The sequence below is a fragment of the Panthera tigris genome, chromosome C1, assembly GCF_018350195.1.
Source record: "Panthera tigris isolate Pti1 chromosome C1, P.tigris_Pti1_mat1.1, whole genome shotgun sequence".
Classification (NCBI taxonomy): domain Eukaryota; kingdom Metazoa; phylum Chordata; class Mammalia; order Carnivora; family Felidae; genus Panthera; species Panthera tigris.
In genome coordinates, this window is record NC_056667.1 from 163,994,025 (window position 1) to 164,282,382 (window position 288,358).

A 288,358-nucleotide genomic window follows, 5' to 3' on the forward strand; every position below is an offset into this window, starting at 1 on the left:
AGGTAATGGGGTCATTATGGCTGATCAGTGCATTTTCTAGGTTAAAAAGCAAAGGAAATATAAAAATGAATTTTCAAAATCTGTAGTGGTTTATACTGTTTTAAATTTCATAGAGGAGTTTCACATAACTCTTTTGATCTTATAATATTCCTGTTAAATAGGTATCAAGACCCCCTTTCACAGATAACAAAACTGAGGTGGATGGAGACTTAAAAATTCCTCAGGACAAAGTTTAAGGTTATCCTCCATTTCAGTACTCTCCCCTTCCTGCAGATTCTATGCTCAGGGATCTCATCTTACTGAAATTGTTCTTCATCTGAGGAGGAAGCAATAAGATGAACTGATCACTCTCTGGGATCAGGAATTTTATGTTCCTTCTTATAAAGCCCTGACATTCTGCTTTCCATCAGGATCATGGACTATTTGAGCAGGCTCCTGAACCAGACCTACATGACGGAGAGAAGCAAATGGTTCTGAGTTTCCTTTCCCTAGGACTAAACTCATGGTCACAGAAATACAGAATAAAATGTTCCAGTAAAACTAGTTTCCACCGTAGGTCACCTTACATTCAGCTAACTGGGGATTACTTTTGAGATAAATAAGTGTAATTAGAACTCTGTAAAACACTTCTGTAAAGTCTTAAATGATTCCTACCAGAGAGCTCTGTTTTCCCTCAAGTAGCTAGAAGCACTAATTTGCTTAAGTTGAGAATTGGTGTCCAGAATGAAACATCTATTTCTGTCTGAGAATAGAGAAAATATCAGAATTTTCCTTTTAAAGTGGCCAGGTTTAGGGGCGCCTGGGTGGCTCAGTAGATTAAGTGTCCAACTTGAGCTCAGGTTGTGATGTTACGGTTCACGAGTTTGAGCTCTGCACTGGGCTCTGTGCTGACAGCTCAGAGCCTGGAGCCTGCTTCAGATTCTGTCTCCCTCTCTCTCTAACCCTCGCCTGCTCACACTCTGTCTCTCTGTCTCTCAAAAATAAACAAACATTAAAAAAAACAATTTAAAAAAATAAAGTGGCCAGGTTTACAACTTAAGGTATCTGAGAAATGCGAAGAATTTAACATGGTTTATAATCAAGAAGTGTAACCAGATTGGATTCCAAATTTGTTTTGGGGGAATATGTTCCTATTTTTCCATAAAGAGCTTATATTTAGTGGTTAGGTTCCAGAGTCATCCCTAAAACCTATCAAAACTACATTGACTCTAAAATGGCACTTGGAATTTCTTAAAGATTTCATCCTCATTCTAATCCCTATGGAAACCTTGAGCATATTAGAGAGATGGGAAATTGAGACTTGAGACCCACTGGACCCTGAGGAGGACTGTGGGTGGAGGTGGGCCCTTTGGGGTTTAGTAGCTCTCAAATGAGCATAAGAGAGTTATGCTACATCTGGGACATGACCCAGAAGAAAGAACCATCAAAAACAACAATAGCTGTTTGTATGTTTGAGTCCCAAGTGTCAAATTAACAGTTAACGATTGAAGAGCTAAGGTTTCTTTCTAATTAAATTAAATTACATTTGTATTTCCTATGAAAGGGACTCTGGTATTTCTTTTGCACATTAGTCATCAGAATTTATGTTGAACATATAGCTGCTGCCTAGAAATACTTGCTTCGTGAGTTGAATAAGGAGATTAACTAAGATGACTAGCGTGTCTTGCTATGCTGGGTCTTCGCAAAGATAAATTTGAAAGCAAGTGGAAATGATAGCAAGGGGTTTCTCTAAGATCTGAGAGGCAGAACAAGAGTGGGAAAATGAATTATTAATGAGAATTCACACAAAAGAGTAAAGGGAATCAATCCACAGAGAAAGCTTTACCCCTAACGAGATAGGAGAGCTTTGAGCATATTACCTAACCTCAAAGTCCTCATCTATAAAATGTGAATAAAAATAGGTACTGTCATATTAGATTATTATGAGGATTAAATAGGACAATGCATATAGAGTAATTAGAGGAGTGCCTGGCAAATGGGAATTGGAAGAACCTAGAATGGCTGTCAGGTGCATCTATGCAGTTGGTTAAAACTCTAGGGGACCCAGAAACAACAGAAGCTTCTTAGACATAAAGGGGCCATGGGACACCTACAACATATATCAGTCTTGGACATATCATTGTGAACTAATTAAGCACCAGCTAAGATACCCATCCCATTCTAGGGGCCACGGCACTATGTAAGATCTTGAAACTGTGTAGTCTGGTTTGGAAATGACCATTTCAGTGTGTTTTGAAATGACCAGTGTTAATTTTCCTAATGGTCCAGAGATATTAGGACATGAAATAGAAGTTGAGCTGAATAATAAAAGAGTCGTATTTCACAAGCCACTTCACCTGATATTATTAGGGAACAAAGGATATATACAAACGTCAAAGGGAAGAGCAGGGATTCAGGCACAAGGTAATTGAGAATTTTGCGTTAGACATATTTTATTGTTCTAGTGGCCACCCCATAATTTCCAGAGAAGGACCCCACAGGGAGAAGTCTGACTGTACGAAAGCTAGGGAACTGGTTTTAAAACCTCCTTTGTATAATACCGTATATCAGATTGAGACATCAATTGCTCTACATGAAAAAACAAACTTCAAGAGTGGTTGTGCCTATAAGCAGGGAGAGGTAATAGCATTAAGGAGCTTGTTTAACCCACTTGGGAGAACCCACTTTTCCTCAAGTCTTTTATTTATTTTTTCTCAGTATTTTTGAGATATAATTGACATACATCATTGTTTAAGGTGTACAGCGTGATGGTTAGACTTACACACATTGTGAAATGATCACACAATAAGTTTAGTTAGCATTCATCATCTCATATAGATGTAATAAAAAGCAAAAATATAAAAATAAAAATATTTTTCCTTGTGATGAGTCCTCTTAAGATTTACTCTCTTTAAAACTTTTATATGCATCATACAGGGTGTTAACTATAGTCATCATGTTGTACATTACATTCCTAGTACTTATGATCTTATAACTGAAAGTTTCTACTTTTTGACCACCTTCCTCCAATTCCCCTCTCCTCCCTCTCTGCCTCTGGTAACCACAAGTCTGATCTCTTTTTCTTTTCTTTTTTTTTTTTTTTAATTTTTTAATGTTTATTTTTGAGAGAGAGAGAGACAGAGAGCAAGGGAGGGTCAGAGAGAGAGGGAGACACAGAGCCCAAAGCAGGCTCCAGGCTCTGAACTGTCAACACAGAGCCCGATGCGGGGCTGGAACCCACTAACTGCAAGACCATGACCTGAGCCAAAGTCGGACACTTAACCAACTGAGCCACCCAGGTGCCCCCTCTGATCTCTTTTTCTATGAGGTCTTTTTTTTTTTTTTTTTTAATGTTTATTTATTTATTTTGAGAGAGAAGGAGGGAGGGAAAACACAAGTGGGGGAGGAGCAGAGAGAGAGGGAGAGAGGGAGAGAGAGAATCCCAAGCAGGCTCTGTGCTGTCTGTGCAAAGCCCAATATGGGGCTTGATCCCATGAACCGAGAGATCATGACCTGAGCCAAAATCAAGACCTGGATGTTTAACCAACTGAGCCACCCGGGCACCCCCTGGCCTTTTTTTTAAAGATTGTACATGTGAGATCATACAGTGTTTGTCTTTCTCTGACTTTTTTATAGATGTTTTTATTTATTTTTGAGAGACACAGAGACAGAGTGTGAGTGGGGGAGGGCAGGGAGAGAGGGAGACACAGAATCTGAAGCAGGCTCCAGGCTCTGAGCTGTCAGCACAGAGCCCGACATGGGGCTGGAACTCACGAACTATGATATCATGACTTGAGCTGAAGTCACACACTTAACTGACTGAGCCACCCAGGCTTCCTGTTTCTCCGACTTATTTCACTTAGCATAATGCCCTCTAGGTCCATCTGTATCTGTCACAAATGGTAGGATTTCTCAGTTTTTATGGCTGAATAATATTCCATTGTATATTTATACCACAACTTTTTTTTTATCTATTCATCTGTTCATGAACTCTTAAGTTGTTTCCATGTCCCCAAACCATTTAGAACAATGACCTGTACTTGACCACACTTTCTTAGAATGGCTAGTAAAACTACATTTCTTTACAAGTATACTGACATTCACATTTACCCACCAAGTCTAACTCTGGTCTTCTTTTCATTTATTTGAAAGCAGATCAAGTCTTGCTACAATTTCTGAAAAAGACCACAGTGCTCTGACCACAGTAATGACATTCCAAGAGGCGGGGTAAGAAAGGAGAGGCAAAGCAACTGCCTGAGGTGGATCGCTAACATTGGGGAAGGGTGGAATGTGGGAAATCACTATCATAAAAGATCACATTTGAAAAGAGTTTCAGGAAAATTCACAGTCTGGAGATACCTATTTTACAGTGTAAAAACTCACCAGCTCACTGTGTCAGACATGGTCTCTTGGCACTCATCATTCATTTTCACCACCTTCCATAGATAACCCATTCCCATTCTGCAATATTACAGGAGATGGAAGGCTTAAAACTACATTTCTTACTTTTCTTTCTTTTTTTTTTTAAGTTTTATTTATTCGTTTTGAGAGAGAGAGAGAGAGAGAGAGAGAGAGAGAGACAGCAGGGGGCGGGGCAGAGAGAGGAAGACAGAGGATTCCAAGCAGACCCTGAAACCAATGCGGGGCTTGATCTCATGAACCATGAGATCATGACCTGAGCTGAAATCAAGAGTCGGACACTTAACTGACTGAGACACCCAGGCACCCCTTCCTTTTCATCATACACAAAAATCAATACCAGATGAATTGTAAATCTAAATGTGAACAGTAAAACAATAAAGTTTTCACAAAAACACATAGGAAAATACTAGAGTGATCTTGGAGTCAGCAAAGATTCTTAAATTGGATACATACAAAATAAATGATCCATAAAAGAAAACATCTGGTAAACTGAACTACATCAACATTATGAATGTCTTCATCAAAAGACACCACTGAAGGGATGGAAAAAACAAGCCATGGAGTGACAAAAGGAGTTCAACAAAGGACTCCTAGAATAAAGAACTACAAAGAAGAAGAAAAAGTCAGACAAGCCAATAAGAAATTGGGTGAAAAACAAGCATTTCATAGAAGAAGACACCCATATGGCCCATAAACATATGAAAAGGTGCTTCACTTGTTAGCCATCAAGAAAATAAAAACCAAAACCACAATACAATTTCAATACATTGCATTAGACTTTCAACAGAATAGCTAAAATGTAAAAGAAGAAAACACAAAGTTTTGGTGAGGATATGGCATATCTATCACTTTGGAAAATTGTTTGCCAGTGTCCAATCAAGCTAAACATACGCATCCCCCATAACCCAGAAATCCCACTCTTATATATCTACCTGAAGTGTATACATATATTCACCAGTGTTCATAACAACACTATTTGTAATAATCCGCAAATAGAAATGACCCAAATGTCCATGTGCAGTAAAATGTACAACCAATGTTATAGTTATCCAAAAGAATGCAATATAGCAATAAAAATGAAGATGCTATCACTATATACAATGTATGAATCACACAATTATAATGTTGAGTGAAAAAAGCCAGTCATAAAAGAGTGCATACTGCATCATCCCATTTTGTCTAAGGCTCGAAAACAGGCAAAATTGCTCTATGGTGTGAGAGACCAAGATTGCAGCTACCTTCTGGAAATATAATGCCCAGAAACGAGTATGAGGAAGGCTTTCTGGTGTGTAAGTGATTTCTGTTGTCCAATCTGGGTTATAGTTACATGGGTACATCTGCTTTATAAAAATTCATCAAGCTGTACCTGATTGTGATTTGTGCATTTTTCTGTAATTATGTTATACTTCAATAAAAATTGACTTTGAAGGAGTGCTTGGGTAGCTCAGGCAGTTAAGCGTCTGACTCTCGATCTCAGCTCAGGTCTTGATCTCTGGGTCGTGAGTTCAAGTCCCACGTTGGACTCCATGCTGGGTGTAGAGCCTACTTTAAAAAATTGACTTTAGAAAACCCCAACAACGTTTCTTAGACTTCCCTGCTAATGGGATTCTGTATACAATTTACATTTTGCCAATCAGGTATAATGATGTGAGACTGGAAGGTAAAAGCAAAATGGAAGCTATTTTCCCTGCCTGTTAGTTTTCCTTTGTTAGTTTTTGATGAGCATGCTACATGAGGCGTGATTTTCAATGATCAGACTTTCTGCGCCTCTGCAGTGACACCAATTCTATTGGTGAGAAGTGGCTATGATGCCAGCTGTGTGGTCTCCATAGGTTCCTGATCTCTATCTAGGTTGTTGCTGTGTGGTCTGACTTGGAAGCGGAAAGGCAGCCCTCTTAGCCTCTGTTTTTCCAGCCCATCTGTTTTGTAAGCATCTAATTCCTTGTATTCAATACCTAGAGTGGTGTCTGCGCCGAACCCCAGTTGATACATGAACTCATAACACAGCTGATAGGCAATGTAGGGTCCAGGTTGGTTTTAAAGATGTTTGAAAAACGAAATTTCCTTGGCAATCCTACCACCTAGGATCATCATTATCATAGGATCTGCTTTATTTTTTTAAGTGTTTGTTTATTTTTGAGAAAGAGAAAGAGCGTGGATGGGGGAGGGGTAAGAAAGAGGGGGGACAGAGGATCCGAAGCAGACTCTGTGCTGAGAGCAGAGAGCCCAGTGTGGGGCTCAAATTTATGAATCATGTGATCATTACCTGAGCCGAAGTCAGACGCTTAATTGACTGAGCCACCCAGGCGCCCCATAAGATCTGCTTTAGAGCTAACCTAAATCCATTCTGATGCCTTGATATGCTGCTTTATGCTGCCATTCGAAAATGATTCTTAAGGTATCCTTTGTCCCCTTTCCACAAGCTAAATAATGCCAGTTCTTTGAACTTTTCTTTGTACATTCTGCAGCTCTTTCCAGTGGTGGCTATTTGAATTAAGTATTCATATAAGGACTGCCTATTCTGGTAGAATGAGCTGTTGTTTTCTTTTTCTTTCTTTTTTAAAAATTGAAGTATAATTTATATACACTATATTAGTTTTAGGCATACAGTATAATGATTTACTAGTTGTATATATTGTGAAAGTGTCACCACAATAATTCTAGTTAACATCTGTCACCATACACAGTTATAGATTTTTTTTCTTGTAATGAGAACTTTCAAGATTTACTCTCTTAGCAAATTTCAAATATGCAATACAATATTAACTATAGATAATGCTGTACATTATATCCCCCTGATTTACTTATTTTATAGCTGGAAGTCTGTACCTTTTGATTCCCTTCACCTATTTCCCTTCTCATACCCCCCATCTCTGTGTTCTTCTATCTCAAGATTGCTTTGGCTATTCAGGGTCTTTTGTGTTTCCACACAAATTGGAGAATTGTTTGTTCTATTTCTGTGAAAAATGCCATTGGAATTTTGATAGGGATTGCATTGAATCTGTAGATTGCTTTGGGTAATATGGACATTTTAACAATATTAATCTTCTCACCCATAGGCATAGCGTATCTTTCTATTTATTTGTGTCTTGTTAAATTTCTTTCATCAGTGTCTTACAGTTTTCAGTGTACAGGTCCTTCACCTCCTTGGTTAAATTTATTCCTAACTGTTTTCCTCTTTTTGATGCAATTGTAAATGGGATTGTTTTTTAAATTTCTCTTTCTGTTACTTTGTTATTAGCGTACATAAATGCAACAAATTTCTGGATACTGATTTTGTATCCTGAAACTTCAATGACTTCATTTCTTAGCTCTAACAGGTTTTTTGGTGGCATCTTAGGGTTTTCTATATATAGTATCATGTCATCTGCAAATAGTGATGGTTTTACTCTTCCTTTCCAACTTGGATGTCCTTTCTTCTTCTTGACTACTTACTCTGGTGAGGATTTCCAGTACTATGTTGAATGAAAGTGGTGAGAATGGGCATTCTTGTATTGTTCCTGATCTTAGAAAAAAAACTTTCCTCTTTTCACTGGTGAATATGATGTTAGCTGTGGGCTTGCCATGTATGACGTTTATCATGTTGAGGGATATTCCTTTATACTCACTTTACTGAGATTTTTTTTTAGAATTTTTATCACAAATGGATGCTGAATTTTGCCAAATGCTTTTCTGCATATATTGACATGATCATATGATTTTTCCCTTCATTTTAAAAAAAGGTTTTATTTAAATTCCAGTTAGTTAACACACAGTGTAATATTAGTTTCAGGTGTATAATATAGTAATTCAATACTTCCATATAACATCTGGTGTTCATCGCAAACATGCTCTTTAATCCCCGTCACCTATTTAACACATCCCCCCACCCACCTCCCCTCTGGTTCTCTATAATTAAGAGTCTATTTCTTCTTGGGCACCTGGGTGGCTCAGTCAGTTAAGCATCTGACTTAGGCTCAGATCACGACCTCACTGTTCGAGCCCCATGTTGGATTCTGTGCCAACATCTCAGAGCCAGCAGCTTGCTTCAGATTCTGTGTCTCCCTCCCTCTCTGCCCGTCCCCCACTTATTCTCTTTCTGTCTCTCTCTCAAAAAATGAATAAACGTTCAAAAAAATAAAACAAAAAGTGTCTGTTTCTTCTCCTTCATTTTTTAAATGTAATGTATCTTGCTGATTGATTTTGGGATGTTAAACCATCCTTGTATCCTGGAATAAATCCCACTTGATCATGGTGTATGATCCTTTTAATGTATTGTTGAATTTAAATTGTTAATATTTTCATGAAGATTTTTGCATTTATGTCCATCAGGGATATTGACCTCTAATTTTCCTTGTGAGACCCAGGAATGTAAGCCCCCCTGGCATCTAGATCCAGACAATCAAAGGGTGTCCCCTGGGTGGTAGCTGCAAAAACCAGGTCACTGGATATAAAAACTGGGGCATCAGATGTGTGTAGTATCTCCCTGCTGGGAGATACTGGCACTCTGGAGAATGGCAGAGGGAGAGTGCCAAGTGGTGCTCACTGGTTGGAGCAGGGCAGATGGAAAATGCAAAGATGGCACCTGCCAAAAAAAGGGCAAGCAAAGAAAATAAAAAAGAAATAGAAAAAAAAAGGAAAGAAAAAAAAAAAGATGGCACCACTGGTTTTAGCAAGGTAGAGGGAGAGTGTGCAAGATGGCACTTGCCTCCAACCATGGAGAGTAACCCAGAAGGCCCCTGTCCCTTAGACCAGTGCTTTAAAATTAGGAAATAAGTCTCTTTCACATAAAGTCTGGGCCCTTTTTAACGGGCTGTTTCTGCCATGGGCCCTGGGAAGGGAAGCCTGCATGTAGGGCCTTTAATAGATGTTTCTTAGTTTACCACAGATCCATGGGCCTCCTGAGCATGAACCCCAGTGGTCTTCAAAGCCAGGTGTTTTGGACGCTCATCTCTCAGGTGCCGTCTAAAAGGTAGGAGTGCCTCTTGTGGGGTTTGAACTCTTTGCTCCTCAGGGAGAAGCTCTGGGTTTTAGTTCACTCCCAGTTGTGGGTTGCTATAGCAGGGATGGGGTTTATGGCAAGATTGTGTTTCAGCCTTTCCTAACCCCCTTTGATGTGGTTTCCCTCTTGTTTGCCTGATGTGAAGGGGTTGCTCTGCCAATTTTTCCATATACAGCTGTAGATTTGGTGTGTCCCTGGGAAGAGGTGGGTTCAGGATCTTCTTATGTCATCACCTTGAACTGGAACTAGCTGTCCCTTTCTTTTGGTTATACTCTCAGGTTCATTCTTGCTTATCGGACCAAAGTCTTACACTGCTGACTCAAGTTTAGGTTCTGGTCTATAGTAAGTTACTGCTAGCCAAAATTTTCCATGGATTGATACAGACTTGTAGAAGGTTGAAAAATAAAACCTGTCAACCTTAAGCAAGAGTGTTTTTCTGGCTTTCCAATACAGAACAATATCCAACATAACCACTTATAAACAATGAGAATCAGGAGTCTAAAGAAAAATTAGCTAACAGGCAAAGACGGATTATTTAATTGTGGATTCATACATTTAGAAGGGACCTTAGAAATAGTCTGTATATACTAGGAAACTGAAGCTCAGATATGTATTCAGGCTTCTAGTCAGTGCTTATTCTGAATACTCTTGTGACTCAGAGTGTAGTCCTCAGACCAGCAGCATCAGCACCATCTGGGAGCTTGTTAGAAATGCGGAATCTCAGGCCTGAAGCCCCACCAAATAAGAATCTGCATTTTAATAAGACCCCCATGTAATTTGTGTGCATGTGAGTATTTGAGAAGATACTGTATAGGCAAAGACACCCCAGATTTTTGTCCTGCTATTTAAAATCTTGCCTAAATCATATTACATACAAAATGTGATCTCTTTTGGGCAAGACCTGTATTATTACAGGTCCTGGTCCAATACATTATTTGAAAAGCTGGATTAAATAAAAAGAAAAACTAATGATCTCTGGAAAAAGAGGCATCTATTTGAGCTGTGCTTGTTTTTAATGTACCCATTCAGATTTTAATTCCCTAGAAAAATTAATAGCCTATTTGGTGGTAGCATGTCCTGCAAAAAATAAGTGCAATAAAATGAAAGTATTTAAATGGATATTTAAACTATGCAGTCATCAGTGATTTAGTTTTCAATTACACAAAGGTAATTACGCTAGAATCCACCTCATTCACCCTTCCGTGAGAAAATGCTGGAGTGTTGTAATAAGCTGATGCTTTCAGGCAATGACTGATCTCCACTCCTTGTTGGCCAGGATCTGAATTCATTTACTTTAAACAGTTTAGGGTGTATGCTAGGAATATAAATGATGGAAACACCCTTTGTGACCCTTCTTACAAAGAAAGTCACATTACTAGTAAGGGGGCATGTGAGGCCACAGGCCCAGCCTCTCAGATTGGGAAGGGCTCACACAGCATGCAGATTGGGTCCACGAGAGAAAGGTGGGACTGTGGTAAAGAGGGCTGCATTGCTGGGCTTTTCTAACAGTGGTTCTGAAAGTTCATGTGTGGAAGAGGGTTTCTGGGGTGCTGGTAATGTTCTGTTTCTTGATCTGGGTGCTGGTTACATGGGTGTGTTCAGCTTATGAAAAGTTGCTGAGCTGTTCACTTGTAATAAAAATAATTTTCTAGGGGCGTCTGGGCGGCTCAGTCGGTTGAGCGACCGACTTCGGTTCAGGTCATGGTCTCACGGTTTGTGAGTTCGAGCCCCACGTCAGGCTCTGTGCTGACAGCTCAGAGCCTGGAGCCTGCTTTGGATTCTGTGTCTCCCTTTTTCTCTCTGCCCCTCCCCTGCTCATGCTCTGTCTCTCTATGTCTCAGAAATAAATAAACATTAAAAAAATTTTTTGAAAAAAATAATTTTCTAAGTGTGTGTTATACTGCAATAAAAAATTTTAAAGAGCTGAAAGTTAGGGGCACTGAGGCAGCTCAGTTGGTTAAGCATCCAACTCTCAGTTTTGGCTCAGGTTGCAGTCATGAAATGGAGCCCCACGTCGTCAAGTCCCATTGTCAGCACAGAGCCTGCTTGGGATTCTCTCTCCTCTTCCCTCTGCCCCTCCCCTCAAAAATAAATGAATAAATAAAGTGCAGAAAGTTAGAGTTGCATAAGAGTAACTTTCTGTCCTCTCTCCCTCCTATTCAGATGCAGCTAGTCTGTGTCCCTTACTTTGAGAAATACTGCTTAGGGCAATCTAGGGGGCTACAATCAGGGAAAACTAATGAGCAAGCTTCATTAAGCCACCATATTCATAGAGGGGGACAAGTAAAACGAAACAAATAATAATGCATAACGCAAGGTGCACTATGTTCTAGGTGGTATGTAAATATATTCTTTTGGTCTTCATAACATCCTTGAGAAGATGATATTATCTTCATTTCACAGATGAGGCAAATGGTGTTCACAAGAGGCGGGGCCAAAAGTCCATGGCAGATTTATCAGGACCAAAGTTTATTATCTTATTTCCACTAATGCCACTACCAGGCAGCTTGAAGGAGCAAATAAGTCACAAGGACAGCCTGAGGGAAGTGAGAGTGGACAGAGGAGGAACACAGGACTCTTTGACAAAGTAGGAGATAGTCATTAAGTAGGCATCCCTGATCATTTTAGAATCTTCTGGGAAATAGATGGCTACCTCTCAGAGGCCAAACCCATGGGACCTCCAACCTCCTGGAGAGAATCCTGGACTGTATCCCAAACTTGGTTGAATATCAGTATCACCTTGGTAAGGTTTGAAACATACAGATTCACCAGCTCTACCCTAAAGTTCCAGATTCAGTACCTTTGCAGCAAAGCCTGAAGACTCTTTAAAAACCACCCCAGGAAATTCTGATGATCAGCTAGGCTTAGGAACCACTACTACAGTTATGCCGACTACATGAAAGAGTAGTAGTCAGACCTGGACTGACCTTGGTAGTTGTTCATCACAAGCCAACCAGGGGAGAGCAAAGGGCACATATGGGGCGCCCTCAAATTGTGTAACTACAACCAGATGTCAGGCCAAGAAACAAAGCAGAATAAAAGGAAACTTGCTATTGTGAGAGGGAAACTCGTGACTAGTTTACGTCTGCAGATAAAAAGCCTGTTCCTGTTGTGTCTTAGGCATTTACACTGAACTAGAGTTTTTCCTCTGCCTTGTTCATAAGGAGAGCATCTAAAGGGTTAACTTTTTAAAAAAAAATTTACCTGTTGAAAAATTAAGATACAATTGACATAGCATTTAATAGTTTTTAAAAAGATTATATGAGGATTTTAAAAAGTATTATAAAAAGGAGTCAAAAGGTACAAACTTCCAGTTATAAAATAAATTAGTCATGGGGATACAATGCACAGCATGGAGATTATAGTTAAAACTGTAAAAAAAAAATGTAAACAGTAAGGAAACTTAATATCTCACATCTCAATATGAAATCCTTGGTCTAGGCTGTTTTTATTTTAGAAGTTTGAGGAATTGAACAGAGCAAAAATGGACTTTGCAAAATTTAAGGAGACAGTATTGCAAAGGAAACAAGATCCAAGGGCACCCTCTTCCATCCCCATCAACCTGAACTGGTTTATTCTAGATTTAAACGAGGACCTTGAACAACCTAGACTTCCATTTGACCCTACTGTTAAGTGGTAAAAGTACAAGGTGATTATGTACAGTCAATAACTTCCCTATCTCATCTGTCAACTAGAATAAATAGCTAAAACTGATAAGTTGATAAAGTACTTTTTTTTTTTTTTATTGGAGAGTTAATAACTTACTCTGAAGTAGACTTTAATTACTGGACCTTGCTAACCACTGACATATGAATTAATTACCTTAAATCATCGCCAAGTTTAATCCCTAAGCAAGTTTAAAGGAGAACTTCACAGTACTCAAACCTAGAGGAAATATTTATGATATAAATGATAGAAAACAATTCAATCCATTATTCATCAGTATAAATGGGAACAAAATACAGTAAACAATAACATAAGCCTAGAATTGAAGCTAACTGGGTTTAAGAAAACCATCTCAATCCAAAAATGTTCTCATCCCAAACCCTGTCTCATTGGAGGAAACAACTCTAGTTCCTCATGTAGGAGAGTAGAGGCCCATGTTTAATTTCTTCCAACATATGAAAGTGTGGGAAAGGGACGCCTGGGTGGCTCAGTTGGTTGAGCATCTGACTTTGGCTCAGGTCATGAGTTCAAGCCCCACATTGGGCTCTGTGCTGACAGCATGGAGCCTGGAACCTACTTCGAGTTCTGTGTCTCCCTCTCTCTCTCTCTGCCCCTACCCTGCTCTCTCTCTCTCTCTCTCTCTCTCTCTCTCTCTCTCACACACACACACACACACACACACACACACACACACACACAAATAAACATTAAAAAAAAGTGTGGGGAAGAGATCTTTGAGCCAAGAAATATATTCTGGCCCCAAACACTAGAGAGATGATCAATCTCCATGAATTTTGTAAATGGTTAATATTACTCTTCTGGATATAAGAAAAACGAGGACAAAAAGGAGAAAATAAGATCCTTAGTGTGTCCTCAGTTTCCAGGTTTAAAAGATCTCTGTTTCCTGTCTGGGTAAAATGCCTCTAAAGAGAAAGAATGTTTTAGCTGCAAGTAGACTTTTCTAAATAGCTCTAGGGGAGCGAAAACAATTGTTAAAGTAGTTTCTTTCTTTCTTTTTAAAGAGATTTTATTTTTAAGTAATCTCTACACCCAACATGGGGCTTAAACTCAGAATGCCAGGATCCAGAGTCACATGCTCCACCAACTGAGCCAGCCAGGCACCTCCCAGGTAGTTTTTAGTGCAAACCTTCTGATGTAAAAGAGTCATAGAAATCTGAGATATGACCTATTGCATATCTCCTTAGAAAAGAAATTATAGATCTCAGAAAAGGGGTATTTTAAAAACTCATACATCCTCATACTTAGGGTCAATTGATTTTTGTCAAGGGTTCCAAGATAATCCAATGGGGAAAGAACAGTCTTTTCAACAAATGGTTTGGGATAACTGAATATTATATGCAAAAAAGAAAGTTGGACCTTTACCTCCTCTCAAATATGAAAATTAACACAAAATGGAGCAAAGATCAAAATGTAAGATCTAAAACTCTAAAACTTTAGCAGAAAGCATAGGTATAAATCTTTGCGACTTTAGATTAGTCAATAGTTGGTTAGATATGACACCAAAAGCACAAGCAACAAAAGAAAGCATAGATAAATTTGACTTTATCAAAATTAAAAAACTGTGTTTCAAGGGACACCAACAAGAAATTTACAGAATGGGAGAAAATATTTGTAAATCATGTATCTGACATGAGGTTTGTATCTAGAATACATTAAGAATTTTTACAATTCAATAATAAGAAGACAAACCAATTTAAAAATGGGCAAAACATGGGGCACCTGGGTGGCTCAGTATGTTAAGCATCTGACTCTTGATTTCAGCTCAGGTCATGATCTCATGGTTTGTGAGTTTGAGCCCCGCGTTGGGCTCTATGCTGACAGTGCAGAACCTACTTAGGATTCTATCTCTCCCTCTCTCTTTGCTCCTCCCCTGCTCTCTCCCTCTCAAAATAAGTAAATAAATAAACATTTAAAAAATGGGCAAAAGATCTGAATAGAAATTTGTCCAAAGAAGATATATAAATGGTCAATAAGCATATGAAAAGATGCACAATATCATTAACCTTCAGGAAAATGGCAGTAAAAATCACAATGAGATACCACTTCATACCCACTAAAATGGCTAGAATAAAAAAGACAGCTAATAACAAGTGTTGATGAGGAAGTACAGAATTTGGAACCCTCATACATTGCTAGAGGGAATGTAAAATGATGCAGCCACTTAGGAAAACAATCTGGCAGTTTCTCAAAAGGCTAAAACACTGAGTTGCCATATGATCCAGCAATTCCCTTTTTAGGTATAAAACCCAACATAAATGAGAACATATGTCCGTATGAAACTGGCCTACAAATGTTCACAGTAGCATTATTCATGACATCTAAAAAGTGGAAACGGCCCAAATTCCATCAGCTGATAAATGGAAAAATTAAATGTGTTATATCCATACAATGGAATATTATTTGGCAATAAAAAGGAAGTGCCGATACATGCTGAAGCACGGGTGCACCTTGAAAACATTATGCTAAGTGAAAGAAGCTAGTCATAAAGAACCACATATTGTATAATTCCACTTATATGTAATGTCCAGAACTTGCAACTCTAAAGAGACAGGAAATAGATTAGTGGTTGCCTAAGGCTGGGGCAGAGGGTCTTAAACTAGGAGTTACTCCTAATGGGTACTTGTTTTCTTTTGGGTGTCAAGAGAATGTCCTAAAGTTGACTGTGGTGATGACTGCACATACCTGTAAATATACTAAAAACATTCACTGATTCTTTTTACAAAATTTACCCTAAATATGGACATTAGTAAATCAGGGAAAGATACTCTATCAAATGACTTCACTTGATATCAAACATTGGGAAAAGTGCTTAGGGTACCAAAACTTTTTAGAAATACAGACAGGATTTTTAATGGATTTCTATTTTTTACTATCTGGGATACATTTTGGACCTATCATGTCAAATAAACCTAGAATAATAATTTTGAAGAGCTATACTTCACAACAGGTACGAAATATATTGCAGGAGCCAGGACCGCCCCTAAAATTTGTGGGACCAAGGGCAAGAGTACAAATGGAGGTCCATATTCCATATGTCTAACTACATAAAAGTTATAAATAATTTATGTCCTGTTTTCCTAACTTGATAACTTTGTCTCCCTAACGACCTAAAGGCCAAGTGTGAATATATAATTCTTGGACACCTTGGAATTCTGCACCAGGACATGAGGGCATGGGAAGAGCTGAAGCTGCTCCCCTTTTCTTCCCATCCCCAGCTCTGACTGAGAAAGGCCTGCCAGGCATGTGTGCGTGCCCCGGCCCACATATCCATACTCTGTGCATATCCCTGAGGCTTTGCTTGGCCGCCTTCAGGCTGGGGAGTGCATACACTAGTGGTATCCCTGGGGAGGATAAGACTGGAGAAGAGTAGGCAGGCCTTGCAAGTGGACTTGGGGCATTGAGGAATTCTAAGGTGGTCCAAGTTATCCAGACTGCGGTCTAGTAGTGATCAACATGAGTTCTGAGTGGGTACGTCCCCTTGGTCCTAGCCTCCTTGCTCTGTGGTGGGGAGCTCAGCCAGGAAGGGTCAGAGCAGGGCCCTCTAGAAGCTGAAAGGCAGTATCAGCAGGAGCTCCACATTGTGGAATGTGATAATTAGTCTAAGACACGGAATCCTGGCGCATACCTCAGGCCTGCTTCAGCAGGAGGAAGGAGGCCAGATCAAGCTTGTCCAGACAGGGAAGATGGATCATGCCTCACTCACCCTGGAGGGTTCACAGAAGCTTATCAATTCTTGGCAAAACAGAACAACCCAACCTGGGAGAGTCTGCCCAGATTTGAATGCCAGTTTAGTTAATGATTCAAAGAGGCACTCACTTTTCATTTTATGGAGAAAATGTCTGGAAGATTCTGATGTTATTTTTGTAAGGGCCACTGAACTCTCTGTTTGTCCTTCTCCACGTTGTGACTTTTGCTCTCTCACCCACCACTGTTCTCATAGTGCCAAGAACCCATCAGCCCTTGTCTTCCTCTCAGCCCGATATTAGCTTTGATGATTTCTGCAGTGACCCTCATCCCTTTGGCCCTTCATTCATTCCTGTCTTCCTAATCCCTACCCTGGATGAAATCCACCATGTATTTTCTGTATTTGCTCCCAAGCAGAAGATATTACTGGAGAAAATTTAGAAATTTGATCCAAGCTATGTCAGGTGACTGCTCCCAGCTCAGCCCTTATAACTAACAGCGATTCTTTGAATTTTTAATCAAGGTGTGTGCCTTTCTACCACATTCTCCATTGCTCCTTTTCTAAATCTTTCCTACTTCCCTCAAGTGCCAATCCTACCTCTTGCATATCACTCTCCCATCTTGCTTAATGGAAGAAATTAAGATTCTACAACATAAGCCTCCTCTTTCTGTTTCTCTTCCCCTCCCTACTCCCTTCCTCTCTTTCTGCCTTCCTCCTTTCCTCCCTTCCTCCCTCCCTTTTTTTCTCCTTCCTTCTTCCCTTCCTTCCTTTCTTCCTTCCCTTCTTTTGCATTCACCAAAATCTGGAATGCACTCTATATTCCTCTCTTTATTTTCTACCCCAATCAAATTAGTAACCACATCCTGTTGAGCTTCCCTCCTAAACATTTCTTAAACCCATAATCCCCTCCTCATTTTGTCATTTTCTTAATTCAGGCCTTCATCAATTCTTCCTGGCCTCACTCAATTGTCTCCTAAATGGTATACTGATACTAACCTCATCTCTCTCCAATTCATCCTGTAAAATCTCCCCAGAGGGATATTTCCTTAGAGAAGGAAGTAGAGGCTGAGTTGGGGGTGATGGAGCAGGGAGGAAGGGAGAGTCAAAAGGGAGGAAGACCCAACATGTGGAAATCAAAGAGAGACATTGAGCGGACACTAGAAATGCCTGCCATTTAAACCCACTCTGTCTCTTTATAAAATCTTCAGTCAAATCTACATAAATCTACATCGCTCACCTCTGCTTTGTGGGGTTGGCTTATGTTTAGAGAAATACAATGAAGTACCGAGTCCTGAAGCCAGCTGTTATCTGGGTTGCAAGTTCAATTTATTCTTCATTCATTCATTCATTCATTCATTTGTTATTTAACAAATATTTAATGAGCACCTACCATGTATCAGACACATGTTAGGGGTTGGAGTGTATACAGTGATCAAGATAGAAACAATCTTTCCTTGAAAGCATTTATAGTCTAGTCAGAGAGCAGAAAAATTAAAAAAAAATTAAAATATGATAAGCGCTATGACCTGACAAAGTTGTGGGAGTACACAGAAGTGACACATCAAAGTCAGGGGTGGGAGGAAGGTCAAGGAGGACTTCTGAGGAGCTGGCATTTAAGCAGAGGAATGCGTAGGAATTAACCAGGCATGGAGAAAAGTTGGAGAAAAACTTATAGAAATGTGAGAAAGTCCAGAGGCAAAAGAGAGCATGGTGAGCCCAGGGAACTGAAAGAAGAGGGAAAATTGTGGGAAATGAACTGGGAGAGGTAAGCTGGGAACGGATCTTAGCTTATAAGTCAAGTTTAAAAGTTGAGATTTTATCCTTAAGGCAATGGGAAGGTACAGACAGGCTTTTAGCAAGTGAATGACCTGATCAGATTTATGATTTTGAAAGAACACGTGATAGGATGATATGTGAAGTATTAATGGAATGTGCTCTCTCTGCTCATCTTCTTGGGTGCTGGGCTGCCAACCTGTACCCTGACACAAAACCAACACTCACACAAACACACACACCACCACCACCACTACCACCCACCAGACTCATATTAGTAAATTAATTCTTCTGGAGATAATCTGATGCTGAGAGAGACCCAGACTCTACATAATAAAAATGAAATAACAAAGGACTCTCCTCTTAAACTCCGAGATTAAACTGAACTTGAGAGAGCTTTAAATAATCTTCTATTATTTGAGATTATCGCAATTCACACATGTGAGTTAGTGAGTTAGGAACACTTTATACAAATAGATAATTATAAATCGATTTTTCTTATCTGTGCTATGAGTGGAGAAGAAGTAACCTGATATGAAAGGGGATATGCTGGGCAAAAGGAAGAGACGTTTCTGGATTGCTTGCCGGGGTTGTGGGGAATGTGGCTGCCCCTCTGCCACATGTAGATGTGGCTACATCATGTAGACGAAGCTACATGGGGCCTGTATGTACACCCCACCAGCCCATCACCAACCACCAGAGCCAACAGGGTCAAAAACCTAGAGGGAAGGCCACCTGGGTGGCTTAGTCGGTTAAGGGTCCAACTCTTGATCTCAGCTCAGGTCTTGATCTCACAGACATGAGTGCAAGCCCTGCAATGGGCACTGGATGTGAAGCCTACTTAAAAAAAACCCACTTGTATATATGTATATATAAAACAAACAAAACAATCCCCCCCCCCCAAAAAAAAAACCCTAGAGGGCACACTGGGCCCTTCTGGTGCTCACAGAGTAGGCAACAGTGGCATTAACAACTCATGCCAGTATTCGGACCACCCAGATGAGACTAGATGAAGAGCTTAGACTTCATGACAATATGCAGCCAATCATACATGGACGTCCATCCTCTCTCCACCAGTCAGGGATGATACACAAGTTTCTGGCTGCATCAGCGAGTCTGTGCTCAGCACTCATAGGGGAAATTCAGGAAGAGGTACATGTTTGAAGAGAAAATGAATTCACTTTAAGATGCCAGTAGAACCTACAGGGTGAGCTGACTAAAAGGTAGCTCTTTGGGTTTGAAGCTCAAGGGAAAGGTCTGGGTTAAAAAGATATCCAGGAGCATGTAGGTGGTGTCACAGATGCCCAGGAAAGAGAAAGCACCAAGAACAAGAACATGTCAAATGCTGCATAGGGTCAAATAAAGAGAACTGACAAGTGTCCCTTGAGTTTAGCTACAGGGAGATCACTGGTTATCTTAGAGAAAGCAAATTGGGAGTGAATGGAAAGTGAGGAAGTTGAAACAGTGAGTGGAGATAACTTTTCCAAGAAGTTTAGCTGGCAAGGAGAGAGCAGGCTATATAGATGGAGGAGAATGTGGCTTTTCTTTTTTAACCTGAGGAGGAAGGAACCAGTAGAGAGGAAGTTGAATATATAGAAAAGAGTGAGAAGGAATAACTGAGAAATCAGAAGGAGATGGGACCCAGAGCATGGGCCAAGAGATGGGCCCTAGAGGGGGGAGGGCACATCTTTCATAAAGAGGCAAGGTTGAGGAAAGAGGTGAAGTGGGCAAAGATGCAAGTTGATAGGCTGTCATGGTACACTGAGGCTGCTCCCATCTCATAACTTCTACTTCACCCCCTTGGTAAGTGGAAAACAAAATCACCTGCAGAGAATAGTAAAGAAGGCAACATGGGGGTTTGGAAAGAGAGAGGAATTCTCAAAATAGCTGCTCTGGTGACTCAGAAAGAACGAGCAAGCAGGCCAGGGGAATGTGGTAGGATTGCAGGCAGTACTGAAGTCCCACTTAAGGTTGCTGAACATGAATTTAGGGCAGCCCGATCTGCATGACCATGTGGTTTTCTCCAGCAGTGTCCAGCAGCCCAGGCAAAAGAATGGCCAAGGCAAACAACTAGATTCAAGTTTTGTCAGGAATATGAAACAAAACAATAATGGAGTAATGGACTGAGGCCATAGGGCTAAGATTAGAAAGCATGGAATATTTTCTGGATAGAGAAGGAAAAGGAGACAGCAAATGGATGACAGATAAAGAGAAAACAGAGTTCTTAGTAAGTTTCAAAAATCAATAGAGTAAAAATAACCAAAGGAGAAGAACTAGAGGAATAGAAAGTCATGGGTTCAGAGGTGCTATGGTTTCTTGATGACCAAGTCTGGAGTGGTCATGGGATTGGGTGACTGAAACAGAGTAGGGAAGGAAACCAGAGATGGAATCAAGGAATTGAAAGAGGTCAACTATGCCTCATGGACATACCAAATGTGCTAGACTGTTAGCAGAATTTGGAATGAAAAGGGATACTGGGGTTCGTTGCTAACGTCTCTAACAAACATAGGGCATGGCTAGGCAGTCAGTAGATGACAGGTGGGGTAGAGGGTGTGACCTGATAGCTATGCGGTCTGGGTCTCAGAGGGCAGAGAACTGAGACCCCTGGAAATGACAGTGTGTGACAGAAAGAACCCAACTCAGCAGCCTCCACTTGTAAGGGATGCAGGGGAAGCAGTGAGCTTGCAGAGAAAGCCAGGTTAGGGTTAGAAAGCTAAAGAATGTCCAGTGAAGAGGTTAGGAGTATCAGGGTTTTTGTTGATGATGAATGGGATTTCTGAGGTCACAGAAGAGAAGTTTAGGAGGAAAAGGAGGAGTTGGAAGCTGAATCAAGTATGAAGATGATGTTTCATAGAGGTTATAACTCCTCGAAAGGGCTTCCCTCTTGGGCACACATTAAGGATACCAAGGGTCTCAGGAATGGCGGGTTTGGCGGCTGTACAGATGCAACAGAATTAATGGGTCAGGACTCTCAGGATTCATCTTTGTGCTGGGTATGTGACACCTCCAAGAGTCCTGGGTCTCAGAAGGAGTAACCTGGGTCTTGGCTACACGGAAAGTCCCAGAGCTGAGGGCTGTTGGCCTGCAGCTCTGGATGGTGTGGGATGGTGTGGCCCTTGAGATGTATGCAGGCCAGTGACTGGGTCATACTCAATATGCCAACTTCCTTCACTCTCTCATATTCTGCATTACCTCAGTACCTCTCCATCTAGTCCTTTTAGGACTCAGTTTTGTCTCTAAACCTACAGCCCAGGGAAAAGCATTCAGTAGCCTTAGAGCACCAGGAGACTCATCATAACTGATTATAACCTGAAGAATATTAAAAGGTATTCCTTCAAGGAAAGATGTGGTGTTCAGAGTAATTTTCTGGAATGTTTGCTTTCATTAAGAAAGAAGAAAAAGAAGAAGGAGAAGGGGAAGAGGAAGGGGAAAGGGAAGGAGAAGGGGAAGGAGAAGAAGAAGGAGGAGGAGGAGGAAGAGGAGGAGGAGGAGGAGGAAGAATTTAAAAAGGACTCTGATACACTGCAAATAGATTTTTTCTTGGATGTGAATGACAATCTACTTGGCCTCAGGTTGGTTTATTTATGTACTATAGTTATGTTCACTCTCCATGGTGAGAGTTTTTTGTTGTTGTTTGTTTAAAATTTTTTAAATGTTTATTTATTTATTTATTTATTTATTTATTTATTTATTTATTTTTGAGAGAGAGGGAGAGAGAGGGGGAGAGAGAGAGAGGGAGAGAGAGACAGAGTGTGAGCTGGGGAAGGGCCAAGAGAGAGGGAGACACAGAGTCTGAAGCAGGCTCCAGGCTCTGAGCTGTTAGCACAGACCTCAACACGGGGTTTGAACTTGTGAACCATGAGATCATGACCTGGGCCAAAGTCAGATGCTCAACCGACTGAGCCACCCAGGTGCCCCTGTTGTTGTTTGTTTAAAGGCACAGGTCACCTTTTAACTTCTATCCAGGTCATTGCACATGAACAATTTAGTGTTCTTTAGTGTACTCTTGAGCCCTTGAAATGCCATGTGTTGAAGGGGCACCTTCCCTGTGTTATGTTTTTTTGTTATCAACATCTTGCTGGTAGACCCCATTGTTAAAAAAAAGAAACAGCAGGCCCAAAATGGAGTCATTTGTGCTAAGCCTACATCACCAAACCAATACTTAATACCTAACCTAACTGCAGTTTCAGCCTCTCCCAGGAATGTAATCTTGAATCAATCAATCTGAAATTTCCTGGTTAGCAGTAGTGAGGTAATCCACCTGATAGGCCCCTCCCACCCCGCCAAAGAAAGATAAGGTAATCTGCCTTTTCCTCATCCCTGCCCCTACAAAAGCCTTCCATTTTGTATAGCTCCTCAGAGCTCCTTTCTATTTGCTTAAATGGGATGCTGCCCATTCATGAATTGTCGAATAAAGCTAACTTGATCTTTAAATTTACTCAGTTGAATGTGAATGTTGTTTTTTTAACACCATGAGGAACAATGTTTCAAAAAACCTTAGTGGGGCTTTGATGTAAAGTATAAAGGTCTGTTCCACTCCTTTTCTCTTCCATTATTAATTCAACCATAAGTTGCATGCTTTTAATGAAGTGTTACCTTCTTGCTAACTTCTTAAGCTTCAGTGCAGCATCTGGTGACATGGTGATCACTTTACAGCAGATTCAAAGCATCGGTTGACAAAAGGGTCAGTAAATAGCACTGTTTATATCTTAAATGAATCCAGTACTCACAGCAAAGCAGGTGGCTTGGAGCTTGGCTGTATCAGATGCCCAGTGTCATGACACAAATGACCATGCTTATATGACATTCTGCATGACATAGGAACACTGATGACATTATTGCTGAGATACAGAAAATACAACTATATGGGAGAGATGTTGCTAAGTGGTCAGTTCCTCATTCACTGATATCAGTTGGTCATTAATTCTTTACATCCCCATGTCACTGATTATTTAAAAAGATTAAGTGTAATCATCATACCTTAGATTTCACTTTAAAAAAAAAAAAGAAGGGTGAGCTGAGGGTAGGCAGTTGATAGCTGCTTGTTGCTTTGGAAGTCAGTTGGCTCCAAGCTTTTCTGGCATTTTTTCATCTGTGCTGCCATCTAGAGAGGAGAATTAGAAATACACAAAGGTAAACTGGAAGTCCCAAGATGGAGTTGTAGGAAAATGGATTCTGTGTATTAATTTGTAGAAAACTGTAAGAAACATCAGTGACATTTGGGGGTGATAATTATATGTTTTTTTTCCCTCTTTCTCTGTCCCTCCCACATACAAAACAGGACTTGGATATCTGTTGATTGGTTTTTATGACAACATTCCAGGCATTGCTGGGGAACCACTTCCTGGATTCAAAGTGACTTCTTACATAAGTAAAATTCAACTGTGTTAACTTTCTGGTACTTCCAGACTGGTGTCTTTAGTTAAAATATTCCCGAAAATGCTCACATTCTCAGTCCTGCGGGATTTAGAGATAAAATGCCAGGATTTTTGTATGTGTGTGAATCAACAAGGTAAGGAAGTCCTTTCAACACTGTGGGGCAGTTTCCTGAAGTCAGTGTGTTCCATAGAAACTACTAGTTCTGCTTATATGTGAAACGTTCGCCACATAAATTCAGGGGAATGGTAGGTAAACAATTTTAAACACTTTTCTTTATTATAGGCAGGACTTCTGGTAAGCTTTAATTTACCAATGTACACTGTGAACTTTCAAGACAGAAAAATGCTGGGCAAAATTTCCCAAAGTTATTTGACCTTGAAACCCTGGGCTTTTCCTAGAACTGGCATTGTGTGGAACAAACTTTAGGAAATATTCCAACAGAGAAAGGAAGTTGGCCTGCTGCATGCACACCATTTACAAACATACTCATTCTCTCCTGATCTGCCTTATTCCTTTTCTCTATGTCTAAATACTCTTGAGGCTTTGCTTTGGCTTGAGTAGAGATTGGGGAATTTAACTTTTTTTTTTTTCCCTAGCAGAAATGTTATAGGAGTAGAATTTGTTTGATAATTGCTATTTCTAGGTGAAACAAAGTAAGTTTACCTAGAATTTAGGCCAGAGTTTCTCTTGCAGCTTATATATCAAATAGCACATGATAAGATATGGTCTTCTTAGCCACACTTAGCACGCTCTAAGTCTATGCAAAGTACCAGTGGGTGGAGAGGACAGGGAAAGCTGAGTTCAACATGATTCCTGTCTTTGTCAAACCATTACACAGGTGGAGTGATAAGGTTAGATACAATTTACTAAAAGATCCCTTATAAATAATGGTTATACCAGATTTATTCATCATAACTGAAATAACAGGGCTTTGTCTCTGTGGAGCAAGGACATGTTCCCCCATAGAAGAAAAGAGACTTAAAGAAATACTGTTATAGTAGCATCCACTGTTAGAGGATTTTGCCTTATTATTATTATTTATTATTATTTTAAGTTTATTTATTTATTTTGAGAGAGTGTGTGGGAAGGACAGAGAGAGAGGAAGAGAGAAAATCACAAGCAGGCTCTACACTGTTAGCACTGAGCCCGACGTGGGGCCTGAACTCACAGAATTGTGAGATCATGACCTGAGCCAAAACCAGGAGTTGGATGCTTAACGAACTGAGTCACCCAGGTGCCCCTTTGTTATTATTTTTTTTCAGTTAAAATGTCAGTGGCCATGAGTGTATTTCTGTATTAATTCTGAAAAGTGACATTCTTGGTGAAACTAAGTGAACAATATTAATGTTTCTCTTCTGATAACTTTTCTGCACTTTGGGAAAATAAATATATAATTCATGCTTTTGACTTAAGAAGTAGTGCCTCTGTTTAGGTATTAATAAGGATAATGATAAACTGTCATCATTCACAAGGGATACTTATTATTTCATTTAATAGAAGAAACTGGGGCTCAGAAATCAGTTTGTCTAATTGCTTATAAATTGTGGGGTTGAGGTTCAATTCCAGTCCTGTTTGCCCCAAATTCTAATTGTTTATGTCCCTTATGGTGGGGCGGAGTGATTTTAGAAAACGTTTACATATCCTGATTTCCATAACCTAAAAATATGGCTTGCCAAACTTAAATGGGAAAAAGTTTTCTTGTGATTTTAAAAATTACACACATACATATGTATGACACTGTAGGCTTTATGAGAGCAGAAACCACGGAATCATATCTGTTCTCTTTGCCATACTAAACGCAGTGCTCAGTACCTGCTTGGCACATAGGTCCTCAATAAAGATTTGCTCAATGAAGTACACACAAATGATAACGTTTGGGATTGTGTGGTAGACACACATGAACACCTTCAATATCCAATTGTCATTTTTTGCAAAAGAATTCACAGTGATGGGTCTGTAAAGTCTTCTCTTTTCATGCAATGATCTGAACCTGGTCAAGGGCAGTAAACACATTTGCAAATGTACTTTCCAATCAAATCTCAGTAATTGATTAATCACATTGTGAGTCAATTTGTGGATGACTGAGAACCTATCCTGGCATGGTTTACAGTCAGTCTAACAAATCCAGTCCCTGAAAATGGATAAAATTAGTGGGCTTGAAAGAAAACTAGATTTGAAGGCAAAGACTAAATATTTTTGTATTTGTATTCTTAGTGCCCTGCTACATAATAGGTGTATAGCACATGTTGAAAAAGAAGGAAGAGAGCAAGCAAGCACGTGACCGCCTTGCGGTGGGGAGGGGATAAAAGGATGTTGAAGAGAAAGAAAAATGAGAGTTAGGAATCTTGGATTTTGGTCTTGGTTTGGCCATGTAAACTTGGGCCAATCATTTCTCCTTTTTGTTTCTCAGTTTGCTTATCTGGAAGCTAAAGTGTTTACCTAAGTTGATCACTAAAGCCTCTTCAGATTGTTTCCTGGTATAAGCAAGACCATGTTTCTTTGTGTCCACTAGGGGGCACTGTAGTACTTGTGCAGTGGCCACCATCTTCCAATTTATCCAATTCTGGTAATTTTTTCTTGAATTTACTCCCCTTAGAAACATTCCTTACCTTTAACTTTCAAACTCAAATTTATACTACAAAGTATATGATTGAATTCAGTAATAGATGCTGGATAAACCTGGGAAGGATTTAGCTCAATGGTTCGTAATTTTGGTAGGAAAATTGGAATTATGCAAGGATTTGCATCATAAAATTATGAGATGTTGAGATTTTGCTCGAGCCAAAAGAAGGGCCTCGAAACTTTTAAAGGAAAATTAAATGGAACAAAGTCTAACCACCCTAACAACAAAGACATAAACTTAAGAATTGTGCCAAATCTGAGTTAAGACATCTATATAATTATCCAGGAGTATAAAAGAAGGCTTAAGAAAATAGAGACATACCATGTTCTTGGATAAGAAGATTCAACAGTGTAAAAATTTTAAATTATTCCCCAAATGTATTCAGAAAAATAATACAATTCCAATTCAAAATCCCAATGTGATATTCTTGGAAACTTGATAAAAGAGTTCCAAAATTCATTGAGAAATATTAAAATGAGAAGAGCCAAGAAAAGTTTTCTAACCTTTTGAGTTATCTGATGTTAAAACATATTATACAATGTCTGCAATTAAAGCAGTGTCATAGTGGCAACAAAATAAACAGCTCAATAAAACAGAATAGGAAGTCCAGAAATAAACCCAAGTATGGTGGCCTGGCCGCGTGTGTGCGCGCCCGCGCGCACGCGCCCGCACGCGCATGCGTGTGTCAGCTATCTACCATCCCAACACTTTTCCCAGTATGGAAACTGAAGAAGAGCAGATCTTTACTCTTCTAGACAGCAAAGGTATCAGGATGTAGCTGAGGTTTTTTTGAATGGGATTCTGACACCGAATCCAAAAGGATTGATACAAAGGTTCAGGGACTAGCAAGTTATTTACAGAAATGATAGTGATCTCAATCATCCAGGAGAAGAGAGTGTCTGCCGGTGGCAGTGTCACTGAAAACATTCTGCCTAGCCTCTTCCTGTAACAACTCTTGGCCAAGCTTTGGCAGCATTCTAACCAGACTGTTCCTAGAGGTTCTTGGCTGAGTTTTCTGTTGCCAGCCTCTTTTAGCTTCTATCTGTTTTCTGAGCCTGGTTTTTAACTTTCTCATAGATTTTGTGAGCCCATGGTACTCTTCCATCACATTCCATTATGTTTCAGCTACCTAGAGTTGATTACTAATGCTTGCAAATATGAATCCTGACTTATAGAGAAACAGGTGATGGGGAGTTGGTTAAAAACAACAGACTCTTGAGGAAATGATGAGACACTAGTTATGCAGACTCATTATGTTTGAAGATAATAACCCAATTAAAATTCAGAGATGGGATGCTGGAAGTCCATGGCTTGCTATAGTGAAACAGCTAAGGAAATTAATGTCTGTTGACATTAGAACTAAGGTGGGCATTGAAGACAAGACCATGGAGGACCCAACTGTTGTTACCATAGAACAGCATGAAGAATATGAGGAATTCAAGAGCTGTGTGGTGAGGTTAGTTGTTTCCATTGAAGAGAATGACAAATGGAAACCTCAAGATGCTCATTTTTAAAACATGAACTGAGGGGCACCAAGCGTCTGACTCTTGATTTCAGCTCAGGTCATGACCTCATGGTTCATGAGTTCAAGCCCTGCATCAGGCTCTGCACTAATAGTGTGGATCCTGCTTGGAATTCTCTCTCTCTCCCTCTTTCTGCACCTCTTCTGCTTGTTCATGTGCTCTCTCTCTCTCAAAATAAAGAAATAAACATTAAAAAAAGAACATGAAATGAAACCCAAACTGTGAACTTGTTAAAGGAAATTCTTATAGCCCTAGGACTGAGATAGCTGTAAACCAATATTTGCTTTTGCTGATTGCTTACAAATCAGTTGAATTCACCTCCTTACCTGTGTTATATGAACATACGCTAAGGTGCCGATCCAGAAAGAGTTACAGCTTTAAAGTTAAAATGCTACGTAGGAGAGAATTCGGAGAACTTAGATTAACTGTCACCCCTAAACTCCACTGAGGCTCCCTTGCTGGCTGAAGCAGTTATCTCCTTTTGCTTATGAGGCTGTTTATACTTTGTCTGATGATACTAAAGCACTCTAGCTTGAGGGAGTTACCTTTTAAGAGGAGGCCAGTTCTCTTATGTCCTACTCTTACTCTGCATATCTGCAGATCTTTAATTCGAGTTGAATTTTAGTTTAGTTTAGTTTAGTTTCAAGAGGCCAATTACAAAGTGAAATTCAGGAAGAGGTGGCTCAAGCACCAAAGGAATTGGAAAAGTTTTGCTAATTAATCTGTGGAGTGTGGATTAGAATAGATTTTAAGAATGCGGAATGAGGAAGAGGACCCAATTGTAGCATGGATGGATTTTACAAATAGGGCTCACAAAAGATTCTGGATTAACTGTTTTAGCTTCAGAAGCTGGGGGTAATTCTATTTGTTCTGCTAAAGGTTAACTGAAATCTGGATATAAGGGTGACTCACGTAAAATGAAGTTGAGATGCAAATCTCTTCGATAAAATGTAAAAGAATGAGTTTAACAATTTCAGGAGACAGGAATGATGGCATCGATTGATCATTTCTGACCCAACCACTCACCTCACCTGTGTCTTTCAAAAAGGTCTAAAGCCATTCTTCACAAAGGCCTTTAGAAACAAATCTGTAAGGGGAGGTCAGCATTGTTGAATGGGCTTTGGAAAATGTTCCCTGTAGACCAGGAATGATGGTGAAAGAGGCTAGAGCTGAATTTGGCTTACAGAGTTACATGGGATAGGAGGATCCCAGAGCGGCATGGTCAAAGTAGCAGCATTTAATATTTGCATGTGGCTAACTTGAAGGTAGTAGAGTCAGTGTGAAAATCAGAATGATGTAAGCCATAGGTGACTAGCTGGTTATGGAGTTCCTAAGACGGAAGTAGATGGGCAGCCCACTAAGGTCCTTCTGGATTTATATATCAAAGAAGCAAACAAAACCCCTCAGGTCTAGAAAAGAGAGACATTATCCAATTTCCAGACATAAATCCGTTCTCAGGCACAGTTTAAAAAAAATCTGAGTACCCTTGAAGTGCCTACTTGAATCTTCCTTCTGCCATGCAAAGGGACATGTGGCCGTTTATTATGGTAATTGTAAATGATAAGGCAGAAAAAGTTTGCTTTCATCTGATATGGGCAATAATGTATGTAGTTTTACCTTCTTGCCACAGGATTATATCACCTTTGAGGCTCTGGGCCACAATTAAACAGAAAGCTTGCTTATTTCCTCCTTACAGGACATCACACTGACTTACTATTAGATTGTTAATACTAGGCAGGCTGGGGGCAAAAGAGTAAAAGTATTACACATCTTTGAAATCTTGAAAAAACATGTAAGATCAAGAGAGTGGAAAATTTTCAAGGATCCAGTGGTATACAGAATATGTATGGTTGTGATTCTAACGTGAGAGAGAGGGGTGCCTGGGTGGCTCGGTCGGTTGAGTGTCTGACTTCAACTCAGGTCCTGATCTCACAGTTCATGGGTTCGGGTCCTGCACTGGGCTCTCTGCTGACAGCCCAGAGCCCAGAGCCTGGAGCCTGCTTGGATTCTTTGTCTCCTTCTTTCTCTGCCCTTCCTCTGCTCACGCTCTCTCTTTCACCCTCAAAAATAAAAACATTAAAAAAATAAAAATAAAATGAGGGAGAAAGCATTGTACCTGAGCCCTTGACCAATATGAAGAGACACTATTTTGGTGGACCTCTTTGGATTTTTAGAGGCTTGCTACTGGGTCCCTGTGCAACAATTAACCTTGAGACACCAAGTGACTGCAATCTGAATTGCTCATCATGATCCAGGTGTTATCTGAGACTCCTGGCCCAAGTTGAAAACGTAAATATAGAACCAGGCCTGACTGGCCAGACTGACTCATGTCAGAATGCTGTCCCTTACATATATCACCTCATGGGAGTAGTCACAATGACCAATTAACTTAGGTGGAAAAAATTAAAACCATGGTTTACAAATGTTACTTACTGGCTTGAGGTGGATTACTCTAGCATTTACAGCTCACTCAGACACCAGAAGGATAAAGGAAAAGGATAATCTTCACAATGGGCAGAACTTGAACTAATATACTTCATTGTTCAATTTGCCTGGAATCATCAGTGGCTAATGGTTTGGTCACCTGACCAGCAACTTGGGAGGAGTAAGACTGGTGTCAAGGAAGTTTGAGAAAAAGGTATGTGAAAGGACCTTTAGGAATGGGCCAGGAGATGTGAATATATCCTATATAGTTGAAAACAGAAGTAGAGATGACTAAATTCCCTGGTTATAATATGTAACATTTTAATTAGCTTTGGAGCTTCTACTGAAGATTAATAATTGAAACAAACTTGATCCGGCAGTAGTTGACTGCGGGGGTGTGTGTGTATGTGTGTGGAAAATATCACTTATTTCCTCCTCACTCTTCTCTTATAATCCCCTAAACCAATCTAGTCCATCCTCATTTTAGAGATGAGAAAATGTCCAAAGAATTTGCTTGACCTGTCTCAGGCCATACATTAGTGGCATAGCCAAGATGAAACTCAGTCTGCCTTTTAAGTTAGTGCCTCTCCAGAACAGCATATTAATTCTGTAATTGGGAAAAGTCCCATTTAGTGGCTGCTCCATTCTTCCCCGTTACCTAATCTGTAACTCGTCATGACAGAAAAGCACCACCATTTACCATTCTTTAAAAACTGGAAAACAGAATGGCAGGGGCAGAATAAAAAAGATGAAATATTTGAATGCATATTTGTAATATGTATGTAAGCTTTTCCCCTCAGACTTGAGATGGCCTTCCAGCTATAAGTGGCAAACACTGTGAGAAGCATGTTGTAGTCCTCATGTAATTTAAAGGGAAGGCAGATTAAGTCTTTTTTTTTTTTTTTTTTTAATTTTTTTAACGTTTTATTTATTTTTGAGACAGGGAGAGACAGAGCATGAACAGGGGAGGGTCAGAGAAAGAGGGAGACACAGAATCTGAAACAGGCTCCAGGCTCTGAGCTGTCAGCACAGAGCCCGACGCGGGGCTCGAACTCACGGACCATGAGATCGTGACCTGAGCCGGAGTCGGCCGCTTAACCGACTGAGCCACCCAGGCGCCCCAGATTAAGTCTTTTAAAAGATGCTGTCTCCAGTTGTAACTTTTCTCTTACCTAAGATTGTACTGTCCAATATGATAGCCAGTAGCCACATGAGGCTACTGAGCACTTGAAATTTGGCTAGTGTGAACTAAGATATGCTGTAAATGTAAAACATACACCAGATTTTGAAGTATAAAAAAAAAGAATGTAACACATTTCACTAGTAATTTAAAAATACTAATTGTAGGGGTGCCTAGGTGACTCAGTTGGTTAGGCATTGGACTTCGGCTCAGGTCATGATCTCACGGTCCATGAGTTTGAGCTCCATGTTGGGCTCTGTGCTGATAGCTCAGAGCCTGGAGCCTGTTTCCGATTTTGTGTCTCCCTCTCTCTCTCTCTGCCCCTCCCTGCACATGCTCTGTCTCCCTCCCTCTCTCTCTCTCTCTCTCTCAAAAATAAATAAAAACATTAAAAAAAATACTGATTGTATGTTCAAATGATAACATTTTGGGAAAATTGGTTAAATGAAATATATTATTAAAATTAATTTCACACATTTCTTTTTACTTTTTTCTTAATGTAACTACTGGAGAATTTAAAGTACAAACATAGCTTGCTTTAATTTCTCTTGATCAATGTTGATATAAGGAAATTAAACCAAACCGAGGGGAATTTGCCCAAAGTTCCTGGTAGTTCATTAGAGTTGTCAGAATTCTAAAGATATCAGTTTATTCCTGTGAGAAATAAGCCCACTGACCCAATCAAAGGAGAGACGTGGAGATTCAGAGCACGTGAAACGAGGCTTTAACCTACATACTTGCAAGAGTGGGTGTCATATCCGGCAATTTATCTCCTAGTGTGCAAGTCCCTCCCCTGATTCCTCATTGGCTAAGTACTGCAGAGGTTACAGCCTTACCTGGGAGTCGCCTATGCCCATGTAGGGCAAAAAGTACATTCATTGAGGTGATGCAGACTTCAGTTCTTTGGCTCATGCTCATTGGCAAGCCGGAGAAAATAAGCGCTCAAAAACAAGCCTGCGAAATGGAGAGGGGAGGAAGAACCAGGAACTGAAGCGTCTAAGGACTTGGGACTCCATTTTGGGGGGTGGTGGTTCATACATATTTCCAGGAAGTTGTAAACCTATTGTTAACTAGACAGCACTGCTTTTATTTGTATTTCTGAAAATTAATCATCTCACTTACTTCTCACAATTCCCAAGTCTATGAGCTGCTGAGATTTTACTGTTGACAAAATTGCCATTCACAAATTGGAATCCTGCACTTTTCAGAAAATATTGGAATGGCAGTGAGCAAGTCGGGGCAGTGTCTAATTCTGTTTTTAACACAGAACAGATTACATTGTTGGCATTTGATAATTTTGCTTTAGAAATCAGGTAGATAAGAGCTCTTTAGCTCTCCTGGGAAGGTATAGTGAAAATGTGCCTTCTGGTTAATTGCTTTGAACATAGAAATATTTACACTGAAAATTTGAGCCTCATATCAGTTTATTATATTCTTTCCAATTTTATTTCACTATAAAATTTTAATTTGTCTGCCTGTAACCATGAACGCAGAGTAGACAATTTATGGGATTCTTTATGATGTGTGATATACAAATTTTAGGTTGGCTATAATTATTCTTTTAGTTATATTCACTAAATAAAACCAATAAATAAATAGAATATACTATCTTAGATATATTACATATAAAATATATCATTCCAATACACACCAGCATGACAAGACCATGGTTAATGCCTTCCTTAACAGAGACCAAATAGGAATCCTAAATTTCCAGAATTTAATGACTTTCTTGGCCTCCTACCTTGTGGAGGGATTCCAATAAAGTACAAACAACCTGCCAAGATATAATCATACTATGATTGTCTTTGAAATGAGAGAGATTGTGAGTGTTACATAGGGACAGAGCAACCACATCTTCTAAAATGGACCATAAAGGTCAGTGGTGATGTTCTGTTAGATTAGTGTCTTCTCAAATCTGTTCCTCTGCCTTCTCCTGTGTTGATGGTATCTCCATTTACTCACAGTCCTTCTATACTTCCTCACTTTCATTCCCTGTGTCCAACTGGTCCTTCAGTAGTGCCATGTCTACTCCTGAAATTTCTCTTGAATTCTTCCCTTTTTCAACCAGGTGAGTCCCTTATCAACTTGGCCTCAGATATCTGGAATACCCTTTAAGTGATTAGGTTTCCAGAGTAAGGACCTAGGAAACTACTTTCCCATTTTAAATGAAGTTGCACACTGCCACCAGGATACCCCAAAGATCCAAATGCATCACTTCCCTGCTTGAAAACCTTCCAATTAGACTTCTAGTACTTACAAGTTGAAGTCCAAACTTCTTAGCATGGCATTTAAGGCCCTACATGTTCTAATTTCAGTCTCCTTTTCCAGACTTATGTCCTGCCTTTCTACCACATCCCAGACTAAGAAAACCTAAGTTTAAAAAAAATCACATAATCAAAAATCCATTAACATTCTGAATTTTTTAAATTGATGATAGTGGGGAACTGAGAGGATTTGTATGTAGTGTAATAAAACTGACATTACTCCAATATAAATCTATTACTTACAAAAAATGTATTCTATGTATTGCCTTTTGTCAAAGAAGTGAGAGTTCTTTTGATAGCAATTGACAGAAATCTAATTTCAATTAGCCTTGGTGAAAATTAGAAATAATTGGCTTATGGATGCCAAGAAAGCATTATGAAGCTAACCTAGGAGATGGGCAGGCTGCCGCTGGCCCCAGGAACAACTGCAGGAACTCCATTGCTGTCAAAATTCCTTTTCACAGTTGGTTCGGCTCTCCTCTGTGTGTCAGCTCCATCTGCTCTCATTGCAGACAGGATTTCCCCCCAAACCAGAAAACACGGACAACAGGTCTTTGGGTCAGTATCTTTTAAAAACCATATAACTGACTCTCTTTCTTGACTCCAGCTTGAAAAATCCACAGGAAAGCTTCTGAATGTACTGGCTGAGGCCAGCTGCCTATCCCTGGACCCATCAAGTGTGCCCAGGGGAGTGGTGTCAGGTAGCAAAAAAACTTCTGCTTATAGCCATGTGATGGTAGTGGGGAAGGGGGATACCGGGTCTTAGGAAAGAACTTTTGGGGAAGGCAGCATCACTGACATCCACTATGGTAATTCTTCAGTGCTTTGAGTGGAATTAAATCAAAACAGCTGAAAATCGTAGAATTAATTACATTGAACTTCAGTTATAATTACTAACCGATCTAGGCCTGTAGCTGGCTCCACCATTTGTAGGCCTGCTTGCCTACAAATCTGTGTTCCTAATTTGCTTATTCTATCTAAGATTTTCTGTTTGTTTTGTTTAGGGTATCCAATCATAATGGTTTCAAATACTGTTCATTTTATTTCCTAATAGTTACAACTTGTGTTTCTGTTTTGTTGCTTCTTTTATAGGCCAGAGCTTCCAGAATCATATAAAATAATCATTTGTATAATCACTGTAAAAATTTGTAAAATTTTCAGATATATGTATAAAAGTCTAACAGGGTAAGGAAGCAGGAAAAGGGTATCTCAATTGAGTGATGTATAGTTTCCTGTTGGAGCTAGAAGGGAACTCAGATACAAGATACCAAAGCTTAACACAAGCCAGGATGCAGAATATGGCATTCCCAGTTTTTAAAGTGTTGGAACAATTTTATATGGGTTGGTGAATGGCTCATGCCCTGAGATATTATCCCTTTACCACCTCTCCACAGTCCAACAACTAAAGGCTTATATCATGGTATAGTAGGGGGATGACTGGTTCCAGCTGGTTGTTTAATATTTTGAATACAGTGACATTAAAACACAGTGTATAATATGACTCCTGGTGGGAATATAGTACCAAAACCCCCCACAAAACAACAACAACAACAACAACAAACACACCACCACAACAAAAAAACCTACAAAAAAATGTTTCAAATTATCTTTAAAAACCAAATTATCCATAAAAATTCTGAAAGTCTTAAAGTATTCTAAAAGGAGGGACCAACATTTTTAGAAAAAAGAAAGGAATACAACTGGAAAATCAAAGAAATAAAACTCTGTATTCCTAAATTTGAATTGAAAATATCAGTATGAACTCATAATGCATTTTCCTATCTCTGTTCACTGAAGAGGCCCAGAAGTGAACAACTCCATAGAAGTGAATATTATTACTGCCCAGATTGTGATCCTTAGGGATTCTTAGAGAAATGTATGATTTGAAATATGGGGCAAGAAATGTATAAGATGAGGCTGGACATCTTGTCATACAAAAAGTGAACAAGCTGTCAAAGACTACTCCAGGCCAAAGGACTCTGGAGCCAACTTGAGGAGGTTCCTATAATTTGAGCATCAGTAAGAATAACTGCAACTGATCGAACAGATCAAATGTGTTAAACTCCTGAGATCATAATGGTATTTAAAAAAATAGTTTCATCAGTCACCTTTGGAAGATGATAATGAACCAACTCATTATTCTGAAAATTGGTTAGTAAAGGGAGAGAATCAAGCATTTAACCTGACTTTCTTTTATAAACTGTATCTCATGTTTATAAGTAGTAGAGTTCAGGAAAGGTATAGAAATAGATATTATAGAAATAGTATACCTATTAAATGAAGAAGAAAAGATATAACTAGAACACTACCATTTTGCAAACCCCTGATGGAAATAGCGGAATTAGGCAATTAGCATCAAGGATTGTTAACAACAACAACAACAAAGACAATTAGACATCACTATATCCTGATGGAGATACTCATAACCCTTGTGAAGCATTTTTGTAAAGAAAAAAAAAATCTAGTCTGAACCAAATCAAGCCTCTAGACTGCACTAGAAGGTTACAGGTGAGAAAGGGAACAGAGAAACATGTTAATCAATGCCACAAGAATGCAATCATCTCCAGATGTGGAAACTCTTTAGGATGAATACCCAGTTTCCTCAACAAATATATTGCAAGGGTAACAAAGATGGGGGACATGAGGAAACCACAGATTAAAAGAGACTTAAAATACACAGCAGCCACATACAATATGAGGACTTCAGTTTCTGATTTAAACAAACCAATCATTAAAAAATCAGGGAAATTTAAACACTAGGTATTTATGATATTAAGAAATCATTGGAGGGGTGCCTGGGTGGCTCAGTCAGTTGAGCATCTGACTTGGGGTCAGGTCATGATCTGACACTCGTGGGTTCAAGCCCCGTGTTGGGCTCTGCACTGATAGCTCAGAGCCTGGAGCCTGCTTCAGATTCTGTCTCCCTCTCTCTCTGCCCCTCCCCCCCTCTCAAAATAAATAAACATAATAATAAAAATTTTTTTTAAAAAAGAAATCATTGTAAATATCTTAGATGCGCTAATGGTATTGGACTATGTTTTAAAAACTCTTTCTCTTTAGTGATAAATACTGAATGACTTACAGATCAAATAATATATTTAGACTGTTCCACAAGAATCCAGTGGGCACAGGGATGGGGGCGGAAAGTGGGTAGAGAACAGATGAAGGGGAGGGGCTGTGAGGAGCTTACTATTGTGGCTGGGGGATGGGTCACTGGTCTTGACTCTTGGGCAAATTTGAAAATTTCCATAATGAAGAGTCAACAAATAAGTTAAATTATTTAATATTATCAATGGATGTCACATAATTCCCCAATTTTACAAATGGTACAAACTGAGATCTAGAGAATTCAGTCAGTGGAAAAAACATCTCACTTACTCTACTAGCTGTGTGACCTGGGGTGAGTTACATAACTTCTCTGAATCTCAGTTTTGTCATCTGTATAAAAGGCTGATAAAATTTATCATGAAGGGTTTTGTGAGAATTAACGGAAATCATACCCGTAAAGTGCCTGGCACAGTGAGCAGAGAGTAGGTGCTCATAAGTGGCAACTGTCACTTACAGCACCTAAGATCACACAGCTTGTAGTGGCACAGTCAGATCTAGAGCACATGATTCCTAACTGGTAGTTCTGCCATATTATGTTATTTTTTTTGAGTAACAGTCTTTTAATAAATACCAGTTGAACTGGCGGCACCTGGGAGGCTCAGTCGGTTAAGAGTCTGACTTCAGCTCAGGTCATGATCTCGAAGTCTGTGAGTTACAGCTCCGCATTGGGCTCTGTGCTGACAGCTCAGAGCCTGAGGCCTGCTTCAGATTCTGTGTTTCCCTCTCTCTTTACCCCTCCCCTGCTCACGCTCTGTCTCTCTCACTCTCAAAAATGAATAAATATTAAAAACAATTAAAAAAAATACAAGCTGAACTGAAAAAAAAAACACCACCAAAATAGAAATTAATTGGGAATTGACAAGAAGTTTTACCTGAAAAAGATTTATTTCTCCAGATATCATATCATATCATATCATATCATATCATATCATATCATATCATATCATATATCTTTGATAGTGGCAAAATGTAGTTTCTCACCTGACAGTTATGGCCTGACAGAGTCCTTCCACAAGTCCACACCTGATTCCATGAGGGCTGGTTTAAATAAAAGAAATTCCTTTAGGAGGCTATTTTAAAACGTGTAGCATGGGGCAACTAACTATAGATGGTAATCTGACTTGCCCAAGTCACTGTGCTAGACAGGGGCAAAAGGGATTAGAATGTGTTCCAGGTCTATATGTTTGGTTTCAGTGAACACATCATTTTTAGATGTTTACACGTTAGGGAGGATGCCAGAAGCCGAGCTATCCAACCAGCCTGACGGCAGGGCCCGGGTGTGGACGGATCGGGACTGCAGGGCGGCCCACCGACAGTGAAGCTTCTCGTACTCCCGCTTTTATGTAATTTGGCCTTAGTAAAAGTACCTGGGGAATTGTCTGTTGGGGAACTGCCCTCGACAGGCCCCCTGGGAAAGAACCATTGGGGAAGGAAATAAGGTTCCGCAAGGAAACTGTGCGGCCCTACATCTAGCCCTTGCCACCCCCTATAAAGACTCCTCTACCTAAAGGAAGGATAGCCCCATACATTTCCCAGCCAAGGAAGGAATAAATGGATTTAAAAGCCCCACTCCGGCAACTAAGAAGTGAATCTATGGGCACAAGATACTCCAACCCCTAGGCCCACTTGGCCCCCAGGAGGCATTCCAGGTGATGACTGAACCTAGTTGGTTAAAGTACAGAATGGTTAATTAGTTCCTAGGTGCATTGTCTCTCTGAGAATGCATAAGGCGTGGGTTCCTAACTCTCTCTTGGCCTCCTCCTCACCCTCGGACCGAGGCGAACACTTGTTCCTCAAACCACAAGTGGTTCAGGAAAACAACTAAGAGGTCATGTCCTGTAACTGTTCCACCTGAGGTGTTGAGAGATAGATGACCTTTCATGAAAACAGCAAAGCAAATGCTTTATAGATTATAGATAAACATAGATACATAATGAACATAATGAAAATAATGTAAGAAATTAATCAATAAGCAAAGGGCAGAAAGGAACGTTATGAGAAAATAACCATGTTATTCCTTAAAAGGTGATTACACATAGGAACATTTTTAGAATTAGGTAATGCCAGAAAACATAGGTGACGCACGCTACAAGGAAATTGCTAACAAATATATAATGCCACATTTGCCACAATAAAGTGGTCAGTCCAACACACTGCTGTTGTCTGTGTCCATTTTCTTCATTTTATTTTATTTTCACTTTATTGCCGACGCCATTCATCCTTCAAGAACCCCTGGACCTACTGGAGCGGGATTCTGGCAGGAGGATGATTTCCATTGCAAAGCATACCATGCACATTATTATCCTTCTAAGAATCAACAATAAGGCATGTTCAATTTATTGGCACACAGGTTACTTCTTTTCCTTCTTTAAGATATTAGTTTTAGCAGATGCCCCTGCTATTTTAAACTTATCACTTTTTTTTTTAATGTTTATTTATTTTTGAAAGAGACAGAGAGACAGAGAGTGAGCCAGAGAGGGATAGAGAGGGAGACACAGAATCCGAAGCAGGCTCCAGCCTCTCAACTGTCAGACCAGAGCCTGATGTGGGGCTCAAACTTATGAATTGTGAAATCATGACCTGACCTGAAGTCGGATGCTTAACCAACTGAGCTACCCAGGCACCCCAAAACTTCTTATCATCTGATTTGGGAAAGAACCATGGGACTTTAAACGTGCACTACACCCAATGTTATGTATTTATTGGCATACTTGGTTTGTTCTGTAGTTTTATAAACTTCCTCTTTCTTCTTACCTAGTGATTTTGGCAACCGTTTGTAAGAAGGGCAAAGAGGACAGGATGTCTCTATTCTCTGCAGTTCTTTGTGGTAGCGAAGGAGAACACATGATGAAATTGATGAACAGAACCGATAAGGCTAAAGAACTTTGCCCCAGTCTATCACAATGGAAAAGATCAATTTAGTTTAATAGACACCTAACATTGTGTTAGATAGATACTGAGATACAGAGAGGATTCAGACAATATTTTAGTTCAGTGTACCTGCCCTCAGCACAGAATTTAGAAGGTTAGGTAGATGGGTATCAAAACAACTGTGATAAAAAACAAACAAACAAACAAAAAAAAAAAACAGAATATAACTGCCTAACAGGGGTAAATACAAAATGCTTTGGCAAGAAGAGAGAAGCTCTGACAAGATTAGGTGGGATTTCAGAGAGAAAGTGGCATGTGATTGGGACCGTGACAGACCTTGCTTCATCTGCCTGAGAATCAGAATTCAAGACCTGCCACCCAAAACTCTTAGTGATTTCAGTATATAAAGAACTGGGAAATGGCCGTGTGCGCTCTGAGAACACTGGTATGGCTGCAACTGCCAGCTGCAATTCCACCCGAGGGCTCTTTCTCGCCTTTTGGAAACAAAATATAAAGCACAGAGGATAAAAATTAGCAAACCAAATCAAAATTAAGAGTAACAACACAGGGGCGCCTGGGCAACTCAGTTGGTTAAGTGTCCAAATCTTGATCTCAGCTCAGGTCTTGATCTCAGGGTCATGAGTTCAAGCCCCATATTGGGCTCTGTGCTGGGCGTGAAGACTTCTTGAAAACAAAAAAGTAATAACAACAGACGATACAATAAGAACAGGGTGGTTTCTCTCTGCTCAGAACTAGTGTGTCAGGAAAGGTGCTATGTCCATCTGTAGGACACAAGTGTGGCCATTCATTCAACAAATATTTAACAAGCCCCTCCTTGTGCTGGGCACTGTGATAGATACAGGGGATAGAGCAGTGAACAAGACCACCATGGTTTCTGACTTCACTAAGTTTATATTCTGACTAAGGAGACAGTCTTTAAACAACAGCTAAGCATAGAATTGCAACTGTAATAAGCATTGTGAAGGAGAAGTGCAAGATGTTAGGAGAGCTTCTGACCAGGGCCCTTATGTATTAGGGAAGTTGTCCCGAAGAAGTGACATTTGAGCTGAACCCTGAAGAAAAAGCAGGGGTGTGGGGGCTGGGGTTAGGGTTAAGGGCAGGGGGAAACAAGACTGGTGGTAACACCAGTGTGGGTGGCCCACAGTGAGAAGTCTAAGGAGGTGGGTGAAAGCCTCTTTGTGCATGGCACTGGGGGCCACACCATGATTTGGGTCATTACCCTTGCACACCAGGAAGCAATGCATTTTTGAAAGGTCGTTCTGAGTGCAGAATAGAGAAAGGACCAAAGTGAGACAAATAGGTGTAGAAAGGCCAGTCAGCAGGTTATTGAGGCCTGCCTGCTAAAGCCCAGGCAAAGAAATGAGGGTGATTTGGACGAGGGTGAGAGACAGTGAGATGGAGAGAGAGTCCAGAAGAAAGGGAGGAGGATGGCACGATCTGAAGAGAGCATGGCTTGACAAGGTCAGATAGTGTATGTGTATAAGTCAGGACCAGATTTTATATCAAGTCTGCACTGTTTTTAGTTATACTCTCCTTCTTTTCATGCCAGAATCCCCACACTCCCCAAAGAGGCCCCAAGTCAGACCAGAATTTTAAGAATCAGTCATTCTTTTCCTAATCCCCATATACAGAAACTGTGCAAGATTTGGCTTGTGGGGTCACACCCTAGGCTTTCTCACTCCTTTCCCAGAATCTTGTGCTCAACTTTATTTATTTAATATAATTTATTGTCAAGTTGAAGAACATACAGTGTATATAGTGTGTTCTTGGTTTTCGGGGTAGGTTTCTGTGATTCATCGCTTACATACAACACCCAGTGCTCATTCCAGCAAGTGCCCTCCTCAATGCCCATCACCCATTTTCCCCTCTCCCCTGCCCCCCTCATCAACCCTCAGTTTGTTCTCTGTATTTAAGAGTCTCTTATGGTTTGCCTCCCTCCCTCTCGGTTTGTAGCTATTTTTTCCCCTTCCCTTCCCCCATGGTCTTCTGTTAAGTTTCTCAAGTTCCACATATGAGTGAAAACATATGATATCTTTCTCTGACTTATTTCAATTTTGTGCTCAACTTCAAACAGAAGCAATAGTCAAGGATGCTAGGAAGATATAAGAGGAAAAAGGAAACCTGCGATCAGCTAGAAAGAAAACAGAAGCTAAGTAAATGTGGGTAAACTGAATGCACTGAGTTGGAAAAATATATTAATATGAGTTCCCCAGCCTCCCTGTCTTGAGCGGAGATGAAATCACCCTTTAGAGAGAAGGTTAGCTGCAACCATGGTTGAGGCTCTTATCTGCTGGAGCAACACCTAGTACTAGGCTTGGACCTTGTAGTCACTTCGTTAATATTTGCTGAATGGAAGCATGATTACAACAAAGTGTAAAGGCTGCCCCAAGACCCTGAAGGCTATATATTCTCAGCACAATTTACAGTCCTCAACTCCTATCATTTTATGGTAGAAAGGAGAAGGAAATAGGGAACACATAGAAGCTTGGTTGCTGTTGTGGTAACAGGAACTTTGTGGCATATGAAGTAAGTTTTGGGCCAGGAGTTCTAGTAATAACTAGCTGACCAACTCTGTGTCTTTGCTTTCTTAAAGTAAGGAGATTATATCAAATGGGCTCTAAATGTAATGTTTAGTCTAATGTAGTACAGAAAAGAAGGCCCCAAAACCCACTATGTTGGGGAGGGTAAAGAAAAGAAAGCAAACCAGTTACTGGAGGCAACTAGAGAGGTTTCCCTCCTATATTTCAAAATGCTCAAGTGAGCATTCTTTTTTTTTTTAATTTTTTAATGTTTATTCATTTTTGAAAGACAGAGAGAGACAGAGCATAAGCAGGGGTGGGGCAGAGAGAGAGGGGGACACAGAATCTGAAGCAGGCTCCAGGCTCTGAGCTGTCAGCACAGAGCCCGATGTGGGGCTCGAACCCACGAACCGCGAGATCATGACCTGAGCCGAAGTTGGACGCTCAACCAACTGAGCCACCCAGGCGCCCCTCAAGTGAGCATTCTTACGTTTCAAAATGCTCAAGTGCACATTCCAACATTTCAAAATTCTCAAGTGCTCATTCCTCTCTCTGGGCCCCTGACTAGGAAGGGGTTCCTGTTACCTGTTTTTGTTCATACCAGCAGCTATTATTGTCTAAAACAAGTATTTTCACTTCACTAAAGTCCTTTTTCCCAACAACTTTCCTTACAACACAGGAAACCCAGCCTCCTTGCCAAGGACCTGGGTCCATCTCAGTTTCTTCAGCTCTGTACAGCCTGTGCCCTTACCCAGGGCGGCCAAACCTCCAGCCTCCTTTCCAGGCACATCAGTCTTTAAGGACCAAGGGGGAAAATTTTCTTTTAACCTTTAGCAATAAACATGATTTTATAATTTCTAATGAATTCTATTCTATGTGAGAATGAGCACAGGTATGGTGAAACTGGCCAGGGATCTCTATGCATATCTGCTCTTGAAAACAGTGGCCTCTGTAGCTAGGGGAGCTCACTGGGCTTTAGGCTACAAGTAATAGATAACTGAGGCCCTGGCAAGCTTAACTGTTCCAAAAGAACAGTTAATATTTCATCAAGGTAGAAATTAATGGCTAGTGGTAACATGTTATAAACTTTTTATTTGAAACACTAACGGGCAAGCATTTCTCTTATCTTTTTTTCTCTTTCTTTCTTTAATTTTTTAAATGTTTTCCATTTATTTTTGAGAGACAGACTGTGAGTGGTGGAGGGGCAAAGAGGGAGACACAGAATCTGAAGCAGAATCCAGGCTCTGAGCTGTCAGCATAGAGGCTGATGCAGGGCTCAAACTCACAAGCCATGAGATCATGATCTGAGCCAAAGTCCAACACTTAACTGATTTTTTTAAATAGAAACTCTTATCTGAGGAGTCAGCAAGCATAATTCTCAAAAAGGGATTTTGACAAAGAGCCTTTAGGTAAAAATGTAATTATCATGGGGTGCTTCAGTGGCTCAATCGGTTAAGTATCCAACTCTAGGTTTTGGCTCAGGTTATGATCGCATGGGTTTTTGAGATCCAGCCCTGCCACGGGCTCCAGGCTAACAGCACAGAGCCTGTTTGGGATTCTCTCTCTCCCTCTCTTTCTGCCCCTTCCCAGCTCTCTCTCTCTCAAAATAAATAAATATGAACTTTAAAAAAAAGAATAGACAATAGCCATAGTCTCCTCATTCCATTGGTCAGAAAAAATTATGATTGCAGGGCATCTTTGGTCATCAGAAATCCTTTCAAGATCTTCTGCAATGAGGGTTGACAACAGAAACATGAAAAACTCCCAGTAGACACAAATTTAAGAAACCAGAAAGCATTAAACTGGCTTTATTTGGATCAGGCCTATTGGAGTCTAGTTAAATAGCAATATACTGGTTTGCCCTAAGTTTTTCCAATTGGGTTTCCATGGCAATTCTGCAAATTTTCTGGTTTGTCAATAGCAACTGCCTTTGAGTTGACAATTAATGTAATTACAATGGACCTGAAATTCTAAAGACATATTCACCCTACTTGGATGAAGTTCTCTTGTCAGGGTCAGAATAGGGTATTTGGCTCCAAATCAGCTTCCACAAAAAATCATCTAGAATTGTGCTAATATCATATCCATTAGCCAAATATAGCTATTTAAATTAAATAAAAATTAAATAAAAATTAAAAATTTGGTTTCTGAATTTCAAGTGCCATATTTCAAGTGTCCAATAACCACATGGGGCTAGTAGCTAACTCCTGGGCAGTGTAGTTATAGAACATTTCCAACATCATAGAAGTTTTGTTGGATAGCACTGATCTAAAAGAATCCTTTATTTATAAATATATCAATTACTAATTCAACCTGTAATTCATTTAAATTTAGCCTCACTTTTAGCCTCACTACAAAAACTGAAAAAAGCACCTCTCCACCTCTTAAAAGGGTTCATTAATATTATATCTCTTCTAAGGCTTGTAGTAATTGGAATGGTCTTTCTGTAAGTTGTTAAAAAGTTAAAACTATATTCAAATGTAGCTCTAAGTAGAGAGAGAAGTAGTCCTTATTAGTGAAGCTTGGGGAATGCCCATATTAAAGACATAATCCACATTGTTCCTGAATTTGAAAGACTCCCGGACAAAGGCTCTCTGTACCTCGTATTAATTTAGGGAACTGCAGAAGATCATTTTGTCTTGCTTTAAATATGCCTTTTCTACCTACTTATTGATGTATGTTCCTTCAACAGGGAGAAAAAGCTTTTATTAAACAATTACATATAAAGATTTAGTACAAATATCCTTGGGAGAAATACTCTAAGCTGTAATGACTTCTATCTACCATTGGAAATGGAAGAGAAAATTCAAAGTTACTAAATTCCTAGATTGAGGGAACGATTGAGAAGAGAAGGATCAGAAGAATGGTATGGAGTAAGGATAGGTTTTTATTGCTCAATTTTGTGAAAGCTTGGCCTTTGGCATTTAGGGAATATATAAGGACAACTGAATTGACAAGAGTATTCAGCTCTGGTTTCTGTTTGCTTTGAAAGTGGGGTCCTCTTAGACCCTCAAGAAATTTACTGATTGTTCTCAGCATGAGAATGGTCAATACTGGTTTAGGGTGGGACCTTAAAGATGCAGTTGGCTCTTGATGACATTATATTACAGAATTTCAGAATGAGGAATTTTGGGTAGCATCTGGTCTACTCCATTAAACCAAGAATTTGCAAATTCTCTTCTTTTAAATCTCAGGAGGCATTTCAGGGATATCACAGAATTTTACCTGAATTTCATTTCTAAGTTGTAAAACCCAGAAGACTAGACTAGATACTTCCTACATGTCATCTCTGGTCTCCACCACATGGCAAAACACCTACTAATGTTTGTGGAACTGTTGAGTTACAGTCCCCTACTTTAAAGATAAAGAAAATGAAGGCTAGGGAAATTAAATGCTACCCCTAAGGTCACAGAGTTAGGTAACAGTAAGACAGTAGTAGGACAAAATCTCCTGTGTGTACTTTCCACTCCACTCTGCTGATTGCTCACGACTGCTTTCTTTCTTCAAATACTTAGTTCTGGAGGCTGGTACAACTCCCCACAGTTTAACTGGGTGCAATTATTGTTTCTCTTCTATTTTTGCATGTTTTATTCATTTCTTGTTCAGCAGTGTTGAAATTATCAAATGACACTTTTTCTTATACTGAACAAACAGTGTAACATTAAAGAAAAAACAAATACTAGAAAGGAATACAACAAAATATTATCAGCATATCTTTCTGGATGGTGAAATTATAAATTATTTTTATTTTCTCCCTTGTCTTTTTTGGCACATTCCAATTTTTCTACACTGAACATTAATTTAACAACCTCTTCTGGAAGAATCTCTTCTGAAAGCCACTTCTTAGTAACTCTAAGAAAGGGGGTTTCAGGAGGCCCAAAGCAGTCAGGGAAGGCTTTTCCTTCGTGTCTCCCACTTCCCTGTGCCCCTGTCTCTCCATCTGTTGTCTCCATTTTTCTTTCTCTCTTCCTCCTCCTCTTCCTTCTCCTCTCCCTCTGCTCCTTTTATTTTTACCACCTTTTCTCCCTTTCTCCCTCCCTGCCTGCTATTGAATTTAGTGATGTAACAGATGGGTGGGCCCTTTAACGTTAAGATCTTAGTATATAGCCCTCAGGGATTGTACCATGAGACTGTGGGAAAATAAACTCCTCACATTTACTACTGTTAATAACAATTTTTACCACTGCTACCAATAAAATTATTGTAACTATAACCATTCCTTATTTTCATATCATGATACTCATCAAATAATGTTTCCATCTGATATATATCTGGTTTGATGTAGGGCCACCTTATGAAGAAGGGGAGCAGGTATTATTTCTATTTTTCAGATGAAGAAATAAGACTCCAAGAGGTTGGCCTGCCTATAATAGCACAGGTAGCTAACAGTAAGTTTGGGACTAGGACCTGAATTCTGGTAGCTGTTTTCTTTTAGATGGAGTTGCAACTGGATTACTGTAATTTTAAGTTATGGTGAGCGGTGTCCAAGAAAAAAGGTTTGTGTTTAAAAATAAGTGCAAATGTAGATAAAGGAAGTGGTGCCTAACCAACAATTCTTTATACACTTGGCAGATGTGGTTGATGTGGCTTTTGTCTCATCTCACCTCTATAGGCTATTTCTAAAGTAGTCTTTGGTTGCCTCTACACGTTTGAGGCTTTTTTTTTTTTTTTAAAGAGAGACACAGCATGAGCAGGGGAGGGGCAGAGAGAGGGGGAGACATAGAATCTGAAGCAGGCTCCAGGCTCTGAGCTTGGTCAGCACAGAGCCTGACCCCATGGACTGTGAGATCATGACCTGAGCTGAGGTCAGACACTGGACTGAGCCACCCAGGCGTGCCACACATGTTCGAGTTTTAAGATGGAAGCCTGGGATTTAATCAGGCAAAAACATACACAGGGAATGGAGTTTACTATAAAACAATTAAAAAAAATATATATATATATATATATATATATATTTTACAAATTTGTTACTCTTGGGTTTCTTTATGTTAAAAATAGGCTTTTAGGGCAGAGAGGCATAAGTGAGGCAATGTCAGTGAGTGAAGGACAATGAAGATGGCAGAGGTTAGAAAAAGTTATGGGACAGCATTGGTGCCTCAGGGCCTTGCCCAATCATCTTGGACTTACTACTGTGTGGGGAAAAAGCTTAGAAATTCCCTGAGCTTGCACGAATGGGTTAACAAGGCATAAAGAAATAGAAAGCCACAGGATGTACACATCCCAGATTAGGTAAAACAGATTAGGTGAATAGGGCAAAGGTCCCCAGTATAGGACAAAGGTATAGGAATAAGAAATCTCAGGATGGAAACATTCAAAATTAGGTAACCAAGATTAGGTACTAAGGGTGGAAGTACACCCCCCCCCCCCCCCAGCAACTTAGTACAATAGCAGAAAGCTGCTTTCACAGGAAGGAGGGACCAAAATAGGCAAACAGGTAAACAGGGCTATAGACCACAGAAGGGCAAAGTTGCCCAGAGCAGAGCTAATTAGCAAAAGAAAGGTGCTTTGTTGACCCTGAGGTAGCATGCTCTGTCTTGTCCCCTAGGCTAGCTAAAATAAAAAGATGTGGCACCTCATGCCTGCAGTAAACAACCAGCTGCCTGGCACCAGGACTTTGTTTTGTATTGACCCAAACCCCTAACACTGCATATGTTCAAAATCCCCTTTCCCCCACGCGCATGAGTTAATGTTCACGATTTCATTGTCTCTTTGTGCACATCCATCACGCTTCTAAGCCTTCTGATCCTAATAAAAACAGAGCAAGGACCCTTACTCGGGGCTCTTGTCTCCTCCTGGATATTAGCCTCTCTTGCATTTCAATCCTGCATCTGCTCTCTTGCTGGACAAGAGAGAACTCCAGACCCAGAGTCTACGACAGATATTGAACCTGGAATAATTTTGCTGTAATCTGTGAGGCTGGCTCCAGGCAAGTTTGAGAAAGAAGGAAATGTTTGTTATTTTGTAGTTTTTCCAGGTACCACCTCCCTCTATATAGTCAGAAATCCTTTCTAGACCCCTTATGCAATCTCCTAATCACTCCTAAGGGCTCTACCAGTAACCCTTTACCCACTCCATGCCCTGAAAGTATTTTAGGCCTTTTCTCCTTTTCCATTGTGGTTTCACTGCCAGAGAACTGTGCTCCAGTGCCCAGTGGTACCATTGTGTTACTCTGATTATATCTCAAGTGGCTATGTTATCTTTATGCCCGTATTTGTGAGGAAACTGTGAGATAGCTTTGTGTTCTCTTTCCACTTTCTCTGTGTGCCAGTAACTTGGTGTGTACAATCTTGAACTATTGCCTTTAGGTGATAACTTTTAAGTCCAAAATCAACATGTCTGGAAATTAGACTTATGGTTTTCACCCAAACTTGATCTTCCTTTTGTGGTCTGTCAATTCATTTCTCAGTAGAGTAGGCTTGATATTTGCTCAATTTTATATGGCAAGAGCCATATTTCCAAAATTTCCCTCAAATCCCTAGATTTCTCCAATTCCCTCAATTGGAATGAATCGCTCTCTTACCTCTGTACTTTGGAGCCCTTTGCTCAGATCTATAGGAGAGCAAACCGAATTGTATCTACTGGTGGTCACTTCTGAGGATGTGTGCATCTCTTCTCAAAGAGCCTGCAAGACATAACCTATCTTTTCTCTGCCCTGTTATCTAGGTCCTAGTATAGCAAGTGGGGGAGCTGGTGGAATGGGCTGGAGTGTCACAGGTTATAGGAATTAGTCTCTAGTAAAGCTTGTTCCTCAACTTAGCTAGGCTCTCAAATGTGTCCTTAGGAAGAACTCTCCCCCATTCTTCTCTGCAGGTATTCTAATTGTGAGTATGCTGTTCTTTAGACATCCCTACCTGCCACTCCCTGGCTTACTCTCAGGAAATAGCCTTGCCTTCATTCTGAAAATTGAGAACACTGAGGAAGAACTTCCTTCCTAGACAGTACTCGTTAGGCCAGATTTTTTTTTTTTTTTTACCCAACTGTGCATCTTTACTATATGATGAGATGCCTTTTCTCTCTCTCTGTACTGTAATTTCTTCATCTGTAAAATTGAGATAATATTAGTGCCTTTTCTAAATGGTTATTTTAAGTATTAAATGAGACAACCTATCTAAACTACTTAGCACAGTGCCCGGCACAGTGAATATTAATTAATGTTGCTACTAATAACTTTCTTTCTTACCACCTACAACTTTTTCTCTTAGCCCATCTTTTCTTCTTTTTTTCTTTATCTGGGGCTAATTCCACCTCACCTGTGATTCATTCCCTACTCTGTCTTCTCAGCTATGAAGCACCTCTCACCCCACTGCCCTGTTTCTTAATCTTTCCTCTCTATTGACTTCTCCCTCCACATACAAAGAGGTTCCAATTTCTTCATCATAAAATAACCCTCCTTTAGTGTTGCAACTCTTTCCCCTCGCTATATTACTCCCAACCTTTTACAGCCAATTTTCTCGAAAGACCAGTCTACACCTACTGTCTCTACTTCCTGACAGTCTCAATTCACTGCAATCCCAATGCCTTCCATTTCCTTGATAACACTCTTGCCAATGTCCCTAATAACCTCATGATTGCTAAATCTGGGGGCATTCTAATGTCTTCCTCTGGAGTTCTGATGTTTCTAGTCAACCCATCTTTGAAATTCTCTCTTCTCCCTCTGCTTCTGTTTTTCCACTTTGTTTGGGGTTTGCACATCCCTGGCCAGTTCACCTTAGTCTCCCTGTGGGCCACTCTTTTTCTACTCCATGTTTAAATGGAGTATCTTCCTTGTTCGTGGTCCCAGTCCTCTGTTCTCCCTCCATTCCTCAGTGACCTCACCTATCTAGAGGTCTCAGCCACTACTTTTCTCCTGATGACTGGAACATCTCTATTTCACATCTGAGGTTCTCTACAGGTTTCTTTACCACACGACTCCTCTAAGACATCAGTGTGCTAATGAGCTTTGTGGCTCTTTGGCAGAGGGAATGACAGTGTCCAGGGTTTCTCATTTATTTGACCATGAAAACTTTTTTCCTTCTTTCTTTTTCTTTTTCTTTCTTTCTTTCTTTCTTCTTTCTTTCTTTTTTCTTTCTTTCTTTTTCTTTCTTTCTTTTTCTTCCTTCCTTCCTTCCTTCCTTCCTTCCTTCCTTCCTTCCTTCCTTGGAGAGTCTTGCAGACTAGTGCTCTGGGAAGCACACTTTGAATGATGTTCCATTCCTTACTATTCCCAGTCTGATTTATCGGTGTTTTCCTCTGGGTGCCCATAGGCATTTGCACACATTCTATTCTATCCTCACCACACTGTACTTCTTGGAATCTCCCACCAGCAACTTGAAGGCAAGACTTGTATCTCTTTGTATCCATTGCACAGTGCCTGGCACACAGTTTACATGAAAATACCTGATGAGCAAATGATGCAGGAATGGATGGTAACATACTTCTTCCTCCTGTAGCACAGAATATTATACAGCACATTGAAGGTGGTACTAATTGGGCAGTGCTTGATCCTGAGGGTTGGTCTTGGATGAGTCTTGTGTTAAAGGCTATAGCAGCTGAAAGAAAATATGAGACAAATTCTCTTTCCTCAAGGAAGGCAAAATAAATTCAAATAAAGCCATGTGAAAATATTTAAGGGTTAACCTGTATGGATGTAAGTATTATGGGTACTCTGAGTTTGTAGAGGTCACTGAAGTCTGGAGAAGTCAGAGTTGCTAAAGGGTTTTATATATGGCACCTTAGTAAGATTCTTCTGGCAGTAATGTAGGTAAGAATAATTAAAAAGTGGGCACCTGGAGAAAGTTATAATGACCAGGAGTGAGGAGATGTGGCCCAGCATAAACTGTGGTGGTGGGAATAGTGAAGAAAAGGCAATTCCTTTGCTGCTATAACTTGGTGATGGTTAGAATGGAAGTGGAAGGACTGGAGACAAGTAAAAGATGGTTTTCAGGTTTCTATCTGAGCCTGAGAAGAACAGTGGCAGCACCAGCAGATTTGAAGAAATTATTTATTGCAGGTGCAGCCAATGCATGCACTTGGAAGTTGCAACTCTAGAATATAGTGAGAAGACTGTAAAACTAATTACTATGCAAGGTATAGACCATACAGAGATTGTAAATGTAACGAGTATATCCAAGAAGTGAGCTGATATCACTGACTTGATAAGGTCTGTAGAAAATAATGACTAATAGCTGGCATAAATTTCAGACCAGGCTTGCTAAAAATGTTATGCATGACAAACCATGAAAACAGTAATGAGAAAACAGTTCATGATTTCACATAAGCAAGTAGTAATTCGTTTTGTGATCCACTAATCTTGCTGTTTGCTGCAAGTTCTCTGTCTCCCCAGCCAGGAGAGAGATTAATAGAACAAAACATGTCTTGACCCGATATGTCTTCAAAATACTTGGTATTTCCATGATAATTCAGTACAATGAAATCTGCTGGCACTGTAAGTTAATACTTAACAGAACTACTCGAGTAAATTAATGAAACAAAAACCAGTATGTTTTAAAGCCCAAGACACAGGTTAAAAGCAATGCAAGTGAGGTCTGGCTTTGCTGGAAACTCAGACTTTCAGAGTCCTGAATTGAACCTTATTAACTCTGACTTTGCGCTTTTAATCTAAGCTTCTTTTTCATTGTTTGTTGAACACCCCCAGCATGCTTACACCCACTAAGAGCATGCCAAGGATGCAGTCTTAGAAGGTCACTTCTAAAAAAAAAAAAATGGAAAAATGTACAAAGATGGTTCTTTCCTGGATTAAAAAAAAGCTGAAAGAGGATAGTGAGGATTATTCATGAAATCTAGGTGGGAAATTTATACCTAAACTCATAAAATTTACGTATAAAATCTGTCCATTTATACAAATATGACATTGTGTTCAAATCTGCCTATAACGTTGCCAATTCAAGTAAAATATCAAGGGCACAGCTGTTAATATCTCATCCTCCACCATATACAACTTTCCTATCATCTTCTCAAATGAGAAATACAGGAGTACCTTTGGAAGCATCGTGGTTCTTTCCATGTGCTGAGCTCCTTCCTTTCCTTTTTCCAACATTCTTATAAATCTGCACCCCTACCCTCCCTTCATCCTAACCAAGAAGTAATGGACTCGTTGCTTCTTCTATTCTACCATTTGTATATCATTAATTCTTGTTCTTTCATGCAGGGAACGAGCTCACAAACCTTGGTCACCCATCTTGATTATGGGTTCCACGTATAGAAACACTGAATTTATATGTGCACATTGAGTGTGTGCAGTAGGTTTTCTAGGTCTGTTTATAAGGGTCAGTTATGCACAACTGACTGAATTTATGGCTAAGAGAAAAAGGTTTGATTACACAGATTAAGCTTTAGTCTCATATTCAAATGTTAAGAATATGCTCCCATGACCTTCATCCAGGACATTAATAATTACACTTCAGATTGACCATTTTGGGCCACCATTCACCAAATTATTCATTAATGATCACTGTTCTTTGGGTGATGGCCTTGGTTATCCATATCTTGAGCACTTACTCTATAGGACCTTAAAATTAAGTCAATGTATCCCAAAGGGATATAAGTAGGTGTCGGGGAAAATCATTCTATGGATGAACACACTGTATTATACAAAGTTGCAAAGAATTTCAGAACCTTTAATAAGTAAATGGGCAATGTGACTTTTCAAGGCAGTAGAATTATAGTGGGAAGTGTTTCCCAAATTTATGACAGGAGAACTATATAAACATGCTCTGTCCCCAGAAGAACTAGCATCCTACAGAATTTACACTGGGAAACCTCCAACTATCTAAATTTCCAAAGTGGCAGATCCCTGCAATCCACATTCTTTTCCCCTCTTCTGCCCAAGGGAAAAATGTAGAACATTCCATAGGCCTCTGGAAAATGCCAAATGGTTGTTTGGTGTTGGGCCAACTTTCAGTCAGGCACCAGAACCAGATGTGTAACTACCAAACTGGAATGGTCACCTATTTAATTAGTTCTAGGGGAGAATGAAGGAATCCAGACTCAATGTAGACAGTTTTATCAATACACTTGGGGTGTGTGTGTGTGTGGGTGTGGGTGTACTTTACAACTGTATGGAATCTTCAACTTAAAAGATATTTTATATTAAATTTCCCATTTAGGGGCGCCTGGGTGACTCAGTCAGTTAAGTGTCCCGACTTCGGTTCAGGTCATGATCTCATGGTTCATGAGTTCAGGCCCCACATCAGGCTCTGTGTTGACAGAGCCTGGAGCCTGCTTTTGATTCTGTCTCCCTCTCTCTGCCCCTCTCCCACTTGCGCTCTCTCTCTGTCTCTCAAAAATAAACATTAAAAAAATTTTTTTTCCATTTAGCACTCTAGATACTTCAACACTCTAGCTTAAGGCTAAAGCCAAAAGCTTTGCCTAAACCAATTAGCAATTATTAGTCATAGGCTGAGAAAGGGAATGTGAAATAGAATATAAAGCTTTATTAGTTTTTCTACAATCATATTAAATATTTGTGAGCATTTGAACTGTGGCTGAAGCAGACTTACCTGTTATTTTTCTCTTATTTGGATAGCCTGTTATTATGTTATAAAATGAACCTATTTGGTGTCATTTCTCTTGAAGAAGCCATTTTAATTATTATCTTAGCAAGGAATTGGTACTTTCCTGATGGGTTAATATATTATTTTATTTTATTGATTTGTTTTAGTATTATTATTTTTTTTGAGAGAGAGAGGGAGCAAGTGAGAAAGGGACAGAGAGAGGGAGAGAGAGAGAGAATCTCACAAAGGGCGGGGGGGGGGAAGTGGGGGAGAGAGAGGGAGAGAGAGAGAGAGAGAGAGAGAGAGAGAGAGAGCACGAGAAGTGGGGCACGTGTTCACCGAAGCAGAGCTTCTACTCACCTGATGGGGGACTCGAACTCACAAACTGTGACATCGTGACCTGAGCCAAAGTCAAGCGCTTAATGGACTGAGCCACCCAAGCACCCAGTTTTAGTATTTTTATGTATATCAAAACTAAAATAAACTGGGATTGTCCTTTCTCTTCTTTTTAGCGTTAATAGCCTTTTGCTAGTTTTAGGAAGCCTTGTTTATCTTCCAACGGGTAAAATAGAATGAAAACAACATGTTCTTAGGAATACTGATATTTTTACAGGACTATTAACTTTGAAAAGTACTTTCATTTGCACTACTTCAACCAAATTTAACAATAGCCCAACAGGGAAACAAGATTAAGATGTCTACCCAAAAGGTAAGTACTGTGAATAAAGGTAAGGAAAAGAAGGGAGCACAAGCAGTACTCGTGGAGCTTCAATCCAGGTCTTCTGACTCAGAGTTTTGAGTTATCTCTATAAAAACACATTTCTTTCCCTCTCTAGTATTGCCAGCTGTATAACATCAGACCCTCATGCTAAATATAATCAGCAGTTAAAAATATACATCAGCCATTGCCACCCCTGATCCAATGTTTGCTTTCTACTCTATTTCACCAAAGCCAACTGCTGTACCTAACTAAATTATTTTAAGATTTAGAGATAAAACAACCACCACCTAGAAACCATTAAAAAAGAAAAACAACATGGTCAATTATAATCACTTTTCCTTCTCTGTTTTGGGGAGTATGTGTGAGATTTTCCTCTCTCTTCCTCTAATATATACAATTGAAGAATGCTTTTCCTCTTTATATCCATTTTAAATTGCATCTTATTTTTTACTTATCTTTCTCTCATCTTTTTTTTTTTTTTTAAATAAAATGAAAACCATCCTTCATGTTACTCAGGCAGCTCAGCCTCAAGGAGTCTTGTCTAGGTATCAGAGAAAATTACCTAAAATATAACTGACTTTACAATTAGGTTTTATTAAATGAAAAAACAAGGAAAAGAGTTTTAATGGGTTGACAATAGTTTTGAAGTCATAAGATGAAGGAAAATTTGCATATATTCATTTTGATTCCTCTGGAAGTCTTTGGGGAGCTCTGTCCTTAGGCAGAACCTGGATAAGAGAACAGGACTGATCTTAGATGTAGGTATGTTCTACCTGACCTCTTAACACCCTCTTAGGTGTCTGTGTGCTTGTGGTATCTCTATTTTTGACCTATCAAAATTTGCTGTTAGGAAGAATCTGATATTAACCACTTATTCTCTGGTGAGATGTTACCTAGCTTATTCGAGCGTTCTCTTTCATGTTTGTTTAAAACAACATTTGTTTCCTACACTACCCTCATTGTCACTTCACACACACACACACACACACACACACACACACACACACACAATCATATAGAATAAACTTCTACCTATGGTTAAGGACAAGCCAGTCTGTGGGAGTTCTTCAAAAATAAATACATGAGAAAGGAATTGGACCTACTGCTATGATCAACAACACTGTTTTTCCCTGGGAAAAAGTGTCTGCTAAAGTGAACCTAAGAGGAAAACCCAAATAATTTGGCTGCATAAACATAGTTATGCATACAGTATAAATCAGAGAGGAGAGTCTCTTCATCCTAAACTATTTAATTCTCTGTTAAAGAATAAAAAATATTTCATGGGGGGGGGATGTAGTAAATACCTTATTCTTAGAGTGGTACCAAAAAACACCAAAAAACCAAAACAAACAACAACAGAAACCCCAAATCTCCTGTAAAGAGATACCAATGAATTACCCTGACAGGAAGAAAATATCTTCAATATACAACAATATAATTCCACATATTCCGATAACATCAAGAGGACTCAAAAAGGAATCTGTACCTCAGAATTGTAGGATATTGCGAGAACCATTGGACTGGGAGGAGATAATGATTAATAGTGACTATTAGATTCAGAATGAATAGTCATATGCATCAAACTCATTCCATTAAAAAGAGTTTATTATTCAAATGATTGTAAAAATGATTAAGTCTCTTTTACCAATGAGTAAAATTATCATAAAACCTATTTCTTTCATGATAACTATTATGAAAGTGAGAAGATGTCACTCATCTGTCCATTTTTCTTCTACTATAAATAATCGTTCTTTGATTTGCACAGTTTATCAATTTTAGAGTTACTTTTGAGTATTAGTTTTTATTTTATTTTTTTTAGAGAGAGAGAGTGTGTGTGAGCAGGGAGAGGGGCAGAGGGAGAGAGAGAGAGAAACAGGGAGAGAGAATCTCAAGCAGGTTCCACCCTCAGTTCCACCCTCAGTGCAGAGCCCAAGGCAGGGATCGATCCCACAGCCCTGGGATCATGACCTGAGCCAAAATCAAAGTCGGATGCTCAACCAAATGAGCCACCCAGGAGCTCCTAGTTTGTTTGTTTGTTTTTAAAGATTTTTATTTTTTTAATGTTTGTTTATTTATTTTTGAGAGGGAGAGAGAGAATGAATCCCAAAGCAGGCTCTGCACTGTCAGTGCACTGTCAGTGCAGAGCCTGATGTGGGGCTTGAACTCACTAATAGCAAGATCATGACCTGAGCCAAAACCAAGAGTGGGACACTCAACCAACTGAGCCACTCAGGTGCCCCAAGACAAGGTAATTTTAATAATCCCATTTGAAAGCTGGGAAGCAGAAATTTACCTGTTGTCCTTATGGACTGGTTCTAAGAAAAATGTGCCTTAGCTGAAATATGTTTTTATTTTAAAGCAAGTTATGTAACCTATATTTTATGAATTCCTGTAAGGCAAAATGAAATTTTCACATATTTTATGGTGGCTTTATGTATTCATATCTGTAATTCTGGGTTTCTGAAATTTTTTCCTGCATTTTAAGATCATAGATTGGTTATAATAAATAAACTCCCTCAATGATGGAGTAATCTTTAGAAAATCACGGATAGAACTTGGGATGCTGACTGCAAATGTACTTGTAGCTAAGTAGCCAAAGGGCAAATCAGTGGGCACTTCTTCAGATACTGAAGGCTGATTTCCCTGACCTGTTAAAATCACCATCCAGAACTAGCATACAAAGTAACTCATTCACTGAAATATCTTCACCTCCCTTAGGCCGATGCAGGGCCTAGATGTCTTCATCATTATTATTACATCTGGTGTCATGTTTTTCCAGCTGGTGCACTGTCTCCCTATAGGAGGGTTCTTGATGTTCACTCCTCTACCAGCCTCCTGCTTGCTCTCTGGAGGCTCACCCTATGACCCTATTCTACATAGGCAACCTCTTCTAACCTCAACTGTGATTAAATAGATGGACTTAAAACTTGCTTACGAACCATATGGCTCGCCATAAAAATAAAGGGCCAGAACTGACTACAATTAAAATTTCAGTTATGTGAGTTTCAACTCTACCCCATCCTCAACCACACATAAGCAATTACTTTTGATCCAGTAGCTTTGGCCATTTTCTTTCTTTTTCTTCCTATCTTTTTTCTTTTCTTTTTTTTTTTTTTAAGAAATAAGAAATGAATCACCATCTTCTGATATTTAAATCCCTTCAAAAGGAAAATGGGAAATTATCTAACATTTCAAATGCACCATTATTTTGCACACCAGCTTAAAACAAGCTGGATCAGAGGATACATTTGAGGACTATATTCAGAGGGTCAGACAATGTCCTTAAAGAGTGTATTTTGTGTATTTTAAAGAGGTTGCCCTTTAGGGGCGCCTGGGTGGCTCAGTCAGTTGAGTGTCTGACTCCGATCTCAGGCTCAGCGATTGTCATGATCTCATGGTTGCTGAGTTTGAGCCCTGTGCTGACAGCAGGTGGAGCCTGCTTGGGATTCTCTCTCTCTCTTTCTGCCCCTCCCTTGCATGAGTGTGCTCTCTCTCACAATAAATAAAAACATTTTAAAAAGTCCTCCTTTAACAGAATTAGTTGGCCTTGAAACAACCATCCTCACATTTGTGCCTTGCAGTCTGTTGGTGGTTCTACTGAGGGCTCTATTTTGAGGTGTGTTTCCTGACTTCATTTCTCTTAGGGGGATCTCTTGACATTAGCTTTGGTTATCTTCCCATGACTTTTTCTCATTTTACTGGACCTGAATACTTTGTGTCCAAACTTCTTTTTAACTCTGATTATATTGACTTAAGTTGAAAAACAAAAGAGAAAAGATGGTTTTAAAAGAAAGAAAAAAACACAAAGAGGGTTGTTAAAAAATTAGAAACAAAAAATAAGAGCATGAAGAAGCTACCAAATATCTTTGTCTGAAAATACAGTCATTTAATACGTCACCATTTTAAAAAGCAGATTTCAAAAACAGATAGTGCTCTTTTAAAAGCATATTAGGGGTGCAGTGGAATCACTGCATGGGTAGTTAGAAGATCATTTTAAGTATTTGATTCAAAGTAGCTTCCATACCTCTTCAGGCTTCAAGGAGATGTGATTGCTGGTGTTGGGAGGTAGTGCCATGGTTCAGTAAGACTAGAGGGAAAACTTCTTTAACTGTAAAAGGGTAAGGAAAGGATGACCATTAGAGGTGTGTACATCCCTAATACACTCACAGTAGCTTTCTTACAGAATAACCTAAGGCAGTGGGGGGTAAAGATGGCTTCCCCTTTCAGGAAAGAAAATAATGGGACAGGGTTGAGTAGAGAGTGAGAGCTGAGGGACACATATAGAGGGGTAACCAGGAAAATTATTTCCACTATAAGTTCTTCTGAATATGGAGTAGGGACTCCTAAAAAAGTACACAATCCTGAAGCAGCCAAAGGTAACTTAGCTGAGTTACAGGTGCCTGGAAACCACTGACTTTTGCCACAATAGCCTCAAACCTGGCTCTCTTTGGGGTTCTGGAGGATGTTAGTGCACTCAAAGACTTACTTCATTTCTTTATCCCCAAAGAATATACTTGAGCAATGGAAAAAAAAACAATTCCCACCGTACCTGAATTACAACAGAAAATACTTTCCTTTGATAATATCTCTTGCTCCTGGGTGCTTAACTGCTATTGTTCATACACACAAATGGGCTAATGAGAAAGGCTTAAGAAACGTGGAAGTATGAAAAGGTCAAATGCTAGAATTTGCAAATCAACAATTTCCAATTTCCAAGCTATGATCCCTGCAGCTTTAGAAAAAAAATACCTTGGGAACAATAGGCCCAGGACACCCTTACTACTGATCTAAATGCAATGATCAAAATAACTGCGTAAGCCTAAAATTAGGATTGAGCCTGAATTTACAAGGTAAATCAATAATTTAATTAATCAAATTAATGATTAACTAATAAATCACATTAGTCACAAAGTCACATTAAATTAATTTACCCCGGTTATAAGAATTCGGTTTCTTTTAAGTTTTATTTTTATTTATTTTTGAGAAAGATACAAAGAGCAAGTGGGGGAGGGGCAAAGGGAGAAGGAGACAGAATCCTAAGCAGGCTCCACACTATCAGCACAGAGCTGGATGTGAGGCTCAAACTCACGAACCATGAGATCATGACCTGAGCCCAAATCAAGAGTTGGACACTTAACTGACTGAGCCACCCAGGTGCCCCATCAGAAATAAGTTTCTGCTCACACATGAATTGGATGTCAAAATTTGATTTTAAAATGTAGGAATCACTTTCAAAATGTTATTGTATAAAATTTAAAAATATATATTTCATATGGAATGTATCAAAATATAAAATTATGACTTAAATATTTTTGACAACTTTGTTTTACCAACAGTGGCACTGCATATTACTTTATGGCAATAGAACTACTTCTCACATCCAGTTGTCTAGGGCTTACCCAGCAAAGATTTTAGCAGACATCTATAGAAATACTGTACTTCAGAACAGCAGTTCTTAAGATGTGGTCTGGAAACCCTTGTGAGTCCCTGAAACACTTGCAGGGCCAAAACTATTTTCATAGTAAGACTAAGATGTTATTTGTCTTTTTCACTCTCACTCTCTCACAACGGTAGAGTTTTCCAATAATTACATGGCATAGGATATCTCAATGGATCGAATTCAGAAGCAGATAGGAAAATCCAGCTGTCTTCTATTAAGCTAGGTATTAAAGAAATTTGCAAAAATGTAAAGGAATGCCATTCTTCTCAGGTTTTTTTTCTGGGAAATACAGTTATTTTTAATAAAAGAATTTCATTTAGACTCATACATATTGGTTTATCATAAAATAATCAATATTTTAAATATTTTTTTCAATTGTAATATCTAATATGGTATAAGTAGATAGGTAGGTAGATATAAATATAAACACAAGGGGCACCTGGGTAGCTCAGTTGGTTAAGTCCGACTTTGGCTCAGGTCATGATCTTACAGTTCATGAGTTCAAGCCTCACATCAGGCCTGTGCTGACAGTCTGGAGCCTGCTTCAGATTCTGTGTCTCCCTCTCTCTGTCTGCCCCTCCCCTGCTTGTGTTTGCTTGCTCTCTCTCTCTCTCAAAAATAAATAAACATTTAAAAATATACATATAAACAAAAACTCTTGGGGGGATATCAATTTTAAAGTTCATAAAAAAATCCTAGATACTTTACCTAAAAACTTAAAATTTTAAAAGTTTACTGCTTTACTCTCAACAATAGCCAAATTATGGAAAGAGCCTAAATGTCCATCAACTGATGAATGGATAAAGAAATTGTGGTTTATATACACAATGGAATACTACGTGGCAATGAGAAAGAATGAAATATGGCCTTTTGTAGCAACGTGGATGGAACTGGAGAGTGTGATGCTAAGTGAAATAAGCCATGCAGAGAAAGACAGATACCATATGGTTTCACTCTTATGTGGATCCTGAGAAACTTAACAGAAACCCATGGGGGAGGGGAAGGAAAAAAAAAAAAAAGAGGTTAGAGTGGGAGAGAGCCAAAGCATAAGAGACTGTTAAAAACTGAGAACAAACTGAGGGTTGATGGGGGGTGGGAGGGAGGGGAGGGTGGGGGATGGGTGTTGGGGAGGGCACCTTTTGGGATGAGCACTGGGTGTTGTATGGAAACCAATTTGACAATAAATTTCATATATTGGAAAAAAAAAAGTTTACTGCTTTAGAGCATTAATTGATAACTATCAGATTTTAATTTTATATGTACCCAAGAAAATAATTTTATTCATTTACTTATGTTTTGCCAATTAAAAAAATTAAATCCAAGGTAGTTAATATATAGTACAATAATAATGGTTTCAGGAGTAGAATTTAGTGATTCATCACTTATATATAATACCCAGTGCTCATCCCAACAAGTGCCTTCCTTATTGCCTGTCACCCATTCAGCCAAAGAAAATAATTATTTTAAAGTAATTTTGACTTTGGTTTCCAAAATGTTTGCACACTTATTATTTTACAACAAATCTGAGAGGTACGCAGGTTAAAAATTACTCCTACCTGTAATATGAAGAAATCAAGAAATAGAATTTTAGATTGCACAGTAAGATAAATAATTTCATTCATTCAGAGGAGTAAGAGAATATAAAGTACTTTCAACTCTACCCTAATGACTTGGCTAGTTAAGTCAGTTTCTCCTTAACCTGTTTAATGAGATTGTGACATCCTGAAAAGTATTGCAACATACATGGAACCACTGGAAGCCTATTTCACATTAAATATTGTCACTTCCTGAGCTAAGTCAGTCTCCTTTAATGGAGCAGTCAGCTAACCATAGCCCAATGCTTTCCTGTCATTCAGAAACATTGTTAACCTCTTTTGTAGTTCTTTAGGTCTTCATCATTTGCTGGTACATTTCTTACAACTGCCAACAGGTCTTCAGGTATACCCAGTAGGCTGACTTCCACTTGAGAATGAATTCCAAAGTAGTAGACTTTCCCATGCTAATCCCCTGCTCAAGAACTTATAATAGCTCTCACCAGATCAAGTGTTTATCTTCCACTAAGTTTTCTTTTCTTTTTTTTTTAATTTTTTTTTTATGTTTTATTTATTTTTGAGAGAGACAGAGTGCGAGCCAGGGGAGGGGCAGAGAGAGAGGGAGACACTGAATCCGAAGCAGGCTACAGGCTCTGAGCTGTCAGCACAGAGCCCGACATGGGGCTCAAACTCGTGAGCCATGAGATCACAACTTGAGCTGAAGTCGGATTGTCAACTGACTGAGCCACCCAGGTGCCCCTCTTCCACTACGTTTGCCACCCAGGTGCCCCTCTGCCACTAAGTTTTCAATGCTCTGATGATTTGGTCTTACATTACCCATTCAACCTTGTTTTTTCTTCCTTTCACACCTATTGTATTTTTTAGGAAGACTGTCATCCTTATACGAGCCTATCTTTCACTTCTATAATAGCAATTAAAATTCACTATATTTTTGCTCATTAATCCTTTAATACCCCTGGGAAGTAGTCATTACCATTCCAGTTTTATTAGATGAGTAGCCAAGCCCAGAGACTTTAATATGACAAGCTCAAGACAACATATCTGCTCAATGATAGAGCCAATATTCAAATTCAAGTCTGTCTGGCAGTGAGGCTAGTGCTCTCAGCCATTATACCAAATATATTAGTAAGTCAATTAAACTTAAATAGGCTAAGTGACCCAATATTTTATACTCAGACTGCTTAAAAGAAATCACCTAAGCTGTTTACAAAAGACATATTTAAATATATATAGATACAGAAAGATTAAAAGTTAAAGGATAGGGGGGCACCTGGGTGGCTCAGTTCTTTAAGTGTCCGGCTTTTGGTTTCGGCTCAGGTCATGATCTCACAGTTTGTGGGTTCGAGCCCTGCATTGGGCTCCATGCTGACAGTGCGGGGCCTGCTTGGAATTCTCTCTTTCTGTCTTTCTGCCCCTCCTCCATTCATGCTCTCTCTCTCTCTCTCTCTCTCTCTCCTCTCTCTCTCTCATGCACTCTGTCTCTCTCTCTCTCTCTCAAAATGAATAAATAAACTTTAAAAAAAGTTAAAGGATAGGACCACAACACATGCTAATGTAACTAAAGTTAAGACAAAAATCATTATTAGAAACAAAAAGGGATATCTGATAATTATAAAAGGTTCAATTCATCAGGAAAATATAATTTTGACATGTCTAATATATAGTTTTAAAGTACAGAAAGCAAAGATTAGCAGCAGTAGAAGGATAATTAGATAAATCCATAATAATGGTGGAAGATTTTAACATACTTCAATAACTGATAAAAATAAGTAGACAAAATACCAGTTAGAATATCAAAGATTTGAACAATACAAATGATTAGGTCAAATTTGTATTTGGGAAACAAGTACCCCAAAACAAGAGCAAATACAAATCATTCTTTTCAAAGACAAATAAAAACTACTTGAAACAAAATAATAATGAAAATACTGTTATGAAAACATGAATGAAATTAATTACTTAGAGAAAAATTCATAGCTCTAAACACATATATATCTGAAAACATACAAAAAAGGTGAAAAATCAAGGAGTAGGGCATTCATTTCAAGAAATTTAAAAAATAAAAGGTGGAGGATAGGAAACAAGAAGGAATATTTGCAGAAATTAATGAAAGAGAAAGCATACATATGATAGGATCAACAAAGTCAAAAGTTGGCCCCTTAAAAAAGTATTGGGAAAAATTTTCAATGAGCAATAATCACACCGTGGATAAACTTCATTGGCTACAATGCTGCCACCGTGTAAAGTTGGTTCTTTAAAAAGGTAATAAAACTGATAACTGTCTGGCAAACTGATAAAAAAAAAGAGTAGAATAACTAATGTTGGGAATGAAAAGTGGGACATTACTAAAGATCTTACAGCCATTAAAATGGTAATAGGACATTCTATAAAAACTTTATGTCAATACCTTTGAAAAAGTAAATGAAGCAGATAATTTCCTACAAAAACACTGTCAAAAACTGAAACAAGTAGAACCAGAAAATATGAATAACATTAAACTATTTAGTCTATAAATAAAAACCTTCCCATAAAGAAAGCTCTAGGTTCAGACCATTTCTTTGGTGAATTCTAATGAACATTTAAGAAAAATAATGACCAATTTTACACAAACTCTTCCTGAGACTTATAAAACAAAGGAGCCTGGTTTCACGAGGCCAGCAAAAGCTGACCTGTTCCTATTAGAAGAATAATAGACCAACCTTACTATATACAAAATTTCAACAAAATTGTATTCAGTATTCAGTAATATATAAAAAGGGCTATACTTCATGACTAGATTGGACTTATGCTAGCACTGCAAGGTTGGTTGACAGTGGAAACCTATCCATGTAATTTACTATACTAACAGAATAAAAGAGAAAAATCATTTGATCATCTCAACAGATGCAGAAAAAAACGTCTGACAAAACTCAATATCCATCCATGATAAAAACTCGCAACAAACTAGGATTTGAAAAGGAATTCCTTAATCTGCTAAAAGGTTAAAAAGAAAAAAAAGAAAAACCAGCAACCCACTTTGAACAATAGTGAAATGTTGAGAGATTTTCCTTTGAAATGAGGAACAAGATAAGGATGCTACTTTCACAACTTCTATTCAACATTGTACTTGAGGTCCTAATCAGCTGGTGTAAGGCAAGACAAAGAAATATAAGGTATGACGATTGGAAATAAATCAACTATTGTCATTAACAAATGATATAATCTTATGTAGAAGATCTAAAAGAATATATGATAGTAAAGACAGTGTGATACTAGCATAAGATAAATACATCAATGGAATAAAATACAGAGCCCAGAAATAGACTAACGTTATATGGACATCTGACTTATGACAAAGATGGTTAATGTAGAACACTTTTCAACAAGTGGTGCTAAACCAGTTGGCTACTCATATGGAGTATGAAACCTGATCTCTACCTCATAAATAAAAATCAATTCCAGGTAAACTATAGGCGTAAATGTGAAAGGAAAAATAATAAGGCTTCTAAAAGGCAACTTTGGAGATGTATCTTCATTACACATTCACAAACAATGATATCCAAATGGTCAACAAACATATAGAAAACACCCTTGATCTCATTAGTAATCAGAAAGATGTAAATCAGAACCACAATTAAGATAATACTATATAATAGCTAAAACTATACTGACAAGAGTATATAGTAGAAAATGGCAATTCTCATATGCTGCTGTGGTAGATTTTGTACAATCTCTTTGGAATACAGTTGTCATAGCAACCTTATTCACAATAGTCCCAAACTGGAAACATCTTGAATGTCCATTAATTATAAACTCTGGTATATATATTTAAAGGAATACTATGTGGCAAAGAAAATGAATGCACTACAACTACACACAATGTGGATGAATATTACAAACAGAATGTTGAGTGAAAGAAACCAGACACAAGAGAACATACTGTAAGATTATACAAATTCAAAAAACAAGTAAGGGATGTATGCTTAATTGTTAGAACCATAAGAAAAACAAGGAAATGTATATTATAAAATTCAGGATGGTGCCTACCTCTGGCAGGTAGGGAGGGTAAAGAGATTGAGAGAGGGCATAACAGGGATTTCCAGGATACTGGAAAAGTTGTTTCTTGAACTAGATGGAAGTTACATGGGTGATCAATCTGTGATAATTTATGCTTTGGTTCACTTGTCTGTTATATTTTATAATAAAAATGTATAAAATGCAAGAATTCCTTAATTTGGGGATAACTTAGCAGCTCTGTAGGGAAGTAATGGGAATCAGTGCAGTAAAGAAATATGGTGCATGTTTCAGATGCTAATCTGTCCTATTTAGACTTTTTTTCTTCCTCATATTGGAAGAGATGTCATAAATGCAAATATAAGTCATTCCATTTAAAATTCCTCATGTTCTTGGGTTCACCATGCTCATGTGGTCTGCTCTCCATTGGGATCCATGTTATTAAGGACTAAGTCAGGACTCAGAAGGAACAGGTGTGTTGAGATGGCCCTCCTGAATGTTATACTCACTGAAGTTTTGCTTTATGTGGGAATCACAAACATCTCAATGGACCACACTTCATGTGAAGCATTCCTTCCTTAAAATAAATTTCAAGACACTCTGCTTGGCCTTTGCTCTTGTAAGGAGAGGGGGTGGGGGTGGGGTAGGAAATACTTCACCAAGGTCACCCACATCACACTTATTTCATCCAACAGTATAATATAGTGCCCCCCCACATATATCCCAACTCCTAATCAGCCTGGTTATGCCATGTAGATGAGGCATTGACTTACATACTTTCCATCTCATAGCACATAGTAATGAATTAGGTACATAATAGGCTCTTAACAAACGCTGTTACTGCCTGTATTTCATTACTGTATACATATTTGAAAAAAAAAATCAGTTTTTCCACTGGTATATAATTTTGATTTACATCAACCTTTTCATCACCCAGGAGAAAAGGCTTTTCGTTATTCTGTTGATATGTGCAAAATTTATAAATTTTGCCTCCTGAGAGTTGGTGAGAAGCATATTCATATTTTAATTTGGACAACACTGAAGAAGTCAGTTAACTACTCACTAGTGTTAGGCTAAGCTCTCTGGGAGTCAAGCAAAAATTAATAGACCAGTCTCATTCTAAAACAATTCTGAGAAAGTTGTTGCTTATAATAGCATTTTGGCAAGAAAAATATGAATTTTGCGATTGCAAGCAAATGTGCTAGTTGGTATTTCAACGCTGTTCTAGTAACATCTAAAAAAGGTGTAAGAAGCTTGAGGATTAAAGTGGCTAAACTCTCAGACTTCAGGAGGCTTTCTCTTTCAGGCACTCAGCAATTTACTCCTCCTTTCTGTTTTCTTAGCTCCTAATCCAATCTGAAATAGCCAATGGAGAAAAGTAGCAGCTACACAAGAGTGGGGCTCAGTGATTCTAGAGCTAGACTGGATATTTAATGCTGAACTATCTCTTAAGATCTGGAAAGCTGGCATTCAAATCAAGTCCTTCTCATTGTTGCCTGAATTTTTCAGAACTATTAAATAGTTCTTTTGTATTAGTCAAATTAACTCCTGGAATGTCTTTCATAGAGTCTGTGTTATAAAGGTGATTATTTGGAAAGAAGGTGACTTTATTGGGCTTGGAAAGCTTATGACAACCCTTTTTCTTACCGTTCCCAAGACTCATTTTTGAACTGCATATTATGCAATAAGGTATTTTATTTCTATGGTTAGGTCTTTAAGGTGCCTTATAAAAAGTCTACCTAATCCACTGGCTGAAGATGGTTGTGGAGCATTGCCTTTTGAGATCCTCCTATTTTCACCAAGTGCCATTCTCCATAAAGTTAATTTGTAGACAAGCGAGAAGTTCTAAGAACAACTGTTAGGTAATTCTATCTGTAGCCATAAAAAACTTTGCTTCCAATAAGGTAAATAAGGGAGTAGCATTCAGTAATGAAAGAGAATCTCCGTTGCAACTCAGCTTTACGCCCTCAGGCAAGTTCATGTCTCTGAGCCTCAGTTTTTTCAACTGTAAAATGGAAATTACACGAGAATCTCCAGGCGCGAAGTAGGCGATGAGAAAATGATAGCTATTTTCTCAAATGGTTACAGACAACGAGTCAGTTTCAAGTTATTTTAGTGACGCTGCTGGGAGGGGAACATAGGGGAGCAGCAGGAGCTCCTTCAGGAAAAGGATGGCCCTGCTTAAGTTGTCGGGTCCAGCAGCACCCTGGTCCTAGGCGTCTGCCCCAGAAACCTACTCCAGAGGCCAAGGGGACACCCAACGACACCACCCAGGGTATCTGGACACCTCGCGGACACTTGTGGTTGGGATTTTGGTCCAGCCCAGCTAAGTCTGAGCCAATCCGGGTGCAGCTCAAACTCACCTGCTTGGCAGGTGCTCGCCGTCCCAGGCGTGACCGCGGAGGGCGGGCGGATGTGGTGGGCGGGAGCAGAGAATGTGAAGCTCCCGGCGCATGGCACCCGCCGCCCAGTCGCCGCGGTGGCTGCCGGGATGCGCCGCAGCGAATGGTCGCGCCGGGCCGCCGCTCTAACTGACCTTTCACCCGCGCCCAGCGGTCCCGGGCGGCGGCACAAGGCGGAAGCCATGGCGGAGGCGGCGGCTGCAGCTGGCGGGACGGGCGTGGGCACAGGCTGCTGTTCTGCAGCGGACCGGGACCGAGACCCGGACCCGGATCGAGACCGTGCCAGGCGGAGGCTCCGGGTTCTCTCCGGTCATCTGCTGGGCCGGCCCCAGGAGGCTGTGAGTACCAATGAGTGCAAAGCGCGGAGAGCCGCGTCGGCGGCCACGGCGGCTCCCACTGCCACTCCCGCCGCGCAGGAGTCGGGCACCATCCCCAAGAAACGGTGAGTAGCGGCTCTGTGGCGCTGGTTGGCGGCGGGGGACCAGGCCAGGCCTGTGCTGTGGGAGGACATGGGCAAGGTGGAAAGGGAAGTGACACGGGTGGGAGAAAGGCACCCTGTTCGCTGAAAGTGAAGACCCATCTCTGGAGGGAGTGGACGAGACCCTGGACCCTGGCAGGAAGGGGGAGGGATGGAATGGTGGGTTTTGGTCACTATTTGAGAATAACAAATATGAAGAACTCTCACTGGGTAAGACTTTAAGGGGACCATTTTTCTTGGATTCTTATTGAATGCTAGGAATTCATTATCTTGAATTAATACTTGGGAGATAAGGTCTTCCATTGGATAGAAAGGATTCTATTATGATCTTCCAAGATTTGAGTTTGTACTAGATGATGAATCTCTTCTAATTTACGCAAGTCTCGATGCGGTGCGGGGGGAAGTGATGGTTTTTAGAAGGTGCTGACCGGTTTGCAAGGGGCAGGTTTCCACTTGCTCAGGGGCATGGTCTTTGAGTTTGAGGGAGGAAAGGGATGGGTAAGAAGCAAAAGACTTGACACTAGTTAATGATTCTGCTTGCTCAGGGGCATGGTCTTTGACTTTGATGGGGGAAAGGGATGGGTAAGAAACAAAAAACTTGACACTAGTTACTGATTTAGGCGGTGGTGCTAGCTACTGAGCTCTGGTGTAACTAGAAGCTGAAAGACCCTTGCCTGCAGATGAGGATGTTTTTAGGAGATCTTGACTTCCTGTTTTTTGGAGAAATCTTAAGTGCTGATGGAAGCTACTAGGAAAAACTTTTCTGAGATGTGGCTTTGTCAGGTGGATGAACTTCGAGAGTGAAAAAAAGTGTTGCTGATGTTTAATGTGTTCTGTCAATGTGCCAGAAACCATGTTAAGTCAGTTATTTCTTTTACTCCTTTCCAAAGTCTGAGGTAGGTGCAGTTATCTACAGATGAAGAAATAAAACAGATTTGGAAGCCTGCTGCAGATGTACAGGTTAGAATTCCAAAGCACATCATATTAACTTTAGGGCTAAGTTCTTAACCTTCACTATTTATGGTGAATTCATTCACTAATTCCACATTCATGAGCCCTTCCTCTGCTACATGCAAAATACAGTATTTATTTAAGGAACTAATAGCCTGTGATAAGATATTTAGCTGATAACCATAGCAAATGGTCAGTTAACCCAGTTTTAGGTATGTATTTGTAAAGGGGAGGGGGCTTCCCAGAGTAAGAATTGAGTAAATCTTGAAGTTTGGGTTAGGAGTAACCTGCCAAAGGAGAAGAGTGTTCTTGGGAGAAAAATAGTGTGTTCACAGGTAAAGCAGTGAAAGACAGATTAGAGAACTGTTGGGAGTTCAGTATGGTAGGACGGGGTGAGAATGATAGAGGAGAGGGCTGGTGGCCAGTCTTGTTTGCAGGATTTTATGTGGGGAAAACTTGAATGCATTTACATTTTAGAAAGGTCACATTGGGGGCTGAATTGAAGAAGGTTAAGCAGTTTAGCATGTAATATCTGGAAAGGAAGACCTGAGTTTGAATTTCCACTACATAATTCCAGTTGCATGACATTGGACAAATCACTTCACCTTTCTTGGAGCATCAGTCCTTTGTGAAAATGAGGACAGTAATTCCTGTTTTGCACTATTGCTGTGAGAATTCAAAAATACAGAGTTAAGTGATCAAGTGCTTAGTGCACTGTCGGTTATATAACCCTTCACCAAATGAAATGGTAGATGCAATTTTCATGAAGTCCAAAGACAAGGAGACAAATTAGGAGACTATTATTCTGATGAGAATTACTGTGATTCTGAACTAAGGCATAATATTGGGAGTAGGCAAGCCTGTTAAAAAAATTTTAGGACGTAAGTTTTTTATAACTTGGTTACTGAATAGTGGGGGAAGGGAGGAATCAAGGATCCCATCCTGGCATCAGGCTTCACTTGATGTATTAGCCGTCATTGGTTTTAAAACTTTTTTCTTCCTAAATGGCTTCATGTATGTAACAATGGCTTCCTTTGTATGTTTCTGTACCTTGATATGATGTTCACATTCTTAGAACTAAGTAGGTAGGTCAGGTGTTCCTCATAGTTGGATTTAGGGGCCTTGGTCTGCAGCAGTCAGAGAAAAATAGTAGTGTTTATAAGGCACACTGGCCTAACAAATGAGGGTTCCCATGGCTAAAGGTGACTGGTCTGTGACTACTCCTTAGAAGACACACCTGTAACCTCTTGTTGGCATAGGTTTGGTTCAGACTTAGGTGTGGCTAGTGGTAAAATCTAGTCCTGTATAACTGTTCTGAAGTTTGACTCAATATATGAGGGAACATAAAAACTTTCATTAAATGGAACATCAAAAGCTCCCTCGAAGAGTGATCTACTTAATGTATTGTTAATGGGGAACCAAGGTCTCCCTTCTACTCCCTCCTGCTTAGGTGGGCCTCAGTTTGCCAGGAGCAAAGCTGAGTCTAAAGGGAAGATAAATGGAGCAAAGAGCCAGCATGTAAATCTAATAAAGTATGAGTGTGACTGTATGTCACTTATTTTGAAAGCATTTGGTGATGTTATTTGTGTAACTCCTTCTCTCTGATTACCTTAGATGATGTCCTTGGTTGTAATTCTTCTATCTTATGACTGGTTGCCATCATGGAATTGGATGAGTGACTTCTTGAAACTTCATGTTTTCATTTCCTTTACAGGATACTCATGCATATGTTAATTTATTTAATGTTTATATAATACTTGCTTTATGACAAGTATTGTCCTAGACACTGAAAGTAGAGAGATGAATAATAATCCTTGGCCTCAAAGAATTCACAATAGTAAGGGAGATACACATTCTAGTACATTTTGAATAGAGCTGCTATAAATACAGGTACAGATATAACACAAAGGAAAGGAAGAGCAACTATCCATGGGGTCAGGGGAAGCTTTCTGGAGACGGTTTTAAAATACGGTTGATAGTATAGCAGGTTGATTGGATGGTGAAGAGAATTCCAAGCAAAAGGAATAGCATATGGCAAAGCAAGGGGCATGAAAGTGCGTATTGTATTTAGGTAACTAAACAATTCATATTGTAGAGGTGGGATTGAAGTAAACAGAGGAAGGCGCTGGCAGGTCATGGAAGACTTTGGCCTGTAGGTCATCAGTCAGTTAATTCATTCACGTATTCACTCATGTGTGAATATTTCAGTGCTTACTGTGCAACATAGCAGTGAACAAAAACTCTGCCCGTATGGACTTATATTTTAGTTGGAGCAGGGATAGCAAAACAAACAAGTAATATGGTATGTCAGATGGTGATAAATGTAATGAAGAAAAATGAAGCAGCGAAGGGGGTTCTTAGGTAATGGCAAACCCTTGAGGCAGTTAAGCTGGGAAGAGATTCAACTAGATTGGGTTTGGGTTTGCATCCAGCTGCAGTATTAAGAATGGATTGAAGAAAGATAAGGATGTACATAGAAAGACCAGTTAGGGAGCCGTTGTAGCAGTACAGATGAGAAATAATGAAGTATTAAACTGAGATGGTGGCCGTGAGAATAGAGAAGGGAGGATGGATCTGAGTTTTGGAAATTAGTGCATCAGGGGATACTTAACATTATGTGACTATATGCCAGGGGAATTTGGAGACCGAAGATCTCCAATGAAGAGATCTTCGATCTTTCCGATGAAGATCGAAAAGGGATGATAAGAGTCCTGACAAATGTGGATATTTAAGATCGCAACCTGTTGTACTTGTCACATTAGTCTCCTGCGAGTTGGTTCTGATTGCTTCTATCTGGGAACATATACGCTTATTATTTGAAATTACTGAGCAGAGTTTTGAGAGTGATGGTTTACTTTTGGACCTTCTGTTTTTAAGTGCACGCTACTCCATGAACAAATTCTTTTTGGTCTTGTTATTGGATGCAGTTTTAGATTCTTAAAAATCATTGTAAATACCAATTAAGTGTGTGACATTTTTATGCCTTGGTTTTGGATTTTTTCAGTTTTTAAAAAAGCTATTGTAATGCTACGAAAAAGAGAAGAAAAAATCCCTTGTGACATCCGTTTGTCCTCACTGTTAACGGCTTTCCCAGTTGTGGTTTGGGTTAGTCAGAACTGTTGGCAATTTTTACAGAGGTTATAAATTCTTCTGTTCAGATCAAAAGAAGATCTGATTAAGAATGCTACTAATTGTTTAATTTACTTATACTGCCATTTATAAACACAGTTGTTTAAAAAATAATGTATTATTTAACATCTACCAGAAGCCTTGGTAGGTGCTTTCCAGAAGGAAAAAGGCTGAGTTAACCTCTTCTAAATGTTTCCTAAGAACATTTTGTCATGCCAGGTTTCAACCTTTTGTGATTAAAGAGATCATGATCAAATACAGTGTCATATAGTTAAGGCATTAGTTTATATTGTACTTAATGAATTATAAAATATTGATCCTATCAAAATGCAATTCATAATTTAAGAAAATGTAATGCATGGTTTAAAAAATAGACCAACCTATTTCCTTCTGTGAGTGAATTTTGCTGTTTGATTTGTAGGAGAAAACAATGTTGAGAATAAAAGAGAAACTTCTCTTAGGCGGCAAGTATAATTTTGGGATAGACCACATTTTCTGCAAATAGATTTCTTTATGTCAGGAAGTTACTTAGTATAAAGCCACCTACCCCAGTCACTTAATAAAAATATCTAGAAATAAAATAAGTGATCTATTTTTAGGCTGCAGAGAAATGGAGTGCTCTTGTAGTCAGAGGAGATATTTTATGGAACACTTTAAAAGCAAGTACTAAGCAAATATTACTCCTGTCAATTTTGTTTTCTTATTATTAAGAAGAGAATTTCTGTTGTTGGACAGATTAGTATGTTAATTCAACTCTAAACCCAAACAAAGTATCCTGAGTAGAGTTTATTCTTTTGACATAAAGTACTAATCACACTCCCCTCATTAGTACTCTATTTATTTGTTGGGCTTTAGGAGTCATATTTAATTATGTCACTGTCTCACATCCAAATTCAGAATCTGTTGAGAAGACACAGAATATAGATAGATGGAGGTAAAAATGTCAGCTTTATTACAAATAAAGCTGGCTGAAGAATGTGGCTTAGATTTGAAGTACTTAATAATTACCCTGAATTGGATAGACTCAGTGACAGGTAGTGCTGAACCACAGAAGGCCTCCCCTGGGAGGGCAGAGTCAGCTCCAGTAAGCCTTATGCATGGCCCTGATAGAGACTGGAGTATAACCACTCTATAGATGGATTCTAAGGAGAGAGAAAAGGCTGATTCCAGGTACTTGGTGCCTGTTCTCAGAAGTTACTAATGAAGTAAATCACTCCTCCCATGGGAAGGGATGACTGTGTGATGGTTGGGGAGAGGTGGCCAACCTGAAGTCCCTCCAGATTGGAAACTGGATGTCAGAGAATGGAGGTATTGCTGGTATATTTTTGGAGAAATTAAGGGAAAGGGCTGAAAACTTTGTAGTAGGTAAAAAGTCTTCTACCTCTATCATTTGCATGTCTCATCCCCATTGTCTAACGTCCTCCAGGAGAGCAAATCAGGCTTTCTAGGCCCCTTATTTCCTTGCTATCTACTATGTACTCTAGCTACACCCCGGAATTATTGCTATTCCTGGGACATGCCCTTCCTTTCCCCTCTTCTTTCTTTGATATGTTAGTGTTCGGAAAGTATAGTGTACATGGCACTGATAGTCCTGGGATAATTTGGGGTGGTTCATGATTACAATCTCACTTGGATAGTTATAAGTGTTTGTATACATACTCACTTTTTCAAAACTTTATTGAACTATTATATAATTTATTAAAAAAGTAAATGTGAAAATCATAAGTTTTCAGCTTTCCACAAAGTGAACACATCCATCTTATCAGTATTTGGATTAAGAAACTGCATTACCAGTCCCCAAAATACTTCTTCACGTGCCTTTCCAATGCCTCCTCCCACCAGGATAACCACTCCCTTGACTGAAGTTTATATTTGCTTGTTTTGAGCTTCATAGTAATGGGATCATGCAGTGTGTATTCTTTTGTGTATGTCTTCTTTCCCTCATCATCATATTTGTAATACTCATCCATGTTACGTGTAGTTGTATTTTTTTCATCCTTCTTGCAGAATAGTATTTCATTGGGTGGATATATACCACAGTTTATCCATTCTGTTAAGGATGAACATTTAGGTGGTTGCTAGTTTTAGGTCTGAACAGTTATTTATTGATTTTAATATGGAGTGCATATCTAACTAGTATTTTTATAGATATTGCTGTACAGAAATAGGCTAAAATAATTAAAATAGCATTTAGTATATAATATGTTCAATTTTCTTAAGTATTTCCCTTGTCTGAGGTAATAGAATGCTTCTAGGTACTAAATCATTCATGTAAACATTAAATTGACTTTTTAAATACCATGACGTGTAAGTCTTTGCAGTGTTCAAATATTATTTATGAACTTACAAGATTTCAGCTTAGGGGCACCTGGGTGGCTCAGTCGGTAAAGCGTCCAGTTCTTTTTTTTTTTTTTTTTTTAACGTTTATTTATTTTTGAGACAGAGAGAGACAGAGAGAGACAGAGCATGAACGGGGGAGGGTCAGAGAGAGAGGGAGACACAGAATCCGAAATAGGCTCCAGGCTCTGAGCGGTCAACACAGAGCCTAACGCGGGGCTCGAACTCACGGACCGTGAGATCATGACCTGAGCCGAAGTCGGCCGCCCAACCGACTGAGCCACCCAGGCGCCCCAAGCGTCCCGTTCTTGATTTCAGCTCAGGTCGTGATCTCATGGTTCATGAGTTTGAGTCCTGTGTCAGGCCCTGTGCTGATCGTGCAGAGCCTTCTTGGGATTCTCTCTCTGCCCCTCCCCTGCTTGTGTTCTCTCTTTTTCTCTTAAATAAATAAACTTAAAAAAAAAAAAGATTTCAGCTTAAAATCACAAGCCTAAATCTGTAACTTAGTTACACATTTTAAATTTGTTACAAGCCAGTCATAAGACAGATCCTCTTAAATTTTGTAAGTATATAAAAGATCAATTTTTGCATAGCTTTCTTAAAACAAAAACATTAACATCTGACTTTGATTTCCTTCTTAAGAATTTGTATATTTAATTCTAGATCTTTTTATAGTTGAAATATGTGTACTCATTAAGGAAGTCTGCTACCATTCTAGCTTAACTGCAGTTACTTTTGACAAGGAGTTTTGCTTCTTGGATGAGATTTGGAGCTCTGGGTATCTTATCACTCACTAAGAAAACTATTGTATTGCATGTAGTATTTGCCCTTGGTGGCATATCTGAATTTACTAACCAGAGATTTGAGCCAAGATGCTGACCAAATTCTTGTCGGCAACTTCATTGGGCCTCTCCAAACTCTATTTTTAGTTGCCATATCAGTGACCTCATACCATCAACTGGGGAGTGTTCATGTATTCCAGGACCTTGTAATCAAATAATATGAATAATTTCATTTGTTATATTCACAGTTTACAATCCCTACTCAGATTATTTATGTGGTTGGTTTTGCATTTCTTCATCCTGAACTTTCCAGGAATTCAGAATCAGGAATATTAAAATGACACTCGCTTGAATTCTATTGTGTCAACTCAAAGTTTATAAATCAGCACTGCACTAGAGCTTTCTGTGATGATGGAAATCTTCTGTAAACTGCTGTCCAATATTGGTAGCTACCAACCACATGTGGCCATTAAGCACTTAAAATACGGCCATTTTGACCAAGTAGCTGAATTTTAAATTTTATTACATTTTAATTAAATTTAAATAGGCACATGTGACTAGTTATATATACCATGTTGAATAGCACAGCTGTAGATTGAAATCTAACTCATTATCTGCCCTTTCTCATTTCCAAATGAAGTTACTTTTCTGAGTTTTCTTACTTCTCTTAGTGTTGGTATTAGTCCCATGGTCACATTCTTCAGCCCTTGCTCTTGAACTTCTTTTCATTTTTTTCTTTGAAGATAGAACTCCCTTTTGAATTGGTTTGTTCAAGTAATTAATTCTGTAGTTACTTTGTTTCCGTTTATACTTATCTCATTTGATCTTCACAACCACTCATTTTACAGATTAGTAACTGAAGTTCGTAGATGTTTGCCAGAAAATAGTCACTTGCTAGCTAGCTGGTTAGTAAGTGGCAGAACCTAGATTTGAATCTAGATCTATTATCTCAAGTCTAGAGCTTTTTCCTTGATACTGTGCTGATATCACCAATCCTGGTCATTTTTTCTTCGCAATCTTTCTCACATACATTTTGTGCATTAAACAAATTTTTATTGGCTGCTGTATTCAAGGTGCTTTGGCTACTTCAGTTAACAAAATGAACAAAGATCCCTTCTCTCATAGAGCTTACATTCTAATGGGTGAAACGGATAATTAACTACCCATAATAAATAAGTCGATTATTAAGTGTTAGAAAATGATAAATGCTATGGAAAAAAGACAAAGAACAGTAAAGAAGTAGGGTTCACATTTTAAGTAGAAAATTACTGGAAAACATGACATTTAAACAAATATTTGAAGATGAGTGTTGAGCTGTATGGATATCTAGTGGATGAGCATTCTAGGCACAGGGATAGTGTGTGCAAATACCTGAAGGGGAGGTACGTGTTTGTTGTGTTAGGAGAGTGGCAAGTGTAGCTGGAGTCAATTCATAATCCCCCCCAGCCCCACAGTTTAAACTGTGTACCTTTGAAATCTCAGCTTCTCATTCACCTGTCTCATGTTTTAAGGTCTCTTATCCATGCTACATTTTCTAGCTTCCACAACTTTTCTTTTGCCACTCTCTGGAAGATCCTTGCTTGTTTGACACCAGGCTTCAGGGTCTGTGTGTTTTGGGGATCTTTTATTTTTATTTTTAAATAGTTTTTTCTTAATGCTTATTTATTTGAGAGAGAGTGCAGGTAGGGGAGGGGCAGAAAGAGAGGGAGACAGAGAATCCAAAGCAAGTTCTGTACTGTCAACACAGAGCCTGACACAGGGCTTGAACTCACGAACTGTGAGATCATGACCCGAGCCCAAATCAGACACGTGAGCAATTGAACCAACCTCCAAGGAGCCCCTCTCTTATTTTTGAGAAGAGGTGATATTGGGCTATTGTCTGTTGCCTCTTCCCCATGATTTCTCATATTATGAATTGTAACTCTAAAATCATTAAGTTTCATGCAATATAGTATCTAGGCCTGGAGACTTTAATTCATTTAAATCAGCTAGATACCCTCTTGGCATCTTCTCTCCTGTTTGAAACTTCATCTACCCAAGTTTGTTGGCAATTTATTCAGTGTTTTCTATGTGTTAAGCACTGGGGAGGATTAGCACATAGTTTTTGCCTTATGAGACTTGTAGGTCTACTAAGGAAGACTGATTTGTCTTCTGTTACTGCAGGGTGCTAAGTGCTATAGCAGAGGCATGGGAGGGGAATGAAGACTGGTACAGCAGTGGAAGGGCATTGTCATTTCAAAGAAACATAGATGAGAAGGGTTGAGGAGTACTGTTCTATGTTACGATGCTATGTGAAAATTCTTAAACCTCGAGGTAAAAACATTGATGAGAGCATTTGGATGAGAACTGAATCAGATGATTATAATAAGAGAATGTGGACAATAAAATTTTGGCTGTAGTGATGATGGGGACCTTCAGCTACCTGGATAGCTTTTAAAAGTCTTACTCTGGTAGCAGGATATCTGGCAGTTATTTTACCATTAAAAAAAAAAAATGGGAGGATAAATAATTGATGCTGAAATGTTATACATTTTTATTGAAGAAAAAACAGAAAATAATAATAAAAATGAAGATTTACATCAAAAGTAATTAAGAGGTAACCACTACAGCATCTTGGCATCTTTTAGATATGCTGTAATGATGTGTTGAAACTACCATTTTTCACTATCTTGTGAATAACTTTCTATGTCAAGAAATATTAATGGGCAACCTCATCTTTAGTGACTGCATGATATGTAGGTACTACAAGTTCAATCAGTACATTATCACTTTTAATTGTTTCCAGTCTTTCCCTATTATAAAGAATACTATGATAAACTTTTTACAGTTAAAAGCCTAAAAATTTCCTTAAGGCATATGTTTAAAAAGGGCTTAATGAATTAAAGAGCATACTGGAATACATTATTCATTCATCTCAGTGGGCAGAGGCAGAAATAAAGGACAGCTGCTTGTTTGTATTTAATTTTGACCAAGAATAAAGAAATGGAAATTATTGGAATCCCAGGAGAAAGACTGCTATCATGTTTGAGCAGATTTATGTCTTACAATTTAGGAACGCATCTTTCCTATAATTCATATAAAAGGGAATGAGGTGTTTTGGCCTGAGCTGTTAAGGGGAAACCAAGACATGACCACAGAGAGCCTAGGAAATATTGCTTAACTTTGCCTGGGCCTTGGAGGTGATCAGGGGAGAGAGCTGAGGCGGCTGGCTTAGATGTGCCAGTGCAAACCACTTACTGTTAAAAGTAGATACTGTACACTGCGTGCTTGTTCAGATGTTTTGTGCTGTTTGGTCATATCTTTCTACATGATGTGATGTACCTTGAGGATTATAATGTGAGTAGTTTTCTTTTTCTAACATACTATTTTGAAAAAAATTTAAACATTACAAAGTTCAATTTTATAATAAACAATTTCATACCCACCACCTAGATTCTACTGTTAACGCCTTGCTATACTTGCTTATCACCTATCTGTCCATTAATTCGTCCTTTTCTCCATTCTATATTGTTCTGTCTTATTTTTGGTGCATTTTATGTTTTTATTTTTTAAGTGTTTATTTATTTTGAGGGAGAGAATCTCAAGCAGATCCACGCAGAGCCTAACACGGGGCTCTGTGCACAACCATGAGATCATGACCTGAGCTGATATCGAGAGTCGGGCGTTCCAACAGACTGAGCCTTTTTGATGCATTTTAAAGAAAATTAATAGCTTCATTTTTGAAGTAAAATCTCCTGTATTAGCTTTCACTACTATTAGGGGAACTTTTAAGTTAATACCTCTAACTCTTCAGTCTCCATTTTCACATTTTCAATTATTTGGACATTTTTATCTGGGAATGTCTTGGTGTTTTGACATGATGGTAATCTCTTCTTGAAGTAAAAATTTAAAAATCTATATTTTTGAAGTAAAAGGTTCTACTTTTGTTCTTATATATTGGTCTTGCTTTCCAGATAGTATTTTGTAGCTTCACAACATAATTATTAGACTGCTAGTCTGATTTTGGTTTTATTTCCAAGTTCTTACCTGCCATCTGCTACTATTTTCAGAAAGTACATTCTAGTTTGCTATGCCTATGTTTAGATTTTATACAAATGGTAACCTTTCTTAAGAATGAATTCTTGTTAGAATGTGTGTTAATTAGGACTTTTGTTTATAAGTATTAATTAATTTGAGCTTAGTGAAAACAGGGGGAATTTAAGAGTACAGGGGCACCAAAGAACTCCAGGGCAGGAGTGGAGCTTGGCCTCAGGATGAAATTAGAACTAAAAACCAGAAAGCCGTCAGGTTTCTTGCTAGCATCACTTCTTGCTAGTGTCTGCTGCATGTTTCTTTAAGCAGACAAGCCTTTTTGGCTCTTCTGTCCAAATGGTAAAATATGGCAACCCCACTCCTCCAGGATGTTCAACCAGTAGCAATGAATAGTTGAACCCTCTTGTTCCCAACAACTGGGGCACATGCCTACATTGTTCTAATCAGCTGTTGCTTGGAAAGGAGTGGTGGTGATCTTAGTACAAAAATAGCTGCCCAGGCAGTTAAATGAGCTGAACTAACTCTGGTTATCATGCTTTGAAAAATGTCACAGCCAGATCATCTGCTCATCTTTTTTGATGCTTCCTTCCCCAGAATCTTACTCCATGAGTTATCCTTTTGCTTTCCCCTTGTGTCATCAGTTTTTTTTTTCCTTTTCCTAGTTGATGAATATTTTTTAAATTAAAGTATAATTAACACAGTGTTATATTAGTTTCAGGTGTACAATATAATGATTCAATTCTGTACATTATTCAGTGCTCATCAAGATAAATATAAGCTTAAGCCCCTTTATTTTATCCATGCCTCTGCCCACCTCCCCTCTGGGAACTACCAGCTTGTCCTTTGTATTTAAGAGTCTGTTTTTGTTTGTTTGTCTCCTTTTTCTTTTGTTTGTTCATTTTATTTCTTAAATTCCACATATGAGTGAAATCATATGGTAGTTGTCTTTCTCTGGTTTATTTCACTTAGCATTTTACCTTCTAGGTCCACCCATGTTGTTGCAAATAGCAAGATCTCATTCTTTTTTATGGCTGAGTAATATTCCATTGTAATAATATACCACATCTTCTTTACCCATTTATTTGTCGATGGACACTTGGGTTACTTCCATATCTTGGCTATTGTAAATAATACTTAAGTAAACGGGGGTGCATATATCTTTTAGAATTAGTGTTTTTGTTTCTTTAGGTTAATACACAGTAGTAGAATTACTGGATCATATGGAAATTCTATTTTAAAATTTTTGAAGACTCTGCATGCTGTTTTTCAAAGTGTGTGCTGCACCAATTTGCATTCCCACCAACAGTGCTCGAGGGTTCCTTTTCTGCCACATCCTTGCCAACATTGATTATTCTTGGTATTAATTGATTAATTCTTGGTATTTTGATTTTAGTTATTCTGACAGGTGTAAGGTGATATCTCATTGTGGTTTTGATTTGCATTTCCCTGATGATTAGTGATGATGAGCATGTTTTCATGTCTGTTTGCCATCTGTATGTCTTTGAAAAAATACTTATTCAGGTACACTGGCCATTTTTTAATTGGATTATTTGGGGCGGTGGGTTGATGTTGAATTGTATAAGTTCTTTATATATTTTGGATATTATTATTGGATATATTATTTGCAAATATCTTCAGTAGATGCCATTTTGTTTTGTTGATAGTGTCCTTTGCTGTGCAAAAGCTTTTTACTTTGATGTAGTCACAATAGTTTAATTTTGCTTTTTTTTTCCTTTGCCTGAGGATATGTATCTACAAAAATGATTCTATAGCCAATGACAAAGAGATTACTGCCTATGTTTTCTTCTAGAAGTTTTATGGTTTCAGGTCAGAATTTTAGGTCTTTAATCCATTTTGGGTTTATTTTTGTGTATGGTGTAAGAAAGTGGTCCAGATTCATTCTTTCACATGTAGCTGTTCAGTTTTCCTAGCACCATTTGTTGAAGAGACTGTCTTTTCTTCACTGTATATTCTTGCCCTTTTGTCATAGATTAATTAACCATATATGCATGGATTTATTTCTGGGCTCTCTATTCTGTTGATCTGTATGTCTCTTTTTGTGCCAGTACCATAGTGTTTTGATTACTACAGCTTTGTAGTATATCTTGTAATCTGGGATTGTTATACCTCCAGCTTTGTTCTTCTTTCTTCATATTGCTTTGGCTATTCAGGGTCTTCGTGGTTCCATACAAGTTTTAGTATTATTTGTTCTAGTTCTTTGAAAAATGTTGGTATTTTGGGGCAAGTGGCTCAGCTGGTTAAGCATCCGACTTCGGCTCTGGTCATGATCTCACGGTTTGTGAGTTCGAGCCCTGAGCCTGGAACCTGCTTCAGATTCTGTGTCTCCCTCTCTTTTTGCCCCTCCCCAACTTGTGCTCTGTCTCTCTTTCTCTCAAAAATAAATAAACATTAAAATTTTTTTTAAAAAAGAGGAAAATGTTGGTATTTTGATAGAGATTGTATTGAATCTGTAGGTTGCTTTGGGTAGTATGGACATTTAAAAAATATTGGGTCTTTTGGGGCACCTGGGTGGCTCAGTCAGTTAGGCGTCCAACTTCGGCTCAGGTCATGATCTCAATGCTCATGGGTTTGAGCCCCACGTCAGGCTCTGTGCTGACTGCTCAGAGCCTGGAGCCGGCTTCAGATTCTGTGTCTCCCCCTCCCTGCCCCTCCCATGCTCATGCTCTGTCTCTCTCTGTCTCTCAATAATGAATAAATGTAAAAATAAATAAATACTGGGTCTTCCAATCCATGAACACGGAATATCTTTCCATTTGTTTGTGTCATCTTTAATTTTTTTTCCATCAGTGTTTTATAGTTTTAGGAGTACAGGTCTTTCACTTCCTTAGTTAAGTTTATTCCTAGGTATTTTATTGTTTTTAGTGCAATTATAAATAGGATTGTTTTCTTAATTTTTCTTTTCGTTACTTCGTTATTAGTCTATAGTGTAGAATTGCAAGTTTTTTTTTGTTGTTTTGTTTTTGTATTCTGTGACTTGACTGAATTCATTTATTTTGGTGGAATCTTGAGTGTTTTTTTTAATGTTTTTATTTTTTTATTTTTGAGAGTGAGAGAGAGAATAAGAGAGAGAACGAATGAATAGGGGAGAGGCAGAGAGAAAGGGAGCCAGAGAATCCCAAGCAGGCTCTGCACTGTCAGTGCAGAGCTGCATGCAGAGCTCAAACCCATGAACCAGAGATCATGACCTGAGCTGAAATCAAGAGTCGGCCACTTAACCAAATGAGCCACCCAGGTGCTCCTTGAGTGTTTTCTATATATATTATCAGGTCATCTGCAAACAGTGGAAGTTTTACTTCTTCCTTACCAATGTGGATGCCTTTTATTTCTCTTTGTTGTCTGATTGCTGTGGCTAGGGCTTCTAGTACTATGTAGAATAAAAACAATGGTAAGAGTGGACATGGATATCCTTGTCTTTTTCCTGATCTTAAAGGAAAAACTCTCAATTTTTCCCCATGAGGATGATGTTAGTTGTGGGTTTTTCATATATGGCCTTTATAATGTTGAGGTATGTTTCCTCTAAACCTACTTTATTGAGAGCTTTTATCATGACTGGATGTTGTAATTTGTCAGATACTTTTATTTGCATCTATTGAGATGATCATATGATTTTTATTCTTTCTCTTGTTAATGTGATGTATCATGTTGATTGATTTGCAAATATTGGACCACCCCTGTATCCCTAGAATAAATCCCACTTGATCAGGGTGAATGATTTTTTTAATGTATTGTTGGATTTGATTTGATAATATTTTTGTTGAGTATTTTTGCATCTGTATTCATCAGAGATATTGGCTGGGTTTATTTGTTTTTTGTTTTGTTTTTTTTTTTGTTTTTGTAGTGTTTTTATCTGGTTTTAGGGTAATGTGTCATTTGGAATGTTTCTTTCTTTTTTTTTTTTTTTTCTTCTATTTTTTGGAATAGTTTGAGAAGAATACATATTACCTTTTCTTTAAATTTTTGGTAGAATTCACCTGTGAAGCCACCTGGTTTTAGACTTTTGTTTGTTGGAAGTTTTTTGATTACTGATTCCATTTCATTGCTGGTGATCATTCTGTTCAAATTTTCTTCTTTCTAATGCAGTATTGGAAGGTTATATATTTCTGGGATTTTATTCATATCTTCTAGGTTGTTCAATTTGTTGACATATAATTTTTGATAATATTCTTTTATAATCCCTTGTATTTCTGTGGTGTTGGTTGTTATTTCTTCTTCAGTTCTGGTTTTATTTGAGCACGTGCATTCTCTCTCTCTCTCTCTCTTAATGAATCCGGCTAAAGATTTATCAATTTTGTTTCTCTTTTCAGAGAAACAGCTCCTGGTTTCATTGATCTATTTTATTGCTTTTAAAATCTATGTTTCATTTATTTCTGCCTTTATCGTTATTATTTCTTTTTTTCTACTGGCTTTGGGCTTTGTTCTTTTTTCTAGCTCCTTTAGGTGTAAGTGTAGCCTGTTTATTTGAGATTTTTCTTGTTGTTTTTTTAAAACATTTTTTAATGTTTATTTTTGAGAGAGAGAGAAAATGAATATGAATGAGTGGGGGAGGGGCAGAGAGAGAGGGAGACACAGAATCTGAAGCAAGCTCCAGGCTCTGAGCTGTCAGCACAGAGCATGATGCAGGGCTTGAACTCTGAACTATCCAGGTGCCCCAAGGTTTTTCTTGTTTCTTGAGGTAGGCCTGTAATGCTGTAATCTTCCCTCTTTTTTTTTTTTTAATTTTTGTTAATGTTTTTTATTTATTTTTGAGAGAGAGAGAGAGAGACAGAGCATGAGCATGAGCATGAGCAGGTGAGGGCCAGAGAGAGGAGGCACAGAATCTGAAGCAGGCTCCAGGCTCAGAGCTGTCAGCATAGAACCCAACGTGGGGCTTGAACTTGTGAACTGCAAGAACATGACCTTAGCTGAAGTTGGATGCTTAACCAACTGAGCCATCCAGGTGCTCCTCTAATATTCCCTCTTAAAAACAGCTTTTGCTGTATGCCAAATACTTGGGACTGTTCTGTTTTCATTTTCATTTGTCTCTACATATTTTTTAATTTCCTCTTTGATTTCTTGGTTGGCCCATTCATTGTTTAGTAGCATGTGAATTTAGCCTCCTTGTGTTTGTGTTCTTTCCATATTTTTCTTGTGATTGATTTCTAGTTTCATACCATTGTGGTATGAAAATGAATTATATGCTTTCAGCCTTTTAAAATTTATTGAGTGGCACTTGGGCGGCTCATTCAGTTAAGCATCTGACTTTTGATTTTGGCTCAGGTCATGATCTCATGTTTCATAAATTCAAGCCCTGCATCAGGCTCTGCGCTGACAGCACAGAGCCTGCTTGGGATTCTCTCTCTCCCTCTCTCTCTGCCCCTTCCCCATCTGCTTGCTCACTCGCTGTCTCTCAAAATAAAAAAAAATAAACATTAAAAAAATTGAGACTTGTTTTGTGGCCTAATGTGATATGTTCTGAAGAATGTTTCATGTACATTCCGCTATTTTTGAATGGACTGTTCTGAATATATCTGTTAGGTCTGAGATGTCATTTAAAGCATTTCCTTGGTTTTCTGTTTGGATGATCTATCCCTTAATGTAAGTGGGTGTTAAAGTCCTCTACTATTATCTTATTACTGTCAATTTCTTCCTTTGTGTCTGTGTCTGTTGATAGTTGCTTTATGTACTTAGGTGCTAGCATATTAGGTGCATAGATATATGTAATTGCTATATCCCTTTGTTGGATTGTTCTCTTGTTATGTAGTATCTTTTGTCTCATTTTACAGTCTTTGTTTGTTTATTTATTTATCTATTTATTTATTTTACTTTTTAAAAATTTTTAAGTAGTCTCCACACTGGGATGAACACAGGGCTTGAACTCACAATCCTGAGATCAAGACCTGAGCTGAGATAGAGTCAGACACTTAACCAACTGAACCACCCAGACACCTCAATTACAGGCTTTATTTTAAAGTCTATTTTGTCTGATATAAATATTGCTACCCAGCTTTCATTTGCTTCCATTTGTATGCTGAATGTTTTTTCCATCCCTTCACTTTTGATCTGCATGTGCGTTTAGGTCTGAAGTAAGTCTCCTGTAGGTAGCATATAGATGGATCTTGCTTTTTTTATCCATCTAACACCCTATGTCTTGCTTTTTTATAATTTAAAAAACTACAGCATACTTAACCCTGTGTCTTTTGATTGAGCATTTAGTCCATTTACATTTGAAGTAATTTTTTTTTTTTTTTTTTTTTTGAGAGAGAGAGAGAGAGATCATGCACATGCGCAAGTTGGGGAAGGGCAGAGGAAGAGGAAGAGAGAGAATCTCAAGCAGGCTCCATGCCCAGTCCAGAGCCCAAAGTGGGGCTCAATCTCATGACTAGGAGATCATGACCTGAGCTGAAATCAAGAGTCAGACATTTAACTGACTGAGCCATTCAGGTGCCCCTACATTTAAAGTAATTATTGATAAATATGTACTTATTGCCATTTTATTACTTGTTTTATGGTTGTTTTGGTAGTTTTTCTCTCTTTCTTTCTTTCCTTCTTTCCTTCTTTTTTTAAAAATTTATATCCAAGTTAGTTAGCATATAGTGCAACAGTGATTTCAGGAGTAGATTCCTTAATGCCCCTTACCCATTTAACCCATCCCGCCTCCCACAACCCCTCCAGTAACCCTCTTTTTGTTCTCCATATTTAAGAGTCTTTTATGTTTTGTCCTCCTCCCTATTTTTATATTATTTTTGCTTCCCTTCTCTTGTGTTCATCTGTTCCGTGTCTTAAAGTCCTCATATGAGTGAAGTCATATGATATTTGTCTTTCTTTGACTAATTTCGCTTAGCATAATACCCTCTAGTTCCATCTGTGTAGTTGCAAATGGCAAGATTTTATGCTTTTTGATTGCCGAGTAATACTCCATTGTATATATATATACCATGTTTTCTTTATCCATTCATCCATCGATGGACATTTGGGCTCTTTTCCATGCTTTAGCTAATGTTGATAGTGCTGCTCTAAACATTGGGGTGCATGTGCCCCTTCGAAACAGCATTCCTGTATCCCTTGGATAAATACCTAGTAGTGCAATTGCTGGGTCATAGAGTAGTTCTATTTTTAATTTTTTGAGGAACCTTCATACTGTTTTCCAGAGTGGCTGCACCAGTTTGCATTTCCACCAGCAGTGCAAAAGAGATCCTCTTTGTGTGTATCCTCGCCAACATCTGTTGTTGCCTGAGTTGTTAGTGTTAGCCATTCTGACAGGTGTGAGGTAGTATCTCATTGTAGTTTTGATTTGTATTTCCCTGTTGATGAGTGATATTGAGCATTTTTTCCATGTGTCAGTTGGCCATCTGGATGTCTTCTTTGGAGAAGTGTCTATTCGTGTCTTTTGCCTATTTTTTCACTGGATGATTTGTTTTTTGGGTGTTGAGTTTGATAAGTTCTTTATAGATTTTGGATACTAGCCCTTTATCTGATATGTCGTTTGCAAGTATCTTCTCCCATTCTGTTGGTTGCCTTTTAGTTTTGCTGATTGTTTCCTTCTCTGTGCAGAAGCTTTTTATTTTGATGAGGTCCCAATAGTTCATTTTTGCTTTGGTTTCCTTTGCCTCTGGAGACGTGTTGAGTAAGAAGTTGCTGTGGCCAAGGTCATAGAGGTTTTTGCTTGCTTTCTCCTCCAGGATTTTGATGCTTTCCTGTCTTACATTTAGGTCGTTCATCCACTTTGAGTTTAGTATTGTGTATGGTGTAAGAAAGCGGTCCAGGTTCATTCTTCTGCATGTTGCTGTCCAGTTTTCCCAGCACCACTTGCTGAAGAGACTGTCTTTATTCCATTGGATAGTCTTTCCTGCTTTGTCAAAGATTATTTGGCCATATGTTTGTGTGTCCATTTCTGAGTTCTCTATTCTGTTCCATTAATCTGAGTGTCTGTTTTTGTGCCAGTATCATACTGTCTTGATGATTACAGCTTTGTAATACAGCTTGAAGTCCATCTGTTCCTTTCTTCTTTTACTCTCTTCTCTTGTGTTTTGATAGCTTTCTTTTAGTTATGTTTGAATTCCTTTTTCTTACTTTTTGTGTATCTATTAAAGGTTTTTGATTTGTGGTTACTATTTAGGTTTACATATAACATCTTATGTGTGTAGCAGTCTGTGTTAAGTTGATGGTCGTTTAAGTTTGAACCCATTCTAAAAGCAGTAAATTTTACTACCCCCCCCCCCCCCCGCACATTTTACGTATATGATGCTATACATCCTTCTATTTTGTGAAGTCCTTGGTGGATTTATGTAGCTATAATTGACTTAACCGCTTTTGTGCTTTAACCTCCATAGTGGTTTTATAAATTACTAATCTACTTTTATTGTATGTTATCATTTGCCTGTGAATTTTTTTCCGTTTATAATTCTTACTACTCATTATGGCCATTTTTTTTTCCACTCAAAGAATTGCCTTTAACATTTCTTGTAAGGCTGGTTTAGTGGTGATGAGCTCCTTTAACTTTTGTCTGTCTGGGAAGTTCTTTATCTCTCCTATTCTGAATGATAATCTTGTTGGGTAGGGTATTCTTGGTTGCAGGTTTTTTCCTTTCAGTACTTTGTATACATCATGCCCTTCCCTTCTGGCCTACTAAGTTGCTGCTGAAAAATCAGCTCATAGCCGTAGGGGTTTCCCTTATATGTAACTTTTCTTTTGCTGCTTTTAAGATTCCCTCTTTATCATTACTTTTTTGCCAATTTAATTATGTGTGGACCTCCTTGGGTTCATCTTGTCAAGGATCCTCTGTGCTTCCTAGATCTGGATGTTTGTTTCCTTCTATAGATTAGGGAAGCTTTCAGCTATTATTTTCTCAAATATGTTTTTTTCCCCTTTCTCTTTCTTCTCCTTCTGGGGTTCCTATACGGGAAAGGTTATTACATGTGATGATGTTGCTGAGTTCCCTTAACTTATTCTCAGTTTTTGCTATTCTTTTGCTATTCTGCTTAGTGGCTTTCCATTACCCTGTCCCCCAGAATGCTGATTTGTTCTTCTGCCTGCTCTAATCTGCTGTTGATTCCCTTTCGTGTATTTTAAAAATCAATTTATTTATTTATTATTATCATTTTTTATGTTTATTTATTTTGAGAGAGATTGGCAGCATGAGTGGGGGAGGGGCAGAGAGAGAGGGAGAGAGAGAATCCCAAGCAGGCTCTGCACTGTCAGTCAGAGCCCACTGTGGGGCTCAAACTCACAAAACCACGAGATCATGACCTGAACTAAAACCAAGAGTTGGATACTTAATCGACTGAGCCACCCAGGTGCCCCTAAGATTTTTTTTTTTTAATTTTTAAGTAATCCTTATACCCAATTTGGGGCTCAAACTCCCAATCCTGAGATCAGAAGTCACAGTTCCACTGACTGAACCAGCCAGAATACCCTCTCTTGGTATATTTTTAATTTCAGTTACTCAGTTCTTAATCTCTTTTTATCTATCTATCTATCTATCTATCTACCTATGTTTGTTGAAGGTCTCACTGGCTCTTTTCTTGAATCCAGTGAGTATCTTTATGACTGTTACTTTGAATTTTTTTTTTCAGGCATATAATTTATCTATATTTCATTTAGCTCTTTTGTTGCAGTTTTGTCCTGTTCTTTCATTTGGGACATATTCTTCTGTCCCCTCATTTTGTCTAATTCTCTGTGTTTGTTTCTGTGTATTAGGCAAGTCAGCTATGTCTCCTGATATTGAAAGTAGTGGCCTTATGAAGAAGAGGTCCTGTGGTGTCCTACAGCTGAATGCCCCTTGTTCATCAGAACCAGACACTTCAGGTGTCTCCTGTGTGGGTTGTGTGTGCCCTTTTGTGACTGATCCACATTTGCCTTCAATTCAGTTGGCTGCCGTGGTCCACTTTGCCTGTTGTGGGTGCACTGGGCAGCGTTCGGCCCCTGTGCTGCTCAGGGGCCAGTCTGGGGCCACTGTAGGTTTGTGGTGGGCAATGTCTACAGTCAAACCAGATGCCTGTCCTCAGCCCATCTCCTAGGGCTGCAGTCATACTGACCTGCAGGGTGTTTTCCCTGTATTCTCTCTTGAGAAGTTTTCATTTGTGCACAGGGTGGGCTCTCAGACCAAATGCCTGCTCCTAGTCCAGGACTAATTGGGAGGGCACATTCTCTGCACTGCCAGCTATAAGGTTTGCTGCTAGGACTGCAGGCACACAGGTGTGTGATTATCTTCCCCTCTTCCCAGGGTAGGAGTCGCTTTGGAGTAACACTGGTCCCTGTTGGGGTTGCTTGTATGAAGACTTAGGGGAGGAGTGCTTTGAAGTGACACCTGCCAACTGGGTCCAGTTGGGTAGGGTGGATCTGAAGGAGAACATTTACACGGTGTCCAGTGCTAGCAGGATAGATGGAGAGTGTTCATGCTGGTTCCTGCAAGTGTCTGGCTATCTAGGTTTGGGCAGGGGGAGAGAAATGGTGCCTGCCAGCATTTTTGTTCTTAGAGAATTCTCCTAAGTATCCCTGTCCTTCCAGTGCACTTCGGAGATTAGCAAATAAACCTCCTTCAGTATATGCCAGGGGCTTTTCAGGCTGCTGCTTCTAATGTTGTATCTTGCTGGGTTATTTGTTATGCTGTCTCTTTAAGGGTGGGGACTATTTTTTAATCTCACTCTGGGTGTCTCCTATAGCTAAACCCAGTTATTTTTAGAGTACCTGGAGTTAAGCCCTGCTGATTGCAGAGACTTCCTAAATTAAGCCCCACTGGTTTTGAAAGCCAAATGTTACAGGATTTGTCTCCTTAGGGCCAGGTGTGGTCTGATCCTTCCACTTCTCTGTGCTTGTGATATCCCTCCTGTTTGTGGTTAGTCCTGTGGAGACATGGGTTGGTGGGGATGGTGGGGATGGTGGAGAGGATGAAGGGTCGAGGAGAAGGAGTGGGGATGGGGAGCAGAGTTTGGTTCCCAATTACATCTCTGCCTGTCCTGCCCTTTTTGATGTGTCCTTCTCTTTACAATTAACAGTGGAAAGTCTGTTCTGCCAGTCTTTGGGTGATTTTCAGAGTTAGTTGCACTTTTGGTAGCTGTTATCTCAGTGTGTCCATGGGACTAGGTGAACTCAGGATCCTCCTACTTAGCCATTTTTTCCAGAACCTCATCAGTTTTTTTTCTTTGTTGACTTTGCCTGCTTTTTTTTTTTTTTTTTTTTTTTTTTTTTTAATATATGAAATTTACTGTCAAATTGGTTTCCATACAACACCCAGTGCTCATCCCAAAAGGTGCCCTCCTCAATACCCATCACCCACCCTGCCCTCCCTCCCACCCCCCATCAACCCTCAGTTTGTTCTCAGTTTTTAACAGTCTCTTATGCTTTGGCTCTCTCCCACTCTAACCTCTTTTTTTTTTTTTTTTTTTTTTTTTCCTTCCCCTCCCCCATGGGTTTCTGTTATGTTTCTCAGGATCCACATAAGAGTGAAACCATATGGTATCTGTCTTTCTCTGTATGGCTTATTTCACTTAGCATCACACTCTCCAGTTCCATCCATGTTGCTACAAAAGGCCATATTTCATTTTTTCTCATTGCCACGTAGTATTCCATTGTGTACATAAACCACAATTTCTTTATCCATTCATCAGTTGATGGACATTTAGGCTCTTTCCATAATTTGGCTATTGTTGAGAGTGCCGCTATAAACATTGGGGTACAGGTGCCCCTATGCATCAGTACTCCTGTATCCCTTGGATAAATTCCTAGCAGTGCTATTGCTGGGTCATAGGGTAGGTCTATTTTTAATTTTCTGAGGAACCCCCACACTGCTTTCCAGAGCGGCTGCACCAATTTGCATTCCCACCAACAGTGCAAGAGGGTTCCTGTTTCTCCACATCCTCTCCAGCATCTATAGTCTCCTGATTTCTTCATTTTGGCCACTCTGACTGGCGTGAGGTGGTATCTGAGTGTGGTTTTGATTTGTATTTCCCTGATGAGGAGCGACGTTGAACATCTTTTCATGTGCCTGTTGGCCATCCGGATGTCTTCTTTAGAGAAGTGTCTATTCATGTTTTCTGCCCATTTCTTCACTGGGTTATTTGTTTTTCGGGTGTGGAGTTTGATGAGCTCTTTATAGATTTTGGATACTAGCCCTTTGTCCGATGTGTCATTTGCAAATATCTTTTCCCATTCCGTTGGTTGCCTTTTAGTTTTGTTGGTTGTTTCCTTTGCTGTGCAGAAGCTTTTTATCTTCATAAGGTCCCAGTAATTCACTTTTGCTTTTAATTCCCTTGCCTTTGGGGATGTGCCGAGTAAGAGATTGCTACGGCTGAGGTCAGAGAGGTCTTTTCCTGCTTTCTCCTCTAAGGTTTTGATGGTTTCCTGTCTCACATTCAGGTCCTTTATCCATTTTGAGTTTATTTTTGTGAATGGTGTGAGAAAGTGGTCTAGTTTCAACCTTCTGTATGTTGCTGTCCAGTTCTCCCAGCACCATTTGTTAAAGAGACTGTCTTTTTTCCATTGGATGTTCTTTCCTGCTTTGTCAAAGATGAGTTGGCCACGTTTGTGGGTCTAGTTCTGGGGTTTCTATTCTATTCCATTGGTCTATGTGTCTGTTTTTATGCCAATACCATGCTGTCTTGATGATGACAGCTTTGTAGTAGAGGCTAAATTCTGGGATTGTGATGCCTCCTGCTTTGGTCTTCTTCTTCAAAATTACTTTGGCTATTCGGGGCCTTTTGTGGTTCCATATGAATTTTAGGATTGCTTGCTCTAGTTTCGAGAAGAATGCTGGTGCAATTTTGATTGGGATTGCATTGAATGTGTAGATAGCTTTGGGTAGTATTGACATTTTGACAATATTTATTCTTCCAATCCATGAGCAGGGAATGTCTTTCCATTTCTTTATATCTTCTTCAATTACCTGCATAAGCTTTCTATAGTTTTCAGCATACAGATCTTTTACATCTTTGGTTAGATTTATTCCTAGGTATTTTATGCTTCTTGGTGCAATTGTGAATGGGATCAGTTTCTTCATTTGTCTTTCTGTTGCTTCATTGTTAGTGTATAAGAATGCAACTGATTTCTGCACATTGATTTTGTATCCTGCAACTTTGCTGAATTCATGTATCAGTTCTAGCAGACTTTTGGTGGAGTCTATCGGATTTTCCATGTATAATATCATGTCATCTGCAAAAAGCGAAAGCTTGACTTCATCTTTGCCAATTTTGATGCCTTTGATTTCCTTTTGTTGTCTGATTGCTGATGCTAGAACTTCCAGCACTATATTAAACAGCAGCGGTGACAGTGGGCATCCCTGTCGTGTTCCTGATCTCAGGGAAAAAGCTCTCAGTTTTTCCCCGTTGAGGATGATGTTAGCTGTGGGCTTTTCATAAATGGCCTTTATGATCTTTAAGTATGTTCCTTCTATCCCGACTTTCTCAAGGGTTTTTATTAAGAAAGGGTGCTGGATTTTGTCAAAGGCCTTTTCTGCATCGATTGACAGGATCATATGGTTCTTCTCTTTTTTTTTGTTAATGTGATGTATCACGTTGATCGATTTGCGAATGTTGAACCAGCCCTGCATCCCAGGAATGAATCCCACTTGATCATGGTGAATAATTCTTTTTATATGCTGTTGAATTCGATTTGCTAGTATCTTATTAAGAATTTTTGCATCCATATTCATCAGGGATATTGGCCTGTAGTTCTCTTTTTTTACTGGGTCTCTGTCTGGTTTAGGAATCAAAGTAATACTGGCTTCATAGAATGAGTCTGGAAGTTTTCCTTCCCTTTCTATTTCTTGGAATAGCTTGAGAAGGATAGGTATTATCTCTGCTTTAAACGTCTGGTAGAACTCCCCTGGGAAGCCATCTGGTCCTGGACTCTTATTTGTTGGGAGATTTTTGATAACCGATTCAATTTCTTCGCTGGTTATGGGTCTGTTCAAGCTTTCTATTTCCTCCTGATTGAGTTTTGGAAGAGTGTGGGTGTTTAGGAATTTGTCCATTTCTTCCAGGTTGTCCAATTTGCTGGCATATAATTTTTCATAGTATTCCCTGATAATTGTTTGTATCTCTGAGGGATTGGTTGTAATCATTCCATTTTCATTCATGATTTTATCTATTTGGGTCATCTCCCTTTTCTTTTTGAGAAGCCTGGCTAGAGGTTTGTCAATTTTGTTTATTTTTTCAAAAAACCAACTCTTGGTTTCGTTGATCTGCTCTACAGTTTTTTTAGATTCTATATTGTTTATTTCTGCTCTGATCTTTATGATTTCTCTTCTTCTGCTGGGTTTAGGCTGCCTTTGCTGTTCTGCTTCTATTTCCTTTAGGTGTGCTGTTAGATTTTGTATTTGGGATTTTTCTTGTTTCTTGAGATAGGCCTGGATTGCAATGTATTTTCCTCTCAGGACTGCCTTCGCTGCATCCCAAAGCGTTTGGATTGTTGTATTTTCATTTTCGTTTGTTTCCATATATGTTTTAATTTCTTCTCTAATTGCCTGGTTGACCCACTCATTCGTTAGTAGGGTGTTCTTTAACCTCCATGCTTTTGGAGGTTTTCCAGACTTTTTCCTGTGGTTGATTTCAAGCTTCATAGCATTGTGGTCTGAAAGTATGCATGGTATAATTTCAATTCTTGTAAACTTATGAAGGGCTGTTTTGTGACCCAGTATATGATCTATCTTGGAGAATGTTCCATGTGCACTCGAGAAGAAAGTATATTCTGTTGCTTTGGGATGCAGAGTTCTAAATATATCTGTCAAGTCCATCTGATCCAATGTATCATTCAGGGCCCTTGTTTCTTTATTGACTGTGTGTCTAGATGATCTATCCATTTCTGTAAGTGGGGTGTTAAAGTCCCCTGCAATGACCACATTCTTATCAATAAGGTTGCTTATGTTTATGAGTAATTGTTTTATATATCTGGGGGCTCGGGTATTTGGCGCATAGACATTTATAATAGTTAGCTCTTCCTGGTGGATAGACCCTGTGATTATTATATAATGCCCTTCTTCATCTCTTGTTACAGCCTTTAATTTAAAGTCTAGTTTGTCTGATATAAGTATGGCTACTCCAGCTTTCTTTTGGCTTCCAGGAGCATGATAAATAGTTCTCCATCCCCTCACTCTCAATCTAAAGGTGTCCTCAGATCTAAAATGAGTCTCTTGTAGACAGCAAATAGATGGGTCTTGTTTTTTTATCCATTCTGATACCCTATGTCTTTTAGTTGGCGCATTTAATCCATTTACATTCAGTGTTATTATAGAAAGATATGGGTTTAGAGTCATTGTGATGTCTGTATGTTTTATGCTTGTAGCGATGTCTCTGGTACTTTGTCTCACAGGATCCCCCTTAGGATCTCTTGTAGGGCTGGTTTCGTGGTGACAAATTCCTTCAGTTTTTGTTTGTTTGGGAAGACCTTTATCTCTCCTTCTATTCTAAATGACAGACTTGCTGGATAAAGGATTCTCGGCTGCATATTTTTTCTGTTTAGCACACTGTAGATATCGTGCCAAGCCTTTCTGGCCTGCCAAGTTTCAAAGGAGAGATCAGTCACGAGTCTTATAGGTCTCCCTTTATATGTGAGGGCACGTTTATCCCTTGCTGCTTTCAGAATTTTCTCTTTATCCTTGTATTTTGCCAGTTTCACTATGATATGTCGTGCAGAAGATCGATTCAAGTTACGTCTGAAGGGAGTTCTCTGTGCCTCTTGGATTTCAATGCCTTTTTCCTTCCCCAGTTCAGGGAAGTTCTCAGCTATAATTTGTTCAAGTACCCCTTCAGCACCTTTCCCTCTCTCTTCCTCCTCTGGGATACCAATTATGCGTATATTATTTTTTTTTAGTGTATCACTTAGTTCTCTAATTTTCCCCTCATACTCCTGGATTTTTTTATCTCTCTTTCTTTCAGCTTCCTCTTTCTCCATAACTTTATCTTCTAGTTCACCTATTCTCTCCTCTGCCTCTTCAAGCCGAGCCATCGTGGTTTCCATTTTGTTTTGCATTTCGTTTAAAGCGTTTTTCAACTCCTCGTGACTGTTCCTTAGTCCCTCGATCTTTGTGGCAAGAGATTCTCTGCTGTCCTGTATACTGTTTTCAAGCCCAGCGATTAATTTTATGACTATTATTCTAAATTCACTTTCTGTTATATTATTTAAATCCTTTTTGATCAGTTCATTAGCTGTTGTTATTTCCTGGAGATTCTTCTGAGGGGAATTCTTCCGTTTGGTCATTTTGGAGAGTCCCTGGCGTGGTGAGGACCTGCAGTGCACTTCCCCTGTGCCTCTTCCGTGGGCCTCTCGTCTGCGCTTGACTCCGGAGACTCCCTTCTGCTAATCCTCTGGCGGTTTTCTGGGTTCTTTAGGCAGGTGTAGGTGGAATCTAAGTGATCGGCAGGACGCGCTGTGAGCCCCGCGTCCTCCTACGCCATCTTCCGGACTCCCTGACTTTGCCTGCTTCTTAAAAACACACTCAAATAACTTACTGAAATTGTTTTCAGCCTATAACACTCTTGTGAAACAGTTGTTTTAAAAGCCATCAATAACCTAGGTATAAAATCGTTAAGTCATTTTCTTGACCAGTTCCCAATACCTGGTACCTAATATTTCTTTCCTTAGCTCCCATGTCATACTATCTTGGTTTTCTTCCCACCCTACTGGCCATGATTTTGCTGACTTTTCTTCCTTCTGCTTCCTAAATTTACAAATTCTTAAGGTTAATTTTTAGTCCTTTTTTTTTTTTTTTAAACATTTTCTTCCTTAATAACTTCATCCACTCAGACTGTATTAGCTTTTACCACTATTGGGGGAACTTCTAAGTTAATATTTCTAACTCTGTCAACTTCCATTTTCACATTTTAAATTATTGCACATTTCTGACTATCTTGCTAAATTCTCCAATCTAGTATGCATGTATAAGGCTGTTATTTTAGCCCTCAATCCTACTACTCCATTATTTCTGTTTACTTCTACTGTTATTGAAATACACAAGCCCAATGTCTCAGTCATAAGGCTTTGCCGAACTCCATTCCCTCTCCCTCATCCACACTGTTGACAGAGCAGATAGATTCTAAAAAAAAAATTTTTTAATGTTTATTTATTTTTGAGAGACAAAGAGAGAGAATGAGCAGGGGAGGGGCAGAGAGAGAGGGAGACACAGAATCTGAAGCAGGCTCCAGGCTCTGAGCCGTCAGCACAGAGCCTGACGTGGGGCTCAAACTCACGAACCGTGAGATCATGCCCTGAGCTGAACTTGGACGCCCAACCAACTGAGCCACCCAGGCGCCCCCAGATCAGGTAGATTCTATTACTTGTGATTGTCAAGACACTTTTGTTTTTCTCCCATAGATGCCAACGTAGATGAAATATATATTTTTTAATGTTTATTTATTTTGAGAGAGAGAGAGCGTGTGTGCAAGTGTGCAAGTCAGGGGGGAGGGGCAGGGAGAGAGAGAATCTCAGGCAGGCTCCACACTATCAGTGCAGAGCTCATGGACCGAGAGATCATGCCCTGAGCCAAAATCAGGAGTTGGACACTTAGCAGACTGAGCCACCCAGGTGCCCCTAGATGAAATCTTCAAATTGTCTCACATCTATTCTGGTCTTCCTTTATTTTTTCCCCTTCAAATGATTCCCCATTCCATTACCAGACCAATCTTTGTTCAGAGAAAGTGTGAGTACATGCTGCCTGCTAGTCCTGTGCTACATTCTGACACTGCAAAACTGATTGACAGTTCAGTAGAGATACATAGATAGATATATAGAAGGTATGACATAGTAAATGCTACAGTGTGTGCAGAAGGAACCATAAATTCTTTCTGAGGAAGATAGGAAGGCTTTATAGGAAGAGTAACTTTTGGAGTGGTTCTTGATGGATAAATAGGAGTTTTCTAGAGAGAGAAAAGCATTTCAGACAAGGGATATATGTATACATGCAAAGACAGGCAGACATAAAAGGTCATCTTGTGTATAAGGAATTGTGATAACTTTTAGTGTGGCTGGAAGAGTACTTGTTAAGGAAGGTGAAAATGTAGTTTGGAGCCAGATTGTAAAGGACATTGTATGCTATGTTAAAGAATTAGAATTTCATCCACACTGGAGAGCAGCACAACTTTAAAGCAGATACTGTTAGATTTTTTACTTTTGGTGACGGCATGGTACATAGAAAATACTGTTTTGATGAAATAAGGCTTAATCCCTATAATTTGACATCTCTGCTGTTCTCCATGACTTTCTTGCATATGTTCTATGCTTCAGCCAATTTGAGCTATTAGCATGGGAAAGTCCTTGTGCTTTTCTGCCTCTGCTTGATTATTGAATTTCTGTCATCTTCCAAAGCAACTAGAATGAAGCCTTCTTCTCTCAGCTAGAGATGAACACTATATTCTCTGAGTTCTTGTAATACTTCTTACTCCACGTGTGGCAATCAGCAAGTGTATTAAAATCATAGCTTAGTAGTTAAGGAGTGTTGGAGCCAGAAGAACAAGATTTATCCTAGTTGTGTCATATACTGTTTGGACAAGCTACTGTTTTTCTAAGCCTTTCTTATGTTTTAAATAGGAATAATAACACCTACATCATCAATCTCACAAACATTGATGTGAAAAGGAAATGAAGTCATGATTGTAAAGTCCTTAGCTTTATAGTATTATACAGTATATTCTATTGCAGTATACTGTATAGAAAGCATAAGGAAAATCCAGTGCTGACATAGTGTCTGAAGGTGAAAGCATAAGAAGTTGGAGGTCCTCAATGACAGCCGTGACATTTTAATATTGAGAACAGGTTTCTAATTAATACCACCTTATGTGTTAGGGAGAAAAGGAAGAATGCAAAGAATGAAGAGAATTAGCAATTGCTTGTACTGCAGGATGCGCTTATTGTCAGTATCTTGTACACAATAGTCACCATTGTGCCACTTGGCATTTGCACGCCTTCTTCAGTTCTACTTGGTGTGTGGCGTTGGTGAACACATGTATTGAAATTTGAATAAACATAATTGTGCTAGAGATAAATTATTCGATGAACCATCGCCTTTTTAGTTTTGTTACCCTTTTAACATGTATAAAGTAGGAACATTTCCATAACAGATTGACCTTCTACATTTTGGATCAGAAAGTATTATTTCTATATAGCCTTCATTCGCCCTTCTTGGATAATCCTTTGTAAAATTGGGTACGCACCTGTCTACCTCTGCTCTTATGGAAAACGAATCTCCATTTCCTGTTACCCTCTTTCCCCTGTCTTCCACATTTCTCACTTTGCCCTCTTGCTGCCTTGTTTTGTCACAGAACTCCACGCTGGTCCATCCTGTCCTATAGTGCAGTGAATTTAAAGTTATTGCCCTTTCCCTGCAGTTCCAGTCCCTTCTGATTTTCATAGAGTTTGGGTGAGAGCAACTTTATAAACCATTTACATTAATGCTTTGTATCTCTTTGTGGCTATTCAACAGATGAGGCTTCTGCTGTCAACTTTACCTCGTGCCTCAAGGCAGTGCTTACACAATTAGAGTCTGTGGATGACCTGCCCCACAATTTTCTGGCTGGACTTGTTTAAAAGGTTTAGATTCTAAGGCCTCAGTCTCAAAGATTCTAATCATTGGCTAGGTCTAGAGTGACATCCAGGACTCTGCTTTTAACATGAATTCCCAAGGTGATGTTTATACTCCCAAGACTATTGGGAATTTCAATTGTAATTGTGATTGGGCCTTGATTTTAATAAATATTTTTTTCTCCCTCCGAACTTTGTGGGGTTCATTTTTTTCCTGTGGCTTTTTCAGAAGCAAAGGTGAAAACTCCAACAACCTGTTCATTTAAAGTAGAAGGGGCTGCTGCTTACTATTGTATTAAGTCAAAAAACAAACAAAACATTTGTTGTAAGAATACTCTATATCAAGCAGATATGGATTTTAGTCTTGGCTTTTTTAGGGTCTTGTCAAGATTATTGGGTTGTACCCTGGAAGACAGCTGGAAAAGGGAACTCAGAAGCTTGGTTTCTGTTGAAAAATGGCATACAGACTTTTGGAGACATTCATGTTTCTTTGTTGTTTGCAGAAATGTAAGACTGTACCAGAAATGGTCTTTGGTCGCTTACAGATTGGTCAATCCAACATGCTTGTGATACAATTCCTATTTCAATTACTAGCAAACAGGGAGGAAAGCAATAAAAGTGAATCGGCATTTTCCAGCTGGTGGTAGACAGTCTGGAATTCTCTGCCTAAATCGCCATATTGATTAGATTACAAGCGGACAGTAGAGGGAATAATTTAAAGTATAGATCAGGGAGCTCACGTGGTCAAGGGAAGTGTACATCCTTGTTCTTTGTCTTTTGCCAAGACAACTCCCTGATACTAATTAGTACTTTTGTACTTGTTACATAGACTAAGACATGAAGGTAAAAGACAGGATAGTTGTGTCTTTCTAGGCCTTCGGAATGGCAGGTACCAGGCTTTTGGGAGTATGTGCTTATATAACATGCCTGCCCTAGCATGAAATACTTGGAATTTCTTTTTTAAAGAGATTTTTCAAACAATAATGAATTTCCAGTTAGAATTTGGTGTGTGTGAAGAAAGATTGGGGCGTAAGGGAAGTCATCCCAGGAGCCTCAGTGAGTAGTGAGTGCCAGATTATTCTGTCAAGGTGTAAGACTGGCTTTGCCTTATTTGCCCCAGACCTCCCTTCTTTCCCTGCTTCTTTGTGCCTCTGTCTATAAGGTTCCTGCCCCTCTCCCCCATACTTATACATTCCTTTTTCTTCCATTCATTGATTCATAGCAAATGTAATAGGATTTCAACCTTGGGGACACAATTTTTGACCCTTGAATTCAGGTTTTGAAAAGTTTCTTCTGAGAAGTACCACTTTCTTGTGAACTCTAAAGAGTTGACTGTAGCAAGTTAAATACATATTTGGTTTGCTGAATATTTGAAGTTGATTCATTCTGAATGGAATTCTATTATTTAAAAAAAAATTGTGGGGATTGCTAAGAAATCCAACAGTGGGTTTTATAATAAACCATCATGGAATATCTATGTATATGTGAAAGAAAGAATTGTTTTCTTGAAGAGAAACTGCACTGAGATTCAAGGGCTGAGCAACATATTTGCTTCAGATACAGAGTTGCAGTAATCATACCTTTTTAGTCCATGGTATTTGCATAATAGTATAATACTATTAATAAAATGCTAATAAAGTAGCATAACACTATTTAATCAAATTAAAAATACATACACAAAGTAACACTGCATATTTTACAAAACACATACACATATACTTGAGAACATTTATGGATGCCCATAGAAGGGGGCAGATAGGATTAGAAATCAGAGATGGAGGAAAAGAAAAGAGAGGCCTCTTTTGTTCATAGACAAGTGCCATGAACTAAAAAAAATAGTATGTTGTAGATCTTTTACCTGTTTTCTCCTTTTGTGTTCTCTGCTGTTTAACCTTTCTATGTTTCTGTATATGTATCTATCTTCCTTATTGCTTTTGGTTGCTGCATATTCTTTCACAGAATTTACTTAACACTTATTCATTCCTTTAGTGATGCCTCTAGCTACTCTTACAAATAATGCTCCAGAGAATATATCAAAGTTATTCCCTTATGGAACTGTCTGTGAATTCCTCCTGAGTATAAACCCAGGAGTTGTATAGCTGGGTCATAGAAATGGCATTACCTATGAAAACTTAGCACACGATTGATCCATGGAGTAGTTTATCAGTAATGCATTTGGGTTTCCTTCTCCATGTTCTTGCTAACAATGTTCTCTGTCATAAATCTTATATTTAGTCCATTTTACACTATCACATTGGAAGAAATTAGAAAGCTGATTAATAATTTATCACGTGCAAGGACCAAATTTTTATTATGGCCACTAGAGATTTAAAACTTATAATGAGGATGTGGAAGGAAGATTGAAATTCATGTTGAAGTTTAAAGTGTCACAGAATCATGTCCATGTTTTGCAAGGAGAAGGTATACTGTCTAGAGGTAAGGGATATTATCTTGTTGAACTGTCCAGAAGCCTAATCTTGTCAGGGTACCAGAGTCAATCATATTCAGGTGGTCTGTCTTGTGTAAACTATCTTCATTAGTGACCAAAGTTAATTAGAATGCCAATAGACTAATTCATGGTGAAAAAGCAAAATTATCAAACCTGGTAATTTATTTGGTTTATTTGGTTCAGTTGGCCACTTTTTCTTGGTAGAAAATAAAATATAATCAGGAGAGTTGGTTGGTGAGTTTTATATCAGGGCAAAAGGAAGTATTCTGTGATTCAGATGTTTGATTATATCAAGCTGTCGAAGCCTGATGACATCTATTTTCTAAGTAAAATGTTTTAATAGTCTTGGAGTCATGAGATTTGTAGCAGTGTTAAGTGATGATAATTTGTCCATACCTTTTAAAAATTTTTTTAAGTTTATTCTGTGAGAGACGGGGGGCGGGGGAAAGAGAGTGAGAGAGCGAGAGAGAGAGAGAGAGAGAGAGAGAAAGAAAGAAAGAAAGAGAGAGAAAGAGAAGCCCAAGCAGGCTCCACACTCTAAGTCCAGAGCCCAATGTGGGGCTTGAACTTATGAACCCTTGAGAGCATGATCTGAGACAAAATCAAAGGTTAATCATCTGAGCCACCCAGGTGGCCCTTCCATGTCTTTTTAAAAAAAATTTTTTTTTCTATTCTTTTTTGTAAAGGGGCTTTCTCTTATAGTATACATAAATTATTGTACTTATAACTAAGTTACTTAGATTAACAAAAGAGAATTAGTTGCACTGTTAGATTGAGGCAGTAAGTATTGTAAATGGTTTTACATAGTTTTGCTATTGAATTTTTAGAAATAATTTTGTAGGAATTATAGAATAGACATGATATTTAAATTTATTTTAAAACATGTACATTTTAAATTAAATTTAGAATTAGTGTTCCATAGTTTTTCTCCCTCATTAGGCCTTTATATTTCTAATGGTAACTTAGCTTCATTTTTTTTTTTAATAAAAGAAGTTAGGATTATTATTTTATTTATAGGGATATTTTTGTAAAAGATCTTTTTAGGGGTATATTTGTTGATCAGTTCTTGGTATCTCAACTCTTTATTTACTTCACTTTCATGATTTCCTTTAGGTTATTTTGGTCCTAAGGTAATTACGCACACAACCTAATAGTAAGGATTTTTAAATAGTACAAAAAAATCCTGAAAGTTTTTTTAATTTTTAACTTCTACATATTGTACTACATATGGGATTAATTTGAATTTATCTGATGCTGAGCATGGTTTGTTAGAAATCCAGCATTGAGGCTTAAGTTTCATACTTCAGTTTTTATTTTCTAAAAGCTCTGAGATCATAGTACCTTTTTCTCATTGTTTGAATTAGAAATGATAGATAAAAATTTGATTTTCATCAGAACTAAGTAATGAAGTATCTTTTATTAGAATTTTGATTATTGGAATTATATGGAAAAAATTCTTTTTTTTTAGTTATCACTTAACTGAGTTTTTTACTGCTGAGCCAAAATAAAATTAGGTTAAAGCATGTTTTCCTTTCCTTTTTTTCTAGTGAAAAGTATAATTAGAAATAGCAGTGGTAGAAACCATGCATTTATATCAGGATGCTTGAAATTTATTAGTATTAGAGGAGTAGTAATCTATGTGTATATAGAGACTTAAAAGTGAACATCTCCCAATTTAAGAAAAGATCTCTGGTTTTCATAATAATAGTGCTAAGTCTAAATACTTCAGTTAAAAATTGTGCAAACCACAGCACTGGGAAATAATATATATATCATGGGAGAATACTGCCACCTTGTGTATACATGATGCTACATTATGTCTCCATTTTCTTTTGTTATGCCAGCTAAAACAAAGTGCTTCTTCACCATTTGGTACTGTGGTCAGATATGTAAATGGGTAAAACATTTGTTTTATTTTTTTCGTGTAACAAAATCAAACGGACTTATCTTTTTTCTTGGCAGGAGGAAGGGTCTTATATTTTGAAGACCTTAAATTTAGTGTAAAGTTAGCTCTAAGAATTGGAAAGTCTGAGGGATCAGTCTGGTTAATTGATCTTTGGGGTCAGTAGAAAATTGAATCTTTTTATTTGAATCTTATGGAATGTTGATATTTCTTTGATCATTCGTCATTTTAGTGCTTGCCATGCTTTTGGGATCATTATTCTGAATGCCAGAATTCAAATACTGTACATAAAGGAAGTGAGGGCACTGGGGTTCCTGACGGCACCATAGTCCTTGATTTTCAAATGTTTCCCTTAAGATCAAGTGCAGAAGAATGGCTATAATAATAACATGTAATAGTGCTTTGAAAAATATTGATGTCAAGGAAAAAGGGTTCCTTTAAGTCATTTTGGTTACTTGAGGGCATGATTTGGTGGGTTTAAGACATTACCTTTCTAAAGAGGAAGAGTCACAAGACTAGGGATTCACTTTCTGATGCTTACAACTAGCTTAGCTGTTTAATCATGAGAGCTTCTCTGGGCACAAGTTTCTTCATTTGAAAAATGAGCAATTGAACTAGGTGATTTCTCAGGATCTTTTTTTTTAGTTTTAGAATTCTGTGATTGTGTGAGGTTTTACTTTTAACTTTTTTAAAATGCTAATGCTATAATGCCCTTCAAGTTACTCATTAAATTTTCTGTATAAGAAGTTATTTTGAAAGTTTAATGTAATCACATAGTTGTGTTTAACTGTCATAGAATATATTAGTAATTTGAAGGGATACCTGTGTACAAAAGTTTAAAACCAGAAGCCCGGGAAATTCACCTACTTTTTTATTTAACACATGGGGTACTTGAAGATATCAGAAGATTGATTTTGGGGTAACCTAGATTTTAAATATATACTATTTTAAGCAACGTAACACTGTTTTGGGAGTGTGGGGGGTACAAATGGATTCCAAATGCTTACATTTCAACTTCTGGGATGGCTCTAAAAGTTGGTATAAATATGGTAAGCCCATATCATGGGCAGAATTTTCTAATTGAGACGAAAAGAGAGAAAAAAGTAGCTTTAGCCTATAGTTGAAAACTTGGGAATTCTTTAGGATATTACCCACCTGAAAATTTAAGGCCAGTGATTCTTCAGAATGTAAATCTTTTCATTTTTGATTGCACAGCAGCAGATATTTCCTGCTTCCCTTGATTCATTTTTCTTGTGCAGTGCCAAGAGTGAACACATGTAGTCAGGTTTTGCTTTTTACTTTGAGGCCATATGGGAATAATTGTTTAAAATTCTACACATAATTTTAAGGCAAAGGATTCTCATTGTTAAGTTATGTAAACATGCCAAATTTAACATCTGTACTGAAATAATTTCCCAGTGCCTACTGATTGTAATACCAAAGCAAAAGAACTATATTGGTATTTTTGCATTTATTTTGTGTAACACCAAACTGTTGTTTTATAGAATACAGCCTTCATGACAAATGTTTAAATTCAGTATTAAAATGCATTTCAGAAATGAAAATTTATGCACATATTATAAAACATTAAAGATATTACTGGGGTGCCTGGGTGGCTCAGTTGGTTAGGCCGCTGACTTCAGTTCAGGTCATGATCTCGCAGTTTGTGAGTTCGAGCCCCGCGTTGGGCTCTATGCTGACATTTCAGAGCCTGGAGCCTACTTCAGATTCTGTTCTCCCCCTCTCTCTACCCCTCCCTTGCTCACGCTCTGTGTCTCTCTGTCTCTCAATAATAAATAAATGTTTACAAAAATTACAAAAAAACATTAAAGATGTTAATTAAAATGTACATATATATATCATCTTCATGTAAATTATTATGGAAATATAATACAATATTAAGTGAATTATATTTCATAAAAGTGAAGAGAATTATGAAAAAAGTAAAGCAGATATCTTATTCAGTTTTTAGAAAATGTAATCTTAAGAAAATGGGTATGTTAGTGGTGATATTAGCCATGAGGTTTTTCTGTAGAGATTTTTCCAAAGCTTTCTTCCATAACCTCCCTCTACAATGAGGAATGTGAAATTAGAAGAAAATATTGGGCAACAGTTCATAACAGGCTCATCTACAAATCCAGTTTCTGGATTGATACTCTTGAGATATTTTTGAATAGTTTGTTTTTATATAGGGACTATAGTTTTTATTGATAGCAACTTTAGTTTTAACGAGATTATGCCTGGTCTCTAATTTTCTTAATCTTATGTATCACCTTTACTTGGTTCAGTTTTGTTATGTTGGTGTTCTGCTTGTTTGAAAAGCCTTTGAATTGGGTGAAGAATTATGATTGTAATAAAAAATTTGCTTGTCAGTTGTCATTTTCTTCTTCCTTGGGAATTATAGAGAATTAAAATGCTTTCTAATGAGTAAATCTTTGTTTATTTTGACATTAAAAAAAACTGAGATATAATTGACATGTAATTAATTTCAGGTATACCACATAATGACTCAAAATCTGTATATATTGTGAAATGATCACCACAGTAAGTCTGGTTAACATCCATCACCACACATATTTACAGGTTTTTTCTTGTGATGTAGTTTGAAATTTTATTTTTTTTTAATTAAAAAAAATTTTTAATGTTTATTTATTTTTGAGAGAGAGAAAAAGACAGAGTGCGAGTGAGGGAAGGGCAGGGAGAGAGGGAGACACAAAATCTGAAGCAAAATCTGAGCTCCAGGCTCTGAGCTGTCAGCACAGAGCCCGACGTGGGACTCAAACCCACGAACCGTGAGATCATGGCCTGAGCTGAATTCAGACGCTTAACTGACTGAGCCACCACCCAGACACCCCTATTTTGAAATTTTAATGCAGCAAATAATTTCTGTGTAGAGAAGAGTTTTCTTTTCTTCATCATAGACTGCATAATTGAATTTGCAATAAGATTTGTTATCAGTTTATTTCAGTAGCCCAGATATACTAGGGCACCATGCTAAAACACAGCATTAATAATAAATGCTGACAGTACTTCAGTACTTCAGTGTGGTTGCTTATTGTGTTCTGCACAGGTCCAGATCTTATGTAATGTTCAGAATTGAATCAATTATTGATTTGGCTGAAAATGCTTTTTAAGACAATGAAATTAAAAATACCATATTGTTTTGGAATACTAAAAACTGGTATAGTCATTAACTGTTACGTTAATATGTAGGTCAAGGTAGAGATTGGTGGTTACATGGAAATTGAAGGATTTAGAATGTTTGTAAACGCATCTTAGATTTTTTTATATACTTTATTAAGTGTCTACTACTAGTAGTGCCATTACTAGTGAACTTATTCTGTAAATTGATCTTTTCATCATAGCAGATTAATAATTGTGATTTTTCTAATATATGCAAAAATTTGTTTCCTATTCAAGTGAGTTTTATTTTAATTGCAGAATTTTTTAGATTGTCCTATTATGTAAACTAATAACATGTACAACATGAAGCATATTTGTACTCTAATTATATTTTTCTCCCTTTTTCCTTCTTTTTCCTTTGAATTCATTAAATGTAGTTGTTGCCCTTTGTGAAGCAGGTGCTGCTCATCAGAATGATTCTGTATTTGAAATATTAATTAATACATGGACATTTTGATCCATATTCATTCTATTTAAACTGATATACTGTTAGTGGGATCAGGTCTTTTAAATGATTGTGAAAGTTAATATCAATGATATACTATTCAGTTTTGAGATATTTAATGTAGTCTAATTTATGTATTTTTTTTTATTATTATTAGGCAAGAAGTTATGAAATGGAATGGATGGGGATATAATGATTCTAAGTTCTTCTTCAATAAGAAAGGCCAAGTTGAGTTGACTGGGAAAAGGTAACTGCTTGGTTTATTCTTTTCCTTTTTTTCCTCTTTCTTTCTATAAAAAATTTTAAACATAAATAACAAATGTATGTCATGTTAAATAATAGACACACATAGAGAGGACAATATAATGACTCCTCCCTCGACTTAAAGTTATCAACATTTTGGGGTGCCTGGGTGGCTTGGTTGGTACACCATCCAATTTCGGCTCAGGTCATGATCTCATGATTTGTGGGTTTGAGCCGCACATTGGGCCCTGTGCTGATGGCTGAGAGCCTGGAGCCTGCTTCAGATTCTGTGTCTCCCTCTCTCTGTCCCTCCCTTGCTTGCACTCTGTCTCTTTCTCAAAAATAAATAAACATTAAAAAAATAAAAAGTAAATAAAGCTATCAACATTTTGACATAATTGCTCCTTCTTTTTTTGGTAGTAAATTCCATTGTGTGACTTCTAAATATTTACATATGTCTCCTTTGAAAGTGTAGGGATCTAATATTAGCTAATCATAATAATATCATTATCATATTTCCCAAAATAAGATAATTTTATAATATCTGATTATCCAGTCCACATTTCCCCTGATATCTAAAAAAATGCCATTTTATAGGTAGGTAGTTTGAATCAGGATCCCACCTAATTTCCATGCCACTGACTTCTTCAAAGTAACTCCCAGTTTAAGACTGGGAATTTAGGGGCACCTGGGTGGCTCAGTCAGTTAAGTGTCTGACTCTTGGTTTCAGCTCAGGTCATGATCTCGTGGTTTTGTGAGTTCAAGCCTTATGTCAAACTCTGGTTGGGATTCTCTCTCTCCCTCTCTCTCTGCCCCTCCCCCACTTGCACTGTCTCTGTCTCTCTCAAAATAAGCAAACTTAAAAAATTTTTTTAAAAAGACTGGGAATTTACTTTTGGGTGTGGGTTATTATGGATGGTGAACAATTTTAGGTCTTTGTGAATATAAATAGTATTTTTAAAATTAATTTTCTGAGACACATTAGGGAAGAAGTGGTGAAGAAAGAACAATCATTTGTGTGATAACTTTCACATTTCTGAAATGTTTTTGGGAATGTGTTGATAAGAATTCTAAAGAATATTTGTATTGTTACTGTTCCAGATGCAGACAGAATTGTAAAGTAAGTTCTTAGTTGATTTTAAGAACCAATCCTGCCAAAGCTGGTATTTTGGGTTTGTCTGTTGAAATCGTTTTGGAAGGACAGTGAGTATAAACACGTAAGATTTGAATGCTGGCTCTATAAATTAAAAATTGAGAGTAGGTAAAAAATAGGATCAGATTTTTTTTTAATCTGTTCCAGGATTGTGTTTTGACTTAAAATCTATCGGGGATTAATATGATTAGGTTAATATTCTTAAAACTTACATGGTATGTCAATATATTGAAATACCAGTGAGAAATGTTTTATTCCTTTGGAGAAATTCTTTTTCTTTGCAACATAATCATTCCAGTTTTCTGACTTGAACATACTTTGTAACTGAACAAAACCTCGGGAGTAGTAATTAGGAACTAATTGTAATGAAGGTGTGAAATGTACATTTGACACTTGCTTTTTAATAGGAAAAATAAATATTATACGTATTCTCATTCCCATCTTTAAGTTTGACTGGGAAGCATATTGGTGGAGGCTTAGTTAAGAAATTGTATAATTTGGGTAGGAGGAATTTCTGGTTAAAATTAAATTTACCAGTGTTCTAAATGTTGAACGTCCCACATTTTAAATAGAATAATGTCTAATACAGAAACTTATCAGTGTAGAAGCTGGCTTTGCCAAATCTTCTGAGGGGAAAAGAAATCTTCTGAACTTAGAAAATCAACTTCCTCTCCTTTCAGATACTGTTCTCATTTCTCCCTTTCTTTGGATCTTGAGAGAATAGCATCTTTATTTTATGGGAGGGGGTAAATAGTCCCTTATGCACAGTGCTGTTGAAAGCATTAGACACTTACTTCTGTAGGGTACTGTAGGCTATTTAGTGGTTTGTGTTGGAAGCGTATGTGTGTGAAACGAACGATTAGTCACAGAAAATATCTCAAGTAATTACATTTTAGTAGTGCCATGGGTTCAGAATCTAGTTCTTATTTCTGGTGTTCTGACACTTGATTTGTCAGTTTTCACAGAGAGGATCAGGTTTTAGAGGTCTGACATGTGCCACACTCACGGTACACTCATTAAAAACATTAGAACCCCAGTGTATTTATTCATAGTTAGATTATTCCTTTTTCAGTGTAGAGAGCACTTGTTAAAGCCCTTTCTGATTTTAAGATATATAGAATACAAAATTTGTAATTCAGATGTTGTTCAGAGAGCATAGATTAAGAGCAAAGGAGATTCAGTGGTCTTAAGAGAGATTTTTATCCAGGTTGTAATAGAACCGGAGAATTTTATATGTTCGACTTCAGACTTTGGAAGATTGCTGCTGCTGCCATTCTAACCAGAATGAGTTCCTTAAAGGCCTCATTTCTTTGTATTAACTCCTGAGTTGGGTCCAGTGGGAGAAAGGGGAATAGAATGGGTGCATCCAACTGGCAGAGCCTAGAAGGGAGACCAGTAAAGTAGATATCAGGTACATTTGCTTTAGTGGAAGGTAGCCTTTGCTCCTCACTACGACTCATCCGGAGGGTAGCTCTCCAAATACAGAAATGGAATTTAAATGCTCTAGGATTAAATACGTACTACATAAACTATTTAATAACTAAAGCCAATAACTAAATAATATTCAGTTCCCATTTTAGTGCTGCCAGAAGTACCATTACCACAGAGGATAATAAACTGGATTGAATTGGATCATAGCTTTCTGTTAACCTAGTCTAGTTTCCTGGGGATAATGGTTGAATTAGTAGATTTGTCTGATTTGTATCAGAAAACATTTACAAACATTCTTAAAGATAATAATAGCTATTTCTTAATTGAATGGCTACTGAATTATCTTAAAATAACCCTAAGATGGGTAGTCATATTTTCTTAAAAATAATTAGGGGATTGAGGGTGAGAGAGGTTAAATAGCTTACGTGAGGTCACCTGCTCAGTGGAAAGTTGTGAGTGATACCCAAATGTTTTTAAGCTTCATTCTTGTGCCGTTTCTGTTGTTATTGTGCTTCTGCAGATAACCATACTCATTCATTGTACTGATCTTGTTTTCTCTCCAAACTCTGGGAACACTTTATGGTAGCCTTCTCTACCCCTATACAGTAGCACAGTAAAGCTAGTCATCTTGTAAAAAATTACCCTGTGACAAAAATTGCTGTTGTTCTAGTGGAAGGCACAGGGCATAAGCAAAAGAAGGTTGTGATATTCTTCAAAGAGAAAATGGAATTTGTGACTAGAAAGGATGAATTATAAGAAAATACTGATCTGAACTGAACAAATCTTTGCTCTCTATAACTGCATAGAAAACATGAATAAAATACCCAAGAATGAAATAAAACAGAGCTGGGGAAAAAGAATTCTTAGGTGCCAGAAACCAAGAGTGAGTTTTAATGAAAATTTATGGGGATTCCATTTCCATTATTTCTGATCCAAATAAATTTTTATAAGCAAATGTGGTTGATTGTATGTAGTTTGGGGAGGGCAACATTGACATTTCAAACCCAGCCAAAGAAGCAATTATTATAAGCTGTTCTAGATCTTTGGGAAATATCATAAGTTTTTTCCTGAACACAGTCTTATCTTTTGAACATATTTGTAATTTGTCAGTTTATAAATCCTTAATTTTTTTTTTTTTTAAGTTTATTTATTTATGTGGCAGGGGGGTCAGAGAGAGAGGGAGAGAGAGGAAATCCCAAGCAGGCTTTGCGCTGTTAGCACAGAACCCCGTGCGGGGCTCGAACTCACTAACCATAAGGTCATGACCTGAGCCCAAATCAAGAGTCTGAGGCTTAACTGACTGAGCCACCCAGGCACCCCTAAATCCTTAGATTTAGAATCTTGCTATTCTTACTCCTTCTAGATATAGATGAATTGAGTCCTCATGGGTTTAAGCAGCAGAAGGCAATACTTCAGAGCTAATGCTGTAGCTTTCTACAAACTAAAATTTTTGAAAAGTGTCATTTTTCTTGGACTTTAAAGGTATTATACATTAATTGGTGCTTACAAAGCACAAGTTAGTGTTTAGATGGAGAGACTTTGGGTTTGTTGTACTTTATATTTTCAGTGGTATTAAAGTTTTATCTGATTATAAAAGACTTTTAAATTGCTTAGCAATTGTGGAACTTACTCTGGGATAGATAGTTGTGTGTACTAATAGTTTGCTGCCTCTGTGCACTGCCGCAGAGTGAGAGTACTTTGTCTTTAGTCACAGTAAATCTTGATGTGCACTTCATTCTTGGATATTTATGTTCACAGAATTTTCTTTCCACACAGTGATTTCTTTGGTCTTAAAAGCTTCCCCTGGTTCTATATCTTCTACAATATAGGTCAGTTCTGTCCTGAGGAAAGGTGGTGAGTTGATCTCACCTTATATTTTACAACAAGAACTATTTCTTTTTTTTTTTAATTTTATTTTTAATGTTTATTTTTGAAACAGAGAGAGAGAGACAGAGCATGAGCAGAGGAGGGGCAGAGAGAGAGGGAGACAGAATCTGAAGCAGCTTTCAGGCTCTGAGCTGTCAGCACGGAGCCCAACGCAGGGTTTGAACTCACAAGCCATGAGATCATGACCTGAGTCGAAGTTGGGTGTTTAACCAATTGAGCCACCCACGTGCCCCAACAAGAACCATTTCGTAAAGTTTTCAAACTAATCTTCAACCATGAGTAAAGATCCATTTAAGAGTCACCTGTTTCCAGCGAGGGGAAGATGGGGGCGTAGGAGGACTCTGGACTCACCGCGCGTCCTGCTGATCCACCTACACCTGCCTAACTAACCCAGAAAACTACCAGAAGACTAGCAGAACCATTCTCCGGAGCCAAGCGCAGACGAGAGGCCCACGGAAGAGGGTAGGAAGGGCGGCGAGGTGGTGCGTGCTCCATGGACTAGCGGGAGGGAGCCGGGGTGGAGGGGCGGTCTGCCGGCCAAGCAGAGCCCCCGAGTCTGGCTTGCAAAAGCGGAGGGGCCTGACGGAGTGTGTTCCGACAGCAAGCGCGACTTAGCATCTGGGAGGTCATAAGTTAACAGCTCTGCTCGGAAACTGGAAGGCTGGAGGACAAAGGGAGGGAGAGTTCCTGAGCCCCCGGACAACAGAGCTCAGTTTGTTGGGGAACAAAGGCGCTAACCAGCGCCATCTCCCTCGCCCATCCCCCAGCCAAAATCCCAAAGGGAACCAGTTCCTGCCAGGGAACTTGCTTGCTCCCCGCAAACACCCAACTCTGTGCTTCTGCGGAGCCAACCCTCTGGCAGCAGGTCTGACTCCCTCCCACTGCCACAGGGCCCCTCCTGAAGTGGATCACCTAAGGAGAAGCAAGCTAAGCCTGCCCCTCCTACCCCCGTGCACCTTGCCTACCCACCCCAGCTAATATGCCAGATCCCCAGCACCACAAGCCTGGCAGTGTGCAAGTAGCCCAGACGGGCCACGCCACCCCACAGTGAATCCCGCCCCAGGAGAGGGGAAGAGAAGGCACACAGCAGTCTGACTGTGGCCCCAGCAGTGGGCTGGGGGCAGACATCAGGTCGGACTGCGGCCCCGCCCACCAACTCCAGTTATACACCACAGCACAGGGGAAGTGCCCTGCAGGTCTGCACCACTCCAGGGACTATCCAAAATGACCAAACGGAAAAATTCCCCTCAGAAGAATCTCCAGGAAATAACAACAGCTAATGAACTGATCAAAAAGGATTTAAATAATATAACAGAAAGTGAATTTAGAAATAGTAGTCATAAAATTAATCGCTGGGCTTGAAAACAGTATAGAGGACAGCAGAGAATCTCTTGCTACAGAGATCAAGGGACTAAGGAACAGTCAGGAGGAGCTGAAAAACGCTTTAAACGAAATGCAAAACAAAATGGAAACGACGACGGCTCGGATTGAAGAGGCAGAGGAGAGAATAGGTGAACTAGAAGATAAAGTTATGGAAAAAGAGGAAGCTGAGAAAAAGATAAAAAAATCCAGGAGTATGAGGGAAAAATTAGAGAACTAAGTGATACACTAAAAAGAAATAATATACACATAATTGGTATCCCAGAGGAGGAAGAGAGAGGGAAAGGTGCTGAAGGGGAACTTGAAGAAATAATAGCTGAGAACTTCCCTGAACCGGGGAAGGAAAAAGGCATTGAAATCCAAGAGGCACAGAGAACTCCCTTCAGACGTAACTTGAATCGATCTTCTGCACGACATATCATAGTGAAACTGGCAAAATACAAGGATAAAGAGAAAATTCTGAAAGCAGCAAGGGATAAACGTGCCCTCACATATAAAGGGAGACCTATAAGACTCGTGACTGATCTCTCCTTTGAAACTTGGCAGGCCAGAAAGGCTTGGCACGATATCTACAGTGTGCTAAACAGAAAAAATATGCAGCCGAGAATCCTTTATCCAGCAAGTCTGTCATTTAGAATAGAAGGAGAGATAAAGGTCTTCCCAAACAAACAAAAACTGAAGGAATTTGTCACCACGAAACCAGCCCTACAAGAGATCCTAAGGGGGATCCTGTGAGACAAAGTACCAGAGACATCGCTACAAGCATAAAACATACAGACATCACAATGACTCTAAACCCGTATCTTTCTATAATAACACTGAATGTAAATGGATTAAATGCGCCAACCAAAAGACATAGGGTATCAGAATGGATAAAAAAACAAGACCCATCTATTTGCTGTCTAAAAGAGACTCATTTTAGACCTGAGGACACCTTTAGATTGAGAGTGAGGGGATGGAGAACCATTTATCATGCTACTGGAAGCCAAAAAAGCTGGAGTAGCCATACTTATATCAGACAAACTAGACTTTAAATTAAAGGCTGTAACAAGAGATGAAGAAGGTCATTATATACTAATTACAGGGTCTATCCATCAGGAAGAGCTAACAGTTATAAATGTCTATGCGCCGAATACGGGAGCCCCCAAATATATAAAACAATTACTCATAAACATAAGCAACCTTATTGATAAGAATGTGGTAATTGCAAGGGACTTTAACACTCCACTTACAGAAATGGATAGATCATCTAGACACACGGTCAATAAAGAAACAAGGGCCCTGAATGACACATTGGATCAGATGGACTTGACAGATATATTTAGAACTCTGCATCCCAAAGCAACAGAATATACTTTCTTCTCGAGTGCACATGGAACCTTCTCCAAGATAGATCACATACTGGGTCACAAAACAGCCCTTCATAACTATACAAGAATTGAAATTATACCATGCATACTTTCAGACCACAATGCTATGAAGCTTGAAATCAACCACAGGAAAAAGTCTGGAAAACCTCCAAAAGCATGGAGGTGAAAGAACACCCTACTAAAGAATGAGTGGGTCAACCAGGCAATTAGAGAAGAAATTAAAAAATATATGGAAACAAATGAAAATGAAAATACAACAATCCAAACGCTTTGGGATGCAACGAAGGCAGTCCTGAGAGGAAAATACATTGCAATCCAGGCCTATCTCAAGAAACAAGAAAAATCCCAAATACAAAATCTAACAGCACACCTAAAGGAAACAGAAGCAGAACAGCAAAGGCAGCCTAAACCCAGCAGAAGAAGAGAAATCATAAAGATCAGAGCAGAAATAAACAATATAGAATCTAAAAAAACTGTAGAGCAGATCAACGAAACCAAGAGTTGGTTTTTTGAAAAAATTAACAAAATTGACAAACCTCTAGCCAGGCTTCTCAAAAAGAAAAGGGAGATGACCCAAATAGATAAAATCATGAATGAAAATGGAATTATTACAACCAATCCCTCCGAGATACAAACAATTATCAGGGAATACTATGAAAAATTATATGCCAACAAATTGGACAACCTGGAAGAAATGGACAAATTCCTAAACACGCACACTCTTCCAAAACTCAATCAGGAGGAAGTAGAAAGCTTGAACAGACCCATAACCAGCGAAGAAATTGAATCGGTTATCAAAAATCTCCCAACAAATAAGAGTCCAGGACCAGATGGCTTCCCAGGGGAGTTCTACCAGACGTTTAAAGCAGAGATAATACCTATCCTTCTCAAGCTATTCCAAGAAATAGAAAGGGAAGGAAAGGAAAACTTCCAGACTCGTTCTATGAAGCCAGTATTACTTTGATTCCTAAACCAGACAGAGACCCAGTAAAAAAAGAGAACTACAGGCCAATATCCCTGATGAATATGGATGCAAAAAATTCTCAATAAGATACTAGCAAATCGAATTCAACAGCATATAAAAGGAATTATTCACCATGATCAAGTGGGATTCATTCCTGGGATGCAGGGCTGGTTCAACATTCGCAAATCAATCAACGTGATACATCACATTCATAAAAGAAAAGATAAGAACCATATGATCCTGTCAATCAACGCAGAAAAGGCCTTTGACAAAATCCAGCACCCTTTCTTAATAAAAACTCTTGAGAAAGTCGGGATAGAAGGAACATACTTAAACATCATAAAAGCCATTTATGAAAAGCCCACAGCTAACATCATCCTCAACGGGGAAACACTGAGAGCTTTATCCCTGAGATCAGGAACACGACAGGGATGCCCACTCTCACCGCTGTTGTTTAACATAGTGTTGGAAGTTCTAGCATCAGCAATCAGACAACAAAAGGAAATCAAAGGCATCAAAATTGGCAAAGATGAAGTCAAGCTCTCGCTTTTTACAGATGACATGATATTATACGTGGAAAATCCGACAGACTCCACCAAAAGTCTGCTAGAACTGATACATGAATTCAGCAAAGTTGCAGGATACAAAATCAATGTACAGAAATCAGTTGCATTCTTATACGCTAACAATGAAGCAACAGAAAGACAAATGAAGAAACTGATCCCATTCACAATTGCACCAAGAAGCATAAAATACCTAGGAATAAATCTAACCAAAGATGTAAAAGATCTGTATGCTGAAAACTATAGAAAGCTTATGAAGGTAATTGAAGAAGATATAAAGAAATGGAAAGACATTCCCTGCTCATGGATTGGAAGAATAAATATTGTCAAAATGTCAATACTACTCAAAGCTATCTACACATTCAATGCAATCCCAATCAAAATTGCACCAGCATTCTTCTCGAAACTAGAACAAGCAATTCTAAAATTCATATGGAACCACAAAAGGCCCCAAATAGCCAAAGTAATTTTGAAGAAGAAGACCAAAGCAGGAGGCATCACAATCCCAGACTTTAGCCTCTACTACAAAGTTGTCATCATCAAGACAGCATGGTATTGGCACAAAAACAGACACATAGACCAATGGAATAGAATAGAAACCCCAGAACTAGACCCACAAACGTATGGCCAACTAATCTTTGACAAAGCAGGAAAGAACATCCAATGGAAAAAAGTCTCTTTAACAAATGGTGCTGGGAGAACTGGACAGCAACATGCAGAAGGTGAAACTAGACCACTTTCTCACACCATTCACAAAAATAAACTCAAAATGGATAAAGGACCTGAATGTGAGACAGGAAACCATCCAAACCGTAGAAGAGAAAGCAGGAAAAGACCTCTCTGACCTCAGCCGTAGCAATCTCTTACTTGACACATCCCCAAAGGCAAGGGAATTAAAAGCAAAAATGAACTACTGGGACCTTATGAAGATAAAAAGCTTCTGCACAGCAAAGGAAACAACCAACAAAACGAAAAGGCAACCAACGGAATGGGAAAAGATGTTTGCAAATGACATGTCAGACAAAGGGCTAGTATCCAAAATCTATAAAGAGCTCACCAATCTCCACACCTGAAAAACAAATAACCCAGTGAAGAAATGGGCAGAAAACATGAATAGACACTTCTCTAAAGAAGACATCCAGATGGCCAACAGGCACATGAAAAGATGCTCAACGTCCCTCCTTATCAGGGAAATACAAATCAAAACCACACTCAGATATCACCTCACGCCAGTCAGAGTGGCCAAAATGAACAAATCAGGAGACTATAGATGCTGGAGAGGATGTGGAGAAATGGGAACCCTCTTGTACTGTTGGTGGGAATGCAAAATGGTGCAGCCACTCTGGAAAACAGTGTGTAGATTCCTCAGAAAATTAAAAATAGACCTACCCTATGACCCAGCAAGGGATACAGGAGTACTGATGCATAGGGGCACTTGTACCCCAATGTTTATAGCAGCACTCTCAACAATAGCCAAATTATGGAAAGAGCCTAAATGTCCATCAACTGATGAATGGATAAAGAAATTGTGGTTTATATACACAATGGAGTACTACATGGCAATGAGAAAGAACGAAATATGGCCCTTTGTAGCAACGTGGATGGAACTGGAGAGTGTGATGCTAAGTGAAATAAGCCATACAGAGAAAGACAGATACCATATGGTTTCACTCTTATGTGGATCCTGAGAAACTTAACAGAAACCCATGGGGGAGGGGAAGGAAAAAAAAAAAAGAGGTTAGAGTGGGAGAGAGCCAAAGCATAGGAGACTCTTAAAAACTGAGAAGAAACTGAGGGTTGATGGGGGGTGGGAGGGAGGGGAGGGTGGGTGATGGGTATTGAGGAGGGCACCTTTTGGGATGAGCACTGGGTGTTGTATGGAAACCAATTTGACAATAAATTTCATATATTGGAAAAGTAAAAAAATTTAAAAAAAAAAAAGAGTCACCTGTTTCAATAATTGGTACAAGCACCTGGCTTTCCTCTTATCACATTTCTGGCAAAATTTTCCTATTTTTTGCCCATATATTCATCCTATCAATTAAGTGTCTTTGTAGCTTTAACTAAACTAGATTGTAAGTTTCTTAAGAACTGTAGTTATAATATTAATTCTGTGTGTCCTACAGTGCTCAGTACAGTCTTATATGAGTGTTATGTGCTTTTTATAATTCTGGATATATATCTAAACTATTTTACTGTAATAATCAAGTTGTTCCATAGCTGTTTCTTCAGGTAAATACTGCTGATTCCTTTAACTTTTCTTATAATGTTTCTTTTCAGTCAATTTACTTCTTTGATTTCAAAGTTTTAATTTTTACTTCATGATCTTTTGTGAGATTTTTGGAACCCTTGGCAGTATGCTAGGTTTATGATTATGAAGTCAGGTTTCTTTTACTGTTTTTCAAATCCTGGGGCATTAGGTGCAAGAAAAAGTACAATTGAAAAATTTACATTCTGACATGGATCTCTTGTATGTTTTGTGCTGGACTTGTAGTTAATGGAGCAAAATCTTAAATAGAATATTCTGTGCAAGATACTTCTTCAAAGTCTGAAATACAATGCATTCAGATGTAGAAGTATATTGTGTTTTTCTTAGTGGTAGAATGTAGTTTTAAATTTTGCATGAAACAGTAACACCAACTCTATCTGTTAATCCAAGTATCTTGAAGGGGTCACCTTTTTATTTTATCGGTAATGTTATTTGTTAAGGGATTCACAAAGGTCTGATTCTGTCATGAATATCAAGGTTCTAATAACTTTTACAGGGACTCAAATTAATTGTACATTTAACATATAAAGATCCGGCAATAAACCTAATAGTTCCAAACGGGTCTTTTTGGAGAACATAACTAACACATAGCGGTGGCATATCTGTTATAACCAGCTTTCCAGAATTTGTACTGTTACCTCAGCTGAAATGAAGAAAATTTTATATGCTGAATGACTATCTTTAGTTGCTTTAGCTATGAGTCTTATACTTTCTTCCATTCCAGTTTCTTTAGATTTATGAAAACATATTATAGTACTTCAAACATAGCCGTTTAGTTTGATTTTTAGCACTTGTGATTTTTTTTAGCATGAAAAGAAACTTAACTAGTTAAAACATATGTGTTCCTTATGTATTTTTTCTCCTTTCCACTGTCATTTTTGTTTTGTTAATGTTTATGTAAAGACTATTTGAACCTCTCTTACACTGTTGGTGGGAATGCAAACTTGTACAGCTACTCTGGAAAACAGTGTGGAGATTCCTCAGAACGTTAAAGATTGAACTGCCCTATGACCCAGCAATTGTACTACTAGGTATTTATCCAAAGGATACAAAAATACTGATTGGAAGGGGGCACATGCACCCCAATGTCTATAACAGCGCTATCAACAACAGCCAAATTATGGAAAGAGCCCAAATATCTATTGATTGATGAATGGATAAAGATGTAGTGTGTGTATATATGTATATACACATATACATACATATGATGGAATATTACTCAGCCATCAAAAAGAATGAAGTCTTGCCATTTGCAACAATGTGGATGGAACTAGAGTGTATTATACTAAGCAAAATAAGTCAGAGAAAGATAAATATCATACGATTTCACTCCTATTTGATATTTTAAAAAACAGATGAATATAGAGGAAGGGAAGGAAAAATAAAATGAGATAAAAACAGAGAAGGGAGTACCTGGAGGGTCAGTAGGTTGAGTGTCCAGCTTTTCATTCGTCTTAGGTCATGATCCTTGGGTTGTGGGATGGAGCTCCATGTCAGGCTCTGTGCTGACCATGGAGGCTGCTTGGGATTCTCTCTCTTCCTCTGCCCCTACCCTGCTTGTGTGCTCTCTCTCTTAAAAAAGAAATAATAAAAAAATCATAGAGGGGGCAAACCATAAGACTATTAACTATAGAGAACAAACTGAGGGTTGCTGGAGGGGAGGTGGGTAGGGGGTGGGCTAAATGGGTAATGAGCATTAAGGAAGGTGCCTGTGATGAGCACTGGGTGTTATATGTAAGTGATGAATCACTAAATTCTACTCCTGGAACCAATACTATGCAATATGTTAACTAGCTTGAATTTAAATGAAATCTTGGAAAGAAACAAAAAGTAATAATATAAAAAGAAAGACTGATTTGAGAATTTTATTTTATTTTATTTTATTTTATTTTATTTTATTTTATTTTATTCTTTCTTCAAAAAAAATTTTTTTAATGTTTATTTTTGAGACAGAGAGAGACAGAGCATGAATGAGGGAGGGTCAGAGAGGGAGACACAGAACCTGAAGCAGGCTCCAGGCTCCGAGCTGTCAGCACAGAGCCCGACGGGGGCTTGAACTCACAGACCGTGAAATCATGACCTGAGCTAAAGTCGGATGCTTAACCTACTGAGCCACCCAGGAACCCCTCCTTACAGCTGTTTAGTTATTTCCAGGATTTCACCGTTTTTGATGAGAAGCCAGTCATAATTTTTATTGTTATTACACTGTATGTAATGTGTCATTTTTCTCTAGATTCTTTTAACATTTGTATCCTCCTTCTCTTTCTCTCTCTTTATATTGCAATTTGACCATGATGCGTGTAGTGTGTTTCTTGGCATTTATCTTCTCAGTGTTCTCTGGCCTTCTTGAATTTGTAAATTTATGTCTTTCATCAAATTTGGAAACTTTCTGCCATTAATTTCTTCAAATACTGTTTATTTCCTTTCCCTTTTTTTTCTTTTGCTTAGGACTCTATATGTATGTTATGTATATGTTATGTTTTATGTATGTTAGTCTTTTGCTGTTGTTCCATAGGTCCTTGAAGCTCTGTTTATTTTTTCAATCTTTTTCTTTGCTCTTCAGATTGTATGTGTTTTATTGCTCTGTCTGTAAGTTCACTGACATCTCCAGTCTGCCCTTGTGTTCCTCCAATGAATTTTTAAGAGTTTTAATTATAGAATTTCTATTTTGTTCTTTTTATAGTTTCTGTTTCTCTGCTGAGATTTTTTCTTTTACTCACTGGGAACATAGTTTCCCTTTTGCCCTTTAACATAGTTATAACTGTTTTAAAATGCTTGTGTGCTAGTTCCAGTATCTTAGATCATCAGAGTCAGTCCCTATTAATTGCCCTTTTTCTTGATTATGGATCATACTTTCTTGTTTGTCTTTGTCTAGTAACTTTGGAGTACATCTTGGACATTGTTAATGGTATGTTGTAGAAACTCTGTATTCCATTATATTCTTCCGAAGAGGCTTTATTTTTTTAACATCATCGAGTAATTAACTTGACTGTTCCTCAGATTCCCATTTCTTTCCTTTTGTAGTGGTGAGCAGCTGGGTTCTTTTAAACTTAGTTGGACTGCCTCGAGTCTGCTCCATACGTCAGTCAGACATCTGGAGAAAGTTTATGCATACATCACTCTCTGACTCTCTCCTTTCCTGTGATTTCTCTATACTCTTCCCAGCTGTTGTGTTCACTGCAAACACTGCCTTCTGGTTCTTCAAGGCAGGAAGACTAGAGGTTTTCTGTATTTTTGTTTCCTGTTATGGCACCAGCAGGGGCTGTCCCTCAGGCTAAAACTTGTTTTAAAAATAAAAAACATCTGGAAGGTATACTTTTCTAAGCCTATCACACCCCTTTATCCCCTGTTGCCTGTTTTTGTCTGCCTGTACTGCCTTCAGAGTTGGGTTTTGTTTTTGTTTTTTTTTGTCCAGAGTTTATAGTTATATGTGGGAGGGTCATTTTGGTAGGAACTACTTGACCATTACTAGAAGCCAATTTTAAGATTTAAATTTAAATGAAGATACCTTACTCCAATGTTTTATTTTCTTTGTAATCTTAGGTACCCTCTTAGTGGCATGACTTTACCAACTTTTAGAGACTGGATCCAAAATACCCTTGGAGTAAGCCTGGAGCATAAAACTACCTCTAAAGTAAGAAATAAGAATGATTACTAGCATACTTAACTCTGTGTTGTGTCTCTGTGTGTGTGCACGTGCATGTGTTTAATCCTAAATCAGTTAGATTTATCTTTGTAATTTGTTATAATTGCTTTAATGCATTTGTTGTAATTTTTTTGTTAAGAAGTTTACTGGTTTAATTGGCCTTGCTAGGTTTTCTAGAGATGGCTCTTCAGCATCGCAGATATAGATCCTGATCTCAGAATTTATCTGAGAGTTGCCTGGCAAACTTTTTATGTTCTCTGAGGCTCAGTTACCTTAATTTGAGAAGTGAGAATACTAACTGTCTGTTCTATGTCTCTTAGGGTGGTAGTGAAATGCAAATGAATGCATTCTGTGAGAGGACTGCTACAAAAGGATAAGTTGCTATCATTTTTAGGATATTTAATGAACTGACAGTAATCCAGGATTAATATAGGATAATTTGAAATAAAAATGTAATGTTACTTTTAATATCAAAACATTCAGAATTTTAGAAGACTTACAAAAAAGTAAAAATTTGATTAAGGTATGAGTGATAGAGAACTTTGGTTTGTTCATGTAGTTTCATTTTTCTGTAGTTGAGGTTAAAAAACTTTAAACTGTATTCATATCAAACTAATGAAGTAGCATTTCTCTATATTATTATGATTTTCATTTATTGTTGTTATTATTTCTATGGCATGGTATTCTGCCTGTCCCTCTAAATTGGGTTTAAGTTCTATAAGTGCAGGGACTATGGCTTACACTGTATTCTTTTTTTTTTTTAAGTTTGTTTTATTTATTTTGAGAGAGAGTGTGCATGTGTGTGAATGGGGAGGGGAGAAAGGGAAAGAGAATCCCAAGCAGGCTCTGTGCTGTCAGCGCAGAGCCTAATGTTGGGCTCAATCTCACAGTGACCTGAGCCGAAATCAAGAGTCAGACACTTAACCGACTGAGCCACCCAGGTGCCTCTATGCTATATTCTCTGCTGTATCCAACACGCTATTGAGGGCTATAGGTATTTAGTGAGTACTTGTTTGCTTTATTTATAAATCCACCGTTACATGTCATTCTACTAAAGAAATTATGTGAACAGTTAATTCCTACCCCTCCGAAACCAAATTCTTTCAACTTTTCTTACAAGATTTCTTTTTTATTTCCTCAGTTCTTTCTTTTGGCTGTTTATAATTATCTTTTTTTACATTGATGTAATATGTATACCATTTTCAGAAATTTCACCAGTTTTCCATGTACTTTTTTCTGATTTTGAGCCCTTCTCAATTTTTAATAACTTAATAAAATCATAACAATATATCTTTTGTTGGGGTTCTCTGGTCATTTCCTCTCACTGTAATGTAAATTCCATGAGGTCAAGGATTTTTTTCCCTGATTATCTTACTGCTATATCCCCAAGGCCTAGAACAGTGCCTAGTATATAGCACACACTCAATAAATATTTCTTATATAATTGGATATTAAATACAGACTCTTTAATAAGATACCAACACTACATAAATATGTATTTTTTATACATCTTTTAAATGTTATTATAAAATATTATTATCAAATGTTTATTTTGAGAGGAAGGGAGAGAGAAAGAGAGAGAGATAGCAGGAGAGGGCCAGAGAGAGAGGGAGAGAGAGAATCCCAAGCAGGCTCTGCACTGACAGCACAGATCGAGGTGCGGCTTGAACTGCGAGACCATGACCTGAGCCAAAATCAGGAATCAGCTGCTTAACCATCTGAGCCACCCAGGTGCCTCTTTTACATATTCTTATATTTTCTTTTTTCCAGATACTGTATCATAGCTTTTTTTAATAGCAGATTTTATTTGGCCAGCCTTTTCTCTGTGGTAGGCATGGTATTTGGTGCTTTTCACAAAAATTACCATCTTTTGACCTTTCTAATTCCTTATGGTAGCTGTATAAGTTTAGTGGTGATAATCTCACTTAACAGATGAAGAAGCCAAGGCTCAGAGAAGTTGGGTGATTTGCCCAGTGTCACATAGCTTTAAAGTTGAAGATTTATTTTTCAGGTTACCTGTTAGTTGAAACTAAGTATCAAATTATAATTATGTTGTGAGTTTTAAAGCAGTTCTATAAAAATAGACGAGGTTTCTTGTTGATCATTTTAAAATGGTAATTGAAATCTAAGAAATGGTAAATTTTATCTGCAGATGAAAATGTAGATGATGCAAAAGTTAAGTAGCTTTTCCCCAGTTTCCTTGATCTAAAATGGAAGATTTGAGACTTTGCCATCTTCTTTGTTCTTGATTGCAATCTTCAAAAATAATGAGAAGGTGGGCCAAAGATGTGAAAGAGGAAACATAAGGCATCTATTACTTATATAGAGTATGATTAACCAGACCATTTGTAATTTGTTATTGTCACAGAGTTGGTATCTGTATGGGTTGTTACTTTTCCATGCTTTTGTCTCAGTTACATTTTATGGTCACTGTCTCTAACCAGGTATTCAAAAGTTATTTTTCTAGAAATAAGTCAAAGAAACCAATTTTATTTTCTAGGCATCCTTAAATCCTAGTGATACACCTCCTTCTATTGTAAATGAAGATTTTCTTCATGACCTTAAAGAAACTAATATTTCATATTCACAAGAAGCAGATGATCGAGTATTTAGAGCTCATGGTAAGCAACTTTATATAAGCAGTGTTTTTAATTTTAAAATTTCTTATAAATTAAGATGTTTTTAACATGTTCTTTTTTAAATACAAAACAGGTCATTGTCTTCATGAGATATTTTTGCTCAGGGAAGGAATGTTTCAGCGAATTCCTGATATAGTTTTATGGCCAAGTAAGTTTTTTTTTTTTTCCTTTGTATCATTAATTTAGTATTGTGAAATCTTAAATAAATTTAGTTTTGGAAATACATACTTGTAAACATAGGAGTTGTAAAAAGTATAGGTAGCTGTATTTTTAGTGTACCAAAAGTTGTGTAATTCTTGATCTGATCTTCCTGAACTATTGGTTTTAATGATTGATTCTGTTGTTGCTGATTAAGTCTTCATTTTAAATGTAAATATCATATTGGAAGGTGGGTAGAAAAATGTATTTTTGGTTAGTTTGAAAGCTTAATGAAATTAATATTGATCAATGATAAATATTCAGATATAAAGAAACTCTTAACTATTGATTACTATAAACTAGTAAGTAATTTGTTGATATCACTTCATGGGCTGACAAGCATTGTCTTCAAATGGTGAAACAAGTTGTTTAAGATACCCATTGTCTTTGATATAAACAGTTAAATTCTGAAACATTAATTTCATTCCTGATTTTGGCTTGAGATAGAAGAAGGATGAGCTTTGTGTTGTTATTTTGCTCTTGCTGATGATTAGGCAGTATATTTATATATATGATTTTTGTACCCATCTCTTTTAGTAGAAAATTTAAGGTAGAATTGGTATATTTGTACCTTACTGTCCATAATTACCTTTTACAAAAGTTCCAGTGATCTGATCCTTTTTCCCCTTAAAACTCCATAAAGGAGTATAGGGAGTATTTTATTTTTCAAAATATTGTCTCATCTGTTTTTAGTTGTGATCCCTCTACTTCACAGGGAATATCTGAGGGGAAAAAAAGCATACTTTAATATGGAGGTAGGAGGGAGGTGACATACGTAGGGGGAAAATGCAAGAGCCTGTGTAGCTGAGATTAAATTACTTTGTTGATACCTGTGGGGTATATTCTTCTAGTGTTCTTTTAGTAGCTTTAGGCTACTTCATTACCAAGATTTGGGCAAGATTTATTCCATTTTTTTACTGGAAAAAAATGAAAGCAAAATTTATCAATTTTTGTTTCTCATAGGAGACCTTAATAGACGATCTTTTGATAAATCTTAAGTAGAACTTGGAGTGTGCCTTCTAGGTATTTTCTTCATGTGTCTGAATATTAAAGTACTGAGGATTTACCATAATGAAAATGTATGTCTTACTTTAGAAAATACAGATATTTCTAAAAATCCAGATTTAGGAAACATGCAGAGTTAGTTGTTGTACAAAAGTTTCTTTGTTCTATAAAATCCGTTCTTTATGGCAGTCCCTACCAACCTTGTCCTTCTATTTTTTTTTTCCATGTTAGTTTTCAAACCAGGCCCTTATCAATGCATAGCTGAATTTTCGCAGCAGTCTATAATGTTGTCTCTCATACCTTGAGTTTCTTGTTCTTCCAGGTCACCCTATATATATTCTTGAGAGGTTAGTTTTTCTAAAATATTCCCTTTGTCATCATGTTTCATACCTCAAGAATCTAGGTGAGCAGTGGGATGAAGGAGTGCCATGTCAGATGACGTGGTCAAAGAAACTTTTTGATTAGTTGACAATCCTAGAAGTAGTTTTGCCTTGTTAAAGGTTTTTGATAGTCATGTTTGGGTATTTTATTAGTTGTTAATAAACTAAGATTCCATTTAATACATTTTTTTACCACAAATAGTAAGTTTTATAAATTTAATCTGAAAGCTTGAAAGTGAATCTTCATTAAAAATTGGAATGATACAAATGACATATTCCTAGCTTTAAACAAACCTAAGAAATGATAACTTTTATAGAGCAGTATTTTTACTTTCATAAATGGATATTCATTTGTATATTTTACATCCTTAAATTTCCCTTTCAATCCCTTAGCAAATAATACTTGATTTTTGCATAATTTCCTTGCCTCAAGTCTTTTTCTCTTCCTTGCCATTCCATGTTATCAGGAGATTAATCTTTCTCAGATAGTTTCTTTGCCATGCCAGCTCCCTGGCTTAATGCCCTCTTGCTAGCCAAATTGAGGTTTAGCATCTTATGCTTTGTATTTAAAGTCGCCTGCTGTCAGGTATTTGTTATTTATATAGTTTACACTCTGATAAAGAGTACTCTGCCAGTTGTGTACAATAGAAAGGAATATATGTGGTATATTATGTATAGTATTTTAAAATTTGTTTAAAAATAGAATGAAACACCATCAGTGAATGCAAAAATAAGTGGGTGAAAGTATGATGAGAAATATTTATATAGATTAAGTGTCTCCCTACAAGATACTTACTAATTAAAGCATTCTTATAGTAGAGAAACCTGGCAGATTTCTTTATAACCAAATGATGAAAGTTGACATTACTAGAAATGAGACCTGTCTATATCATGTGCCTCTAGATGTAGCTCTTAAGAAAGGCACAGCATCACTTCTGTGAAATTCCTGCCTAACTGTGTACCTGAATTTAACCATGAGGAGACATAGAAACCCAAATTGAGAGAGATTCTATGAAATAACTGACCCGTGCTTTTCAAAAGTGTCAAGGTCATGAGAATCCAAAATAGACCAAGGAACTGTCTTAGATTAAAGAAGAGTAAGGAGACGTGGCAGCTAAATGCAGCGTGTGATTGGCAGTTCCAGAAAAGGGGGCGTTAGTGGAACAATTGGCAAAATTTGAATAAGGTCTGTAAATTAGTTAATAGTATCGTGTAAGTGTAAATTGCTTGGTTTTGTTAATTGAACTATAGTTATGTAAGATATTAATATTTGTGGCTGCTGGGTGAAGGAAATTTTTTGTACCTTATTTGCAACTTTTTTGTAAGTATGAAATCATTTCAAAACAAGAAGTTAAAAAGATAAATAATAAACATTTTGTTTTAATATAGCCACTTAATGTGTTAAAGAGTACATAAATGATGAAAAAGACACTAAAGAACTTAATAGACCCTCATTTTGCAGGGTTACCTAGCGTTTACTCATGTCCCTGTGATTAATTTATTTCCCTTTTCTCAACAGCATGTCATGATGATGTAGTTAAGATTGTGAATCTAGCGTGCAAATATAACCTTTGTATCATACCAATTGGTGGTAGGTATTATGCCTTTTGAATTTTAATATTATGTAAATGTGTTGTTTTTAATTTAAGATATTTATATTCTAAATATTTGTGCCATCATTCTTGAAAGCAAACATTCTTGTAATTATGATATGTTTTTTCTGAAAAATTGGTTTATGTTGTTCATTTTATAGTAGGTCTGTTTACCTGAACTGTTTGAGACATGTTGCTCATGGCTTCTTTCCCATATGGATGCTAGTTGACACTGTGACTTAATGCTTAAACAAGAAAATGTTCCCACTTCAGCAATTACTTTATAACCTTTGTCTTTATGGAGAGAATGTTATTTTTCAAAGGCTAAATATACCCAGTGTATACTTTTGAGAAGGAATGCTATGCAGTGTGAAAGATCAACTAAGGCAATGATGACCAGATCACAATACCTTTTAATGTTGAAAAACAGCATTGCTTTGCATTTAAAGACAAATTTGATCTCTCTTGATCTTTTATGAACCACATTCTTTTAATAATTTACACAAGCCAAAGGAAATTGCCTTCACTAACTCAGTTAGCATTGATGGAATGGAAGTGGGACCCCAACAAATCAGGAGCTCCAGATTCCTTCTTCCGCTTATACTTTGGGTTGAATTAAATTCATGGAGAAAAGGCACTACAGTGTCACTTTCAGGGAAATATTTTTCTGATATCAAAGGACTATGATAAGCAAATAGTGTTTACTGAGAACACGGTATTATTTTGTACTGGTATTAAGAAAGCATTTTTCGTTTGATAACAAATGTTAATGTAAAACAGGAGTACTTTGTTTACATACTTCTATATATTATTTATTCTATATTAAAATCATCTTTTCACTATTGACATATAAATTTGTTTGAATATTGTGTAATCCAGGCAACTTTAACTTGTTTATATTCTAGTTTATTAAAGTCTTTTTGTATGAGAATGTATTATTTCAAATGATAAATGAATCTCATAATTAAGGTAAGGTGTCTTTAGTTGAATTAGGAAGGGTATTTTTTCTTTTAAGCGATATCTCCACAGTAATCTTTAGCTTAGAACTTTTCTAATCATGTTTTTGGAGTTTCACAAATTGCTAGGGGCTTCACTTGAGTGTGCCCAGGGGATGGAGCCATATCCCATTGCTTTCAGCTCCATAATATTTCTTCATTTTGGCATGCAGCATAAAATAAAGGTGAGTTTGCTTTTAGTGTGTTAGCATTTGCAAATTACATTTTGCAAAGTAGAAATAGGTATTACTTTTCTAGTGGGCCTATTTGTATACTTTGTATTAGGAATTTGCCCTAGAAACTTAGCTTAAAAAATAGAATATTAAACATAGCGTTGTTGTTTCCTATTTTGGCAGGAGGAACAAGTGTATCATACGGCTTAATGTGTCCTGCAGATGAGACAAGAACAATTATTTCTTTGGACACTTCACAAATGGTATATGAAAATTTTAGACTTATTTGAAGATAATGTTTGGTTTAAAAAACTCCTTATGACTCAGTCTTAGTAGTCATTATAAAGGTATATTTTTCATTTTGTTTTAAATTTATTTCATCATTATATTTCACCCTTGTCTTCAGGTCCCAGAAAGCTTAGTTCACTCACTTTTAGGCACAGATATTGGTGGTTTCTACCAAAGTAGCCTGAGAAATTGTTAATTTGAGAGTCATTGATACAGTAGATGACCTGATTTGTATTGTTAAAAGCAAAACACATAATATTGGTTAAAGTTAATTTGGAACACCAAAACTTGTCTCCCCAATTTGTTTTTAAAGTTTATTTTCTTTATTTATTTTGTGAGAGAAAGGGGGTAAGGGCAGAGAGAGAGGAAGAGAGAATCATAATACCAAGCAGGCTCTCTACTCTCTCAGCACAGAGCCCGAGGCTAGGCACAGGGCTCGACCTCACAAACCATGAGTTCATGACTTGAGCCAAAATCAAGAGTTGGATTTTGACTGAGCCAACCAGGCACCCCTGCCCCCCAATTTTTTAAAAATATTTTTAGATGTGTATTTATTTTTGACAGAGCATGAGCAGGGAGGGGCAGAGAGAGAGGGGAAACACAGAATGAAACAGGCTCCAGTCTCTGAGCTGTCAGCACAGAAGAGTCCGATGCGGGACTCGAACTCACGAGCTATGAGATCATGACCTGAGCTGAAGTCGGATGCTTAACTGACTGAGCCACTCAGGTGCCTCCTGTCCCCCCAAATTTTAATGCTGTTGCATTTTTGCTTGTGGAAGAATAAAGAGCTAATTTGAATGATAGGATTGTTTTGTGACATATTGGCTGATGGTGGTCCAAGAGTTGGACATTGTGCCATGTTAAAGCTTTAATTTGGGTATGAACTTAATCTTTATATGAACAACAATATTCATGGTTGCATATTCCTTCATTAGTATAAACAGGTTTGTAAAATTTAATTAATTGATTAATTAGAAATTTTTTTCAAATGGCAAAGTAAAATAGTATATCCATTTTCTAGATTAAGGAATTATTAACATTTTGTAATATTGGCTTTATCTTCCTTTGTTTCTCTACTATTTTATTTTATTATTTTTTCCCAACGTTTATTTATTTTTGAGAGACAGAAACAGAGCGTGAGTGGGGGAGGGGCAGAGGGAGAGGGAGACAGAATCTGGAGCAGGCCCCAGGCTCTGAGCTGTTAGCACAGAGCCTGACACTGGGCTTGAACCCAAGAGCCGTGAGATCATGACCAGAGCCGAAGGTGGACGCTCAACTGACTGAGCCACCTAGCTGCCCCCGTTTTTCTACTATTTTAAAAGCAAATCCTGATATTATGCTACTTACAAGTAAATATTTCTGTGTATCTGTTTTTTTCCTTTTGTAACATTTTATTATGAAAATGTTTAACCACACAGAAAAGTTGAAAAAAATTTACAATGAACACTCATATACCCACCACCATCATTCTTTCCCTCTGTCCATCCATGAACCCATCTTATTGTTGGATATTTTTTAAAGTAGTAGACATCACTACCATTACCCCCCAAATACTTTGGCTTGTATATCATTACTAGGATTGAAAGTTTATGATTTTTTATAATTCTTTTTTTTAGGTAAAAGACATGCTTACATAAAATACACACATCTTAAGCGTACATTTCCGTGAGTTCTGACAAATGTCTACACCTGTGCTAGTCAAATCTCTATGACCAGAAAATTCCAAACAAATCCCCAGCCCTCTTCGACCACCCAGAGTAAATCACTTTTAGTTCTAGAACTTCATATAAACAGAATCATATACTACATACTCTTTGGTGTCAGGTTTCTTTCACACAGTATAATGTTTTTGAGATTACTCTGTTCCTGAGTTTATCACTAGTGCATTTCTATTTCCTTTTGAGTGATTCTGTATTATATAACTATACCATAGTTTGTTTATCCATTTTTCTATGGATGGACACCTATGCTCTTTCCAGGTTTGGCTTTTATAAATGAAGTTATTATGAATATTCTTGAATAGGTGTTTTTGTAAACATAAGCTTTCGTTTCTATTAGGTCAATATGTAAGAGTGGAATTAAATCATAGTAGGTACATAGTCAGTTTTACAAGCAATTTCCAGGTCTTTGTTCACAGTAGTTGCACCATTTTACACCTCCACAAACAATGGTAGTTTTAGTTATTCTGTGTATCTGTTTTTAAAAGAACATTTTCTCACTATATTATTGTTGCTCCTGGCAAACTTAAAAACAGTTCCTTGTGTCATTTAACATAGTTTCACATTCAGATTTTACAGTGGTTTCAAAATTGTTTTTATTTTATACTTCATCTGTTCATATGGGGATTGAAACAAGACCCACGTTAGCTTTTGGTTGTTTCCTTAAGTCCCATTTTATCTTTCTTCTTTTTTGAATATTGCTGACTTTTGGAGGAACTAAGTGATTTGTAGTATAAATTATATCATATTTTTAATTTGCCTGTCACTTCATCTTAGTATCATTTAACTCTTCCTCTAGGTTTTGTATGTCCTCTGACCTGGAAGTTAGATATAAAGTCTAGTTAGATTCAGGCATAGCTTTAAAATTTTTTTTCAGCAAGGATTATCTTGTAGATGATGACATATTTTTCTATGTCATGTCACATCACACATAATATCTGTCCACTTTAAGTATTGCTAAAATTAATCAGCAGGGGGAGAGAGGGGAGGGTGGGTGATGGGTATTGAGGAGGGCACCTTTTGGGATGAGCACTGGGTGTTGTATGGAAACCAATTTGACAATAAATTTTATATATTAAAAAAAAAAAGTGGAAAAAAAAACACCACAAAAAAAAATCAGCAGGTGTTCAGATGGTGATAGGCTGATTATTCTGTAAAGTTTCCCATTAACCTTTGTCCTTATCTCTGAGTTTAAGAGAAGAATCGTCCTTAGAAGATTACCTAAGAGTAGCCTGTTCTGGAATAGACTTTGGAATGTTTTTGAATTTCTGTGTACTGTGTACAAATTTACCACTAAATCTGTTACTGAATTTGTAAAATAGTAATAATACAGAAAGTAATTGTGAAGATTAAATGAGATAAAAGTCTTTACATTGAGTAGATAGATGCTGAAAATTCTGTAGCAGAATTTTAAATGGCAGAATTTTAGCCATTTATTTTGTAGAAAAACTTTGTGTATTCACTGCCTTTAATGTTAAACTCTCCTAAATATTGTAGTGGATGGGTGGTACTTATAATTGTGATTTGCTTTGAAGTTGATAAGGTATGTGTGCGAGATTTTGCACGAGTACTTCTGATACAATGTGTACAAAATATGATAATTAGTAATGCCAGTTTTCTACTTAAATATCTACAATAATACTAAGACCTATTGATCTCAAACTTTTTATTTTATTATTAACTTGTATTGGGTAGTGTATACTAGATATAATAGGGTATCCTATATATTTTCTATAGGTTTCTCTATGAGTGCCCATAAAGGTGTTTGTTTGTTTTTCTTTGCCTCCTTTCAGTTTCTTTGATCTACCAAAAATATGTTTGGACCACTGGTAGATACAAGGTGTATAATTACCACAAGCATGTAATCACTTTAACAACCAGTCTACTAGGGGAGAAGTGTGTAAGTTATTCAGATTACTGGATTCTGTCTTTTTACTTTACAGTTTAGTACAGACCAAAAGACTCATTTGCCATAGTTATATTGAAATTACTATGTCTTATTGTGAGAGTATAATTAAAATGATAGCTTTACATAACATAAAACAAAAATTACATTCACATATGTCATCTTATTTAATGTTTATCATAATCCTGTGAATTAAACAGTACAGTGATTTGTGTGTGTTCAAATTTGGGCTATAAGCAGACAATTTTCATATTGTCTATTGCGTTCTTTCCTTTTTGTTATTAGCTAGACTTACCTGCATTAGTTATTGCCATGAAATTGAAAATATCAAAGTGCAAAGAAAGCTTCTGTGGGATCCAGAAGGTCTATATGTTAATCTGTTTGCTCAGCCAAATAGAAGGGAAAAGAAGTCTGACTTTAATAGTACAAAGTAATTCATACATATAAAAAATTAGGTCAAATAAGAATGTTAAAAACATTCTGTAAACATTTTGTAAGTTGAGCCAGATGATATTCAGTTTCTTCTTTTCAAGTAGGAAGCAGGGGTGTGCTTTGTTTCCTACCCAGAGCCTCTGGTCCTATTTTGGATTAAAAATATAGTAGGAATGCCATTTACTATATGCACATGTCTTTTTTTTGATCTCACAATGGCCATCTTCTGATATTCTTAAGTTAGATATGATTTATAACTATTAATAGTAGTGCAGATGGTATTTACAGAATGCCAGGAACTTTGTATGCTAAGACTTTTTTTTTTTTTTGAGATTTTATTTTAAGTAATCTCTACACCCAGTGTGGAGTGCTCAAACCCACAACCCCAAGATCAAGAGCTGCACACTTCACAAACTATGCCAGCCAGGTGCCCCCATATACTAAGCTTTTATGTGCAGCATCTCATTTAATCCTTACACCAACCTTATGAGTAGTATTACTATTCACACTGTACAATGAGGAAGCACTAAAAGTAAATAATTTGCGTAAGGTAAGTACAGTTTAATTCAAATTGATAATGAATAAAGACAGAGTCTATCTTTTAAACCAACTCTTGTGCGATATACTGCCTAAGTTGCTATGTCTGTCATGTTTTATAGTCTGGGATAAATGGAATTTTGTAGTGAGGGTAACCCTACTTGCTTATTTTCTGTCTTGTAACTTGCTACCTTGAATTAGGAAGCTATATTTCCTGAGAAAATGTCAATAGTTCATGGAGATGAGAATTTTTTCTTCATTTGCAACAGAATCGAATCCTCTGGGTTGATGAGAACAATCTGACAGCTCATGTAGAGGCTGGTATAACAGGACAGGAGTTGGAAAGACAGGTATGTTACTTCCTTTAATTAACATTTTCAAAATTGCTATATGTCCTCTCTATGAATGGAGTACCTTTCACAGTACATTCACTGAGCAAATTTGTTCAGCTTTTATTGTGGGTCAGGCATTGAGCTAGATACTGAGGATATGGTAGTGAATAAGACACCATCCCTTACCTTTGGAAGGCTTACATTACAATAGAAAATTAGATAAATAGACACTTATGATTCAGAATGAGAATTGCAAGGTGAAGGCTGAATGCAGGGTATTATGGCTCATCACATGGGGTTAGGAGGGAAGGAACTGGACAAAGAAGGTATTTCAGAGAATGCAGCTTTTAAAATGAGACTTCAGGATGAGTGAAAGCAAAAAAGTTAATGGGAGTGGAGAGAGCAATCCAGTCGGAGAAAGCAGCAGGTGCAGAGGCTTTAAAGGCAGCTGTTGCTCTTGGGGACCTGCAGACAGCTGAGTGTGGCTGAGGTCTAGTGTGTGTTTGTGGGAGAACACACATTCTATATGTTGGGTGGGTGTATGTATAGCAGTGGTAGAGGATAGAGCCAGGAAAACATGAAGAGATCAGACTATAAAGGAGCCTTATAAAGCCCCTTCTAGAAGTTTGAACTTTACCTCTGTATTCAGGTAGTTCTGGCTAGCTCCTGTGTGGAGGATAGATGGAGGGCACATGAAGGTGGGTAAGAGGCTCTGGCATAATTCAGGCAAGAACTGATAGTGACAATAAAAGAGTAGAAATGGAGCAAAGTGAAACATATTGGACATAGAATTCTCAGAAGTTGATGATAAATTGGATCAACTGGGTAGATGTTGGTATTTGCTATTGAACTTTCAAGTGCCTAATTTCATTGAAAACTGCCCATCTCATGAATTAGTCAAACTCTTGGAGACCTTGTAACACTTTTTGGTATCCTGATGAATTTTTGGAAAGCTTTTGGTTCCTTTCATGGATTCTAAGCATGTAATTATTAAAATGTATTGATTTTCAACCGCCTCAAACAGGGTCAGGATGACTATACCTCAGCTGTTGTAAATAAAAATCAGAAAGTTTAATTTGTTGTTGATAATACTGACCACTTTGTTCTACTTGAGTTACAGAGACTCCTCCCTTCTACATTTTAATGGGACATGGAAATGAGATGGTTGTCGATCTTTTTTTAATTGTCTTTTTCCTTATTTCTTGGTAAAAAGTTGAATGAAATTGGTATGCTACTGACCATTTCTGGATGAAAGGCTTTGAAAAAAAAATTAGATTATTATCTTTATTTTTGATTTAATGAACTAAGAACTGGATGAAATTGAACATATTGGTTGAGGCAGTGTTAAGATCTTCAATAAGCCAAGGTTTTATAGAAGTCAAAGTAATTACCTTTGTTAATTACTATAGTTTATAATATAATGAACTTAATACACACACACACACACACACACACACACACACACAAGATGAACTTAAGTGGGGCAGAATAATAGTATTTAATGAAAAAAAACCTGTAAAAAGTCCTGTATTAGTCTTCCATTATGTCTGAATGAGGCCCTAGCAACACAGCAATTTTTTTATAACAGAAAGTGGCCTTTCATGTCTCTAATTTTATGTCTTTGATTATAGCATTTGATGTAGTATTTTAACCTTTCCAAGTTTTTTTTTTAAAGGTTAGAATTAAAATTCAACGAACATATTTCCTTGAAATTTAAATGACATTTTCCTAGACTAGGAACTTCTGATATTTTACCTACTAGTTCATTTCCCTAAATGCCAATATAGAACTTTCTTTTTTGCCTCCAGTAGACTGTAATGTAGTTTCTATAGCTGTTTCAATCCCAGTTCAAGTTTTTCCTCATTAAACTTCTGTACCCTTCAGTTTCTTAATCAGCTGAGGTAACCAGCTTAAAACATCCTGCTTTTTCCTTCTAGAAATTCTTAAATGACACAAATATAGTAGCTGGGTAGCACAGGTTTTAATCTCTTCAGCTTATAGATTTACACTGATTTTAATATATATAAAATTTAAGAGAGGTCATTAATATGTCAATTGTGGATTTGGGAATTTGTTTCTAGGCTTATTAAAGTTTTGGCTACTGTATTTTATTAGTTAATAGTCTGGGGATGTGTGACTTACGTTTTTACTCCCAAGGACTCGTTTCCCTGTGCCTTAGTTTCTTTATCTATGAAATAGAGGTAATAATTCCTACTTTATATATATTTTAGGAAGAAATAAGTTAATCATGTAAAGTGCTTAGAACTTTTATTCATTTCACTAATTTTTATTGAGCACTATCTGTACTTCATTGAAGCACAGCTGACTTTATTCCTTTTATGTGCCAAAGACTTCTATATTTATAACATCATCTTAGAGTTCTTTCTTGAACTCTATAGAGACTTATATTTTCAGTTGCCCTGTTGATGTCTCCACTTTGCATATATAATAGACATTTTAAACTCAATATTTTAAAAATTGAATTTCCATTTTCCCTTCACAATTTGCTTATTCTTTATCCTTCTCATTCTCAGTTGATGGGAATTCAGTTCTTGTGCAGCTTGGGGCAATATCCTTGGAGTCATTTGTTCTTGTTTCACTTTATAATAATTTCACTGAGGTATAATTGGCATACAATAAATTCCACTTATTTAAAATGTACAACTTGATATGTTTTGGTACACAAGTATAACCATGAAACCATCACCACAATCAAAATAATGAACACATGTACCAAACCCAAAGATTTACTCTTGCTTCTTTATAATCCTCTCTATCCCAGTCTTACCTCCACCCCTGGCAGTCATTGATCTGCTTTCTATCACTGTAGATTTGTTCAAATGTGCTACAGTTGTACTAAATCTAATCATGCACTCTTTTTGAGGGTAGATTGAGGGTACGACTTCTTTCGTTAGGCATAATTGAGATTAATGAATATTGTTGCATGTATCAATTAGTTTATTCCTTTTTATTGCTCAGTAGTATTCCATCATATAGATATACCACTATTTATCCATTCACTTATTGTTGAATATTTGGATTATTTCCAGTTTGAGGCTGTTACAAATAAAGCTGCTATGAACATTCATGTGCAAGTCCTTGTATTGACGTATACTTTCATTTCTCTTGGGTAAAAAATCAAAAAATGAAATGGCTAAATCAAATGGTAGGTACATATTTACATTTTTGAAAAACTACCAAACATGTTCCCAGAGTGCATCATTTTATATTCCTACTAGCACTGTGTAAGAGTTCCAATTTCTCTACATCTTCTCCAATATTTGTTAATGTTTTAGTCATTCTAGTAGATGTGTTACAGTATCTCATTGTGGTTTTAATTTGTATTTTTCTAGTTAGTAGTGATGTTGAACATCTTTTCAAGTGCTATTTGCCATCCATATATCTTCTCTGGTGAGGTGTCTGTTCAAGTTATTTGCCCAATTTTTAAATTGGGTTGTTTGTTTTCTTATTGTTGAGTTTTGAGAATTCTTTACATATTCTGGATATAAGTCCTTTTGCAGGTATATACTTCAGAAATATTTTCTCCCAGTCTGTGGCTTGTCTTTTCATTCTCTTGACAGAGTCTTTTGAAGAAAAGATGTTTTTTATTTTGATGAGTTTCAAAACATATTTAAGTTTTTACTTTATATATCATGCTGTTGCTGTCATGCTTTGCTTTAGCTTAGGATACAAAAATTTTCTCCCATTTAAGTTTCATAGTTTTTATTTTACATTCAAGTTTCTGATGAGTTTTGAAGATTTTTGAGTTAATGTTTATGTATGGTGCAAAGGATGAAGTTCTTTTTTTTTTTTTTTTTTTTGCATATGGCTATCCAGTATTTTCAGCACCATTTGTTGAAAAGATTACCCTTTTTTCATTTGACTTAGCACCATGATAAAAAGTCTGTTGTCCATATATGTGTGCATCCTGGGCTCTATTTTGTTGCATTGATCTTTTGTATATCTTTATGCCAGTACCAGATAGTTTGGATCACTGCAGCTGTATCATAAATCTTTTTCAAAGTTGTTTTGGCTATTTTAGGTTATTTGTATTTCCCTATGAAATTTATAATCACCTGTGAACTTTTGTTTAAACAAAAAAAGCCTGTTGAGATTTGATTGGGATTGCATTGACTCTGTGTCAATTTGGGGAGAACTGACCTCTTAACAATATCGATTCTTTTGACCCATGAACATGGTATGTCCCTAGTTTTTTTTATGTCTGTAATTTCTCTTAGTAGTATCTTGTGTTTTTTTTGTAAAACCCTTCATGTTTTTTAAAATAAGCTTTATCCCTAAGTATTATATATATTTTTGATGCTATAGTAAATGATATTTAAAAAATTTGGCACGGGGGGGGACACTTGGGTGGCTCTGTTGGTTAAGCGTTTGACTCTCGGTTTTCGCTCAGGTCACTATCTTGCGGCTTAATGGGTTCAAATCCTGCATTAGGCTCTGTGCTGGCAGTGTGGAGCCTGCTTGGGATATTCTGTCTCTGTTTCTGTCTCTCTCTCTCTCTCTCTCTCTCTCTCTCTCTCTCTCTCTTCTCCCCCCCACCTCCTGTTGCTCTCTCTGCCCCTTTCCCACTCGTGCTATCTCTGTCTCTCTCAAAATAAATGAATAAACCTAAAAAAATTTTTTTTCAGTTTCTGAATGTTCTTTATTAATATGTATAAATACATTTGAGAGTCTAGAGATTACTAAAAAAGTACACAAGACAAAAGTGTAGAAATACAATTGATTTTTGTGTACAGATCTTATATCTAACAACCTTGCTAAATTCATGAATTCTAAGTTTTCTTATAGCTCCTATTGGATTTTCTATATATATGATCATGTCCTTTCTTAATAATGACAGTTTTACTTCTTTCCTTCCAATCTGTATGCCTTTATTCCCTTTTCTCACCTGATTGTGGTGGCTTGTGCTCTAATACCATGTTGAAAAGAAGTGAAAGTGGACATCTTGCATTATTCCTGATTTAGGAGAAATGCATTTAGTCCTTTACCATTAAGTGTGATGTTAGCTATAGGTTGTTGTTGTTGCTTTGGTTTTGTAGATACCCTTTATCAAGTTGAGGAAGTTTTTTCTGTTTTAGTTTTCAGAGTTTTTATTAGGAATGGATTTTGTATTTTGTCAAATTCTTTTTTGTGTGTTAGGGGGGAAGATAAGGTAATTTGAGGCCATTCCTCTTTTTAAATAAAGCTGATTTTCATTACTTAAATTTCCCCCAACTACTGCTGTAGTGGTATTCTACAAATGTTGATATGTCTATTCATTTTCATTCATTTCAAAGTACTGTATTTTTCTACTTCCTTTTTGATTTTTTTCTTTGACCATTGGATACTTACAAGTTATTTAATTTCTAATTATTGGGGGGATTTTTCCAGGCATCTTTCTGTTACTGATTTCCATGTTAATATCATTGTGTTCAGAAAACATTTATATGATATGAATCCTTTCAACTTAATTGATATTTCTTTTATGGCCCACAGTAAGATCTGTCTTAAGAATGTTCTATCCATACTTGAAAATAATTTGTCTTCTGATGCTATTGGTTGAGAGTAGTCTACAATTGTCGATTAGGTCAAATTGATTTACAGTGTTGTTTAGGTGTTCTGTATTTTTTCTTATTTTCTGTCTACTTGTTCTATCATTTATTGAGAGAGGAGAATTAACCTATCACCTATCATTGTAAACCTGTCTTTTTTTTTTTCCTTGCAGTTCTATCAGTTTTCTTCTTTTCATCTTGATTAATGAACCATTTTCTTTCCTCTGAAATCTGCTTCATCTAATATTAAAATAGCCATTCCAGTTTTCTTTTGATGGTTGTTAACTTGGGATATCTTTTCCTTTTTCCATTCTTTTAACTGATTTTTATTTTTATATTTAAAAATTTTCTTGTAGACACCATAAAATTGGGTCTTTCCTTTTTATCTAACCTGACAGTCTCTACCTTTAATTGGGATATTTAGACCATTTACCTTCAATGTAGTTTATTGACATGGTTCAGTTTAAATTGCCATTTTGGTATTTGTTTTCTGTATTTTCCATCTGTTTTTTTTTTTTCTTTTCCACTTTTACTAACTTTTTGGATTAAACATGTTTTTTGATACCATTTTATCTGTTTTGTTTCTTTATTAGCTATAACGTTTTGTTTTATTGTAAAGGTTGTTTTAGGGTTTATAGTATATGTCTTTAATTTAAAACAGTCTATCTTCAAGTGATAATATAACACCCCACTTCAGAGTTTAGTAGAAGAACCTTACAGTATTATATTCATTTTCCCTTCATCCAATTTTTGCTATTGTTGTCATATATTCTGCTTTTACATATGGTATAAAGCCTACAATATATTATTACTACTTTTGTTGAAATAATCAATTACCTTATTTTAAAGATATTTAAATAACAAAAGAAACCATCTTATATATTTATCCACCTAGTTACCCTTTCCAATGTTTTTAATTCCATTTGATGTTATTTTCCTTCTGCTTGAAGGACTTCTTTTATTATTTTTTTGTGACAGCATTGTATTTATCTTTAAGTAAGCTCTACATGCAATATGGGGCTTAAGCTTATGACCCTGAGATCAAGAGTTGCATGCTCTACTGACTAAACCAGCCAAGTGCTCCCTTCTTTTATTATTTTTATTTTTTTAATGTTTATTTATTTGGGGAGGGGGGAGGAGGAGTAGAGAGAGAGGGAAACACAGGATCTGAAGCAGTCTCCAGGCTCTGAACTGTTAGCACAGAGCCCAACGTGGGGCTTGAAGCCACAGACCACGAGATCATGACCTGAGCCAAAGTCGGACACTTAACTGATTGAGCCACCGAGGTGCCCCTCTATTTTTATTGTTTTAAGTTTGTTTTAATTCCAGTATAGTTAATATGCAGTGTTATATTAGTTTCAGAGATGCAATACAGTGATTCAGCAGTTCTGTACATTACTCAGTGCTCATCATGATAAGAGTACTCTCAATACTCTTTACCTGTTTCACCCATTCCCTCACCAACCTCTCCTCTGGTAACCATTAGTTTGTTCTCTATAGTTAAGAATCTGTTTTTTGGTTCATTTCTGTTTTTCTTTGTTTCTTTGTTTTCTTAAATTTGAAGGATTTCTTTTAAATATTTTTAGTGTGAGTCTGCTGTTCATGAATTCTTTCTACTTTTGTTTGCTAAAAATCTTCATTTCATTTTTTTAACACTTTAAGGTTTTTTAGAGAAGTTTTAGGTTTACATCAAAATTGAGAAGAAAGTACAGAGGTTTCCATATGTCCCCTGTCCCCACACGTAACATAGCCTTCCTCATTATCAACATCATTCACCAGAATGGTGGGGTTTTTGTTTGTTTGTTTTACCAAGGATGAACCTATGTTGGCACATCATAATTACCCAAAGCTCATAGTTTATCTTAGGGTTGACTTTTGTGTTGTATATTCTATAGGTTTGGACAAATATACAATGACATAAGTATCCAACATTATAATATTATATAGAATATTTCCACTACCCTAAAAATCCTCAACTCATCTCTCTCCCTCCTACTCCTGGCAACTTCTGACCTTTCTATTATCTTCATAGTTTTGCTTTTTCCAGAATGTCTTATAGGTGGAGTCATAGAGTATGTAGCCTTTTTAGATTGGCTGCCTTAATTTAGTAATAATTCATTTAAGGTTCCTTCATGTCCTTTCATGGCTTGATAGCTCATTTCTTTTTAGCACTGAATAATTTACCATAGCTTATTTATCTATTTACCTACTGAAGGACATCTTGGTTGCTTCCAAGTTTTGGCAATTTGTGAATAAGCTGCTATAAACATTTGTGTGCAGGTTTTTATGTGGACATAAGTTTTCAACTCCTTTGAGTAAATACCAAAGTAGAGAATTTCTGGATGGTAAGAGTATGTTTAGTTTTGTAAGAAACCACCAGATAGTCTTCCATAGAGGCTCTGTGCCATTTTGCATTCCCACCACCATTATATGAGAGTTCCTGTTGCTCCATGTCCTCATCAGCATTTAGTGTTGTCAGTGTTCTGGATTTTGGCCGTTCATATAGGTGATATCTTGTTGTTTTAATTTTTGTTTCCCTGAGAATATATGATGTGAAGCATCTTTTCTTATGGCTTATTTGCTATCTTTGGTGAGGTCTGTTAAGATCTTTGGCCCATTATTTTAAATTGGATTGTTTTCTTATTGTTGAGTTTTAAGAGTTCTTTGTATTATTTGAGATAACTGTCTTCTATCAGGTGGGTTTATTATTTTTATCTTTGGCAATCTTTTTTTTCCAAGCTTGTGGTTTTTCTTATAATTTCTTTATATTATTTTTGCAGAGCAGACATTTTTAATTTTAATGAAGTCTAGCTTATCACTTATTTCTTTCACGGATTGTGTCTTTGGTGTTATATCTAAACATCGTATCCAAGTTCATTGCAGTTTTCTTCTTTGTTATCTTTTGGGAGTTTTATAATTTTGCATTTTACATTTAGGTCTATGATCCACTTGAATTCATTTTTGTAATGGATGTTTTTAGATTCATTTCTTTTTTTGCATGTGGATGTTTAGTTGTTTTAGCAACATTTATTGAAAGGCTATTTTGTTCCATTGTATTCCTTTGCTCTTTTTTTATTAAAAAAATTTTTTTAAATGTTTTTATTTATTTTTGAGAGAGGGAGAGAGCATGAAGCAGAGGAAGGGCAGAGAGAGACACACACAGAATCTGAAGCAGGCTCCAGGCTCTGAGCTGTCAGCACAGAGCCCAATGTGGGGCTCGAACTCATGAACTGTGAGATCATGACCTGAGCCGAAGTTGGATGCTCAACTGATTGAGCCACCCAGACACCCCTTGTCTTTGCTCTTTTATCTAAGATCAGTTAAGTATATCTCTGGGCTCTCTGTTCTGTTCCATTGATCTATTTTTTGGTTCTTTCCCCAAAACCACATTGTTTTGATTCCTTAGTTTTGTAGTAACTCTTGAAGTTGGGCAGTGTCAGTCTACTTCCTGGCTGTTAGTTCTCCTTCAAATTGTGTTGGCTATTCTGGGCTTTTTTGCCTTTCTATATAGACTTTAGGATTAGTTTGTCAATATCTATAAATAACTTGGGATTTTGATTGGGATTGTTACACTGAATCTATAGATCAATTTGGGAAGAACTTACATCTTGATAATGTTGAATCTTCCATGAATATGAAATATCTCTTCATTTATTTAAACCTTTGATTTTATTCATTAGAGTTTTCATCACAGATCTTGTACACATCTGTTAGATTTATACCTAAGTATTTCATTTTGGGGGGGGTTCTAATGTAAATGGTATTATGTTTTAAATTTTAAATTCCACTTGTTCCTTGTTGGTATATAGGAAAGCAATTGAATTTTGTGTATAAATCATGTATCCTGTAATCTTGCTTTAATTGGTTATTAGTTCGAGGTCACCACCTGTGTTTTCAAAGATATTTTAACTGAGTGTAGAATTGTAAGTTGACAGTGTTTTTCCTTCAGTAATATAAAGATGTTGCTTTGCTCTTGTCTCACTTTACTGTTTCTGACAAGAAATTAGATGTTACCCTTATCTTTGTTCGTATGTACATTCTGTGTTTTTTTCCTCTGGTTGCTTTTAAGATTTTCTTATTTCTGGTTTGAATATTTTGATTGTGATGGACTTGGTGTAGTTTTTTGTGTGTTTCTTATATTGAAGATTTGTTGAGCTTCCTTTATTTTTTGGTTTATAGTTTTCATCACATTTGGAAAATTTTTGGCTATTATTTCTTCAAATATCTGTCCCTCCCTGCCTTACCTGACCCTTAGGGACTGTTTACTCATGCATTAGGCTGTTTGAAGTTCCACAGCTCACTGCTGCTCTTTTCAGTTTTTTCTTTACTTTCTTTTGCTATGTCTTAGAGTTCACTAATCTTTTATTTGTGGAGTATGTTTTACGCTTAACCCCATCAAGTGTATTTTTTTTTTATCTCTAACATTGTATTTTTTACTTTTTTTAGATGTTTAATTTGGGTCTTTCTGTGTTTTCTGTGTCGACTCTTTGAACATACGGAATACAGTTAAATAACTATTCTGATGTCCTGGTCAGCTAATTATAACATCTCTGTTAGTTCTAGGTTGGTTTGATTATTCACCTCATAATGATTATTTTCCTCATTATAGGTTGTGTTTTCCTGCTTCTTTGTATGTAATTTTTTTAAGTACCAGACATCATGAATATTCTCTTACTAGGTCTTAGATATTTTTCAATTCTATAAAAAGTATTTTTTAGCTTTTTTCTGGGATGTAGTTATTTGGAAATAGTTTGATCCTTTAGTTATTGCTTCTGTGATCTTTTAGGTGGATTCAGAGAAGTGCTCAATCTGAGACTAATCATTCCTCATTACTGAGGAATGACCATCCTGGGTGTTCTACCTCATGTTCTGTGAAGGAAAAGTATTCCAAGTCAGGCTGGTGGGAACAGGTTTCTGGCCCTGTATGAGTCCTGGTACTTTTCTCTAATCAGTTTGGATTATTTTTTCCTCGGGTCCTGTGTAGTTTCCTCACTTGTATGTGCTTTTCATTGCTCTGCTGACTACTTGAGGGGGACCATCTGCCAGTCTCCAGGGTTCTCTCTGTGCTGCTCTCTTCTCTTTGGTACTTTGTCTTGTGAATTCTAATGCTTTGGTTTTCCACAACTCCAAACTCCCATCTCCTCACCTCACAGTGTTTTCCAGAGTTGTGCCTGGATTCCCTTTCTCTGCATTGCAGCCGGGAGTTAAGCCAGGGACAGTCATAGTGTTCGTTTCCTTTATTTGCTTTCTCATAAGCAGTCCTTTGTTACCTCATGTCCAGTGTTTAAAGACTTTTGTTTGGGGTTTTTTGTTTTTTTCATGTGAGAGGGTAAATCTAGTTCCTTTTTGCTTCAACTTGGGTAGAGGCAGATGTCCCTGCTGTACTTTTAGTTTCTTCATTACACTTCTAATTGTTCTGTCTTAATTTAATTATGTTTCTTGTTAACTTCAGTTCCCTTCTTTGTCTGTATAATAACAAGCTCTACAATCTAGGATTTGCTCTTAGTAATATTTCTGAGCCTTAGAGCATAAGGAGTCAGTAAATATTTGTTGTCTTAATAATGAATGGGGTACAGAAGTGAGTAAGATAATATTCTTATTCCTTTTTATGGCATACAGATGGAGAGGAGAGGTGATTCTGTTTAAAAGGGATATTTGGGGGCGCCTGGGTGGCTTGGTCGGTTAAGCGTCCGACTTCGGCTCAGGTCATGATCTCACGGTCCGTGAGTTCGAGCCCCGCGTCGGGCTCTGTGCTGACAGCTCAGAGCCTGGAGCCTGTTTCAGATTCTGTGTCTCCCTCTCTCTCTGCCCCTCCCCTGTTCATGCTCTGTCTCTCTCTGTCTCAAAAATAAATAAATGTTAAAAAAAAAATTTAAAAAAAAAGGATATTTGGTTAACTGTATGAATTAAATCTGTAAATCTTTCTTCAGACTTTTCTTAGCAGCTAATGGCATTAACAAAGACAGCAAAGGCACAGACTTTTAAAAGAAGTGGCTGAATGTATATGGTCAGAGATACCATTAATTAAGCACTTAACTATATGCCAAAAATTGTTTCTTATTAGTGTACTGTAGCATGCAAATTTTCTGGGAAGCATAATAATAAATGACAAGTTTCAAATTCAGCTTCTTAACCATTCGCTTATTCACTTACCTAGTAGGCAGGTTGTTAGGTTTTAAAGAAGTAGATTTAAAATGGTGTGCTGGGTAGAGCTCCCTGAGTATAGAGACAGTCTTTTTTCTCCCTCCCTCCCTCCCTCCCTCCCTCCCTTTCTTTCTTTCTTTCTTTCTTTCTTTCTTTCTTTCTTTCTTTCTTTCTTTCTTTTTTGTATCCTCATTTCATAGCTTTACATGACTTTATAATTGGAGAAGGTAATGAACTAGCCTACCAGACATAGGAGGCATATTATTAGTACATCTAATATTGATGTACTTACAGAAGCAGTATAGATTTAATTTGCTTTGGTGTAGGTAACGTGGAGATTTTGTCATGAGAATATGTGAAAACTCCCTGTTTAGTGCTTAGGACATCTAAGTGCTCTATTGCCGGAGTCCAGCTCCAGCAGGTTCCCGAAGGATGAACGGCGTTGGCGAAAAAGTGAAAATAAAACAAAACAAAAATAAAAATGGACACAGACAACAGCAGTGTGTTGTTTATGAAAGCAGGCCGCTTTATTGTGGCAAACGTGGCATTATATTTGTTAGCAATTTCCTTGTAGCATGCGCCATCTATGTTTTCTAGCATTACCTAATTCTAAAAATGTTCCTATGTGTAATCACCCTTTAAGGAATAACATGGTTATTTTCTCATAACATTCCCTCCTGCCCTTTGCTTATTGATTACTTTCTTACTTTATTTTCATTATGTATCTATGTTTATCTATAATCTATAGAGCATTTGCTTTGCTGTTTTCATGAAAGGTCATCTATCAACACCTCAAGTGGAACAGTTATAGGGACATGACCTCTTAGTTGTTTCCCCCAACCATTTGTGGTTCAAGGAACAAAAGTATTCGCCTTGGTCCGAGGTGCCAGGAGGGGGCCAAGAGGGCCTTAGGAACCCACACCTTATGCATTCTCAGAGAGACAATGCACCTAGGAACTAATGAACCATTCTGTACTTTAGCCCACTAGGTTCAATCATCATCTGGAATGCCTCCTGGGGGCCAAGTGGGCTTAGGGGCTGGAGTAACTTGTGCCCATAGATACACAAATCAAATCCATTTGTCCCCTCCTTGGCTGGGAAATATATGAAGCTATCCTTCCTTTAGGTAGAGGAGTCTTTATAGGGGGTGGCAAGGGCTAGATGTAGGGCCACACAGTTTCCTTGCGGAACCTTATTTCCTTCCCCAATGGTTCTTTCTCAGGGGGCCTGTCGAGGGCAGTTCCCCAACAGACAATTCCCCAGGTACTTTTACTAAGGCCAAATTACATAAAAGCGGGAGTACGAGAAGCTTCACTGTCGGTGGGCCGCCCTGCAGTCCCGATCCGTCCACACCCGGGCCCTGCCGTCAGGCTGGTTGGAGAGCTCGGCTTCTGGCACTCTATGAATGTTTTTTCTTTTTCTTCTAATTTCAGAAAAATTGAGTAATAGTGGTCTTTTTTTTTTTTTTTGAGAGTAAATAGTACAAATATAGATTGGGAACTAGAAAGAAATATAAAATAACAGTCTGATAATCTTCATTTTAAAATTGTTCATTCATGTATTTAAGCTCCTTATTTGTGAGTAGTTAATAACCTCTTAAAATTAAATAAACATTTTGAATATTTAGTGAAAATAATCTGTTAACAGTTGATGTCTTTCTAAATCTTTTTTTCCTAGCAAAACAATTAGAAAAGATAAATAATTTGCAACTTACCAGGTTCTCTCACTTTGGATCACAACTTTTACACCATACTTAACAGATACAAACATAGCTGACATATTCTACATCTCTGCATGGCTTACTTGAAAAATAGAAGCAGTTGCTTAACTGGATGACTATCAAAACGGTCAATACAGATTGATGGGCTTGAGTGCAGTAGACAGTGGATGTGCAGATGGTGGTGTCTGTACCATTTGACATGAGATGGCTGAGTCTTTAAAATGATTTCAGTGGAATGGCTTTGGTGGTGTTGCAGTAAAGGGCATCCATTCAACTTCAGGTGCTGTGCAGATGGCAAAGCCAAGCTAATATAGAAAAATGAGAAACAAGTGACTATTTAATGTACAGGAATGCATGATCTGCATCACAAATAAATGATGGTATTACATACAGGAAACCTAGCCAGATGGCTGTACATTAAAACACATGACTCCTTGAGAGAATTAAGTACAGGCAATTTGCTTAGATTTTGTGCAGGCCTGCTGCATATTATATTAGGGTAGGGAGATCAGGAGATTAAGTGCTTTATTTATTGAAAGTGTTTAGGTGAAGTTGGCAGTTATTTAAGCATAATCTGATCTCCATAAGTACTTAAGTTGTGTCTTTGTGGTTAAAAACAAAGTAGGGAGAGTAGTTGGTATTTTAAAATAAAAGGATCTAATGAAGAAGATTGGCTAGCAAACCTGTGGAATTGTCTTTTGGTCCACATTTTTCAGTTTTGTAAGGTTTTCCACTAGGCAAAAGCTTAAAAATTGTTTTAGATGAGCATGATAAAAGTATTTCTTTTTCTATATAGGTTTTAATGAGTCCAAATACCAGTGACAAGTAGACATTTTAAAGTGTGAAGAGTTAATGTGTTGAGTGCTGTGTTAAATGGGATCATTTTCACTAGTAAAATATTACATTTTTTTTGTTTTTCAGCTTAAAGAAAGTGGTTATTGTACAGGTCATGAACCGGATTCCCTGGAATTCAGCACTGTGGGAGGATGGGTATCTACTCGGGCATCGGGCATGAAAAAGAATATCTATGGCAATATTGAGGACCTGGTAAATTTTTTTCTGGTTATTATGTAATAATTGATTAGTCTATTATTATAAAGTGATTAAAGCCTTTTTTTTTTAGAGTTGGATGGTAGAGCCCTACCAAAAGTATACCCTTTTTGGTTATAGTAAAGTTGACTATGTATAATGGAGGCAGTTAAAAGATAAATATGGTCATTATTTATGAGTGCTCCTTTTCAAGTGACTGATATTTAAGCTTTGTAGATGCTTCATAGTATCAGTTGTAAAATGTATAAATATTATTTTATAAGCCTCATGGAGCCTCAGTCTTCAGCTACCAAGGTTTTAGTCTATTTAGGTGATCTCATCACTGCTACTCTTTTTGTGCCTTAGGAGAGTTTATACTTAATTTTCTTAAAAATTGTTTTCTGTATACAATTAAAGAGCCTGATTGAAAAGGTCCTAGTAGGTGGCAGTATCACCAATAATGGTTTATGTGCACCCCATTTTATTTTAGCTCATCTGGTACCAGTGGTCTTGGAATTAGTGCGAGAATAATTTAACTATGGACATCCTGGCTAGGGATTAGGTATCATTTGTTCCATCTGTAGCTTTTCCAGTGAGTAGTTGTATGATCTTGTACAAATTGGATCACCTTTCTAAATTTCAGTTTCCTTTTCTGTAAAGTAGAATGACATTCACTGCACAGAATTATTTTAAGTGTGTATTATAAACACTTAAAATGTTTGCACTACCTTGTTTTTTTTTAATTGAGGATATTTTAGAAATCACTATTTTTTTTTTTTTTTTTTTTTGCAAATTCAATTTCAGAGGAGAGAATTTAATCCTTTTGCTATTGGATTGTTAAAAACTTTATCATAGTTAAGCAAACATTTAGTACTGCTAAAGCATGTAATTTATTTTAATCCTTTTTTTGAAAATCCTTAAGATCACAAATTATAAGCACATATCCTAATGTGCTTATTTGCATGCGTATACCTAGCTTTTAATCTAAAAAAGAATGATGCTGTGTTTGATCTACTCTTTAAACTGTTATCAATATATTAACTTATAAATGAACATAGATGTACACATTATTTTTAGAATGCATATAATTCTTTTACCAATAATTCATGGTTTATTAAAGTAACTCCCTATTAATGAATGTTTAAATTATTCTTGATTTTAAAATTGTAGAAAATAAAGGCGAAAGTATCCTTTTTAGTAATTTCTTTAGTATACATCTTTTTAATCACTTTCTTTGGACAGGTTCCTAGAGCTTGATTTGTTGCATCAAGATGTTTATATGTTTTTGTGTCTTTGGGTCTTTATAGCCAAGTTGCTTCATAGAAATTGTTAATCAACATTCCCACTAGCATTATGAGAATCTTGATTTTACTGGACCTTTTATTTATATTTTTAATTTTTTATTTCTTTAATTGCTTCTGAATGTAAACTTTTAAAGTGTGCTTATTGGTGATTTTTAGTTTTTATTTTGTGAATTATTGATGTCCTCTGCTCAGTTCCTTAAATAATAAATAGACTATTTTTGTTTATCTGTCAAAAAGGCATTGCAAAAATGTGTTGGATTTTCACTTAACCATTTCCTGATTTGGATCTCAGGAACTATTTTTGAGTGACCCTTCAATATGCTTACTTCTTTAGTGGTGTGAGACCTATACTACACACATATCTCTTTTCTACTCTTTTTTTTTTTTTTTTTGATTTTTTAAATGTTTATTTTTGAGAGGGAGAGACAGAGAGAGACAGAGCATGAGTGGGGGAGGGGCAGAGAAGGGTGAGACACAGATTCTGAAGCAGGCTCCAGACTCTGAGCTGTCCTCACAGAGCCCCATGCAGGGCTTGAACTCATGAACGGTGAGATCATGACCTGAGCCGAAGTCAGATGGTTATCTGACTGTGCCACCCAAGCACCCCTCTTTTCTTCTCTTTAATTCAATCACATCATCTCCCTCTTCATCCCATTTTTGACCTGATCATAATTAATATTTCATTCTTTTCACTCTTTTCTACTAAGTGGGCAAAGCAAATAAGTTGTGGGTGGGAATAAGGCAAGAATAAATTTTTTCTTAGAATTCTAAGCATGTGGATCAGTGCTTGATGTGAATAATAGTGCTTCATAAATATTGTTAAACGAGTGAAGGAATGAACCTGTTAAAATATAACCATTGCTTATTTTTTTTCATCCTTTAGTTCTTTAAACCAAACTAAATTTGGTTTAAAGAAAAGTGCTTTTCATTTTTTAAGATGATGAATATACCCAAACCATTAATATTATTAGAATGATTTCCCCCCCTTTTAAAGTTATATAAAACTTATTTTTAGTCTAAGAATTATTAGAAGGTACTAGAATTCTGAAGGGTGTCATCATTTATCACTTAATCCAATGTTTTTAGAAGTAGAGTTTTTTTTAAATATATATGGACGTGTGTATACACACACACACCATTCACTGACAAATATGTAGAATTTATATCGTGCATTGTATTAAACAGGTGGTTCATATAAAAATGGTAACACCTAGAGGTATAATAGAAAAAAGCTGTCAAGGACCTCGTATGTCAACAGGCCCTGATATCCATCACTTCATCATGGGATCTGAAGGTAAATATAACTAAATTTATTATGAAAAAATAGAGGTTAGTGACTAGTTTTGTGAAAATCTGTGATATTGTGATATAAGATCTTTGAAAGAAAGGCGTGTTTTATGTATGTAAAGGTGATTTTTTTTTAGTTTTATTACTTTAATTTAGTACTTCATAGTAGTTTTTATTATGAGAACATCTTATTAAACATCCTTTTACATTTTGGTTTTTTATAGTTTTAGAGATAACTTAGTCTTTTTGGTATTTTATTTTTATTTTAGACGTTTCAGTCCATGATTTTAGGAAGAGTAGCTGTTAAGATTTAAAATAGTTTGCTTTAAAATTTTATATTATTCTCTATTCTTGTCTGAATTATCAGGGGGGAAGGGACTGAGAAAGTATTGTGTTAGTGTCTTGTCTTTCTATAGTTGTATCTTTTGTTACTTGCTATTTGATTCTTTGAAGAAGTGGAATTTACAATTCTGTTGATTTACATATCTTTTAAAACTTGTTTTTTTTGTTTGTTTTTGTTTTTACTACTTAACTAGTATTCTTTGCTTGGTTACTTAATGCTGGGTGAACTAGAATGTAGTTCTTTATCTTATACAAAACATTTCATTCCTGTACTGATCAGGAAGAAACTAACCTTCCTTCTATATTGCAAACTAACTGTTATGTGGTGAATTTTATGGATAAGATGAACATAGTCTTTATTTTTCAATTTGTAGAATGGTAGAGAGGGATATCCCTTAAATTCGGAGAAATAAGATAAAACTAGTATTTCTAAATTAATGGAAGAACTCATTACTAATTTAGAAGGTGGTACAAGCTAAAAAAAAAAGATAGACTTTCAAAACATTTAGCTTATTCATGGATATGAGAGCAATTATAATAAACTAAGGTGAAAGGGCATAAATTTTATCTTTTGATAGTAATATCAAAGAGGGAAAAAATTAAACTGTGTCTCAGTGACATGGTAGAGGTCACCATTGATTTGATGACCAGTGGTACAGCTTAGATATTTTTTTCATAATAATGATAAACCTTTGTCAAGATGTCTCAACAGTTTACTCTCATTCCTTTTCTGATAAGTATACTCTTCTATGAAACAATAGAACTACATTTTTAATAAAAAATGTTAAATTCTCTTAAAATAATACAATTCTTTGATAAATATTCTACAACTTTTCATACTAACACATCTAAAAGTTAACTAAAATATGTAACTTTTTGCTATCAGGTGTCAAATTGAATAACAAATAGGTATTAAAACTGATAGGTATTTTTAAAAATATTTTTGGATAATTTTTTTTAATGTTTATTTTTGAGAGAGAGTGAGCTAGAGTGAGCAGGGAGGGACAGAGAAAGAGGGAGAGAGAGAATCCCAAGCGCTGACAGCACAGAGCCCGATGCAGGACTCCATCCCACGAACCATGAGATCATGGTTATGATCTTAACCGACTGAGCCATCCAGGCACCAAAAGTGATTGTTATTAATTATACTGTTGATGCAATTGGAGTCAACTTTATACATATATATTATCTTTTCAGGTAACCATATCAAACATTTTGTTTTTCTTCCATCACTTAGTATTTTAAAAATTTTGGTTGCTAGGTATTATGCTGGCACACTAAAGGACACAGGTAATAATTGACCTTTATAATACAGTATGATAAATTGTATGATAGAAGTAAATATAGGAGAAATATAGACAAAGTTTGCATTGATGGGTGCTTAAGAAGACCTCTCCAGAGGGGCCTTACCTAAAGCGGTCCTTGAAGGTTGATAAGGAGTTGAGGGAATAAGGTGGGGAGGGAGTTGCCTACAGAGAGAACTGCATGGCAGACTTAAAAGTGAGAACAAGCTATGTCTGCCTTGTGAAGCTGTGAATTTTTCAATATAACTGGAACATAAGATCCAACTGTAGGGTGGAGTAGGCAGCAGGTCTAGGGGTAGAGTGGAAAGGATTATAGGGTGGCTGGAGAGATAATTTGGTCTTTCATGCCTTTTAAAATAGTTTAAACTGGATCTAAAGGACTGGACTACCTCTCTCAATAGTAAATTATCGTATGAATTTAAGGAAGGTAAACTAATAATAAAGTAAGATAAAAAATATGATTTATTAAACATATATGCAGGGTAAATTACTGTATTTAAATGAGATCTTATTATAAATATACATGTAAAATGCCATACTGATCTAAGAGCATAACATGAAATCTTTCAGATCTGGATTTCAGTCCTGGTTCCACCACTTACATTTCTATGACTTTGTGTCAGTTAGGTAATTCTTTATGCTAGTGTCCTCAGCTATAAAATGGGGATAATAAAAGAATCCATCTTCATAAGCTTTTTGTGAGGATTAAATGAGATTATGATAAGCAGTCTATAAGCATTTAGTAAGTACTCAACAGATGTTAAATTTATTACTATTGTTGCTGTGTGTTACTTTGGCATCAGTGATCTTTCCAATGTATTTATAGTCCCTAATCTCCATCTCTGTTTGTATGTGGATATAGAGTCATCTTAATATAGGCCAGGAGACAGCATGATTGGGAAAGTAAATTTATGCGAAATCATTTTTTTTTAAGTTTTATTTATTTATTTATTTATTTTTGAATTTTATCTTTTTAATCTTTTTATTTAAATTCCAGTTAGTTAACATACAGTATAACATTAGTTTCAGGTGTACAATATAGTGATTCAACACTTCTTTGTATCACCCAGTGCTCATCACAAGTTCAAATTCTTTTATAATATGTATTTTCATCTGCTATCGTGAACTATCTAAATAATAACCTGCTGCCTTAAGGGTGTCATAAGCTTTTCCTCAAGCTTTGGAAACATTTTTTCTTGCTACAGTTAAATCATGTGATGACAGCCTTGAAAGTATTATCGTTCAAAAATGTATTTTCCTGATCCTACTAAGTTGTACATGTGACTAACCATGTTAAATTTAACGTTTTTGTCTTGTTTTGAGTTACGAATTTTTCATAATGATTTTTTTCAACAAGCAGCTTCTTCCCATTTTAGATGCTAGAATGTGATCAATATAATGAAAATTATAATAAATAGTCAAAGCATCTGAAGTGCTTTGCATTTTTTTTTCTGATGTATGGAATTGACTAGTAACTTCAAATAGCTTGCTCTTTTATTTGGAAAATGGTTAAAAGTACATTTGTATTTTTTAACCCATGACGCACCCTTGTTTTAGCCTTTGCTCTGTGTTGAAATAAGTAAAATGCTTACTATCGGTCTTTTTATGTAATTTTACTAGTCACCTTTTGGTTAAATAAAGCTAACCCTTTACTAGATTCCTCCAGAAGGGCACATTGTGTATCTCATGAGTTCTAGAATGTTTTAAACTGTTTTCCTCTGACCTGGATACCAGCAGGACAGCTTGGGTGGATATAACATCCATGGGTTGCACTTTCTTTCCTTGTTTCTTAAAAATGCTGCTCCAGTGCTGCCTGGTTTTATATGTTGTTTTAAAGAAATCTAATGCTAGCTCTTTTGCCTTGTAGCTTCTTTCCTTTTTTTTTTTTGCCTGGGTGTCCTGAGGATTTTGTTCTTTATTATTGAAGTTTACTACTTTTATAGATCAGAGTTGATTGTCCTAGGTTGTTTTGCGTGGTACCCATTGGACCCTTTCTGTGTTTATATTTAGGTCTTCTTCTATTTTGGAAAGGTTTTTTTATATTGTAGTGTCAGTGATTAGGGGTTTTCTCCCAGTGTTTTGATTTTTCTTCTTTAGGGATACAAGTTCTATTTCAGCCCCTATTTCTCTGACCTTTTTTTCAACTTTTTATTTCATTTTCTTTCTCTTGGTTATTTTCTTGCTTTTCTCCAATGCCCTTTATTAAGTTTTCATTTGAATCTATTCTCTGTTCTCCTTTGAATATCTTATAACTTAGCCTTCATTTTTTATATGTTTTGTGTTGTTGTTGCTGCTGTTCTATTTCTTTCCTGAGATCGGTCATCTCTTATTTCATTGCTTCTTGCTTTTTGTCCATTTATGTTTTTAGTGTTTGTGTTTTTTTAAGTATATTATTTTGAGAGAGAGAGCATGCACGTGCACGAGCAGGGGAGGGACAGAGACAGGGAGAGAGAGAATCTCAAACAGGCTCTGCGTCCTCAATGCAGAGCCCAACATGGGGCTTGATCTCATGAACTTTAGATCAAGTCCTGAGCCGAAATCAAGAGTTGTATACTTAACTGAGTGAGCCATGTAGGCGCCCCTTTAATGTTGTATTTCTGATTCAAGTATTGTTTTTAATATCCCCAAATGCTTGCTTGACAGTACTTAATTCAGTTTGAAATGTTGTTTTACGGTTTTTTTTTCTTCAGGATCGTGGTTGGTTTAGGGGAGAGACTTTTTATTAGCAGAAAAGCTTTTATTTATATTTTCTGACTTACTGCAGTAGTTTTTGTGGATTTGGCGTGCTTTTTTTCTGTTGCTATTTATTACTTAGAAAGGGTTCCTAGTTTGGAAATGTCCTTTTCTGTCACTCCTACTCTCTTTTGTGCTATTTGTTTTTGGATGGTGGTATTGTTGGTGGGAGAAGGCGTGATGGCACGTCTTCTTTCTCTCTTATTTCTATAGGATCTTTAATTTTTTCTATTATACTTTCCCTTCATTACCTTTTCTCCAAGGAATAGCACACTTCTCTGAATATCATGCTCCCCTTGCTTCTCTAAGACTGCCATTTCTGGTTCCTCCCATTTTCAATCCCCTCTCCATAGCCAGGGCCTGTATAGCATTTTGGCATTATTGTTGCACTTTTGCTTTCTGTGATTCTGTCTATGCTTTCTTCAGGTAAGCCTCCCATTATTTTCTACCCTTACAAACTTGCAGCAAGTAGAAGGCCGTAGAAGGTCTTTTGGAATTTTTTCGCTTTATTTCTACTTCACAGGTAATGTGAAGGTCAGAGTGTTTTTTGTCTCCTAGTAGTATTGAAGGTTTTATTTCAAGCTATACAGAGAAAGACAGATACCATATGTTTTCACTCTCATGTGGATCCTGAGAAACTTAACAGGAACCCATGGGGGAGGGGAAGGGAAAAAAAAAAAGAGAGAGAGAGAGAGGTTAGAGTGGGAGAGAGCCAAAGCATAAGAAACTCTTAAAAACTGAGAACAGGGGCGCCTGGGTGGCTCAGTCAGTTAAGCGGCCAACTTTGGCTCAGGTCATGATTTCGCAGTCCGTGAGTTCGAGCCCCACGTCAGGCTCTGTGCTGACAGCTGAGAGCCTGGAGCCTGTCTCAGATTCTGTGTCTCCCTCTCTCAGACCCTCCCCCGTTCATGCTCTCTCTCTCTCTGTCTCAAAAATAAATAAACGTTAAAAAAAAAAACTGAGAACAAACTGAGGGCTGATGGGGGGTGGGAGGGAGGTGATGGGTATTGAAGAGGGCATCTTTTGGGATGAGCACTGGGTGTTGTATGGAAACCAGTTTGACAATAAATTTCATATATTAAAAAAAAAATGATCGAGAGCCAAAAAAAAAAAAAAAGAAGGTTTTATTTCAGCATTATTTGTGGTTTTGTTTTACTTGTTGATTTTTATGGGTTTTTTTTTGGGGGGGGGGGAGTAGAGAGGGGAGAAGTTTCAGAATCAAATGACTGCCATTTTCTTAGTCCTGAAGTTACCAGAAAGTATATTTTCAAATTACAAAAGGTTGTATTTACTTTAACCAAATACTTGCATTTTATATCAAGTAGCAATTGAAGCTCTTAGTTTTCTTGAGAACAAACATTACATTTGAAAATTATAAAACAGAAGATATTTAAATTTATTGCAACATATTTTGGATAAAAGAGAAAGAAAAGTGAATGATATATAAGCCTCTATAATGTCATCTTGCCATGGAGTTATCTATAAGTAATAATACTAAGTAGATATAAAATATGAAGTGTATAAAGTGGTATAATGTACATATAATCAAGTGATAAGTAGTCCAAGTCTTTTATATCACTCTGTTGACAATACTCCCAAAACAAAAGAATCAATAAATACAATAAAACAGAACAGAAATGAGCCTTTTGATTAAGTGAATTTAGATATATCCATTTGTGATGGGCTAATTTGAATGTAAATCTGAATGGAAGCTGCCCTCCTTCAAACTGTGTTTGAGACCTGGATGATTTTGCTTTCACAGTGGGACCCCCTGTAGAGCTGATAGCTAGATAGTTGCAGAGACTCACCTTAGGCATTTCACTAACCTTACAATAATGCAGTCTCATTTTACTGATTTTCATCTTTTTTAACCTAACTTATAATGTTATGGTGGATTTTACTACTTCAGAGTGCCTGCTCTACTACATACGAGGCAGTACAGGTATATAGGGGTTTAAGGCATAGTCACTTTTCACTGTTACCTTAGAATTTTGATGTAGAATTAGAATTTTAAAGGAAGTTTGCTAATGTAAAGGCATATATATTTTAAAATCAACTTTTTGAATAATCACATGTACAAAATTAAAATATGGACAAATGTACAAAATTCAAAAGGTACTGAAGGATGTACAAGGGAAAATCTGCCTTCTATCCCTGTCTTCCAAGCATCTCCCTTGTTCAGAGTAAACACTTAACTGCTGTATATCAGTATATATGTATGCAGTTTTAAAAACACAAACAGGAGTTTACTACTCTTTGCTTTACACTTCATTTTATAAAGCTGAGTCCATGTAAGTATCATTACATTTAGAGCCACTTCATTCTTTTTGACAGCTACTTGAATGTATACCGATGTATTTAACCAGACCCTCATTAATTGGCATTTAAATGGTTTCTGGCTTTTTTTCCTGGGTCATATTTAGGTTATGTTTAGATTATATTCTATAATTCAAAGAAATATTTTCAAATGGCTTCACTTGTCAGATGTTAAGGAAATATTTCACAAAAACCTGGGAACTTGGAGTTTAGTTTTAAATAGATGTTTTCCTGTCTACAGTCAAGGCTTATATTGACCTTTTCCTTAATGAATTTCAATCTGGTGACTGTTGAATTTCAGCAAGTATTTATTAAGGTTTTCTGTAATCTGTGGTCAGACTAAATAGAGGAGATGATTCCTGTGTTTAGGAGTACATGCCTGTCAAATTTCAATTTATTTGTAGAAAGAACTTTTAACATCAGATGTTAGTTCCAAGGCTATAGAAGCTTCTAAAAATGTTGAAAAGAGTTGAAAGAATTACAAATAAGTTTAGTGATGGTGTCACTGTAGTAGTAGGAAGATTAGCAACATTAAAAATTAAAGTAGTACTACTTGTATTGGTAAGAAAGAACAGGTATGATAGAAAATTCTGTGCTGGTGGATGAGGAGACAGCATAGTATTAATGGTTTACCTGTCAGCCTTTTGCCTCTTTGGCAAAGGTTTAGAAGTTCTCTTAGACTCTTTCTATAGTCTAAGATATCTATTTCTTAAAATTTTTCTATTTGTAAAATGCATGATGGTTAGTTCCTTATTTAAGGAAATAACTCTGAAGTTTCATTTGTAATTCATTTGGAGAATTAAGTTATAATGGTTATTTTAAAATAGCTTTATTGAAATACAGTTCACATACCATAAAATTCACCCATTTTAAAGTGTATCCCTTAGCAGGGATAGTTCCTGAGATTAGTGTTTGAGAGTCTTTTCTGAGAATGGTTGGGGTCCTTCCCACTGTTTCTATACAGGCAAATTAACTGGCCTACAATATTGCCTTTATTTTCAAGAAATTAACCTATGTCCTCCCAGTTGCCTTTTACCAAATCCTCCACTGTTTTGAGAGTGTTTTAGGCTTGAACTTCTTCATGCTGTGTTGCAAACAAAGTAATTTTCTTTGGAAAGAGATTAGGAGCTATTTTTTGGTTTGTGTTCCCTCACCCCCTCCCTCCTCCACCCCTGTAAAATCTCTGAGCCTTGATCCTGGAGGCGAAGGGAGGAGAGAGGAGCAGCAGAGCAATGGCATGCTTTTCTCTGAGGACATCCCTGCTTTAGTAGCTCAGTGCTAGGGAGAAGAGAGAAGGAAAACACATCTTCTTGGTTTGCTTCTCCTGGCAAGATACCAACTCTTTGCAAGCCAGGCCAAGGGTGATTGGGATCCCAGTATTAGTGTAACACTCCAAGTAGAGCCTCTGCCCCACCAGCTAAGGTTGGGTACTAGAAGTGAGCCAATCTCTTCCCCACTTCTCCCACATCTTGGTGGTATGTGCCTGGAATGTAACTTTAGGAAAAGGTAGATGAGGGCAGTGTTGTTATATGGAAAAGGATCACAGGTTTTTCTGAAATGAAAAAAGTCTTCACGTATATATTTCAGAGAAAAGAAAACATACATCCACACAAAAATTTGTGTGTAGATTTGTATATATATTCACAGTAGCATTATTTATAGCAGCCAAAATGTGGAAACCTATGGAACTTTCAGCTCTGGGAGGGGAGAGGGACTGAACATTGAATTAGTGGTTCAATCAGTCATGCCTCTGTGATGAAGCTTTCATAAAAATCACTAAAATGCAGGTTTTGGAGAGCTTCCATGTTGGTTAACACATGGAAGTGCTGGGAGGGTGGTGCATCTGGAAAGGGCATGGAAACTCAGCCCCTTTCACCATACTTTGCCCTCTGCATCTCTCTTTTTTTTTTTTCATCTTAACTCTTCCTGAGTAGTATCATTTTATATTACATTGACAAGCTAGTAAAAAAAAAAAAAATGTGGAAACCCAAATGCCCATCAACTAACGAATGGGTAAACAAAATGAGTTCTGTATACATTGGAGTAATAGTTCATAATTTAAAAAAAATGAAGTACTAATACATGTTATAACAGGGATAAACCTTGAAAACATTATCTAAGTGAAGCCAGTCACAAAAAAACACATATTGTAAAATTCCATTTATATGAAATATTCAGAATAGACAAATTTATAGAAGTTAGCGGTTGTCTAGGGCTGAGTATGTATGTGGGGATGGGGGGGTGATGGAGAATGACTGTTTCATGGATATGGGGTTTCTTTTTTGGGGTGAGGAAGATGTTCTAAACTTAGATTTAATGATAGTTGCATATATCTATGCATATACTGAAAAACATTGAGTTTTACACTTTAAATGGGTGAATTTTATGGTCTATGAATTATATCTCAATAAAGATGCTAAAATAAAAGATAAAGTCTAGTCACTTGTTATCTTTTAAAATTTACAAGATATATCTACTTTTTATTCAAATACTAATCAGGCCAAACTTGCAGAGTTTCTGTAATTTTACAAGTCATAATGGGGTCATATTTGCTATCTCCATAGGCAGTCATTTGTATATGTGAGGAACATATTGTGATCTAATGTAATTTACTTTTTACATAGTAAAAAGTTTCATAGTTTTCTATCTTGTATTCTATACTGACATTTTGAGTATATTATAAATTTATTGAACGCTTTTTTTGTGATACTATTTATTTATTTATTTATTTATTTATTTATTTCTAGTGTTGTCATTTTCTCCAATTCAAAGATTTCCCTCTTTATTCTTTTTTTGTGATTCTCCGAAAATTTACTGCTAGTGTTAATAATTTCTAACATTTGTACATCAGAAATCACTGATTTGAAAAGTGTGACATTGTGAATATAATAATTTTTAACCATGTCTCTTCAAATATTTTAGCATAGTTATTTAAATCATGTAGAATATAGTTTATATTTAACTTGCTATTTTCCTCTTTGATTTATCTCTCCTCTCTGTAATAAAGAAAAGAGCATTTGTTTCACTAGTGGTTCTCTTGTGCTAGATATTTATAGTAACTATTTTGTCTCTGAAATATCTGGTTTTTTTTTTTCTTTTTGTTTTGTTTTTTGTTTTCTGTTTTACAAGGGCATCCCAGTGTTGCCTTTGTCATTGTATGAATTCTTAGGAAAAAAGGCAAGGTAATAATAGTCCCTCTAATTTCTTCTATCATTTTAAATTCTCATAGAGGTTTCTTTTTGCCCCAGTAAATTGTTCTCACAGTAAAAGTAGGCACAAATATCAAAATATACTTTTGTCTGAATGTATATGAGATATAAAAACCTGTTGTTTTTAAATTTGTTTTCTTTTAGTAGGTTGTAATGCTTTTCAAATGATTTAAAAGTAACCTTGGAGAAGGGTTACCTTAAAAATGTCTTAAAGTATTTATATATAACATAAGAAAAATGTATTCCAAAAACTTTTTTCAGAAATTATAAAATGTTTGTTTTTCTAAAAAGACTTGAGTAGCCATTATTCCCCACATAGAATAGATTAAATAGATTTAAATATGAATAGAATAAATTAATAGAATAAATAGATAAAATAGATTTAAATATGACTTAGAAAATTGGCATGTGATATATTGGATTATTCCCCCTTCTTTTTCAGGAACTCTTGGTGTGATAACAGAAGCTACAATAAAAATCAGACCAATCCCTGAATACCAAAAGTATGGCTCAGTAGCTTTCCCTAATTTTGAACAAGGAGTAGCCTGTTTAAGAGAAATTGCAAAACAGGTAAAAACAAACAAACAAAAAAGAACAAAAACCCACCCATATATATTTATAGTTTAAAAATTCTGCGTAACTGATTTTGTATGTCACATATAATCTTCATATTTAGTTGTGTTATATATGTGGTTTTTCCCCAGTTCTGTATGAAAAGGTAATGTAAAATCATCCCTGTAAGTGCAGTTGCTATTTCTTTATTTCTTGGTTTAAAGAGTGCTGTGTGATTTTAAGCCAAGGTAAGGTATATACTTGGGTTGATGGCTTTGAATGACTCTGCCTTTAATGAATGTTATGTTTTCTTAAATTTTTTTTAGGTAAGATATTTTGTGATTAATTTGAAGTAATATATAATTTTTCTTAAACTAAGACATTTATTGAAATTAAAATAAATGGCTGATTGTCAGTGATCAAAAATATAGAAATTAAATATAGGTAATCAAACTTTATCAATACTTAGAATATGCTACTACTAGACCCTACTTTGTTTTATAATAGTACCTAGGCTATAGCTTAAGTTAAATAACATAATATAACATCATATATTTAGCTATAAGTTAAGAAGAATTCCCATTTTCTGTTCCCTTATTTAAAAAAAAGATATAATATTAAGGATTTTTAAAAGACTAGGTCGTGTCAAGTAATTTTATTTCTGTATTCTGTGTATCAGTGTAGAAATTCTTGCATTTCTTCAGGTATTTGGTTCATTATTTGAACTACAATGGTTTGTGAAAAATTCTCATTTCAGCATTTCACAGTGGGGAGGAAATCAAGGGAGTATACTGCAGCCTGTTTCTTCTTGCTTTCTCCAAACTCCTGGAGTTCTTTAGTACTTCCCATCAGCTATATGCAACTAGAATCTTGAGGCAAGGGACCTTTCCAGCCTGACCCATATAGGTCAGCCTCCAGGTATATCATGAGCAGAGTGAAGCGAGGATCTGCTGAGGCAAAGGAATGATATCCAGCAAATACTCCATATTCATTGTGGACTCTTTCAAGTACGGAAATGGAAAGTGGTCAAGAGTCTTATCTTCCCACCATTCTACGATATAAATGCCTTAAAGAAATTTAAAATAAGCAAAAATATTTCACAGTTACTCACATATTTACCATTTTTAGGGTTCTTTCTTTCATATATTCAGTTTTGCTTTCTGAGACATTCATTTTTTCCGTTAGTTTTCTGCTTTGAGGAGGTTCAGCTATATGGTCATTTAATCTAACAGTTGACAAGGATAATTTCTATAATTTCCAGGTAGCTTCAGTTACTTATCAGTTAAATTGCTTCCTGCATTAAGATTTAACCATAGGCCCCTTAGTCTTGATTGTCTTCCTGCTGGGTGGGAGAATAATTTAAAAAAGAAGTATAGTCCTAGAATGAACATTCTTAAACTACTGGCAGGTTAGTTTGGTGGTGGTAAAGCAAAAACAAATGTTAATAGTTGAAACTTTTACAAGAAGAGCTCCTAATTCCTAGAACCTTGGGGATATTATGTTATGGTTAGGGTGCTAGAATATATAGTTAAGTATTATGCTATTTGCTAAAATAATGAGATGATATAATATTTAAATATTATTTTAATATATAAATATGTAATATACATTACATATTAAATATCAATATACTTCATATATTTAATGTAATATTAAATATTATATTTAAAAGCAGGACTACTGAATAAAGGAGAAGTGGAAATAAGTTTCAGGAGTAAATACTATTTGTTATTCTGACATGATATCTGAGCACTGAGTAGTAAAGTTCAAGCGTGTCCTGATACTTGTCACTAAAACCTTCCACATTTAAAGGCAAAGGAAGACAATTTCAAATTTAAGATAGCCTAGATGTTAAGGAATAAAAGAACTAATTGCAAAGTGTTATGGTTTTGCCTGTGAGTTAAAACCTAGAAGAATAGAAAGCTAAGTTTTCATGTTGTTTTTTGTTTGTTTGTTTTGCTTTGTTTAGAAAATTACTGTAAGTAAGTTCACCAATTAAAAATCAAAACAAACCAAACATTTCCCATTATTAGATTATATTTTCTTATCAATTTCAATCTCCCTTAATGATTTTTTTAAGTGTTTTCACCTTGTATTATAATTTATTCTTGGTGTTAAGTACTTTTGTTTCTGTCTTTGTTAAGCTTGATTATTTCCCCTCCCCAAAAAAGCTTTATCATAAAATTTATAGTTCGTAGTATCTCTCTTTTTCAGGTTTTGAATATGACATCTTTTTAATTGGCTATTGCTGTCTCCATATTTTATGGCAAAATAAGCAAGAATGCCACATTGGATTTTTAAAAATAATTACAGAATCGATAAAACTATCTGATTTGTATGTATCTTCAACAAAAGATCTTTGATGAGGTCACATTCAGTCTATGTTGGTCAAATCTGCCCCTTCACAAGCTCTCCACTCTGTAGAACACAGATTTAGTAGACTTGTGAAAAAATGTTGCTAGGTGATCTTGGAAGTAAAGGTAGACATATTTATGCTTTCCTCTTTTCTGCATTGTAAATATGTAAATATATCTTAGGTTTCATTAATGAGAAATGATGTACAAATGTATCAGACTCCTAAATTTATAATTTTATTAAAATGGAAATATTGGATTTAAACATAGTTGCTATAATCTGATGCAGTTTTTGTTACAATTTAATATATGCCCCTGATAGAAAGTAATAGAGAACTACTTGTGCTAATGAAAAGCAGGGGGTGAAATTTTCCTTCATCTTTGCATAAGTCAGTAAAAATTGCGCTTTTACTCGTTTTAAAAAATTCTTTGGATGTTCACCAGTGACTGTAATCGAAATTGACTACACAAAACTGTATTGGGTATATAGTTTGGAATAAACAAAGGTGATAGCTGATAGAAAGTGCTACCCTGTGGTTAAAGACCTTAAAGGAAAGCTCCCCTCTAATCTATATTTTTAATAAATTGGTCCTGTGTACTTGGTAATAGACAGTTTTTAAAGGCATACATACCACGTGACTAGAAAGTTTGTCTTTCTTGAAACTGATTAAAAAGCCTAGATAGATACTATTTTATTTTCAAATATTACTTGTATGAATGAAACAATTGCTAAGAATAGTTACTGTGATTTGGAGATATTCCACTGTTTGAGGAACATATATATTTTACTTCTGCACAGATAGATAATTATGAATGTTTACCTGCCCTGGAAATGGGCAAATGCTTGTATTATGGCTTAGAGACATTTACATATTAGTTTACAGAATGTACAAATCTCATATGTCAAGAATGAAACGACGTGTGCTGCCCTGCTTTGTAACAGTATTCTCAGGCAGAAAAATTGAGAAAATGATCAGATTTTGGCACTAGTTGTTCAATTTGCAATTTGGAATTTCAGCTGATAGGAAGAGAATTAAGATCCATTAAAATAGATGATACATGGTTTATGATTGTGCCAAATTCTTGATTGAATAATGAGTTGGCTGGTTGTAATTCCTCACTGTCATTTCATAGCACTTCCATTTTTACGGTATTTTCAGACTCAAGTTGCTTTTGAAATGGGGAACTGTATTTTGGATATGTATCTTTGGGAAAGGAGTATACATGATTGTTTACAAATAGCAAAGTGGGCTCTTTGTATATTTTCATCACTATTCTTACTGAAGGAAATAAATTAAGCAACTTTATACTGACAGCAGAAGGATTCTACTAAGGTCTCTCATCTAATCTTTGTCCACGTGAGGATTGTCCTCTTTCAATACTTCACTGCCTTGTGAGGAGCTAGAAAGGAAGATTTAGTAGAAGATTAATGTGATTCTATCTTATAAATGGCAGTCCAGTATAATCTCCAACTTAACTCAGTAGATGGGTAAGTAAGTGATTTTTAAGACTTTGAGAAAATAGATTTCTTACTGTAGCCTCTCAGGTGAGAGGAAATAGTGTTTTTTAATCAGAATATCAGTTTCAGGTATATTTTATTCTCTTATTGTTTGTTTAGAAATAACAATGATATCTTTATAAAGTTTTAAGGGAAAAAGGGTTGAAATAACCCTGCTCAAATTGAGCAGTTTTTGAAGTCTGGGATTTTCCCTTCCCAGTAAAAACTTAAGAGTTATGCCCTGTAGTATTGAGGGAGGACCATATGTTCCATTAAGAGGAAACACTGTACGTGTGGCACATTTCCGTATGCATTCCTCCGAAAACTGTCTTTCTCAGTATCAGCACTAGGTTTGTAGAATTACAGATTGAAAAGGGAGGTTTTTCTCTCCCTGTCTTTTGGCAAGGTGTGGCCCATTCTACCTACCATCACTTTTATTTTAAACAGTTTTAAACTTATAGGGTGTTGTTGTTTTTTCTAGAGAGTTTAGACCATAATTTGGAAAGAAATACATAGTTCATATTTGACACCTCAGACTATTATGTCTCAATTCTGAATTGTTCTGTCTTAAACTTGACTTATCCTGGAGGGGTTGAAATAAGTTGAAAGGAGTTAGGTTTAGCAATTACATTATAAAATAATTAAAACTGCTTTATATTCAGTGGTAATTCTTGGAAATAATAATTTGTCATGTGTAGAAAAAGGCATTGTTATTTTAAATCATTATGTGTGTGCATGCACGTGTGTGTGTGTGTGTGTGTGTGTGTGTGTGTGTGTGTGTGATGCTTTTCTCCCTCTGAGGCAGAGAAAATAACCTAGCCCCTAGCCAAAAGTTTGATTAATTGGATTCTTTACTATGTGATCCAGCAGAATGTGTTAAACTTGAGGACAGTTACAAGACACGCTTTTAAGCAGGAGCTACTCAGAACAAGTCATTATACATGTACAAAGTGAAAAATGAAAATGATGAACCAGAGACCGTTTGGCATTATTGGCTCTTCCCTTATATAAATGGAGGGAAATATCTACTGTATAATATGTAGCTGTAAGCCAGTATGTGACTTCCAGTAGGACTAACCAGTTATACGAATAGCCTTAAATACTGTCTGATTTTATCTGTGGTACCAGCTCTGAGGAAGAACCAATTATCTGTCTACATTTTAAGTTTTTATATATAGAAATTTGCAGTTAGCAGAATTCTTTTCACATATCCTTTTTTAAACATTTTTTTGTTTATCCGTATGTGAGATAGTGTGCTCTTAACTTTATATTCAATAAAGTATATTGGATATTGTGTAAGTTAAATAGACATGATTCCTGTCTTCTAGTAATCACTACAGATGTTGCATATCATGATAAATTTTATATGTTTAAACTTTTGTATGGCTAGGTACAAGGAGTTTGGTATTGGAGCTTTGGCTTCTGATATAGTGTGAGGTTACTAGACTATCTCCAAAATAGACTCAAGGTTTAGGAGTTTGGGCCGTTCTAGAGTCTACACTGAATGTGTGATTTACTTCTTGAAGAAACAAGCCTTTTCAATTCAAAGGTGTTAAACAAGGCACCAAAGATACAGGACTACCATTCACTGCTTATATTTTATGTTTATGAAGTTGGAATAGTAGAAATCCTGATGCCTTTTGAGATATGTTAATATCGAATTTCTTTTGCTAGTATTTAGTAAACTAAGGGAAACCCTCACAAATAATGTGTCACATCTACAGTGCAAGTTCTGGTTTTCTCTGTGATAAGAAAGAAATACGAATTAGTTCCATAAAAACAGATTTTGCAGAAATCTTTTGATGTGTTTCTTATAGGGACTTTTTTTTTTTTTTTGGAGAAAATGGTTAGATTGAGAGATCTGTTGCTTTTTTTAAGTTGTTAGTAAAGAGAATTGTACTCAGAATTAAATAAGACTAATGAGAGTGGTTGTTATTTACCTTTCAGGTTTATATATTAAATTCCTGGTTGTAACATCATTAAAGGGAAGAAATTGTCAGCAGTTTGACTTAGTCAGTCTCGTACTAGTGCTTTGAGGTCAATGTGATTATTTATTTCTTCTTTGCTTGGGTAAAACAAAAATAATTGATATTTCCTTAAGGTCCATAATGAATTTCTCATCTCTTTTCAGACTACTTATTGTATATAAAGTATACTTGGGTACACGTCAGATGACATCAGATATTCTAGTAAAAATAAATTTATCATAGTAGGAAATAAATCAGTTATTTTATTAACTCCATTTTGAGTAAACAGTTTTTGTGTGATGTTCCTTAAATTCCCTGAATGTATTATTAACCCACCAAAAAAATTACTTGGTAAAACTATTCTCTCTCAGGTTATTTCTGGTCCCATACCACTAGGGGTCACTTTAACTCAAGAACCCTTTTCCCCCTTTCTTCATCTATGGAGTACTCAGTATAATTGAAAAGCATGGGAGTGAATTTAGAGCTCAAATTCTCCGAATTTGTGATGTCTCTAACTTTTAAAGGAAATATTTTTAGGTTTTCAAATTAGTTTCATAGCAATTGAAACATAATGTAGTCTTAACCATAGGTAGTGTTACCCAGATTGAATGTTGTTTTTTAAGAATAGAAACATTATTTTGGTCTTTCGATTATAGGAACTTACAATTAGTGATACTGGCAAGTTTTCATATAAAATTCTAAGAGACTTTTCTGCTTTTTTTTTTTTTAGAATGATGCACAGTGATTTGCAAATAATCAATGGCCAGAGGATCATAAAACAATCTAAATGCTGTTTTTTAATTTGGGTGCTTTACTTATGAGAATTTACTTGTGATGATAACTAAAATACTCATTTACTGACTTTTTAAAAAATGACACTATTAAAACATGAGACTTAATAAAGCTGTGGTTTCATTTTGATCATTTTTAAAAAGCCAGTATTGAAAACTAATATTTATTATCTACATACAACAAATTCTCTTTAGCTTTTTATTCTTTTTTGATAAGTGTTAGTAGTTATTCTCATTTGATAAGTGTCTGTAACCATCTACTCTGCCTCAGTACAAATAGGAATAGTCCATGACTGACTCAGCTTTATATGACTCAGCTGTCAAGTTAAAATCATATTCAATATTATTGAATATTGGTTGTTATGTGTACCAAGTGTCCTGAAGCTTCCTTACTTATTTTTCCAACTTTTTAATTTGAAAGTTTTAAGCATACAGAAACTTTGAAAGAAGAGGATGGCGATCACTTGTATGTTTATCTTGTATATTCAACAATTGACTTTTTCTTATGTTTGTTTTAAATGTTTCTGTATGTGTTTTCTGGGCCGTTTAAAATTAAGTTGCAGACATCATGGCACTTGATCTCTAAGTATTTAAACATACATCTCCTAAAAATAAAGGTGTTTTTCTTCACAGCCACAATACTATTATCATGTCAAAGAAAATCAACAGTAATTTCTTTAATGACATCCAGTGTTCATTCTATAAACAGATCATTTCAGTTACCCAAGATGTATTTTATGGATAGTCTTTTCAAACCAAGTTTTTATCAAGGCCTGCATATTGATTGTATTTTAGTTGTTTCAGAGATTGATTTCCACTACAGATTTATTGTACTAAACATACTTTCCCCCATTTTCTGATATATGTGTCTCTGTGCTGAATGTTTTCCCTAATAACACTTAATATAGGTACAGGGGTAGTAGAAACTAGGTGACGGTAGGAGATGGAATTTACAAGTTGTTGGTACAAGTTTAAAAGTTGTTTTTGGGGAGGGTAGGTGCTTGGCTGGCTCAGTCAGTAGAGTGAGGATTGTGAGTTCAAGCTCGACATTAGGTATAGAGAACTTAAAAATAAAATCTTAAAAAAAAAGTTTCGTTTTTTGTTTTTTGTTTTTTTCTAAGAATGACAGAAGGGCTCTGAATTCTTTCGCGTATGTTACTGGTGTGCTTAAGCCAAAACATATAAATATGTATGTAATATGATACTGTTTATTTCATGCAGAAAAGAAACTTGGTCTAATTAGGCATCATATGTGTTATTAGAAGTTGATACGCCTGTTTGAATAAGAGCATTTTACGAAAATTGATTTTTCTGTAGTATTTTGGAAACTGGTTTGGCTTTTAGAAGCACAGCCTAATTACAAAGATACCCTTATACCAAGATTTGAAATTACTCAGGTTGTGTGTGTGTGTGTGTGTGTGTGTGTGTGTGTGTGTGTGTGTATAATAACTGTATAACACATAGTTTTCATGTAATTTTTGTTTCAGGTATGACTTTAAAGCTCTTTGTGTTGTGTGTGTGTGATGTATGTATGTGTGTGTTAGGTGATTTTTTGGGAAGCTTTGTGGTCTATTTGAAATATTCCTCATCCAGCAGTCAAGATATTTTGGTCCTAGTTTGTGTGCTTAACAGTCATATGACCTCAGACGAGTCTTTTAATCTCTCTGGTTCTTATGTCCTCATCTGAAAAATGGGGATAACACCAGTTCTGCTACCCTGATGGGTTATTTCTTATATTAGAGATGTGAAAACAACCTGGACATCACAAGATTCTATAAAAGTAAGGCAATAGGTTATTGTTATGGTATATATGTAAAATTACCTAATACTGTTTTCTTTAGATTTGGCAGTGACTTTTTAAAATATAGATTGAATAATACCACCTTTAGTACCAAAGGTGAGTAAATTGTGTAGTGCTCAAAATAAGAATCTACTCAGTTATTTTGTTGGATGAAATAAAATGTGTATTGTGAGTGGTTTTATAAAATTATTTGTTCAATTAAAAGTAAATGATAGCAAAAATGTTGTAATGCGCAGTTATGTGTTAAGTTTTGTTCTTTTGAATGATCTGCATATATCTTAATGTTGTATGGATACAAATTTTATTTATAAATGTTATTAGCAGAAGATAAATGTTTAAAAAGTTTATGACAGTCAAAATTTTGTCATGTGAAAGCAACCTCTTGGTAGAAGTTTAACCATGTTAAAAATTTGCATAGAAAATAAAATTGTCGTTAGGGTGCAGCTCACTTTAATACTATGGAAAAGCTGTAGCTAACTTAAATCTTGCTAGTGTTTGTATTGTAGTATTTCAGCATACAAAATTTATATGACTATCTGTTCTCATTTTTCTTTCCTTGCAGCTTTTAGTGTGGTGACTAGATTAAATTTAACACTGGTGCAGTTCTAGATACATAATGTTACCCTTCAGAATTTTGTTGCTATTTTCATGCCTTGAAAGATTTTAGAATTCTGGTCACTGATAGTTTTTCTTTTTAAAATGGATTATTGAAAGGGATAAAAGGAAAACAACAGTTCTTAGAGTTATGTATGAAGACATCACAGATAATTTTTTGAGGTGTTTTTGCTCAGAAAAATTCTACCATCATCTTCTTCATTTTAAAAGTATATAAGAATCTGAAGATACATTATAATTCACAAATGGTATAATGTTGATTGTAGTCTTTGAAATTTCTACTTTGTTCTAAAATAATCTACTTCAAGGCCCAATATTTCTTTTAGGTATTTCCATAGATCTTTGCTAGGCATTGAGAAGATCTTGTTGCTGACAAAGATCTGGCAACATACGTGTGTGTGTATTATATATATAGATTTCTCTTCCAAATATTTTATAGAAGTCAGTGATGTTTTATCATCTTAAAATTGTATAAAAAGTTAAGATTTGTTTACTGTATATATTCTTAGGAACTAAGCTCTTGATGTCACATACAGAAAGATGGCATTTACATTCTACCTGTGTAGCTTCTTTACAGTATTAAATTTGTATCACATTTTTTCTTTTTAAAATAGAGATGTGCTCCTGCATCTATTCGCCTCATGGACAACCAACAGTTTCAGTTTGGTAAGTAAGGAATGGTCATTTTAAAATCTGCTCATGAAGCCCCAAAATTTGTGAAACAGCTGTTACATGCCAGGAAGAGTACTGAATACAGAGCTAGGAAGATGAATGTCATAGTTCCTGTCCTTCAGGAAGCCCTTAGTCTAATGGTGACAGACAATTACAGAAATGAATGAGTGCAGGATTGTTAGAGATGCTATGAAAGAAGAGTGCACTGGATACCCTGGGTGCAAATGAAGGAATGGTTGAACCTGCTGGATTTTGCTGGATGACAATATGGGGATTCAGGAAAGGTGCTTTTTTTTTTTTTTTTTTTTTTTAATGTTTATTTTTTAAGATAGAGAGAGACAGAGTGCAAGTGGGAGAGGGGCAGAGAGAGGGAGACACAGAATCTGAAGCAGGCTCCGGGCTCTGAGCTGTTAGCACAGAGCCTGATGCAGGGCTCGAACTCATAAACCACGAGATCATGACCTGGGCTATAGTTGGATGCTTAACCGACTGAGCCACTCAGGCTCCCCTAGGAAAGGCTTCTTAAAGGAGGGTAATGCTTACATTAAATCTTAAGGGGAATAGAAGTTTGCTTGGGATGTTTTCCTCTTCCCTCCTACCAAATTTGTTCACTCATCCGGAAAAAAATATGAAATTGTGAGACCTCAGTGGCATCTTTGTACTTCAAGTAGTTCGATGTGGCTCAAATAGAGGGTGGGTGAGAGTTGTTACAAGAGATGAAGCTGGATGGGTGGAGTAGGGCTTTGCAGGATCGATTTGGATTTTACCATGTCAGCAAAGGGATTTACATCTGAGAATGCTCCATTCTGCTAGCATTATGCAGGGTGGAGTAGAATGGTGCAGACGGGGAAGAGGAGTGGAAATGGTTCAAGAGGCCAATTTTGGGGGCCTTGATCAAGGAAGCAGCGATGGAGATAGAGAGTAAGGCATAGATTTCCCAGAGCTCAGTTTGCCAACTAGATGTGGAAGGTTCAATAAACGGAAGGGTTGAGGGCAACTCCAAGATTGCTGATTTGACTGACTGGGTGGACTGATGAACAGTCTAGGAGAGAGATGATGATTTGGGGGAAAAGACATTACAATGGGTTGTTTTTAAGGTACTGTTAGAATATTCAGGTAGAGAATTGAGTAGCAGGTAACCATGTTTCTTTTTCCCCCTTTTTGCGTTAAAGTATTAAACTTTCTGACTCTGTTTATCATCTTTTCAATTCTCATTTTATTGCTTTTACATTTTTTTCCATATGCTGAAATTGAGTTTGGAACTTACGTTTATAGAATTTAAGTATCTTCAGAACAGTCCCTGAAATTATAGGAATGATTGCTCAATAGTAAACACTAATGGCTAAGATAGGCAGACTTTTGTTTGTTCTATTTAAGAGTAGTTTAGGTTTTAATTTAGGGAAGAGTGATTATATAGTATAGAAGCTGAAAGAAGTCAGGGGTGCTTGGGTGACTCAGTTGATTAAGCGTTCCAACTTCGGCTCAGGTTGTGATCTCACGCCTTGTGAGTTCAAACTCCAGATTGGCCTCTGTGCTGACAGCTCAGAGCCTGGAGCCTGCTTCGGATTCTGTGTCTGCCTCTCTCTCTGCCCCTCCCCCTCTCACACTCTGTCTCTCTCAAAAATAAATAAACGGGAAAAAATAATTTTTTTAAAGAAGCTTATGGAAGTCATGTTCATAATATATCAAGAGTTAGTTTTAAAATTTGATTCTTTTAAGTCATAGCTGTTATTTCTTTAAGTAAATTATTTTCAAAATACTATACTACTGGTAAAAGTTTAAGATAAGTACATCCTTTAAATAATTAAATAGTTAAATCACATGGAAATCAAGCCTTCTGTGTTTTGGCCTGCATTTAGAGATCTAGGTCTTAAGAGAGCCATGTATCTGATTAATAATTATTTTACCCATTTATATGCTATTATTATAGTGAGTTATAGTAATAAACACCTTTGTAAAATTAACTATAATTTGACTAGATTTTATTTATAATTGGGATATATAGCAATTTAAGATGAAGGTTTAAAGAAAATGTCCTTCTGGCTATCTCTCATCCCTGTTCCACATTCTCATTGCTGTATCTAGGAACATGCTCTAAGGTAGGCTCTACCCTCTCCATCTTGACTATATCTTTTGTCTCCTTCCACCCTTGTCTCCTTTCCGCCGCCAAAGTGATTCTTTGGAAAGACAGATCTGTTCCTGCTTCTCAGCTATCTATAACCTTTTTGATTTCTCACTACCTGTTGAAGCCTTGCCATCTACATATCTTGCCATGGCTCCGTGATCACGCAGCTAAACACAGCAAGGGATGTCCAGGACTTTGTACCAGCCATATGGCTTATTGGCAGTGTTTGTACCATACTCCTTAACAAATCACAAGCCTTATTATTAGATGTTAATATTTTAAATTTCATTCCTACCTCTTGACACAACCCTTAGTTCATTATACTGAAATGATTTGTTTTCAGTGTATTGAAGTGATAGGTATCATTGAGTATATTGAAATGATCTGTAGAATTTCCTCTGAAACACTAAATTTTGTCAAATTTAGGGGATGTTTTTTATTCATTTTTATATCCCCTGCACCTGTCATATGACAGGTACTGACATGTTGATTGACTTAATCATCTACTTAGCCAAAGAGGATGAATAAATCTTGGAGAGCACATAGTGTAGTCCTAAGCACAATGTCAATAGCACAATTTATCAAATACTCCTTACAGCTGTCCCTAAAAGTAATATTCTCAGTTTAGAGATGACTCAAAGGCTAGATATTTCAGCCCACAGGTCATATGTGGTAGAGCAGGAGTTGAACCCAAATCTGTCGGACTCCAAGGCCCAAAACTTTTGCCACTGTTTGAGATCATTTCTTTGAAATGTAGATATTTATTAAATAATTTAAATTAAAAAAATTTTTTTTAATGTTTATTTTTGAGAGAGAGAGACACAGAGTGTTGAGCGGGGGATTGGTCAGAGAGGGAGACACAGAATCCAAAACAAGCTCCAGGCTCTGAGCTGTCAGCACAGAGCCCGACGCAGGGCTCAAACTCACAAACTGTGAGATCATGACCTGAGCTGAACGGCCGCTCAACGGACTGAGCCACCAGGCACCCCAATAATTTAAAATTTTAAAATTAACACTGTAACAACACAGCATTTACTAATCATACTGTTTAGTAAATCTGAAAACTTAGTTCCTTCATTTACTATAAAAAATAAAACACAGTAGTCAGAATATATTTAGAACGTAATTAATTTGAAAGACAATGTTAATTTAATAAGTAAAAGATAATATTCCCTTAGGTTAATACTAATGCTGACCCACTTAAAGTTAGTATCGCTTTTATAATAATTGTTCTTCAGAGCTAATGTGTCAACTCCATATTTGGGATACAGGTGACTAAGTCCCACTAGTGTTAATGGAAATTGTGCAAATGAATTTCCATGTGTTACGAACATTTACCCTTAAGGACTATTCCACATCAGTGTAGTAACATTCGGAGTCCTCATACATGGTGTAAAGATGTGTGGATCAGAAGGATCAATTGTGGATCAATTTCTTGCAAGAACACAACTCACACACTCATACATTTATGTTTATGTATTTCCAGTTGTTTAAGTAGATGAATTCTATTTAGGACAGGAAGTGAATATTTTGATATGTTATTTCTAACTTTATACTTGTTAGAAATGGTATCTCTTAAGGCACTGATTATGTTGGGAAAGCATTTTTTGACAGATTACAGTAAAAGAAAAAAATTTTCCAAACATCTTGCTTGTGATCCAGGTACTCAAAAAGATTTCTGGGTTGATCTCTATCTAATCTGGCCTTCATTTGTCTTTTGTTTTTTGTTTTGTTCAGTTATAACATGGATATCTAACTCTTAATCTCTGGTTAAGACTTATGTTACTTGGTCTTTTATATCACACAGTTTCCTGTTGTAGTCAGTAAAAATGCAATAAGTATTACAGATTCAGAATCTAACTTAAAAAAAAAAAGAATGGGGGGGAAAAAAGACTACATACAAATCATAGTCTTTTCCCCCTAGAAATCTACCCTCTCACCCCCAAAGAAACTAGTTTGCTATTTGCACCAATCTTAAAGAACAGATCTATACTTTAAAAACAAACAAAATCCCCAAATCTTAAAGCTTATTAAAAAAATAAACTTTTTACTTGGAGATAATTTCAGATTTACTAGAGACTTTAAAATTCTTTATAAAAATTCTATATAAATGGTATGCCCCATTTTTCTGAATTGGCCTTATAGCACTAAAGCCAGATGTATCTGACTCTTAAACCTAACAGTCACGGGAGTTAAGAAGTTGCTCTGAAAACAATGAGAAAACAGTAAAAGACTTTCACTCAATTAAACTCAATCCGCAGGCAAAGATGTTAATTTAACAGACTCTGAGACACCGTTTATGTTATTCTGGCAATTTTAACTCTCTGGGTGTGATTAAGGAAGCAATTACTAGTTTTATGCCAAGAATTCTGGAAGAATTAGGAATTAATTAAGAAACAACCTTAAACTTGGCATTGACTCCATATTTGGTTATAGTTCTGAATGGTTTCTGCATAATTAAAAAAAAAAAAAGTAAAACCAGCCACCATTGGGTGTTCTTAATGAAATAAAAATTAATGAAGTGATTTTACTATGTATAAACTATACCACTGAAAGATAACCTAAACTATATGTAGTATTAATTACATGTGGTAATTTGAGTTCAAAAAGAAATGAGAGGTTTAATAAACAAATAGTTGTGACTTTTGAAAGAAGATAAAGATGAAAGATGTAAATCTTAATATCAGTATGTTATACATAAAACATAGGAAGATTTTAAAAATTTGGAGTCATGAAACATTCACTTTTTTTAGGATACTAAATTACACTAGCCTCTTAATCTTCTGAAAAACAGAATTTGCTATTAATTTAAAATATGAACTTTTCTCTTCTTAGGTCATGCTCTTAAACCTCAGGTTTCCTCTATTTTTACATCATTTTTGGATGGCTTAAAAAAGTTTTATATTACAAAGGTAAGAATTTTTATTAAATGCCAAAACTTTAAATGCTTATGATACTAATTTTGTCTCCTGCCTTCTCACCCTTCACATGTACCTATTATTATCTTTTTTCATGAATGTAAATTTCATAATAATTATTTTTCATGTTGGAATAAATATTTTACTGAGTAAATCAGTTATTCATTTAATTTCGGAAATTTTCATTTTTTCCCCAGATTTGAAGTTTCTAAAAATAACAGTACATTAAACAGTTTCATGCATGTACAATTTTTTATAGTTTGATTTTTTTTATAGTAGATGTCGATATCTAGTGTAATAAGAGTATGGATTTTTTTTTTTTAATTTTCACTGAATTCCTTTTCTAAAGGGTTATTTATACCAGCTTACACTCTCATGATACACAGGTGCTGTTTCTTTGTTGCATCCTTGCTATTCATGTAGGAGTTTTGTTTTTGTTGTTTCAGATTTACTGAATCCAGGGGGAAAAGTGGTATTTTTAATGTTTCTCATTGAAACTCCAATGAGACTTAATCATTTCCTTGTATTTCCTGGATGTACTTTTTGTGTGAAGTAGTTGAATGTGATTATTTTGCCAGGGGTGGCAGCTTCATGGTATTTTTTTCTTGGTGCTTTGCTGTGTACCCTTTGAATAATGGAATTACTAGATGCCTTTGTTACAAATGTTGTAAATAATTGAGTCAAGTGACTCCCTTTTTTTAAAATTTCGTTTAATATTTATTTATTTATTTTGAGAGAGAGAGAGAGAGAGAGAGAGTGAGTGAGCAAGTGCTGGCACAATCGGGGGAGGGACAGAGAGAGACGGAGACACAGAATCCAAAGCAGGCTCCAGGCTCTGAGCTATCTGGACCGAGCCCATTGTAGGGCTCAAACTCATGAACTGTGCAATCATGACCTGAGCTGAAGTCGGACACTTAACCTACTGAGCCACCCAGGTGCCCCCAAGTGACTCTTTTTTTAGTAAGAGTTTTTCTTTTTGGTTCAAAAGTTTCAAGTTTTTATATATTTTTCTGTGATTATTTAATCACTTCTTTTTTTTAATGTTTGTTTATTTTGAGAGAGAGAGAGAGGGAGAGAGAGTGAACTCACACATGCGGAGTGGAGGGCGGTTTGCAGAGAGAGGGAGAGACAGAATCCTAAGCAGGCTCCCCGTTGTCTGGGTGGTCAGTGCAGAGCTGGATGCAGATCTCATCCCATGAACCGCAAGATCATCACCGGAGCCGAAATCAAGAGTTTAGATGCTTACCTGACTGAGCCACCCAGGCGCCCCTATTTAATTACTTGTAAGCTTAGAAAAGTCTCCCTTTCTCCAGAGCTATAATTGGGACCATTTCTTCTCTCTCTTGGGTTTTTCTTAAGTATGAATTTAAAATTTTTAATCTTTGTTACTATTTGAATTTATTTCAATTTTATGGTGTGAGATGAAGATCTGAATTAAACTTCACTTTCTGCTCCCCCAATTGCTAACCAGTTGTAACAGCACCATTAACTTCCTTACTTTGCTTACAATTGATTTGTCATGTCTAAGACATCTTCTTATATACTTACTCAAGAAGTGGACCCCATTTTAATGTGTCAAATACTGTATGATCTCTTATACATAAAATCTAGAAAAAAAATATTAAAAAACTAAGTTCATAGATACAGAGGACAGACTGGTGATTGCCAGAGATGGGGTGAAGGGTAAGAGAAAAAGGCAAACTGTTTTTGTTTTCAGGGGTGGAGGGGTAGAAGGAGCGGGTGAACTGTTTTTGTTTTTGTTTTTAGTTTAAATAAATTGAATTTTAAAAAAGGTATCACTTTTTTAAAATGAGTTTTTATTCTTGAAAAATTAAGTGGATTTAATTACTATAAATCTACTTGGTTTTTAGAATTTTTCTTGTTACCCATCATTACCTACCTGTTTGTCAACATAGAAAAATTTTAAAAACTCTTCACCATTTGAGGAAATCCGTTAAGGTTTCTATCAGAATTGGAATAAATCTGTATATTAATTTGAGCAAGAATTCACAGATTTATTTACTTAGTTCAGGCATTCTAGAACATGTTAGACACATTTTCCTAATGAGGTTATATATTTTCTTTTATGATTCTCAGATATTTTTCATTTTAATTTTATATGTAAGATCTCCTTTGAAAATGTTATTAAGAAGTTATAGTTGGTATGTAAGAGAAGAAATGGTCCCTGTTAGTTTTTACTTTTATCTACATCCTATATCTTGCTAATTCATTATGTTCTATTATTTTGGTATTTTTATTTGATTCTTTATTGCAGTTATAATTCTTACAAGTTATTTGCTATATTACATATCAATATGTCATTTCTACTGACACCATGGCATACTTTGAAATTAGGTATTTTCTGTAGTTTTGTTTATAAACAACCTGAACAGGTATATTAAACATTCTTTTTGATTGACATGTGAAGTTCCAAAGCTCGATTTTTAGAGTTGGTATGTTTGAGCCCAGGTCAGAAGGACAAAAAGAGCAAAATGTTTTTGATTTACTGTTTTGCAGGAAAAGATTTATCTATCTATCTATCTAAGTATATGTCTTTTTTTTTTTTTTATTTTGTAGTTTAAAGGATTTGATCCAAATCAGTTAACTGTTGCTACATTACTGTTTGAGGGGGACCGTGAGAAGGTTCTTCAACATGAAAAACAAGTGTATGACATTGCTGCAAAATTTGGGTATGGCTCTAAGTTCATAATGCCAAGAGAATGTTAATCGAAAATTCTGGTATCTGTAAGCAGTTGTTAATGCACCCCTAAAGGATTAAATTTGTAGCAATATATGATAGTCAACTTAAAATGTTGTGTTGGTTTACTTCCAAAATTTGCAGAAAATTTGATTGGTATGTTGCTCTTACTTGTGTAAGCATATATATTAGGATATATTAAATATTTTATTACATTTTTCCATTAATTTTATAATATTTGCTTTTGTTATGCTAGAGTGAAATATGAAAAAATTCATAGTCATCTTACTATTTAATGGTAATAGTATATATATATAAAACATGTTATTAGTATGTTTGTGAAAGGAAATTTTTTAAACAAAAGAATTTGATAAATTATCTATACTCCACCCCTTGTCACTTACTGTTTTCTGCTGGTATAAAGAAACAGAAAACATTTCACATATATAACCAACTGAATAATGACTGGGTGGTTTCTGTCTGTCTGCTTGATGGATTATGAGATTGATCGATGAGAACTGTAGTGAAAATGCCATTTATCAGGACTACATTTTTCCCTTCCCTTTTTAAATACGTAAACTAAGTTTCCTGGATACAAGTCGTCGTCGTCGTCTTCTTCTTCTTCTTTTATTATAATTTCAGAGTTTAAAATATGTATGTATGCTTAATCTGAGTTCTTTGTAAATATTTACTTTAGTTTCCCTTTTTTGCTATGTATGAGAACAAATGAGCACTTAATTTGTAGCCTTGTGTTTTAGAATGCCTCACTTTTATATATTTTTCTCACTATGATATTCAGCTCTTTATTTTTAGGATTTTCTGAACTTTGTGTTTAAAGTGCCGAATTCTTAGAAAAAGATCTAATCTTTGGCTTAAGTTTTGATTTACTTTGGTACTGTGTTTGAGTATTGCAAATCAGCCTCTCAGTTTTATTCTTACCTTATTCTGAAATTGGCAAGTCGAATTAGTAAAAGATGAAATTCACTAATCTTTTACTTTTCCTCTCTCAGAGTACCTTTTTTGGGAATTAACTGATTTTTTTAACTAAATTAATTAAGAGTAATTGTGCCATAAAAATTCATTTAATAGCCAGAAGACTTAGATTTCAGGTTAATCTCTGAATTTATTTTTGAAATATACATGTACCTATTTTTTAGTTTCTAAGTTATGTGAAGTATATATATAATTTGATTTTTAAAACATTTTTCTTAAAATCCATGGTATTAGAAATAAGGGGATTTAAATTAAAATCTTTTATATATAAATTAAATCTTTTAATTTCTGTTATAGCCTTAAATATTAGAGGCTGAAACTTTAAAAAATTTTTTATATATTGAAATATTTAATTGGGACTTCAAAATTATTTAGGAGCACTTGTAGGGAAATGGATGCTGTAATATTTGAATCACTTTATATGAGGTTAAATTTGCTTAGTTTCACCTCAGTCCCCCCAGGGACCCTTCTTGCCTCCAGCATACACACCAACACATGCATACAGATGCAGAGAAATTCCACTTTGTAGTACCTCTAATTGTAATTAAAATTCAGAGTAGCCAACAAAATCATTACTAGTTAGTAATGTGCTACGTTTCCTCTTGGACTGGGGTAGGATGATGACAAAATGCCTTTTTGTGTGAGGTAAGATGTAATTCTTCAACTGTCTCTTCTTGGACATCACTGTTGATGCCTGGTATATGCTAGACACTTAACATGTGTTGAAAGAATTAATGAAACTGAATGTCATTCCCTGACATTTTAAATTCTATTTCAAATATGTCTAACTGCTGTGCCACCCTTAAAAGAGCATATTTTAATCTTTAGGTATTTATTAGAGCCATTTTGTCAGTTTTAAGTTGAGCCACTGTCATGAACTCCCTTGTCATGTAATGTAAGTCTTGTTTTTCTCAAGTGATTCCAGACATTTACAACTTAAAAGTAAGAATGAACTTCTTTAAGGTGAATCCAGGTCTTTCTGGATACGGATAGTGAAGCCCCAGAACTCTTGATTTAATTCCAGCAATTTGTTTATACCAAACAAAACTTATATCAAATTCATCCATTAAAAATAGTAAATGAGATACCTATTTAAAGCAGGAGCAAAGCATTAAAACTCAGACTCTGATTGAGGTCTCATTTTTTTTGCTATTGTTATTTGCTACTTACTAGTTATGTTGTAATTATAATTTCTTAATACGCTTTCATCCTGTCTTCCTTCATTTAGATTGCAGAAATCTTCTGTATTGATAATCCAGGCTGTAATTAGATGACTTAGGGCTATTTTGATTTTGATTTGATACTTGGAAATATCTCCATGTAGTTTTCTAGCACTCTTGGTTTTCCTCATGTTTCTCTGTACACACTAGTTCTTGGTTCTAATCACTGAAATATTCAGAAATATTTTTCTTTTCTTTTTTTTTAACTTTTTTTTTTAATCTTTATTTTTGAGAGAGAGAGAGAGAGCACGAGCATGGGAAGAACAGAGAGAAAGGGAGACACAGAATCCGAAGCTGGCCCCAGGCTCTGAGCTGTCAGCACAGAGCCCAACGTGGGGCTCGAACTCATGAACCGCGAGTCCATGACCTGAACTGAAGTTGGACACTCAACCCGCTGAGCCAGCCAGAGACCCCTATTTAATTTATTTTTTAAATTTGCATCCAAGTTAGTTAGCATATAGTGCAACAATGATTTCAGGAGTAGATTCCTTAATGCCCCTTACCTATTTAGCCCATCCCCCTCCCATAACCCCTCCAGTAACCCTCTGTTCTCCATATTTAAGAGTCTTTTATGTTTTTGTCCCCCTCCCTGTTTTTATATTATTTTTGCTTCCCTTCGCTTGTGTTCATCTGTTTTGTATCTTAAAGTTCTCATATGAGTGTAGTCATACAATATTTGTCTTTTTGTGACTAATTTCACTTAGCATAATACTCTCTAGTTCCATCCACATAGTTGCAAATGGCAGGATTTCATTCTTTTTGATTGCCGAGTAAAACTCCATTGTATAGCTATACCACATCTTCTTTATCCATTCATCCATCGATGGACATTTGGGCTCTTTCCATATTTTGGCTATTGTTGATAGTACTGCTCTAAACATTGGGGTGCATGTGCCTCTTCAAAACAGCATCCTTGTATCCTTTGGATAAATACCTAGTTGTGCATTTGCTGGGCCATAGGATAGTTCTATTTTTAATTTTTTGAGGAGCCTCCATACAGTTTTCCAGGGTGGCCGCACCAGTTTGCATTCCCGCCAGCAGTGCAAGAGAGATCCTCTTTCTCCACATCCTCGCCAATATCTGTTGTTGCCCCAGTCGTTAATGTTAGCCATTCTGACAGGTGTGAGGTGGTATCTCATTGTGGTTTTGATTTGTATTTCCCTGATGATGAGTGAAATTGAGCATTTTTTCATGTGTCAGTTGGCCATCTGGATGTCTTCTTGGGAGAAGTGTCTATTCATGTCTTTTGCCCATTTCTGCACTAGATGTTTTGTTTTTTGGGTGTTGAGTTGGATAAGTTCTTTATACATTTTGGATACTAACCCTTTATCTGATATGTCATTTGCAGATATCTTCTCCCATTCCGTTGGTTGCCTTTTAGTTTTGCTGATTGTTTTCTTCACCGTGCAGAAATTTTTTATTTTGATGAGGTCCCAATAGTTCATTTTTGCTTTTGTTTCCCCTGCCTCTGGAGACATGCTGAGTAAGAAGTTGCTGTGGCCAAGGTCAAAGAGGATCTCCTTGAGGATTTTGGTGGCTTCCTGTCTGACATTTAGGTCTTTAATCCATTTTGAGTTTATTTTTGTGTATGGTGTAATTAAGTGGTCCAGGTTCATTTTTCTGCATGTCACTGTCCAGTTTTCCCAGCACCACTTGCTGAAGAGACTGTGTTTATTCCATTGGATATTCTTTACTGCTTTGCCAGAGATTAGTTGGCCATACGTTTGTGTGTCCATTTCTGGGTTCTCTATTCTGTTCCATTGATCTGAGTGTCTGTTTTTGTGCCAGTACCATACGGTCTTGATTATTACAGTTTTGTAATACAGCTTGGAAGTCCGTCAGACATATTTTTCTTACTTACGATGCCACTGGGCCAACCCTTGCTTCCCAATGATTTCTTCTACATAACTAGAAGGAGGAAAGTACCACTGAATTCCTTTCTGCTAAAGTTTCATAAATTAGTTTAGCTCATGTATTTTATTTTGAATTAGGGCATTATTAATCTATCCTTTATTTTCTGTTCTTTAGTTTTATCCTGTGTTCTACCCCCTCATTAACTCTGAATTGATTGTTTTTAAATAAACTACTCCCAACAGTTTAGGACATTTTTATGCGTCATTTCAGCCATTTTCCTCCTTGTCTTCCACCCCTACGCTAACACTGTTAAATACCTTTGAATACATATGATCCAGTGGAAAATAATAGGCAAATGTTGAGTAATCATACTTCGGTTGTTTATCTATGCTTGCTAGTAATATACTTTAACTTCTCTAAGAGCTAAACAGAATAAACATTCCCTGTCAGCAGTCATGACAGATGTACTGACATTTACCATAGAACTTAAGGTAATGTGTTATTGTTATTTTTAAAGTGTGTGCTTAAGTTGTTTAATGTAATTCAACATGAGAGTGATTAAGTTCACCAGATGGCTCTTTTATATAAAAAGATTGTCTCTCATTCCTCTTTCATTAGTCTTCCCAGCCTTTTCTCATGAAACAGGTTTAAATTTAAGAACCTTGTTAATTGATGTTTGAAATTTGCGACGGGGAGCAGAAAGTAGGGAATCGATGTTGCTACTTTAGCGTAAAGCAGTTTGTAAAGCAGTTTGAATCTTCGTATACCTTTTTGGAGTGGCTACTATGTAATTGGCAACTTAGAAGCATTTAATTTCAATGCCCTACTATTGTTTACATGTTGTATTTTAAGGCAATCCTGTCTAGAAGATGGAGTTCTGAAAGTTAAAAATGTAAGACAGAGAATAAGTGAGAAAGAAGTTACAAAAAGCTAAATTTGCAGGGAAACCTATGATTCAGAAAAGCAAGCCCAGAATGACTTTCCTTCTCCTTTGGGGTTTGTTTATTTATTTATTTATTTATTTATTTATTTTTTAATTATTATTTTAATGTTTATTTCTGAGACCGAGAGAGACAGAGCATGAGTGGGGGAGGGGCAGAGAGAGAGCGAGACACAGAATCCGAAGTAGGCTCCAGGCTCTGAGCTCTCAGCACAGAGCCTGACGTGGGGCTCGAACTCACAAACCATGAGATCATGACCTGACCCGAAGTCGGTCGCTCAACTGACTGAGCCACCCAGGCGCCCCTGGGGTTTATGAATTTAGAATGGACATCGATTTCTTCCGGTTTGGGATAAGAAAATGCATGTTTCTGTGTGGTTTGTCACACTGAATTCCAAAGTGGAACTGATCCTCCTGACCCCTTTGCTCCACCCCTCCCTGCTCCAAGAGATTCTAAAAGAGTATCTAAAGAAAAATGGCTTGACCTTGAACTGCAAGAAGGACTTTTTCTCATCCAATATAAAAGAAGCCTACTAAAGGTTCATATCTGTTATTTCTCACCAAATATCCGCTTAGAATGCACCTTCTCAAGGATTCCAAGCACAGGTCTCTTGCACCATTTGCTAGTCTTCACTCTCTTTCTACCACTAGGCCCAGAATGAATTGTTCCTATTTCCCAGCTCAGTAGTGCTTTTTCTTTCTTGGACTCAGTATATGACTGCTTCGTGTCTATGTGAGGTATAGGCTCAGATATTTTCCTCCCCGTGCTTGCCACAGCAATTTTTTGACTAGTTGCCTTTTTGTTTTGGAACTTTGACTTCCTACCTCTCACCTCAAATCCATTTGTATCCAACCCAGAATTATATTGTTGCTTCTTACTTTTCACTCGCAACTGCTTGACCTAGGTTCTGTCTTCTTTGCTCATTAACATTCTGCTAATACGAACAACCCCTCTTGTTTCATCTCTTTGCACCCCATCTTCAAGTGGTTCTAGACTAGAGCCGCTTCCATCAAGTGTTTGCCACTTCTCTGGGTGATACTGATTCGTGTGTATGCAGCTATAAGGATATCTGATTTGGCCTATACATCCTAGCCTACAGTTGCCTTACATTATTTGTATAGCACAAGGGCACATCTATGTTGTTCACTTACTATGTTTACTTACTGCCAAATCCAAGCAAAACTTCAGGAGAAGGAAGAACTTCACCATAGGTGTTAACCGAAGTAATAAGAAAAATGATTTTTCCGGAAGAGGTGTAACTAACAGAGGCTCAAGACCCGAGTCTTGGGCAACACCATGGTTAAGGGTTCAGCATACTGAGACGAAGGAGGAACAATTAGGGTACTGAGGGGAGAGGCATGGAAGTTAACCATCCATTATGACCCAAGAAAGTCACAGTTTTCTATCTGGTTTTATTGAGGGATTTTTTTTTTTGGTAGATACTTTGGGAGTTTGTGGTAAGTTTTCTTTAGTTGACTAAGAATAGTTAAAATTTAATTTCTGCCTGATGATGAGAACAAGCAAAATTAAAAGCTCTTTACTGGGGGCACCTGGGTGGCTCAGTCGGTTAAGCGTCTGACTTCAGCTCAGGTCATGATCTCACAGTCCGTGAGTTCGAGCCCCGCGTCGGACTCTGTGCTGACCGCTCAGAGCCTGGAGTCTGTTTCAGATTCTGTGTCTCCCTCTCTCTCTGACCCTCCCCCGTTCATGCTCTGTCTCTCTCTGTCTCAAAAATAAATAAAACGTTAAAAAAAATTTTTTTAAAAAGCTCTTTACTGAAGGTAGTAAAATCAATAATCATTTTTAGTCTTTTAACATAAGAATGACTTTCACAAAGCAAAGTGCTTGGACTGAATTATATGTTATATGGGATTAGTTCTAATTAGATCACCAAATATAATTTCTGTGGATAAAACTACTTTCAAATTGAAATGGATAGTTGATGTGTTCATAGTAATAAAACCTTACCTGTTTGTCTGGTACTTATCTGTATGCTGCTTCATAAACTTTAATATTTCTGTGTAAGTATGTTTTGTCATACTTTTCATATTTTCATAAAATAAACAGTGTGTCTAATACTTCATATACTATGTACCCAGGTATTCAGAAAACTTCTTGGTATTTGGAAGATATAGTCAATCATTATACATCTTTAAATATGAATAGGGCTATAGTAATACATGAATATATGGATAAAATATATGAATAAAATAAGTATTTTAAGTATCTTGTTATGCTTGTAAAGATTATTAAAGTTTACTTAAGCTTGTTTCTCATGGCTAATTCTCTGTACTTTTGTCAATGTTGGTAGAAGTAGTTGAGTTCATGAGTCAGTTTTGTTAGTTTCATGGATGCAAGTTTGAAATTAATGACCAAACTGAAATATTAAAAGTATCTTTAGGTTTTTGTTCTCCAATTTATTCTTTTGACAACTCTTTGATATATTTCTGATAAATTAGATTACAATAAAAATGAGATGCAGTATAATATTTGTTAATCTGTTAAACAGTTACCTTGAGGTGTTATATTAGTTTGGTTATTTTTGTATATTTTTCATAAATACGTATGAAATATATTAACAGTTTGTTCTTTAATTACAGTGGGTTGGCAATTGGAGAAGATAATGGACAGAGAGGTTATTTGCTGACCTATGTCATTGCGTATATTCGAGTAAGTTATCTCATATTTCCTTGTCAGTTTATATTGCAAATAATCCTTTTTCTTACTTTGAATGAATAAAATTATTTTCTTAAGTTTTAACCTAGTATGATGTAGCACATCATTTGACATGAATGTAGGACTAGCTACAAACCTTCAGAATCCCAATTAAATCTTCCATATATTGCTTTTGAGGAATTTGAAGATTATATAGATCATTCTCCTCTTTAAAAGAATGGTGACTTTCTCTATCTGGAAGTTGAATATGCCATTCCTAACATTGCTTGGTTAGAATCGAGCTGTCTTATTTAGCACCATTTCTCACTTGGTTCATAATCAAGTTTTAAATATGTATAATCTTTCTTTAACTCATTAAAAATTGGTATTTAACTTGATTCTAAGTAGTAGTTGGTTCACTGGTGATGATTACTATGTAGAATTAAAGAAATAATTTGTCTGTATTTGGGCTCTAAAATTTTTCTAATTCAACATTTTCTACTTGTGAGAAACTTTATTAGTCCAAGAGTCTACTATACTTGTTGATATGAAAGTATTCTTTCAAAAGTTTATTTACTTATTTTGTTTTTCTACTTTGGCTGTAATAAACTCAGGTTTCTTAGTTGTTTTCTGCTATTGTTAGGGTTATATTTTTTAAATATTGCTTGTTTATGTAATTTGAAAGGTCTTATTTTAAAACATGAGTTCTCAGATATCCTATTGAGAATTTGACTTTCCCAAATACTGCATTTTCTAATTTTTCACTTGGAAATTGTTCTGAAGGAAATACTTACATAAATTTATATAAAACTTGTTTTTACTTCTCTAGAAAGCTTAAATTGTATTCTTATTTCAAAACTAATTTTAGGTAAGATCTAAATTTTAGGTTGCAGTGAATTTGAAGCATATGCATTTTTCTGGGCACTCCATTCCCCCATGCTGATAAGGGAAATTACATTTATTGCTTGTTTGCTATGTTAAAAATTATAATTAAGAGATTTACAGATCATGAAAAGTAATAGATGATTTTAGGTCTTATAATAATGTTTACCTCCATAGACTGTTACTACCCCAGGGTCTCCCATAGTAAGCATTTTGGTTATCCACAAGTTTTTGTTTGTTGAGCATTTTCTAAGTATATTGACCATTTTCCCATATTACTAAATTCAGAATTCTAGAAAATGATGTGTAACTGTAACAAATACAGCTTACACACTGTTAAAACTGAATCAGAAGCAGTATTGAGATGGGAGGGATTGTTTTATTGTTTATTTTCCCAGTGCTTAATACCTTTGTCACCACATATGTGTTTACTGCGTAAATGAATGCACAAGAAGAAAAGCGACACATTTTAGATCAGTAATTTGGGGATTTTTCCTGCCAACCAGTGGTAGAGTTGAAGTGAATCATTTTACTAGAAGTGAAAACTTAACATTTATTGATTTTTCTGCTTATAAAATATTCTTTCTATCTTTGCATCTCTGGTGGCTTATGAATTGCTCTTTCCAGTTTTGATATTAAAACAGAATTGTATTCTGGGTATTATAAGTTACTTATCATATAAGCATTATATCTTATGTGTTATAAAACATATTTTCCTAGCAGAAGTGCTTCCAGATATCCTATCTTATTTAGTTACTACAAAGAGAGGCACTATATTTTCTAATTTTTTTTTTTTTTCAACGTTTTTTATTTATTTTTTATTTTGGGGGCAGAGAGAGACAGAGCATGAACGGGGGAGGGGCAGAGAGAGAGGGAGACACAGAATCGGAAACAGGCTCCAGGCTCCGAGCCATCAGCCCAGAGCCTGACGCGGGGCTCGAACTCACGGACCGCGAGATCGTGACCTGGCTGAAGTCGGACGCTTAACCGACTGCGCCACCCAGGCGCCCCTCTAATTTGTTTTTTAAAGAAAAGTTGATTTCAGGAAAGGGAGATCTACCTTCTTCCTTTAGTCCCCCCTGCTCCTACTTTCCTGCTGCCCTGGTCCTTCCATCCTGATGACCACTTTTGAGTGTTGTTTAATTTACTATTTAGGCTCCCAAAAAAATCTGTTCTGCTAGTATCCTCTACATGTACATAGACAGTTCTCAGAGGCTCCATTCCTTGGAGAAATATTTGAGTTCCTGCCATGTATCAGGCACACTGCCTGGTGCCAGGGGTACAAAAGAGAACAAGACAAAGTTCCTGTCCTCCTGGAGGTTGTAGCTCACACTCAGGGCCACTTTCCATTGCTTTTATGGGGTGGAGAGTAAAGAACAGTGGAGGTTAAATTAGAAACATGTGATATTAACAATTATGTGAAATACTAACAATATGACAGTATTCTTGATTCTTCTGCATCTGTTGTAATTTCTTGATTTTTGTGTCTTTTTTTTTAATAGGACTTGGGTTTGGAATACTATGTATTAGGAGAGTCTTTTGAGACTTCTGCTCCTTGGGACAGGTAAAATATAATAAAATGTCTCATATTATGCTATAGGAGTTGTTGAAATAATATATCTTTGCACAAATATACAAATTTTGAAAATTTTGTAAAGAAACATTGAAACAAGGTGATCACTTTTATTTATATTAACACCTTCATCAGAATGTCATATTTGCCAGCTTTTTTTTTTTTTTAGACAGATTTGTCCATGTCCCATAGAAGGAAGGTGTTATTGAAGTCTATATTTTAAAGAATCTTAGTGAGCACTTAAGTGTCAGTCTATAGTTTTATTAGCTTTGATTTAAATTCTTAAGTGCTTAATATGCTTGAAGGTTCTGTAGAACATCCCCCAAAATTATAAAACCAGTGTTAAACTTCTTTTGTAATATATGATTTAGCTTTTGATTTTGGATGGTTACTATTAAGCAAGATCTTAACTTGCATTCTTGCATTTAAGAGATTTCTAAAAGAAATCCAACTTAAGATATTATGTATAGTTTCTATTTTTATGTTATGCACATACACATATACACAAATGTTGGTATACAAATATTGGTTAGGGAATTAATAATAAAAACCGATGAGGAAATGTGAAGTGGTTTTATTAAAAATGGACTTGGGGCGCCTGGGTGGCTCAGTCGGTTAAGTGGCCGACTTCGGCTCAGGTCGTGATCTCACGGTCCGTGAGTTCGAGCCCCGCGTCGGGCTCTGTGCTGACAGCTCGGAGCCTGGAGCCTGTTTCGGATTCTGTGTCTCCCTCTCTCTGACCCTCCCCCGTTCATGCTCTGTCTCTCTCTCTCTGTCTCAAAAATAAATAAACGTTAAAAAAAAAAAAATAAAAATAAAAAAAATGGACTCATGAGGGGCGCCTGGGTGGCTCAGTCGGTTACGCATCCGACTTTAGCTCAGGGCGTGATCTTGCAGTCCCTGAGTTCGAGCCCCGCATTGGGCTCTGTGCTGACAGCTCAGAGCCTGGAGCCTGTCTCAGATTCTGTGTCTCCCTCTCTTTGACCCTCCCCCATTCGTGCTCTGTCTCTCTCTCTGTCTCAAAAATAAATAAACGTTAAAAAAAAATTTTTTTTTAAATGGACTCACGAGTTAACTCAGTAATAAAAACTGTTAAGATTGTTAGTACATTTTTATTCTAGTATGCCTTACATTTTATGTTTTCTTTATAAAATTTACAAATTAAATCAATAATAAAGTACATGACAAATTCCCATGAATCTACCTTTTAGATATTACATATCTTAACATTTTTGTTCTACCCTAACTCTTTTTTTCCCTTCCCCAGAGGACTTTTTACTTTCTGCATTCATTCTTTGTCTACTATGGGTTATGACTTTTGGTGCATTGATGTTCATATTCCATGCATTGTAAAACAACAGTTTATAGTATCAATCTGTTATTCACAATTTTTGGTAACTAAATTTTAACAAGGGGATAAATCTTGTAAAGAAAAAAAGTTATCAACTTACTGACATCTGACTGTTTTATACAGGTTATATATTTGGTTTCTTTTCAATTAAAACAACTTCATCAGCTAAAGTTTTCATAAACAAAATGAATGGAAAGCAGCTACATTCCTGATAGAAACTTTACTTGTTACCCATTTAACAAATTGTTTTTTCTCTCTAACATTTACCTAGGTAGAGACCATGTTTAGCAGAAACCCATGGAGTCAGAGTCTTCAAGTCTCACACGTTATTAGGTTGCTTAGCCTTTTCATGTATAAGTCTCTTAAGGGGTTATTTGCCTTACTAGTTTTTGTGTATTTCTCAGTAGTCCTACCAAAATAACTGTATCTGTTGAGTGCACAATGAATATTCTGAATAGACTCCTATGAATGAACTTGGGAATAATGTAAGAATGTAGCCTATAAAAATAGCTGTCTAAACAGTCTGAGTTGGAGATTTAAAGATTTTGGAGACATTAGCATGAGGCTTGTGATTAAAACCAAGGGAGTAGATACAAACCCTTATAGCTAGTATGGATGAAGAAAAAAAAGAGGACCTAAGAAAGAAGTCCAGGGAACCCCAAAATTTATTTTGTTTGGATATACAAACAAGAGCTAGCAAAAGAGAATAATATCTAGAGGATTTGGAGGAAAACCAGTGATGTGAAAGAAGCCCAGGAAAATTTTTTTCAAGTAGGAAATAGTCAACAGGGTTAAATTTGCCAATAGGTCAGGTGAAAAGTTAAATGTATACACAGTTATGTTTATCTTACATAGAATGATTGGTCCAAGTGGACTGTGTTGGCTTTCGTACAAGTTCTATGCCAGAATACTTCAAGAACTCCCCTCTGGGGGCACCTACCTGGGTGTCTGAAGTCAGTTAAGCATTCAGCTCTTGATTTCGGCTCAAGTCGTGATCCCATGACCATGACCAGAGCCCTGCATTGGGCTCTGTGCTGAGCATAGAGACTACTTAAGATTCTCTCTCTCCTTCTGCCCCTCTCCCCCAGTCCCTCCCTCTCTCTCCCTCTCTCTCCCTCTCTCTCCCTCTCTCTCCCTCTCTCTCTCTCTCTCCCTCTCTCTCTCTCTGAAGTAAAAAAAATTGAGAAAAAAAGAACATCCTCTGTACAAATCATTTCTAGAAAGTATCCTATTGAGGGTTTTAACCATTTGGTCATGTTATTTGTCCCATCTCCTGCTCATTATTACTGTAAATTATCATATATTATTATGTAGCACTTAAATTCCACTTTCTAGAGTCATGATAAAGAACTTATTTATAAATTTATAATATTCATTAATCCCTGTAGCTATTAAAGCTTACTTAGTAGGTTTTATTTGTGTTTAAAGTATTTGTTTTACAAGTTGGATTTTCAAAATAAAGACACAATAAATTCCAATAATCTAAATACTTTAGTAGGAGATATTTTAAAAACATGCATCCTTACCCATTCCATAGGTGAGGCATAAATAACACTGATAAATTGTATTTGTCTACACTCTCATAGAATTAAGCACAATTTAACTGAAGAGAATTGTTTTGTAAAATTAGAATTTATAAAACTTTCAGACACATATATTAAAAAAATTAAATTTGACATGCTAATAAAATAGCTAACAAACCATTAAACCCCTTTCCATATTTATATTTTAACCATATATTCTTTGTTCTTACTGGAAATATGGATAACTTTAATGTGTTTTATAAAGCATAATCCATGTAAATGTTATGGTTTTTATCAAATTGGCTCTCACACAGTCAAATCAGTCTTTAGACTAGAGATGGCCCAGTCTTTTGTGCTTCTTTGTTACCTTTTCCATTCTCCTGATTCTAAACAGACTAAGATTTGAAACACAGAATCAGCGTCAGTATGTTGTCAGGATGTTTATTGAAGAATAAGATGGCTTATATGTACCTTAGGAGTTTTATTTTCCAAATGAAACAATATACAGTAATAACAAAATATTACATCTCACATTAAAAAATAGATTAATCTTTTGTCAGCCAAATCTTTTGTCTCTGCATCTCCAACCTAGAAGCTCTGATTGACATCTGTTTTCCATTTTAGAACTTTTTCCTGAGCATGTTCCCAAAGTATGAATGCATCACTATTAGATCTCTTGCACTCCAAACTAGGGCCTTAAAAATTATATCAAAAACTAAACAAAAGAAATCAGATGCCTTTATATTTTAAAACAGTGGTATCTTGGAGTCAAAATTAAGTGGTGAAATATAAATAAAGTGTTCTAGTTAATAGTGATGTCCTGAAGTCAGTTTCTTAGTTTTGACAAATCTGTCATGGTTATATATTAACATTAGAGGAAACCAGGGAAAGAGGAACACTTTGACTGTCTTTGTGACTTTCTGTATCTAAAATTATTTCAAGGGGAGCCTGGGTGGCTCAGTCGGTTGAGCGTCTGACTTTGGCTCAGGTCATGATCTTGCAGTCTGTGAGTTGGAGCCCTGCGTCAGGCTCTGTGCTGACAGCTCAGAACCTGGAGCCTGGTTCAGATTCTGTGTCTTCCTCTGTCTTTGCCCCTCCCCCACTCATGCTCTTTCTCAAAAAAATAAATAAACATTAAAAAATTTTAAAAATAATAAAATTATTTCAAATAAAAATTTATTTAAAAGATAGAAAAAGGATTAATATTATTAAATATTATCAATCCCCCCATTCCCTTTATGAACTATTTCTTACTTATCTGTTTTCACTGACTCTTAATACCAGTCTAGCACAGCTTTATACATTGCTGACATCCAGTTAACATCCAGTAAGTCTTTGTTAAAGTAGATTTTAGCTCAGAGCTTCACAAAAGGCTATTGAACATTTGGTATAACCTCACGATTATTGACTAAATTATTTTTATATTAAGGGAAATATCTTAGACATGGACACAGATTGGTATTCCTGTAAACCCAGAACTGAATTTTCATTAACCTGTTCATTATAGCTTTTTAAAAAAGCTTTTCGGGGCGCCTGGGTGGCTCAGTCGGTTAAGCATCCGACTTCAGCTCAGGTCACGATCTCGCGGTCCGTGAGTTCGAGCCCCGCGTCAGCCTCTGGGCTGATGGCTCAGAGCCTGGAGCCTGCTTCCGATTCTGTGTCTCCCTCTCTCTCTGCCCCTGCCCCGTTCATGCTCTCTCTGTCTCAAAAATAAATAAAACGTTAAAAAAAAACAAATTTAAAAAAAAAAAAAAGCTTTTAAAATCTTGTGATTAAATTAATTTTGAAATTGGGTTTACCTAAGTGTAGGAAACTGCCTTCAGGAAGCTTGAGTGTGCTCTTCTGACTTCTGTCTTTTCTATGGCAAAAAAAGGGAGAACTTTGCCCCTTTAAAGCTATGAATGGAAGACTCAATTTGAATGATCAACGCTCTTGTTCATTCTTGACGGAATAAGTATGAAAGTTTCTTAGAATTTCTGACTTGAAGGATGCCAGATAAACTAGCATTTGTTAGAATTTTGTAATTTATTTGAAAACTTAATATTGTATTCAATTTTGTTTTCTAGGGTTGTGGATCTCTGTAGAAATGTAAAAGAACGAATAACAAGGGAATGCAAAGAGAAGGGTGTTCAGTTTGCTCCTCTTTCTACATGCAGGTGAGGTTTTTTGTCATTGTTGCTCTTTTACTGCTTATTCCGGGGGGAAAACATATTTTAATTAATGGAGAAATGTAATTCGCCACCAGAGGAATAGCTTCAGTCTGTTCCATTTAGCAAGCTTTCCTTTCCTAAACTTCACTTTTGCCACCTTCTTAGGATTGTGCCACTAGGGTTTTAGAGCAGTCCTGAGCCCTTTAAGAGTAGAATACCCTTCCATAAGTGAGCCTTCTACCCCTTCAGGACAGCAGGACAGTGAAAAGCCAAACCTTGGAGCCCCAGGAATAAGTAAAGGAGTGCCTTTTAATTCACTGAAATTATAAATCATGTATATATTCAGGAAACTATAATTTAATACATAGTCAACATAGCTTTTTCTTCAATAGACAAAAAGCACTTTAACCACTTTATTAGTTATTGATTCAATGTATGGGCATGGAGTAAAGGAATGAGTAGAGCAAAATATGCAAATGAAGATTAACTCTTTGCTTTCAATAGATCTTTCTGCAGTAATGGAAATACTCTTTATTTGTCCTGTCTGGTATTGGTGCCACAAGCCACATGTGGCTGTGGGGCTGTCGAAATGTGGCTAGTGTGACCGTGGCACTGAATTGTAAATTTTATTTAATTTCTAATAATTTAAATTTAAAACACTGCATGTAGCTGGTATCTTCCATAGTGGACAGTTAACTGCAAATCTTGTCCTCTTTGTTAAATGGCAGCAGTCCAAAAGGAGGTTTTCTTGCAAAGGAGCACTTTGTATTCAATCACCTGATAATTAAAAGACCTGTATAAACACAAGAAGATTAAATGCATCAAGATTAAATCAAGCATATGACTTATCTATAAAGTTATAGAATTAATTGGAATGGAGAATAAAGGGAAATCAGGACAGATTATGTGAAGGGGATCTTTAAAGTAGATGATTCAGTCATAATCTAGCACTTTAAAATTTATTAAACATTCTGTGTTGTATAACTGCTTCTCCTTTTTTTTTTTTTTTTTTCCCATATGTCAGGGAAGGGGGTTTCAAGAATATAACTCAATTAATTTGTAGAAACAAAAAATTTTCAATATAAGCACAAATGCAAATTAAGTAATTTGGGAAATAATATAATATCTTTATTGTTAAGTGCACCAGATGCTGACTCTGAAACAGCAGATATGCCTCACCAAAATGGCATTTCTGTGTATTTCTATTCATGATGCCTGTTCTGATTTGCCTGGGATCACTTAATCTCAGCCTAAGAGGGCAGACCTGGGCCTCGTCCAGCCCAAGAACCAGGCCCTACTGGCCTACTGTATTACTGTGGCAACTGCCTGCTTAGTTTTTGAATTTCTTTGTTTTGTAATACTATATGTGTCTGAAAAGTGAAAGCACTGTTTTGCTGTTTATTAAGAATTTAATCCCTTTGAACTCTAAGTTGATTATTAGTAAAGCAGTGGTAATAGCATCTACTTGATGAGACTCTTGTGAGAATGAATTGAGAAAGCATATGAAGGGCTGTATGAATGTCATTTTATTATTGTGAGGTCATTACATTAAACTTGAGGTAGACAACCTATACTAGAACTAGTAAAGGAAATCTGAATATTTTTCTTCTCCAATGACAAATCCTCATGAAGGTATCCAATTCTTAAGTCTTTGATATTTTCATATAGCATGATAATTTGCATGTATTTGCTTTGCAAGACCAGAAATGTTTCTATATTCTTCAAACTGCTGTCTCTTCTGATTTTTTTTTTTTCTTCTATCTTTTACACCCTCATCTTGTACTTCCCTGGTACCATATTGTGTTTCTTAGTTCTACTTATTGCCCCCTTTGGGACAGATACCTTTTAGAATTTGCTAAATTTTTGTGCTTCCATTGGAGTAAGAGAGCAAAACTCTAACAGAAATGTGAGGAAATCATCTTTCGTATACATTAACTGTTCATGTCAACCAGAAGGATCTCTTTGAAATTGTGTTTTTTGCTTCTGTGTGGGAGAGACAGTCAGGGTTTAAAGAACATTTAGAGCAAGTATATTTGAGGTTGAATCTGAGAATATGTAAGCTAAAAATGTGGACTTAGAGATTATTGACTGGTCGTTTGATATATCTGAAGGATGAGAAAATGGGGGTCTTTATGCTAAGTGAAATTAGTCAGAGAAAGACAAAAATCATATGACTTCACTCATATGAGGACTTTAAGAGACAAAACATGAATATAAGGAAGAGAAACAAAAATAACATAAAAACAGGGAAGGGGACAAAAACATAAGAGACTCATAAATATGGAGAACAAACTGAGGGTTACTGGAGGGGTTGTGGGAGGGGAGATGGGCTAAATGGGTAAGGGGCACTAAGGAATCTACTCTTGAAATCATTGTTGCACTATATGCTAATTTGGATGTAAATTTAAAAAAAATAAAAAATAAAGCCAGTTAAAAAGAAAAAAAAAGAAAAGAAAATAGGGGTCTTGTTCTGTACAACAAAAAGCTTATAACTTGGTAAACCTACTGGTGGCTTAGGACTAATCTTGGAGAGAACCTTTCCAAATAAAGGTGTAAGAATGTACATGTTCTTTGTTTCTTTGTTTCTTTCTTTTTTAATTTGGAGATATACTTAAAAATAAACCTTTTATTTTAAAGTCTAAGAAAAAATTTTGTGTTTGTTTATTATGAACCCAAATTGATACTTAATTCTTCTTTTGACAGTCTAGTCTGTCAGGCCTCTTTACTATAGTTCAGAAAACAGATCAGGCCTAATAATCCAAGTCATTTGTTACAAGTAAAATTTGAAACGTTTTAAATAGTAGAATCTATTTTTGTGTAGCTGAGGATTTTTTTATTTTTTATTAAGTAGCAATTTAACAGATTTTATCCCCACTTTCTCTTTCTGCCCTATCTCCCTATTTCTCTCCCCAGACTCCCCCCCTTCCATTATCAGAATATCATTGTGATAAACCAATTACTTATTGAACATTATTGGGAAGTAAAATATTCTGCCTCAGGACACCTTCTATAACAACACAAGTCTTGGTTTTTCAGAAGGAGCTCATAAAGTCTAAATAAGGATCTTCATTATGCATTATAGGTAGATGGACTTAGAGTAAATTTGAGATATGTCTTTTATTCAGTAGCTATTTTTTAAGAATGATTTTCTGATAAAAACTTATATACTCAGCTTTTATGATCATTTTATAAAACCAAAATTTTGAATGTACACAGTCTAGTTATTTGAATGGTTTTAATAAATGGGAGCTTTAAATATAGTTCTTACATCTCATACTTGATAAAAACTAACATTTCACCAGAGTTTGATTTTAGTTTAGTTTGATTTGAGCTGCTTAATAGTGTGGCCAAGGAGGATATTGTGTGTTGAGTATAAATGTTGAACATGTGAAATCCATTTTGTAAACTAGTTTTTTTTTGTTTTTTTTTTTTGTTTTTTTTTAACGTTTATTTTATTTTTGAGACAGAGAGAGACAGAGCATGAACGGGGGAGGGGCAGAGAGAGAGGGAGACACAGAATTGGAAGCAGGCTCCAGGCTCTGAGCCATCAGCCCAGAGCCCGACGTGGGGCTCGAACTCACAGACCGTGAGATCGTGACCTGAGCTGAAGTCGGATGATTAACCGACTGAGCCACCCAGGCGCCCCTGTAAACTAGTTTTTAAAAAGTTATTCCAAAACTGACTTGAAATAATTCTAACTCTCATTGAAATTGAAGATCCCAAGGAAAATAACTAGCTGTAGGGTGCATTTATTGAGTTCATTTATTTCATTTTCATTTATTAAAATGTATTTTGTATATTGGAAGATAAATTCTAACCCAAATTTTCTGAAGAAGTTTTATGGGAAGGAATTCCTAGCTAGTGTGTCTAACATAAGTAAAGTACTCCAAAAACCTGTTAGAAATTAAAGAATAATACTATGACTTTGGTAGCCATGCTATCACTTGTCCAGATGATTTTTGGAAGAGGTTGATGTTAAGGGTCTTAAATGATAAAACTGATCTATTAAAAGGTGTTGGATTTGAGTCACTTTCTGAAGTACACCCAAATTGAGGTTTTCCCAAAAATGTTTTTGTATTATTTTTACTTTATATTTTCTTGAGATACTGATCACTGAAGCTTTGTTGTGACTTTTAAAAGCCTGTTTATTGGGGCGCCTGGGTGGCTCAGTCGGTTAAGCGGCCAACTTCGGCTCAGGTCATGATCTTGCAGTCTGTGAGTTCCAGCCCCGCGTCGGGCTCTGTGCTGACAGCTCGGAGCCTGGAGCCTGTTTCTGATTCTGTGCCTCCCTCTCTCTGACCCTCCCCTGTTCATGCTCTGTCTCTCCCTGTCTCAAAAATAAATAAAACGTTAAAAAAATAAAAAATAAAAATAAAAGCCTGTTTATCTGTTGAAAACTGAACTCTTTGGTATACATTCTGGATTTGTTGGAAGGTAGCAATGCTTTCTTAATATTGACTGCATTTTCTGTTTATTGATATTGATTCAAATATAAGTGATATATATTTTACTACTTGCTATAAATTTGTTTCATTCAGGTATCCTTTCAATTTATTTATATTTGGTTATTCCTAAATGATCGTGCCCTCATAGTTAGGATGGTTCTCCAGTTTTTCTTAAACTTTGTAAATCTGGTACTTAAAATGTAAACATTCAAGGGATCTTTTTTATGAGTGTGAATTAACACTAGAAGAAAAACACAGCTGGCAAATTGACAGTAGCATTGTTAAACAGTTCATTTCTTCTGTTCTGAGGCACCTAACATTTGGCCTAAAAGGCCATTAAAATTTTAGATTAGATTCTATTTGTATTGTTGTAGTAAAAAGAGTATTTCCTCTGTATTCTCTCCTTCTGTTAAATTAAATTCTTCGTAGGAACCTCTGTAAATTGCATTCACAGATTTGACTATGATTATTTTGGCACTCTTCTACATTTTTTCTCGAATGTTTATTTATTTATTTAGAGAGAGAGAGAGCATGTGCACAAGCTGAGGAGGGACAGAGAAAGGGGGAGAGAGAATCCCAAACAGACTCTGTGCTGACAGTGCAGAGCCCTACATGGGGCTTGATCTCATGAACTGTGAGATCATGACCTCGGCCAATATCAAAAGTCAAACACTTACCCGACTGAGCCACCCAGATGCCCCTGAGGCTCTCTTAAATGCTTCACCTAATTGCATTTGGAAAGCCCAAGTATATATCCTATATATGATTTAATAATCTAATGTTCTTGATGTCTTTTGTAAACACACATACAACATGCACACGTATGGGGCCCAGAGTGTAAAACCTTCAGAGACAGTACTTTAAAGCCATATTGCTACATTTAATATGATCATTAAATTTGTTTCCAAAGTCCTTAGTAATTATTAGTGTGAAGTTGGAGAAGATGCTTTATTTATTTTACCCAGCCTGATCATTTTTGATATTTGAACATTTCTCTTGTTTCTGAGTTTGAAGTTCTCATGCCTATTTCTGTTGACTCAATGAAGTTTAGAAGACTTATAATGTCCCATCTAGTCTGTTTGGGGCTTCTTTAACTTTGCTATCTATTTCATTAAAAAAAAAAAAAAATCCTCTGAGGAGGTTGGTTGTTTCAGGCCAATTAGAGAAACATTTACATTGTTTTTAAAACTTTAAACTCTTTGGGTAATAATCCAGACTTACCTCAAAAAAGTTGTTAAAAACAGTACAAATAGTTCCTGTATTTCTTTCAGCCAGACAATCTACATTCCTTCCATGGAATTAAGAAGGTGGGTAGAGAATGAGATTATGGTTTAAGCTAATCAGATGATTTTGCCTTTAAAGTTCTAGATGTTAAATCTGATTTCACTTAACTTAAAGCCTTCTGGGGATTGTTTGTTTTTTAGGGTGACGCAGACTTATGATGCAGGTGCATGTATCTATTTCTACTTTGCCTTTAACTACAGGGGAATAAGTGACCCACTGACTGTGTTTGAACAAACTGAGGTAATTTTGCATACATGAATATATTCTTACATTCTTTTATTAATTTAAATAAACTTTCCTATCAATTTATGAATTTTAGTTCAACTCTGTTTAATCACTCCATGACTTACCTGGTTGATAGTCAATAGAAATTAGAAACATATTTGTTGCATTGAGTCGTATATTGACTTGTGAGTCTAAAATTAATATTATCTATAGATATTAGATTTAATATTCTAAAATTAATATTCTGTAACTTGTGATTCTTTGGTTGTTACTTACAATTTGTAAGACCGTATTAAATAACAAAGGACTATAGGAATTCTTGATATCACTTTGGCAGTTCACCCATTTCCAGATGCTCGCTGCAGTTGAGGTCAGCAGCCCTAATGTTCTTGGTCTGTGTTGCTGTAATATCCTCATTCTGGGTTTATAATTGTTTGATTGTTATAGCTATACATATACTATAGAGGTTCATTTGCTACTAGTTTCGTTACATTCCTTAACTGGCCTTAAGATTCCAGTTTTTATAAAGCTTTCTGTTTGCTGGTATTTCTTGTAAGTATGCCTAAAGTTGAAGAGACAGGCTGGACTGGAGGAACTGGGAGGAGACTGAGGTTTGTTAAAACCTCAGGTGTCCTAGTGTTTAAACTAGTGTTTAAAACCTAGTGTCTTAATGTTATTGCATGCCTGCCAAAGGCAGCACCATGTGGTGATTTCAGTGGCACACTTTTAGACTCAAAGCACAGACAGGGTTTGGTTGGCTCCCTCCTATGCCTCACCCCCCCCCTTTTTTTTACAGCTTTTTTGAGGTATATTTGCAATACAAGTAACTGCACATATTTAAAGTGTACAATTTAATGAGTTTTGCATATGTATACACCCAAATCAAATATCACTCCAATTGAAATAATGAACATATCTGTCACCCTCAAAAGTTTGAGTATTTACTTCCTCATCAGCTTAGCCTTTCAGTGTTTTGGTTGACCTCTGGCTACTCAAATGCCTGTACTCAAAGGCCCTGTACTACTATAAGAGTGAGATTATTCCTTTTTCCCCAATCCAAACTGCCATTCTCTAAGTACTACTAATTTCAAGTAATTGTTGCTTTGTTTAAAATCATTTGTTTAATTCAGTAATTTATTAAATTTAAAATAATGTTATTTAAAATAATTTGTTAGAAGGTACAACGCTGGCATATATTTGATTCATTTGAAAAACCCTAAATCCTAAGTGATGAATGTTCATATAAGTTACTTTGCTGTGAGATGTGGTCCATCTGTCCTGCCTGAGCCCTGTCACCCTGGTCTAACTCCTGTATACACACCTGAGTAATTGAGAGGTTCTAGGCACTCTAGATACTTCACCTCATGGCTGATATATACTCATGAACTGAATGTAATTCTACTTCTGTTCCCCTTTTTTTTCCACTCTGCACTTTAGTCATTCTCTGTTTTGCTGTAAATGTTTATTTTTCTAACCTTAGTTGCTCTATAAGGAGCTTAGGACCTAACATGTTAGGAGGAGAAAATAAGGTTTGTTTGGTTTTTTACACTTAGATATCCATCGGTCTGACAAGTAACTTGTTCCAAGACATTGACCTAAGAAATGGTCTCCGTAAGGGTTTTTATGGTTGATCTCTGATAGCTTTGCAAGGAATTTTGGGTCCAATACCCACTTTATGATATTTAGGGAGTAATTTAAACATCTAAGCCTCATTTTCTTTGTCTGTGAAATAAGGATAATGCAATTATTACACAAGGCTATAGTATAAAATAAATAAGTTACTACAGGTAAATTGCTCAGTACTTTTCTGCATATAAAATAAGCAGTCAGTACATGTTAGTTACTAACATTTGCTGGTGTAGAGAGGTGTTTACTTCAGAGTAAGACTTGACTATCTTCACAAAACTTACTATTAACGATTCTGTGCTGCTGAATTGATCATTTTATCTTCTTTTTCTTTTCTAGAATCTTGAAGTGACTGTTGTAGACATTGTGACCATTCACTAGAAAAAATGTATAAAATTAGGCTGCATATTTTAATTGCGTTTTAAATGTAGTTAACCAAAGGAAGATAAAGGAAAATTAGAAATCCAGTTTGTAATTTAACCTAGGAAGTACATGCCTCCTTGGGGGCTTGGTCTTAACTTTCACTTCAGAGTGAAACCTAAGTAGCAACTATTTGTTGTGTTGTTTCCAAATACAGGCAGCTGCTAGAGAAGAAATCCTTGCTAATGGAGGGAGCCTCTCACATCACCACGGAGGTATTCTTTTTGGGGGTAGAATTTCTACTGTACCTACTATTAAAAAATAATTGGTTTGATAAAATGTTGGGGAGAGCCATAGTACATAATTTGAAGGCACTTGATATTTCTTGAGAGTTTTTATGTCTGTTACTGAGGTAGCCTAAGTTGTGGTAGTAACCAACAGAAGAAATACTAAACATTACCATTTTTATTTTCAAGTATAAAACCTCTGTTTCTTTAATTTAGAAACGAAGTTAATTATTTGCCCTGCTTTAGATGTTAAAACAGAAATGAGTCAACATTTTAATTTTTGCATCATAGACCTTTCCTTTTTTTCTGTCTTGCATGTAAATCAGTTTGACTTTCTGGTGGTTTTTATACTCCCTGGTTGTAAGTTTCTAACATGTTGGCAGTATCAGGTAATAAAACAAATATAGGTCAGATCATGTTATGATAAGACTTCTAAAATTTATGTGCATTTTCAGGTTCTAGGCCTATTGGTCTTTATTTGTTGAAGACTCCAAGTTTGAGGAAATGATATATTTTTAGAAATTATTGGCTTGAACTTGAATGTATCTAGGTTTGATTGCATATTAATTTATTAAGAAATTCTACCTCATTTAAATAGAAATCTTTTACTTCTGTTGTATTTCTCATATTTTTATTTTCTATGTGGTCAGAAATATAACTGCATAGAAACGAACTCTAAACTACCTGGTTTCCTCCATTGCCTAGAAAAAGAAACTAGGTAAGCCTAAATACAAAATATATTTCATATGTGCTGGTAAAATGAAGATGCTTTCCCTTCGCCAGCTTGTCCTCTTCTAAACTGGTAAATATTGGTGGGCTCCAGGGCTTGGCGCTGAGCCAGTCTGTTCTTCTGTGTTCACTCCCTCAGTGATTACCTCATTCCCAGGATTTAAAACACCAAGTATATCCTGATGACTTTCAAATACCAGAAAGCATCACCACCACGACATTCTAGGTCAAATCACTATTTCTTCCTGCTGAGTCTTCTGCAATAGCATCTTATCTGGTCTGTCTGCTTTCGCTCTTGCTCCCCTCAGGCCATTTCTGTTCCTGTAGAGTAATCTTTTTAATAAAACTCAGTGTTTTCTCCTCACAAGGCAGAATAAAATCCAAACTCCTTATCAGGACCTTCAAGGATATACATGTGTCTATCCGTCTGTATCTCTTACTACTTTTTTACTCTAGCGGCATTGGCCGCCTTGCTATTCCTCAGACATACCAACCACCTTTCCTCTGTAAGGCCTTTGGTGTTTGTTCCCTCTTTTTCTGATGTTCGTTCTCTTGTCCCCCCCACCTGCCCCCCAGATATTTGTATGGCTCACTTTCGCCATGATTTAGTTCCCTGATAAAAATGTCACCTTCTTTGAGATGTCTTCCCTGTTCTCTTGTTTAGTTTCTGTGTTTCTCATTTGAATAAGTTCGATGAGGTTACTGACTTTATCTTATTTGTGGGACTGTGTTTCCCAGTGCCTAGAACAGTGACTGTCTCTTTCTATATAGGAAATGCTCAATGAATATGTTAAGTGAGTGGGTAAGGGCCCAGGTATTCACAGAATTTGGGGCAGTTTTGCAAATTCTTAAGCAGCTCTGAGACTTTCATATTGGAATGGCTGTAGTCTCATTACTAATTTAGCTTCAAACATTTAATAATCAGGCCTTGTTTGAATATAGGGTCGTGTTTAATCGTGGAAAGTCTCAGTTTGTCCCATAATATTTCTGAGAAAGTATATTAGAGCCAGTTATTCAGTAGAAAAGTAGGGTAAAATAATGTGCATTTCTCTACAACTGCACAACAGCAGCCATTTTAGTGTTCTTCCATAGATGCATTATGTATGTAAGATCCCGTTCAGACTTTGTCTTAAAGCAAATAAAAGGTCAAGAGGCTTATACACAAAGGGGAAAGAACATAGGCTGTGGAATCATATCTGTATTTGACTCCTGGGTCTTCACTTAACTAGCTCTGTGACCTTAAGGAAATAACTTCTCTGAGCTGGTGTTCTCTTCTGCAAAATAGGAATAATAGTACCTACCTTGTATATTATTATAAGAATTAAATGTAATAGTGTACGTAGAGCATCTAAAGTGCCTTGCATGTTGTAGGTACTCAAAACAAAACAAAACAAAACAAAACAAAAAACACAGTAGCTTAAAAAAAATAACAATAGACAACTCCAGGTGGAAACTCTGGCTTGTATTCTTAACCATTGAAGAAAAGGTTACTGTTTATATGAAAAAGATTCATACATTCAAGGGATATGATACAATTGTCTTAACATGTTTTCAACTGTAACCTGCAGTTGGTCTAGTTCTATAGGAAGTTCTATTATTATATATATGAAAGAGAAATAAATTTCCTTCACACTCTTGGCTACAAAATATACTATAGAAAAATGTCTATTTTCATAAATGCTTCTCTGCTTAAAGTTAATCATCTAATTTGTAAATGTCAAATACCCTGTGCTATTCAGTATAGTTTCATAAAGCAGAAACCTTTCTATATAAATTTGAAATAGAATGGGTTTAATTGTCCTGCTAAACTTAACTAATGATAGAGCTTTTGAGAGATCACTTCTTTTTATGTGAAGAAAAGATTTTCCTTGATTTGCATCTGGAACTGAAAACTCAAGTTGACCTCTTAGTGTCATCTTTATTTACTGACCTTCAGGCAGTGTCATGACATTCTCAGTACCATTTTTGAGTTTGAGAGTAGAAGGGCTGGGGGTTGGGAGAATATTGATGCAATTTCTCTTAGAGGGTTTGGCCTGTAATTGTGATTAATAACAGTTGCTTTCACTATCTGGAAACAGACAGGCTGGTTTGTCTGCCTACAATCATGCTGTGATAAATGGAGCTATTTTAACTCTGGTTTTGTGTATCAAAGAAAACAGATGTAGTCTGGAACTGGAGGCTATAGGAAATATAAGGCCTGCTTAACTTAATCTTTGTAGTGCTTGTTTATGTAACTGACGAGCTGGTCAGTTTAAAGAGCAGAGTTTATATCAGCCACGTATTTAATTTCAATTTATGACTTTTTTAAGTTGTTCATTGGCTAAATTTATACCTAAGTCCTTGTCAGAAAGTAAAATTCTTTGATTGGATATAACCAGCCCTAGTTTAAATATTGGTATCTTTGCCTAACCAAAATTATTTTTTATTGTTCAGAGAATAATTATAGGCTACCTCTCCAAACTTTTTTTGTAATATTAACAGAAATCCAGTAGTATCAGAAACTTTAAAAGTAAAAAGAGACTTCTCAAAAGAATGAGGAAAATATTGGCTTTGAAGCCATTTGTTAAAACCTGTAGTGTGAAATAAAAGATATATATTGGAAAAGAAGAAATAAAATTGTTGCTATACATGATTGTCTATGTAGAAATCCCAAAGAATCTACAAAAACAAAATTAGCAAGATTGCAGAGTTTAAGAGCACACACAAAAATCAGTCACATTTCTATTATTAAGAACAAACCTATAGAAACTGAAATTTAAAATACAATACCATTTCCAGTTACTCCAAAGAAAATGAAATGAGCATATATCTAACAAAGTGTGCACATACTTAGGCATAAATATAACAAAATATATACAGGATCTGTGCTCTGAAAATTATAGAATGCTGATGAAAAAAGTCAAAAAAGAAACCTGAATAAATGAAGAGATGGTACTGTGTTCATGGACTGATAAAAAACTAGACATAGTGAAGATGGTCATTTCTCTCCAGATTGATTTATTTAATACAATTCCTATCAAAATGTCAGCAATAATGGTAGTAGGCATAGAAAAGATGATTCTAAAAGTTATATGGTGAGGCAAAGGAACTTGATAGCCAAAATAATTATGAAAAAAAAAAAAGGCTAAAGTCATAGGAATGTATCTACCTGATTTTAAGACATTATATAGCTCCAATAATCATTACTGTGCTATTGGAAGAGAGAGACATCAGTCAATGGAACAGCATAGAAAACCCCCACAAAGAAGTCCAACTGATTTTGACAACAATACAGAAGCAGTCCAATGGAGGAAGTGTGTGTGTGTGTTTAACAAGCAGTGTTGGAGTAAACAGACATCCATAGGCTCAAAAAACCAAAAGCAAACAAACAAAAAAATCCTTGACCTAAATCTCAAATCTTCTATCAAAATTAAAGTAGATAATGGGCTTAAATGTAAAACATAAAATAATTAAACTTTTAGAAGAAAACAGGAAAAAATCTTCAGGGTCTAGAGCTAGGCTAGGCAAAGAGTTCTTAGACTGGTCACCAAAAGTACAGCCCATTAAAGGAAAAATTGATAAGTTGGATCTCATCAAAATTAAAGACGTTTATTCTGTGAAGGATTCTGTTAAGTGGATGAAAAGGTAAACTACAGAGTTGTAGAAAATATGTGCAGGCCACATATCCAACAAAAGGCCTATATATAATATATATATAAAGAATTCTCAAAACTCAAGAGTAAGATGCAAAACAGTCCAATTAGAAAGTGGGCAAAAGATATGAAGAGTCATTTCACTGAAGAGGATATACAGATGGTAAATAATCACTTGAAAAGAGGTTCAACATCATTAGCTATTAAGAAAATGCAAATTTAAACCACAAGGAAAATCACTACACATCTATCAGAAAACTAAAATTAAAAAATGACAATATCAAATGCTGATTGAGGATATGAAGAAACTAGATTAGTGATACATTACTGGTGGGAATGTAAAGTGGTACAGCCACTCTGTGGAGACTTTGGCAGTGTTTTATAAAATCAAACATGCAGCTACCATTCAACCCAACAATTGTACTCCTGTGTATACCAGAGAATTGAATACCAGAGAATTGAAAGCTTGTGTTCACACAAAAACCTGTTCATGAATAATCAGAGCAGCTTTACCTGTAATATCCCCAAACTGGAAACAGCCCAGATATCCTTCAGCTAGTAAGTGGCTAAACAAACCGTGGTACATCTATACCATGGACAACTCCTCAGCAATAAGAAAGAACCAGCAATCAGTGCATGAAACAATTTGGATGACTCTTCAGGTAATTGTGATGAGTAAAAGAAAGCCAATCCCAAAAAAGCACATACAGTGTGATTCTATTTCTGTGACATTTTTGAAATGATTTACAGAATTACAGAAATAGAGAACACAATGTTTCCAGGAGTCCCTTGTGGAGAAGAGGTGACTGTAAAACAGGCAACACAGGAACCCTTGTGGTGATGGAATTGTTCTGTATTTGACTATATCAATATCAGTATCCTGATTGTGATTTTGATCTTTTGATGCCTACCAGATGAGTATAGCCTTTCCAGTATTGAATATCAGATTACCATAATATAGCAGAAAGTTTGTTTTGTCCTTTAAATTAATTTTTTTTCCTTTGGTTTCTTCTTTGTGGCTGGCTTTTTCTCACGAAACGTATTAGTTGATTATATTTTTCCACTGAAGCAGTGTTGTAAATAGATTCCAAGACCAGACTGTAAAAGCCAATTTAACCCATAATTTAGCTTAACATTTAACTATTAAAGCTATATCCTAGGATAAACAGATTTGAAAACTGACAGAAGATCTGTTGTTAAAAATGTATTAATCCCTGCACCTTTCCACGTATGCAATTACAGTTGTCCATGTGCTATACTTGTAGTAGCCTCCAGCCTCAGGTGTGTCACTGGAGTAGAAGAAGTGGCTTAGATACTAATACTTCTCTTTGGTTTTTTTGTTTTTTGTTTTTTAAATATGAAATTTATTGTCAAATTGGTTTCCATACAACACCCAGTGCTCATCCCAAAAGGTGCCGTCCTCAATACCCATCTCCCACCCCCCATCAACCCTCAGTTTGTTCTCAGTTTTTAAGAGTCTCTTATGCTTTGGCTCTCTCCCTCTCTAACCTCTTTTTTTTTTTTTTTCTTCCCCTTCCCCATAGACTTATGTTAAGTTTCTCAGGATCCACATAAGAGTGAAAACATATGGTATCTGTCTTTCTCTGTATGACTTACTCCACTTAACACTCTCCAGTTCCATCCACGTTGCTACAAAGGGCCATATTTCATTCTTTCTCATTGCCACATGGTATTCCATTATGTATATAAACCACAATTTTTTTATCCATTCATCAGTTGATGGACATTTAGGCTCTTTCCATAATTTGGCTATTGTTGAGAGTGCTGCTATAAACATTGGGGTACAAGTGCCCCTATGCATCAGCACTCCTGCATCCCTTGGATAAATTCCTAGCAGTGCTATTGCTGGGTCATAGGATAGATCTATTTTTAATTTTTTGAGGAACCTCCACACTGTTTTCCAGAGCGGCTGCACCAGTTTGCATTCCCACCAACAGTGCAAGAGGGTTCCCATTTCTCCACATCCTCTCCAGCATCTATAGTCTCCTGATTTGTTCATTTGAGCCACTCTGACTGGCGTGAGGTGATATCTGAGTGTGGTTTTGATTTGTATTTCCCTGATAAGGAGTGATGTTGAGCATCTTGGACCTCTAAAGAGAACTTTTCTTCCCAGCAATTTTATGTCCAAGACTCTTTTCAATAAGATGTTTGTTTACTCTCAGAATGTCTGTACTACATTATTATATTGTTAGAGAATAATTAGTAAACAGATAATGCTAATTAGCAAACAGATAATGCTAATAGATATTTTCAGGTGTGAATCTATAAAAAGTGACTTTAGTTACAATTTATTTATTTCAAAATTTATTTTTAATGTTGTTCTGTGTTACCTAATACAAAAGCCACTAGGCTACCTGTGGCTATTTAAATTTAAGTCAGTTAAAATTAATTAAAATTAAAAATTTATTTTCTCACTTGCACTAGCCACATTTCAAGTGCTCATATCCTCATGCAGCTAGAGGCTACTGTGTTGAGTAGTGCAGATAAAGAACATTTCTGTCATCCTAGAGATTTATATTGGATAGTGCTGTGAAGCTTTATATTCATATTCATATTCATATTTATGTTCACCCATTGTCTAGAAAAATGGCCCAAAAAATGACCTATAAGTTTTTTTCAGTAGATATTAAATTCAAGTTTTTAGGAATTAACTTTTATTTTATTTATTTTGAGAGAGAGAGAGCACATTTGCAAGCAAGCAGGGGAGGAGCAGAGAGAAAGGAAAAGAGAGAATCCCAAGCTTGATGTAGCAACATAGGGCTTGAGCTCACAAACCATGAGATCATGACCCAAGCCAAAAATCAAGAGTTGGACGCTCAACTGTCTGAGCCACCCAGGCTCCCAGGAGTTAACTTTTAAAATAAAGTAGCATTTGAAAAAAATAAAGTAGCATTTGTCATTAATGGTTGTTGTTCTCAGATGTAACTCCTACCTACTCTACCACTTTCTCCAGAATTTCCCTCTTTGGTCAGTAGCCTCGATTTAGAGCAAGTTCCCCTTGCAAATGGCAGTCAGCCATTTGCTGCTAATTTTAGTTGGTTGTAACAGTGAAGTGAAGGTATGTTGCCTTTATGGAAATTGTTTGGGCTTCTAAGAGATAGCCCTTTGGAAGCACCTAGTCCAGGATTTCTTCATCTTAGCACTGTTGACATTTTGGGTCAGGTAATTCTTTGTTGTGGATGTTTACAGCATCCCTGGCTTCTTTTACCCATTAAATGCTGGTAACATCATCCCAGTTATAAACAACCAAAATCGTCTCTAGACATTACTAAATGTCCTCTGGAGGGCAAAATTGCCCCCATTGAGAACGACTGATATAGCCCAAAGAGTCCTAGAGATTTGAAGGAAAGAGTTTTAGGTTCTGTGCCATACCTTCTGTTTTAGCTACTGTAAAATAGCTCTGATTATATCCAACAGATAATGTCAGAATACAGGGAGTACAAGGCAAATAGAAGCAAAGGAAATTAAGGAAACCCACATTGCTTTTCCTAGATATTTGAATTTTTGCTCCTTATCTAACATGACTTCTACATAACCATGGCTCAATATTTTTTAGTTCAGCTAACATTTATTGAATTCTTACTGTGTGGCATACTGTCTTGAAATTGAAATGCAAGAATGAGTGAAACATGGCTCTAGGCTTCAGGGAGCATATGATATTGTCTATCCTTTTCTGTCCTTATCTATCGCATGTTATTTCACCTGTTTACTTTACTCTGTTGTATGTGCAGTAATTGCCACCTGGGTGTAAATATCAAGTGTGTCAAGCCATCTTTTGGGGCGTGTAGCAGAATTAGCACTTCATTGTGTTCTGATGACAGATCTGTGATTGCCCTAGTAATTCAAATTTTTATTCTGTTTCATAATCATTAAAGACCTATTCAAGGATCTATAAGATCTTAGAGCTATTATGTGAATTGCACAGGTGAAATTTTAGCATGAAGAAAATTGACATTTTAAATTATTTAATAAGATAAAAATCCCATTAGATTTTAATTGTTCTGTTAAAGTCTGTTGTAGCCATGAATTTGTCATCTCAATATCAGAAGTTTCATTTGTAGAAAATAAGTCAAATGACTTAGTAAAGAAATGGAAACATGACTTTAAGCATCCACGAAGCACTAAATTAAACTCTTAGGTAGGTATAGTCCCAACTCATATGCCTTTAAAGCCTGGATGTTAGCATTCCTGAGTTGGTGATGTGTTGGCCAACATTCAGCATGTACCCCTACCAGAACCAAACATACAAAAATGTGCTGTAGAGCACAAACACATGGACAGCTACATCCTCTTTTCAGCTTGAAACCTCCCTCTGAAGAAGCATCATTGCAGTCAGATCACCTCAAAGAGTGGAAACTACCCATGCTCTCTGTTCTTACCGCTACCTAACAAGTATGGAGCCAGAGCCTCATCTGGCAAGAGGTTGTTGGGTGTCCTTCCAACTTTAATTGGTTGGATCAATTAAACCTTGAAATACAAAGTTAATGCTCAGATCACTCATACAAGCAGCTAAGTCTAGATTGTCTTTTTAAAATCTGACCAATAGAGGTGCACCTATTGAGAAGGTGGCTCAGTTGGTTAAGCGTCCAACTTCGATTCCGGTCATGATCTCATGATTTGTGGATTCGACCCCTGCGTCAGGCTCTGTGCTGACAGCTCAGAGCCTGGAGCCTGCTTCGGATTCTGTGTCTCCCTCCCTCTCCCTCCCTCCCCTCCCCCCGAAATAAATAAACATTAAAAAAAATTAAAAAAAATAAAATCTGACTGATAAAATAGTGCTAAAGTGATATCCAGGATACTCAAACTAGAACTTTCAAACTGTAGTTGTTATAATATTGGTTAGGTGCTTTTTGCTTTGGCTAAATTCTGCTTTTGAGCTCCAGCTTTGGTAATCAAAATATATAATCTGTTTCATAGTTTGTTTTTTAAATAAGCATATAATCTTTTCAACCTTATAATTAAATTCATAATTCAAATTCAAAGGTTTTTAATTTATCTAGCTAAAAAGAACTCTGGCTAGCAGACCCCAGATTTTTCCCTTTTGAAACGGGACTCTTTGGTAGCTTCTGCTAAGTTTTCAGTCCCTTAGACCATAAAGAGTAGTTCCAGATAATTCTTGGTGACTAGGTTGGCTGCCATGTCCACATATCTCGCACCCAACACTCCCATCACTGCCCATACACATCTGTTCATTTGTACCACAAAATGCATACATGTAACACACATGTGCACAACTATATTGTAGCTCCAGAGCTACAAAAAGTTAAGATAGGGATCTTGTATTCCACAATTCACAATTATTCTAAATATGTGATGCCCAAAGTACTTAAGCCAGGTGTTCTTTCTTGAAGCCGTTAGCATCCAAAGGGGACTGTTGAACCTGTGATTTCAAAGACTATCCCTGAAGCATCCATTTCCTCTGTTCCAAAAGTAATTTTTTTTAATGTACTGTATGTTGTGGAGGAACACAAAATATTTGTCTAATATGTATATATATTGTTAGATATTAAATTGTAAAAAGGTGAATTCTACTTTTAATTTAAGCAGAAAAAGAACTTTTCCCCCTGTTAGTTTCTGTAATGTTCAGTATTTGGTCTATATTTTTTTGTATCTCTAAAAATATATCTGAGGCTCTTAAATATCTGGCTTATGTACTTTGGGCATCATATATTTAGAATAATTGTGAATTGTGGAATACAAGATCCCTATCTTAACTTTTTGTAGCTCTGGAGCTACAATATAGTTGTACACACATGTGTGTTACACGTATCTAGATCAGTATAGTCAGCTAATGTCTAAATGCCTATAAGTGCAAATAAGGATTGTACAAAGGGCATTATTATTGTTATTTAGCTCTAGAATAAAGGTCTTCTACTTTGAAGTGGGATTCTCTCTTTGAGATTAGGGTCTTTGGTATTTTGTTGCTGTTGTTACAGTTTATTGATTCATCAGAGACAGCCACCAAAGGTTCTTTAGCATTTTATGAAGACTCTTTTCTTTCTTTCTTTCTTTCTTTCTTTCTTTCTTTCTTTCTTTCTTTCTTTCTTTCTGTTTTTCTTTCTTTCTTTCTTTCTCTTTCTTTTTTTCTTTCTTTTTTTCTTTCTTTCTTTCTTTCTTTCTTTCTCTTTCTTTTTTTCTTTCTTTTTTTCTTTCTTTCTTTCTTTCTTTCTTTCTTTCTTTCTTTCTTTCTTTCTTTCTTTGTTTATTTGTTTATTTACCCACTTAGAGCACAAGTGAGGAGGGAGAGAGAGAAGGACAGACAGAATCCCAAGCAGACTCTGCACTATTAGTGCAGAGCTCAACATGGGGCTCAAACTCACAAACTATGAAATCATGACCTGAGCTGAGATCAAGAGCTTAACTGACTGAGCCACCCAGGCACCCTTGTGAAGACTATTTCTGATAATCATCTTAAAGGCTTAAAAGCCTCATTGAAGCATTTTTACTTAAATTGTGTTTTCTGTCTGCACTTCTGTAGTTGACTTAAATTGTCAAGCAAAACCGAAAAGATTCCTAGTTGCTTTATTACATAGGCCATGATTTCTGACCTCAGTTATCACTGATGGAAGCTCACAAACCTCTGCCATCAAGGGGTTAAATTCTTCCATTAAATATCTTTATGAGGGGCCACAGCCATGCTGCCTATACTGTCTTGTCTTTTTTTTTTTTTTTTTACTTTCTAGTTCACTAATCAAATGTATGTTAGATTGATTATTGTAAAAGTATAAACCATAGAAAATTTGACAAGATAGATGTGTAAATTATCCTTCTGACAGAACTAATGATGCACTCCAAGCACCTTCTGTTTTCCAGCGCTTGGTGAGCAACTTCATTAAATATGCAATGGCTGTTGGGTGGCTTCTCAGCCGATGGTTCAGTTCCTTGTGGAATTGCATTATTACTAGAGGTGTAAAACCAGGCAGACAAGCTAGCTGTTGGGCATCCTGCTGAGGTTCTAATGTGCTCCATCTTGTTGGAGCAGTTGTTTGCAGTCTTTTCAGGACAATTACATCCATAACAACAGGATACATTCAGTGAAACTATATTACAGATAACAGTGGAGACTAGCATTGACTGCTCTTCACCCCTGTCTCTTGAGCTACCTCATTGTGGGTAGCTAGTAATAATGCCACTTCTGTCACTCAGAGAGTAGTTGCTTTTTTTTTTTTTTTTTTAATCCCTTGGAGCAAATCTGGCAATAACTGATTTGCAGCTTTTTTGAGTGCTTAAAATCATAGGCTATTTGAGGTGAAAGACTTCATAGACTCCAGTCCCTTTGAAGATGAGAAAACCAAGGCTAGAGCATTGTGGTGAGTTGTCCCTTTGAGAGATAGGAGGACCAGGTAGAACATCTTGTAGGTGGCAGAGATTGCATGAGTAAGAATTTGTTCTGTTTGGCTTCCAGTTTGAGAGCTCTTTTAAACGTTACTTTCTTTTTGAATTTAAGATTTTTTTTCTTCTGTAAATCATTCTGCTCCCCCCCCCCAATATTAACACAGCAAACTCTTTTATTTCTAGAAGCCAAGCAGAAATATCTTGCTTTCTAAGGATTTCATGCTATAATTTTAATGACAGTTTGATGGCTTCCTGGAGAACTGGACACAAAAGATGATTTGAGTTGAGCCTGAAATGGTATTTAACGTTCCAGATGGCAGGTGCTACAGTGTATCACTGCAGCCTGATAAATGGCAGTGCATTTTAGAATGACAGGCAGAATACTTTAATGAAAGAAGGTTTCCCATTTCGGTTGTCCAATTAAATCACTGTTGATGACTTTGGATCATTAATGAACATTTGTGGAAAATGACCACTTGAATTCAATTATTACAATATGTTTGAAAAGTAGTAGCCACAAAGAATCCTATCTGTAAATTAAAAGATTTATCCATTTTGCCACAGATAAATTAGCACATTGCTTTGCATAATGCCAAAGCAGGTTAACATTTCACTTTTTTTTTTTTTTTTTACAGGTTAAGTACATATCCTTTCTTATGAAAGTTCTACTTAGAAAAGTTTGTTTTTTTATTGGGTGCCTTTTAAAATATAATTTATGCTACGGACCATTATATTCCCAATAAAATATTAATTTATTCTCAATAAATTAGCAAGAGCTAGGAACAACGAAGAAGAACATTATACAATGTATAAAAGTAGAAGATTAAGTTTAAGATGGATTAGGTGTTTGATTTATTTAGTGCTTAGGAAGAATCTCTAATTCTGGAAAAATAATAGGAAGAATTATTTGGGAACATGCAAATTTATTTAAAAGTAATATGAAAGTAAAATGCAAATAAAAGTTTTATAACCAGATTTTTTTCTTAAACCCATTAAAGGTTCAGATTTTCTTAATTATTTTAAGCTTTAAAATATTTTGTGGATGTATATCCTGCCATTTTTGCTATAGTATACCCAACAAATTCATCTGGATATGTTTTTCTTTAATTAACTTCATTTTCTCTGAAACTTTGGGATGTTTTGGTAGTTCAGACAGGGGGTGGGTTCTTTTGAAATGCATGTTTTTCTCATTTTGTTATTTGTAAAATGGGCTGCAATCTCAACCCAAGCTTCCTTCATCTCCATTTCATAGTTTCTAGAGAAAGGAGACACTGGAGCACAGGCTTCCCCTGGGAATACATTGGGCTTAATGAGCTTGATAGTCTGGTGGGCTCAATAAATCAAATAAAGCAAAACATTTCTCATTTTTGAATAAAAGCATTTATCACACAGTGTTTGTTCATTCATGGTCACAAGATTGATTGGTTCCCAGCAACATAGTGTATATTGAAGCATTTTTTATTTTGTTTTTCCAGTGGGCAAGTTACGGAAGCAGTGGCTAAAGGAAAGTATCTCTGATGTCGGCTTTGGGATGCTGAAGTCTGTCAAGGAATATGTGGACCCCAATAACATCTTTGGAAACAAAAACCTTTTATAAATCCATTACTGTTGTTACAAAAAAATGTCACTTTTTTTTTTTTTAAGTCTTCAACTATGGTTATACCAGTAATCAAATATATCATGGATTGTATTTCAGCAAAATTTTTTTGTTGGTTTTAAATAAGTTGTTTCTGTATTTGTTTTGTTTCTACATCTATGGATTGACAGATGGTATTCCTAAATCTCTCTCATTGTAGGTGCATCAGTTTACAGCCAACTGGTTGTCATTTCAAATTTTAGTCAGGTGGCACAGGGCTGCTAGTTGTTATTTCAGAGGAAGATGCTGCCAGCTGTTTCATGTTGATGCTTCCCCTTGGGAACAAAGGGAGATTTTGGTGTCATCCACTGCTTATCTAGCCTCTCTTTTAAGGACGTTTCTGGAAAGCAGTTATCTGGGGAAGGATGCCACTGAGGAGTGATAACACTTGTATGTTTTTTAAGAGTGCATTCTAGTGTGAGTAGGTCATTAAGAAGAATACTAATGAAAGAATATAGGCAACCTGTTATTTAGGATGCCTTCAGTTCGGTGAGATGCTTGGCCTACATTTTTCTTTGAAATTAGTATACATTTACAAAACCTGAAATGAGCAAAAAGTTATTGTTAGGGGACATGTTTCTATTCTCCACGTTTCTGTTTCTACTGGGGTATGAGTTGAATGTGTATCACTGAGATAACTTCTTGTTATATCCTAGTTCCTTCATAGTATGTTTTGTAAGAAAGCTGACTTATCACTCATTGTATGTGAACAGCAGGTTTACCATGAAACGAATGCCTTTATTCAGCTTAGAATCCTAATGTTTCTGATTTCACATTCTTGTTGCTGAGATGCAGAAGAAACTGCAACCGGAGCAGAAGAAGGAAGACTCCTTACACTTAATGTCTCCAGTTTGAAGAATTGTTTGACTGATGAAACACACTTACCATTTAGCTGTTGAATTTGAAAACCTCAAGAGTTTCAATGACAATTTTTTTTTTTAATTAACCCAAACAACCTGGTAAATTGTCATATAAAAGTAAAGTTTCAATTTAGTTTTTAATAGTGGTTTAATGCCTTTTTTGAATTACTGGTTTAACCTAAATTTTGAAAATATGTATTAATACACAAACCATAATCAAAAGTTTGAAATGTCATATTTCTTAAGTAATAGGGAGAACATTAATCACATTTCACAAACATTTTTACATTCAAGCCTGGATGTTACAAGAAGTGAAATGATTACTTTGAATCACTGTCTGTCAAGGTTCATGATTCACATTTCGGGATGGATTCTTTTCTTAATGCAATACCTAACTTTTGATAATTTTTTTAAATTAATATTTGATCAGATAATGTACGTCAAGATGCAGACGATCCTTTAAAAGGACACACTGTCTGTCTACATAGCAACAGCTCCAAAGTATTTTGGGGCAGTTTGATACCTTTTATATCTGAAGTATACTTAACCAGAAAAGTAAAAATTTAAATTGACAAAATAGTATTTTTAAGACTTCAAAATGATAAGCAATTTTTAAAAAAATTGGCCTCAAACTAATAAACTTAAAATCTGTAAGCAAATCAAAATTAAATACTAGTTTAACAACAAAAACTAAATATTTGTTAGAAGCTGCCTCTCTTCATTGGTGATTTATTTTTAGTTACAAAAATTCCAGCAAATCTTAGCATTAAAAGCCCTTGATATTTGAAATAGTTGGATGCTTGATGAGGAAATTACACTTGCCTCTAGAATTATTAAAAAAAAAATCAGCTTTATAAAATGGATCTATTCATGAAGGTAATTTCTCTAACTGGTGATCAAAATGTAAAATTTAATACAGTATTAATATCTCACTGGAGTGTATACTTGTTTCTGAGTAATTTTTTTTAAATAAAATTTACAGATTCATAAGCAGATCCATTCCTTTGCAAGTGATTGTTATAACATTCTTTCCCAGGGAGTTCAGATTTCAACAACCTCAGAAATCTGTATTTGGTATTAGGAAACTATAAATGTCACGGCTGAAAGTTGTGTTCACTGTTCTACATGAACCTTACGGAAATTAGTGATTTATGTCTTTGTTTTTCTTCTTCCATGTATGCAGAACTCCCCAATCTTGATTTTATAGTGATGACTACATTCTGTTGTTGGAATCATTTCTACAGGGATCATTTTGAAACACACAAACACTCACCAGTGCTGTTTCCCTCTGATTTAGTAAACCAGAAAGCCTTTCCCCACTTCTCACACCTGCTTCTGAGAGGTACCTCGGCATATACTTAGTTTCCGTGGAGAACTGAGTTCTTGAATATGCACAGAAGCACTTAAACCTTGCCTCGTATTTCTGAAATATCTGAAAATGGCTTCATAAAAGTTAAAGCCTGGAGAACATTGTTTATGTGAGGCTTTTAAACTCATTTTGAATAAGTTTGTTTAAAATTTTAAAAGCTCATATCCTATCTGGTTTTTAGTACTGCATAAACGTTGACTTGTCTTTCTTAAATCAGTCATATTTCTAATAATTCGTTGATGTCACATTTGGGTTGAGGTTTTAGTGGGACTAGGAACTTGCTGCTAGTGAGAAGTGGCATTGAATACTAAAGACTCAGTATGAACAGGCTTTATTGACCCTTAGAGAAACTGTTGCCTTAATGTTTGGTGCACAAGTACAGGCATAAGTGAATTTTGTCTTATAATGAGTAACTTGAGCTTTTTTAGTTTCATAAGAATTGTAGAAGCCACATGTTTATTGTGCCCAGCATTTTACCACAGAGAAAGAGGATTGAATTCTTTCCTCTTTGGAGGAATTGGGAGTTTGCTTCCTAACTGCTTACAGATTACACTATTACTTAAGAGTTATTTATGAAGCTGGAAGCTTTCTAGTGCACATAGTTGTGTTGACATATTTTGGAAAACAAAAGTGCAATAAAGGATGAGCTTCCGTCAGTATGTATACTGTGTCAGATACAGATGTTTGCAAGGAAACCTGTGTTTCAGAGTATTTCCTTAGTAACTGCTAAGTCCTAGCTTGCATTTTTGAAAATGCCTTTCTGCATGTTGGCTCCAGAGATATTTCTTCGTCATTTTCTTTCATAGCTACAACTTCTTAACCATAGCTAATCAAAGAAATCCTGTAGTCTCAAGCTGAAGTGTGTAACCTCAGCTGTTAAAAATGGGACTGGGTTTGGTTGAACATCTATTCTATTATAAATGTAGAAACACAAATAGTTATTTATTATGGATTGATTCACAAACTGCATGTGCTTGGTACGTGAAGCAGCCAAAATGGAATGCTGTGGAAAGTGTTCTCTACATTTTAAGAAATACTGAGATGGGCATTAAGGACAGCTTTAATAGCTTTTCATTTACCACTTGATCTTTGGTAACTTTGATTTTAATTACGGCTTAGCTCATGGTGGGAGAAAAGCTGAAAACAAGTGCCAGTTTCAGATTGAAGAATACAGAATCACCTTTGGCTTTACAAGTTAGGGAAGCGAGGCTTTGCTCAGGCTCCAAATGAGCCATATGTCAATATATTCATTGAATTCTTATTAATTTCAGTGTCCTGAATTAATGTATACATTGATGCTAAAATTCAGAAAATGTAAGTCTTTTTCTTAACTATTGAATAGGGTGTCTACTATGAAGGATGTAAGTTACTCGGCTTTCTGCTTCCTAAGCCACAGTGTTTGTCTTTAGCTTGGAATTTGTAAAAACTACTTGTAACGTCAACAGGTTATATTAACGTATATTATTAATAAAATGCACCCGGGCCTAAGAGATTTTGTTTTCTTCAAAGGGAGTGGGAAGCTCACTGTTCTGTTTGCATATGGGTTTTTCTTTCAATTTTCATTTTTCATCTTCATATTTCTGATTTGAAAACAAAATTTTTATAATTTTATTGATGAAGCATAATCAAGTCCCTTTAGAGTATATTGTTAGCTAGGTTTTATCACTCTAATTATTTTTTAAATCAGTGTTCTATTTCTTGGAGGTGTTCAGTCTCCTGTGAACCTGAAGCATTCCAGTTTGAACCTAGAAAGCTCCTCAGAGAATGAGCACTGTGCTCTTCTGACCACAATAATTCCTTAACAAACGTCAATGAGGACCACTGACAGATGGAACACTCAAGCCAAAGAACATCACAGAATGAAAGTAACTTTAGTTCAGTGAACATAAAAAGATTTCTTCTTTGGTTCCCAAAGGAGATTGTCTTACACGTTTTTTTCTCACAAGGAAGAAAATAATATATTAAGCATCATTAAGAACATTTTTCAGAGACTGAACTTCCAAATCTAAGAGGGAAAGAGGAAAGAGAAGGGAAGAAAATGCTTTAGTGTGGATTTCTAAGCAGCATGCATACCTGTTTTTCAGGCATCTTATTGTTAGCAGTGTTTTTCATGAACATGAGCACCCTTGAAAACGTGTTGTTTAATCCTTAAAGTAACCTTGTTCACATATCTATGAAGGACATGAAATTCTTCTACTGGTATACGGTTTCTATAATTATTTTTTGGACTACTTAAAGAATGTCCCCAAAAGTTCACAGTGCCTTGTTGGGATTTTTTTTTTCCATGAAATAGCCATTATTTAAAATGGGTGGGAGAGGATAAGTGTTTAAAGACTGAGATTGTTTAGTAGTTCAGGGCTGTTCCTCTTCAAGAATATGTCAGGAATTAAGTAGTTACATGTAGAAACACTGAAAATCCTTTCCACAGTGTGGGTTTGGATCACCTATTCTAGTATGTTTCACTAGTTATATGGTGGACCTGTACTCTCATATATCTGTTCAGTCAATGGGATTTATATGTACTTTCATTCTGAGATTTTCATTCCTACTGTCCCAACTTCGTAGCCCTAAGATGTGGCTTAGTAGATGTGGCATACTCACTCAGTCCCTGAGACACCCACTATATGCTTCTGGATGTTTGCTCACACAGCTCCTGTGGAGCAGAGCCTGTGGGGGGAGGGGGGGTTCTATTCCTTATGTTGTGTGTCAGTCCTTTTTTCTGTGACGGTGCCTTCAGAAAAATGAGTATCTCTGTTCCTGGACAATGATAAATCTTATGAGAAATATGTGTAGATTATATTTCTTAATTTTTGTCCTTTTTAGCTAAGCCTGTGGAATACTTTGGCTCTGATACAACTTGACTTGAATAATATCTTATCCTGAGTCTTCCTCCAAGGCAGTACATATTCCTGCCAGTACTGTAGTAATCTTTTGGGAACTACATGTGGGTAAGCTCTTGTATGTAAGCCATTATACTGCTGTAACTAATGCATACAAACAGTTCTTCTCTTTACATTTATGGTTTAAACATTGGTATGTAGTGGAAAGGGAAATTCCTGAGAGATCTCAACATAGTTTTGTCAGTTCAGACTGAGCCATGTTGTTTTCCACAAGGGCTCAACACATGGTCTATATACTGTGCTTTTGGTGTATGTTTGGATTCTCCTTTTATTGCTTTTCCTAGACTGTACTGTTCTATAAGCAAATGCCCATGTGTGATTTTTAAGACGTGCTGGGAAGAAATAAAACAATACCAAAACCACTCATTGTTACAGAAATTGTTGCTTATTTCATGTTAATTCCATGTAACCTTTGTTGGCAGCATCATGCTATACTCACGGAGAATGGATAGAATATAATCTGTACCCATGAGTAGCCTCTCTGTTAGTGAAGGACATGTGCACAGATACTGGTTTTGTCCCTGCCTGTGGCTCCTACGCTAGAGGGCGGGTTGTAGTTTTCTGGGCTCTGAAATGACTGAACTTTGTGTTGAACCTAGTCTTCCTTGGTACATTGAAATAATCACTTGTGTCACTAAGATTTTGGCTCTTACAGTAATTAATTAAAGAAATTTTCTTCCTGGCTCATATAAACTTGGACTGAAAAACCCTTAGAAATCATCTCATCTTATCTTTTCCCAAACATAATTGACTACTTTCTCCTATCCCCCAGGCCACAGATAACTAGTCTTCCTGAACATTTGTTGTGACCAAATGGGAGTGTATTGCTTATCTGGGAAGCCTTTTCCAACTTGAAATCTTAAGAGGTTTTAAGGTATTAAAGAGGTGTTAAGAGGTTTTTGTTTATTTGGTTGAAATCTGTCTCCTCTATCCATTGATGTAACTTTTGTCTTCTGTAGTCATAAGTTACTGTCCAGTTGCTCTAATGAAAGGCAGCTCTTCCAGTGTTTAAAGGCAGCTCATGTTCCCCCACATTTCCAACCTTTGCTCCTATGAGTTCTAGATCCTTCACCATCCCAATCGCTCTTTGTATGTGCCTCTTTGATGTCCTTAAAGTGAGGTATCTAGGCCTGAATGTGCCAGAGTAGAGCCAATGATTCCCTTTTTCTGTCACTAATAAACACATTTTTGATGGACACATTGCACTATCACCTCACACTGAACTTGAATTTCACAAAGCTTGTCTTTTCTGCATATGCCGTTTTGGCCATGCCTCCCTGGAAGCTGATTTTTCAAAGCCCCCTTACCTATATCCTTACTAAAATTTGTATCTTACTGGATTTATTTCCAGATTTTCAAAACTTTAGAATCTTGACTCTTCTCCAGAATATTTTTTGTCCCATCCAGTTTTAGGTCCATGGAAGTGAGACATGTTATGTCTGGATTCCCTTGCCAGTAATGGCAGATAGCTATGGTACACAAGGGCCTGCCCAACAACACATCCGTGAGAGAGCATTCAGGGCTCAGGCAGTACTCTTCCACTTGACATGCTGTTGTCTACCTTACTTACATGTTTACATTTTGTCCACAAATAAGCCCTTTTTTCTCAATGATGAATCAACTATTAAGATAACATTAAACATGCAGTTTCACTTAACACTGTCAGCTGCCAGAGTGAAGTCCTTTGGTAAAGCTCGCTGGTCCAGCTTCTTACCCTATTGGGAAAGCAAATGAGGTCTTACTGCCAATCACATTTACTTTTGCCTGTGTTTGGCCTCAGGGATATGCCTCTTTCTTTGCAATAGTACTCATAAACCCATTTTCTGATGTGACTTGTTGATTGGGTCTAAGTGTTGGCTGATGGACAAGCTCTTTAATTCATTCTTACACAATTCTGTCACATCTTTGGTATCTCACTGCGTCCGTATTACACCTGGGAAGGTACTTCTTAAAAACAAATTTTGTCACAATAAAGCTGTAAAATAAGAGAAGATGGAGTTCTAAAGTCTAAGAAGACAATGGAAAGAGTTCTAGAATTTTGGGTGTACTCCATTTTTCTCTTTTGGGCCTGATTTCTTTTTTATAATGAAAATCTCTAAGGTTCCTTCTACTTTGGTCTCAGTGATTCTGATTAAGTTTAGATATTTTTGCTGAATACTACCCTAAAATGACTATTGCATTAATAATCTTTTTAATTCATTCTTTATTAGCTAGACACTGTGCTGAGCATTTAACCCTAGACAGGAGGTCATGTCACAAAATGTGCTGTTTGACTAATACTATGGGTACAGCCCAATAAGTGAATACAAAAAAGCCCAGATGTCACTTTAGTCCCAGTGATAGGTCAACAAAAGCTAAAGGCAGTTACGGAATGGTAGATAGCTGTAAGTCACACCATTTCTAGGAAGCTACTCCGTGTGTCAGAGAATACCATCAAGAAACCACAGTCTCCCACATGTTTCCAGATCATCCATAGCCATTAAGAAAAGGACGAGGGAACCTAAGACAAAAACTTACATTCAAAAATGCTGGTGTTCCCCTGAAATGAAAGGTTTCACTTTCAGAAAGTTATTCCTTTAAAGCTTCCCCTCCATTATCTCACATTTCCTAGTAAGCTGATTTATTTGGGCATCACCCCACACCCCCATAGCCCTACATACAGAAACAAACAAATTGTTATAATCTTGGGCCACGCCTATCACTGGCAGTTCTACATGGATTCCATCTGAGGTGCTCTTCTGAGGTCTGAGAGGCCATACCTATATGTTCCTATTTCACCCTGCAGGAAGGGAGTATCATCTAGGATTTCATTGCCCAATGACCCCACCCCTTCAGTCCCCACACTCCCAGTTCCCAGTTGTCTGCTTCTTATGAATGGATCAGAGATGGCCACTGTACACCTGACCTCACAGATGGAGTTAGGGTGAACATTCGTGCCACAGCTGGGGCCAAATTCAAAGAAGGGCTGGCTGGAGGAATAGGAATCCTTTGACAGTCTTGTTACTGATCACAGGAGTCTCTGCTCGTCGTCCTGGGAAGATCAAATTGTTACTCATGTCTGAGAAAATGGAAATAACTACTTGTTTACAAACACATGCTTATATTCTGGACATGTGTGAAGATGGGGTCAAGTTTGACTAAGATCACGAGATACTAGATTTAATATTTGATCCCTTTGAAATACACTGTGCAGGGGGTGCCTGGATGGCTCAGTTGGTTAAGCGTCCCACTTCAGCTCAGGTCATGATCCCGTGGTTCATGGGTTTGAGCCCTGCATCGGGCTCTGTGCTGACCGCTCAGAGCCTGGAGCCTGCTTCAGATTCTGTGTCTCTCCGTCCCTCCCCCACTTGTGTGTGTGCTCTCTCTCTCTCTCTCTAAAAAATAAACATTAAATAAAAATAAAAGACACCATGCAGATAGAATGAAAAAGGAGTAAAAGCTTTAGAAATACACAGAGATCTTTTTTTGTCAAGAACAGTGCCTTAGCACTGAACACATAATGTTCTAGGAGCATAGAAAAAAGCTTTTCATCAGAACTTTAGGGATGAAAGCCTTTGGTTAAATGGCAAAATATAGAGTCTGTTAGTATCATAGTATCAAAAAGCAGAGCTAAGGGGCGCCTGGGTGGCTCAGTCGGTTGAGCGTCCGACTTCGGCCCAGGTCATGATCTCACGTCCGTGAGTTCAAGCCCCGCGTCGGGCTCTGTGCTGACAGCTCGGAGCCTGGAGCCTGTTTCAGATTCTGTGTCTCCCTCTCTCTCTGACCCTCCCGTATTCATGCTCTGTCTCTCTCTGTCTCAAAAATAAATAAACGCTTAAAAAAAAAAAAATTAAAAAAAAAAAAAAAAGCAGAGCTAAGTACTTCTGAAGGTGAGTTTAAAAGAAATATATCCTAAAGGACAATACGTTTTTGGAGAGTTAGGAATGTCCTCACCCTTCAGTCTCCTCAAGGACTCAGAAGGCTAGGCAGCTTTGTAGGTGTGGTTCAGGAGGCTTTGCTGTTGCTAGGCAACAGTCTGTCAATCTGAGGGGGTGCCTCTCCAGAGAGCATGGGTAAGGAAGGGGACAAATGCCTTGATTGACCTTTATTCCTGTACTCAGTGTTAGGAGCAGTCAGGATTTCCTGATTCATTGCTAACCAGGAAATCCCAGCTGCCCAGCGGCAAGGGGTTAAAAAACAGTTCTGAAAAGCTTTTTATGTTCTGGAGAGCAAAATTACACATACATGCAAACCACAAACACATAGCACCTGGGTAAATAAAATGTGGCTGAATAAAGGCCAGGCTATTTGCAAAAGGGAATCTGGAAAACATTTGCTTTTGGGTGGTTAACATTACTTACACTTTATGCATTTTTTTAAGAAAAAAAATAGAGGAAATGTGCAAAAAAAAAATCAGAATTTTAACATGGCTGTTGAAAATGAGATTTCAGTTCATTACTTTCCAAATCCTAAGGGGTGATGGAGATTGAGAGGGGCATAGAGCTACTACTGCACCAAGAAGTAGCAACACTTTTAGTACAAAAGTTGTTAAACAAAGACCATTTCCCAGAGATAGAATTGTGCTATGGGATACACTGAAGAGGTCATTAAACACTGTCCTCCAAACATGGGATGAAACGTCAATAGTAAATAGCAGTAAATAGTAAATAGTGAATGGTATCAGTGTACATAATAAAGACTAAAAATGCTTAGAAATTCAAAACCATTGGACTTCATGATAAGTCAGATTTTCTGATATGACAGAATTTAAGCACCCAGGAGTTCATGCTAGAGGATTTATGTTGATCATAACTTGTCTGGGAACCTACATGCCTAAGTGATTTCTCCTTGAAGGAAAAAATCATCATCTCATTATGGGAGGGGTTCACTATCAGTAGAAAGCTATTAGATTGAACCATAAGAAATTGCTAGTTTTGTAGGTCGGTAACTTTCAAGATCAGCAATTTCATATACTTCAACCTAAAACTTTTGTTTTTTTCTAAGCCATGTCAAGTTGGGGTTCACAGTTACATTTATGGAGAGAAAGGGGGTAGGTGAACAAATAGTTTTTATATAGTTCAGAAAATAAAATGCCTAAGCAGAATGAGCGGAGTTCTAATTGGGAATGTTGCAGGTGTGAAACCAGCATTCTGAATCTACCAGAGAGGGTTTCAGAACTTTTCATCTGTAGTAGAGGTAGAAGTTTGGTGGCGTCATGGGAATAAGGTAGATTTTTCCATAACAGAGCGGTGACAACACAGAAATAACTCCAGCATTAACCTATCCTAAGTGGCAAACACAAAAGTAGGAATTAAGAACTAAGTTCTCAGGTTACCTCTGCTATTAGTTGCTATTTGGAGATAAATGAGAGCAGAGTTACAAAAAATAGTAACAGTACATCTTGTTAATATGTACAAATTATTAACAAATGGAATAAAAGAAAACTACATAAAGTTGTTTCTTAAACAATTGTTTATTGTCTTTATACCATAGCACCATAATTTTGTCAAGGGCACAAGACTGCCCACTGAATCTTGCAGGAACCCAAGGAACCCAAACATTTATCACCTAAGGAATTTGGGGTTACATTAAGTGTTACCTCTATGTAGAAAAACCCTGCTAAAACATCTTACACTCTATGCAAAATGTGTGCATTCCAAATAAATAGTGAGAATAGAGCACAATCTCTAAACCTCTTAAATGCCTAGAAATCCTATATGTTAACTACTCTGTTCTGGACTTGATAGTGCCAAGTCCCTGTAAATTGTAATCCGTGTGCAGGGGACTCTCCAAATACAACCAAGCACAAATGATAACAAAGGAGAGGGAACATAGGCACTACAAGTTCTAATAAACAGAGAGTCCCAATTCAGCTTTGAATTTTTCGTATCTTTCTAGGTTTCAAATTTTCAGTATTTGTGAAGATTTTAAAAATAAGGTTTATGATTTGCAAATGTACAAAGTTTAACATATGACAAATGTAAAATGCCAATGGCTACATATATTTATTTTTTTTATTACTGTTTTTTATTTTTGAGAGAGAAACAGAGCATGAGCAGGGGAGGGGCAGAGAGAGAGGGAGACACAGAATCCAAAGCAGGCTCCAGGCTCCAAGCTGTCAGCACAGAGCCCAATGCAGGGCTTGAACTCTGGAACCTCGAGATCATGACCTGAGCTGAAGCCGGACACTTAACCAACTGAGCCACCCAGGTGCCCTGCCAATGGCTAAATATAGATAAAATAATACCAAATATAGATATATAAAGCTATTATGATAAAAGACATTATCAGGCATCTCTATATATTCCACCCTATAATCTCATAAATCAAAGCTTTTAGCTGTCTGGATTCATATGTGACTGTATTCTTTCCAGTATGTATTCTTTCTTCTTCCAGAGGTTGTTCAATCATGGCAGGTATGTTCCTGCCATAAAGTTCACATTGTTCTAGAAACTGGACACATTCTTGAATAACACTGTCACGAAGCACGATCGTGTGTTTTGACATGTTTTCTAATAAGGACAGGAAGCATCTTTTGGCATAATACCAGGTATCAGTTCCCAGTTTCTTATGATAAGGCTCCAGGCTTTTGATCACCCGAGAAATACCAAAGTCATAATTTCCTTTGGCACAATAAAGTGTGCCTATCACCAAATTCACAATGCAGAGGTGGTAGATTTTCTTATCGGGGTCATCATAGGACAGCTGCTCTTCCTCCTTTTCAATCTTCCTCATCAACTCCTCAGCTTCTTCATTCTGACTTGTCATAATATATGAAACACACAGGTTAGCCAGCACAACAGCACTGACATTCAGGATGTGGTCATAATGCTTCTTGACTATGGGTTCATAGAAACCTATAGCTTCTTTGTATTTGTCTTCCTGCATGAACAGGACATGAGCCACGTTCAACTTCCACACATCGTGGTCATTACAGAATTCCACAGATTTGCGGAAGATCTTTTCCACCATTGGATAATTCTCAAGGTTCCAGTAGATTTTGGCCTGGGCCATCAACACAGGAATATACTTCTCCAGAGTGTCATCATATTCATTCACTGCCTTTTTGACAGCTTCGTCATCTCTGTGGTGTCTTGCTTCCTGTACTTGTTTGGTGAGTCTCCGGAGCTGTTCAGTCAGCATCCCCGCTAGCCCATCAAGCTTAATGAAAGCCTCTTCAGGGGCTGTCTGGCAGGTGATCAAGGCATCCAAGAAGTCATAGAGATAGGGTGTGAGGAACTTGTAAGTCAAATGGGCATTCTCGGCCAGGACATCTGCTGCCAGGTCGAAATACTCATACTTACAGTAGAGCAGCAGCAGGTTGCCAAAGGTCTCCGGGGGAAAGGGGTTCTGCTGGAGCAAAAACTGTAGCTTTTCAAACCCTTCTGTAGGCCTGGCATCCATGTTCATTAGCGCCTGGTTGTGCAGGGTCACAGGGTCTAACTCTTCTTCTGCCCTAGGTGGCATGTCAGTGAGGGCTTCCTGGGCCGCCTCATAGTTTCTCAGTTGGTATTCTATGGCTGCTTTGAGGTTGAAGGCTTCCACCAGGGCAGTCTGGTGAAGGACTAAGGTGTTGCCAACACTTCGAACATCAATGCCCTCAGTGGTCATGCCCACACCTAGCTCCGGGTGCTGGCGGATGCCACGCTCAATAATGTCTGTGATGTGCTTCAGGGCCGGGGCATAGTGCCGGCTACTGTAATAGGCCAAAGCCAGGTTGTAGGAAAGGTCAGGCCGGTAGCCCGAAGCCTGGAGGGCCGCAAAGAACTTGGAACACGCGGCCTCATACTGTCCCTCCTTGTAGAGCAAACACCCCAGGTTGACCTGACCATCGGGCTCGTTCTCGCCCCCACTGTCCTCTCCCCCTTCCCCGCCCAGTAGCTGCTCCACCAGGCTCTTGGCCCCGGGCAGGTCGCCCTCGCTGTACTTGATCGCGGCTTGCAGACGGAGGACGCGGTTGTGGTAGGCGGGGTTGTCCAGGAGGAGGAAGGCGACCCTGGTGGCCTCTGGATAAAGGCAGGCCTTGTACAGGGCCTGGGCCTGGTACAGGCGGTACTGCTCCAGTTCCGGGTGCAGCTGGCCCAGCTGCTCATAGCACTCGGCCGCCAGCGTGAACTCCTGCAGGCGGTAGTAGCAGTAGCCCAGCAGCGACAGGCCGGCGCGGCTCCTCGGGCTCCGCTGGAGCTCGCCGCCCAGCAGCTGCACGGCCTCGGCGTAGCGCGAATCCCGGATGAACCGGTACACGACGGCAGTGAACTCCCCATCGGGGATCTGTGCGCCGCTCAGCCCGGCCATAACCGCTAAGCTGGTGGTGCGTGCTGGTTACCATGGCAACAAGCCCACCGGAAACGGAAGGCACAAAGATTATTCCGGGTTTATATTTGTTGGTTTGCATGCTCCCAAAGTTACTTTGCTGGGGGAAGACCAGACTAGGGTTGGAAAGGAATCACTAATGTGAGGGTCTCATATATGGACTCGTCCCCGAAGACTCCAGAGTGTGAGCGGCGTTAGCAAAGAGGAAATTCCTCCGGTTATTCAGTGACCGAAACTCCACTTCCCGGCATGCACCGGCCAATCGCGCAGCTGCCCAGGACGCTGCCGCGCTGCATGTTGGGAGGCGTAGTCTCTGCCGGAAGGACCTGCGGTCGTCAGAAGGTGAGAGTTCAGGGACCTTTTCTTTCTACAGACAGCAGGGTTACTGGCTCCCTGTTCTGTCACTTAGGTCTCTGGCGCGGAGAGGAAGGTTTAAGGGCTGAAGTCCCTTGCGTTTTTGAGCCTTTATAGACTGTGTGGTGTATATCAGTAGTTTCGTTGCACGTTGTTTTAGTGAAAGAAACGGGAACTGAAAAGGCGGAATGTCAACTTGGCATTCTCCAATTAGAGAAGGTTCAGTTTTCAGGCCTCATTGAGGACATAATAAGAACAAAATAGTGCAGCGACCAGGAGTCCTTATTTTGTTATTTCCAGAGGTTCACAGAAGGAAAGAGTGCTGTGGATCTTATCTGGTGCTGGGGGAGGATTGCCTTTAGTTCCAATTGTCTCCCTCATACGCTACTCCCCCTTTTACACGACAACAAACATTATTAAGCACATATTAGCGTTTAAACCTGGCCCTACACCTTGCCTTACTCCAAATTTCACTACCAGATGGAGACAATGGAAAAATCCATGACCTAGTCTTTTCCAAGGTGGAGTGGGAATAAAAGCACGACCAAAAGTATTCTCTTCTAACTCTCCAAACCTACTTAGTTTGTTGTGTGTGCTTGTGTATATGTGATGGGGGGGGGGGGGGAGAGGGAGAGATCCATCCAGCCTGTACTTGTCAGGCTTTAATGATGTTTGGGATATCACTGAACTGATAAAAATTGGATTTTCTTTTAGTAAAAAGAAAAAGAAAATTTCCTACACTTTAATTTTTGCCCCTCAGATTCTTAGTTTGAAGATCTCTGGAAATTTGCTACTGCACACACACACACACACACACACACACAAATTCTGAATTTCCTTTTGTTACTTTGTCTTTATTTGGAATAGATGCTCTAGATTCCGTGTTACAACCTCAGAGCTATTTTGTATAAATCCTTTTGAATTTAATAGTGCCCCTCATAGAACAGTGGAAAACTAGGGACTTAGTTATTCTATAAAGTTATAATGGATTACTAATAAAAAACATACCATAATTTAGATTGATGTGGAGACTGTAAAATTTTTGGGGGATGAACGCAATTATATCAGTCAAGAATTAGAGAAGTAGACAAGATAGCAGAAGACAAAACTGGCTTATCCCGATGAGGTAGTGGCAGTTCTTAAGACAATAAAATTAGCTATAACTTATGAATATAATAGGCAGTGCCTCTGCTGGTGGCCTAAGGTAAGGGGGTTTTCTTTCATAGCCTTCCACAGTCTTTCAGATTTCCATTGGCCTTGGTACAATCCAAGATAAACATAGTCCAGGTAAAAGCATGTCTTTGCTATATAATTCAAGAATTCAATGCAAATCTCTTATTGCCTCAATAGTGTTGCAGCCTGTAAGTCTTCTCTATAAACAAATTTTGGTGCCAATATCAACCATATTATAGGGCACTCTATTAGACTATTTACATATATTTTTTCTAAGCTTAATAAGCACCCTGTATTCTGCTTAGTAGATAGAGAAAAGAAACAACTGGACCATGATATCCAAAAGCTAAGTTATTAGGAAAGAGTGACTGTTGAATTAATTCAATATATGTTTATTAGCTAAGGTCTTAGTTTTTCTTTTTTCAATTTTGTTAATGTTTTTATTTTATTTTTGAGAGAGAGGGACAGAGTGTGAGTAGGAGGAGGGGCAGAGAGAGAAGGAGACACAGAATCTGAAGCAGGCTCTGGGCTCTGAGCTGTCAGCAGAGAGCCTGATGCAAGGCTCATACTCATGGACTGTGAGATCATGACCTGAGCCAAAGTTGGACACCCAACTAACTGAGCCACCCAGGCTCCCCTTTAAGGGCTTAGTTTTAAGGGAATACTAGTATGTTGGGTTTTTGGTTGTTATTTTCCCATTAGAACAACCACCTTGGGGTTCCTGAGTGGCTCAGTTGGTTAAGCATCTGACTTCGGCTCAAGTCATGATGTCATGGTCTGTGATTTCCAGCCCTGCATCAGGCTCTGTGCTGACAGCTCAGAGCCTGGAGCCTGCTTCAGATTCTGTGTCTCCCTCTCTCTCTGCCCCTCCCTCCACTTACACTCTCTCTCTCAAAAAATAAACATTTAAAAAAAAAAAAAACCAAAAAACAAGCCACCTTGGTTAGATCAGTAAAGTGTGAACTTCCTGGCCTGAGATGCATCTGTAAGTAGATGTTAAGAAGTGACTGGTGGATGGCAGCATAGTTTCTAGTCACCTATTATAGCTAAAAAGAGATTTCAATAAGGCATCTGGATGCTATACTATCAAGAAACTGATTTCATTTATTTATACATTATTCTCCCTTGCTGAGAAGTTTGTCAAACTTGTGTTCTTCTAGATGGGACCGGATGAGGAGCCTTCTACTGCATGAGTACTGACAAAAGGACAAACTCCACCCATTTCAGAGGAATTGAGGGGGACTCTGGGCCACTCAAGATTTCCAGAGAAAGCAGCTGAGGAAGACCAGTATAACCCTACTCAAAGACTTCTTCCAACCCAATCTCTGGCTGCAGTCTTTTCTGGTCTTCAGCTAAAGTAGGTACATGATTTGAGGGATGCTAGCTAGTGTGCCTGAGTAATCAGGAAATAGGGTGCCTTCTCTTTTATGACTGCCTGATTGACACCTCTTGGGGAAAAAAATTAACATCCACAAGACTCAATATTTAAAAATCCTAATGTAGTTTAAATTCTTATGTATTAAGCTGTTACCTTTGGTAATTTGCTATTAAATCAAGGTAAAATGACAGAACATGGAAATTGGAAATTGCCTTTTATCTCTTTAGTCTGTTTCAGAGTTGTATCATGAAAGCATTCACCTTCAAATGGTTTCTTGGAAATGTATGAAAAACTGAAGAACTGTCTTCCCCAAATTTCTCTGATCCCTTCAGGCATCAGTTGGGGTCCCCTCTTTGTGTCAGTATCTATCTGTGAGTGTGGCAGCTAGTGGGGGCAAGAGGGATGCCATCCTATGTTTTCCCCCTTATTTCATGTGCTGCTGTTCCTGAGGCCTGGCTTGAAAAAAGCAGGACATTCGGCTTAGACAGATGGAGGGCAGGGTCATTTTCAAAATGAAATGAATGCACAAATCACACTGTGAAATTGGCATGACCATCACTGCTGCTGTGATAGACTGACTTTTATTTAGTCTATGATGGGCAGTTGGGGAATAGATTAGTTTGGGGGGAGGGGCAGCAGTGAAAGAAGGCCCTTTAATTAATGAAAGAAATTCTGGAAAGCAATAAATGGGGTGGAATATTATAAAATGTCATAAAGGACCGTTTTGTTTCCAACAAAATCCTGAAAAATTGGAGCATGTATCAAAAAGTAAGTGTATCGTACCATTCCTAGCAATAAGAAAGCATTTGGTGGTTACAATGAAATGATTTAGTGCCTTATTGAAAGGATTTAGGCTTTGACTCAGGGTGGATTTTGCTACATAAAGGGCAGCATGTTCACCATATAGAAGAATTCCATTCAGGCAAAATGTGTAGGAGCTAAAAGCATGATGTTTGGTTCTTCATATGCTTACGTTTCTCCCTGCCAAAACAAGAGGTGATCAGATCCCATCTCTATTGGCATTCTCTTGTAAAGCTAATTGGAAATGATTGTTTCTTATTTATCCTGTAAAAATAGCCACTTCCTCTTAGTAAACACTTTATTTATAAGTGTTTCAACCTTAGCTCTGATTAAACATTTTCCTTAATAAAGGAAAACCGTCTGCAAAACCATTTGCCAAGTTATTATTTCTGTTTCCCGTCCATTCCAGGCCATTTTCTGCAGGATGGCCAGATTGAGAGGCTCAGATTCCTTGCTTCCTCTAGAGTCCAGCTTGATTTTTTTCGTCCCTCTGTGTCTATTGATGATGATAGAACTGACCCTCTTTCTACCACCTCTCACCTCTTATCTGTAAATAGGGAAGAAAAGAATAAATTACTGCCAAATTTGCAATGTAGTTCACTGACCTTTAGGGGCATCTGTTCAATCTTTTAAGACATTTGGAAAAGATTGTATGCTGAATCCACACTGGGGAACATACACGCTCAGATGGTGAGAAATTTAACCTCAATGAGACTTAATCTTTTTTCTCTGGTAGCTCCAGCTCTATTAATATTTTATATAGTAATTAATATGTTTTCTTCTTCATATATTTTGCTTTTCATCGAATAGTTTCTATTTTGAGGTTTATGGTGTTATTATCCAAACTAATTTATTAGGCAGAACGCAATAACACGGTTTATAAAAAGGAATTAGTGGAGTAGACACAGTTGTGGTACTGCCATTGAAAAATGTATTCCCCACAGCTGGAGTGTGATGTGGAATGCACTGCTGGGACTGGTGCCCACATCACTTCATTTGAGCATTTAAACTGAATGGGAAAGGTCTGTGAAGTCAATGGTCAGAGGAGGATATTCTTTTTTTTTTTCACTTTTTTTTAATGTTTTATTTATTTTTGAGAGAGAGAGAGAGAGAGAGAGAGAGAGAGAGAGATAAAGCATGGGAGGGACAGAGAGAGAGAGGGAGACACAGAATCCAAAGACAGTCTCCAGGCTCTGAGCTAGAGCCCGGCACGGGGCTCGAACCCACAAACCGCGAGATTATGACTTGAGCTGAAATTGGACGCTTAACCAACTGAGCCACCCAGGTGCCCCTCAAAGGATGATATTCTTAAAGTTGTTATCAGCCTCAGAACACATTTTCTGACTTGCAAAGCCTCCAAACTGTTTTTCCACCAGGAGCCATCCATGATGGTTTTGACAACCAGCCATCCAATTGTCTCAAAAGTACAGTACTCTTTTTTAAGTCTTTCTCTGCAGAAAGTTGTGGAATGTACTCCTAGGGCCTGTGCTGGTGGACTAGGAGACCCAACTCAGAAACGCAGCCTCTCCTTCAAGCCTCCTGCTCCCAAACTCCCCATATCCAATAAGTACACATCTGACAGTCTGCCTTTGAAGTATATTAACTCTGTATATTTCTCTCCAAATTCCATTACTGTTGCCCTGCTTTCTGCCACCACCATCTCTCTTCCAGATCTGCAACAAGTCTCCTAAATGACTTCCCCTCATCTCTTCCTAGGGCCCTTACAAAGATTTCAAGGCACTTTATCTCCCTTCTTTATTAAGGGTTTTACTCTGGGGATCTCCTTGTGCAAAACAGAATTCCCACTGGCTTTGCTTCCTCAGTCAGAGTTTCTGTCTCAGGTGTGTAAGTGTTGTCATTCATTTTAATGATTCTTGCTGCCTGAATGTAGGGGAATGTCTTGGGACTGAGACTCCAAATGGTTTTGAAGGGATGGTTGCTATATGTGGTAGTAGAAGTTGAGAATGATGTAGAACTTCAATTGATTTAATCACCTTCTCCTACTGAATAATTTAATAACATTATTTTGTTTTATAAGCACATCAAATGCTTTTCTTACCTCTGGACTTCTGTGCATAGAGGGGTTCTTTGCCTTTTCTGTGACTATAGAAATGATTTTATTCTTCTCTAGCCTCAGCAAATGGAACCCTGCAGACCTTGCCTTTTATCTGTAAAGTACCCTTAAAAACAACAACAGCAACAAAAACAGCAACAAAGAAATAAAAAACTGAATGAAGACATAAATAGGTCCCCAGGTGGCATAACACAGTTGAAAGAGGCTACTTTAGTTCAGCATAAAACCATCTGAAGTCAAATACCTGTCCTTCCATGGTCAACAGTATAGCCATGGAAAAGATTCTTAACCTAAGTTGCAGTTCCCTTATTGGCAATACAGGGACCAAAATCATTTCTTTGTTCAAGATAATACAAAGCATCTGGCTCATAGTAGGTACTTAATACATTTCAACAGTTTTTGTTACATAAATGGAGATATTGAGATCCCTTGGGATTCTTATTAGAGTATCTTAAGCTTAAATAACTATAGGTCAAAACTATTAAGTTGAACGTTTGCATCCAGGAGTGGACATTCTCCTGACATTTCAGACGCTGTATTCCTAAGAGTGCCTGATAAACTCCAGAAAGTGGAGGAGCTATTATCTGTTGTTCTTCACTAAACCTGCTTCTCTAAGAAATTAAAGCATCAAATTTAATAGTACAATTTGTTCATTCATCAAATTAGTGAGTGTTTACTTTACCCAAGGCGCTGTGCATTGTGGAGAATCCAGAACCTTCAAGAAACTTACAGTCTAGGGGAGATACTATAAGTACATTAAAAATTTGCAACCCAGACAATATGTGTAGTGCCTCATGAGTGGTAAAACATGGCATAGAGGTTCAAAGTTTATAGTAAAAACAAACCAGCATTTGGCTAGGGCAGCGGTTTATAACTGTATTAGGTACTTTGCTTCTCCTTTTATAGCAAATATTTTCCAAGGCCCTCTTTATTGTTTTGAAATGAAATTTATATATGATATATAGCATCCTATGCACATAATTTCTCTTCCTTCTTTCCTTCCCTTTTTTCTTTTTATTTTTTTAATGTTTATTTATCTTGAGAGAGAGAGAGAAAGCACATGCGTGGGAGGGTCAAGGGGGGGCGTGTAGAGAGAGAAGGAGAGAGAGAATCCCAAGGAATCTCCATGCTGTCAGCACAGAGCCCAATGCGGGGCTCAATCTCAGGAACTATGAGATCATGTTCCGAGCTGGAATCAAGAGTCGGACGCTCGACTGAGCCACCCAAGCGCCCCGTGTTTTTTCTTCTTTTAAGGAAAAAAAACCCTTAGGTTCATGAACTGATCAGTCATAATCCTTGATCACCCACACAATCTCCATTATTGGTCCATGCATGGTCCTCTTCTAGTCTTCTGCTTTTTTAGCTATTTTTAATAAAGTAAAAACCACCAGTGATGCCACCACCCAAAATAAAAGGTAGGACCTTTACCATAATCTACATCTGACTCTGGAGAGGTTTTCCGAACCATCCTCCTGTCTCTCATCCTGATTAACCAAAACCTGAATCCCATGTTTGGTGTTGTCTTGCTTCCATTTTTATACAGTTTCATTGAATCTATATGAGTTTCTTGAACACATTTTTATTTTAGCTTTATGAAAAAGATTCACATGTATCTCTTTTGTAATGTTATAATTCTAAGATTCATCCATATTGTTGCACGTGTCACTGTGGTTCACTGGTTTCAACTACATTGTCGTATGCCATTGTGTGAACATTCCATGGCTTACTCATTTACTGTCCTATTGATGGGCATTTGGGTTGTTTCTCGATATTTGCTGTTTTGAAAAGTGCTGCTGTGACATTTTGATGCATACTCCTTGGTGTACGTGTCCAAGACTTCTTCTGTATATATGCCTAGAAGTGGAATTGTTGTGTTGTTAGAGTATTTGGATATTTAATGTTAGTATATAAGCCCAACTGTTTTCTATAATAGTTGGTCTTATTTATATTCCCACAACAGCAAATAAGAGATTCTAGAAATCCACATTATTTCTAATACTTCATATTGTCAGAATTCATATTTATTGGCCATTTATAGTTTCTCTTGTGGAAAGCCCAGTCTTACATTTTGCTCATTTTTTAAATTAGCTTATTAGTGTTTTTCTTATGATTTTTAGGAGTTCTTTGTATACCTATGATAGTAATCCTTTATCAGTTATATGAGTTGCAAGCCTCTTCTCCCAGTTTGTAACTTTCACTTTCTTTAAGATAAAGTACTTAGGGGTGACTAGGTGACTCAGTCGGTTAAGCATCTGACTTCAGTTTAAATCATAATCTCACAGTCAGTGAGTTCGAGCCCCCCATCAGGCACTGTGCTAACAGCTCAGAGCCTGGAGCCTGCTCTGCATTCTGTGTGTGTGTCTTTCTCTCTCTTCTCCTCCCCTGCTCACACTCTGTCTCTCTCTCTCAAAACTAAACATCAAAAAAAAAAAAAAAATTAAAAAAGATATAGTACTTAAGTTTAATGTAGTCAGATTTATTAATCTTTTATAGTCAATGCTTTTTATGACTTCTTTTTAAAACTTCTTTATTTCATGGCTACATTATATTCACGTGTATTTTTTTTTTAAGTTTATTTATTTTGAAAGAGAGAGAAAAAGCACAAGTACGATAGGGTCAGAGAGTGAGGGAGAGAGAATCCAAAGCAGGTTCCACACTGTCAGCGCAGAGACTAATGCGGGGCTCAAACCATGAACTGTGAGATCATGACCTGAGCAAAAGTCAGACACATAACTGCCCCTATTCATATATATGTTTTAAAGTTTTGTTTCTTTATTTAAAATTTTAATGCATCTGGAATTGATTTTTGTATATTATGTGAGGTAGAGACTCGGATTTTTTTCCAAATGGAAACCTTTTTGTCTCCACTCCATTTATTGAACACTCTCTCCGTTTACCTCAATTTGACCTGCCTTCTCTGTAGTATACAAAGTTCCATATGTATACAGGCCCATTTTGGGGCTCTCTATTCTATTCCATTGTTAGTTTATCAAGTTTTGGACTGATGCATCATTGTCTACAGTTCCATCATAAATCCAAATATGGCTGGGCAAATACCCCTTCTGTACTTTCCATTTTCAGAAGTGAAGTGTCATGGCTACTCTTGGTCCTTTACTTTTTTCTTATATGTCTAATTTTTAAATCAAGACTACCAACATAATGTTCCTGCTGTAATATGAAGAAGACATAAAAGGAAATTGCTATAAAACAGTATGTAGTTTAATATACATATAAATGCTAGGCCATGACAACACCAGAAAAACATCCCCACAGATATTCAAAATGCCCTCTTAGAGTAGTGCAGCCCCCACTGAGAGCTGACAGGCTAGGGAAGTGGGGTGATGCCATCAAGGAGCCTTCAAGGATGGGTAGGATTTAAGTTTGCAAATATGAGAGAGAGAAAGGTAGGGTTCCAATGCAAAGGTAAAAAGCACAGATATGTTTATAAAAAGCTCATCCTGATGAAGTTGGGAGTGAGTTGGAAAGATTTTTTGGAATGTGTTTTGTTTGGGAGTGGCTGGCGCGGGCCAGAGGTAGTACCTATATCACAACCCCTTGGCTAGTATAGTCTAACGCCCAGCTGACCCATCTGCTTTACCTTTGGGCAAATCATCTAGAGACTAAATTAAATTCTGGGAACATAAACCAATAAACCAAAGCAATAAATCCAGCTTTAATAAAAATGAAATAGGTTCCCCACATTTCACTTTAAGCTATGACTTTAAGTGCATTTACCTTGTATTTTATTAAGCACCTTTGTAATAACCTTTTTTTAATTGGAAAATATTTCCTATTGTTTCACTTTGCCTCTGTGGATGGCTTAGATCTTTTTTAAAACAAAATTTGTACATTTTAATAGTGTGATGATTGTTGCCTGATAAGGCTAGGTAGTAGGAGAGTGGGGAGAGGGCCTCCAACTTGGTTATTTGGTGACTAAGCTAGTTGAGAATTGCAGTCTTTGGTAGATAGGGTCCCCAGGCTGCATTTCATTCTGTTGATCCTAAAGGTAGGAAGTCAAAGGAGAGGCTATTGACTTGCCTCTCTAGGAATTAGTTTTTCTTTAAGCTTAAGGGTCTAAGTAGCAATTCCCTTGAAAGATAAAATAGCTCTTTTTTAGACATATCAGTAAGACAGTCATGTTAGGACCTCCTTGATCGTCTCATAGCTGGTGTTGATGCTGCAAGGATATATTCAGATTATGTGTTTCATAGTGAAAGGGCTTTGAACCTGATTCTAAATACAGTACCTTTGAAACTATACAATATTATTTAACCCAGATGTTCACTGTACCCAAATCATACTCTTCTGTGCCATTTAAAATGGTTTTTCCTGCTAACATATTCAGCATCCCCCTACTCTAGGTTTGCCAGCTTTTGCAAATAAAACTGCAAGACATCTAGTATAAGGAAAAGTATATTTGGGATATATATTGAAAAGTCACCTGTTTATTTGAAGTTCAAATTTAACTGGGCATTCTGGATTTCAACTGACTAACCCACCCCCAATGTTTCATACTCAGACTTTTCACTTCCACTGACTTTTTGAATTATTGCTTTTCATTGCATATCCTCTCTTTAGATCTAATAGCTACACAAATATGGAAGACACTCATTTTCTTTCCCCTCTCCCCCGTACCATTCCCACTAGGCACTGAGTAGGAGTAACATTGGCTAAGGCGATGTATGTGAGAATGATTGTGTTAAAGAGAAGCAGTTAAACCCTATTTCTTACCCCAGGTACAATATATAGCTGTGTATAAAAAAGAATTTCAGCTTATTTGGGTGCCTATGTATATGACATGTTTTGATATATTGAGCTAATTAAAATGGTCTTCATTAATTAGTAATGATCTTCATTACTTTTAAACCTACTGCTTGTTTCATTGAATGGATTTAATTCAGCTCCTTTTAATATAAGACTGGTGTCCATGACAGAATAAACAACTTTATATTGAAAAGATTAGCTATTCCTATTCTAAAAAGTCCATCTGTCATATTCTGCACTGGGGGTTTCTCACTCACTTTGGCTTCTCTTGAGTCACAGACTCCCTGCTCTCTTCCTGGGTCATCTCTTCACATCACCTCTTCTCATTTCTCCTAGTGTCTCCCCTTTCTCAGGCCCCATCTTCTTCCAGCACTGCTCCTAGAAACTCAAAACTTCTTCTCACTTTATAAACCTTCTTGTCTCATTCAGCTCATCTCCTATGGACCATCTTCTGTAGCCCATCTGCTATAGCCAAAGTGGCTTATCCAGATGTTTTGGTATACAAAAAATAAGTCTCCACCAGATGAATTCTGCTACTAGCTTCTAAAACAATATTCCTCTCTCTGATGCTGTTACTAAAGGGGAAAGAGGAGGGGATTTAAAAAAAATGTCTGTTGGGCCAGGAGGATGAAGAAAGGAAAGATCCTCTGTGGTCCTTTGGATTAATTTTGAGATCAGAAGCTGATGGAGTTGCCCAAGAGAGACTTCACTGGGCCTGAAACAGGTGATAAGGTGAGGGTCTGAGGGGACAGGACAGGAGGAGGGCTTGCTTGATCTCCCCAACTTTCTTCTCATACCTGGAGCTTAAGAAATCTTGCTGGCACCCAGGGACATACAATGGCATTCCTCTGATGGGCAGTGTCCTCTTCAGCCTGGGTCATAGGCAGCTGAAGGGGGTACCGTGACTGAAGAAGGATGGGGGACTGCTGTTAACAGGCTTGTTCTAGGACTTCTATGAAGATGCCTTTTGGATTGCCCAGTAATAACTAGGAGACACTATGGCAAGTGACAAGACAGGTCAAGGGAGAAATCATACCTGGTTATTGGGTCTGTAGAGGAACGTTAATTAACTAGAAGGAATTCTCAGAAGGCAGCCTTACTCTAAGAAGTAGCATCTGTTATGTAAAGAGAAGTGCATCCATGGTTTTTTTTTTTTTAAGTTTATTTATTTATTTTGAGAGAGAGCACACTCAAGCACATGCACACATGCGCATGAGCGGTGGAGAGGCAGAGGGAGAAGGAGAGAGACAATCTCAAGCAGGCTTTGTGCTGGCAGCATGGATCTCAGGAACCTTGAGATCATGACCTGAGCTGAAATCAAGAGTCGGATGCTCAACTGACTGAGCCACCCAGCCACCCTGCATCCATGTTTTTTTTTTTTTTAGTATTGTTGTTACTAGCTAATGGGATGTGACTTCCTACTAAGAAAATGATTGCATTACTTTTAGTAGATTATGATAGATTTCTTTCTCTATGTTTTTAACAGATAGGTTAGTAATGTTGCTGGCATACAAATGAAAACACTTGGGAGAATATGATGGACTAGCCCACTAAGACAGTGACCATGGGCCCTTTTAGATTATTCTATGTTCATGGAATCAAGGACTATACAAACTTTTGATGTTCCACAGAGAATATTCTTTTTTTTTTCAATTTATTTATTTAAATTTAAGTTAGTTAACATACAGTATAGTATTGGTTTCCAGAGTAGAACCCAGTGATTCATCACTTACATACAATACCCAGTGCTCATCCCAACAAGTGCCCTCCTTAATACCCATCACCTATTTAGCCCATCCCCCTATGCACCTTCCCAGAATGTTCTTTAAAAAGTCACCTCCCAAAGAAGAAACACAAGCAAACAAAACTCCCACCAGCATAGAAAAAGACAAATGACAACCAAGACATGTCTCTGAGGGTCATAGGAGCAGGGAGTCTGTCTCCTCTCTTTTGAGAGCCACATTCATTACAGCTTCTCAGGGTGACTCTAACCCTGTTGCTTAGAACCTTAGTGAGGTGTGTGGAGGAAAAGCTGCCAGCGCTGGGTGGCCGCATGGAAAGCAAATCCATTTGGCGGGCGGACATTTTTAAAACCTGCCACATATGTTAGCTATTTTTATGGCAATTAAATTGTTGGGGGGATCTGTGAGGTGAATGTGCAATAAAACCCTTCACAATAAACCATGTGGAAAATCATCTAATCCAACCCCTGGAGGTCAAAAGCCACAGTAACATGTTGCTTTATTCCATGAAGAAGAATTAAGACTCTTTAGACAGCTTTCTTTTCCCTTTCTTCTTTATAGATCAGTGCTCCAGATTTGGGGTGGAAGGTACATTGTGTGAAATGGCAGTGGTGGGGCTGGGGGAGGGTGGGGAGGCCTCCCTCGTGAAGTTGAGCCTAGGAAGTGCTTTGCCGGTAACCCTCAAAGCAGCATCATTTCTATGCTACCCTTTTGCCAACCTCAGGAAGGGGATATTCTTCCCAAGGGATATATGGAGGGTAATAAGACAGGAGGTAAGGCATATAAGTCAGAACAGGATTTCGCAGTGAGAGGACCTGGAGTTTGGGAGGTATAAAGGAGGCTGTGATCATGTTTATTGAGTCATATGCATGGGAATACAAAGTTTCAGAACTTTGGGGATGCCTTTTATTTTCCCCGGAGGCAATGTAATGGTCTAAACGAAAATAAAAACTTGTAAGAGTTCTAGGACACTTTCTTACTGATTTGCACTTTGAGAATTTAAGCCTAAGTCATTTAGCTAAATGAGAGTCTAGGAAGTCATTATAGCTAAAAGGAAGTCTTGGGGCTAAGAAACATTTGAAGTTTCACAGTAACTTCTCAGAAATGATTAGTTGAGTTTATTTATCCCCATTTGAACTTCATTTTGAATACTGTCATTCAAGTTTATTATTTTTATTTCCTAAAATAGGCTCCTAATGAAGTTAGCATGCTTTTCAGTCCTCTTTTATCTTTTCTACCCAGTTGTTTTAAAATTTGAGATTTAGAGCACATCTGAATAGCATGAAATGCATGGTTAGAAATGTTTACAAAGAAAGAACACGATTGCTGTTAAGAATTAGAATACCATCAGATGTCAAATTCTCATCTCAAATAACTGAGAAACAGTCTCACTCTCATTCTCACTGTGTGATGGTCTAAGGTCTGCCTGAGGAGTGGCACAGACCTTCAGGCCATGCTCAACTGACCTCAGGTGCAAATCCAGGCTAATTATGGATGAATAAAGGTATGAGGATAGTGCTCTGTCACCCTGTTCTAAATACCTTCACAATGTAGTTCATTTCATTGAAGGATTATTTCTGATCAACAGAGGATATTCAGTCAAACAACCAATCAACAGATCGCATTTTTATTTCTTGGCTGTCAAGTGTGATCCCAGGGACCTGAACTGTACCATTCTCAGAACAAACCTTCAAGATCTTGGTTGTGGCCCCTTTTCTGGACTGGATCTTAGGAAGCATTTAGCACAATACTATTTTACAGATGACAAAGCTGAAGTTCAGAGAGGTGGGGGGGGGGAGGGAGGGTGGCTTTTGCATTCAATAAACTAGGGCAAGAACCAAGGTTACCTGAATTCAAACCCCAGGTCTTCCACTAAACAGTTTGGGGCCAGTCATTTCCTCTGGATCTCTTCCTTCTCCTATAAAATCAGGTTGTTGGATGATTTAATATATTGTCTCTTGGTCTCAACATTCATGTGTTCTTTCCATTGTACTGTGTCTTTGATGTCATTCATTTGTTTGTTCATTTATTCATTCATTCCGTAATAAGGAGTGATTGTTTGGAAGCAGCTGCCCATCAGAGACCATATTTATCAGCCTGCTCCCCTTGCCCTCTCCCCTCTTGTATATGGCTGGATATCCATATCCACTTGTTACCAATGGGATGTGATTGGAAGAGAAGCATGTCACTTCCAGGCAGAAGTGATTAGGCAAGAGGTATGTTGTTTCCATCCTTTCTTTCCCATCTGCTGACTAGAATAGCACTCTAAAGCCTTAGTTAGGGGTTGGTGGAGCCACAGGTGGAAGGAGCCTGAGTTCCTGAATCACCCCATGGAATGCTTCTTGCCAAACAACTGCACTGGACTGTTATATGTACGAGGAATACACTTCTTTGTCCTACATTTTATTGTTGTTTGAAACAACTAGTATGATCCTAACTAATGCAGTCAGGCAACAGGTGTTAAAATGCTTACTGTATGCATGTTATTATGTTGAGTAGTAGGGATCCATCAGTGAATAATACTCAGTTTCTGCCCTCAAGGAGTTTAGCCTGGCAGGAGAAGACCTATAGGTATACCAACAGTTGCATTACAGTGTGAGAAGTACCATGATAAACACAGGATGATGTACGAGAACATAGCCTTGGGCATTTTGGGAAATACTCCCAGCAGAGGTAGCATTTAAGTGAAGTCCTGAAGCAAAGCCTATTTGATAGTGGAATGGTGTTAGGAACTGAATGTTTGTGTCCCTGCAACACTCATAAGTTGAAGCCCTAAGACCCAACGTGAAGGTATTTGGAGATAGAGCCTTTGGGAGGTAGAGTTGGATGAGGTAATGAGGGGAGGGCCCTCCGGGTGGGATTAGTTTCCTCATAAAAGGAGGAAAAAGCGATTTCTCTACACCTTGTAAGGACACAGTGAGAAGGCAGCTGTCTGCAAGCCAAGAAAAGAGTCCTTATCAGAACTTGACCATGCTGGCACCCTGATCATGAACTTCCAGCCTCCAGAACTGTGAGATATAAATGTCTGTTTAAGCTGCCCAGTCTATGGTATTTGGTTATGACAGCCCTTGCTGACCTTAACATATGGGTATTTCTTCCCAAGTGACCAGTCTTTGCAAAGGCCCAGAAATAAGGTAGAGCATGACTTGTTCAAGGAGTTTGGTGGCTGCCAATGAGGATTGAGAGATAAGCTAAGGTTGGATCTGCAAGGAGAGAGCCTCCCATTACACTGAAGCCTTTGAATAAGGTTTCTGGGAAGATGGCTTCTGTCAGGCACATGCCTTGCGGTGGCACCCAAGGATGATGGGAAGATCAGAGAGGAACCTGGGAGCATGCTCTAAAGGTTAAGCAGGCAGAGAGAAGAAAAGGATTGGCCTAGAAATGGTACTAGTGGCATCTATAACATCTTTCATGAAGAAAACATCCAAATGCTATTGGCTTGCAGGTCAGTTGGATTTGACACAGTTTGGCAGCAAAGAGAAAAGATTAGCATCTCCAAAAAATACAGTTCACTTATCAGTAATGTCATTAAACAGACACGGGCTTCAACTCTCAAATTCATGGAATGGAATACTGTGTGGCCTGTAAGGTTGGCTGTGAAAGCAAGTGCTTCAGGGCCCCAGCAGGACTTTAGGTCTAACACTAATGAATTCCTCACTCCAGAGAGAGAAGTCATTATTTGCATCATGATTTCTGACTTGGCAAATCACCAGAGGGAATAAATCTGAAATCTCCCAACCCATTTTCCAATGAGCATCATCTGGTGGGCTTTTTTTATTATCTTTATTCTAGGCTTTTCCTCACCCTCAAATCTTCACAAAAGAGGGAAGAAAAACAACAGAGCCTCCCTTCTCTCAAACCTTGTCTAATCCTTTCATAATTCAAGATCACAGAGCTGCTGTAAAAACCCAGCCTCACTGCTGTGCTTATTCCCTGTGTGCTTGGCAGAGCAAGCAATTCCATTTACCAGCACTCCAGTGAGCATGTGGTGATAAATAAAGCTGCCACCCTCCGCTTTGCCCACCGTGTTTAAAATGACACATTGGACAAGTGGGTCTCTATTGCCTCCACTTTTTTCATAAAAAGGCTAAAAATGGTCTGCAGATGCAGTAAATCTTAATTTCTAATATAAACTCCAAACACAGAAAAAAATCATAGACCCGTTTACACTGCAATGAATTTGATGATCAGATAGTGGGGATTTGAATACTAAAGACATAAAGCAATCTGAAAACTAGTTCCAGTAGCCTCTTGAATGTGTGGGGTTTCTCCTTTTCTCTCCTTGAAGCAAGCTTGCCTTCTCCCCCTGCAACTTTATTGGAAACTAAAAACACAAATGCAGGGAGAACAAAGTCAACATGAAAAAAGCTAAGTTTCTAACTGCATAATCCCAGAATTTCAAAATGACCTCTTCTTGTGGTTATGCATACTAATAATTAACCTTCAGTTGAACACTTACTGCATGTTAAGTGATTCCATGCATATCTCACAGAACTTCTGATTCTGTGAAGTTTCTTTTCCAATCTTCCAATCTGGTATCAAAGGAATTCTTTTTCCTTTATGACCATTAACAGGAGAATTGACTTTGAGTTACCCATTTAGCACTAAGGCCCGGAAAGATGATATCTAACATGAATGGGTCAACATGAAACCATCTTGTTGATCTACAATAGTAGATCCCTTTCTCTTTCAGTCAAAGCCTTCCTCAGTCTTGTCCAAACCTACCTGGGAATCTTATTTCCAGCCCCTCCGTTTCATCTCTTCTGTGCTCTAAGCTCATTGTACAATGTTCTCTTTCCCCACGCACAATCCATGCTTTTCCAGCTCTCTGCCTTTGCCCTAGGTCAGTCGTCTACTTGGATTGCCTTTTTCCCCATCCTCACCTCATAAGTTTTATCTGACCACCAAGTCCAGCTCAAATTCCATATGTGCCAGGAAGCCTGGAACATAATCTTCCTCCCCAGGCTGAAAGTCACCTTTTCTCTTTTGACCATCCAATCCTCTTTATTAAGTTCAGAAACTATCTTTGCAAGGATGTTCATGGCAGCATGGTTATAGTAGCAAAAAATGGAAGTAACATAAATGACCATCAGTGGAGTGTCAGTTAAATAAGGTATTGTGTTCTTTCTTGTACATTGTGGAGAACAATACAACTGTTAACCATGGTGATGAAGATCTATATACCTATTGATTTACAGAAATACCTACTCTAGATTGATAAGTTCAAAAACAGGTATGATCTTATCTTTAAACACAAAATAATTTAAATGTCACCTGCTTCAGTCTTCAGTAGCTGAAAGATTGGACCTTAGAAGTGGCCCAAAAATTGTTTCTGAAAGTCTGCAGAGGTCAGGGAGGGAGGTTCACAGATGCCCAGAGCTGCAGTCACTATACCATGTCTACTCTTAGAGGTGCTCTAAGAAGTTTCATTGCTTTCCCTTCTGATGGAGCCCATCATGAGACACCGAATTGCCCAAAGCCATCAGTCTCTGAACTGGCCCTGAGTCCCTCTGGGTGCCTCAAATCTTCCTGACTGCTCTTCCTCCGTCATTCACCATATGTGATGACAGTGTTCCATATACCAACCCCTGAGACAAAAGTAAATAGGGCATGATCCCTGTTCTGGAAGGGCTCTTAGATTGTCCAGGCTCCTATTCCAAGTCCTGCTTGGAAGTTCTTTTGTAGTCCTCTGCTAGCTGCTGTAGGGTACGCAGAGTGGACAGTGCTGAGAGAGCAGATCTGGGTTCAAATCTAGATCTGTCATTTACTAGCTTACCATCTTGGGCAAGGCATTTTCTCTGAGGCTTAGTTTCTTCATATAAAATGGTAATGACAATATTACTTACCATATAGCTTTGTTGTGAAGGATAATGGAGATGTGAATATCAATGTTATTCATACATCATAAAAATCTAGAAAGGCCACTTAATGTTTTATAACACATACTTAATCCTAACCCTACTTCTCTAATCCCTAATGAGGTATCTATCAATTCTTAATACTTCTGAGAATTTTTCAACTCTAATTTTTTTTTTAAGGCCCAGGATGTTAGGAATGACACCTGCTTGACTTTGCAGATCTGACCTTCAGCTGAGTCCCTGACCTCCGCTGTGACCTTGATTCAGGATGTTTCTTATTATGTTAAAGGTACCCAAGGTGACAGCACCTCAGTGGCCCAGCAGCTCTTGGTAGGAACACACAGCCCATCCTCAAGTTCTCATCTAGCCTCCCAGGTGGGATTTAGAAACCCACTATCTCACATGTCAAAGAGGATCTCTTCACTGAAATACAAAAATGTGCATTCCCAGGATTTGAATGGACAAATCACACCCAGGAATGTTGAGGGACATTAAAAAAATGTCCCTATATTCTTTTACTTCTTCACTGCTGAGCCTTTCTGGGAAGAATTGTCTGTTCTGCTCTGGAGACTGCGATCACTTCTGGGTGTGTGGATTGTCATATGTTCCCGCTGTGGAAGGGTCTCTTTTGTGGGTGTCAGTTAAGTTATGAGGTGTTAACAGGCTCCTGGAAGAGCCATCACATCAAGTAGAAGGTGTTGGGTTTGATTTCTGGCTGTGGTTCAGGTTTATTTAATTTCTGTCTCCTTTCCCCACCTCCCTACTCTCAACCTATTAAGATTTGAACCCTCAGGCCCATGACTCCAGTTGTCTTATTTATATCTGTTTTAGGGCTGCAGACACTACCATGCTTGCCCTTTACAGGTTTGGAAAGAGCCTTTTCTTTCCATGCATGAAGAGGTTGAGCCTTGATGGGAAAACCTGCCATGTGCAAATACTTGTGCTCTTTTGATTCTTTTCTCCTGGGAGTGGACAAGAACTGAGCAGATCCTTAGTGCTATGGCCCAAGTGATTGACTTAAAAACAACTTAAAAACAGCACATGGTTTTATGTTCTCATGTGCACAGTTTTAATTTTAACCCAGATGTCCCCCAACCCTTCTTCAGAAGCTCACTCTGGGTCAGATGTTAGGGAGGTTTACCAGCTGGTCATTTTTCATCTTGATAAACCCAGACCTTCGATGGCAACTCTGTTGATGGAAGATCATTCTCTCTTATGTTTTTTATTTAAAAATAGTACATCTCTATTATAGAAAATTTAGAATATAGAGATACATAAAGCAGAACATAAAAATCACACATTAGCTTGTCATCCTGAGACAACTACTGTTAACAGCTGGTATGTCTTTTGTCTAAGATTGAATAGAATTGGGACCATCCCATTTATGCTCTTTTGCAAAATACTTTTTTTTCACTTAATATATCACAGCCATGTTACTGTTCCTGTGCCTGGTCAAGCATCACTTACTCTCTTTTTTAAAGATTTTAAAAAATGTTTATTTATTTATTTTGAGACAGAGCATGAGTGTGAGCGTAAGCAGGGGAGATGAAGGGGAGAGAGAGAAGGAGAAAGAGAATCCCAAGCAGGCTCCACACTCAGCACAGAGCCCGACACAGGGCTCAATCTCAGGACTGTGAGATCATGACCTGAACTGAAATCAAGAGTCCAATGCTTAACCGACTGAGCTACCCAGGTGCCACAAGCATTCTCACTCTTAGACATAATTCTTTATGGCAGTGGAACACTGGGAGCTCTTGTCTGCACCAGCTCCCCTGTGTAGACTTCCTCTGGCTCCTGGGTTGGAAGTAATGGCCCAACTCCTAGGGCTGGATACAAGTTCATTGGAGCCACTGTCCCAGTTCTAAATATGGCTATATACTCACATACAGAATAAATAATAGCATAAAAATGTAAAATATTTCTGGGGCACCTGGGTGGCTCAGTTGGTTAAGCGTTCAGCTTGTGATTTCAGCTCGGGTCATGACCTCATGGTTTGTGGGTTTGAGGCCCAAATCAGGCTCTGTGCTGACAGCACAGAGCCTGTTTGAGATTCTCTGTCTCCCTCTCTCTTTATCCCTGCCTCTGTTCATTCTCACTTGCTCTCTTTCTCTTTCAGAATAAATAAATAAACTTTTAAAAATGCACAATATTTCCATGTCAAAAAGAACCTAAGAAATCTGATCAGGGCCTTAGCTGAGAAACTTACCTATCAGATCCACTCCTTTCTTCAAGTGTTCACAGGTTGGAATGCCATTTTCTCTTATTTATTCATTTGTTTGTGGCTTTATTCTTTAGAGTTTTAGGTTCACAAAAATTGAGCAAAATTGAATAGAAAGTATAGAGAGTTCTCATTTACTCCCTTCCCTGCCGACCACCAGCCTCCCCCACCACAAACATCTCTCAGCAGAATGGTACATTTGTTACAGTCAGTGAACCAACATTGGCATATCGTTATCAATCAAAGCTCGTAGTTTACATTAGAATTCACTCTTGGTGTTGTACCTTCTATGGCTTTTGACAAATGTATGAAGACATGTATCCACCATTATGATATTGTACAGAATAATTTCACTGCCCTAAAAATCTCTTGTTACACATATTCATCCCTCCCTTCCCCTAAGCCCTTGACAGCCACTGATCTTTTTACTGTCCCCATAATTTTACCTTTTACAGAATGTCATATAGTTGGAATCATATAACATGTAGCCTTTTCAGATTGGCTTCTTTCAGTTAGTAATATGAATTTAAGTTTCTTCCATGTCTTTTTAATGGCTTGATAGCTCATTTCTTTTTACTGCTGAATAATATTTCTCTTGCCTGGATGTACCACAGTTTATTTATCCATTCACCTACTGAAGGACATCTTGGTTGCTTCTAAGTTTTGGCAATTATTAATAAAGCTGCCTTAAAAACATCTGTGTTCAGGTTTTTGTTTTCAACTTCTCTGGGTAAATACCAAGAATACTGGAATATATATTCCAAATACTGGAATGTATAGTTTTATAAGAAACCGTCTTCCAGAGTGGTTGTACCATTTTGCATCCCCACCAAAAGTGTATGAGAATTCCTGCTGCTCCATTTCCTTGGTGTTGTCAGTATTTTGGATTTTAGCCATTCTGGTAGGTAGTGGTAACCTTTATTCTTTTTCTTTTTTTGTTAAAGATAAAAGCCTTTCCTGCTTGGAATAGCCTAAAAATGAGTGTGTGAATATGAATCTAAGTTCTCTCCTCTCTATTTTTAAGCACATGTACACTAACTTCTCCATTTCTTGTGCTTCCATTGTGCTGATTCTTCACTACTTGCCTGGCACGTGATAGGTGGTGATCAATGTTTCTTGAATAAGTAATGACCTTTGGTCTGATGCAGAAGTCTAGAGTTTGCTAGTAGAGAACCACATAACATTGTTAAATTCATTGTTGGAACTACTATTGCAGTTCCTTTGCAATAGCAGAAGTCACTACACATTTGCCCTCATGTGCCCATGTCCTTGGCCAAATGTGGAGCCAGTACTCCCAACTCCCCACCTCCTGCTTATTGTCAAAAACACACCACACATTGTAGCAATCATATTGCCAAAGCTTTATGGCATCCATAAATTGAAAATTACTGCCTCTGACAGTTATGGGCCTGTGTCAACACCAGATCATGTTGACTCTCCTGGAATGTGTTTGTGAATGCACCATGCCAGCCTTGGAAGCTGTTGACATCAGAGGCTCTAAGTTAATTGGATGTGGCCCCAGAGCACTGTGGGCTTTGCTGTCTAGGAGCATTTTAACTTTTTTTCTTAAATTCCTCTCTTCTTTGGTTTGGTCTCAGTGCAGGAGCTATCTTGGCTGCCATGTTTGGCAGACAAGAAAGCCAGTTTAGAGGAGGAGTCCACATTGCTGAGCAAGTGATAATGATGTCAGTGAACTGCTTCCCTTTCTTCCCCTCTGGCAGATTGCGGTATGAATGGCTACAGATATTGAGAAATGGTGCTGGTCGTGACTTCTGCTGTGAAGGAGAGACACAACCTGCACATTCTGTGTGTCCTGAGCAGGTTTTGTCTGACTCTGCTCTGCCAGGGAAGCCATCTGGACATGATGTTCATGAGACCTAGGTTGTGACTCCACTCTAGTGGCAGTGCATACTGTGGGCTCCCTGGCCTGTGTGCCTCTGTGTGTGCATACATGTGCACACATGTATATGTAATGCATTTCCTGAGAGGACACCCAGCTCTTTGGAGGTCCTCTTGCTGCTTTATTTTTCCTCTCTGCTCTAACATCCTTGTCACTCACAAAAATAAAAAGAATCCCCACTAGCTAGAATATGTTTCAGAGTATGTGTATGTTGTGTGTGTGTAGAAACTGTATATACTATGTACACTAAATATACATACATATGTAGATGATAAACTATATATATATACATATACATATATATGTATTTTATATATTATATATGTATAATATATACATATATACGTATATATATGTATAATATATATAAATATATATATATAAATATATATATTATACATATATATACGTATATATGTATATACGTATATATATGTATAATATATAAAAATAGAGAAACTACATATATATATATGTAGTTTCTCTATTCTGGAGAAATCAAGAAAGAAAGAAAGACCTAGCCAGTTCTATCAAACTTCAAAGAAAATGGCTGCCTTCTGACACCTTCAAGACTTGGGTCCTTCCCCCATCACCCTGGTGCAGGGCATCATCCTAAACTGACAGATCAGCACAAGTGCCTCAGCCTACAGGACCCAGACAGAGGCACAGAAAGAAGTGGGGATCTTGGGAAGTGGGAAATGAAGCCAACAAGGTCAGGGAGAGCCCCACAAAGCTGTTCCCTGCCAACTAACTTCCTTGCTTTGGTCAGTATTCCTTGAGTTCCCTGTGCAGAGCACTGAGCAAGACCCAGTAGGAGACAGAAACCCATTTTGGCCTTTAGGTAGTACATTCTAGTAGTGGGAAAGATACACTCCTATGCAAAGGCAAGGAAATGGGAATGAAGAGGTATGTTCAGGTAATGGGGAGCAGGTGAGGAAGGAAGGTGAAGGGAGGTGGGGTAGATAAGGCTACAAGGATAGAAAGTCCCTGAGGGCCGGGAATTTCATCCCTTGAATTCACTCCTGGGAATACCTAGAACCAGTTCACTTTGTTGACTATTACGGAGAAATAAATTGAGGCTGCAAACCAGAAAAGCTTAAATTCCTCCGACCCAGTTCTCCACATATGTGGAGGATTGGGGTAGCATTGTGGGTGGAGTGAATACCCCTGGCATTGCTATGCAGAGTGATTAAAGAGGGGCTTGCTTTTAGGCCACTGTCCTAATTAAATAAATGATAATTCAAGCATGAGAAACTAAGGGGCTCTTCTACGTTAGAGAGAGCTCAGAAAGGGGGTTTAGTGGGAGAGGCAACGAGGGTTTAGGGAGCAGGCTCACCAATGCAAGTTCCAGAAATCTCAGGAGACCCTCTGAGCCATCCCCCCACTTCTGTGAAGCAGCTCAGTTGCTGCTGTCACCTTTAGCCACAGAGACTTCACGTTTCATCTTTGTGAGACATTTCACATTTTGTCACTATCCCTAAGAATATCCCACAGAAATAATTGCTGCTTTATAAACTCATTTGTGAGTTCATTCATTCATTCATTCACTCATTCATTCTTCCACATTTACCAAGCATGTACTTTGTGCTTCTCCATCTTCTAGGCCCTGGGGACATGCCAATAAATCAGACCTCCTCCCTGCCGTCAAGGACCTTACAATTATGTAGGGTCAAACATAAACATGCGTGGGAGTAATAAAGGGCTGTACATCTGCAGAAGGCATAGTGAGCGCACAAAGGAAGATGTCCACGTTGAGGTGTGATGCCAGGAGCATTTTAAAAGCAGAAGCAACAACTAAGTTTTGCTTTAAAGAGTTCACCAGTTGGGCAAAAGAGAGTGGGGCGAGCATGTTCTAGCAGAAAACAAAGTGTGCAAAAGCTTTGAGGAGAACAGCTGATGTGGGCTTTGAAACTGCTGGTGGAATGGGGTGTGGTGGGCTGGGGATACTAGAAGTCAGCAGATCACTATGGCCTGATTCACTGCATATGTCTTAAAACTATATATATATGTATATTATTTATATATATATATATATAATATATAATGTGTATATATATATGTATATGTATGTGTGTGTGTGTGTGTATATATATATATATATATATATATATATATATAAACAAATACGACTATTATGAGACAGAATGCAAGAATACCAAAACTTATTCTAAAAAAAAAAAAGACTTCAAAGAGATGTCAAGGTTTACATGGATTCTTTCACAATTTGCCCCTTAGCTCTGGCTGCCATGACAAAATCTCACAGACTGGGTGGCTTAAATAACAGAAATTTCTTTCTCACAATTCTGGAGGCTAGAAGTCCCAGATCAAAGTCTGGCAGGGTCAATTTGTGATGAGGGCTTTCTTCCTGGCTTGCAGACTGCCTCCTTCTTACTGTGTTCTCACGTGACAGAGTTCTGGCCCCCCTCATCTTATAAGGACACAAATCCTATTATTTTAGGGTCTTACCCTTATGATCTCACTTAATCTTTATTACCTCCTTATAGGCCCTTTCTTCAAATACAGTCACACAGGGGATTGGGGCTTCAGCATATGAATTTCGAGGGACACAATTCAGTCCCTTAAAATCTAGGCAATGTGAGAAGATAACTCTTTTATCCACCTCTTCAATGCAAACAATTAGTCAGCACTAATAGTGCTTCAAGAAACTTCATGTGAAAGTTGTGAAGAAAGGAGAAACTTACAAGAAGGCTGAAGAAGTAAGCTGGAGACTAATCAAGGGGCCCTGTGTGTGTGCCAAGTCTTTCCTGAATGCAATGGAAGCCCCTGAGAAGGAGAGACATGATCAGATTTGGGTTCCCAAGTGATCTCTCTGGCTGCAGCATGAGAGAGTATTAGAGGAAGCGTCCTGGAGGCAAGGTGATGGATTAGGAGGCTCTGGCCCTGGGCAGATGAGAGGCTGGAGGCCTGAAGGGTTGTGTAGAGATGAGAAATGTTCAGGGCATAAAGTGAAAGAACTTGGTACCCAATCTGATTTGGAGGGAAGAGGAAAGAAGATGGAAGCATCTGGGTTTCCCCCAAGTTTCTGGCTTGGATGAATGAACTTTAATTCTGGTTTTCAAGGAAGTAGAAACAGTTCCAAGACTCCCCTGTCAAAGTTTATTGGACTTGCCAACAGTAATGGGTCCTTTCCTGTCCTTGACTCCCTTACCTCCTCCACCATATTTCTCACAGTAAAATCCATTTGGTGGCAAGTTAGAGCAAATGTGGGAGTGAAGAGAAAGGGATTCTTTGGGTTTGAGTGATGGACACCTGTTGCTTTGGGCCACCCAGTAGTTGACCAACTTTCTCCTGGAAAAGCTCTTATTTCCCTTTGAGGACAAGCCCTCCCCTGTGCTCTGTGAGGTCTTGGTAGGTCTCTTCATTACTGTGTCTCTCACAAGTGAGCTCCTTGTCAATCAAAGTAGGCCAACCTGATTGGCTTTGTTTAGGTCACTTGATCCAAGGAAAGCCAATAAGATTCACCAGGAAAGTTGAACAGCTTGCAGCTGGTACAAAAATGTTCTGAAGGGATTAATATGTGCTTATGCCTTGTTACCTTGATCCCAAGACCTTCCCTTTTTCTGCCCTTTCTAAGACTAAGCTAATCAACCTCTTCTGCTTTGTGAGCTACCCTGTACCCTTTCAGCAAATCCCTTTTTTAAAACTTAACATACTTTGTTTCTGTTGCTTGCAACTAAGGAACTGCAGCTGAAGCCCAGAGGGTAACAAGAGAGGCCCTATATGGCACAACTATCTCTGTTCAGTCTGCCTTGGACTACAGAAGAGACCTGAGATCACTCCTGCTGCCCCGTTATGAACATCTCATGTTCTGCCCAGGCCCCTCTACCCATCTGTGGTAGGGAGTTTGGTATGTGCACTGCATTCTAAACCATTTCCTCTCCACTCCAGTCTTAGCTGACAACCCTTATGGGAATTACTTCAGCTGTCTTGCCCAGCTGTCAAACTGTAAGGAGGAGGGAGTCATAAACCAGGAGACAGTAGAAGACCACAGACCTCTCCCCAGTGAGGGCATGGAATGGACAACAGAGGCTTGGACCACTAAAGAGAAAGTAAAATGGAGAGCCATAAAGAGAGGGGTCGACAGATGGAGGTGGCCCCAGGTGAGCTTTGCCAATGCGACATTAGCTTTCTCCACAATTTTTAAAGTTACTATTTCGCAGGTTCTGCTGCCAGAACTTTCTGAAATGCCAGGCCTGAGTGCCAGGGCAAGCTAGAAAGCCAGCCAGCATGGGCTACAAGTGCCAGAAGATCACAAACACAGACACTAATAGCAGCTTGCCTGATAGCTCAGTGCCTTTTTGTTTCTGCCAAATTGATGTGGCCATCAAGGTAATCTTCCAGGCCTCATGGCCCAGGTGGTGTACCCAGAAAGGCAGCCCCAGCCCGGAACCCTGAAACTGGCTTCTGGCAATGGTTTGGGGGATCTAATGAATGGCATTCCTGGTCACATTCAGGCAGGTTTGCACCCACCTGGGAACTTCAGCTCTCAGAGTCTTCAGCAGCCAAGAGCAATTGCAGAACATCTGTCAGTAGTTGGATCAGGACTCACTTCTATCTCTATAAGCCTTTGAGTTTCCTTTAAACAAAGAGGCCTCCCCCACTTCTGTCCCCATCCACACCCTGCCAGATGTTTGTGTTGTATTTCTACAAAGAAATATCAAAGGGAGATCATTATCTCTTAACAATAGCCTTAGAATTGCCCAGAGCAGCTCTGCACTGACAGTACAGAGCCTGCTTGGGATTTTCTCATTCTCTCTCTCTCTCTCTCTCTCTCTGTCTCTCTGCCCTTCCCCCTACCCTCTCAATAAATAAATAAACTTAAAAAAAAAAAAAAAAAAAGGATTGCCCAGAGCAGGCACCTGCTACCTATCCCAATATGCATGCCTGGTCTAAAAATCAGACAATTTATAGCCTGAAGTGTGAATTTGTTTTATCATTAATTGAGCATGTACTATGTTCCAAATATTATGCTAGGTGCCATCAGGAAAGCCTTTGAGGAACTTGGTTGTCTTTCTAGTGAGGGACAAGATTATAAATAGACAAGGTTATAAATAACTGACCTCAAGGTCTAAAACTCAGCTCAAGTTCAGCTCAAAACATAGAAGTTGTGGTGGGGAAGGGCCAATTTTAAAATCTCTGTGCTTGGTAGTAAGATGTTCAGCTCATACTATCAGAGTATTGCCTGTGCCACTCTTTGGCACTTATCACACACCTCCTTGGATGGTCAGTTCCCTTTGTAGGTATGTGGGTATCTTTCTGTTTACAAGGGAGAGAACAGGGAGACTAACCTTTAATCTCATGCCTTGAAAAGTGCATCATGATTGATGGAGTAGTTTAGCTGAGGCAAACTCAGGCATCACCAGGAGTCACTTTAGGGCTCTTTATCTGTTTCAAAGTTCAAGGCAATGGCTTGGTCAACTGTCACATCATTTAACATGTGGGGTTACCCAAACCCTGCTGTTTTAATCCATAGTGCTTGAGCATGTTTGCACAAGATAAAAACCATATGAAACTCCAACTAGTCTTGTCTTCTTTTTATACAAAGAAGAACCAAACATGCCCCCAGTTGGAGTACAAACAGTATATCTTCTCCTTACGTGATACACATACATTATAAGAGTGATTCTTATCAGTGGGGAGAGACTTGGTTAACCAAGGTTAGGGGTCCTATTATAAAGATGAAGGCCAAGCTGCAAAAATGGATATTAGCATTATGGTCTATCACTGGGAACCACCAGGCTATATGTAGCTTAGTTCTTACAACAGTCCCGTAAAATAGGTGATGTCCTTCCCATTCTGTTGTTTGTGAAACTGAGGCTGAGAGAAGTCAAGGAGCCTCATCAGCTGTAAGTCTATTGAGTGAAAGAATCAGGATATTAATGCTTATGTGTCTGATTCCTTTGTGGAGAAAAGGTGAGCTCTCCTGCATTCACACTCCCACAGATCTCAGTTGGGTAGGGAAGAACCTTCCAGATACCAGTTTCCTTCCCCCCACCCCCGGACCTTTGAGTTGGTTAAGATCTTTGTCCCTTTGTGGTATGGGGTGGTAGAGATTGGCATCCTGGGGTACTCTCTGGAATGGGAGGTACAGAGGGCCACCCCTGATGGGAACCCTAGCTGCTTGGCCAGCAGGATGTCATGGTAGGGACTGAGGAGGGAGTCAGGCAGGAGTCAGGAGCTTGCCTGTGGGAAGGGTGAAGATGAGGAGACCATGAAGTCAGCCTTGGTTGGGCTTCCCACTCTGAGGTCCCAGAGGCAGGTTGAGATTCTAGGGATTTCCATGGCGCATTGCAACCTGGAAGGACTGCTTGCAGGTCAGCACCCTCCCTAGATTAGCACTTCCTGCAGCTCCTCCAAATGCACCACCCTCCCCCCAGTGTGGAATTTGGTGGAGAGACTAGAGCAGAGAAGTGCAGAGGCTCCAGACCCTGAGAGCTATAGCTCAGGAATGTGGTCAGATTTCATTCCTTTACACTAACAGGCTTGGAATGAAGGTAGTCTTTGTTTTGGCAGCCCAGGTGTTTGCTAAGGTAATTAATAGGAATCTGATGTAAAGTCTTCAGAATATCTATAGGTTGATATGCACAGGACTGAATAAGTAGCATAGGAATCTTGCTTTTTCCCTAATTAAGAACCTGGCCTGAACTTTATTCAGAAAAAAATGTTTTTAGTATCAGTGACAGTCTATGTATAGAATTATCCTGTAGGAGTGCCTGAGTGGCTCAGTCCGTTAAGCGTCAGACTCTTGACTCTTGATTTCAGCTCAGATCATTATCTCTTGGTTCATGAGTTTGAATCCAGTGTTGGGCTCTGCACTCACAGCAGGGAGCCTGCTTGGGATTGTATGTTTCCCTCCCTCTCTGCCCCTCCTCTGCTTGCTCATGAGTGCATGCACTCTCTCTCTCTCTCAAAATAAATAAACATTAAAAAATTAAAAAAAATTAGCCTGTAACTCAGACTCGTTTCAAGTAAATTAGTGAGATTTGTTTGGGATTTCTGGATGAAGAAGTGGGGTGGAAGTCAATGCTCACATGCTCCTACTTGACTGACAGGGCAGGCACCTTTCAAAAACCAGAAAGTGGGACTGATTGGGAAATAAGAGCAAGGTCTGTGTATAGTTTATAGCTAGATGATCATTTTAGCACCATATCAAAGCATACAGTATGTGTCATTCATTTATTCATTCATAATTCATTTATTATTTCATTCAAAACTGTTTAATAATGAATAGTTTATATTGTTTATAGCATGTATTTTGTGGATATATCAAAGTACAAAAGTGCATCTATAATATGAACTCATTATTTTTTTTTTAAAAAGGATATACATATTCTAAACAAGCTTATATGAACATGGATACATTTCTGGAAGGATACATAAGAAACTGTCAAAGTGCCCCTCTGGGGAGGGAGTGGGATGGGTGGCCAAATGGATAGCCGTTCAGGAAGGACACACTTGCATTTTATACATTTTACATTTTATACCCTTTTTTACCTGGACATTCTATACTCTTCTGTACTCTCTGAGTTCAGTTAAATACCCTTTAATCTCTAGTGCCTGGTACCACTTGATTCAGTAAAATTGTCACTGGTTTGTATGATGAAATTTACAATGAGAGGGAGTAATTTTTAATGGTGTTCTATAAGTAGCACTATGAATTCTGGGTACCCTATTAGAAGAACATATTTGAGCATCAGTGTATTAGCGGTACCAGGCAGCTCAGATGTGCTTCTGATATGTGAACAAAACAAAACAGGGACGTGACAGATAAGACTAGTTTGGTTTCCTTACCAATAACAAGCAGCCTTTAAAAACTGTACATTCTAGACCAGTAGTGGTACTAGAAACCTCCTTTCCTAGGTAGACAATCTTTGCTAGCCACCTTCCTAGCTGACAGCTGTAGAGTCCTGTCCCTTGCCATTCTCTCCATGTTTTTCTTGTCCCCAAACAGGGAAGACCCCACAGGACAAGGTGGGGCGTTCCAGGTTTCCTCAAGTTCAGTACAGTGCACACTTCCCTTAGTTTTTTTTAAAAGTTTGTATTAGGCTTTATCCTTGAGAATCTTGGCCCAGAAGAAGCTGCTTATTCTCAGAAGACGACTTATAAACTCAGTCCTTCCCATGGTCTTCACGATAGTGCCTCACTCCCAGCGGACCTTTCACTTCTCCCCAAAGAAAATGTATGTCCAACCAAGGCAAGTACAGGGTTGGATAGGAGTTCAGCAGCTAGAAAATGAATGCAAAATCACAAGGACACACCCCCTCCAGAGCTGTTATTATTAGCTGGGCACTGAGGAAACAGGCAGAGGTGGTGTGGGCTCGAGAGCAGGCCTTTTGAATCCAGACTGTGGGACTGAGGGTAACTTATTTACTTAACCTCTAAGTCTTAGTTTCTTCCTCTGCGAAATGGGAGTGAAAATACCTGCCTTGCAAGATTATTGTGATGATTTGCAATAATTAATCCACAGTGATCTGATTAATTATTCATTCATCCTTCAAACACTGCATTAAGCAGGGTGCTAGGCACCAAGAGAGATTTCAACTATTAATAAAACATGGCCCTTGCCCTGTAGGGATTCAAGTCTAGAAGAGGAGATGTAAAATTTAACAAATACATTAAATCAGGGTGATAAATGCAATAATAAAACACATTCCAAACTCATTGGTGTTACAATAGGAGTGAAATTCAGAATTTAGAAATTACTGTAACAGGTAGTGTTTTGATAAGTAAGATGGTTTCTTTCTTTCTTTTTTTTTTTTTTTAAGTTTATTTATTTTAGAGAGAGAGTGAGAACGAGCAGGGGAGGGACAAAGAGGGAATCCCAAGCAGGCTCCACACTGCCAGCTTGGAGCCCGATGAGGGGCTTGAACTCACAAACCATGAGATCATGACCTGAGCTGAAATCAAGAGTTGGATGCTTAACTGACAGAGTCACCCAGGCGCCCCAGTAAAATGGTTTCATTACAAAGGATTGCTGATTATGCTTCATTTATTTATTGATTTATTAAACAACTTAGATGCTCCTTATGGGCAGGAAATTAAGGGAGAGATCCTGCCCCCTTTCAGATTCCCATTACTTCTGCCTTGGCTCAAGTTAGCGTTGCTTAGAGGTGGCGACCTGCAGCCTCCTAACTGACCTTTCCTACCACCAGTCCATTTTTTGTTAATTGCTTGGTGATGCTAGTTAATAATCTCTCACACCCGTGTTTCACCCGTTTACAAACTCTTTTCATAAATGTTGACTAAAGTGGTCTTCCCTACAAATGAGGTATGGGGAGGACAGAAGGGATTATCTTTATCTTAAAGCAAAAGGAGGGCCTTACAGGTCAAGTGACTTGATCCAGGTCAAACTCAAACTCAAACTCACCTCCTGGGTGCACATCTAGTACCTTGCAATCCATATCTCTCTGACAAGGGCACTGGACTGTTAAATAATTTTATGGCTTCTTGTTCCTTAACATAGTTGACCACTTTGTTAGTTGTTAGAGCTCAGGAGAAGCATCTGGTTGATGACAGACTTTTGATGCTCTCAGCTACTCTTGTCAAACCCAAGATTAATTAGAGAGTACAATTAAAGTCCTCTCCTATTCCAGAGGCCTTTTGGGTCAAACCCCTGTCATTGACATGGGGGTAGTTTTCATTGCCAGAGGAAGGTTCTGGGTGAAACACCTGGCACACAGGGTTTTCCTTGCTCGCTTTCCAAGAAGGCAGCCTGCAAGGGGAGGGTCTGGAGGCCAGGAACACAAGATTGTTCCAGGAACAGCTCTGGTCCTAGAGGGCTGCTGAGTGGTGTCCCAATTACTTCTTGTCCTGGTGTTAGACTAATTGTCTTCTGAATAGCACTTGATTCTGCTTCATTAATTTCATTTATTGCCTCACATGTTCATTCATGCAATTTATCCATTCATCAAACATATATGTAGCACCATATAAGCATTGGGGATGCAAGTAAGAGTAAGATATGGTCCTTGCTTCTTCTTTCTTTCTATCTTCAGACCTGTACTGGACATATTAGTCCTGTGCCTACTTCACTGATCCCCACCATCATCCCCCAAGGAAGTACCATGATCACAGTCCTCCTGTCAAGGTGCCCAAATGTGGTACCATCAGTTTCATTGATCCAAGAGGCAAGTTATCATTTAAAAATCTCATGGAAGGATTCCAGTTAGTCCCAGTTGGATTATCTGTCCACATCTTGAAAGTAAGTGTATATGTTACTATGATTAGGCCAAACACGTTCCCACTCTTGTGGCCATTGGAGTTTAACTCTTTCCAGAAGGCAGGGTATATTTGGGGAGAAAAGTACTGAGTAGATAAGTATTTAAAAGATAAAAACAGTGGACCCCTATGGCTTTCCACAGCATAGGGTAGCTGGCATGACTGCATATCCACCACTGTGTATCCCCTCATCCTGAGGCGACACAGTCCTTCAGTTAACCTTAGAAACATTTCAGCTTGAAACCATTCTCCTGGTCTGGTATATGATCCAGTTCTTTCATACCTGTACATCTCATGAGCTTCGTCTTTCCTCAAGGCAGCTTTAGACCTTATCCTCAAAATCAGTTCCCCCCATAAAGAATCTAACATTAATCCATGGATGTGGAATTAATGCATGCAAAGGCATAGTCAGGCGCTGCAAGATGGTAGGTTTCTAACAGGAATGTTTCCAATTAATCATCCTCATGTCTCAGATGGGGAGAGGGCAAAGAGCCACTGAGAGCATGTCAGCACAGGCTTGCTACATGGCTTCCAGTTAATGGCAGGTGCTGTTATGTGAACAGCCTGCAACCAGGATTCCACCTGCTTGTCAGTGAGTGTGCAACTGAGTTGAGTGTTTCTGGGTGTGAGAGCTCATAGGGTCATGAACTGCCATTCACTCAGGCTGCCATCCAGGGATCAGTGGATCTGTGTGACAGCCTGAAGCTGGGCCTCAGTAGGATTTTACTGGAGTACAGATTTGTGTTTAGGCAAAGCCGAAAACTTAGACGCAGAGGCAAACAATTTAGGCTGGCTTCTGAACTGACTGCACTCACTGCAATCCAGGCAAATGTGGAAGCAGGTGTGGAAACATTTGCCTTTTGAGCCAGAGTTCTCTCTTATCAACTAGCTGAGGGGCACTGGTGATGGTGGACAGAGGAGATGCAGCCTGCTCAGAGCTGTTAGCTAGCTGAGTGAGGCTTAAGCAAATGGGTAGGAACCTTTCAGCTCTTCATTGATCTTGAAAGAAGATTCCATTACCAGGCTACTGGCTGAGTAGAAGTGATCGTCCAAGACATCCTAGCTCTCAGAGCTGCCTGTGCTTTGGGACTGGCCCCATTAAAATTATGTTTCTTCTTTCCAGGCCACACACTTATTTCAGGGCCACATCTACCACCAAACTGCTGGGAACCACCATTTGGGCCTGGATGTCTTTTGTTATAGAGGGAACCATATTGATGAACTGTGTTTGTCAGAAAATGCAGAGCTTTTCTTCCAATATTAGCAAATGATTGTAGTTTTTCTTATTCTGCACCCACACGGCGGTGAGTACTTTACCTGAATCTCACTTCTTTAGAGCACCTTAGTTCTAAGTTCTAGATGGTCAGTTCTGCCAGATTCTGTACAGGTCATTTGTAAAACACTCTAAGCAATTCATCAGATGTGGACCTTTGCTCAGCCTTTGTTATAATCAGACATTCAATTCTCTTTAGCTACTCAAGTTTGACCAAGATCTTATCTTTTTATTCCCTATAACTTTCCTTTTTCACTTTCATTAATTTCTAAACTTTAAACTTCAAATATTTGTTTGAAGAGTGTCTGGGTGGCTCAGGTGGTTAAGCGTCCGACTTCAGCTCAGGTCATGATCTCACGGCTCGTGAGTTTGAGCCTTGTGTCGGGCTCTGTGCTGACAGCTGAGGAGCCTGGAGCCTGCTTCGGATTCTGTGTCTCCCTCTCTTTCTGCGCCTCCCCCGCTTGTGCTCTCTCTCTCTCTTTCTGTCTTTCAAAAATAAACATTAAAAAATTTTTTTTAAATGTGTTTGATAATTGGAGTATGACTGCAATATTGTAATATTGTTCAAAATACCTCGCTGCTTCTCTTTGGGGCAGAATTATACTTCCTCACCCTATTGATATCAGACCTGGTCATATAACTTTCTTTGGCTAATGAAATATGACCGGCATGACACATGCTACTTCTGAGCAGAAGGTCACAAGGACATTTGCGTGGCTTCGCCATGTTCTCTTTCTTCTTTTTCAGGGAAAAACTGAAAACTAGTATTGTAATCACTGAATAGATCCCTTATGATGATTATTTTTAAATGGCATATCCAGGATTTTATATAGTGGGATAAACTCTCAAAACCTAATCTAGTTCTGGTTCCTGTTTTTCTCCCGCTTTGTCCCAAAGGCTCCTAATCCAGATGCCATCCTGAAATGAGATAAGCTAATTGTGGGAAGAGGGGAGAGGGAAGCAAGTAGGGGAGGTCTTAGTAAAGATGTGGCTCCAGAGGACCGGAAGTGAGAGCAGCTGATTACATTACAGCATGTAGGTTTCCCAAGTGCTGTGTCTGGCAGCCCTCTTGTGCCAGCACAGAAGTAAAATCTGGTTAAAGGGGGAGCAGGGAACTTTTATGATGCCCAAAGATTTCCCCAAGGCAGATGTTTCTGCTTTTGGCAGCCTATTCCTGGAGGGGAAAGCAGAGAGATGGACTTGCTGTCATTTGGAATGACTCTGTCCCTGTGGTGAAGTTGGCCAGCCAGGACTGGTAATGTATTGAGGGGGCTTCCTAGTTTGGTTAGGTTCCTGGAAGTTGAAAGCTTCATTTGTATGAGAATGTTTCTCTTTTATTATTGTGCTTTTCCAGTGCCCCAGTCTTCGGTTTTATCCAGCACAGAACAATTTGGGTACCAGCCCCAAAGAGGACTCCCAACAGTGTGTATAAGGACTTCAGTTCCTGAAATTGGTATGTTTCTCTTCCTATCACCTCTATACCCACACATTCATATGACATGAATTTGAAATGTCCTATTCATATAAAGACTGCACACTGTTTCAAGCCATCCCAACAATGGGTGAAACGCATTTAAGCTGTCCCTTTTAGTGCAAAAGACAGAGCCTTGCTAAGCCACACTGTAATTAGCTTTGTATGTTTCTTGTCACAACCACAGTCTGCCCACAGTGAGACCAAGATGAAACGCCATTCCTGCTGACTTTGTGACTGTCTGTGAGTATGTGTGTGTAGGCACTTATTTAAAACATAACCACAGGCCAACGTGCCTTTATTGAAGCACATGGAGATCATTACTGCACTTGCATTTTGGGTTGTAAGGAAATATAGCAGTTAACTACCTGAAATCTCAATAGTAAAAGAACACCATAAAGTCCTGCAACTGTGGGACAAAAGATTGCAAAATGGAGGTTTCGTTAAAAAAAAGTAGGAAGTAAGTTATGTTACAAACTTGAGCACTTTTGCCACGGTAATTAGAGCTTATTATGTGTGACTAGAAGATTCCATTTCCACAAAGCAATGAAGAATTAGAAAAATACCAGTTGGTATATCTTTGATCCCAATTTTTTAGTTTATTTATGTATGTAAATTTTTTTAATGTTTATTTTTTAGAGAGAGAGACAGAATATGAGCAGAGGAGGGGCAGAGAGAGAGGGATACACAGTATCCAAAGCAGGCTCCAGGCTCTGAGCTGTCAGCACAGAGCCTGACAGGGAGCTTGAACTCACGAACCGTGAGATCATGACCTGAGCCAAAGGCGAATGCTCAACAGCTCAACCGACTGAGCCACCCAGGCACCCCATAAGTTGATTTATTTTTGAGAGAGAGAGCACAAGTTGGGGAGGGGGAGAAAGAGAGGAGACAGAGAATCCCAAGCAGGCTCTGCACTATCGGGTGTAGAGCTGGACTTGGGATCTAATTCATGAATGGTGAGATCATGACCTGAATCGAAGTCAAGAGTCAGATGCTTGACCGACTGAGTCACCCAGATGCCCCATTATTACTAATATTTTGAATTTGTGTTGCTAGTCTTTTGCCAGCAGCAAAGATGACCACCATTAAGACTTGTGTCCAAAGTCTTCCTCTTGATTAGGTGCTCCCCCAGACTCATTTTCATGGAGAAAATCTCATTCAGGTCCTGGAAAGATTAAAGCACCTTAAACTTTAGTTCTAAATTTAGCTCCTCTGAGAAGCAGGTTGAGATCCAGAAGTCCTGAAGGAAGCCAAATGCTTTGGGAGACAGCTTGAGTTGGCTTAAATTAAAGCTTGCTCTCTTGAGGGCTGTAGACACCACAAACAAAGCTTTCTCTACTGTGTTCCGCTACTGTATTAATGTTCCTAGGGTTTCCTAAATGGCCTAGAAATAAAGCTAACAGAAGAGGGCAATATATTTCACTTAACTAACTTTAACAATATAACCAAAGTTATTTCTTTTCAAATAGCTCATGAAAGGCCTTGGTCAGAATTTTGGTGGCAATAGAAATACTTGAACATTAATCCATCAGCTGTCTTCTAGATCACCAGACTGTGAGTACATTAAGAATGATACACCACCCTGGATGCTACAACCTTTATAGGACTGTATTTCTTTTCCAAAAAAATAGAAAGAACAAAGTCACCACTCTCACAACAACTGGAAGAAAACTCCATAGAAACTCAACACTTTTTTTAATGAGAAATACCTGATGTCATATATTTTGTTTAATAAAAACGGAGCTGGTTGTACACTAAGCCAATTTAAGAATGTGATCTGTAACTCACAGTCTTAATTACATGGAGCAAAAGTGAATGGGTTCATTAATGCTGTGAAAAGGAACAGTGACCTATCTGCCAAGTGGCAAGGTGGAAATAATTAATCTGGTCAATTAAAAAGAAACAGATAATTTAAAATGCAAAGCCTTCAAGGTGGTGCATTGAATTCTGCTATCTGGAGTTGCAAATTCTTACTGTCAATTTTGGCTTTCTCTGTAGACTTTCCTTGTCCTTTTTCTTTTTTACCATGGCTCAAATCTAACAGAAAAATCTTTATAAGCTATAAATCATGACCTGCTTCCTTATGTCTTATGTTCTAAAATATTTATTTATACTAAAATGTACTCTAGAAATGCTCCAGGGGGTTAACAAGTCCTTAGTACCATCTCCAGGATTCTTTTGTCTCCCTGTTGAGGGTCTGTTATGTCTTATTTTCCCTTCAAAATTTTTTGCCCTTGTTCTGGAGTTTTAATAATATTTTAAAAGTGCTAGAGCGTGAGCCACACTGTCTGGGTTATCTAATCCCATTTATGATCCTATAACCTTGAAGCTTGCCACAGCCTGGCTGTCAGCACCAGATTCTAAATGCATAGGGTAGTGCATTTGCTCCATGGAACCGGAAATTAGTCAAACAGTTACTTTTCTACAAAGGTTCATAATTCCTCTTGACATTTACAAGCAAGTACTAGTTCTTAGACCTCAGGTTGCAGCGAGTGGCTACCTGCAACAAAGCACCAGGGCAGGTATTTGTGCAGAGCAGCTGGGCACGCCGCTACCTCGGCTCCCTGCCTACCACCGCCCTCCCCTCCCCCCCTTCCCCCCCCCTCCGCCCCCCCGCCTATCAGTCGCGGGAGAGATTCAGAAAAAGGACCCTGTTCGTAGCTTAATCCTTTTCAGCTGGTCCAAACCCAGTCCCAGGACAAATATTAATATCATGTTCATTTTAACCAAGGCAAAAGCTTTATAAAAGCAGCATCAAACAGCTCAGGGGAACACTATTTTTATGGTGAGAGTCGCCTGTAAATTTCTGGTTGCTAAGGAGGAAAAAAAAATCTCATCTAAAAAAAACAAATGCTGCTGTGGTGAAGTGCGACTTGAAAGTCTCTATTTCCTAGGTGTTAGACTTGGCAAGTTGGGAATAGCGAGGGAGGCGAAAAGACGCTTTTCCTTGATGTGCCCAAACAAAGCAGTACATATTGTCAGCTCCGCAGGAGGCGCGTGGCGGCCATATGTGCGTCGCCCAGCGAAATGGAATAAACAGCTGCTGCCAGGAATCCAATTCCTGGCAAGGAAGCAAACCCAAGTCCTCCTGTTTCCAAAATAAAAATCACCAGAGGGATTCCCCTTCCTGCAGTTCCAGCCAGTAGTTTTATAAAAACATAAAACATCGCTGTATTGTGGTTTATAATAATCCCTTACATTTGTAGAGCATTTTACAGTTTACAAAGCGCTTTACATACATTATCTCATTTGAGCTTCGTAATAGCCCTGGAGAGTACAAAGCACAGATATTGTGATTCACTTTTCACAGATGGAAAAAGGAAGGTTCCGCGTGTGATGATGAGGTGAGCTGGATGCCTTGCCAAGGTCTCCTCCCGCCTGGCCCCGGGTGGGCCATGCAGAGACCTCCTGGGGCTCCACAGAGGTCCTCAGGGAGTCAGCAAGGCAACGTTTTTGTGCAGTTGAAGTGAAGCTACAACTTCACTTGGCTTTATTTCCTTTGTGCAAGCAAGCATCCATTCACTCTTCCCGAGGTGGTCTTCTCTTGCACTTTTTGAAGCAGCAAGGGAGGCAAGTAGGTTGCAAGGGAACAAAGGGGAGAAGGGAAAAGCTACTCTGCTTGCTGAATGTGAATGTGGTCTGCCCTTACTGGCCGTCAAAGCCACTATTTCATTTTAAACATATACTGCAGAGATCACCCAAGGTCATTCTGAGCTTCAGAACTGCAGGGAGGAAAAAACTCAGGTACTGTTCAATTGTTCTCAGACACTCCCACCTCTGTACAACCCTTTGCAGAAAAACAGGCTTTTCTCCTGGAACTGCCTGGCATATGCTCAGTGGGAAAGCAGATTTACAGAAAGGATTTACAGAGCTTTTTATATAGGAATGCCCTCTAACCTTATACTGGTGCAGAATAGCATGTCCTATAGGATAGGGGACATGGTGGGTGGATGCTGTATGGGTCGTCACAGGCTACTTTCCTTCCGAAATAGAGGACTGCTTTCTGGTAGAAACTTGGAGACTTCTTTAAAATAGACCTGGTTTCCCGGTCAGGTCTCACGGGGCCTACTACCATGCCTTGGGATTTTGTGCTCCTTGGTTCTAGCTGCAGAATTTGGCATTAAAACATAGCTGCTGGAACCAAATGCCAGGCTTATCGGCTTGCCAACTGTGTGAGCTTGAATGAGTTTCCTTGTGGTGGCAGAAATGTGCCTTACTTGAAAACATGGGGCTATTAATAAAATCTGCTTCATGGGGTTATTGTAAGAATTAAACGATTATTATTTGTAGTGCCTGGAGCTGTACCTGGTGTGAGGTGAGGTGAGTGTTCCATCAGGCCTTGTTGAATCTAGGAAGGCTGTGCTTTGGGCAGCAGACCAGTTCCAGCCGACCCCCTTTTGCTCCCTGAAGATGTCCTGGTTACGAAGAGTGGTTGGTGACGTCCTTCCTTCCTGTGTTGGCTTTGACCCAGATGTGCCTTCCCGGGATCCTCCACAGAGATACACAAACCAAGAGACACTTTGCCTCATTGATCTTTCATCTGCAAAGCAGTCAGGGTTTGCAGGAACACAACACATTTTGGTTGACAGTATTTACACAGTTGGTGTCAAAGCAAACATCATGTGGGCCCAAGTTGAACACCCGAAGAAGACTTTATTCAAGGCTGTTACAATAGGAGAGAGAGGCCAGAACTCAGTCTGAACTCAACTCCACTGAAACAAAGGGTGGTAGACTTTTCAAGCATTGAAAAGAGACAATGATCCAATGCTTTTCAAGCATTGAAAAGAGACAATGGCCATCTGTGTTTGCTAACTGGCTTGCCCTAAGGAAAAGTAAATTTTCATATCTTTACAACAAGTTGTAGTTTTACGACTTGGAGCATGGTTTCCACAGCAGTTGGGCTTTCACTCTCCCACAGGAACTAGGAGACAAGGGTGCTATCTCCTTTGATGATTTCATTTCCAAAGGTTGGTCAAGCTGAGGGAAATGCTAAGGTCATCTTTATCATGTGTGTTTTAGAGATTGGATGGCGATTTGATGCAGAATGCTCCTCCCACAGAATTCATTTTGAAAGTGAACAGAAGCAGTGCAGTTTCCCTGTTAGGCCTGGACAGTGAGCCAGTTTCTTTGGGTTACCTGAGTGTCCAATCTCAGCACTTCTCTCTTTCAGAGGGCACTGAGGGGGGAAGGAGAGAGCCTCATTTTACCTGCTATTTTTAGCCCTCTGCGTCTTGGTCTACTTGATAGGGTGATGTCCCTCCCTTGGGCCAGATATTGACACTCTGTCCTTGAATTCATCCAAGGTTCTATGGTTTTGAAAGGAACCACATGTTGAAGGGGAGCTGAATATGCCACCCCAAAATGTGTCACTTTGGCATGTGGATTATTTTGAGCCAAAAGCAATGAAGACCCAACAGACTCAGGAAGAACTTTTGCCTCTCCCTTAACTGCCTAAAAGAGTTAAGGTAGGGGGCCTGGCTGGCCCAGAAAGAGAGCTTTACTGGAGATAACTTTATCTGGCCTATCTGTACGGTCATGGCAAACATCTAATTACCACACATCTGCTCTTTTTATCTTCCTGAGAATTGCCCTCATCCTCTCTCAAGCCCCAGGCCCCTGTCCAACTCCTTAGCTCAGGATGGCATATAAGCCTCAATTGGCTGACCTGCCTTTGAGTCTCATATTTTTATGGGGCTTCCCCATACACACAATTAATTTTTTTTCCTGTTAATCTATTGTCAATTTAATTATTAGACCAGTCAAAGAACCCAGAAGAGATAAAGGGAAAACTTTTCCAGCCCTTCAACAGCAGAAGAAATGCCAGGACTTTACCTAATTTGGACTTTGCCCTGAATCTCAAAGGGGATGCACTTCAAAGATGAAGGCCTTCTCACAGGAAGAAAACCCCTTACAGATTCGTACTCCCAACCTGGGTCACAAGTAGCTCACTGGCCCTCAGGTCCACACCCATTTCCTTAGGGAAAACTCCATTCCCATCCACACCCTCCAATTTGGTCTACAGAAACCATCTGGTTCTTCACAAAATGGTTAGTGACTCCGGTTGCTGTTTAAGCCTCACAAAACAGCCAGAAAGGAGGGCTCCTTGTTGTGTGGAGAAGGGTAATAGACCTGAAGTCAACTGGTCAGATTCATTTTCCATTATTTCTACCATGGTGAGCTACAAGAATGCTCATTCCTTCACCTCTTACATTGTGTTTGCCAGTGTTACCCAATGGCCACATTAATTTCTGGGATGACACAATGTAAATTGATACTGAGAAGTGTTTCCCAAATTTGCAAGATGTGTTTCTTCCTGTCTTCCACTTTCTCCCACTTCTCCCCTTCCCCTTGAGGCAGTAAGCCCCGTTTCTGTGCACAGTGGTGTTTTGTTTCTTTCCGGCTCTGCCCTCAGTTGTAGGAGGGAAGACTGCTGGAATGGTAAAGGAGCTATATTACCCCAGGGCTATTCCCATCCCCCTCAGGCCTTTTGTATGTGGATGGGGTGGGGAGGTTGCCAGTTCCTGCGGTGGTAGCCCATAGATTTTTTGGCTGCAGAATAGTCCAGAGTTATCATTAAATCATTGTATTTTAGCCACTCGAAGGAACCACTTAAAGCAGATTCTGACGTGAAGACCAAGTGTTAAGGATCAACAGAAGTTTGAGCAAGATTCAGTAGCACACTGGGCCTTTTTGTTGTTTGCCACATACAGGCCTGATCAAGGACAACATGAAACATTCAGAGCAGCACTTTACACTAATCTTTGCCCCTGCGCAAAATCTTAAAAAACACCCAACCGTTTTTAATGTTGGTTCTATCTAGGAGGGTAGTGTATTCATAGAGCACCCACATAAAAAGAGCATTAGACTCTGGAAGTTTGGGGAAGAGACAAAAGGCATGCTGGATGGTATGACAAGGAACAGGCTCTGACCTGGATATTTTGAGGACGAGAGGATGAATCCCCATGGAAAAGGCCCACAGGCTGTATATGGAACATGCAAGAAGACATAGGCTCTCAAAGTTCATTAGGTCATGATTAAGCATGTCAAACATTTTGATCCTGGAGCAGCAGCCCAAGAAAAGAATGTAGTAGTATGAACAGCCTCATAAAGATGCCCAGCCAAAAACCACCTACATCCGTTTTGAAGCCCAGTGCATAATGAAAATGTGGGGGTCCTTTGTTCATAAATTATTAAGAATTTGAAAACAGTGACAGCAGAGGATTAAACCAAGCACCGGGACCCTTCTGTGTGCAGAGACTTGTGTGACCACATAGCTGCCTATGAAGTTGGCCCTGTGTCTCCAGTAGAGTTAATCCAAATGTATAGGGTGCTGAATCATCAGAACTCTGCTCATTCATTTTACGTAGCAGTCAGAGGATTTTGCCTTCTCCACAGAGCAGCATGGCAGCAGGAGAAAAGGGTGGGCTGGACCTCCCTTGGGTCCACTCTGAACAAAGATGTCTTCACTCTGTGGTGGAGACTATTTTCCTGTTCCTCTTCCTTCCTCTCCTTCAGAAGAGGAGTCCCTATTTTAAGCTATCTGCCAGTATCTATGCCTGGTCTGGAGCTGCCTTGGTTCTGTGAAAAGGTTTCCCTTACACATGATTTCTTTCCCGCCTCCCTTCTTCCTAGCAAACACATAGCTCTTTAAAAGATTCTGATTTTTTTTTCTTTTGGCAAGTTCTGTGGGCTTTTATTAGATATACACTGTAATTCCAAACTGTGATTACATGATGTCTGGCTTTCCCTGAACTCAAATTTAATATCCTGAAAAATGGGAAGCTTTATTGCAAGGCTGAGGTATACCAGGAGTGGGGGACCCGGGGGTGAGTGCTTGAGGGTCTGCTGATTGCTTTCAGTTCACCTCCTAAAATCACTAGCTGGCTGTGGTTTGATACTTGTTAACCTCAACTTTGCCTTTTAGATGGACTTTTTCATCCTCTTGAGTTTATGTTTATTATACAATGGTTGTAAACATTTTTCTAAAAAGACAAATTATTCATAGCTCTACAACCTTAATACTCCAACTGTTTTCACTTTTCTGTGTTCTCTTATTGTCTGGGATTATATTTTTGATTGTTACATTCACAGTGGAGTTTTAACTTTTTGTTCTGTAGTTGAATTTTAATTCCTTTTACACTCATAAAGGTAAAACACATTTATAAACTTAATGAAGATGAATGAACAATAAAGCACACAAGAAGCCTTAAAATTGCCTGCAAATGGAAACCAAAGCAATAATCATTTAGAGGCAGAGAGCCTAATAAAATAGAGCTGAAGTGATCTTAGCTGTTACCTGGTTCTGTGCCTTTATTTTACGGAAAAGGAAACTGAGACACAAAGGTTAAATGACCTGCCACACAGCTCCTAGGGACAGTCAGGACTAAACAGTCTGCAAATGACTGTCTTTTCGTTTAGTTTGTCTTGTTTTGTTTTTTTACATACGCTGAAGAGTCCTATTTCTGCACTAGTGTGGGACGTAAGTTCTCTGAGTGTCTGTCCTTCATTTGTGATATGAGGGAGTTGCAAGAGATGCTCTTAAAAATTCTTCCAACTCAAAACTTTGAATTCAGCTCAAAATGAACACAATTGGACCCCTGCCTAGTCAGCCCAGAACTGCTATTACACACATCATGAAAAATGTGGTACCAATTATAACAGTCACTATTTTAGCTAGATGTGTTGTACAGTGGCTCACCAGATCCTTAGGAGAACTTAAGACTGGATCTGAGACAAACGTGCCAGCACGTCTGCTGCCAGACTGCTCCATGAGCCAGTGGCGTCGTTTTAAAATTACTCAGAGAAAAGCCACAGAGTCTTAAGCAAATGGAGGGATGATCCTGTTCTGAGTGGAGCAATCATCCCCTTTGGCCTTGCAGAGCACTTTTGTTTGAATATAACTTACTGTCAAGTTAGCTAACACACAGAGTATACAGTGTGCACTTAGATACAACACGCAGTGCTCATCCCAACAAGTGCCCTCCTCGATGCCCATCTCCCATTCCCCGCCCCCTCCCCATCAATCCTCAGTTTGTTCTCTTATGGTTTGACTCCCTCTCAGTTTGTAACTATTCAGAGCACTTTTCAAGTGGAGAGAGGCTCCCTCTACTGGTGAGATTCATCATCCACCAAAAAGTCAGAATTTGTTAAAGTTTATGAGAGATGGTGGCGGGACAAATCAGAGGATCGGAACAGATTAGAGTTGTAAGGAAATGTGAATACGTAGTCTAAATTCTCAACTTTTCAACCAAGGAAACAGAGATCTAGAACGTTTAAACTTCTCATAAATGTGTTAGGCAACATTCCACTGAGGAAATTTTCACAGTAGGTAGCAAAAATCTCTGTATTCAAGTGTGAAGTTAGGTTTCTGAAAATAGAAGCCCTTGACAAATACTGAATCAATTATAGGTAATCCCACTTTTTAGAGGGAAGAGGGGAGTTCTTCCACACCCTCACATGGAGTTCTGTGCTCCATTTGTCTAAACTAGGTATCTTAAAACTCTCGTCATTCAAGTACTACTGACATCTTCTCGCCACAGCCAACTCCGTGCTGTGTCTTATTTAATATTTTTCTTTCAATTAAGTTGTTTTTTATTTTAGCCTCATCTCATGCAGAATTCATGAAATTTTGATGTTTGTGTGTGTGTACACGAATACAATAAAATAAATATATGGCTATTAAAAATATTCTTCTGTGTGCCAACTAAATTCACCTCCTCATTTAATTATTGTGTGTGTTTACCACACTTTACGAAATACTGAGATAAATCTACTTCATGTTTAAGTCATGTAAATGCAGTAGTCATAATTTCATGTTTTCATAAAAGGCAACTTTTTTATTGTCTTTCTTCGCCAGGTCTTTCCTTCATGCTTTACCCTCTGTCATGAATCTTCCTTCATTCCCATTTCCATTCTCTCAAAGTCCTTTGGTTCAATATTCATATTTCCTCTTCCCCAGTGAGGTGAGGAAAACTTTCCCTCTGTATTGCCCACTGGGGACCCTGCTTCATTTGATACGAACTCCAGGAAACCGTATTGAAACAAACTGGTAATTGACAGAAGGAATAAAAAGACCTTTGTATTCTTGTCTTTTTCTAGGAATTGGGACTTGAGGAATATTGAAAAGTGATGTTATTTCTATTTCATCCTTAGAGTCAGTCTTCTCTGAGGAAATGGCACATAAACACAGAAAGTCCAATTTATAAAAACACATTTAATAAATTATTCCTTGAGGAATATAATGGAGAGTCTGTTTTTGTTTCGGGCACTGCGAAAGCTGTAATACCTGTAGGGGAGAAGGAAGATGAGAAAAAGGCTGATCTTCATGAAATCTTTTCCCTTATTAAACATTCCTGTGTTATTAATTCAAGCTTTGTTTCTTCAGTAATAAAGGCGACCATTATACATTTATTGCTGAGTGAATACACTCAATTCCCAGCTAGTTATAGCTCGGTACCATTGTGAACCCCCCGTTATTTACAGTGGATTATTTGTATTGAAGGTGATCCGTATAAGATCTCGATTGAAACCTCTTGTCATTGTAATCTATTTTCTTTGCTTTAACTTACTATATTGTTTCTGTTGGCCCTTATTGAAAAGTGAATAAATAGCCTTTTGACACATAATTTACATTTTTGGGCAACTTTATCCCTAAAGATCTCAGAAAGAGTTGCCTCAAATGTAAGCTGTTTTATAAGGATTTCACTACATAAAGTTATAAAAAAAAGCCTTCTTCCAAAGGAATGGATTTCAGTGACTGAATTCTCCTTTTGTTAACATTTGCAAAGTAGTTTCAGAATCATATAGAAAATTTATACAAAATAGCCTGTGAGAACCCACAAAAATGAAAACTAAAGTTACAGCAATGTAATTCTATATACCTTCTTATTCTGGGAAAATTTAAGCACTATTCAATCCTAACAACAATTGATCTTAAAAACATTAAGACTCCAGAATCCAAAGGGAGGAATGGGTGCTCTGCATTTACTGTGGCTCCCCAAAAGGTTCTTTCTGATGGCAAACAGATGGGAACCCCATAGAGAGTCAGATTTCCGCTGCAACTATCACAGGGCTACACCATGCCTTTGAAATGACATCAGCCAGGAAAACAGTGACTAGAGTTTCAGATTTCATAGAAGGATTTTGCCTTGCTCTGTGTAGGCCCAAAGATAGCAGGAGGAGGCAATAAATTCTGTCTGAGAACCTCTCCTGGTAGATGTTTAAAGAGATTATATGAGTAAATCAACTGTCCCAATCCCCCAATGTGATATGGACCATCCGATTTGAATTTGAATTTTCTCCGTCTTCCTTCTAGAGAACTGATGTAAGCCAACAACTCAGGATAAGTTGAGCCTGATGGGTGGAATGCTGTGCTGTGGAGATTATAAAAAACTAAAGTATTTATTTTTTATGAAGCTTTTCCTATAACGAGGTTTATGACTGGAAAGGGCCAAAGCTGAAATAGTGCAGTACCTGGATTAGCATTTCTCACTGGAAAAAAGATTAGGTTGCCTCACTTTAACACTTAGGTTTACTATATATGAATAAATGCTGCCATTGTTTTCATTTTCATTTTTATTCTATTATTATTGACCTTTTCCTGAAACAACTTACATGGATGTGGAGGAAATTCTAAAATTGAGGAATATATTTTCTGTATGAGTCACGATATGCATTGGTGTTTATCTTGTGGTTCTGCCAAGAAACAGTGAGCAAACCTTGGACTTAGGACAGCTCATTTGGGTACAGCAATGTAATTCTCCATTTACTTCTACCTAAGTGAATGCTCTCCCAAGAATAGCACACCCAATCTCATGAGTAGCTGCTACAATTTTCAAAAGACTGCATGAGCATTTAATACTAATGAAGGCAAGTTTTCAGGCAATTCTTTACAAATGTTGACTAACTTTGTCCCATTCACTTGAATCTAAGGAGGGATGTTGGGTCTCAAGGAAGACTGGATGACTAAAGTGTTGGCAATAAGCATAAAAATTCATCACCCCCTGAATAACACTCAAATTTGTATGACCTAAGTATAGGGAGTATGGTCTGAGTGCCCTTAGGCAACAGAAACGACAACAACAAAAATCGGACTCAAACAAGTTTAAACGAGAAGATAATCTATTTTTTCCATTCTATATGAGACCCAGAGGTAGTTCAGGTTCTAGGGGAGGTAACATAGTGGCTCAAAGATATAATCAAGGACTGCAGTTCTTTTCTTTTTCTTTGATATCTTCAAAGTCCCCTTCATCCTTAAGTTAGTTTCTGTCATGGTCATAAGATAGTGGCAGCAGATTCAGATTAACAATGCCCAGAGGAAGAGAGAATCCTTCTTGTATCATTTTTTTTTTAAGGTGAAGGAAGCTTTCTCAGCAGCTCTTCAAGAGACTTCTGTTGCCTTGGTAAAGACTGGACCACATGCTTACCCTTAAATTAATCATGGAAATGGGGAGTTATAACAATGGGCTTAGACCAGGGATTTTCAACCTTGGATGCATTTTGAAAGTTGAGAAAAAACTGATACCTGGGTCTTACCTCTAGAGATCCTGGGATGCAGCCGGGGGCACTGAGAGTTGTAAAAAGTTCCAGGTGACTCTAATGTGCAGCAAAGCATTTGAGAACCATAAATTTAGACCAAATGTCTGGGGAGTGGAGACAGAGTAGGGGTAGGAATGGATAGTGGATTATAAATTACTATAGCCACTACATATTGTTGTATTTTTAATGTAAATTTTGCACACATGGGATTGGAGTCAGGTTTGGAGGAATCCATATTTATAGGGAGACCAAATGAACGTGGTCTATATTAGAAGGGCAAATTTGGATGTATCCAAAGCCAATCAAAACCACTTCTGAGCATGGTTTTGATAATGTACTTAAAGAGTGATTTTTGACTTCTGTAAAGTATAGTAAACTAAGAAGTGATGACAGTAAATGATAGGAATCTTTCGAGAAAAAAAGTATGAGAATACTCTTAAATTCTGGTCACCCACTTAAAAAAATGTCCATTACCAAATAGTTTCTAGAAACTTCAGTATTTTTCACATTCCCTCTTTGAAAGCCAAATATTTCTTAAGAATTCTTGAATGCATGATACTAAAATTCTTTTATTTTTTGAGAGAGAGCACATAAGTGGGAGAGAGGCAGAAAGAGAGGGAGACAGAGGATCTGAAGTGGGCTCTGTGCTAACAGCAGAGATGTGAGGCTTGAACTCACAAGCAGTGAGATCATAATCTGAGCTGAAGTCAGATGCTCAACCAGCTGAGCCACCCAGGTGCCCCCTAAATTTTTTTTTTTTAAGTTTCACTACAATATGGAGGGATCTAGAGGTATAATGCAAGGTGAAATAACAGAGAAAGACAAATATCATAAAATTTCACTCATATGTGGAATTTAAGAAGCAAAACAAATGAACAAAGAAAAAAAGAGACAAAAAAGCCCCAGACTTTTAAATATAGAGAACAAACTGGTGGTTGCCTGAAGAAAGGAGGGTGGACGATGGGTAGGACAGGTGGTGGGGATTAAGAGTACACCTGTCATGATGAGCACTGAGTAATGTAAAGAATTGTTGAATCACTATACTGTACACCTGAAACTAATATAACACTGTACATTACTTATATAGGGATTTAAAAAATAAAACTAAAAAAGTTTTCATTGGTTTAAAAGCTGCATGCAAATAAACCAGAATATCCCAGACTGAACGCCTTAAAAAAATTCAGATGCTCTTTTTCCAGTTATCCACTTTATATAATCTCTTTAGGTTGCATATCCAGATCATTTTATTCTCATACAGACTGTACCCCACTCCCCCCACCCCCATATGTCCAGCATGTGGCATCCACGTGGTCACTGTTATGTTTGTACATGTGGAACAGTGGTCCTCCACCTTGGCTACATATTAGAATCATATGGGAAGACTTTTAAAAAACTGACCCCTCCCTTCCATTCCCATCCCCATAAGTTGAAACCAAACCTTTAGGGGTTAGAGGGCCTAGGCATCTCTATTTTTGAAAAGTTTACCAGCTAATTCTGATACGGAGTGAGGACTAAGAGGTATTAGTGTAAAGGGGAAAAGGAGGTAGATAACAGTTCTCTTGTTCTTAGCTTGCTTTTAATTTTTCCTCCCCCAAAACTAAGCTAACCCGAGTAAGCAATCTTGTGGGAGAGTGTAAGCCTTTAAGGTCTTGGCTCAAATGGATTTTGCAAGTAAAGGTAAAGCTTTATGGAGCCTCGAAAGTCTCTGGTAACACTCTGTAAATACCTGTGGAAGCAGCTGGCCCTTTGCTGTGATTTCTGAATAAGTACCTCATACGTAGCCCTTTGCACTTGAGGTGCAGGGAAGCCTTCTGACAGCTGTTTTTACTGTGGTTGGTGGCTAGAGACCATAATGGAGAGAAGAAAATCACTACCTTGGAGAAGGATCATAAAAAGTGACTTTTTAAAGAGCTGATGAAACAACAGGTGGGTCAATAATCTTTGTGCCCAACCCAGATTGTACCACAGCTAAATCTGTACCTGCTGCAAACAATATGTGGTGCCCACCCATGTCCCCTGTGGCACACATTTGGAAACCATAATTTAGGCTGACGCTGGAATGTGCTCACTGAGAGTTCTTTGGGAAAAGCTTATTCTACCACCCATTAAATAATCAGCAACATAAGTAGTGAAAGTCATAGCTCTGGAAAAAGAAATGCTTCGCATTGATAGTGTCAGAATAATTTGGAAAATAAACCCTAAGAGGTGGAATGTGGTAAAGTAGAAAGAGCACTGGAATTGAGCCAGTAGCTGTGGATTCAGATCCTGGTTTTCCACTATTTGGCTGTGACCTTGGGCAAGACCTATTATGGTCTGCGAGCCCTGGGCTCATTGTTGCGGATGCATTCCAAATTTTTATCATAATACCCAATTTATAATTTAAAAAATCTATTAAGTCATATCTACAATATCATAGAAGAGTCCATTTATGATTTTCCATTTTATATTTCACATGATTATTTCTAGAATAATTTTACAATTTTGCCAATCATCTCATTATAAATCTTACATTGTCAGAAAAATAGTTGTCCTTAGTTTCTGAAAAGGGTTAGTAACTACTTTCAGTGTCTTCGTCAGATTATGGATAGCTCACCTTTGTTTTCTGGTAGGTTGTCAAAACAGTTTAAATGTAATGAATAAGTACAAAAACAAAAGGCCAGGAAACAAAAATGCTGTATTAAATATAGAAAAAGTTTTGCCTTTCTAATAAACACACAAAGAGAGGCACTCCTTAACATATGTGGGCATGTGGTTTTAGCTTATTATAGAATCTTTTTTGGAAAAGTGTTTGTTATGATTTAATTCCTGAAGCTTTCTTTTGCTTTACAGTGTTAGGGTGTGATAATCTCTTGCTATAAGTATAGTATTTCCTGACTTAAAGATGAACTAAACATCTTATCTTCCTCAGAATATATATTCTCCTTTCCATATATGAAGTGCATAAACCCTAGGACATGGCTTTGTCAAATTTGGAGTAACTAAGACCAAGAGGTTGAGTCTTCACAGAATAATAGCCTCTGACCTTATGCAGCACAGACAGAAACACCAACCAGCCAGTAATTTCCTGGTGAGTCTTGACAATCTCTTCAAGAGTCTGTGGACACTTTGTGGACATACATTTTACAGCAGTTGCCACGAGTGCTGGGAAAACTTTTAGTGATGTGTCTTTTATCTTAAGCGTTTGCCTCTTGCACTAAAATAACTGGAAACATAATAGCAATAAATGTTTTTTCATGCACCCTATTAAGGTCCTGTTTGAACAGTACAATTTTAGTCATTTGTTATTTTGAACTGAGGGATCCAGTCATTGGCAATGATGTGTTTAATTTCACAGATGTGCAAATTCACTTTTAACAAGAACTTGGATTCAGTTTATATGTCCACCTAATGATATTTACAATCAAGTTATTGGCAGGTCCTATTTAAACTAATAAATGCATATCTTTCATTCTAGAAATGTATACAGAACTCTATTTTCTAAAAGTTTTTCCCTATGAAGGCAATTCCTTTTCTAATATATACACATTAGGAAGTTGTAGACAGGATTTCAATATGTGATAGGTCAATCTTGGCCAATATCCAAGGGAGCTGATTTTATTAAATAACCAAAAGAACCTCAATTTCTTTTGGATTCAAGTGTAAAGCAATCACCTTGTAAAGACTCATGCCCTCCCCTCCCCCTTGCAAGGAGAATATTAAAACAAGACCACACTATGGCTATGACCAATTAATTACCTTCTGGCTAATGCCTGGCTCTGTTTTTCAATATAAAATGAGTATGGCTACAGAAAAGTAAGTTTCCTTTAGAGTTAAGAATCTATTTAATTCCCAATTGTCATAGAATATTTTTTAGAAAATACTGCACTCTTTAAAATTTCTGTCACTGTGTTTCTATTGCTGTCAAAGAGAAAAAGGTAACGACTACTGCAAGTGTACAAATAAAGCTCATTGCGTTCTGCAAATTATACAGATCCAGTGTTTTTGGTGAGTCCTCTTAAAATTTTCTCTGGCTTTATCAATTTGAGAGTCACTCTTTATAGATAAGTGTTGTCTCAGTTTGCAAAAAGGCGTGGTTATGGTTTCCAAAGTCACTTGGATAATCACAGTGCTACCTACCTGACACTTGCTGCTAAAAGGTTGGTAGACCTGCTTGTGGCTTCAGCTGCCAGCTCTCAGAGAAGTGTTCCTGTAATTGACAAAAGGGAGAAAATAAAAGATAAAATAGGGAAAGAAAAGGAGGGCAGGAAGGTAGATAGATTTTTCATTTCTTATCTTGTGATACATTCTGTGGCAGTAAACACAACGATCTCTTAAATAGACCTTTTGAAGGCAGAAAAAGAAAATACTCCAAGAGAAAGGATTAAAAACTGGAGATTGTCTTCCTTTTCATTGTGGCTTTGTCCTTTTGGAAAGTCTGCATGACCTCTCCTCCTAGTATTAAATAAAACACGGGTGCCAGGACTGATGATTCGATTTGGTGAGTTAGTTACAGAAGTAGCTCTGGCATCTGTTACTTCCACTCTGTTATCCATTACTTCTGTTTTCTTAATGGCAGCAGACATTTGATTAGCTACTGAGATTTGGACACGAAGGGGATCCAAGGTGGGTTGTGAAGTAAGTCACATAGCTGCATCTCTGTTTCCTCTTTACCTCACCTGGCCCTCTGGCTCCAGAGTTCTGGCAAACTGGCAGCTGGAGGCATTCACCTCGGGCTGGGGAGGCTCTAATTATTTCAAGAATAATTGATTAAAAAATACATAATAGCCTGATAATAAAACTCCTGGAATACATATCATTTATACATCATTTTTGGTATAGCGGTTTTGGGAAGAATGAAAAGCAAATCTCCCCTTTTCTGCCAAATATATAAATTAGTGGGTAAAACTAAAAGGGTAGGGAATTAAGTAATGTCTAAATATTTACAAAATTCTTAATTTATGCACAACCATAGCAGAGAACAAGGACTGCCTTTTATACATTCATAGTTAAGCGTTACAAGAAAAAGCTCCAAGTAGAAAAAAGGCAAAAATCCAAATTTCTTAGCAGTAATCAATATTTTATAGCATCCAACAAAAAGTAACAACAAACATTTACCTTATGGGTTAAAATTACTGTAAGCCAAAATACCAGAAAACATTCACTTAAAATAAGTATTTTTTTTCCCAACTGACTTGTTTAAGTATCTATAGCAGTCAACTTTCTTCTGTATGGCTGTACAGAATCAGATGTTACACCCAGAAGTAATTGTGAAAAAGCATCTAGTGGTTCAAATGATTGTGGGGCCTCAAGGGTTAAATGAATTTCTGAAGGTAAAACTTGAGTGTGGAAAGTCTGGAACTCATACCTTAGTCTTTTCATTGTCAGTTCACTGCTTATTTTTTCCTATGCTGAACACATTAGAAAGATTTACATTTGATTGTTTGTCACTATTCACAAGGAGGCACAATCAGTCCTGGAAAATAAATAATAGAAAGCAAGGGGAAATAGTGTATAAAATTTAAGACCAACCAATCAACCAAATTATGGAAGAAAATTTAAGCCACAGACCAAACCTTGTAACCTGAAAAGAACCAAGAAAATAATTCTCACCCATTTAGTACCTGTTCTTTTACAAGACCTTAGGCCAAGGTCCAATTTGACTCTGTTGAGACCCAGAGGCTATAGGACTAAAAAAATGGAGTGGAAGTATACAGTTAAGGTCAGATTTGGTTTTATTGGATAGCAGTCTATCCTGGGATGGCACAATGGACCTGTCTTTATTTGCTGATTGAAAAAAAGTCCAGCCATGGCCTAGCAATCATTTATATAGCAGTCACCAGAGGAAAGCAAACATACCCACTTTAACAATTCATTGGCTCTTGCCACCTTTTCTACACCCTAAAATTACAATATAAACTGCTATTGAGGGTTACTTGCTTATGCAAAGATGTTACTCTAGCAATTGTTGCTTGAGGGCAAACCTGGTGACTACTGGCAGAGGGAATACAAAAGTGAGCTAGCTTATACATGGGCTCCATACTTTTCTTAATTAACTGGAAAAGTCCCTCCAGCAGAATATTTGTTATTATAATTTTAAGTGTTCAAGGCTCAATGTGTAACATGTGAAGATGCCAAAGATAAATACTGATAAACTGGAAACCAAATTTAAATAAAGGCCATTTTTTGATAAAAGACATTATCAGACATCACTATATATTCCACCCTATAATCTCATAAATCAAAGCTTTTAGCTGTCTGGATTCATATGTGACTGTATTCTTTCCAGTATGTATTCTTTCTTCTTCCAGAGGTTGTTCAATCATGGCAGGTATGTTCCTGCCATAAAGTTCACATTGTTCTAGAAACTGGACACATTCTTGAATAACACTGTCACGAAGCACGATCATGTGTTTTGACATGTTTTCTAATAAGGACAGGAAGCATCTTTTGGCATAATACCAGGTATCAGTTCCCAGTTTCTTATGATAAGGCTCCAGGCTTTTGATCACCCGAGAAATACCAAAGTCATAATTTCCTTTGGCACAATAAAGTGTGCCTATCACCAAATTCACAATGCAGAGGTGGTAGATTTTCTTATCGGGGTCATCATAGGACAGCTGCTCTTCCTCCTTTTCAATCTTCCTCATCAACTCCTCAGCTTCTTCATTCTGACTTGTCATAATATATGAAACACACAGGTTAGCCAGCACAACAGCACTGACATTCAGGATGTGGTCATAATGCTTCTTGACTATGGGTTCATAGAAACCTATAGCTTCTTTGTATTTGTCTTCCTGCATGAACAGGACATGAGCCACGTTCAACTTCCACACATCATGGTCATTACAGAATTCCACAGATTTGCGGAAGATCTTTTCCACCATTGGATAATTCTCAAGGTTCCAGTAGATTTTGGCCTGGGCCATCAACACAGGAATATACTTCTCCAGAGTGTCATCATATTCATTCACTGCCTTTTTGACAGCTTCGTCATCTCTGTGGTGTCTTGCTTCCTGTACTTGTTTGGTGAGTCTCCGGAGCTGTTCAGTCAGCATCCCCGCTAGCCCATCAAGCTTAATGAAAGCCTCTTCAGGGGCTGTCTGGCAGGTGATCAAGGCATCCAAGAAGTCATAGAGATAGGGTGTGAGGAACTTGTAAGTCAAATGGGCATTCTCGGCCAGGACATCTGCTGCCAGGTCGAAATACTCATACTTACAGTAGAGCAGCAGCAGGTTGCCAAAGGTCTCCGGGGGAAAGGGGTTCTGCTGGAGCAAAAACTGTAGCTTTTCAAACCCTTCTGTAGGCCTGGCATCCATGTTCATTAGCGCCTGGTTGTGCAGGGTCACAGGGTCTAACTCTTCTTCTGCCCTAGGTGGCATGTCAGTGAGGGTTTCCTGGGCCACTTCATAGTTTCTCAGTTGGTATTCTATGGCTGCTTTGAGGTTGAAGGCTTCCACCAGGGCAGTCTGGTGAAGGACTAAGGTGTTGCCAACACTTCGAACATCGATGCCCTCAGTGGTCATGCCCACACCTAGCTCCGGGTGCTGGCGGATGCCACGCTCAATAATGTCGGCGATGTGCTTTAGAGCCGAGGCATAGTGCCGGCTACTGTAATAGGCCAAAGCCAGGTTGTAGGAAAGGTCAGGCCGATAGCCCGAAGCCTGGAGGGCCGCAAAGAACTTGGAACACGCGGCCTCATACTGTCCCTCCTTGTAGAGCAAACACCCCAGGTTGACCTGACCATCGGGCTCGTTCTCGCCCCCACTGTCCTCTCCCCCTTCCCCGCCCAGTAGCTGCTCCACCAGGCTCTTGGCCCCGGGCAGGTCGCCCTCGCTGTACTTGATCGCGGCTTGCAGACGGAGGACGCGGTTGTGGTAGGCGGGGTTGTCCAGGAGGAGGAAGGCGACCCGGGTGGCCTCTGGATAAAGGCAGGCCTTGTACAGGGCCTGGGCCTGGTACAGGCGGTACTGCTCCAGTTCCGGGTGCAGCTGGCCCAGCTGCTCATAGCACTCGGCCGCCAGCGTGAACTCCTGCAGGCGGTAGTAGCAGTAGCCCAGCAGCGACAGGCCGGCGCGGCTCCTCGGGCTCCGCTGGAGCTCGCCGCCCAGCAGCTGCACGGCCTCGGCGTAGCGCGAATCCCGGATGAGCCGGTACACGACGGCAGTGAACTCCCCATCGGGGATCTGCGCGCCGTTCAGCCCGGCCATAACCGCCAAACTGGTGGTGCGTGCTGGTTACCACGGCAACAAGCCCACCGGAAACGGAAAGCTGCTCGTTCTGAGATTACTTTGTAATGGAATAAGCTCAATGGGAATAAAAAGTCATCACTGAAATTCCCGTTACTAATTTCGTTCTTGAAGACTTTAGGCTTCTAAGACCAGGAGTCCTGCAAGACCAAACAAACGCTTCGATGCAGTTGAGATACGAAAACTCCACTTCCCGGCATGCACCACTGCAGTCGCGCTGCAGTCGGGAACGTGCCCGCGCTGCCTGCTGGGAGTTTAGTCTCGCGGGACCGATTCACAAGCATTGGGAGGGGGTTTCACCGCCCTGTTGTTTGTATGTTAGTGGGGTTTGCTTGGTGTCGTTTGCATCGTTTCGGTGTCTGACTCGGGAGAGGAAAGTTTATCGTCTGAAATCCCATGCTTGTCTTAGCTGTTTACGGTGCAGTATATACAAACGGTGTCGGTTCCTGTTTTGTGCTTGTAAATTAGTAGGAAGGAAAAGGTGGACTGAATCCTTGGTAGTGCCCTGAAATTAGAGTAGGTTCTTTTTTAAAGCCGCCCTGAGGGCATATTTCTAGGAAGTAATATGAAGAGACCAAAAGTCTATTTTTGTCGTTTCCACAGGTGGTGTAGCATAGGTTTTGTGAATCATAAATGGTACTGTGAGATCCTCAATTTTATTTTTATTTATTTATTTATTTTTCATTTGCTAGATTTAATTTAGTTAATTTTTTTTTTTTTTTTTGAGATCCTCAGTTTTAGATCCAAGTGTCTCCAATCCTCTCTTTTCATGAACAATTATTACTGAATAGATGGTGGCATTTAAACTGGGACTCCTGCCCTGGTCCTCTAACTTTCAGTACAAAGAAGAGACCATTCTTTCTTGATCTGCCTAGATCTCCATTGGTCTTCTTCTTTTTTTAATGTTTATGTATTTTTTTTTTTTTAGAGCGAGAGAGCATGAGTGGGGGAGGAGCAGATAGAGAGGGAGACACAGAATCCAAAGCAGCCTCCAGGCTCTGAGATGTCAGCACAGAGCAGATGTGGGGCTCAAACACACTCTGAGCTCAAGTCGGACACTTAACTGACTGAGCCACTCAGATACCCTTCCACTCCTCTTCTACCATTTGCATTGGCCTGCCTAGCCCTTAAGATAAACTGTCAAAAGCATATCTGCTACATACTTAAAGACTTCCATGCAAGTCCTTAATCATCCTCCTTTATACTTTTGCTGGCTATGCATCTTTTCTATATATAAATTTTAGACCCAACACCAGCCATATTGTATGCCATATTAGACCATTTATGTACATTTTTTCTAATCTTAATAACCACCCCTATATTCTACATATTACATGTAAGGTAAGTTTTGCATACTGGAAAGTTTTATGTTATTTGCCTAAGACCACAGAGCTAGGTAGTTAGCAGCTGTGCCAGGATATCCAACATCTATTTTCAGTAGGAAATAGCGACTGATAAATAACTCATTCCATATATCCCTTATAGATGAGTTTCTAAGAGCCTAGTGTTTGGGGCCAAGTTGTATAATGGAAGATTAGTTTCCTTTCTCCATTCAACCAACCAACCAACCAACCAAACAACTTGGTGTGGTCAGTAGAAATTTGAACTTCCAGATCTGAATTGCAGCTGTGAGCAGATGTTAGGAAGTAATTAGTGGGGGTGGTATAGCATCTAGTCGTCTGATAGATCTAGGCGGAGACTTCTGTAGGTGTGTGATTGTTCATAGCAGAAAACAACTGACTTTATGTACTCATTCAGACTTCTCTCTTGCTGAAAAATTGGCAGCGCTGTGAACTTCCGAGTGGGACCAGAAAAGGAACTTGCCACTACATGAATACCAAGAAAGGAACAAACTGCACACGTTTCAGAGTGTTGAGTGGGCCTCTGGTCCACCTAAGATACCCTGAGAACATAGCCAATGAGGATCACTCTAATTCTCCTCTAACACTTCTTCAACCCAATGTCTTGGTGCACCCTTTTAGGGCCTTCAACTCAGCAGGTATGTGGGTTGACAGAGGTTGGTTAGTGCTGCTCAGTAATTGAGGGTTGGGTGTGGGAGGATTTTCACCCTTATGGCTGCCTGACTACATATTTGTCCCTTGGAAACTCAGGCTCAGTATTTAAAGATCCTTATGTATGAACCGTTACTTTGGGTAAGTTACTGTTAAATCAAGGCAAGACCACAGAACTTAGAAATGGGAAGTTACCTTTTTATCTTTCGTCTGTCAGTCTTTCTTTCAGAGTTGTATTTGTATCATGAAAGCGTTCACCTGCAAATGGTTTCTTGGAAAAATGTATGAAAAATAGAAGGACTATCTGCTCTCCTCCAAATTTCTTGGATCCCTTCAGGCATCAGTTGGGGTCCCCTGTTTGTGTTAGTACCTGTCTGTGAGTGTGGCAGCTGACGAGGGCAGGAGGGAGGCCGCTCTGTGTCTTTCCCCCTTATTTCATGTGCTGCTGTTCCCGAGGCCTGGCTTGAAAAAAGCAGGACATTCGGCTTAGACAGATGGAGGGCAGGGTCATTTTCAAAATGAAATGAGTGCACAAATCACACTGTGAAATTGGCATGACCATCACTGCTGCTGTGATAGACTGACTTTTATTTAGTTATGATGGGCATTTGGGGAATAGATTAGGTTTTTGGAGGGGGGAGGGGCCGCAGTGAAAGAAGGCCCTTTAATTAATGAGAGAAATTCTGGAAAGCAATAAATGGGGTGGAATATTATAAAATGTCATAAAAGACCATTTTGTTTCCAACAGAATCTTGAAAACTGGAGCATGTATCAAAAAGTAAATGTATTGTACCATTGCTAGCAATAAGAAAGCATTTGGTGGTTGCAATAAAATGATTTCGTGCCTTATAGAAAGAAACTAGGCTTTGAGAAAATGGAGTTGGACTCGGTGGATTTTGCTGCAAAAAGGAAGGCATGTTCACCAT

The 288,358-nt window shown here is 37.7% G+C and overlaps 3 protein-coding genes, 1 long non-coding RNA gene and 1 pseudogene across 12 annotated transcripts; 1 reads left to right on the forward strand and 4 right to left on the reverse strand.

The window, feature by feature from the left end:
• Positions 1 to 50,557: 50,557 nt before the first annotated feature.
• LOC102962730 lies at positions 50,558 to 68,094 on the reverse strand. 2 transcript variants are annotated; one of them, XR_001510503.2, is made up of 3 exons: positions 68,008 to 68,094; positions 58,683 to 58,766; positions 50,558 to 50,973 (listed from the first exon to the last, which is right to left on the reverse strand). It is a non-coding gene; the product is annotated as an uncharacterized LOC102962730 (long non-coding RNA). The 2 variants fall into 2 exon arrangements; XR_001510502.2 differs by lacking the exon at positions 50,558 to 50,973 and adding an exon at positions 55,294 to 55,386.
• On the reverse strand, positions 63,733 to 63,899 carry LOC122241600 (annotated as a pseudogene).
• Positions 68,095 to 68,190: 96 nt separating the features above from the next.
• On the forward strand, positions 68,191 to 216,993 carry AGPS (alkylglycerone phosphate synthase). The gene is made up of 20 exons (XM_007083917.3): positions 68,191 to 68,488; positions 107,399 to 107,488; positions 122,045 to 122,135; positions 124,648 to 124,768; positions 124,860 to 124,934; positions 127,889 to 127,960; positions 129,313 to 129,392; positions 134,280 to 134,360; positions 148,677 to 148,802; positions 151,274 to 151,382; positions 161,722 to 161,849; positions 171,472 to 171,523; positions 176,490 to 176,566; positions 179,150 to 179,262; positions 186,879 to 186,948; positions 189,318 to 189,379; positions 194,329 to 194,418; positions 200,282 to 200,381; positions 202,570 to 202,627; positions 215,832 to 216,993. Exons 1-20 carry the CDS (start codon positions 68,229 to 68,231, stop codon positions 215,951 to 215,953), a joined length of 1,977 nt encoding a protein of 658 aa, XP_007083979.3. The 5' UTR covers positions 68,191 to 68,228; the 3' UTR covers positions 215,954 to 216,993.
• A 10,316-nt stretch (positions 216,994 to 227,309) lies between these two features.
• LOC102961595 (tetratricopeptide repeat protein 30B) lies at positions 227,310 to 229,548 on the reverse strand. The gene has a single exon (XM_042994773.1). The coding sequence runs from the start codon at positions 229,393 to 229,395 to the stop codon at positions 227,398 to 227,400; it is 1,998 nt and encodes a 665-aa protein (XP_042850707.1). The 5' UTR covers positions 229,396 to 229,548; the 3' UTR covers positions 227,310 to 227,397.
• A 45,303-nt stretch (positions 229,549 to 274,851) lies between these two features.
• LOC102967036 (tetratricopeptide repeat protein 30B) lies at positions 274,852 to 285,609 on the reverse strand. 8 transcript variants are annotated; one of them, XM_042994765.1, is made up of 7 exons: positions 282,796 to 285,609; positions 282,540 to 282,647; positions 281,312 to 281,381; positions 280,218 to 280,397; positions 278,922 to 279,035; positions 277,193 to 277,299; positions 274,852 to 274,943 (listed from the first exon to the last, which is right to left on the reverse strand). In XM_042994765.1, exon 1 carries the CDS (start codon positions 285,379 to 285,381, stop codon positions 283,384 to 283,386), a length of 1,998 nt encoding a protein of 665 aa, XP_042850699.1. In that variant the 5' UTR covers positions 285,382 to 285,609; the 3' UTR covers positions 274,852 to 274,943; positions 277,193 to 277,299; positions 278,922 to 279,035; positions 280,218 to 280,397; positions 281,312 to 281,381; positions 282,540 to 282,647; positions 282,796 to 283,383. The 8 variants fall into 8 exon arrangements, with proteins under 8 accessions (XP_042850699.1, XP_042850702.1, XP_042850701.1 ...); XM_042994768.1 differs by having other exon boundaries at positions 277,193 to 277,252; positions 278,966 to 279,035; positions 282,785 to 285,609; XM_042994767.1 differs by having other exon boundaries at positions 278,966 to 279,035; positions 282,785 to 285,609.
• Between the last annotated feature and the right edge of the window lie 2,749 nt (positions 285,610 to 288,358).

Excerpts from the sequence above, each read along its gene's own strand:
- AGPS (XM_007083917.3), top strand. The coding sequence starts at position 68,229 with ATGGCGGAGGCGGCGGCTGCAGCTGGCGGGACGGGCGTGGGCACAGGC. Across the intron at positions 134,361-148,676 it reads GACAGGAGTTGGAAAGACAG|CTTAAAGAAAGTGGTTATTG; the intron begins GTATGTTACTTC and ends TTTGTTTTTCAG. Across the intron at positions 171,524-176,489 it reads CAACCAACAGTTTCAGTTTG|GTCATGCTCTTAAACCTCAG; the intron begins GTAAGTAAGGAA and ends TTCTCTTCTTAG.
- LOC102961595 (XM_042994773.1), bottom strand. The coding sequence starts at position 229,395 with ATGGCCGGGCTGAGCGGCGCACAGATCCCCGATGGGGAGTTCACTGCC.
- LOC102967036 (XM_042994765.1), bottom strand. The coding sequence starts at position 285,381 with ATGGCCGGGCTGAACGGCGCGCAGATCCCCGATGGGGAGTTCACTGCC.